General features: G+C 36.5%; 1 protein-coding gene across 2 annotated transcripts; it reads left to right on the top strand.

Moving 5' to 3' along the window:
* Window positions 1-121,557: 121,557 nt before the first annotated feature.
* SLC12A2 (solute carrier family 12 member 2) lies at window positions 121,558-247,267 on the top strand. Of its 2 annotated transcripts, XM_021009508.2 has the most exons (27): window positions 121,562-122,621; window positions 167,765-167,884; window positions 171,006-171,081; window positions 171,658-171,753; window positions 187,480-187,619; window positions 189,394-189,504; window positions 192,238-192,346; window positions 194,144-194,271; window positions 194,353-194,437; window positions 196,996-197,147; window positions 203,000-203,107; window positions 204,560-204,683; window positions 205,117-205,218; window positions 206,788-206,943; window positions 209,119-209,218; window positions 218,251-218,362; window positions 221,278-221,418; window positions 224,354-224,460; window positions 227,712-227,791; window positions 229,980-230,108; window positions 233,134-233,181; window positions 234,471-234,593; window positions 234,729-234,840; window positions 236,968-237,054; window positions 242,388-242,523; window positions 242,765-242,832; window positions 244,422-247,267. In XM_021009508.2, the coding sequence occupies exons 1-27, from the start codon at window positions 121,872-121,874 to the stop codon at window positions 244,555-244,557; spliced, it is 3,636 nt and encodes a 1,211-aa protein (XP_020865167.1). In that variant the 5' UTR covers window positions 121,562-121,871; the 3' UTR covers window positions 244,558-247,267. The 2 variants fall into 2 exon arrangements, with proteins under 2 accessions (XP_020865168.1, XP_020865167.1); XM_021009509.2 differs by lacking the exon at window positions 233,134-233,181 and having other exon boundaries at window positions 121,558-122,621.
* Window positions 247,268-248,895: the final 1,628 nt, after the last annotated feature.

Here is a 248,895-nt window from a genome sequence, read left to right as displayed (position 1 = left end):
CACATGATAAAATATCTCATATCGTGGTAATGATCTTAAATTACTAAAAGATTGAGACATATTTGGGGTGTGGGGGTGGGATGGCTGATGGAGAAATTTGTTTTGTTGACTATACATGTTTGTAACAAAAGTTTCTTTCTTTCACAATGAGGGCAGGGAGGAGGTAGAAGGGAGAGAATATGAATAGTATTGAAAGAAAAAGCTATTTTAAAAAATATTGTAATCATTTAAAAAATTACCCTTTTATGTTTAAAATACTAAAAACATAGGAATAAATGCATCTTTCCATAATATTGTAAACATTATCTGTAAAAACCAAACAAACAAACATGAGCTAGCATTTTCTGTAAAGGAGAAATATTAGTGGCCATTCTGTGACCTCTACTATGGGTAAAGGAAGGATATCTACTGTTATGCCTATTATTTGAAATAGTTCAAGAAATGCTAGCTATAGCAACAAGAAAAGGAAAATAAATTGAGGGAATAAGCATAGGCAAAGAGAAAACAAAATTATCACTCTTTGCAAATGATATGATAGTCTATTTTAAGATTTAGCCAAAAATTAATTGAACCAATAATTTCAGTAAAGTAGCAGAATATAAATCCATCCAAATCATCAGCCTTTCTATATATTACCAACAAACCATAACAGGAAAAATTCCATTCAAAATAATGACAAAATATACAAAATGTCCAGAAGTCTAGTTTTTGTACACAGGAATTACATGAAGACAACTACAAAACCCTCTTTTACAGAAACAAAGAAAGATTTTAACCGTTAGATTGTAAATGTTTGTGGTTGAACCATAAAAATATAATAAAAGTAATAACACAACTTGAACTAATTTATAGAGTTAGTGTCATACTAATCAAACTACTATTAAGTTACTTTATATAACTAGAAAAATAAAATAAAATTTGTTTAGGGTAACAAAAGTTCAAGAATCTCAAAGGAAATAATTAAAAAAAAAGTTAGAAGGAAATGGGCATTGTAGTACCAGATGTCAATATTTGGCATTGGCTAAAACCTAGAAAAGTTCATCAGTGAAACAGATTAGTTATACAATGCCAGACATAATTAATGTTCAGTGGATACCAGATACTAGGGGGAAAACTCAATATTCTACAACAACTGATGAGAAAAGTAGAAAGCAGCCTGGCAGAAATTAGGGTTAGTCTAACTCTTCACACTATATTCCATAATAAGTTCCAAATGGATACGTGGCCTAGACGTAAAATAATATAAACAAAGCAAGATATACAGAGGATCATAGTGGAAATAGACAGTTTGGGTTACATCAAATTGAAAAGGTTTTGCACAAACAAAATCAATGAATTTAGAATTGGAAGAGAAGTAGCTAACTGGAGAAAAAAAATCTTTACAGCAAATTTCTCTAGTAAAGATGTACTATCTAAGATATATAGGGAACTGATATATTGATTTCTACACACCCCTCCACACACAAACACACACATATATACACACACATATATACACACATTGATATGATCAAGAGAATGAACATTTTTATACATATTACACATTGATATGAACAATAATGTGAACATTCTCTAATTGATTAATGATCAAAGGACATGAATGAGCAGTTCTCAATATAAGACAAGCTATCAACAGCTAAATAGAAAAAAAAATGTTCCAAATCAGTAATAAAAAAAAGAAATATAAATTAAAACAACTCTAAGGTTCTACCTCATCAGATTGACAAAGCTGACAAAAAAGGAAAATGACTAGTCATGAACCCCTAAAAGATCAAGGACAGAAGAAAAGGACCCATAGGGACAAAAATAATTACAGTAGCATTTTTGTGGTAGCAAGGAACTGGAAGCAAAAGTGGGTGCTTATGACTGAATAAATTAGGTTATATGAATATAATGAAATATTATTGTGCTATAAGAAATTATAGAAGGGACAGATTTAGTGGGAGCCACTCATTCAAACAAGACCTAGAAAAGTGGAGCCAATGTAAAACTAAGATGAACTACAAAGCTCTATGATGAGTAGTATATAATTATGAAGTACAGGAAATCAATCAGAGAAGAGGAGGGTGATTAATTGGAAGGCATCAAGACATTAAGTCATGATGATTTTACAGTTATTTGATTAACACAAGAACAAATGGCAATAGGCTGTGTTCTTATTCGAACATCTTTGCAATAAATTGCTGTCTAATACCGCTCCATGAATGATTCATTTAGATTTGATGACAGCACAATGATAATTGCATAGTAACTATAAATTATATATGTTACATATTAATTTCAATTAATTATTTATTTTTGGAGACATTTATGGAGATAATTGTTGAATATACATTAAAATATACAAATATGTAATATTATATATAAAATATAACTATAAAATACTTCATGTCATTTCATGAATGCTACTTAGTAACTATGCCAAATGACCTACAGTAGAAATCTTTTTAATTAAAAGGCATTGTAATTCAGGATGCATTTGATTTGGTTAGCTATGAGCCTTCAGTTCCTACATAAAGGCACCCACTTCTGTTTCCCAAACAGACAAGGGTCAGCACTAGACCTCTTTTTGTGCCACCAACATAATAATATCACCATTATGTCTAAGATAAACCTGGATTGGGAGAGAGAAAGGGCTTTTGAAAAGGAACAGTGCCTGTTTTATGAAGTAAGAAAATTGCATTTAGTCTGAAGGGTAATCAGGTCAAATGACCTGCATATGTGTGGGAAGTGTGAATGATGCTTCTTGGGATAGTCCCAATTTTAAATAACAGCCTACCTTTTATTATTAGTAGAGTCTTCCAGCTAAAGGTGCCATCAGCCATAAAGTCCAAAGTACTAAAAATGGGGCAAAAGCTTTTATTTTATTTTATTTTATTTTTTGGAGAAGGGAGATTTATTTAGAAGAGAAATTGAACACATGTAGTAGCAAAGGAGATTGCATGCTTCAAGTTATCAAGCGGAAGCAGAATGCTAAGATAGGAAAAAGAATAAAAACTTTTTTCTTTATCCTTGGATTGAAGGGTAGGGTCCTGGAGTCTCTTGCCCTCCTATCCTTCAAAACGACAATATAATGAATATAACAACATGAGTTTACTGCAAAATTCATGTGCTCTTTTGTTTTCACTAGAAACTGCTTCCAGTATCATCTATCCATAAAATACTGAATAGCGTTTTATTAATGCTTCTTATTTTGCTTAAGAACTAGGTATTTGGGCATAAACCTAGGCTCTTCCATTAAATCACAAATCCCAACAAACACTGCCAGAAAGTGTTAACTGCATCTTTGTCAATGGATAGAACGTCTCTGTTTAACACAAAGGAAAGACATGAATGATCTAGATAGTCAAGAAAACAAGAAGCAGACAGTAATTTTAATTTTTTTCTTTGGTTCTTTATTGCTAATGAGAAAAGAGATAGAAGGAAAAATTAAGGCACTACTTTGGTAATAAGTATACATTTGAATGAATTCCCATTCAGGATCTCAGAGATCCAGATGGAAGAAAATTAAACTACAATGTATTTAGCAAGTGTCCTGCAGTGATTTTCACTGCCAGAGCATAAAATGCATTTTGGCAATACAACATAAGGTGTGTAATCACAAAGCCATGGATCAGGGACTCTAGAAATCATCTAGTTGAACTCCTCCTTTGTACTTGACCAGTGGTGAATTATTAAAAGGTTTCAAAATGATGTTGGTGAAATAAAGACACATACCATTCTGTAGTTCAGCAGATTTTCTTGTACCATTAACCTGTAATCTTTGAGGTTAAGAAATATTGATAGGATATACCTAATATAGAGCATTACCCTGAGCAATTCAAGGAGATACAGATAAAGCAGAGGCTACAGTCTCCACTCTGAAAAACTTGCAATTCATTTGGGGAAGACAAGGCATGAACATAAAGAAAGCGCTTAAGAAAAATTACAAAACATAGGTAACCCTTTATCCCTCACTTATTTATCATTTGGTGTTCTGTTTTGTAATATAGTTATCTGTACACCTTTCTGGTCTTCTCTACTAGAGTGTAAGCTCCCTGAGAACAGGGACCCTATCATAACCATCTTAATATTTCTTATTGCTTACAGTAATACTTGGCATATAATAAATGCCACTAGTTCAATTGAATTGAAGACTTGTGGAGCATACAAAACTGAATTTATAACGCCAAGGGTATATTATAATCAGGTTTTATTAAGAGTCCTCATGGTTGTAATGCATAGTTGTAAGCTCCATAAGGGAGGAGACCATGCTTTTTCCTTGTGTATCTCCAGTCTGACTACCTGAAAGCTGAGCATATACTGATACTCAAGAAATACTTGAAGATTTTTTGCTTGACAATTCATAAGTAGCAGTTGGGATTTGAACCCACCATACCATGCTGCCTCTAACAATTCTTCAGACAAATGTATGCTTCCATCTAATGACAGTGTTAAAATATTTCTTCCCGTCATCTATAGCGTTATCATGCTTACAGCGTTGGCACACCAACCCAAAACCACTTGGATCTGTTGTGAAGGCTCATCCTTCTCTCTGAGACAGCTGTTTGCCAGAAATAGGATATCCTTTTAACCTGTTTCTTCACTTCAAAGGTTAGGCTATTTAAGTCCAATTAGTACAGAGGGCTAGGATTTCTGTGATTGCAACTACAAGAAAAACACTATTAATGCACAAAGTATTATTATAAGCATGAATCCTTACTATCTGAAAATCTCAGATACTCAGTCACCTACTTCGTGCTAGACATTTATGAGGAAAGTAAGTGCTTTGCAGACCTTAAAGAATCATATAAGTGTCAAAGTCTCTCGCAACTATATCTTCTTAACGTAAAAGAGAAAAAAGTTCTGTTTTCATTTGTATGAACCAGAATAAAATTGAATCCCTTCTTTTTTTTCATTCCTCCTGGAATCCCTCTTGTTTTCAGTGAAGTTTTTTTTCTCCTTGTTTATAACATTTAAGTATCATCCAGTTTCTGTTACAAGGTGCTCTTACTTTCCTTTGAAGTTAAGATCTATGTCTGTTTCTCTGCAACAGTATATGCATTTTCTTCACTCTCCCTTTCCAAGATAGAAACTCTCTTTTATTTCATGATCATTTTCCTCCTCTCTGGAAACTGAGTCTGCTTCTCTTAACAGATTTGGGTTCTATAAGCTTTACTTTTCTATTAGGTTTTTATAAGCAGGTGTGGTTTTGTTTGCTTGTTTTGAATTCCACGACTCATGTGCTGGAGGTATTTGGACTCTTCCTTGTCCCATAACTAGCTGCACTGAGGAAACTTTTACTGAAATTGTAAGAGAATCTCTGAAAAGTCATCCAAGTGCTGCTTTAGTCCAATTCCTCCAGGAATGAGGACTTCAGAGTTTCCAATACATAAAGAGCTTGAGGAAGCTCTGCTTATTAGATATTATCTGCTAGGCAGCTATCTCCATAGCATTCTGTCAGTCATATATCCCTGATCTTTTCTTCCCCTAAGAAATGGGTGACAAAATGAGTGATATGATGATTACTAGGGTTTATAATTTTTTTGTAACACAATTTAAAATAATTTATGTCTGGAGTTTTATTTTGAATGGATGAATATTGTTTTCTAAAAATTCTCTGACAGGAGAGCAGAGGATAAATTTCTATAGGAAAAACAGAGGGCAGTGGTGGCAAAGAAATGGGGGAAAGTGGGTACACACATTTGGAGAATGCCTGGACAAATAAATGGTGGAAGATGAATAGGTAGCAGGGGCAAGTCTCAGCATGGCTGCTGGACTGGAGTGGACTGGAGTGTCTTGCCCTCTCCTCTACTAAGGGACTTCTCTCAGCTCTAGACTCCGGTATGTGTGGATCAGTTTCTGTTCTGGGCAGCCTGACCTCTGATGAAAACAAAACCAGAAAGAAGACCAGCCCTGAGAGGCAGATTGCTCCCCACAGAGCTCAGGTTCAGGGACCAGTTGGGAGGAGTTACCAGCAATAAGTCCTACAGAGCCAGATGCTTGCAGAGGATCTCTGCACATGCTCGAATTTCCACTCTATACTCTCGGGAAAAGCAGAAAATATTGGTGCAAACTCAAAAGTGAAGGAGAAAGGCCCATTACCCTATAGCATTAAAGGTAAAAAAAAAAAACCCTTAGAATCACAATTGAGGGGAAAACTTTAAAAAAAAATTTAATGCTTACTAAAACTAAAAATTTTAAACCTTATACCTTCTTAACTAGAAAAATGCTTTTGAAATGGCAATTTCAAATGGATACATTTGCTCCTGGGAAAAATAGAAGCAGATGCATTGGCTGAAGGCAGCTGGCTCTGTAGGGTAAGAAGTAGGATTTAATAATCCCATAGGAGAAAATTTTCTTCCCTTTTTCCAGTAAATGCTCAGGGCCTTTCTCACTTGACACAAGAGAGTCTCTTGTCTTAGCTAGAATTTTAAAGCCAGAGAGAGTGATTTTTGCCAGACATTCAAATGACATACTCTGCCACTCAGTCTCTAGATCTCTTTTTGCTTGAAGGGATTCTTCGTCTTGACTCCTTTCCCTTTAAGTGTTCCTCCTAATCTGGAATAGAATGGAACTGTCTTAAAAATCTGTTATTCATTTCATATCATGTATTTAGAATTTAAATTCTCCATGATTTAACTTGAAACTCACCCTTTCTAATCCATCTTGCATAATTATACCAGAATATTATTTCTTATACATAGATCTGGTCATGTCCTTGCTCTTCAATTAAACATCTTTAGTGGGCTCTCTGTTGTTTCCTTTGCTTGGCATTCCTGCTTGGCACCACTCTACTTTACCAGCCTCATTTTAAACCAGTCAATTTGCTTTAGCCAAAGTAGACAATTCTCTATTTCCCCAAGCACACACCAATCATGCTTTTACTCATGCTAGAGTCCTTCTCATTCACATGCTTATTTCCTACTCATTCTTTATTTTATTTATTTATTTATTTAATTTTGGTTAGGCAATGGGGTTAAGTGACTTGCCCAGGGTCACACAGCTGGTAAGTGCCATGTGTTTGAGGCCAGATTTGAACTCAGGTCCTCCTAACCCCAGGGCCAGTGCTCTATCCACTGCGCCACCTAGCTGCCCCTCCTATTCATTCTTTAAAACCCAATTCAAATATCACCTTCTCCTGGAATCCTGACTTTTATCACTTTAGTTTCTTATCTAGATCACTTGAACTACTCTAGGTTTAATATTTCTTTAAAAAGACAAACTGGATTTCTTTTATGTATCTTTTATTTTATTTTTTAATTAACAAAATCTATTTTTTCTCCTTCTTACTCCCTCTGAATTGAGGAGGGGAAAGGAAAGGAAAAGAAAAGAGAGGAAAAAGAAAATCGTTGTACCAAATATGCATGGTTAAGAAAAAAAAATCCCATAGTGGCCATATGTACATATATATATATATACATATATATACATATATATGTATATATATGTACATATATATATATATACATACATATATATGTATATATATGTATGTATATGTATATATATATACATATATATGTATATACATGTATATATATAATATAAATATATATCTCAATCTGAACTCTGCATCTATTACCTGTCTGTCAGGAGATAGGTAGCATCAAGGTCCTCTGGAATTGTGGTTTGTAATTGTGTTGATTAGAGTTCTTGACTCTTAAGAATTGTTTGTTTTTGCAATGTTGCTGTTATTGTATAAATTCTCCTGGTTCTGCTCACTTAATTCTGCATCATTTCATGCCAGTCTTCCAAGGTTTCTCTGAAATAGTCCCTTTCATCATTTCTTACAGGACAAAAATATTCCATTACACTCACATAATTTGTCCAACTATAGTTTCCACTTCTTTGCCACACAAAAAGAATTATTTATAAATATTTTTGCATGTATAGGTCCTTTTCCTGTCTTTGATCTCTTTGATGTATAGCCCTAGTATTGATATTTCTAGAACAAATGGTATGCTTAGTTTAGTAACTGTGGGTTTGGTTCTAAATTACTTTCCAAAATAGCTGGGCCATTTCAAAACCCCACCAATAGTATATTAATGTGCCTGTTTTCTTGCAGTTGCTTTAATATTTGTCATTATCTTTTTTTTTGTAATCTTGGCCAATCAGATGGGTATGAGGTAGACATTTGCATCTTTCTAATTACAAATGATTTAGAACATTTTTCACATGGCTATTGATAGCTTGAATTTTTTTTTTCCTTAGAAAACTGCCTGTTCCATATGCCTGTTCATATTGGTCTACAATTTTTAAATGGTCATTTTAGACCTTTATCAGAGAATCTCGCTGCAATTAATAATGAACAACTAATATTTCTTCAATTATTTAGGTCTGCCTTATTTGTGTAAAGAGTATTTTGTAGTTATATTCATATAGTTCCCATGCATCTTGGAAGTAGACTCCCAAGCATTTTATAAATTTTGTAGATATTTTAAATGGAATTTCCCTTCTATCTATTCCTGCTGAATTTTGTTGGCAATATGTAGAGACACTGATGTTTATGTGTGTTTACTTTATATCCTATAGCTTGGCTGAAATAGTTCATTGTAGCTTGGTAGGTAGACTCTCAAATATTTTTTATATCGTCAATTATTTTGAATGGAATTTTTCTTTTTGTCCCCTCCTGCTGGATTGTTGGCAATATAAAGAAATGCTGGTGCTTTATGTGGATTTTGTTTATGTCCTGCAACTTTGCTTGTTATTATTTAATTTTTTTTTTACTTAACTCTTTAGGATTTTCTAAGTAAACTACCATGACATCTGCAAAAAGCAATCATTTTGATTCCTCTTTGCCATGTTTACTCCCTCAATTTTTTCTTGTCTTATTGCTATAGCTAGCATTCTTTGCATTATGTTAAACAGTATAGGTGATAATGGATACCCGCTTCATTCCTGATGTTAATGGAAAGACTTCCAGTTTATCTACATTGCATATAATGCTGGTTTTGGGTTTTAGATAGATACTACTTATCTTAATGAAAAGTCCATTTATCCCTATATCTTCTAGTGTTTTTTAAGGAAAATAGGTATTGTATTTTGTTAAAATATTTTTCTTCATCTATTGATTTTTGTCATTCTTATTATTAGTATGGTCTATTTTGTTTATAGTTTTCCTAACATTTAACTAACTTCATTCCTGGTATAAATCCAATTTGGTCATAATGTATAATCTTTGAAATATGTAACTATAGTCTCCTTGCTCATATTTTATTTAACATTTTGGTGTCAATGTTCATTAGAGATATTGGTCTATCATTTTCTTTCTCTGTTTTGATTCCCTCTGGTTTAAGTATCAACACCATATTTGTATCATAGAAGGAATTTGGTAAAACTTTTTTTCCTATTTAATCAGCTTATATAACATTCAAATTAATTGTTCTTTGAATGTTTGATAGAATTTACTCATATATCCATCTGGGCCTTTCTTTTCTTTAAAACCTCTTTTATGGCTTGTTCAATTTCTTTTTCCAATGGGTTATTTAAACTCTCTATTTCTTGTTCTGTTTATTGGATATTTAATATTTTTATAATGTTATTCATTCATTTTAATTAGATTATCAGCTTTATTGGAATGTAATTGGGCAAGATAGTTTCTAATAATTTCTTTTATTTCTTCCTCATTTACTGTGAATTTACCTTTCCTACTTTTGACATTGGTAATTTCTATAAGTATTTTTCAAGTGTGTTTGTCCCATCTCTCTAATTTGACCATGTATGACTAAAGGATAGGAACTATTCAACAACATGTAGTTAGCACCTATATACCACCATGTGGTACTTGGTAAGTTGAGTTGTCAGTCATGCCATGAGCCTCCAGTTCATTTCCCTTCTCTTCACATAATGGAGTTTCCTTAGCAGCCCAAGTGTGGTTTTCCCTTTTCAAGCAACTTACTATCTCTCACTTCATAGGCACATGTCTCTTTTTTCAAACTTGGACAATGACAAATGGCTATTACCAGAAGGGGAAAATGAGGAAATGAAACTGCTTTTGCTCATTCATAGTTTGGACTTATTTACAACTCACAATTTTAAACTGAGGGTATCTGGATTTTTAGTTTCAGGTTTGTAACCTACTTCTCTACTCTTTCCTCTCACTCTACCCCATTTCCTCTAACCACTCTAAGCCTCCATCTGAACTGAATTAGGTAAAATGTCTATTAACTCCAAAAAGGATAATTCCAACCCCCTTTTTTTCCTGGATACTTGAGCAGTAAGTAGAATAACAAATTGATTTTGTTGGCCAACATTTTTAGCACTGGTTAGAAACATTAAAGACGAAAGCAAATATTTAGAAGAACAATAGGAAATAGACACAAAGAATTAACTAACACCACAAGGATTCACTTTTTCTGGGGTAGGAAAAAATGGGAGGGGGAGAAATAATGGAAGAGGATTTACTGACCCCCTTCTTGCTCACTCTAGGTCGACAATTCATAGGTCTGCCAAATTTCCTTGCTCTGGATTCCCAGCTAATACTCTCTAAATGTAGTCTACATTGTCTCTCCTCCTCACCTGCATAGCATCTCCTGAGCCACCTGTGTTCCTCTCCTTAAGTCCTCTCTGTTGCTTGACTTACTGCAATTCCTATCCACAAAATCCTTTACCAAAGGTTAGGGGGAGGGGAAATAAATTTGGGAATCTGAGGCTTGTCTTTCCAGTGGATCAAGTATTTTCCCCAAGTCTCTGTATCCTTTCTAGACATGAATAAGCTGAGGCTATATTTCTCTCTCCAGGGCCAGAAAATTTTGTATTTACTAGCAAAAAATCAGATGTAATATGCCTGATATATGCAAATATACATCACAAGAATCAAAATAAATATCATTGTACAAAAAAGAACAATGATGATTATCCCAGAATTATTCCAGTATAATCATCTCAGGGTGCTATTCAACAGTGAAAATATAGGTTGTAGAAAGTAAACTCAAGGAGGAGCCAAAATGGCAGAGTGAAAGTAGTGACTTGCTTGAGCTCTCCCCCAAGCCCCTCCAAATACCTGTAAAAAATGGCTCTAAACAAATTCTAAAGCAGCAGAACCCACAAAAAGAGTAAAAAAATTTCCAGCCCAAGACAACCTGAATGGTTGATCGGAAAGGTATATTGTGCCATGCAGGTAGAGAAGCGCAGTGCAGCATGGGTGCACAGGCCCCAGAGAACCTGGAGCTGGCCTCAGGAGACTGAATCTTGGGTTTCCAGACTTCTCAACCCATGAATGCCAAAGACAACTTAGAAGGTCAGTGGGAAAAGTCTGTTTCTGCGGTGGTGAGAGAAGAGTGTGGGGTCTCAGTTCCATTCCCTGAGGAAATTGGCCCTGGGGAGGCAGCTGCCTCCTGAGCTTCTGGCCCACAGAATGAGGGGAAATCGTGTGGCTGATCAGAAGTGGATTGTAGGGATCTCTTTGCCAGTGCTGAAGCTGGAATCTCTTGCTTTGCCCATGCTTGGATCTGGGTCACAGTTCTGGCTGGTGGTCCTGGGGTGAGGAGGAGTGCTGGCATGGTGAAGCCTATAGTGGTGGGGGAGAGCACACCCTCCTCACAGTTCCAAGACAGAAAGGACTGCTTGTGCCCAGTCGCCCAAAGACCAGAGCACAGGCCAGGAAAAGATTAAACATCTTGACCCTTATCATACCACCTTGGAAGAACTGAAAATTTACAGGTCCCTACAAGTATGTCTGAAAACAGCTGTACAAAACCCTGAAGCTTGTTGGAAGCAGACTCTTACCTTAACAAAGAGTTTAAAACTCAAGTAGTTGTCTGGGATTATAAGCAAACCTCACAAAAAGAGTCAGACTATAATTATCTTACTTTGGTGACAGAGAAGATCAAAACATACAACCAGAAGAAGACAACAAAGTCAAAGCTCCCACATCCAAAGCCTCCAAGAAAAAAAAGAATCAGTTCCAGGCCTTGGAAGAGCTCAAAAAGGATTTTGAAAAGCAAGTAAGAGAAGTAGAGGAAAAACTGGGAAGAGAAATGAAAGTGATGCAAAAAAATAATGAAAAACAAGTCAACAGCTTGTTAAAGGAGACTCAAAAAAATACTGAAGAAAATAACACCTTAAAAAACAGCCTAACCCAAATGGCAAAAGAGGTCCAAAAAGCCAATGAAGAGAAGAATGCCCTAAAAACCAAATTGGCCAAATGGAAAAGGAAGTACAAAAGCTTACTGAAGAAAATACTTCCTTGAAAATTAGAGCATTTAGAAGCTAGCGACTTTATGAGAAATCAAGACACTGTAAAACAAATTCAAAAGAATGAAAAATTAGAAAACAACGTGAAATATCTCATTGGAAAAACAACTGACATAGAAAATAGATCCAGGAGAGAGAATTTTAAAATTATTGGACTATCTGAAAGCCATGATCAAAAAAAGAGCCTAGACATTATCTTTCAAGAAATTATCAAGGAAAACTGCCCTGACATAGTAGAACCAGAGGGCAAAATAGAAATTGAAAGAATCCACAGATCTCCTCCTGAAAGAGATCCCCAAAGGAAAACTCCTAGGAATATTGTAGCTAAATTCCAGAGTTCCCAGGTCAAGGAGAAAATATTGCAAGCAGCCAAAAAGAAACAATTCAAGTACTGTGGGAACACAATCAGGATAACACAAGATTTAGCAGCTTCTACATTAAGGGACCAGAGGGCATGGAATATAATATTCCAGAGAGCAAAGGACATAGGATTACAACCAAGAATCACCTACCCAGCAAAACTGAGTATAATGCTTCAGGGGGAGAAATGGTCATTCAGTGAAATAGAGAACTTTCAAGCATTCTTGATGAAAAGACCAGAGCTGAATAGAAAATTTGACTTTCAAATACAAGAGTCAAGTGAAACATGAAGAGATCCTTCTCTCCAATTCCTGGTGTTCAGCTGTTGCAAGTGGTTATGAAGCCAGTGTGACTGGAGAGCTGTTCTCAGAGCAAAGAAAATCCTGAACTTCCCATCCCATCTCTGACACATAGATCAACGACCTTGGCACATCATTTAACCAATTAATGCTTTTGTTGTTGTTGTGTCATTTCAATTGTGTCTGACTCTCTGTGACCGCATTTGGGGTTTCCTTGGCAAAGAGACTGGTTTGTCATTTCTCTCCAGCTTACTTTATAGATGAGGAAACTGAGGCAAACAGGATTAAGTGACTTGCCCAGGGCACAGAGTCTGTGCCACCTAGCTGCCCCAATCTGTGCTTTAGGCAGCTCTCAAAGATTTTAAGTTGCAGAGAAGATGTCACCCTGCCTTGGCAGGAGGAATTTGCACCCACTCTTTGAGTTCTCTATAACAATAAAACTGAATGTCTGATTGTTCTTCCTATGACTGTGATCATGAGAAATGTAACAGAAATGCAAATGAAAGAATTATTTAATCTGTCTGTTTTGAAGGGCAGGGAATCTGGACTGGGCTGGTCCAGAAGGTGGTGAGCTTGCTCAGGCCATGGGAGTTCTTTTGAATCAAGGACTCAACTATCATTTGTTGGGCATGCTCTGGGAGGGACCCACCCTTTAGAAGGGGTTGGACTAGATGAATAGGGCAGGATCCTGGAAAACACCCTGCATTTCCATGCCACCTTAACTACCACATGACCTTGGATATGTCTCTGCCTTCTTGAAGCCTCAGTTTCTGTAAAATGAGGATTTGGGAATGGAGAAAATCTAATTTCTCTTCCAACTCTTAGCCTGTGTTCTGAGGGAGAGAGAATAAAGACACGAAAGAAGAGCAACCCCCCCCATACATATATATATGTGTGTGTGTGTGTGTGTGTGTGTGTGTGTGTGTGTGTGTGTGTGTGTGTTGTACATGTAGTAGAAATAGCACAGTGTAGTTTTGTGAAATAGGTTGCTTCAGTGACTATAGTCTAAATCACATTCCAGACACGTTTCAGGCACATGAATTATATGTAGTACATGAATATTCATAGAACATAAATAAGCATATCAAAACAATGGAAACTAGCAATATAATATCAATAAGTCTACAAAATAAGAGAACCTGTTTAATCATTAACATACAAGCAAATAAACCAATAGCAATATAATGTATTACTAACAAACAAATGTTCCTGAGTACAAATTGAGACTCACACACTTATTATCTGTGTGACCCTGAGTAAGTCATTATTTGCCTTGGTTCACTAAACTGTAAAATGGAGATAATAATACTACCAGTCAGGGTTATTATGAAGATCAAATGAGGTAATACTTGTAAAACTCCTGGTATATAATAGGTGCCATATAAATGATTATTAACTTCCCTCTTCCTTCCTCTCCCCTGTCCCCTCCAATGTAACTATGGTACAGGCATAACAGTGGTACAGAAAATAATCATAGTATAAAGACTGGACTTATGATGTCATTAGTATAGAAAACTTCCAGGTGAGACAACTCGCTCTACCAATGACAGCCAGCACCTTTTCTGTCACTTAAGAGTCTTAGAAAGTTGCCTAGAGCAATGAGAGAGGTTAAATCAGTATGTGTCAGAGGCAGGATTTGAAACCAGATCTTCCTAGCTTTGAAGGTGGCTTCCAAGCCACTATGACATAGTTCCTCTAGAAAGCAAAACAAGCCCAAAACAAAACCAGAAAAAATAACAAAATAGCATAATTTAAAGCATGCAATAAATGACATATTTCAGCAAATCTATGCAGTTACATGCTAGGCACACATTACATGGTAAACTTTCATCAGGCTACTTGTATAACCACTTCTTGATGTTCTAATGATGTTATACGTTAATCTGGACACAAGTTGGATAGATCTTCCTACTTTGTGAATTTGCTGATCTGTCTGTTCCTATATTAGCTAGTTGATGGAATGGGCCAATCATAGTCCACATCAGAACTATAGGTCTACATTCCTAAACTTGAACTTTTGCAGGCTGCTCATCAGCATTACTGGGCTCTGGGGGTATCTTGGCACTCTCAGAGTCTCCTTTACTAAAGTTCTAGGCAAGAAAGATGCTGCTTCAGAATGGAGCACTGGTCCCAGAGTCAGAAAGACCTGAGTTCAAATCAGATTTCAGACACTAGCTGTATGATCCTGGGCAAGTAACTTAAAATCTAAAATCTAAATCTAAAAATCTAAAATCCTGTTTGCTTCAATTTCCTCATCTGTAAAATGAGCTGGAGAAGGAAATGGCAAACCACCCCAGTATCTTTACCGAGAAAACCCCAAATAGGGTCACAAAGAGTTGTGTCCAACTGAAACAACTGAACAACTCTCCCTTTGCCAGAAACAGGCTGCTCAAGGCTACTGGGTTATAGTACAAATACAGCATATATTTCTTCATTGGAAAAGTTACTTTCTGAGCCAGTGTCTGGTTCAGATAGTATTTATATAACTGGTACCAACCAGATCTCTTCTGCTGAGGTAAGTGATGATCACCTATCCTCACTAGGGAAATCAGAGAATCCAGCTAACTCTCCTATGGGCAAGAAGTGGTTGTGGTGAATTGTCTCTACAGGGACACTGTTTCTGGGTTATTTTGTAAACAGACAAGCTGCCAAGCCTCCCCTGACTAGGTGTGGAGTACCTTTCCATATGTCGGCTAACTTACGCATCCCTTGAATACGTGGGCTTCTCTGGAGAGCTCTGTCTCCTTGTTGAAGGTCCTAAGGGTGCACTCAGGAATCGGATTGTTGTTTGCTTCTTTGGAACTCTCCTGATGGCTAACTGGTAAGCATCTTTCAGCCTCTTTCTCAGCCAAAAAAAACAGTATTCATTGTGAGTATTTGCATCTCTATCCTTGCAGGCAATGAGTAGCCATGACTCTCAAACATCAGCAGGTATGGTGTAAAATCTGTGGCATCCTTCTTTAGTGGAGATACACACATGAACACACACATATATATGTATGTATATACATGGATACAGGTATGTGTGTATATATGTTCATATATAAGTATTGATAAATATAGATATGTGTGTGTACTAGAAGGACATTAGGAACTAAAGCAAAGGTTTAAGGGAAAGATAGGAAGTGGGCAAGTAGGAATTAACTAGCACCAGAAAGACCCGCTTCCCCTGGGTGTAGAAAAATGGAAAGGGTGGAAAAGGAAAGGAAGTGGATTCACTTTCCTTTTCTCTTTGGATCAGCAATGCCCATGCTTGCCTTTTCTAGATTCTCAGCAGTTTCTGAGTGTGATGTACTCAAACTCTCCTTCCACCCAACACTGAATCTTCTATGAGCCATCCTTTCCTCGTGTCCTCTCCTTTACTTGGTCTGGTCCATTTACCCACAAGGCTCTTTCCCAAAGGTCAGGGGGAACCTAGCTTGGGAGTCCCAGCCTTGTCCACATAGTGGCTCTAGTCCCTCTCTCAAGTCTTTCTGGCCCCCTTTCTAAGAATGGTCAAGGACATACCTGCTATCTGCAAGGTATTACGCTCTGTGTCTTCCTCTACATTTGATATAGCACTTTGCAGTGGGTAGGTGGTTTGTGCAAAATATAATAGCATACCTGGAAGTGAAACTTCAAGTCATGTTATTCACCCCTACTCTACTCCTTCCCCCTACACACACACATATACACTCTTCAGTCTGGTGACACTGGCCTCCTTGCTGTTCAGAAGGCAGCTAGGTGGTGCAATGGGGAGAAGAATGGGCGTGGATTCAGGAAGACCTGAGTACAAATGTGCCCACAGATACTTACTAGCTATGTGACCCTGGACAAGTCATTTAACCTGTTTGCCCCAATTTTCTCATCTATAAATTAGGGGTAATAATAGCACCTACCTCCCAGGATTGTTGTGAGAATCAGAGGTAATAATTGTAAAGCACTTAGCACTGTGCCTGGCTACATAAATATTAGCTATTAGTATCATCATCATCATCATCATTATTATTATTATTATTATTATTATTATTATTATTATTATTCCTTGAACAGGATGCTATATCTCTGGACTCTGGGCATTTTCACTGGCTATTCCCCATGCCTGGAATCCTATTCTTTCTCATCTCTACCTCCTGACTTCCTTCAAGCCTCAGCTAAATCCTGTTTTCTTTGCCTTCCCTGACCCCTCCTCCCCTTAATACTAGTGCTTTCCCTCTGTAGGTTATGCCCAATTTATCCCATATATAGTTTGTTCATTCATAGTTGCGTGTATGTTGTAGCCTCTTGTTAGACTGTGAGCTACTTGAGAACAGAACCTGTCTTTAGCTTTAATTTTGTATCCCTAGGTCTTAGTACAGTGCCTAGTACATCATGGGTGCTTAATAAATGTTTGAGGCAGCTAGATGGTACAGTGGATAGAGTGCTGGGCTTGGAATCAGGAAAACTCTTGAATTGAAATTTGGCCTCAAACACTTACTTAGCTGTGTCATCCTGGTCATTTAACCTTGTTTGCCTCAGTTTCCTCACCTGTAAAATGAGCTGGAGAAGGAAATGGCAAACCACTCCAGTACCTCTGCCAAGAAAATCTCAAATGGGGTCACAGAGAGTTGTGCATGATTGAAAAATGACTTAACAAAAACAACAATAAATGCTTATTAACTGATTGACTCGAGAGGCTAGACACCTCTCTGTTTTATAGTCCTTGGCACCTCTTCTCTTCACAAAATAGAGTATTATACTGCATAGAGACATAAGGCCTTGATCTTCCATTCAGGGAGTTAGAATACATTTGGCAGAATCTTCTCACAGAGAAACAAACTCCAAAATACCAACTTTTAAAATCATATCTCAAAGTCTACAAATCCTCTAATAGTTTAATTCTGCCAAGTAAGAACAATAATACTTTCCTATGTACTAGCTCCCCAATCCCAGGTATTCAGAACAAAATGGAAGCTTCATGACCATACTATCTTCCTCCCAAACTTTCAGCCCCTATTGGGACCCTAATCCTCCATGGTCCCACTCCAGCCCAATTCACCACTTTTGGTGCTGTTGGGACTTCTCTATGATCAAATTTTTCAACCAATATTCCTTCCACCTTCTCATTTAACAAACTGAGAACTCCCCGAGGACACCATGTACCTTGCAGTGATAATCCTTGCTCTCCAATGACACTTCCAGACTAGTCCTCCACCATCTTTCTTCTTTTGAGGTTCATTTAATTCACTGGTACCACATTCTCCTCACTCTTGTTACTATTATTCAACTTTTTCCATGAGTTTAGAAACTTGTTCACAATTTTTCTCACCACCACCTACCGTGACATCATCTTTGAGGACTTCAGTATTCATGTTTATAACTCTTCTAGTATGCTAACCTCTCAATTACTCATCTCCAAGGACCTCCCCTTCTGGATTCCAATTCTAACATGCTAACACGGCCACACCTTAGATCTTGCTCTATCAGAATTGGGCTACATTACCAGAACTTGGAAATTTTACTCTCTAACTACAATCTCCTAACCTAGTTCTTCTACTCTCCTCCACTAAATCTACTTTTTGCACTTAATGTGACCTTTGGCCCAACCATAACTAGTCTCCCAGACCATTTCATCTACTCTGCTTTCACTTGCCTTTATATATAGCCTTTACTCTATCATTTTCTACATTTTTCCTTCCCCAGAATATCTTGTCCCCCTCATCTTCTACCGGTCCCAACCCATGAAACCTATAAAGCACTTCATAACCTTATCCCTTCCTACCTTTCCAGTCTATGGACCTATTATTTCCCTCCAGACACTGTGATACAACCATAGTGACTTATATGCTGTTTTATACATATGACGCTTCATCTCTCATCAGCCATCCTACTGGCTTTTCCCTTACTTAAAACACTTTCTCTCCTTGCCTCTGTCTCTTGAAGTTCCTGATTTCTGTCCCCTCAGCTTCTGATGCCTTTCCAATCAACTACCTTTTGGCTGCTTTGTATGTGTCTTTTATATACATATACATATTTGTATGTCAATGAAATGTTAAGTTCCTTAAGAGTAGGAACTGTTTCATTTTTGTCTTTGTATTCCCAGTACCTAGCACAGTACCAGGTACATAATAGGTGATTAATAAATGCTTATTCATTGATCCCTGGGCAAATCATGAGCATGGGGGGTAAGGGGAGAGATCACAAAATCAAGTTGATTTCACCCACTATCCACTGGATCTTGCTGCTTCTCAACAATTCTTCCATTCTACTTTTAAAGATTCCATATCTCATTCCTCACAGTGACTGATTGAAAAAAAAAATCTAAAGAAACAAATGGAGAAAAATAAATACTAGCTTAAAAATCAGAACTTGAAGTGTGACTATGTAATGCACTATCCTTTTAAGGTCCTAAGCAATTTATTCCTAAAAAGGGTAGAAAAAGTACAACTGTTTAAAGGATATATGATATTGCAGCTGTTATAGATGAACATGTGGATGCCTGAAAAGTGCAGGAAAAATAACTTTGTTTTAGTAAAAACTGTTAAAATATGTATATGAAAATATAGTTTTCAAAGATGATTTGAGGAGCTTTAGACAGAAAATGAAATGAACTTTAAATATAAGGAATCAAATCACCTTGTAAATGATCAAAGATAATGCCTCATATGTATGCGAACAATTTGATGGCTTAAAGAGGGCAGAAAAAATAACTTATTTATTTAAAGCCGAAAAAATATGTATACAAGGAAACATAGTTTCAAGGACATAATATGGGCTAGAAGACCCATTTTACTGGTAAATTAGAGCATTATGGTTCCTCAGGTCATTTATACATATCTGCTTTATGACTAAAGAGTGTTTAAAAAAACAAAAAATAAAATATGAGAGAGAAATTACAAATAGTTGCAGACTGAGGTATGATTTCAAAAGGATTATCAATTTATTAATCACCATTTATTAATAGCCAGGTATTATGCTAGGTGCTGGGAAAACAAAGACAAAAATGAAATAGTTTCTACTCTCAAGAGTGTTCAAAAGGAGGGGCGGACAATTGCCTCAAATGCTATAGAAAGCTCAAGGGTAAAAACTGAAAAAAGGCCATTTGGAGATTACTGGTGATCTTGAAGAAATCAGTTACAGTTGAGGGGGTGGGGATTGTTGTAGGGTACTTACCTATAAAGACTCCTCTGTCTCTGCCATACAGGTTAGGCTAGTTCCATCTGTAAAAGGCATGGAAGCTGGGATGAAGCTTCAAACACATATTTGTTAATCTAACTTCTTGGTAGCCTCTGGACACATTGACAGTGTCTTCCTGGTCATATAAAAGCGTAAAAGGCTCTCACCTTTGTGGAGCTGTGGCCTTTCAGCCTTTGTAGCCCTTCAGATATCCTAAGGCCACATGAGTCATCACACTTTAGCCTGATGACCAGATACATTTCTGCATAGAGGTGAGGGGGCCAAGTCTACCCAAAACAAAGCACTGCAGTATCTGGGTTGGGTATCCTTTCTATGCTATGCCAAGTATAACTCATTTTGTTAACTATTAAATGACCTATGGGTGTCCCAATTTGTTCTAATATCAAACCTAACAGGGAACTGGCCAGATCAAGGCTCACCCATTACAGGACTTAGAAGCCATATTTCAAGGAAGAAGGAAGTTAGAGGCCAGAAAACGGAAGCAACAAGTGTAGACAGTGTTTCCTAGGAGTTTAATTGTGAAAAGGAGTAGGGATGGAGGATATTGGCTTGAGGTCAGGGAGTGAAAGTGGGCTACACAATATAACTTCTACCACAAGTTGTTGTTTGTGCCTGACACTGACTCACAAGAGCAGTAGAAAAACTGGAGGATGGGGACAAGCTTATGAAGGTGATTAACATAGAAATTGGTTGGAAGGGGGAAGCTCAGACCTAGTATTTTGAAAGTTTAACCCCATGTTTTAGGCTGGGCATGACTTGGGCTTGTCTGCTAGTGGTCTAGGTTGGAATAAAATAAGACAGCCATAAATCGTTCAATAATTAACAAAAGGAGTTTTATTAACTTTGCTTACTTTGCAAAGAGCAGATGATACTATGATTTAATTTTGCTGAAGGAAGCTCCCTTGCTTCTGAGGGGCCCAGGTCAGCAACCAAGCATCAGAGAGCAACTGGACCTCTTCATAGGTGTTTGTGACCAGAAAGCAATCAGAAAGTGATATCAGTCTTTAGTCCTCTGAACCAATTAATTCCTTTTTTTTTTTTTTGGTGAGGCAACTGGGGTTAAGTGACTTGCCCAGAGTCACACAGTTAGTGAGTATAATGTGTCTGAGGCTGCATTTGAACTTGGGTCCTCCTGACTCCAGGGCTGGTGCTCTATCCTCTGTGCCACCTAGCTGCCCCCTGAACCAATTAATTCTTGAGGATGGTTTCAATACCTTTTAAGAAAAAATTAGCCTAACTTGTATTAACTTGTATGATGGGGGGGGTGGGCAGCGGGGATAGAATATTGTTCTTACCACTTCCCATTAAACATTAAAATAATAAAGAAGAAAAGAATAAAGATATAGCTCACAAATTAGAAAATGAAATTCAGAATAGACCAGTAAGTGAAGAAACCATAGAAAAGATCAATAAAATAAAAGAGTTGAATGGAGGAGAAGAGGAAAGATTTTGAAGTAATCACTTAACTGAGTGGGGAAAAAGAAGTGACAAAAGAGAAGAAATGGACAACTGTATAAATAAAAGAAATATAAACAGATAATTTAAGTGAAATCCAAGAATTTGGGACATGGTTGGCAAAGTGGGAGAGGGGAGAGGCTTGTGAGATATACTGGCAAAGCAGTTTAAGCAAAGCTAATCATTGACTTAAATGGGGAATGAGATTTTTTGTTGACAAAGAGTGCAGTTTTAAGTGAAAGTGCCACAAGAAACTGCCTGAGCTATTGGGTTCTTTTTGGCCTGTGGATATCTACTTTTACCTGATTTAGCAGAGATAGGAGTGAAAAGAAGGAGTTTTTAGTAAGTGTAGGCAAGTAGAGAATTTTTGTGTACTTAATGATCTTTTAAAACTTTAAAAAAAGTAACTCATAATTTATGGCATAGATTATCTGGTTTTGGTTTCACAGTGAAATGAAATAGTGTTTTCACTTTTTTTCTCCTAAGTAAAGAGTTAGTTATTTTTTAAAGAATGAATTTAGATTTAACTGCCCAAACAAGAAAAAAAAAGAGTATATGAATTGTTAGTAGTCATTTTTCTCAAGGAAATCATATTTATCAAATCTCCAGTGCTACTAAACTTTAAAGGAGACATACAGACTGAGGAATAAAAATGCTCTCTGAATAAAAGTAGCCATTTATACCTAAGAATGGCTTTATTTTGCACCACTTTACACGAAGCAATTTGAACTCTCTAGGGAGGATTAGAGTATCTATCTGGCATAACATGAGCTTTTCCCTTGTTGATGGATATAGGATATCTTTAATCACAAACACACTAAAACACATTGGATAGTGCCCAGAAAAGACAATTTAATGCTTATAGGCTAATTAATGTGAATATGCTTAATGAACAATGGATTAATGATTTTTTTAAAAAAAATCTATGGCCCTCCATCAGCATTTTTTAAAGTTCTCTTTGGAAAGGGAAAACATGGAATTTACTTTTTTTTTAATTTAAAAAATGAGAGGGGAATGAGAACAAAGCAAGACTTTGTCCTTATCACTTTTTATTTGAGTATCTTGAAAAGTGTTATGGAAATTAACTCAATAACCTTTGTGTGGTAGATCTCTCTGAAACAGTATCCCAGTTCCTTAGATAAAAAACAAAAAACAAAAAACCTGAGGCCACAGGTTAAGTAATTTGCCCTATGTCAAATATTAAATCAAGTATTAAAAACAAAAAGACAAAAAGAAAGAAATAGAACCTTAGAACTTTGAACATTCATTCCCAGTTTTATGGGGACAAATATTGCAGTTTTCTTCTCAGTAGTCTTCGGAAGCATTATCTCCAAGATATCAAATAATACAGAATTAAATTTGAATATCCTTTGTATGGACCTGAAATAGTAAGCTCCTATACTGCCAAATGCTTTAATCCCAAGCCTCACGTGAAATAAGTACCCTGTGACATCATTTGGGAATTTTCCAATCATGATAATAATAGCTAACATTGATATAGAACTTACTATATGTCAGGCATTGTGTAAGCCAGGGATGGAGAACCTGTGGCCTTGAGGCCACATGTGGCCTTCTAGGTCCTTGGGTACGGCCTTTTAACTGAGTCCAAGTTTTACAGAACAAATGGTTCCCTACCCCTGTAAACAATTTATAATTATTATCTCATTTGGTCTTCATAACAACCCTGGGTAGTAGGTGCTATTATTATCCCCATTTTACAGATGAGGAAACTGAAGCAAACAGAGGTTAGATGACTTGCCCAGGATCACACAGCTAATTAGTGCCTAAGGCCAAATTTGAACGCTGGTTTTCCTGACTCCAGGCCTAGCACTCTATCTACTATACCACTGAGCTGTCCATCCTTTCCCTATTGCCTTTTGACATTGTGTGGTTGTTTTCTCATGCTTTCTGCCTTCTGTGACACCACATGGGTATTTTCACTTATCTATTATAACATGGGATTTCTCCACCCTCTGCTGTCTTCATGTTTCCCTTGCTAAGATGTATAAAGGCTGTCTTGAAAGCCAAGCTTCTCCTACTTTGGGAGTGTTGTTTTTTTGTTTTTGGCCTGCTCTCCAGCAATGGGGAGAGGCCTCCTCAGTTCCAAATTCCAATCAACAGAAAGCTAAACTAAGGCTGCCAATGCCTACTGCCACTGGGGCCTGGGCCACTGCCCATTCAGGGACTTAGGCCTGTGCTGTCTCTTATGATGGAGCCTGAGCTCTGGGCCTGTCATGATACTATTCCTCCCCTGGTCTGGGACAGGCCCTGCCACTTCTGAGATCTGACTCTGTTCCCTATCCTGAGGCAGAGCATTATTACCTCCTCTCCCATCTGTGGTCCTGACTGAACCATCTCACGCTTGGGAAGAATGTTTCTGAGTGCTTCTGCACTGCTGCTGTGGTGGCCTTGTTCTGCTGCCCTTGGCCCCAGTGCTGGGGTTGAGCATTGGACCCCTAGGCTTTGGTCTTAACATTGCCCAGGACTTTAGCACTGCTCCCCTGTACCAGTCTGAGTGAAGGAGTACAGGCAATGCTGGGTCTTGAACTCTATTCCCTATGCCAGAGTCTAATCATTCCCTTCAGTGCTGGGCTAGTTTTTGCTCATACCAAGGCTGCACTATCCATGGCTAACAACATAGGCCAGGGCCTCACTGACTTGCCAATGGTCCGACATATTGCTAAGGTCAGGTATAGCCTCACAGAATGGCTCAGACATTCAAGGTGTCTTGGTTAGCCAGGCCAGAGCTTGGATTCCTCTTTCTGTCAGTGGTCATCCTCTCTAATGCAAGAAATTCTTCCTACTGCCTTTCATGCCTAACTCACTTAAATCCAATTCACTTGCAAGTCATGGTATCATCTTCTTGATGTCATAGTCCTCTTCAAGAATGAAGGACAAACAACAACAATAAAGAACCAGGGAGCTCCTGATATCTTGAATGTGACTGCTATGAATATTCAGCTCAAGATCCATTTCCCCAGCTCAGGGAATAAGATATAAATCAAAAGAGGTGTCTAGAGGTGTCCACTGAAGTTCTTGGTCAGTGCCTATGCTCTATCTGCCATGTGCAAGCCCATCCCATCTATTTCTGAAAGTGAGAGAGAGAGAAAAAGAGAGAGAGAGAGAGAGAGAGAGAGAGAGAGAGAGAGAGAGAGAGAGAGAGAGAATGAGACTTCACAGTTCCAAAACAAAAACAGAGCATGCCTTTCTTTTTAAACTCTTAAAGTGCATTTGTCCCAAAAAGTCTTGGGTCTCTAGGAGAAGGCAAAGCACTGGCCTCTCAAATGCCTCCCCCAGTGCCTTGTACCAAAGAGTTCTAGCATGTCTGACCCCAAAAAAGAGAAGACCAAGGGCATCTAGGTGGTACAGTAAATAGAGCTCCGGCTTTAGAGTCAGGAGGACCTGAGTTCAAATCCGATCTCAGACACTTGACACTTACTAGCTGTATGACCCTAGGCAAGTCACTTAACCCCCAATTGCTTCACCCCCCAAAAAAAAGAGAGAGAGAGAAGACCAGATAGTACATCATAGCTGCCTTCAAGGATCTGAAGGGCTATTATGTGAAGAAGGGACTGAAGTTGCTCCATTTGGCCCCAGAGAACCAAATCAGGGGCAACTGCTGAAAGTTGATGAGAAGCAAATTTAGACTAGATGTCAGGGAAAAGTTATTAGTAATGAGAGCTGTCTAATCACAGCAGAGGTTAAATGACCACTTGTCTAGTAATAGTAGAAAACCCTTTCATGTTTAGGTTGGATTCATTTAAGGTCCCTTCCAGCTCTCAAATTCTGTAATCCTGGGTACCTTGGATTTAGAATTGGAAAGACTGGTCAATCTAACAGTTAACAAAAGGAGATTTATTTAGCCATAGCAAGGGAAGGAACTTTAGAGCAGGGAAGGAATGTTCATTGAGGATATAGTTGATTTAGTTGAATGTAGCTTTCCTGTGCCACTATTGCTTGAGCAATTTAAAGTTCAAGAGCTCTGGCTCTTCATGCCTGTGGATTTTGTACTCAGGCAACCAGGAAGCTATATGCCTTGAACCAATTAAATCTTGAGGATAGTTTCAAAAACTTTTAATGAAAACTCTCCCAACCTGCTTGGGGCAGAGCCTTAGGATATTACTCCCACAATACCCCACACATGCCTCCAATAAGATACCTGGGTCCCCATTACAACTTTCCATGCAAGAGATACCTAGGCCCCATGGCAAGGACCTTGGGCAGTCTTTCTTGAAAGAATGAGGAGACAAGAGAGGCTGATAAGCTCTTGTAGGAATACTGACCATTATAATGAATTTATGTTTGTCAGTCTAAACCTGTAAATAAAGATTTATTTCAGTTTCTTTACAGACAATCCATATTCTATTTGTTTTCTTGTTGGGGATGTATGATGGAAGAATTCGTGTTGGGAAATTGCTTTATTGTAAGATTCTTGGTTAGTGGCCTAGTGGGGTAAATAAATGGGGGAACTGGAGAGTTGGCAGGATATGGGGAAGGTATACTTAGAGTGATGAGCTTGGAAGATCTAGATCAGAGGTAAAGAGCAAGGAGAGGGGAGAAATCTAAGTCATGGTCCTAGATATTTGGTTTTGAATTTGTTTCAGAAAGAAAAAACAAACAAAATATGTTACCATTTTGGATGACGACAATGTTTTATTATCACTATTAGTAAAATTTTTGGCAAGAGACATGATTCTACAGAGGATAAAAAACATCCATCCTGTGGAACATTATGATTTTATCACGTAGTGTTCCATTAATAAATTGAATAACTATCCTATTCTTTTGACAAACTGTCATTTTTGTCTTCAGAACAGATTTACAATCTGGTCAAAGGACAACTACTTAAAGTGATAATACATGTAAAATATGCAATGGTAACCACAGGTAATAGCCATATTGTCTTGGAGCTATTTATTCTGAAATAAAATATTGTTGGCATTTTTTATCAAAAATAAGGAATTCAAGTGATGAACTCAGGAAGATGGGAATCTTCCAGAAAGTGTTCATATGAGACATAAAGATGTCCACTTCATTTTTAGCCAGGTAAAGGATTATTTAGGCCTTGTTAGACTTGGTATGAGAACAGATATTGACCATAAACCCCAGGGATTTCTAGAATAACCTTCTTCTCATCAGGACATCAAAAAGGCAAGCATCCTAGAAAGCCTCCTTGTGTTTGGGGGTGCTTTGATAAAAAACAATTGCATATTCATATGCAAAGAGCATGTTACATTGCTATGTGATCTCTATGACATTATCAAACACAACAATCAGAATCATTGTTAATTCTATTGAAGAGACTTCTGGCAATATGTATTTCCAAATTCAAGTTCCTGATTTTTGATTATTGAATAGAGAGGTCTGAGTATTTCTGGTTAGAAATCAGACCAAAGACAAAAAGAGTCTACCCATGACAGTACTCTTCATAATCCATCAGAAGCACATTATACTTCACGTGGTGTTTACCTCCTCTTTACCAGGTTCTATTTGCTATTCATCTTCAGGGGTTTCTGCTCACCATCTACATACAAAATAAATGTCATAATGTTTGAAATTGAAGTGGTTTTTAGTCTAATCCCCACTAAAGGCATCATTATCCATAAACTGCAGGACAACTATCTCGGGCTGCTGACCTAAGTACGGGTTCCCTACTTACAGACAATGCTGCCTCTTAGGATCCTAAAACACACGTTTGAGGTAAACAAGGCCTTAGTATGGCTCAAATAAATGCCAGGTGCTACCTGAAACCTCAAGAAAAGACAGAAGCAAAAAGGATACACAGTTTTAATTCCTGGGCCAGTTGAACAGTCATCAGACAGAAGGTACCCTTGGTCCTCATCAGCTTGATTTTTATATGCGCATTGTTGAGAAACCATTTTTTAAAAACATATTATTACAGAGACAAGATGTCAGAGTAATAGGAAAAAGTACATTGAGGCTTCCTACCCAAACTACTCCAAGTAGATCTAGAAAAATGCTCCAGATTGGCAGAATCAATATGGTGGAATGAGAGAAAGCATTAGAGTTCAGTTTCCTTCCCCTTCCTCCATTCCTTTTCCCCCGCCTCCTCAAAAAAAGATCATAAGAATGCACCAGACCAAATTCTAATCAGGAAAGCCAAGAAGTCACAGGGAGTCATTTTGCTAGCCCAGGATGCCTTAGGGACACAAAAAGTTCTTTGAGAAGGGAAAGGAGCTGGAAGAAGATGGCAATATCAATGTCAGGGAACATTCCAGAGACTGAGAGAGGGCTGAGATAGGGCTCTTGAAAGAGATCCCAGGAGATCCCAGAGCAAGCAGTGGGTTTAGAAATGAGTGCCATCTGGCAGGTCTGTTGTCCCTACCCAGGGCCAGATCACAGATCCAAAGCAGAGAGGAGCAGTTGTGAGCATTTGTCATCACTGTGAATCTAGCAGCAGTCTACTGGAACTCCAAATGAGGCAAACTTTCAGGCCTGTTGCGCAGGCCCCAACCCAAGTTGGGAACTTGTAGCACTCAGACCAAGGGTGCAGAAATTAGGCTTTGCCCTGGATGAGCCCACTATGGGAGTACTGAAAATTTCCAGGTTCCCAGCCTGAGCTGTTCCTGAGCTCCTAGAATAACACAACAGTTAATACTCCAAGAAAGCAATAACAGGACCAGGCTAAAGCTTCCCTCCAGAAGTAGACAGAACTTGACCCTACCAACAACTCCAAAACCAGGAATTAAGGATGGAAAATGAGTAGACAAAAAAAAAAGGATCCTACCATAAAAACCCATTGTAACAGGGATGCTGAAAATGCAAACCCAAAAAGAATGGAATGATGCTTAAGACACAAACCAGAAGAAGGGAATGATTCCAAAACATTTATGAGAAAAGCCTCAAAGAAAAACATGCCTTGGGTGCAAGTTCAAACATGATTTCTAGAAGAGATGGAGCAAAAATTAAAATAAGAGCTTCAAAATGGCTTATCAATTAATTGAAAGCTGGAGGAGTGGAAAATAAATGAGAAATATAGAAGAATGAATAAATTAGCAGCTTGGCACAAGAGATACAAAGTCTTGCCCAAGCAACAAACTCCCTGAAAATAAGAATGAACCAAACAAAACTTAATGACTATATGAGACAGCAAGAAACATTAAAACAAAATCAAACAAGTGGGGGAAAAAAACCAAAAGAAATTTGTGAGGTATCTCATATTAAAAAAACAACTGACCTAGAAAATAGATCAAGGAGAAAAAAAAACTCAGGAACATTATAGAAAAAAAAAACAGGTTTAAAAAAATTCTATGAGCAGCCTAAAAGAAAAAAATTCAAAGAGGAACCACAGTTAGAATTAGACACAATTTGGTAGTCTAAACAGGAGTTGAAGCTTGGAATACTATATTCCAAAAGGCAAAGGATATATCCTTAGTCTTACAACCAAGAATAACTTACTAAGAAAAACTAGGTATAATTCTACCAGGGAAAAGATAGGGGAAATTATCTCACATTATCAGAATGTGCAAATAGAAACCTATACAAACAAGGAAAATGGGGAGGGGGAAGAGCTGGCACTTGAATCTCACCTTATTCTCAACTGGTTAAAGGAGGGAAGATACATACACACACAGAATTGGGCACAGAAAAACATTTCACTCAATGGGGAAATTGGAGGGAAAGAGGAGAAGGTAGAAGACGGAATAAGAGGGAAAGTAGGTTAAGGGGGAAATTAGTCCTAAATGATGGTTCTTTCCTTCTACAGCTTCCTTTAAAGGGGCTAAGATGCCCTGAAGCACCTGAACTACCTTGCATACAATTTTCTGATTCAAGGGATACTTTAACTCACCCTTATTTTGTCTGGAAAAGCAAAGATGGGGATGGAGAAGTATATGAAAACTATCCTTAAGTATCTGAACAGTCACATGGAAGAGGGATTATACTTTTCTGTTTAGACCAAAATGACCAAACTAGGAGAAATGAGTGAAAACTTCAGAGGGGTGGGTTTAGGCTTGGTGTAAAGGAAACTGCTAACAGTTAGGCCTACCTAAAACTTAAACAGGCTATTTCAAGACATGGCAAGTTTTTCTTCATTAAAGATCTTCCAACAAGGCTATCTCCAGTGTGTATAGATCCTTGGCACCTGAAAGGGTGATACCCTAATATTAAAATTGAATTCAAAATATAAAAATTTCAGAGTTGTGAAAGAGATGTGAACAAAGCTAACAAGCATCCCTTTCATTACGCCAGTTGAGCTCTGCCACACACTTTCTGATTGGGAAGATTTCTCACATCTAAATAATGTTGACAGAACAACTTGTTTTCAATAATATCTTTCTATGTATATATAGGTATATATTTTCAGGTATTTTGTAGAGGTGGTTCTGGATCAACAGATTGGCCTAGAGAGTAGCTGAGATTCCTTCCAACTCCAGGATATGGTGATTCTGCGAAAAAATTTAAAAAAATCCATCCAGTAGACAATTGTACGATAGCACTGAAAAAATACTCATTTCCAGGTTACAATACTAACACAATACTAGCTCAATTACTAATTACTAATGTTATTACTAATAAAATACTAATTCTTCTGAGACTATTCTAGTTACCCCGAAACAAAAATAAGACAAAGAGAGGAAAAAGTTCTTCCCTTGATAAGTGAGAATGTCATCTGGCATTAAGCAGATGGGAGGGGATAATGAAAGAACGCAGAAAACAAGGGAGCATTAGACACACTAGGCCTATCATGATATCACTATATGCTGGATGCAAAGGAAAAGGAAATGACACATTGTCATTCACTTTTCCACTCCCTGCTATTTCTATTCAAATGCAAATTTCCCCCATTAGATCTGACATATGTGCTCTGATACATGGAAAAGAAGTGACTTCACATACCACAGGGGAATATCTATCTAGCAATCCCAGAACCTTGGAAGCATATGATGTCTCTGAAAATCTACCATTGACTGGGGTAGGGCAGAAGGGCCCCTAGTAATGGAAAGTAGGAAAAAAGACAATTCATCAAAAAAGAAAGTCAGAAAACATTAAACAGTGGTTGTCATTTGTTAATTATAGCAGCAAACAAATCAGTCAAGTTGGAAAATATGCTTATTCATTAAAATGATTCATAAAAAGACCTTTTAGGGACATAGAAAGATAAGCATTTATAAAAACAAGTTGTTCTGTCAACATTATTTAGTTATGAGAAATCTTCCCAATCAGAAAGTGTATGGCAGAGCTCAACTTGTGTAATGGAAGGAATGCTGGTTAGCTTTGTTCATATCTCTTTCACAACTGTGAAATTTTTATATTTGGAATTCAGTTTTAATATCAGAGTATCAACCTTTCAGGTGCCAAGGATATAAATGCACTGGAGATGGACACCTGTTAGAATGGAAGGTCCCATAGTAGTTTTCTCTTTGACCCTCAAGGGGTACATGAACTGAGTTAAACAACTAACAAACTTTGTAGAAAATGTCTGATATTTTAATTAAAGCACTTTATTAGGACAAGGTCATTTGGTCTGTAAAGTCACAGATAGTGAGTGGAGCCATTAACACCCCCATTAACACACAGTGAGGTATAGGACCCAATAAGAACAGCACAACCTCAGCTGGAGTTCTAGCAGGTGCAGCAACAGTACAGCAATTTATTTTCAGCTCTAATAATATATTTTCAGAGGCCCACTCTCTCATTGTTAACTGTTTATTGTACATTTCCACTTAAACATTCCACCATTATCTCAAATTCAACTTATCTGTAACTGAACTCATCATCTTCTCTTCCTAACTGACTTTCTTTGTCTTATTTTTATTTCGGGGTGACTAAAATAGTCTCAAAGGAATTAGTGGGGGGTTTTCTGTTAACATTAATTATCCCTAATTCCTCAGAGAATCTTTGTTTCTTCCACCTTCCCATCCTCAAATAAGAAAATGAGCCTGCCTTCTCCTAATTCTCTTATTTCTTTGAGCATTCCTTCTTCCTCTCCTTTGCTTGTTCTTCATTCAGGTCACACCCATTAACTGTGGGTGTCCTTCAAGGCTCTGTCCTGGACCTCCTCTTTTCACTCCATACTATATCACTTACGATCTCATCAGCCTCTTGGTTTCAACTATCATCTCTACGCAGATGATGCCCAGATCTTTATATCCAGCCCTGGCTTCTCATTGCAGACATGCATCTCGAACTGTCCTTGAACATTTCAAATTGGATGTCTTGGGAGAATCTCAATCCAACATGTCCAAAACAGAATTCATTATCCTTCATCTCAAATCTTCCCCATGTAGACCTCTATATTACTTTAGAGTATATGGAGTACCTTTTTCCAAGTAACCCAGGCTCACAACCAGTGTCATCTTTTGCTCCTCACTGTCATTCACTCCACATAGTCTTATCTATTATCAAATCTTGTCATTTCCACCTTTATACCACCTCTCTTATATAACCCCTTCTCTCTATTTATACAGCCACAACTTGTTCATGTTCTCAATAATTTCTTGCCTAAACTATTGTAATAACCTTAATTTTTGCCTTAATTTTTTTGTTTCAACTTAAAAATTTTTTATTAATCTACCTTTCTCATTCCTACCCACCCCCCAAATAAATACTTTTTTAAAATTAATTTATTTTGAATTATCAACAATCACTTCCATAAGCTTTGGAGTTTTAAATTTTTCTCCCTTTCCCTCCCCACCTCCTTCCCCAAGACGTCATGCAATCTGATACAGGCTCTACATGTACGTTCCTATTAAACATATTTTCACATTAGTCATGTTGTAAGGAAGAATTAGAAGCAGTAGGAGAAACCACCAGAAAGAGGAAATAAAACACAACAAAAGCAAATAGTATGCTTCAATTTGCATTCAAACTCCATAGTTCTTTCTTCTTTGTGGATGGCATTTTCCATCATGAGGCCTTTAGAGATGTTTTAGATCCTTGTATTGCTGAGTAGGGTTAAATCTATCAATATTAGTCATCGAACAATGTGGCTGTTATTGTGTACAACGTTCTCCTGGTTCTTCTCACTTCACTCAGCATCAGACCATACAAGTCTTTCCAGGTTTTTCCAAAGTCATCATTTCTTATAGCACAATAGTATTCCATTACATTCATATACCACAACTTGTTCAGCCATTCCCCAACTGATGGGCATCCCCTCAATTTCTAATTCTTTGCCACCACAAAAAGAGCTGCTATAAATATTTTTGTACATGTGGGTCCTTTTCCCATTTGCATGATCTCTCTGGGATACAGCCCTAGAAGTGCTATTGCTAGGTCAAAGGGTATGCATATTTTTATAGCCCTTTGGGCATAGTTCCAAATTGCTCTCCAGAATGGTTGGATCATTTCACAGCTCCACCAACAATGCAATGGTGTTCCAGTTTTCCCACATTTTCTCCAATACTGATCATTTTCCTGTTTTGTCATGTTGGCAGACTAAATAATTTTTTTTTAAAAAGCCCTCAATGTATCTACATTGTCTAGCATGCAATAACCTTCTAACTGGTCTCCCTGCCTCAAGTCTCTCCCTACTCTAAATTCATTCAGCTGCAAATAAGATTTTTCTAAAGTATAGGTCTGATCTCACCTCTCCATCCTCAATGAACTCTAGTGGCTCCCTCTTATTTCTAAGAGCAAATGGATCAAAGAGCAAAGTGCCTCTGTTTGACATTTAAAGCCCCTTCTTACCTTTCCAGTCTTCTCCTCCATGCACTCTCCAGTACAGACCCACTTGAGTTCCTCAAGTGACTTTTCATCTGCCATCTCTGTCCCCTCCCATTGGCTCTCCTCTGTGCCTGGAATGCTCTGCCCTCTCATCTTCATCTCTTAATTTCTCTGGCTTCCTTCAAGACTCAGCTCAAATATTACTTTCCATAGACCTTTCCCTACCCCCTTCCCCACTCCCATCTTCTAACGCTTTCCATTTTCAGATTATTTTAAACTACTCTGTATATATCTTGTATACACCTACTTATTTACATGTTGTGGTTCTTTGAGAAGAGGGTTCATTTTGCCTTTCTTTGTATGCCTGGCACAGTACCTAGAAAGCATTTAATAAATGCATAATGAGCTTAATAAATGCATTTCAACTGAATGACTGATTCTTTATAAATGTTCATGATGATGATGATAGCAGCAGCAGCAGCATGTGTGACTTTGGGCAAGGAACTAAACTTTGTGGAGTACTGGACTTTGAATCAGAAAACCCTTCAGATTTTGCTTCTGACTCTTCCAAGCTCTGGGAACTCTGGGCACATTACAATCTCTTTAAGCCTTGGTTTTATCATTGGAAAAATGGAGAAAATAATAGCACCTATGTCATAGGGTTGTTGTAAGAATAAAACAAGATAATATATATAAAGTGATTTGCACACTTTACAATGCTATAGAGATTTGAGTTAGTCTATATTTAAATTTCATCTATAAATAGAAGCTAGTAATATCTGCTTTACCTGCCCTGCTTGGCATTTATAAAGATCCTAAAAGATATTATGTGTAGAAAGTAGGCATCCCTAACTCCAATCTCTCTTCTAATCCAACCTGGACCCCTCTTCCAAATTATCCTTTCAGGCCATAAGATATAATAGAAAGCCCTGGACTTGGAGTCAGGAGAAACGTGGATGTAAATCCTTTCTCTAACAAGCTGTGTGACCGTAAACAAGTCACTAAACCTCTCTGAACCTCAGTTTCCTCATCAGTAGGTAATGGAGACGATCGAGGACCCCCCTACCACACATATGCCAGATTGGGGCTAAGCATGCACCATAGACCTTCCTGGTGGGTGAGCCATTCTCTAAAAGGACTTGAACAGCCAGAGGCTTCTGGTATACCCTCACTGCCCCCTAACTAGATGTTCCAGGGAGAGCACAGTTTCTATTTCTCTCTCTCCCCTCCCCCTCCCTTTCTGTCTCTATCCATCTCTGACTCTGCCTTTCTCTGTCTCTCTCTCCTACCACACAAAGAGCCGTCAAGTGCATTGGAACTCTTTGGTTTCTCTTTCAGAATTCCAATGAGACAGGAAGAAAGCATCATTCTGCCTTCTCTCCAGCCACTGCAGCAAGAGCATGTGACTGTCTAGGTAAGCTAGAAACCAGAACCTAAGTCAGGCCAGAAGGTTTAGCTCTTTCCTCGTCCACAGCAATTTCCCCTTCTGTCAGCTGTAACCAAAGAACACAGAATCTTCAACTGCTCCAACTCACAAAGTTATAGCTAGGTTTCAATATCTCTGTCTCAGTAGCTGTTTGATCACCCTAATTCAGGGGAAAAAAACCCAACCACAGAAGAGACTGCCCAAAATCCACATTAAGTTTATCTAAGCAGGATATATTCATTAGCATTCACGTGCTTCAAACTCGATATTTCTGCTGGTGTCTGGAGAAGTATACTGCTGTCTTTCCACTTCTCATGGGAACATTGTTTGCCATACTAAAAAGCGAAGAAGGAAGAGAGACAAAGAGGAATTACTTCCATTTTAAAAAGCCACTGTCATCAGCTCTGCCTGCTCATCTCCAAAACCACCAGAGTCCTTCAGCACTGTGTCCACATGTGATCAACTAGAAATAGTGGCTTTTTCTTCCCTCAAAGTATCCAGGCTGTGGGCTAGCACACATGGTCAGCTCTGTGAATGCCATGTTGCAAACAGTTACCAGAGTCCATCTTGGAATCATTAAAACTCATTAGAATATATATACACACACATATTTATACATATATGTGTGTGTGTATGTATGTATATATGTGTGTATGTGTGTGTGTGTATATATATAATCTATCTTATAAAGAGATTTGAACCCAGAATATCATTTTTCTTGACACCATATTTTTAAGGAAACAATTCCATTAGGCACATTATAGATGTACATATCTTTTCAATTCCAAATTTTAAGATCCTTGAAAGGCAAGGCAGCACAACAAGCATTTATTAAACACTTACTATGGGCCAGGCACCAAGCTGAGCACTGGGAATACAAAGACAAGTAAAAAGAAAGACAGCCCTGCCCTTAAGGAGTTTACATTCTAACAGAGGAAGATGACACAAAAAAGGGGGGAAGAGGGGGTGAAATACTCATGAAGGAGCATAAAATGGAAGTCCAAAAAGTCAAACGCAGAGTCAGGAGGGGAATGAAGTTTGGCCAGCCTGGACCCCTCACCAAAATGGAAGCCCTTGGAGGAACTCACCAAGGGGAAAAGGACGCTGGCTTGGTGTTGGGATGAGAAGGCTGCAGGAGAGGAGGCATATTGAAGAGTGAGGAGACCGCTGGGTGCAGAGGAAAATTCCAGGGTAAAGTGGCAATTGAGGTATGATAAGAAAGAGGACCAGAGCTATTTCCAGGAGCAGAGTTGAGAGAGGAAAGTAGGATCCTCATCTTACTTTTATTTTTCTATCCTCAGCCATAAAAAACAATTTATTAAACATAGTAAGCACACAATAAATATATTTTAAATGAATGAGAAGCATTGTATCGTAGAAATGCAAGATATTATTAAAAGACAAGTGAAACATGAAAGTACCTATCAATAAATTGAAATATTAGGTCTTTGGCTACTGAGGATCTACCAACTTCTTTTACTGGCAAATGTTGGCCTTGCTAATAAAGAGAACATGCTCAGCATTTTATGGCCTCAGTTTACCTTAATTTCTATTGTGACACACAGAGATGACAACCTTTCTATTCCTTAGCAAATAGCCCAAAAAATTCAACATCCTGCACACAGCCTTTCTGTACTCAGTGAGGCTAGTTGTTGATGACAGATATATAGATCATTATTAAACCTATATTCAGAGCCCTTTACACTGGTAAGACCTGCAAAAGGACCTGTTAAAACAGAGTTAAAATGCAAGGATACCTTCATGCTCCAAAAAGTATGATTCTATTGGGCAATATATTTTTCATTTTAAAAAATGTTTTTCATTTTTATGCTTAAAGTATACTAAAATTGTTGTAATGAGGGGGAGAAGAGGGTATTAGTTGGGAAATGGCAGGTATGGAAAGAAACAAAATGCATGAGCAAAAACATTTTTAAAAAATATGTTGTAACATTTTTTTAGTTCCAAATTATCTCCCTTCCTCCTGCCCCTCCCCCACCCATTGAGAGGGCAAGCAATATGAACACCCATTTTACATGTGAAGTCATGCAAAACATATTTCCATATTAGCCATGATGAAAAAATAATAATAAATCAAGAAAGATAAAGAAAGCAAAAAAAAATATGCTTCAAAAAATAAATTGACATATTAGCACTCACCATCTCATGCTGTTCCTCATTCTTAAAATGGAATTGCCTCTGGTTGTTAAAATCCCTCCCTTCCTTCAAGACCAACTTTGGTACTAACTTCTCCATAAAATCTTTTCCTGACTCCATGCCAGGTGAAAGCAATCTCTCCTTTGTCAAGTTTGCCACAGTGCTTTTTTTTTTAAGCTGCAAGTTTTATTTATTATAGTTTTCTTAAAGCCTGGCAAAGTAGTACATGTTTATGTGCTGCTACCAGGGAAGATGATGACACTGGATCACTTGGAAGTTCTGAGTTGCTATGGACTAAGATGATTGGGTATCTGCATTGTTTGGCTCCCAGGAAGGTGGGGAGAGGGGTCACCAGACTGCCTTAAGGAGGGGCAAATTGGTCCAGGTCAGAAATGAAGCAGATTAAAACTCCAATGCCAATCATTAGTGGGAATGGGCTTTCAAGAAGTTGCTACACTTAACCCAATCTCAAAAAAAAAAATAGATGGGGGGGTAGAGAAAAGCAGGCTATCAATAATAGAGACCTTAAGTTTTATATATTTTTGTACTTATCTCATTCTGCCTTCTATGAAAGGCATTTGTGCACACCTTTCCCCATTAGCCTCTAAGCTTCTTAAAAGCAAGATGCTTGTTATATTTTTGTATAATCAATGCAAAACAAAAATTTCTGAACATAGTGCTTAATGTTCTTAATGAATAATTTTGTTTTGATAAATTTTATTTTGCATGCCAGCCTAAGCAAACACATAAACACAGTATTTTCCTCCCAAATAGTTAGGCAAAACAGCATAAAAGAGTCATCATAACTGGTAGCAGATCTGACCTCACATTCTTGTAATTTACTATTTTTTCAAAAGGAAGGGTATGTGTTTTACAATTTACAAATACAATGTTTTCCATTGTATTTGCCCAGAATTTTATTGTAATTTAATGCTGTCTCCATTTAAATGCTCAGTGGATATATTGCTCTTTTTGGTTTTGCTTTCTTTACTCTGAAAAGTCTTATAAATTTTTTTTCTATATTTCTTTGAGTTCTTTGTACTTAACCTCTCCCTATTGCACAACAACATTCCATAACATTACTAAGGTTCAATTTGTTCAGCATCCCCTAGTTGTTGGAAACATATAAATAGTGCTGCTATGAATATTTTTGAACATATAGAACTTTCCTTGCTTCCAAAAAAACTTCAGTTAAAAATCTTGTAGTGGGATGTCTAGGTCAGAGTGTGTGAATAAGCAGCTTTCAAAAGCACAAACACAAACTGACAAATATAAGAAAAGACCTAAATATTCAGTGGTGGGTAAGCTGTAGGCAAACAGGCATGCTAAAACACACTAGCAGGGCTATGAATTGCCCAAATCATTTTGGAAGGCAATTTGGAATTATACAAACAAGTTACTCAAAATCTTTGACCAAGCACCTGAACTGAATTAAATAAATGATCTTTTGCAACCAAGTGATGTAATTAGCATATAGTAATTCCTTTATTAACAAAATGGATATATTTCAACATACTGAGAAGTTCTCCTAGACTACACGTTATGATACATAAACATTCATGGTTTTATTTTACCTTTGAGCAGATCTAGAATGTTTGTCACCACTTGTGATATGAGTTCAGACAGATTTTCTGAGATCCTCATGGACTTCTGATCTATAGGATAAGGTTAGTTTGCTGACTTTGAAACCTTGAGTAACCAACACTACTAGATGCTTAATCCTTTCTTGGGAGCCCTACGCCTCCTTGAGATTTTGGTGTATATTTTATTTAAGTTGTTCTACTTATCCTAGTGAGTGGGAAGTAACAAATTCCATTTGAATTGCCCTTGTAATAACAGTGATCCATTGGGGTAAACTTCAGGTATCCTTTGGCATGAGGACCCAGAGGAAATTGGACTGGACTTCCAAGGGGAATGCTACAGGGTCCTCTGGATAAATTTGATTCCTCCTTTTGTAAGGAACTGACTTCTCCAATTCAGAAACTCCCCTTGCTCCCAGTCAGCTCTGAACAATTGATCTAGGGTTAGTCTAAGCCTGTCAATATCAAGATTGCTATTTACTCACCTATGATCAAGCTAAGAAACAAAAAACAGAGGAGTAAGCCAGGAGCCCAGGATCAAGCTTGCCTACTTTCCTATTTGACATCCTGAACTGCATGTCCCATAGACATTCTAAACTAACATATCCAAAACTGAACTCATGATTAGTCCTCTCAAAGCTTCTTTTCCTAACTTCTCTGTTACTGTCAAGAGCCTTGCTGTTGTTCCACTTATTGCTGCAATTTAAGCATGTTCCTTGATTCATTACTCTCTCTTATCCCCACATTCAATCTACTGACAAGTCCTGTAATTTCTACCTTCACATTGCTTGTATATCTCCCTTTGTCTTCAGTTATTTAGCTTCTCCTCTGATGTAGGCTGACATCACTATGTGGCTAGACTATTTACAGTCCCCTACTGGTTGGTCTCCCTGTCTCAAGACCAAGTCTATCAATCTTAAGATTACTATTTACTCACCTACGATCAAACTAAGAAATGAAAAACAGAAGAGTAAGCCAGGGGCCCAGGATGAAGCTTGTCTAGTGGAATCACCTTGACTAGCTGCCACATAGAAGCAGTTGCCATATGACCAGGCCCTTCCTCTACCCCTTCATCAAGAGGCTCAAGGGTATTCCAATACTCTGCAAGTAGTGAAGAAAAAAAAAACTACAGTTGGATCACTCTCTTTTATAGGTTCATTGAGTCATCAGCTCTTCCTACTCAGTGGCCAATAAAAGGATTGTCCTTTTCATCTCCAAAGCATCTTTCATTGCTAAGCTAGCATACATAGTCATCTGGAAGCTGGCCACAAATGCTCCATGCAATCCCTGGTCATACTCTATTTTGTGTAAAAGATAAACTCAGGTACATGATTTTTAAGTTAGTCAAAACCAAACAACATTGTGTGATAACAGTAAAGAATAGATCCCAGATCTCCTGATTCAGTGTCTCATTTTCAGGATTCAAGTGTTCTCTTTATATATCATCAGAACAGGTCAAATCAACAAGCATTTATTAAGCACCTACTATGTGCTAGCTACTATACTAAGAGCTAAGGATAAAAGGAGTAAAAACATCCCCTGCCATCTAAATTTAAAAAAGGAAAAATAAACTGAGGTACAAAAGACTTAGTAATGAGCAACTTAAAGAACTTATTCAGCTAATGGTTGGGCCAGTTCAATATAATAAAAATGACAATATCACCAGAGTTAATTTACAGTTTTAATGCTACAACAATCAAGCTAACAAAGGGATACTTTATGGAACCCAATAAAATAATAACATTTATTTGGTGAAACAAAAAATTTCAATTCTCAAAGGAAATAAAGAAGAATTTATGGAATAAAGGGGGAATAGCATTTCCAGACCTCAAATAATATTATAAAACAGCAGTCATAAAAAAGATTTGATATTGTTTTTAAAAATAATGAAGTAGGTCAATGGAACAGACTAGACAAGGGAGAACCATAAATATGTGTGACCCAACAGCAGCAGTACACTTTAACGTCTCTCTCAGATTTGGATAAATCTAACAGAAAGATCAAAAGGGAAATATACAGAACTGAACAAACCACTGCAGAAGACAGGTGAAATACTTACAATGTCCTAAATGGGACTACTAAAGAACGTACATATTTCTCAGAACCACATGAAACTTTTACCAAAAGTTGGCCATGTATTAGGTCAAAGAGATGTTGCAAATAGATTTTAAAAGACAGAAATAGTAAAAATATTTGTTATAAGCCATAACACAATAAAAATAGTTATCAGTTCAGGATGAACAAATGAAAGACAAATAAAGACAATGAAGTCCTTTTTAAAAAAAGAGTGGGTTAAAGAACAAATTATAGAAACAATAATTATGTGAAAGACGAAAGTGCCAAAATTTCTGGGATATATCTAAAGCAGCATTGGGAGTGGGACAAGAGGGTAGAATAATTGTATCCCTACAAACATAAATTAACAAAATAGAAAAGGAGAGGATTATTGAACTGAATATTCATTTTTAAAACTTGGAAAACCCAACAAATAAACAAACCCAAAATAAGTACAAAGGAGGAGACACTGAAAATTAGAGAAGTAGTTAAATTAGAAACCATAAAGAGTACAGAAATTATAAATCAAAACTAAAAGTTAATTTTTTTTAAAAAAGCTTAGGCAATCTTATTAAAAACAAGGCAGAAAATAAAATTTTAAAAATAGTAAATGAACAAGGTAGAATGACAACAAAACCAGAAGAAATTAAAAAGAATTACCTGAACTTTTTATGTACAGTTATATGCTGAGAACATGAAAGGAATAGAAGAATGCTTTTAAAAATATGAACTATCCAAACTAACAGGATTACAAATAGAAATCTTAAATTATCCAAAGTTTTAGAGAGACCTTTTTTTTTGAAAGAATAAGGATAACATTTATTCAATAGAAGTGGGAATGATATAAATGTAAATGAGTCTACTCATAAATCTGGGTCCTATCAATGCATGTCTTTGGGGGAGAGTAGTTATGAACTCATAGAAACCTATCTGGGAGGTACATACATGAGTAGGAAAAGCCATATGCCTGGGACTCCTCACAACTCCAGATGTCATCCCTTGATATCTTTAACCTTAGAGAGACCTTTTTTTAATACAATAAAAAATATGTATGTAAAACCAAAAGCATTATATGCAATGACCATATATTAGAAACTTTCCCAATAAATACAGGGGTAAAGCAAGAGTGTGTACTTTCCCCACTATTGTTTGCTATACTAGAAATGCAAGCTTAGCAAAAAGACAAAAGAATGAAATTAAAGATACAGGCAAAGAGGAAAACTATTTGCTGATGACACAATTGCTTACTTAGAAAATCCTAGGGAATCAGCAAAGATGTTAATTGAGACAATGAATAGCTTTGGCAAAGTTGTGAACTACATTGTAAATCCACATAAATTGAAAGTATTTCTACATAATAATTAAAAAAACAAGAATCAATAATAGAAAAGAAAATACCATTCAAAATAACTACAAAATGCATAAAATTTGGGGTACCAAATCTATCAAAACACACTCTTATAGATTCAATTAGAAAGTGCTGGTTAAAGAAATGAATAACAATTTAAAAAGCTTATTCAGCTAATGGCTAGGCTAGTTCAATGTAATAAAAATGACAATATCACCAGAGTTAATTTACAGTTTTAATGCTACAACAATCAAGCTAACAAAGGGATACTTTATGGAACCCAATAAAATAATAACATTTATTTGGTGAAACAAAAAATTTCAATTCTCAAAGGAAATAAAGAAGAATTTATGGAATAAAGGGGGAATAGCATTTCTAGACCTCAAATAACATTATAAAATAGCAATCATAAAAAAGATTTGGTATTGTTTTTAAAAATAATGAAGTAGGTCAATGGAACAGACTAGACAAGGGAGAACCATAAATATTAAAATTAAATAGCCTCATGTATAATAAATCCCAAAACATAAATTACTTAGGAAAGAACTCCTCATCTGATAAGAGTTGTTGGAAAGCCTGGAAAGCAGTCTGGCATATATGAGGCCTAGGCCAGCATCTTACACCATAGCTACCATACATTCACAGTGGATATATAACTTCAATATTAAAGATCATGCAATTAAAAAATTAGAAGAGAAGATCACATACCTTTCACAACTATGGGAAGAAATATATTCTTTTTTTTTTAACTTAAAGAGTTTCATTTGTAGCAATCACAGTTACTAATACAGATAAATCTATATAGCTAGACATTTTGCAAGTCATAACAAAAGCACATAATTTTTGTTTTTAGGAACATTTATTATGCTAGAAAAATCCATATTTAATAAATACTGATTTTTTTAACTTTTTAACTTTTATTTTTCTTGTTTTGTGGGGTTTTATGTGTTTTCTTTTTTAAAATAATAAATTTGTTTTAAAATAATGGTAATAACAATAATAAATTTATTTTGGAAACAGCTAGGTGGCACAGGGAATAGAGCACCAGTCCTGGAGTCAGGAAGACCTAAGTTCAAATCCAGCCTCAGACACTTGATACTTACTAGCTGTGTGACCCCGGGCAAGTCATTTAACCCCAATTGCCTAACTAAAAAAAAAAGGATTTCAAAAGATATATATTTTAAAAAGCTTATGGAAGTGACTGTTGAAAACTAAAGAAAAATTAATTAATAATAAATTTATTTCTTTGTTTTTAGTTTTCAACATTCACTTCCATAAGATTTTGAGTTCCAAATTTTCTCCCCATCTCTCCCCTCCTCCCACCCCAAGATGACATTTAAATTGATATAGGCTCAACTTATACATTCATTTTCACATTAGTCATGTTGGGAGATAAATTTTTAAGAAACAAGAGAGAGAAGCAATCAAAAAAGATAAAATAGATAATTTTGATTATATGAAAAAAATATTTTATCAAATTTCTCTAATAAGGGCTTGCTATTCAAGATATATAGATAACTAATAGATATATAAGACTTATTAAGGCCATTTCCTAGGAGATAAGTGGTCAAAAGATATAAACAGTTATTTTAAAAGAATTGTAAAATATTAACAAACTATATGAAGGAATGGTCCTAATCACTAATTTGAAGAAAAATGCAAATCCAAACAATCTTGAAGTTTGATTTTACATACAGAAAACTGGCAAAGATGATAAAAATGGGAATAGTTAATGTTGAAGGGGTTGTGGGAAAAAAGGCATTCTAGTGCATTATCAGTGGAATTATAAATTAGTATAAGTATTTTAGAAAACAATTTGAAAAAGTAAAATTCAAATAGTTACTAAAATGTCCATACTCTTTGACTCAGAGATTTCACTCTGAGGCACATATTCCAAGGAAGTCATTGATAAGCAGAAAGTCCCCACGTACACCAAAATATTTTTTGCAGCACTTTTGGCTTTGATTGCATGTAGACAGCTGATTTGGAAATGACTATCACATTGCTAACCAGTCATCTCTTATTAATTATAATTTTTAATTTAATTTACTTTAATTTAATAAACTACATTTTTGTGACATTATTTGGTACTTTGCATATCCAGGACCTTTCAGTTAACTTCTCAGATAGAATATTCATAATAAAGCTGTATAGATGTGAATAGTCTATAAGCCCTGGAGTCAAGGGTAGGGAGTAGAGGATAGTAAGGAGGGAGTTAATAGCATAGAGGGACTAAGTGAAGTGGGAAAAGTTGAATGAATGAAGGTTCTAAAGAAGGTAAAGAGTTGCTTTGGTATGTATAAAAGAAAGAGAGACATGAGATAAGACCATTGGTTAAAGGGCACTTCTCAGAAGTCTCAGAACTCATAACTTATGATGATAAGCTCCAGATAAGCATGTTGGAATGTGAAACTGACATGGGAATGAGCTTTGAAGGTTTGAAGGATCATGAATGGTATAGTGGAAAGACCACATAAGCCAGAGGGCATACTTTGTTGGAATACTGGCTTGGTGATCAATAGACTTGGAGTCAGGGCATTCACGGATGTGAATCCCTGCTCAGATACCTCCTAGATGTGTGATCCTGGACAAATCACCTAATGTTTCTCAGTTCTAGTTTTCTCTTCTGTAAAATGTAGATAATGATAGTACCTGCTTCACAGAATGGTTGTGAAGATCAGGCGAAAAGTACTTTGCAGATCTTAAAGCACCCTATTGCTTTTATTTAGCTACTATTATTGTTATTACCTCCTGTATGACCTTGGGCAATTTACCTCTCTACTAGTCCTCAAACTAAAAGAGGGGACATGCCTTTCTACAAAGGATCAGTATCTGGATAAATCTGTCCAACAACATTGTAAATTCTAAGAACAAAGACTGTCTCATTTCTTCTTTGGTCCATCCCATAGGGCCTATTGTGGGGTTAGGCATTACTTTGATAATATTCTAGAATTCTCAAGGAATTGCAATTAGCTCCATAGGTCCATAGATTGAAGAATCTACCTTTTCAAAACTGGAACATTTCTATTTCTCAAGCCCTAGCACACATCCCCAATCTTCCATGATTTTTCAAAGATCCATGATAGTGACCCAGCAATCCTATCCACAAATTCTTTCAATACTCTGGAATGCTGTTTGTATGGTCTATTACTTGAATTAGTTGAGGGCAGTTAAGTATTTTCTTCTCAATTATCTTGAATATTAATTCCTTCCTAATCCTTTTTGTTTCCTTTTTTACTTCCCATCCTGAAAATATATTTTTTTTCTTGGTAGAGAAAAAAAAAAGAAAACATGAGTCAAGCAGTTTTATGTTCTTTTCACTGTCAATTCTTTGTTTTATCTGAAAAAGTGGTACTTTGGGTTATTCTAAGTCCCAATTCCATTCACTGCCAGACTTAGCTGATCTAGAACTTTACCATTACTGACATAGTCTTGTAGGTCTGTGCTACTTTTTATAAATCTATTCTCATTTATCTGCCTTTGCTTCCTCCCTCTCTGTACATGTCTTTAAAAATAAAATACAAGTACTTTGTTCTTGGTTTGTTAGTGTCTCCTTGTGTTTTACCTCCCATCGACCTTTTGTAACTGGATGCCTACCAACTACTGAAGCAACTCAAGGTCGCCCAGAGCTCTAGTGGAAGTAGGCCTGAGATATCAGGCTCATTTTGCTACCAGCCTGTTCCCTCCTCCAGAAACAGCTAAGAAACTGTAGAATGGCTATTTTTAGCCTCAAAGCATTCATTCCCTTTGCCTCTGGGAAATGTCAGAGTGAGCATTCAGATACTCAGTTAAAACCATCAGAGGTTGGCACCATAATGAAGATCAGTAGTTCATATAGTTTCCTTCTGCATCTACAAATAAAAGGTTTTTTTATGGCTCAGTCTTAGGCAAGACAACCCTGGGATGTGTCTCATTTCTGGACTTAAATTTACTTAATTCCTTTAGCTAATTTATGTTAATTCTCCAAACCTGCAAACAAGGTATCAAATCATTTTAGATACTATAGTGCAGCTGTCATCAAGTAGAGTTTAAATGTATACAGAACAAAAAACATAAACAAACAAAAATCAAACTTAGGTTAAGGAACATTCTGTGTGTTTGCTAAGGGCAAGTCTCAAATTAGATCATCTAAATAGCTCCCTTCACTTTCGAGAAAAAAAAAAGGGGGATCAGAATGTAAGATCATATTCTCCTGTATCCAACTGGCTAATGTTTTCATTCAGGACAGGCCACGATCCAATGAACAAAATCAAGGTTAATCTGAGACACTTTTAGCTTATGAGTCCAATTTGACTTAAGATGCATTCTCTGTCCCAAACTATATTTTATCTCACTGTTCTGAAATGTGGACAGAAAGGAAGTTTAGGGCTGGAGAAGAAGAGAATGAACATTTCCACTGTAACAAAGCACTTCTCAGAGAGGACTTTTTGACTGCTACTCCACCTCACTCCATAAACTTTTGCAGCTGTTCCTGTCCCTGTTTATATAATATTCAGATGTACCTGAAAACCAGATTATATGTTCAAAGTTTTATCTGCAGTTAGGAACACTGTCATGAGCTAATGAACTGCTTGGAGAAAAGTTAAATTCTGCTCTCTCTCTCTCTCTCTCTCTCTCTCTCTCTCTCTCTCTCTCTCTGTCTCTGTCTCTCTTTCTGTCTCTCTCTGTCTCTCTGTTTCTCTCTCTCTCTCTCTCTCTCTCTCTCTCTCTCTCTCTCTCTCTCCCCTTACTCCCCACCTTTTCCTCCCCAAAAGCTATTCCAAGTCTATCTGTCAAGAAGAATATTCAAGATGTTGAAAAAGGATGCTAATCTGCTAATTTTTTAAAATGTTTTTAAATCACAGCTTCATTCTAGCTACACTTTCATTAACAGTTCTGAAATATCTGTTTTGTTAGATAGCAACGTGCCACTTAATTACTTTACTCTGTGAATGCAAATTATGTAATAAACTGACGCTAACTTCCTTAACCAGTTTTTTAAGAAGGAAAAGAATTTATTCTAACTGTTCAATATGCTGGGGTGGAGTTTTCTTCAGTGAAGCCTGCAAAATTTCACAGATTCTAGTCAAGTCATTTTCAACTTTGCAAATAACTTGATGTTAAAATGCATTTTTTTTCCCTCCTGAACCATTCACATTATAACATTCGTTTTACAGCTGAGGTTTTTATTCTGTTAGACTAACTCCTTTCTGACACATGAAGAATTTGACAAATGTAGTTACATAAAATTTTTAAAATTGAGATATTAAGAATTTTTGCATGACTATATTACATGGTTATATTAAATCTCTAATGGCTCATCTCACCATAATCTTTTTTGAAAGACTTCAAAACTCTGCATGTTTTAGGAAATATATTCTGACATATAGGAAGATAAAAAAATTATTGAAGAAAATGAGTGATGTATACATTTAATTTTCTTGTACTATATTCAAGTTCATGAAATATAAATTAATTATACTATGTATCTAGTACTGCAATAGGTACTGTGGGGTATACCAAAGATGAAATGATACATTCTCTGTTCTTAGAGTTTACAATCTCCTTGAACAGATTTATCCAGATACCAATTCCTTATAGAAAGGCATTTTCTCTCTTTTAGTTTAAGGACTAGTAGAGAGGTAAAGTAAATTGCCCACAGTCATACAGGTGGCAATAATAACAATAACAATAGGTAATATTTATAGAGTGCTTTAAAATCTGCAAAGGACTTTACACTTGATCTTCACAACAATGCTGTGAAGTAGGTGCTATTATTATCCCCATATTACAGGAGAGAAAATTAAAGCTGAGAAAAATTAAGTAATTTGTCCAGGATCACACAGCTAGGAGGAGTCCACATACAGGTCTGCCCTGACTCCAAGTCTACTGATCATGCCACCAAACCAGGATTCCAACAAAGTATGCCCTCTGGCTTATGTGATCTTTCCACTATACCATTCACAATCCTTCAAACCATCCTAGCCATTCCCATATCAACTTCACATTCCACCATGCTTATCTGGAGCTTATCATCATAAGTTATGAGTTCTGAGACATCTGAGAACTGCCCTTTAACCCATGGTCTTATCTCGTGTCTTTCTTTCTTTCATACATACCAAAGCAGCTCTTTACCTTCTTTAAAACATTCATTCATTTAACTTTTCCCACTTCACTTGTCCATCAATTCCCTCCTTGCTTTCTTAGACTCCTTTCCTATCCCACCCTTGACTGGAAGGCTTATAGATTATTCATATCTATGCCTATGTATCATGAATATTCTATGTGAAAACCAAATTGAGAGGTCCTGGAAACATGAACTACCGAATGATGTCACCAAAAATGTAATTGGTTATATTTTAATAGGGTTAGCAATGAGTCAATAATTTCAAAAATCACCATCTGCCCCAAGTAGAAATAAACTCTTTGAGAGAAGGAAATATTTTTGATTTGGTCTTTGAATCTTCAGGGTCTCATTAGCCCAGGGCCTTTCACAGAGCAGGTATTTAATACATACTTGTTGAATTGAATCTAATTGCTTCTCTTTTTCAGTCATTCGACCACTTCCAAGTCAATCTGCTGGTCCTCTACTATCCCTACATTTCTGGATGGCTTCTTGCTACCCTGTCCCCAAGTACATTATGAGACTTTGTTGATTGACTTAATTGAAATTGCAGCACTCTACTGATAGAGTAACCCTGCCAAAAAGGGAAATAATATTAGCTTGGCATGAATGGTTTCTGATAAATCCGTACAGTCTCATTGTGATGATCACTTTCTATTCTAAATGCTAAAAGCCTGGCCCTGGGGGAATACTTCAGAGTCTGTAGGCTATAATAATAATGAGAGGTAGCCAAGATATAGCACTTTAAGGTACTAAAGTGTTTACTTATCATCTCATTTGATCCTTACAACCATCCTATGATTTAGGTGCCATTATTATCCCAGTTTTGAAGATAAGTAAACTGAGGTGGAGAGGAGATAAGTGACTTACCCAGGTAGTGACACTTACTGGGACAAGATTTGAACACAGGTTTTCCTGATTCCAAGTCTAGCAGCTCTTGTCTACTACACCATCCAGGCACCATTTTACCATGTAATTACCTAATTATCAAATGACTCAGGTACATCAGGGTTCTTCAGTTTTTAATATAGGGGATTCCCCTACATCTTTCCCACGTGTCCATGTAAATAAATGGGCTGAGAAAAAGGATCAGAGTCAAGCACAGCCTAAGCCTAGGACGTTGTCATTTTTTTCAGCTACCAGTTAAACCACGTTCTTGGTTCCTGGATGCGCAGATACAATTGCTCCATGTCTGAAAGAAGCATTGTCCAGTCTGGAGGGAGGAAACCTGTGGCCTCAAGGATACATGTGGCCCTTTAGGTCCTCAAGTATGGCCCTTTGACTGAATCCAAACTTCACAAAACAAATCCCCTTAATAAAAGAATATGTTCTATAAAAGCTGCGCTCAGTCAAAAGACTGTACCCAAGGATCTAGATGGCCACATGTGGCCTGGAGGCTACAGGTTCTGCACCCCTAGTCCAGCCCTTTACATTGTCACTAGAGGGAAGGAGGAGAGAAAGGAGAACAATACTGACAAACTTAGAGTAATGGAGGAAGGATGCTGAGGAAATTCATATTAGGTGACCTGTCTTCACAGTAATGCAGAAGGCTTCATCATGATCTATAAATGTGAGTGGTGGGACCTCATCCTTAGCTGTAGGGTTAAGTAGTGGGGCTACAGTTGATGGAAGGATGAGAGCACAAAAGGTTGTGAACAGCATCTGTGGGAAATTAGATGCAGAATTCATAAAGGTAGAATAGCAGGTTGAGAAGAATAGGAGTAACCGTGAAAATCCATTCAAGGCTACAGTGTATGAGTCTGTAGTGGGTGAATCACCTCTCTGGGTACACACCAACCACAGAACCAGAACAGAACTATAGGATGGTGAGGATTAACCTAGGGATGAGGATTCACAAGTTGGGCATGGTGGAAAATTAGGAAGGCAAATAATTATAGCTGCTGAAATTTTTAAGGTGCTAGACCATGTCTTGACCCAAGACTGAGCTTGGAAATGAGGGATTCTGAGTAGAGAATTGGGAGAAAATGAATTGAAGTACATTATAATTTCCAGATGAGAAAAGTCAGTCTTAGAGAAATAAAGTGATTTTTCCCAAGTTCTCACAGTTGGTTTGTGGCAAAATTGGGCCTAGAAACTGAATCAATGGGTCAATGATCTTCCTGATATACCATGTTGTCTTCTGTGGTCTTCATATACTTCTTACACCATACTCCCCAACATGTACTCTTTGATCCAGTAATACTGACCTCTTGGCAGTACCATGAACAAAACACTCCGTCTCTATGCTCCAGGCATTTTCTCTGGCTGTTCCCCAAGCCTGGAACAATCTCCCTCTTCCACTCCAACTACTGACCTCCTTGGCTTCCTTTAAGTTCCAATTAAAATCCCAATTGTACAGGAAGCCTTTTTCAACCCCTCTTAATTCCAGTGTCTTCCCTCTGTTAATTATTTCTTGCTGTTCAGTCGTATCCAACTCTTTGTGATCCCATTTGGGGTTTTCTTGGCAAAGATACTGGAGTGGTTTAGCCATTTCCTTCTTCAGCTCATTTTACAGATGAGGAAACTGAGGAAAATAGTGACTGACCCAGCATCACACAGCTAGTAACTATTTGAGGTCACATTTGAACTCAGGTCTTCCTGACTCCAGATTCGGTTTTCTATCTGTCCAGCTAGCTGCTCACAATTACTTACTTATTCTCTATTAGCTTTCTTTGCATATGTTTGTTTGCATATTGTCTCCCCCCATTATATTTTAAGCTCCTTGAGGGCAGGGACTGTGCTATGCCTCTTATGTATCCCCAGCACTTAGCATCATTCCTGGCACATAGTAACTGTTTTTTGATTGCTTGGTAAGTATTTATTAAGTCTGAATGGGGACAGTTCAGGCAAGTGTTCAGGCATGATCTCATTAGTAATTCAGTGCTACTGCTTCCTATAATTAAACATTTTCAGGGATGAAAAACCATTCCAATAGTTCACTTCAGGTCACCCCTAGTGTCTATACCAGCTTTTAGAATATTCTCTGCCTGTTTCCAATCCAACCATATGGAAACTTGAGGGAGTCTATTTCCAGCCATGCATTCATGAGGGAGTGGGGTTGTATTATGTAATATCAGAAAGTCTTCTAATTGTGTGGTGAGCCAAAGAACTGATTGATGACTCAGGGACTGCTGAGCAGGAACTGAGTATGAATACCAAAGGTGGGACCCACCCATCTCTTTCCTTCTTCAGAGTGAGTGAAGCAGGGTTCCTTTGAGCTTCTGGGTGGGGGAGGGACAGCTGACCACGTTCTTTTACCTTGCTGTCATGTGTCTATTGGCACATGGTGTCAGTCTTACTTTGCTCTCTCCTGATTTTAGGTGGATGAATATTTCAAGTGGGGAGTGCCCAAGTTACCTTGTGAGGCTGAGAGATCCTGAGGTCCCATCAGATTCCACTGGTGACCAGAGTTGGTAGTACGGTCCACTAGGGCTGGTAGCAATAGCCACAGGAGTTGAGAGGTGACTAAGTAATAATTTTGAGACAAACATCTCCAGTGTGGCAGAGAATCGAGGGTGACAGCTGAGCAGTCTTGCCTAGAAGCAGTTGAGCCCAGAAAGGAGCTAGCATACAGCAACTGAGCAAATTGCTTGACCCAGCCCTGCAGTGCCCAGTCCATTCAAGACATCCCAGCCTATGAGGAGCAAGACCAGCTGATCTGTCTTTCCAGTGAAGAAGCCATGCCTTGTGTGGAGCCATCCCAGATGAATACTGGAGCAATTCACCCATCACCACTGCCAAGTCCCACAGCAAACTTCATGAAGACTCCACAAAGAGCCAAAGCTCGGAAAGTACCTCTTTGCTTCACGTGTTCTTTACACAGGTCCCTGATTACCATTAGACTTTTAAGTTTGCGACCGCTATTGCCAGGGACCTTGTGTTTGCAAAGGGAGTGTGAATTCTGTTTGGAGAAATGCTTTTAAATAAACACAGTGGCTGGATCCAGAAGAAATGACATTGATTATACCTTTTAGGCATACAATTTCTTGGAGAACCCTCAAAAACCTATTAATAACTTCCTGTACTTAGACTATAGATCTGCTTCACAGGGTTGTTGTGAGGATCAAAAGAGGTAATATTTATAAAGTGGCACAGTGCCTGGCACATAGCAAGCACTTAACAAATGCTTGCTTTCTCCCTTTCCCTGTGATGAAGTAATGCATTTTCTCAATACTAATTTCACTGGATCTTGATCAATGACTTTGAATGAACCTCAGAGTTCAAGATCATCCAATCGCCCTCATTTTAACAATAACAACCACTATTGGGCCCAGAGTAGCTGACTCACTGACCCTCTCCTTCTCCATTTAGGAGACCCTATCATTTTGGAACCCACCCACACTCAGACTGTGTTCAGTTAATGGGAAAAACTGACCATCTAAAGGGAAGGTTTAGGATCTTTCATGTACTCTGGCTCTTTACACGTATACCCCTTCCCTGGGAAAAATTATTTGAAGTCTACATTTGGCTCCTGTCCAAGGTCCCCCAGAAAGGGGAGAGTAGAAAGGTACTCAATGTACAATGTAAATCACATATAGGACAGCTATTTTTTTCCTTTACACATAAAGGAAATGCTAAGCACAAAAAATTCACAAGCATATATGGAAACAAAAACTTAAATAAGTAGCAGTAATTTTAAGTACTATTCCAGTCTCCCTAGAGGTAAATTCCTAAATGTCATAACATGAAGCAGGATTCCTGAATCAGCATTTCACATTTCACCTTGGCTCTTACTATCCAAAACACTCTCTCCAGATCTCTGTCTCCTGAGAAGCTAGGTCAGGTGTAGGACTCAATGTCCTGCTGCTGCTCATGTTGTCCAATGTAGAAATTCCTCTGGCTGTCAGTCAGTCAGCTTTGACTGAGGGCCCAAAGTCACAAAGTTCCCTACAAAGCTGAAAACATACCTCAGGATTACTGCTCATCACTTATACTCAGGAGATAAACAAAAATAGAAGAGGCTGTCCAAAACCCAGGCTCAGATGTGCCTAGTCAGGACATGCACTTTAGTCGCCATAGTGCCATGCTGCCTGGGGGGAGGAAGAGAACCAATCTCCTGTCCCACCTTTCCAGAGACAGGCTCAAAAAGGCTTGACAGCTTGGCTGATGAAGAGAAATACAAACAGTGGGTAGAGTTATTCTTTATTTAATGCCCACTGACTCAGTGGTTCTTGCTGTAAAGTGGTCTATAAAGCACCAGACCTTTTCAGTGTTGAGCCACGTGTGTCCCCAGAAGTTGGCAGGTCAGAGGCTCAGCAGCCCAAGGCAGTATAGACCAGGGAGGCCTAAAGTTTGCCTCCTTTTAAATACCGGTAAGCACAGGAAGGAAGTGACTTTACAAAAGCCAAACAGGTAGTAAGGGTCCTAGGAACTTGAAGCTATTGTATCATGCTGCCTCCCACTGGCATGAGCCAGTTCCTTCCCAAAATAGTTTTGTACTTCCCCCAAGCCAAGATGAATGGAAACTACTTCATTTAAAAAATATATATATTACACATTTACAATACAGCTTCTGAGTAATCATAATCTCTAAGAATGTAAGGTAACTTCAACTATGGCAAAGACTTTATATCAAAATATTGTGGAAATTTTGTTGTTTAGTCCTTTAGTCATGCCCAACTCTTTGCAACACCATGGTCCATAGAATGCCAGGACCTTCTATCCCCTACTGTCTCCCAAAGTCTGTCCAAGTTTGTGTTCATTGTTTCCATGATACTATCTGTCTCTTCCTCTACCATTCCCTTTTCCTTTTGCCTTCAATCTCTCCCAACATCAGCATCTTTTCCAGTGAGTCCCATCTTTTTACTATGTGGCCAAAGTATTTAAGCTTCAGCTTTAGTATTTGACCTTTCAGTGAATAGCTTGAATTAATTTCTTTAATTATTGACCGGCTTGATCTTGCTGTCCAATGGACTCTCACAAGTCTTCTCCAGCACCACAAATCAAAAGAGCCAATTCTGCAAGCTCAGCTTTCCTTATAGTCCAACTCTCACAGCCATACATTGCTACTGGAAAAACCATAGCTTTAACTATACATGGATCTTTAACAGCAAAGTGATATCTCTGTTTTTTCGGCATGTTGTCCAGATTTGCCATAACTTTCCTTCCAAGGAGCAAACAGTCACCATCTGCAATGATCTTTGAGCCCAAGAATATAAAATCTGACACTTTCCATTTCTTCTCAGTGTCAGACTTCATATTCTTTTATATTTTTATATATACTTTATTATATGTTTTTATATTTCTTTATATTATTTATATATTTATTATATATTTTATATTTCTATTCTATTTTATAATATATAATATCTATATATTATATTTTTATTGCCATTTCTTCTTCCTTCGTTTGCCAGGAAGTGATGGGACCAGTTGCCAAGATCTAATTTTTTTTTTGCTGTTAAACTTCAAGCCCCTTTACTAATTACTGATACATCTAAGTAGACTATGGAAGACAGCATGGTACCTGGAAAAGAGCTCTGTCTCTGGAGCCAGAAGACTGGCTTCAGATCAGGTATCTGGTGTTTATTGGGTATTTGGCCTTAGATAGGTCCTTTAACTTCCTTGTGCCTCAGATTCCTCATCTGTAAAATATGGAGGTTGGACTACATTGTCTCTGAGTCTGTTCCAGCTATAGATTTGTGGTCCTTTGAACATCCACATTGTACTTATGGCTTTGCTTGAATAAGGCTGCATATCAAGTGATGTGGCCTGCAGTGACACTTCTTTTACTTCCATATGATGGATTTTGCCATTTTTCTTGCAGAATCTAAACATTACTAAGTAGAGTGTTGATATAAAGGTCTGAAGCCTAAGCATGACTAGGTATATCTAAACTGATTTTCAGGGAAAAAAAAAAACAAACTCCTTATCCCTGCTCTGTTTCCAAGAGCCCTTTGTGATATGTACAGAATTGTTATCAGAAGCACTTCTTTTCGTTTCTTTGATATATAGTAGTGCAGTCTCACTGACCAGGGCCTTGTCTTGAGCTAAAAAAAACAAGAGGTCAGCTTTGCTTAAATAAATAACTCTTCAGAGGACTTCATTGTGCATTGTAAAAACAAGGCAATCCTTCAATATTTCATGTTGAGATAAATGGCATAGTCCTTCAGTTTAAGTAGCAATGTCTTCATTTTTAATGATTCCAGCTCCAGATTTAATGATTAAATCTCTGATCATGACTAAGGGTGCAAATGAGAAGAATGCTTTTGATCATCCCACAAAGTTATCCAACATCTCATTGTTAGCCAGCACAAGGGCAGTGAGGCATCTCATTCTGCTTTTTGTTTGGGCTGCTCAAAGGGTCAGGTGCACAGAATGCTTCTCTTCAGAACTATCTATTTTGTTTTCAGTATACAAGGGAAGTCTCCTTGAATATTAACTCAAGGAACTTGGCTAACTAACTTTAAACTCTTTCATATACTTCCAAATAGCCATCTTAAGTACAGGGTCTGCTCAGGTGCCAGGCTGACCAATTTTACTTGAGGCTGTATTCAAATTGTTTACTTTGGACAGCTTTAACAGGACCCCACTCTCTGTCAGAAAAGGTTTGTTCAGTTATTTTTCAGTTGTATCCAACTCTTTGTGACCCTTTTTGGGATTTTCTTGGCAAAGGTATTAGAGTGGTTTGCCATTCCCTCCCCAGCTCATTTTACAGATGAGGAAACTGAGGCAGCTATCTCTTCTTCAACTAATTCTCACCCCTCCTTTCCCCCATCCAAAAAAGAGAGATTGTATTTAAGACAGGCAGAGAAAAGAAACACCAAATTTCTGAATCAGGGTACCTAAAATTAATATGAAAGAATATAGTGCTCCATTTGGAAACTTATTTTAAAAAGTATTTGTAAAAATGGATCTTTTCTCATTCACAGGGAATTCTCTCATTTAAAGAAAAAAATGCAATGTCTAGTCTTTGTATTTACCTGGTGAGTCACCACATATTCTCAAAGAGCCACGAAGGATTTAATTAAAGGAACACAGCTCCAATACAAAACTCAGCACTGTTGGGGGGATTCAGAAAACTTAGCAACCCTATTAAAATGCCATAGCATCACCAGGTACTTTACAAAAGATATACAATTACTTAATAACTGTAATGCAATATGTAGTCCTAATATAATGACTAAAGGCAAAGAAAAACAAGTAATTACAACTGCAAAGCAATTGACATCTATTTTTTATAAGATTATAAAGGATTTACCTTCCTTGGGTATTAGTTGCTTCCTATAGGAATCTATGGGGAAGAATGTAGATGTGGAAATTAAAACAGAAGGAAAAGAATGTGTGTGTGTGTGTGTGTGTGTGTGTGTGTATTAACATTTTACACAAAATCTCAAATAAAGTTGCCTTATCACCTTCTTATATTAGTGAAACAAGAATAGGACTCTTCCTCTAAATTGTTAGAGCTATCAACTCTAGTATATTACTAATCTATATATAAAGCTGTGGGTTTAATATTCTAATGCTTTTCTTCTTCCCTACTAGAACCAGGCATGTGTGGGTAAATGTTTAACAATTGACTCTCTAGGGGAAAAAAAAAGTACATGGGACACATTTTAAATCTAATCTTCATTATTAACATTTTTTCCAGCATTTTCTTAAATCTAGATAATCAGGAAAACAAAACAAAACAATAAATCAAGCCCTAGTTTGTAGTGTTTAGAGATTTCCAAGGCATAAATACTCACACTAAAAATTTAACAATTGACTCTCCCTGTATGAGCCAGTTCCAGTACACCACTGAATAGCTATTGATAAAATTGATGACTCTTCAGTTATGGCTTCTAGGTCACCTGGCCAGAGACACAATTAAGGAAAGCTTTCATACAGATAAGATTTTCCTGAAAGTATTTTTTTCTGGTCTATTTTAGTCTAGGACAGAAATACAACATAAAAACAATAGGAACAAGAAGCATCTACTGCGTGGTAGGCACTGTGCTTGTGTTCAGTGCTTTTTCAGCCATGTCAGTCTCTTTGTGACCTGATTTGGGTTTTCTTGGCAAAGATAATGGAATGGTTTGTCATTTCCTTCTCCAGCTCATTTTACAGTTGAGGAAACTGAGGCAAACAAGGTTACGTGACTTGCCACGGGTCACACAGAGAGTAAGGGTCTGAGGCTGGATTTGAACCCCGTGAAGATGTGTCTTCTTGATTCCAAGCCCAGGGCTGCAGTCGCTATGCGTTGTAGGCATGGGAATACAAACACAAATTCGAGAGGCTTCCCTCCAGAAGCTTGGACTGTCTTTCTGGTGGCTCCCCTGAGAGGACATCACCTCCACCGCCCCAAACATTCTTTTTGGCTGTAAGGGCTTTTGGCAGGTTGCCCCTAAAATCTGAATACATTTCCTTGAAAAGCTAACGAGGGATCGTGGACTTAGAACTGGAAGAGACCTTGGGAATTATCTAGCTCAATCATTTCATTTTACAGATGAGTAAACTGAGACCCAGAAAGATTAAGTGATTTGCCCAAGGTCATACAGAGAGTAAAAAGGGAAAGCTGACATTCAAACATAATACCAGATCCAGTGTTCTTTTCCACTGTACCACAATGCCTTAGGAACTGATGGTCTCTGACTTTAGTTAACATCCTGCTGCTAAGCTTCTTATCTGAGGCAGCTGGTGGCACAGAGAATAGAGCACTGGGCCTGGAGTCAAGAAGATTTGAGTTCAAATTCTGCCTTAGATACTTAACTAGCTATGTGACCTCAGGCAAGTCATTTAACTCATGATTGCCTCAGTTTCCTCAACTATAAAATGGGGGATAATAACAGCTCCTATTTCCCAGGGTTGTTGAAAGGATTAAATGAAATAATATTTGTAAAGCATTTAGCACAATGTTTTCTTTCTTCCTTTAACTTCAAAGTAGGAACCAAGCACGGTGTGTAGAACCTGAGGCAATTTCAGAAAACTGGAAGGCCCCACATCTGACATCAGAATGGTGGTCAGTATTAATATGGATCTTTAATTTCTCAATAGTTTTCATTCTTACACTGAAATGTTCTCATATAGTTAAAGCTAGATCTGCAATAAGAATTTTAAAAGAGACTTGAGGAATATTTTAGAGTCATTTTTATTTATATAAGTATGAGGTTTCTTTATTTTTGTTTCAGAACTCCTTGTTCTCTGTTTGACCTTGGTTAATTCAAAATTAGGTTCGTTTTGAACTCAAAACTTGGCATTCACGAAAGCTTAAATGAGATATGTGATCTCTTTGCAATAGTGAAACCACTTCATTAATTAAAAATAAGATAAAATAAACATAGCCCTCTCTAGTTTGCCAGTTTAGTGAGTGTAACCATGGCAGCCAAGCCCATTTTTTTAGCATTCACAAGACCCATCACATTGGAACTCAGTGTTTAAAGAGAATCCCTGGGAAGAAAGAAACCTTGGAAAATCCATCTTGTAGAGCCATAGGAGGAAAGGCAAAGCAGACAGGTTGGGAGACAAAAGAAAGTACCTTTTCTCCTTCCAAAGTCCATCTCTCCCCAGTCCTCCCACCTCTACCACACCACCTGGCTTCTAACTTTATCACACAACTATTCTTTTCAAAGTGACCAGTTGTTCAGGCCAGACCCTAGCAGTTTATGTTTGATACTAGATACTAGAATAAAATGAGACATGCATAGGCTATTCAGTAGTTAGCAAAAGAGATTTTATTTAGCCATAGAAGAAGGATATCGACAAGGATGGGCATTAAGGACTACACAAGTTGATTCAGCTGAGCAAAGCTCCCTGGCCTGAGCTGCTCATCCTTTTCTACAAGGCAAGCACTCACATAACTGGGAAATGGTGTCAAGGCTTGAGTTTTTAAACCCCTCAGACAGCCAAGTCTTGAATACCCATTACTTTTTAAAAATGCTTAACCTACATGCGGGCAAGGGCACAAGGTTCCTGCTATAGTGATTTTGATCAAACTGGTAGCCTTTTTCTCAGTCCTCATCCTTCTTGACCTCTCTGCAACATTTGATACCATTTACCACCTTCTCCTTCTAGATACTCTCTTCTCTGTTTTTTTTTCTGAAATTTATCTTTGTTGATTATATCCTGACCACTCCAGTCTCTGCTGCTGAATTATTAGTCATATCATTCCCCCTAACTGTGAGTGTACTGAAAGGTTTTGTCCTTCTTCACTTCTCTCTCTACACACTCTCTCTCGGTGACCCTATAAGCTCTCATTGGTATAATTATTCTCAAAACTACATATAGCAGCCCCAGTACCTTTCACTGAAACATTGGTTTTCTAATTGGATTCCCCACTTCAATCCATTTTGCACAAAAGTGCAAAGAAAATTGACCTTCCTAAAGCATAGTCTAAGTTATCACCCTCTACTGAAAAATTCCAAGGACTCTCTATTTCTAGGATAAAATATAAACTCCATTTGGCATTTAAAGCTCTTCATAATCTTCCCTCATCCTTTTGAGCTTTATTACACATTAATCTCACATATTCTATGGTCCAGCCAAACTTTTCTGTTCCTCAAATACGACACTTCATCTCTCATTGTCATGCTTTTGCACGGGCTATCTTCCATGCCTGTAATACTCTTCATCCTCTGTTCTTCCTCTTAGAATTCTTGGTTCCCTTCAAGACTCAGTTCAGATATCACCTTTTGCACAAGGTCTTTCCTAGTTTCCCCAGCCTTGGTAGACACCCTGAAGATTGGTGACATCTTCTCCTGGAGAGAACTTTGGGTATTGTTCCTGAAACATTGAGTTGATAAGAAAGAAATTGATAGCCAGTTCATGCGGATGCTAGTAAAATTGTACAGAGAAATTCAGCATTGAGGCACTAGGGGCCTCTCAACTCAACTCAAGTCTGAGGCATCCCCTAAAACCCTGCTCCATGTATGGATTATTCCAGGAAGGTTACAGAGAGTAACCTCCATGGAGGGAAGGGGTATTATGAGCTCTTGGGAGTCAGAATCTGTGTATATCCTTTCAGCAATCTCTATGCAGATTATTGAGGGCCAGCACAAATGGAAAGCTTGAGAGTTACTCAAACCCTCCTATATAGTTAACAACAAGAGGAGTAAAAGATATTTCTTCTTTAGTGATGGAGATGAAGGAAACTAGAGTATTTTCCATGCAAGTTAACACACCTTCCTCTGCTGACCAGTCAGAAACATTTATTAACTATCTACTATTTGGTCAGCCACTGTGCCAAGCTCTTTGGGATACAAATAAAGTGAAGAAGGAGGAGGAGAAGGAGAAGGAGAAGGAGAAGGAGAAGGAGAAGGAGAAGGAGAAGGAGAAGGAGAAGGAGAAGGAGAAGGAGAAGGAGAAGGAGAAGGAGAAGGAGAAGAGGAGGTAAAGTTACTGAAGTCTGATGGATTGGATCTATGTGCACATTACTCCCTTCTTCAGTCCTTCCTTGTTCCTTTCCTGGTACAGTCACCTGGGTCTCCAAGTACCCTCAGAGGACTCCATACACCCCGAGAGATAGCTCAGATCTCGCCCAATTGGCTTTCTTTCCCCTTGGATGACCTGGTTTGGACAATTCCTTCCCAGAAAGGGCAGATGACCAAGAGGTGGTAATGTTAGGAACTGTCTGGCTTTCTAACAGCACGGCAAAGGTCAAATAATTGCTATATAACTATGCTGAATATGTATTTACTTAAGTAAAGGGGATCCCCTAGTTGGATTTTATGATATTTCTGAGTTCTTGGATGAAGGTGAATAAATGTCCTAATTTAGCCTCCTATAGAAGAAAGAAGCACAGCTAGGTGGTGTAGTGGAGTCAGGAAAAACCTGAGTGCAAATCTAGCCTCAGACACTTACTAGCTCCATGACCCTAGGCGAGTCCCTTAACCCTGTTTGCCTCAGTTTCCTCATCTGTAAAATGAGCTGGAGAAGGAAATGGCAAACCACTTCAGTATCTTTGCCAAGAAAACCCCAAATGGAGTCACAAAGAGTCGGAAGTGACTAAAAACAACAAACAACAAAGAAGAAGCAGACCCTCCACTAAAGCCTCTGAGAGAAGAAAAAAAATTATTATCTCCCCCCCCCCCATGTGGCTCAGGGATGAAGAGATTCTGTGAATGAGCCAGGGAGTATTGAGTGGGTGGTGCTATTTGGAGAACTCTGATCCTATGACAGGTTGCATGAAGAGGCTTATAACCTCTCAGCCACTTTCCTACAGATGACCCTGATGCCTGATGAAGAATTGCTGGCTGTGCCAGGGGTATCATCATCTTTGTTGATGTTCCTGATGTTGCCCTTGCTCATCATCAACACCTTCATCAGGAGATCCATTGTGAACTGCAAAGTTTTGGCATCACCCCCTATATGGACCAGGTCCAAACTCTGAGATTGTGGCACTTCTAGAAGGAGGAAAAAAACCTAAGAGTTCTAGCTTTTGTTCTCCTCCACATAATTTTTCTTCTTTTTTCATTATGGTTACTCCTTTACAGGAGCTGTTAAAAATTATTGTTAATGTTGTTCTGTGTCTATTTTGTTTTTGTTTTTTTTCCTTTTTTCCCCCATCAGTACTACTAATGCCAGGAGGATTGTCCAGTAAAAACCCTAAAAGCATTTAAATGATGAAAAGCCCTCCAGAAGATCTTTAGGACCTTGACACCATGGGGTGGCATGTGATAGGACCAGAATCTTCCAAGGTTCCTTCCTAATCCCTGAAACACAGATTAGGTTAGTTTTTCCCCAAAAGGTAACAAAGTTTCCCCAAGACTTGCATGGTCAAGGTTCAAGTCCTCCTTGCAGTTTCCTAGTAGCTTCTAACTATATCGACCTGATTACCTATAGCATAAAAAGGACCACCCATATAGAGTCAGGACCCTTCAGACTTAGCAGATGTCCCAAGACCCTGGGAATCACCATACCCTGCACTGTTAACCAGTTGTATTTCCAGGAAGGCAAAGAATGCCTACCCAAGCTGAGTACTGTAGTGTTCTTGTTCCATGATAACTTTCTCTTTAGTGTTAACATCCTTTTGTTAACTGTTGACGGATTGTCAAGTGACTCATTTCATCCCAACATTGAACCTAAATTAATCAGGTGCCAACTTGAATTGGACCCACCCTCTAACAATAATTATAATAGTAATTAAAGTGCCCTAGAATTACTCTCTCAGACAAGAGCAGACTTGGCCTAGCCTAAAGCAGGGTTTTATTGGTTTACTTCCCTTAGTAATCAGACCAGCTTAGAGCAGCTAGCTTCAGTATCTCTTCCATCCATAAATAGGCATTGGTTAATGAGTCTCCATTCTCCCATGAAAGAATATATGCAAAGTAGATTCCTGGACTCAAATCCAAATAATGTAGAAGACTCAGTAAACTGAATTCAGAGCCATGATTAGCTGAAACTAAGTCTGGTCCAAATTCATTTAAGACTGGGTTGAAAATGGCGGGTTTTAATACAGAGAAGCAACTGATAGGCCCACTGAGGATGTAGTTGTTCCAGGAAGGGGAAGCTAATTCCCTCAGAGTATCCAGCCCTCACCTCTTAGAGGGTGGAAGAAAATGGAGGAAGGGAGGGTCCAGGAATGGGCATCATGAAGACAGTACCTAAGGTTCTGCTACCATAAGGACAGTGGTAATTGCTCTAAGCTCAGAAGAAGTAGACCCTCTTTGCAAAAACTCTACTTCTACCCATAATCTCATCCCCTCCTATTTCCTCTGTGAACTTGTCCCTTTGACCATCACCTCTCCCTAATATTTAATTTCTCCTTATCCACAGGGGTGGGGAACCTGAGGCCTCACAGTCAAAATACAGTCAAAATCCATCCATTGGATACAAAGGGCCACACTTGAGGATCTAGAGGGCTACATGTGGCCTCAAGGCCATAGGTTCCACATCCCTGCACTAGGCACTTCCTTAATGCTGTATCTTTTTCTTCCATTTGATCCTACCATATCCTCTATCAACCTATATTGCTTCACCTTTCACAGCCAAACTCCTAGGAAATTATCTACCCTTGATGCCTCTTTTCTCACCCCCTAGTTATGGAAAGGAATGAAAAAAAAATTAAACACACACGATAAAGAACTCTGAATGCAAATAGAATACAAATAGTTCTACACACTGGGGATACAAATAAAAAAGCAAGATTGTTCCTACTCTCAAAGAGTTCACATTATAATTGGGGAAGACAGCTCATATAGAAGAGTTGGGTTCCAAAGGCCTGTTGGTCCCTAGGGTACTGTTGTAGGTAGATCTGGAGAGCAGAAGATAAGGCATAGTGGTCTTCCATCTCGCCAAAAACATTTTAGCTGGTAACTCCCCTATCACCAACTGCCATTTGGGCACAATCAACTGGATATCCTAAAGACATCTCAAACTCAACCTGTCTAAAACAGAACTTCTTATCTTTCCCCACTACTAATCTTCCACTTTTCCTAACTTATCTATTTTCGTTGAAGGTAGCACCAATCTACCAATCACCCAGATTCACAACCTTGGAGTTATTCTCCTCTTTAGGGTTTGTGTCTTGGTCATCGCTGGCAATATAAAAGTATTTGATCTTTTTTTATTTATTTGTTTGTTTACTTGTTTTTGGTGCTGATTTCTCAAGAGTTGAGTTCTAGCTCTCTTATTCTCTGGAGATCCAACCAAATTGAGAACTTTCCTTTGCATTGAGCATTTTCACCCTTTTTCCTAAGGGTTGAGACTAATAAGATTGCACAGGTGGGGAACCTGCAGCCTCAAGGCCATAGGTGGCCTTTTATGTCCTTGGGTGCAGCGTTTTGACTGAGTCTGAGTTTTACAGAAAAAATCCTTTTATTAAGGGAATTTGTTCTGTGAAGTTTGGATTCAGTCAAAGGGCTACATTGAGGACCTAGAGGGCCACACGTAGCCTGGAGGCCACAGGTTCCCCACCCCTGAATGAGAGCTATGGGGGAAAAGACTTATAAAAAGAATACACAGCTTAACAAAAGAGATACAAAACCTTGCCCTAGCCATACCAATCAAACTACAAAAAAAAAAATTATTTCATAGGGCTAGAAAAAATAATAACACAATTCTTCTGGAAGAACAAAAGGTTCAGAATATCAAAGGAGTTAATGAAAAGAAATGCAAGGAAAGGTGGCCCAGCCATACCAGATATTAAATTGTATTATAAAGTAGCCCAGCCATACCAGATATTAAATTGTATTATAAATCAAAACTACTTGGTACTGGCTAAGAAACAGAGTAGTGGATCAGTACAATAGGTTAGGTATGCAATATACAACAGTCAATGACTATAATAATCTACTATTTGATAAACCCAAAGACGCCAGCTTCTGGGATAAGAACTCACTACTTGAGAAAAACTGCTGGGAAAACCAGAAAACAGTGTGGCAGAAACTAAGCATAGACCAACATCTTACATTGTATACCAAGATAAAGTCAAAATGGGTACACCATTTAGATATAAAGGCTGATACTATAAGCAAACTAGGAGCCCAAGGAATAGCTTACCTTTCAGATCTATGGAGAATGGAAGAATTTATGACCAAACAAGAGAGAACATTATGAAATGCAAAATGGGTAATTTTGATTACATTAAATTGAAATGTTTTTGCACAAACAAAGTCAATGCAACCAAGATTAGGAGGGAAGCAGAAAACTGGGAAAGAATTTTTATAACCAGTGTCTCTGATAAAGGCCTCATTTCTAAAATATATAGAAAACTGAGTCAAATTTATAAGAATACAAGTCATTTCCCAACTAATAAATGGTCAAAACATATGAATAGGCAGTTTTCAGATGAAGCAATTAAAGCTATCAAAAGTCACATGAAAAAACGCTCTAAATCACTATTGATTAGAGAAATGCAAATCAAAATGACTCTGAAGTACACTTATCACACACATATTGGCTAACATGACAAAACAAAAAATGCTAAATGCTTGAGAAGATGTGGGAAAATTGGAACACTAATGCATTGTTGGTAAAGTTGTGAACTGGTCCAACCATTCTGTAGAACAATTTGGAACTATGCCCAAAGGGCTATAAAAATATGCATACCATTTGATCCAGCAATACCACTTCTAGGGCTGTATACCAAAGAGATCATACAAATGGGAAAAGGACCCACATGTACAAAAGTATTTATAGCAACTCTGTAGTAGCCAAGAATTGGAAATTGAGGGGAAGGGGAAGCCAATTCCCCCAGAGTATCCAACTAGTAGAGGTTGGAGGAAAATGGGGAAAGACTGAACAAGTTGTGGTATATGAATGTAATGGAATACTATTGTGCTATATGAAATGATGAGCAGGCTGACTTCAAAAAAACCTGCAAAGACTTGTATGGACTGATGTTGAGTAAACTGAACAGAATCAGGAGAATGTTTACATAGTAACAGCTACATTGTGTGATGACTAACTTTGATAGACTTATCTCTTCTTAGCAATGCAAGGATCTAAGACAACTCCAAAAGATTCATAGTGGAAAATGCTATCCACATCCAGAGAAAAAAACTATGGAGTCTGAATACAGATCGAAGCGTACTATTTGTTCTCTTTTTTTATTTCTTCTTTCTTGTGGTTTCTCCCATTGGCTCTAATTGTTCTTTACAATGTGATTAGTGTGAAAATAGATTTAATATGAATGTATATGTTGAGCCTATATCAAATTGCATACCATCTTTGTGTGGGGGAAGGGGAAGGATGAGGAGAAAATTTGAAACACAAAATCTTATGGAGGTGAATGCTGAAAACAAAAATAAGTAAGCAAACAAACAAACAAATGAATGAATCAATAAATAAATAAATAGAAGCCTTACCCTAGTAGCAAACTCCCTAAAAATTAAAGTGGACCAAAAAGAACTTAATGATTTTTGGTAGAATTATTAAAACAAAGTCAAAAGATTGAGAAAATAATGGGGAAGGTAAAGTATCATATTAAAAACAAATGACTGAGAGAATAGATCAAGGAGAGATATTTTAACAATAATTGGATTATCTAAAGTCTTTGGCAAAAAAAGAACATAGTTATCATAGTTAAACAAATTAATAAAGAAAATTGGTGGGATATTTTAGGGGAAAAAAGGGCATGTAAAAACAGAAAGAATCCATTGATTACCTCTTGAAAGAAAGTGAAACAAAACAAAACAAAAACTTCCAGAAATGTCACTACCAAACTTCAGAGGTTCCAGATAAAAGAGAAAATTGTACAAACAGGCAAAAAGAAAGAGTTTAAATATCAAAGATTCATAAGCAAGATTGCACAAGATTTAGCAATGACCATTATAAAGGAGTGGAAACATAGAATAAGATTTTTTAAAAAACAAAAGATAAAAGCCTACGATCAAGAAAAACATACTAAGCAAAACTAAGTATACCCTTACAAGGAAAAAAAAATCTTTCAAGGAAATAGAAGATTTTCAAGCATTTCTAATGACAAAATCAAAGCAGAAAAGGAGAATCAAGAAAAAAATAAAAGATAAATATAAGTAAACAAAAAGATTGATTACACTCTAATGGAGAGTAGGTGATAAAAAGAATACTTTCAGAACCCTAATGTTATAGAGGGTCACAGAGGTAGTCAAGACAAAGAGCTAAAAATATTATTGTTGATTGTTTTTATAAACAAAAGGTTTATGTTTGTTTATTAAAGTGTTTATTAAGGGGGTAGGTTGTGCACTGGATAGAGCACTGGCCCTTAAGTCAGGAGGAGCTGATTTCAAATCCGACCTCCAACCAAACACTTGACACTCACTAGCTATGCGACCCTGGGCAAGTCACTTAACCCCAATTGCCTAAAAATTAAAAAAAAAATGTTTATTAAAACAAAGATAGTTTTTTTGGTTTATATTTTATGATGCTGAAAGAATAAAGGGAAAAGTGAAAAGATACATTGAGGCGTATGGAGAATGGGAGAAAGTATGGGGGAACTTATGTGTCACATAATCAGGGGAAGCAAGTAGAGGTATGTACAAATGTGGAAGAGGTAGAGCGAGCATATGTCACTTGAACCTTCATTTCATCTAAGCTGGTCAAAAGAGAGCAGAATACACACACACACACACACACACACACACACACTAAACACACACATGAAAAGAGTTTGATATAGGAATACAATCAACTCAAAAAGAATACACAAAAGAACTGGAAATGGGAAAGGCAAAATATCAGGAGGAAGGTAGATTTAGGGAAGGAATAGTCATAAGCAAAATAAATCTTAAGCTTGGAGTGGAAATAGCAAAAAAAAGGTTAAAAGGAAATAAAGGATATAAAAAGGGAATAAGGAGAATAAAAAAGAAAAAATAGAACAGGATGGAGGAAAGCATACAGTTAACTATCATAATGGTGAATATAAATGGGATGAAATCAGTCACAAAATAAAAAAGCATGGTAGAACGGACTGGGAAGAAAAACCTAATATGTTATTTATAAGAAATACACTTGAAACATAAAGACACACACAGAGTTAAAATAAAGAGTTGGAAAAAAAATTTATGCCTCAGCTGAACACAGAAAGCCAGAGTAGCAATTATGATGTCAGACAAGGCAAGAGCAATAGAGATAATTAAAAGAGATAAAAAGAGAAACTGCATTTTGGTGAAAGGTAATAGATAATAAATTGATTTCAATATTTAACATATATGAACTAAAAAGCGTACCACCTAAATATTGTGGGCCATAAAAATCTAATCTTCAACAAAAGGAAACTGAGGCTGAATTCTGAGCACAATTAATTTATTAGAGAGACCAGTAGTCCCTAGGCAATTGGATTCAAGACCTTCCTCATAGTCAAGGATGCCTCTGCTCAGCCACTAGGCTCTTTTATAGACATTGAGAGGTCATTAATGATACATTATAATTCATGCTTTGTTATCTTCAGAAGTAGGGGAACTCCTGTGATTGACTAAGGGAGATGTCCATCAAGTTCTAGTATTTTGTCAGCAGTATTCTGGGTCTTTCCATAGGCTGTTCAGAACATTTATGCCTAGAGAACAAGGAAGCTAAAGAAGCTGTGGTTTTTCAAGCATAGTTCTTTTAGGAGGACGGGGTGAGGTGAGGAGGGGGTAGTGCTAACACAGAAAATTCCTAACACAAGATAAGATAAATCCTTATAACAGGCTTAACTAATATAATATAAATCTACCCTATAAATCAAAGTAATACATGGTGTGTTGATTGTGACTCATTTTTACAGCATTTCCTAACATAACTAAATCTATTCTACTTAACTTACCAATACAATCACTGACATCCATTAAATCACAATAAATTGAGTAAATACTGACTAAGTAGAGGTATCAAAATTATGTTCACAATATTAAAGTAAAAACTAAACAAATTACAAGGACAAATAGATAACAGAACAATTATAATGAAGAACCTGAATGTATGCCTTTTGGCCCTAGATAAATCTAACCAAAATAATATACAAAAAAAGAAATCAAAGGCCAGAACAGAATTTTAGAAAAGTTACATATGATAGACCTTTTGTGATTATTCAATGGAAATAGAAGAGCATGCATATTATCACTTTTAGAAAAATTGACAATGAATAAAAAGCATCCCCCAACATGGAGAGAAACAGAAATAGTAAACATATCTTTTACTGACTGTAATGCAATAAAATTTATATTCATTAAAGGTCACTGGGGGAGGGAGGCAAAGTTTTAAAAATTAACTGAAGACTAAATAACCTAATCTTAAAGAATTGGTAAAAGAACAAATCATCAAAATAACAGGTAAGTTTCATTAAAGATAATAACAACAATGAAAAAAATACTAAAATTTCTGGAATATAACCAAAGTAATCTTTAGGGGAAATTTATATCTCTAAAATCTTTAATTTATACACACACACACACACACACACACACACACACATACACATATGCATAAAGAACAGATCGATGAATTAAACATGTAATTGGAGGGGGGGGGGGAACTAAAATAAAAAGAGTTTAAAACCTCAAAGAAATACCAAAATAGAAATCTCAAAAAATCAAAGAAGAGATGAACAAAATAGAAAACCAACAAAAAAAACATTAAATTAATTAATAAAATGAGGAAGTGTTTTTCTTTTTGAGAGGGAACAATAAAACAGCTAAATCATCACCTAATTTGGTTCAAAATTTTAAAAAAAGGAAAACAAAATTATGAGTATCAAAATGAAAAAAATAATTCATAACACAAAGAAGAAACAAAAGATATTAATATAAACAATTTTGCCCAACTATATGGTGATCAAACCAACAAACCTACATGAAATAAATGAATATTTACAAAAATATGAAATATCCAAATTAAGAACAAGAAATAGAGACTTTAAACAATTGAACCTAAGAGGAAGAAATGGAGCAAACCACCAATAAAATTCCAAAGAAAAAACTCCAGGACCAGATGAATTTATGCATGATTCTATCAAGCATTCAAACAACAATTAGTTCCTATGTTATACAAACTATTTGCAAAAATAGCAAAAGAAGGGATCCTACTAAATCCCTTTGATCACACACAAACAGAAAGACTTAAAACAGAAAAAAAGAAAACTATAGACAATATCCCCAATGAACATTGATGAAAAAATTAAAGAATAAAATAACCTATCAAAAAGATTAAATACTTAAACAGATTGGATTTATACCAGGAATGATGGGTTGGTTTAGTACAAGGGAAACTATAAACTCTATTATCAATATTAAGAACAAAACACCAAAAATGATGATTATATCAATCGACACATAATGTATATATCATATGTAATACATGTTACATAATATAAAACACATATTATATAATATATAACTGATACCAAAAAAGATATTGATAGAATACAATACCCATTTATGTGAATTTTTTTCTAAGCACCAGAAAACAGGAATGTGTGGACCTTTCCTTAAAATGACAAATAGTATATATTTAAAATAAAAAGTTATCATTACATACAATGGAGATGAACAGATTATTTTCCAATAAAATAAGGTGAAACAAGGATGTCCATTGTCATAATTTCTATTTGACATAGTAATAGAAGTGCTGGCTATGGCAATAAGACAAGAAAAAAGAATTAAGGGAATAATCATAAGTAAAAAGGAAACAAAATTATCACTTTTGCAGATGATATGACGTTATACTTAAAGAACTCTAAGGAATCAACTAAAAATTAATTGAAACAATAATTTCAACAAACTTGCAAGATATCGAATAAATCTACACAAATTATTAGGGTTTTTATATAAATCAAACCCAACAGGAAGAGAAAGTAAAAATTCATTTCAAATAACTACAGTGCATAAAATATTTAGAAGTCCACCTGCCAAGATACAAACACACACACATGTGCACACACACACACCCCTGCAAGCCACTTTTTACAGAAATAAGCACAGATAAAAATAACTGGAAAAATATTAGTTGTTTATGGTTAGGACAAGTTGATATGATAAAAATGACATTATTACCCAAATTAATTTACTTATTCAATACTATAGCAATAAAACTGCCAAAAGATTACTTTATAGGACTCAAAAAGTAATAAAATGATAAAAATAAATAATAATGAAAATCACACGGAGTCAGGAATCTCAAGGAAAATCATTTTCAAAAGTGGGAACAAAGAGTTAGGAGTACCAGATCAAACAGCTAGCAGTACCAGATCTCAAATTATGCTATATACAAGTAATTCTCAAAACAATTTGCTACTGGCTGAAAAATAGAGAGAACAATCAATGGATCAGATTAGATGTACAACATACAGAAGCATATATATCTAGTACTTTAGCATTCAAAAATACAAAGACCCCAGCTACTAGAATAAAACCTCACTATTGGACAAAAACTGACAGGCAAGTTGGACAGCAGTAAGGAAGAAATTAGATTTAGACTAAACCTCACATCTTATACCATTAAGCTCCAAATGGATACATGACCTAAATGTAAAAGTTCACATGATAAACAAACTGGAGAAACATGGAAAAGAATTACTTCCAGATCTAAGGACAGAAGAAAAAGTTCATGACTAAACAAGGGATAGAGAGGATCACAGAAGATAAAATGGAGCTCCTCATCTTATAATACTCAGATGCATTCCACCACTATCTCCTCCTTCACTCCTATCTCACAGGAAGTGAGGGTTCTTGTCTTTGCCAAAGCAAAACCCTCTACATGAACAAGTGATTCCATCCTAATTAATCTTCTCCAGCAAATTGTCCTTTCTAACACCCTCACTCTTTCACTTGCCTTCAGTCTTTTCCTGTCTACTTGCTTCATCTCTAATATCAGCAAATGTGTCCATGTCTCCCCCATACTCAAAAAACCCTCATTGATCCTTTCATTTTCACTAGCTATCATCCTATATCTCTCCTTCCTTTTGTGGCTAAACTCTTTGAGAAGGGTGTCAACTGTAGGTGACTCATCTCTCCTCTCATTCTCTTCTTAACTCTATAGTCTGGAAACTACTCTCTCCAAAATTACTCTTAATACCAGATCTAATGGCCTTCTCAGTCCTCATACTTTTGACCTCTCTACAGCTTTTGACAGTGTCAATCCCCTCTTCTCCTTGATATGACACTTCTCTCCTAGCTCTCCTCCTATCTATCTGACTTCTTTCCAGCCTCTTCTGCTGGATCTTCCTCCAGGTCATGTCCACTAACTGTGGGTATCCTACAGGGTTCTCTCCTGGGCCCTCTTCTATTCCCCCTCTATACTACTCCATTTGGTAATCTCATCAGCTCCCATGGATTCAATTAGCATCTCTGTGCTGATGATTCTCAAATCTACCTATCCTGCCCTACTAACCTTTCTGTTGATTTCTAGTCTTGTATCTCCAAATGCCTATTAAACATATCAAACTGTATGTCTCATGGATATCTTAAACTCAATATGTCTGGAACTGAACTCATTATCTTTCCCCAAAAACTCTCCCCTCTTTCTAACTTCTCTATTACTGTCAAGAAAACTATCATCTTCCCATTAACCAAGGCTCACAATCTAGGTCATCCTTTGTACGCCTTATTGGCTCTTACCAATCCTATCCCCACCCTCCCTATCCAATCTGTTTCCAAGTCCTGAATATTCTACCTTCATAACATCCTTGCTCTCCACTCACAAAGCCACCAATCTAGTCCAAATAGGGAGAGTACATACGTGTACTATCAAAACAGCCTGCTAGTTGTTCTCCTTATATGAGTACCAAAGTCAGGCTAGGTACTCAAATGTCATCAGTACCCTCTACTCCTTGGAGTGGAAGAAGTAGTGAAGAGTTCCTCCCCAAATCTCCATTTAAGGAGGGTACCCAGACCAGCTATCTCTTTATTTCCCTCCCTGCTACTCCTTTGAACATCTTCTTCAAGCTGTTATGCTGGGTACCACTTCCCCTTTTTCAGTGTCCTTTTGTATGTTGTCTTTCCCCCATTTGATTGTAAGCTCTATGAGGGCAAAGATTTTTTCTTTTTCATATTTGTTTTCCCTACCATTTAGCACAGTTCTTGGTACACAGTAGTTTCATAATAAATATTTATTGATTAACTGACTGATGTGTTCACTTCAATCCACCTTCCATTCAGCTGTCAAATTAATTTTCCTTAAATTTGGGTCTGACCATGTCATCACTCCATTCCATCGCACCCCCATTCAACAAACTTTACTGGTTTCCCATCACCTCCATGATTAAATATAAAATCCTCTGTTTGGCTTGTAAAGTGCTTTATAACCTGACCCTCCTATGTTAGAGTACTCCCCCCATTCCCTACATATACTCTACAGATCCAGTGACACTGACCACCTTGCTGTTCCTCACATTTTCAATGGCTGTCTCTTATTGATGGAATGTTTTCCTTCCTCATCTCTGCTGCCTAGCCTCCCTGGTTCCTTCAAGTCCCAGCCTAAATTGCACCTTCTACAGGAAGTTTTCTGCATGCCTCTTAATTCCAATGCCTTCCTTCTGCTGATTTTCTCCAATTTGTCCTGTGTCTAGCTTGTTTCTACATAGTTATTTGCATATTGTCTCCTCCTTTAGACTATGAGCTCCTGGAGAGCAGGAAGTCTTTTATTTCTCCTACCCCCAGTGCTTAGCATAGTGTCTGGTACATAGTATGTGCTTAAATTGTTTAAGTAGATAAACACTTTTATAATTCAGTATCAAAATACTCTAGTAATAATGGCTAAACCGGAGGTCTCCTTATTTAGTCAGGACCCCGTAGACACAAAGTAAATACATCTTTTTGTATACATAAATTCCCAAGCTTTTGGCTTCTAACCTCATTATTCAACTATTTATTATGAAGATCACAGTGAAATTTAGTGTTCCCAGATCCTGGACTAGTAGTAGTACTTCTTTTCCAATATACATTCTATATGCCCCCCCAAAAAAAGAAAAAAAAGACTTTTAAGTAGTTTTCAGAAATCATTCAGCTTTGAAAAAATTCTTTTTTTACCCGAAAAATTTCTATTTCCCCCTCAGTCCAACCATCATTACCCCCTTCCCTACCTTATATTTCTTTCCTACCCTGCTTCTCTTAGTACATTAAGAAGAATGGGGAATACTCTTGCCATTCACAGTGGAGTTGGAAGGAGAGGTAGTTTGGTGTCATGGCCTCAGACCCAGAAAAATCTGCATTCAAGTTCTGCCTGTGACACATACTGGCTCTGTGTACTTCTCAGTGTTCTAGGCAATTTCTTAAAAATATAAATTGCAGGGAAGATGCAGACTTGCCTTGGTAGAATGGGTTTTCTCACTCGGGAATTTCCTGTATCATTGAAATCCCCGGTCCAGTAACTATCCCTAAATTTGAGATATACCGCTCCCTCCCCCACAATCAAACTGTGACAGTTAAAAAAACTCTTTCAATTAAGGATCAAATAAAGTGTGTGTGTGTGTGTGTGTGTGTGTGTGTGTGTGTGTGTGTTACAGAGAGAGAGAGAGAGAGAGAGAGAGAGAGAGAGAGAGAGAGAGAGAGATAAGCATCTATTAACTAGAGACATTTTCTTGACTGAAAGAATAGGATTTGTAGTTTGAAGGTGTTTAAAATTAGCACCTACCAAAGGCTTTAGTACAGCCAGAAGAACTTCAGGAGCAGCACTAATAGGATTTAGGGGTTATGTGTCTGCCTCTCTGGATACCTGTAGCATTTGCTGTCTGTGTACCTTTAAATACACCAACTGGTATGGATCTACCTAAAATCGACAAATTCAAAGTTTCCCAGTGAATTTAGATTCCACGAACAACAAAACTGAAAGTTAGAGAAAAAGGAGGATATTAAATTTTTCTTAGGGCTCACGCTTGACTTCTTTTTATATCTAACCTCATTTATTTGAGGAGACAGATAGTCAAGTCTCTTATCCTTATGATACTTGTAAATCAAAGTATAATTTCCATTGATCATTTATAAGATTATCTTCTCAGGTAATACATTTGGGTGTGAACTGAGTTGATTAACATATTCTGTTGCATTTCACAACTTGGGCTTGATTTATTTATATGCTCTTTAGAGTTAAAAAGATACAGTTGTAGTGCCAGTGAGCTTATATTAGGCAAATAACCTTTCTGACCACTGAAGTTACTAGTTTGGTCTTGTTTAGGATACAGTCATCACCAACACATAATCCAGACTTTTTCACTTGAGTAGATCAGAAGAAAAGTAAAGGCAGCTTATTAAAAATGGTACTGAATGCATAGTGGCTTGCTCATATATATATTGAGTGAACGAATGAACTAAGAAAATGCAGCATTTAACATAACTATTATATATATACATATATATGTATACATATATATGTATATATATCCCTAATTTTAACTAAACTCAAATCTGTAAAATGGAGAGCCTACAAAATTAATAGAGAACTCATTTCTTACTTCTTTACACAGAGGTTGATGCCTGAAACTTAAGGATTTTTCCAGATGGAATATATCACATTTGCTTTCGGAGGCAAAACATCAGGGTGGTCTGACAGACAGAGGTACTGTTTTCTTATCTAGGCTGGGCATACTCCTGTTTAAAAGCAGAGGGTTAGACTAGATGAATTTTAACATCTCTTCCAGCTCTACCATCCTGGGATTTTACAAATGCGTTAGAATACCACTCCTACGAGCAAACTTTGTCATTTCCAGATTGGAGAGCATTTTGAAAGTCAAGAAAAAAGGAAGCTTGGAATAAAGTTTCAAGGAGAAGCAAGTATGGAATCCCTAGAATTATGAGGGAAATTCTAATTCAAGAAATGATTAGGAAAAAAAGAGGAACTAGGGGAAAAAATGAGGAAATCTTACAGTTGAGGAAAAAATTGCAAAGCATCCTCAGAAAACTTAGAACTATTTGTGTGATGCGTATATGTACATGCTACATATGCTGTTGTTCATTTGTTTTCAATTCTGTCCAACTCTTTGTGACCTCACTTGGAGTTTTCTTGGCAGAGATACTGGAGTAATTTGCCATTTCCTTCTCCAGCTCATTTTACAGATGAGGTAACTGAGACAAATGGGGTTAAGTGACTTGCCCAATGTCAAACAGCTAGTAAGTGTCTGAGGCCAAATTTGAACTCAGGAAGATGAGTCTTCCTGGCTCCAGGCCTGGCATTCCATCCATTATGGCATCACCTACCTACCTCATGCTACATAATTATACACAAATATCTGGAGTAGGGGAGGATGTCATTCAAAATAAAATAGTCATTCAAAATTAATCAACATGTTGGCCATGTCTGAAAGTATATGTCTCATTCTGTAAGGCCTAGAGATAAATCATGCCACCTACCTCCTGGCAGAGGGATGATGGAATTAAAATTCAGAATAAGACATGTATTTGTGGATGTGGTTAATGTGAAAATTTCTTTTTCTAGACCATATCTATTGGTTATGAGAGTTTTGTGGGTTTTAAAAAATTATTCAACTGGGTCAAGAACACTGGAAGAAAAAAAAATGCCTATAAAAAATAAAAATAAAAATGAATGCTGTTAGTAGCCACAGTAGATTAAGGTTAATTGACCTACATGGAAATGGTTCTAAGATTTTGTTCTTACTATTATCCCATTTCATCCTACGGAGTTAATTTTAATCTGATATGTTTGGGGTTTTTTTTTCTGTCATAGACCACATCTCAAAAACTCTTGCCTTTGTACTGAAGTCAATTTTTTCACTTAATTTAACACTATTTTCTGGTTTATTTACTATCTTGATGCCCTAGGCCTGGAGTGTAAACATACATCTTTTGCATTCTCCTTTTTAATCTATTCCATTAGGGAGTGCTGGAAGGTATTTAGCATCTGAAGATGAAACCCAAGTTATGTGAATGAATTTGAACAATATTTGTATTGTATACTAGAGAAATCATCCAGAAAATAGAATCTTGGAAAAGACAAAGTCATACTTTTCTCTGCTGTGCAAGACAAAATCAACACATTTCATCAGATATTTACTCATATCATGTGTGGCTCAGGGGCCCCCACAAAGGAGACTCTGAGTTCATAAGGATCCAGGGTCATCCTAGGGGTCTGATCACCTAAGACAGCTGATTTTTCTTTGACTGTTAATATCTACACCTTGATTTTCCCAGAAAAATCTCTAAAATGAAACTTAGATATTGCTTATGTCTAGAGTCTTTCCCAAGGACAAGGGTCCCTTTCCATAGAGGCACTCAATGTACAATATGGAATATTGTATTATATAGGTATTGTATTATATAGGTATAGGTATAGGATAGATTTTTTTTTTGTTTCTCCACCGGAGAAATTGCACAAAAAAGGAAAGAACACATGGCACATAAACAAAAACAAGAATCAGAAAAGTCTCAAGTACCTAACCTTTGTAGGACTGCTAGATATTTTGCATTCAACTCAGATGTGCACTTACATGAATAATTCATAGTCATTTTCATGGAAAGTTGGCAAGTTCTAGATCTCTTGGCCAACCAAGGCATGGCTTTATTCCTTCAGGTAGAAGAATATTCTCCTTTTGATGGCCCTTTTCTCTGAGAAGCATATTATTAAGGGAATCTCCATCTTGGTGGCAATTCCCTGACTTAAAACTGAGGATTACCTAAGAGGCAGCCACCAAAGTTGGAAATGTACATTTTTCAGGATTGATAGTCACTGTCCTGGGCTCAGAAAAGGAATTAAAGGGCAGAAGCAATAGCTAGGAATTAGGAAACCTAAGAACTCCCAGTCTCAGACTTGCCAATATAAGAATATTTCCCCTGCCATGTAATAATGATAATAATAGCTAACATTTATATGTCACTTTACAATTATTATCTTATTTGATTCTCACAATAACCCTGGGGGTTAGATGCTATTATTATCCCCATTTTATAGATGAAGAAAGTGAAGAAAACAGAAATTAAGTGACTTTCCCAAGACCACATAGCTAGTAAGTGTCTGAGACCAAATCTGAACTCAGGTTTTCCTGATTCCAGGCCTACCACTCTATCCACTGAGTCACCTGGTTACTTCTGCCATAAGATACCATTGTTGCTAGGGTTTGGGGAAATGAAATTCCCACATCCCTTAATGGAAGACTAAGGGAGAGACAAGAATGCAAAAAAAAAGGAGGGAAAAGAATGCAAAAAAACAAAAAAAAGAGAATAGACATTTCCATAGTTTATAGACCAAAGAGAAGGTTCCTCCTGCAAAAATTATTTCTGCCTAAGTCTCAACAGCCACTCATCAGGAGGTAACACAGTCACTGGGGACCAAGCCGTAGCTCTCTGTCATTCAGCAAAATTTGCAACATCCCACCAAGTTGATTGGGAGACTCATTACACTGATTAGGTGTTCTCTGGTCCATACTCAGGGTCAGGAGTATGAGGACTTGAGTGATCCCTCTCAAAAGGGAAACAGGCAAGAATAGAGAATGGGGGAGAGGGATTAAAGAAAAAGGGTAGAGTCTAGGAATAAATAGTTACAAGCAAAAAAAAAATCCTTCAATTTCAGAGCATGATCATAAACGGGAAGCTAAAAGGAAAAAAGAAAAGTGCAGCTAGGCTCTAATTAGCACAATGTGGCCTAAAATGGTCACATGTATTTGAATTCATAATCAAAGTTATAATTTTGTAAAACATGGTCATTGGTTCTAGCCCAATGGAAACATTCAGTGCAAAATTGAATAATGTGACTATTTTAGGGAATTCACTAGTCCCAATCAGAACTTTGCTATTTAAGAACTAGTGAGCAGGACATGAGCAAAGGGGAAAGGGGAAGGCAGTAAAGTATAAAAGGATAACTTCAATTACAGATCAATAGTGTCAATCATATCCCTTGCCTCTCACCTCTTCTTCTTTGTGAAGAGTGGGATGGAGAAAAGAAAAGAGGAAAACATAAGAGCATATGATGGCGAGAAATAGATGATTAATAATAGTAGCTATGAATGAATGGATTGAAGTTACTCATTAAACAAAGAGGATGGTGCGATGGATTACGAAGAAGAATCCAACAACTTGAATTTTTATAAAAACCATGAAACAAAAATCCACACAGAGTTCAAATGAGAGGTTAAAGAAGAATTGATTATGCTTTAACTGAACTTTAAAAAAAGGGTAGCAATAATCACTAATACAAGGTAATTATAAAAAATAGATATGTGGTCTTCTGGTGCCAAGATGGTGGAGTGAGGCAGGAATTTCCTAGAGCCCTCACAAATTCCCCTCCAAAAAACATGAAAACCACCTCAGAATTGATTTAGGAGCAGGGAAGCAGCTTAGCACCTCAGGGCCTGCAGCAAGGCACTAAAGTTCCCCACCCCCCCCAATCCACAGCCAGGCTGTGCCCTTCTGCAAGCCAGGAACACCAGAGGCAAGCCAGCAGTCTATACAGCACAGCAAGGCCCCACCCCAGTGGTCCCACCCCCAACAGAGGACACCAGCTAGACCTACCCCCATTGCTGACCAGTAGTGAGGGCTTGACCCTGGGGCTGGTCAGCAGCAACACTACACCCTTGGAACCAGCCCGCAGTAACACCATGCCCCTGAGAACAGCCAGCAGTAGGCTCTGCCTCCATAGCAACCTAGCAGCAAAGACTCATCCTTGGGGCAGGCCAGTAGCAAAATCCCACACCCAGGGGAGACCAACAGGGAGTCTCCACCCCCTAGTGCAAGCCAGCAGGGAGCCTCCCCACCCCCATCCCACTGGAAGCCAGCAGCTAGGCCCTGAAGCTCGCTCATGAAGCTTGGGCCAGTACAAGAGCAGAATCCACTTCTCACATAAAAATACCAAGTCACAAAATAGGCAGAAAAATGAGCAAAAAAGCCAAAAAAGTAACTTGACTGTAGAAAGTTACTATGTTGACAGAAAGGATCAAGGAACAAACTTAGAAGAGGGCAACAGTGTCAAAATGGTTACACGTGAAGCCTCAAAGAAAAATGCAATTTAGTCTCAGGTACCAAAAAACAAACAAACAAACAAACAAACAAAAAAAACCTCCTGGAAGACATTAAAAAAGGGTTTTCAAAAGCAAATTAGGGAAGTAGAAAAAAATTGAGAAAAGAAATGAGAATAATAAAAGAGAATCACAAAAATAATCAACAGCTTGGTAAAAGAAACACAAAAAAACAAACAAAAAAAGATACAAAAATTCACCAAAGAAAGTAACTCCTTAAAAAACAAAATCGGTCAAATGGAAAAGTAAGTACAAAAAGTCACTAAAGAAAATAATTCCTTTAAAACTAAAATTGTACAAGTGGAAGCTAATGATTCCATGAGACATCAAGATAACATAAAACAAAATCAAAAGAATAAAAAAAAATGAAAGAAAATGTGAAATTTCTCATTGGAAAAACAATTGATCTGGAAAATAGATCTAGGAGAAATAATTTAAGATTTATTGAACTACCTGAAAGCCATGATTTAAAAAAAAAAAAGGCCTGTGCAACATCTTTGAAGAATTATCACGGAAAACTGCCATGATATCCTAGAACCAGAGGGCAAAATAGAAATTGAAAGAATTCACTGATTGATCACCTGAAAGAGATCTCAAAATGAAAATTCCCAGAAATATCACAACCAAATTCTATAGCTCCCAGGTCAAAAAGAAAATATGGCGAGCAGCCAAAAAGAAAAATTCAGATATCATGGAACAATAGTCAGGATTACACAGGATTGGGCAGCTTCCACATTAAAGAACTGGATGGCTTGGGATATGATATTCTGGAGTGAAAAGGAGTTAGGATTACAAGCAAGAATAACCTACCCAGCAAAACTGAGTGTAATCCATAAGTGGGGAAAATGGATATTTAATGAAATAGAGGACTTTCAAACATTGCTAATTAAGAGACCAGATCTGAATTAAGAAAAAAAACATTGATCTTCAAATACAAGACTTAAGGGAAACATAAAAAGGTAAAAAAGAAACAAGAAAGAGAAAACATAAGAGAGTCAATAAGGTTAAACTGTATATATTCCTATATGGCATGATATTTGTAACTCTCAAGAACATTATTACTACAAGGGCAATTAGGAGTATACATAGATACGGGGTATGGATATAAGGTGAGTTTGATGGGATACCCAAAAAACAAAACAAGGATGAGAAAGAAAATTGTACTGGGAGAAGGAGGGGGGAAATAGAATGAGATAACTTATCTCAAAGGTGCAAAAGAGCTGTTATAACAGAGGGGAAGATGCGGTAGGAGGTGGGCAAATATTGAACCTTACTCTCATCAGAATTGGCTCAAAAAGGGAATAACATATACACTTAGTTGGATACAGAAATCTATCTTATCCTATAAGGGAGTAAAAAGGGACAAGGAATAAGAGTAGGCAGGGAGGGGGGTGTTGCAGAAACTGATAGAAAAGAGGGCAGGTGGATTGAAGGAGGCGGTGATCAGAAGTAAAACACTTGGGAGAAGGGACAGAGTAAAAATAAGACAGAGAGAAGGATAAACAAGGAGAAAACAACATGGAGGGAAATATATGGTTATCATAACTATAAATGTGAATGAGATGAACTCATCTATAAAATGGAAGCAGATAGCAGAATGGATTAAAAAATCAGAATCCTACAATATGTTATTTATAGGAAACACATTTGAAGCACAGTAACACACACAGGGTAAAGGTAAGGGGCTGGAGCAGAATCTATTATGCTTCAGCTGAAGTAAAAAAAAAAACAGGAGTAAACATGATCTCAGACAAAGCAAAAGCAAAAATAGATCTAATTAAAAGAAATAAGGAAAGATATTATATCTTGCTGAAAGGTTCCACAGTCAATTACTTCATTACTAAACATATATGCACCAAATGGTATGGCATCTAAATTTTTGAAGGAGAATTTGATTTACAGGAGGAAATAGGCAATAAAACTAGACTAGTACAGCACTTCAGCTTTCTCCTCTCAGAACTAAATAAATTTAACCAAAAAATAAACGAGAAAAAAAGTTAAGGAGATGAAAGAATTATGGGAAAGGTAGACCTGACAGATCTCTGGAGAAAACTGAATGGGAATAGAAAGGAATATACCTTTTCTCAGCAGTATATGGTACATACACAAAAATTAACCATATATTAGGGCATAAAAACCTCCCAACCAAATGCAGAAAAGCAGAAATAATATCTACATAAATTTACTTATTCAATGCCATACCAATCAAACTACCATTGGGTAGTTATAGAGGGGGGAAATAAAATTCATCTAAAGGAAGAAAAGATCAAGAATCTGATGGGAAATAATGAAAAAAGTATAAAGGAAGGGGATACTAGATCTCACGTTACAATACAAAGAAATAATTATCAAAATTATTTGGTCTTGGGTTTAAAAAAAACTAGAAAACTTGATCAGTGAGACAGATTACTAATACAAGATCCAGAAGCAAATGAACATAGTAGCATAATGTTTGATAAACCCATGGTAGGGACTCATTGTTCAACAAAAACTCCTGGGAAAACTGGAAAACAGAAATTGGGTTTAGACCAAAATATCACACAATAGAGAGTAAGAAGCTCCAAATAGATACATGACCTAGATAAAAGATCACATTGTAGACAAAATAGAAGAACAGGGAAAGAAATATATTGTAAACAACATGGATAGAGGAAAATTTATTGACTAAACATGGAGATCACAGGAGAGAAAACAGTTAATTTTAATTATCTAAAATTGAAAAGCTTTTGCACAAACAAAATTAATGCAGCTAAAATTAGAACAATGAACTGAATAACCAAAACAGGAATCTCAGACCAAAGGGATGCTCACAATTCTGCCATTGGTTCAAAACCAATAGGGCTTTCTAGATGTCTAATAGAGGCTAATGGGGATGGAGTTCAGCAGCAGTCTTCTTTTACACAGACACAAACTCATGTCAGAAACATGCAGAGCTCAGACCAGGAGGACAACATAAGACTTCTCCCTGGATCTGATCCCTTTAAGAGCACTGAAAGCTTACTAGTCCTTAGCTTGTTCCTGAGATCCCGGATTAAGAAAACACTAAAATACTCCAAGAAAGCAGCAACAAGACCAGCCCTTATGTCACACAAAAGTGTGGCACAGCCCAGCCTTTATATCAAGTCTAAAGTCAGGAAGTTAGCTAGAAGAATGGGCAAACAAAAAAGAATCCCACTATAAAAAGCTATTGTGACGGCAGAGACACTCAAGATACAAACAAGAGAATGACTCCAAAACATCTTCAAGCAAAATCTCAGAGAAAAACGAGTTTGAGCACAAACTCAATTAGAATTCCTAAAAAAGATAGAGTTTTTTAAAAATTTTAAATGGAGGGGGATGTTTGAGGAAAAATTGGATGAGAAATGAGAACTATGGAAGAAAGAATTGGAAAGGAAATTAACAGCTCAGCAACAAAGTACAAAACATAGCCCAGGCAATAAACTCTCTGAAAATTAGAAGGGACCAAACAGAAGCCAATGACTTCATCAGACAACAAGAAATATTAAAACAAAGTGAAAGGGCTGAAATAAATGGAAGAAAATGGAAAGTATTTCATAGCAAAAACAACTGACCTGTAAAACAAAAGGGTGGGGAATTAAGAATTATTGGACTATTTGAACACCATCATGAACAAAAGAGCCTACACATTCTATTTCAAGAAATTCTAAAAGAAAACTGCCCAGATCTCTTAGAAACAGAGGACAAAGTAGAAATAGAAAAAAATCCACTAGTCACCTCCTGAACAAAACCCCCAAATGAAAACTTCCAGGAATGTCACAGCCAAAATTCAGAGCTTCCAGGCCAAAGGAAAAATAATGCAAGCAGCCAGAAAGAAAGAATTCAATTGCCAAGGAGCCACACTCAGGATCATACACGATTTAGCAGCCACCACTTAAAGCAGCAGAGAACTTGGAATACAATATTCCAGAAGGCAAAGGATATGAGCTTGCAGCCAAGAATAACTTGCCAGCAAAACTGAATATAATACCACAGGGGGGAAATGGATTTCTTTAATGAAACAGAGAATTTCCAAGCATTCCTGAGGAAAAGACCAGAATTGTGGAGAGACTTCAAAGGTCAAACATAAGAGTGAAGAGGGCAGTATCACTAGTTCACAAAGTATGTTGAATGAGTAAACTGTAAAGTTAGGAGGAAAGGTTCCAGGTTGTGAAGAGTCTTGGAGGTCAAATAGAGGATTTTCTGTTTATCCTGGAGATAATAGGGAGCCAGTAGGGGTGATAAATAAGAGAGTGGCTCGGTTAGATCCATGCTTTAAAAAGATCAATTTGACAGGTGAAATGAGTGTGAAAAGACTTCAGGCAAGTTTGGATTGCCTTTACTTGAGATTGGATTGGAGTGGCAAGAGACTTAATATAAGGAGACCAACCAGAAGGCTCTTGCAATAGTCTAGGCAGAAGGTAATGAAGGACTACACCAGAATGGGTGGCTGTGTCAGAGGAAAGGAGACATACTCAAGAGATGTTATAAAGGTAAGTTAAACCGAATTTGGCAACAGATTGAATGGGGGAGGCAGGTGGTGAAAAAGTGTAAGGAGTAGAAGATGCCATCTAAATTGTAAGCCTGGGTGAGTGGGAGGATGATGGTTTTCTCAACAGTAATAGGAAAGTTGGAAGGTGGGGAGGGCTTGGGGAAAAAGGTAATGAATTCAGCTTGAAAACCCATTTAGAGATGTCCAACAGACATAGACATTTGAGATATGAGACTGGTAATTGGGAAAGAGGTTAGGATTGGATAAATACATTTGAAAGCCATCTGCATAAGATCACAGTAGCTAATAAGATCACCAAGAGGAAAAATAGAGAGAGAAGCGAGCTATTAATGTGGGCATGACCTGGATGAAGGGCAACATAGGAAACTGAGATACTGGTCAGACAGGTAGGAGAACCAGTCATGGAAACCTAAAGAGAAAAGAATGTCAAGGAGAAAAGAATGATCGACAGTGTCAAAGGTTGCTGTGGAGAAATCAAGGGGGAGGATTTTTTAAAAGCCAGTAAAAGTGGCAATAGATCATTAGTAACTCTGGAGAGAGCAGTTTCCACTGAATGATAAGGTCAGAAACCAGACTGTAGAAAGTTAAGAAGAGGAAAGGAAGTAGAGGACAGAAAGGTACACAAAAATAGCATAGCAGCACTTTTTGTGGTAGCAAAGAATCAAAAACAAAATAGATGCCCATCAATTGGGAAAAGGCTAGACAAATTTTGTAATGCAATCTATGGCCCAGTAGCAAATGAGCCATAAGAAAAAACAAATATGAAGAATTCAGAGGAACATGGGGAGAATTGTATGAACAGATGCATGTAAGAGAGTAAGTGGAAAGAAGAATAATAACAATAAAGTTGTGAAAATGCACTGCTTCCCCTTCACTGCAGAGAGAGGAGATTACAGTTGTGAAATGTTTCATGTACAACGAACTATGTTGATGTGGTGGTTGGTGTTGCTGACCCTCTCTTTTTCACTTTTATTTCTATTCTTTCTTACAGGGCATGACTTGCTGGCTGTGGTGATGGTGGATATTCAGAAGTGAACATAATATGAAGACAAAAGACATTTAAAAAAATTTTTTTAAGAAAAAACAAGTAAGGGTATAGCTCATGAATTGAAAAGTAGAATTCAAAATAAAACTAAAAAGGGAGAGAAATAAGAACAAAGTGAAGGAAAACTTCTAAGAAAAGAGTACAGTAAAAAAAAGTTACTTAAACATGAGATTAGGAGAAATTAAGGGAAAATTTGAATTGCACAACTAGCTGAATGGAAAAAAAGGTCAAAAGAGGAGAACTAGATAAATTAAATAAACTAGTGGAGTACTGAATAGAGAAATTAACAATTCAAATAAATTTTAGAAATTTGGAATGTTAAGTAAATAAGAGCAGAGTGAAGTTTATGGGATGAGATTAGCATGAAAGTAAAAATTAATCTCAAAAATGAAGTGCTAACCTAAAATAAGCAGGTTTAAAAAATCAACACAAAAGAAATACAGGAAACACAAATATAACATTCACAAAATGAAATGTGAATGAGTTCAATAGTCCAATAAAATGAAGGAGAATGGTAAATGGATAAGGAAATAAAACCCAACTATTTATGACATGCAAGAAATGTAAACTAAAAAATTAAGATACATACAGAATAAAAAGTGAGAGACAAGAACAAAATTTACTATGAACCAGGTGATTCTTTTTAAAAAGGAGTTGTAATCATGCTATCAGACAAATAAAAAAATACAAATTCACAATTTCATGAGAGATAAACTGGGAAACTACATTCTATTTAAAGGTGCATAGTCCATCAAATAGTGTCAATTCTAAATGTATATATAGGTACCAAATAATAAAGCACCAAATTTATAAGGAAAAGTTAACTGCACTTCAAAAGGACATACATAGTAACTCAATAATTGTAGGATACTTCAATATTTCTCTTTTACAATTAGAAAACCCTAATAAAAAGAAAAAAAGAGGAAAAATGTGGTATTTTCTGAATAAGAACATTAAAGGTTACATGCATGTATATATATAGATGCATAATGTAAATATAGAGCTACATATGATCATATGCATATATGCATATGTATACATATGTGTGTGTATATATGTACATATATGTTATATGTATGTATTTCTTAAAACCAAATACGCCATGTGTTGCCATACTTAAGTGGATCTATACTTTCATCAATCTGGAAGTTGCATCTAATGATACAAGTCATAAACCATTCATGCTTACCCATCCTGTGTGACTCTTGTCCGTATCCCCTCATACATTCACTATGAGCAACCCACTCAATTTGAGATGGGCTTCCTCAATTTCTCCTACCCTTCTGTAAGAGTACCAATGTATCACTACGTCTATTCACTCGTCATCCTTCACCTTTGCCATATGATCATTCTACCTCTTCTTAAAATATAATTTCTCAATAATACCTTTATTCCTGTTCTTCTTCAAAAATCCTCATAGATTATATATTATGGCCTATAAACTCACATTTCTTTGCCTCCTGTATGATATCCATTTTTAATTCTTCAGAGTCTTTTGTATTCCATATTTCACTGCAAGGTAACTAATTAGGTAGCTCACTAGAAAGAGTGCTAGAACTCGAGTTAAAAGATCTGAGCTTAAATTTGAGCTCAGATAGTTTTAGCTATGTGGCTTAGGACATATTATTGAACTTCTGTCTTAGTTTCCTCATCTGTAACATGATGATTATAATAGCACCTCCTCCCTCAGGTTGCTATAAGGATAAAATAATATTTGTAAAGTACTTTGAAAAAATCACCATAAAAATGTTTATTATCATCATCATCATCATTATTATTATTACAGCAGCACCACTAAAGTATTACTATTTTTTAAATGGGTCCTTGCTTTCCAGGGAAATTTAGGATGATTAAAGAAGTTTTTCAATTTCTCCAAAGCAATGAAGTGTACTCACTTCCTATGGTTCAATTATGGGATCTACTCATTACCCATCTGTGCTGTCTCAGCTAGACATATTGATGGAGAAATTTCAGTGGTCATCCAAAAGAACATATATATTACAATTTACATGTTGTAATCTGAACAATAGGTATTCTTTGCCCACTTGGTCTTTCATATGTGGCTGGTCAAGCCAAACTGTTTTGAGTCAGCACAGATCTCATCCAGGAGGCACTGTCATATTACGGAGCTTGATGCGATCACTGTAATGTCATCCACAAACAAGAACATGTTGAGGCCCTCACCATGCACAGGAAATCCTTCTTCAACTTGAATCCCTCCTCAGCTCTGTGCTGGATCTCTTCCTTTATGGTGCCAAAAACCCTTGATGAGGACTTAAACCTTTCATCTTTACAACTCTTGCCATAGAGCTCTTCTATACTGATAAAAGAATCCTTCCTATGGACCCTATCAGGCCATGCTGGCAGCAGTCACGTTTCACTCTACTCCCCAGATATCTTCTCAACAACTATTCTTATTTGCTCATGATAGTGAAGATTTGCTGAGAAAATCCTAGTGAATCAGTAAAGATATTGAGACAGTGATTTCAGCAAAGTTGTAGCCTACAAATTAAACCATCAGGGAGACTAGGTGGCATAGTAGATACAGTACTGGCCTTAGAGTTAAGAGGACCTGAGTTCAAATCTAGCCTAAGACACTTACTAGCTGTGTGACCCTGGACAAGTCACTTAACCCCGAATGCCTCCAAAACTAGTTAAGCCACCAAAAATCAACAGCATTTCTGCATAATAGTAACAAAATCCAAGGGGGTAATAATACAAAGGGAAATCCCATTCCAAATGACTACCAAACACACAAAGTATCTGGGGCTCAATCTATTGAAGCACACAAAAGACTTGTAGAGATTCATTTACAAAATGTTCTTTAAATAAAGAATAACTTACATAGCTGGTAGAATAGTCAGTAATTGTGTGCCAATATAATAAAATGATAATGCTACCAAAGTTAATTTGCAGGTCTAATGCTTCACCAATTAAATAATTAAAGATCATGTTATTAAAAAATTATTAGAAAAATTATCAGAGGAGCATATCATATACCCCTCATAGCTATGTGTAAGAGATGTATTCTCAAGCAAATAAGGGATAGAGGCAATTACATAACATAAAACAGGTAATTTTGATTACATGACACTGAAAAACTTCTGCACAAACAAAATAAATGTGCATAAGCTTAAAAGAGAAGTGGTTGAATGGGAAAAAATCTTTGCATCAGATTTCTTTCATAAGTGTTTGTTATCCAAGATATATAATCTATTGACCTATTTATGTAAGTCCAAAAATCATTCTTCAAGATGTGGTCAAAGAATATGAATAAACAGTTCTCAAAAGAAGAATTGTAAACTATTAACAACCTATTGAGAGAATAGAAAATTCTTTAGAAAACTATAGAAAAGAATAGAAAACTATTTGAAAGACTGTTTCAAATCATTAACAAGAGAAATAAAAATCAACAATGCTGAGATTTTACATTACCCCTGAAATTTGGCAAAGATGACAAAAGATGGGAATAGTTAATTTTGGAGAGGTTGGTTGTGGGAACATAGGCATATGAGTACACTGCTGGTAGAGCTGTGAACAACCATTCTGAAGGCAATTTGAATTATGCAAATAAGATGACTAAAATGTCCATATGCTTTGATTTAGAGATTCTGTTACCAGGCTATGCCTCACAGAGGCCATAGATAAGAAGAAAGTCTCTATGTACATAAAAATATTTTTAGCAGCACTTTTTGAGACAGCAAAGAATTGGAAACAAAGAGAACGCCTATCAACTGCGGAAAAACTAAATAAATTGTGGCACACAAATGTAATGGAATATTGCTGTGCTGTAAAAAAAAATGATAAATGTGGAAAATACAGAGAATCATGGAAATAATGAAGAGTGAAATAAACAGAGCCCAGAAAACAATAAACACAATGACTACCACAATGTAAACAAAATGAACAACCATTCATTCCCCACCACTAGCACCACCCCTACCACCGAATCAAGAGTGCAGGAAAAAGAAAAATAAGAGGAAAAAGATTAACATAAGAAGAGACATTAGAAAACACCTCCACCTTACCCTTTTACAGAGGTAGGAGGTCCATGGATATGGTACATTGCACATATTTTTAGATTTTGGGGGGGGTGGAGCTAGGCAATGGGGTTAAGTGACTTGACCAGGGTCACACAGCTAGTAAGTGCTATGTATCTGAGGCCAGATTTGAACTCAGGTCCTTGTGAATCGAGTGCTAGTGCTCTATTCACTGCACCACCTAGCTGCCCCAGATTTTTTTTTTGATGAGCTAATCAGCTTCGCAATTTTTTCCTCTTCTTTTCTTAAAAAAAAAATTTGCTATGTGGAATGGCCCTCATGGAAAGGGGAGGAATGCTACAGGGGTCTAAGCTGTCATGTCAGCATTAAGTCTAAAATCACTGTTGTGAGTCCCTAAAGAAGACAGGGGTGAACTAGACTTGGTCAAGAATGGAGTACCTCAAGGCTCCCATGCCAGAGGACAAGAGAAGGAAGAGAAAGAGAATAAAGAGGAGAGGAAGGAGAAAGAGAAAGTGAAGAAAGAAGAGGAGGAGAAGGGAGAAAAGGGAGAAGAGGAAGAAGAAAAGGAGGAGGAGAAGGAAGAGGAAGGGGGAAAGGAGGAGGAAAATGAGGAGGAGGAAGAAGAGGTGGAGAAGAAGAGGAAAAGGGAAAGAGGGAGGGAGGAAAGAAAAAAAGGAAGGAAAGAAGGAAAAAAGTAGAGAGGGAGGGAGGGAAAGAAGGAAAGGAGGGAGGGAGGGAGGGAAAGGAAGGGAAATTGAAGCATCACCTTTAAAATAGTATTGTAACTTATCAAAATCAGGGAAAATATTAAATCATCTTAATCCAGACTATTATAGATTCCCATAGAGCCCAAAAAATACAATAAAATAAAAACTGAGCTAAGCAGAGCGAAGGGGACTTTGTAAGTGGAGAGCTGGAATTGCTTCCCTCAGAAGTAGTTGCCTTAGTGACCTCAGGAAAGTCTTCCAATCCCTACATGTCCAAAAAGCCCCATCCACCTGGTTCTGCTCATTACACTGTACATCACTTTATATATGTCTTCTCAAGTTTCACGTAAGTTTACCATTCATCAATACATACAACTAAAGATTTTTTTTACAAATTAACTGTTTCTGACACGTCTAATTCCAACTGCATTGATTTTGTTTGTGCAATTTTTAATTTTATATGATCAAAACTGTCTATTTTTATTTTTTATAATCATCCCTATCCCTTGTTTGGTCAAAAAATGTCCCCCTATCCATAGTTAAGAAGAACATATCCTTTCCTTCTCATCTAATTTGTTTATAATGTGAATGTTTATATCTAGGTCATGTAGCCATTTCAAGTTTATTTTGGTATGTGGTGTTAGAAGTTAGTTTAAACATAATTTCAGCCAGAGTGCTTTCCAGTACTCCTAGAAATTTTTGTCAAATAGTGAGTCCATTGGCCAGTACTTGAGGTCCTTGATGCTACTAAACATGATACTACTGTGTTTGATTGCTTCCGGGACTCGAGTGTCTAATCTACTCCTCCAATACATTTTTATTTGAAAACAAAACAAAATGGATTGGATGATTATAGCTTAGTAGTATAGTTTGAGAACTAGTACTGCTAGGACATTGTAATTGTTACATTTTAAATTCGTTTCCTGGCAATTTTTGCCATTTGTTCCCCTAGATGAATTTTGTTATTTTTTTAAAAACCTAATTCTATGAAATGACCTCTTAGGAGATTAAATGGTACACCAGCATAACTGTGAATTTAGTTAGTATCGTCATAACTGAAGCATGTTCGATTGTTATATCTCTAATCATTTATCTACCATTATTTCTGTAAATAAGGTATTATAGTAGCATTTATATAATTCCTGATAGGTAGACTCACAAATATTTCATGCATTTTAAAACTTATGATGAAAGGAATAATTTTTTTTTAGCTTTCCCTACTCAGTTTTATTGGTAATCTGCAAAGAAGCTGATGATTAATTGTGGATTAATTTTTATACACTGCTATTTTATTAAAGTTATTGTTTCAATTAATTTTATTTGGCTCTAGGGTTTCTCTAAGTAAACCACCATATAACTTCAAGTGATAATTTTGTTTCCTATTTACCTGTTTATTTTCTCAATTTGCTTTTCTTTTCCTACTGCTATAGCTAACATTTGTAGAACTTTATCAAATTAAATAGATATGCTTGCTTTATTCCAAATATTATAGAATAATCCTTTAGTATTTGTTCATTTCAGACAATCCTCATTGACATTTTGGACATCTTTTGCCATTTGGGTTAGCCTTTTTTTAAGGTTTTATTTTCTTCACTATTTCGGGGGTCTCCTTTTGCAAGCTATTGCCTCTGTTTTTATGGTTTTCTTGCATCACTCTCATTTCTCTTCCCAATTTTTCCTCTTACTTGATTTTTAAAATCCTTTTTGAGCTCTTCCATGGCTTGAGGACAATTCATATTTTTTTTGAGGGTTTGGATGTAGGAGTTTTGACTTTGCTGTCTTCTTCTCAGTTTGTGTTTTGATCTTCCCTGTCACCATAGTAACTTTCTATAGTCAGGATCTTTTCTGCTGTCTTCTCATTTTCCAGCCTATTTCTTGACTTTTAACGCCATGCTAAAGTGGCGCTCTGCTTCCAGAGTGAAGGGGGCACTGTCCAATACTTCAAGTTTTTTGTGTAGCTCTTTTCAGAGGTAATTCTGGGCACCTGTAAGTTTTCAGTTCTTCCAAAGTGATATGATCTAGGGAGAGGTGTGTTTACTACTCTCCTACACTGTGCACTTGTCTGTGAGTGACCACAAGCTCTCACCCCATCTTAGCAAATACCCTTTTATAAAAGCTATTTAACAATGCTGTGAGGGTGAATCCATGAAGTTTTATTGCACTTGGGTAAATTGGTGATGAGAAAGTCATGAGATGCACAAGTCTTGTATTAAGTGACCATTGCTGTTGCTGTTCCCAACTCCATTCCTCCCAAGGACTCTCTGCCATGCCTGGTAGTCTGTGCTGCTCTGGCATTAAAGTCACTTGGAATTATAAGCTTGTCCCATTTTGACACATTGTTGATGAGGGTCTTCAGGTGTTCATATCTCCAGGTGTTCATAAAATTTTTCTTTGACCTCATCAGGGCTCACCATGGTGAGAGCATATGCACTAATGATGGTGGCCTGGAGATTTCCTGCAAATGGCAATCACATTGTCATGAGTCTGTTGCTCACTCTTTTTGGTAGGTATACAAGTTTGTTGACTAGATTAGTTTTGACTGTAAAAGCTATGTCAGCTTCACGACAGTCTCCTTCAATGCAGTCACTCCAGATAAATGTGTATCCAGATCCAAATTCAGTAAGTTGACCTTCATTTGCCAGCCATGTTTCACTCAGGGCTGCTATCTAGATGCAATACCTACTGAGTTCTCTCACAATAAGAGCTATTTGTCTTTCAGGTCTACTGGATTTCATGATGTCCATAAGCATGTGTGCATTCCATGTACCAATGGTGAGTGGAGTCATCTTTGCAAAAGTTTTTGTACTTTTTTGTGTGTTTTGACCACAGAGTGGGATCCTCACCTTCCATGGTACACAGGCCAGGGTTGAGTGAAGCAGACAATTTTTAGAGCACATTTTCTAGCCTCTTCCTCACACCAGGAGGTGAACAATCCTTCAAAAAGACTGCTCAGACACCCAAAGTGTTGCCAACTCCCACTGCAGCTTCCAGTGATAAGATGACCCAATGACCTGAGCCACCTGTGTGCAAGGTTGTGACTACAGCTCCCAGTGTATCCATACCTGCTGCTTCATCTCTTGCCTGTCACCACAGGACTTTGAGATAGGTAAAAAAAGGTAAAATTGTACAGGTGATGTATTTTGATTTGCACATAAATTGGATTTAAGTGAGGGAGAAAAGTCATCAGCCTCACTTTCTCTTCCAGAGTCATCAAAGTCCAGTGGCAAGACAAAATTAGGATGACTGGTGATGGCTCAGGATGCAATGGATGACCTTGGTATCTCTGATTTCTAACCAAGCTCTAAGTGTTCCACAATACCTGCTTCAGCTGCTTTCAAGACTATTGGAACAAACTGTTCTCATCTACCCATTCTGCCAGGGGGAAGTCTTTACATGCTTGGAGTAGATACCCCCTAACCTCCCAAAGGGTTTGATGCTACTCAGTTAACTTTGACATGGTTTAGCCTCTTTGCCTAATGGCTGGGCATGTGACAGCTACTTGGAGTCACAGGTGAGAGTTGGGTGGGTATTAGTCTTCCCTGAACACACCCTATGCACCATGAATGAGGTAAACTGGTTCTCAATACCTTTTTGGAAATAACATTGTAGCTAAACAAGTAGGCCTCAGTCCTATAATTACATATAGACATAGAAAGTTGAGGGGTGGCATAGGAGGGACCCCAATAGTGAGATAATGGAAACCAAAGCAGATCCCTGGAGTTTAGGATGACCTAACAATTGTAATGAAGGAATTGTGATGTGTTTTTTGTTTGCTTTTTTTGGTTTGTTTTTTAAATATGGCATTTGAGAAGCCAACCAGAATTGTGCTACATGGACTTTATTTTCCTTCTTTAGTGAAAGACACTAAAGAAGAAAACTGAAAGGATAGTGCTTAATTGTTTCAAGGAGCCCAGAAACTTTTCTGGAATCAGGGATATGGACAAAGACACCAATTGCACCTCATTTGATTTTCTGAGGACTAGGGTCATTATATCAGTTTAAAAAGAGAGACAGCTTCTATACTGACATCTGAATTGTGAACTCTTTCTCCTTTCTCTCTCCCTTTTTCTCCACTCCCTCTCTCTCTTTTCTTCATGTCTCCTAGGTGAGGGGCCCCAACAGAGCTCAGACACTAGGAGCTTTCCCCAATCCTGGCACAAATAGCTATTACTTGCATGTGCTAATAAAGCACACATATTGGCCTAGATCTTTTTTATCTTTTTTTGTTTTGTTTTGTGTCTCTTTCTCTGAGCATAAGTGGGATGACCCTAAGCTATACATTCCTAGCCTTGGTGTCAGCCCTGGGAGATCAAGATGTTACAAGCTCCAGGACCCTTCAATGAGGGCTTGCTGGCAGCAGGAAGAACTCCAATATGGCCAACACAAACAATGGGAAGTTGTGCCCAACTAAATCAATGCTAAATCCTTGCTGATTATCCTGTCCATTCTATGACTAATTAAACTCATTTTCCTAATTGTTAGATGGTCTGTACTCATTTCATTCCAATCCAGAACCTGAACCAGTGAATGGCCTGAATTAGGACTGGCCTAAGTCATCCTCATCTTGCAACTGGTCCAGCTGCCAGTCATCCCTGATCAATAGTGTTATGGAGAATTAGTTCAGTGATATAGACTTTACTCTTACCTGTGCCAGAAAAAGCCCCAGACTCTTAATTATACTTCCCTGAAATAGAAGCCCTGCTCCTTCTGAGTCACAGACTGTCTTTACTATGTTTTATTACATTCATCATGGCCTTTGATTTATGGAGTCTTTGGGATAGAGCATTTGAATCTACATTGTATTTTCTGGACTGTACACTGAGCTCAGAGCTGGTGAGATCAGTTACCTAATGTCTCTGGCAGGTGGCATCTAATGTGGTACTTGTCAATATATATATAGATCAGGGGATTATTATCTGTCCATATCTGTAACTGAGCTTTGAATATATATATAATATATATACATATATATATTATATATATCAGAATTGTTCAGTAATGAACAAGTCATGGTATATGATTATGATGGAACACTATGGAGCTATAAGAAATGATGAAGGGGATGGTTTCAAAAAAACCTGGGAAAACTGATGCAAAGTGAAGTAAGAACCAAGAGAACATCATACATAGTAACAGCAATATTGTAATGATGATCAACTGTGAAGGATTTATCTACTCGGATTAATACAATAATCCAAGATAATTCCAAGAGACTCATGATTAAAAAATATTATCCATCTCCAGAGAGAGAACTGATGGACTCTGAGTATAAAGTGAAGAATGTTTCTTCACTTTATTTTTCTTGCTTTTTTTGCACCATGGGTAATATGGAATTTTTTTAAATTTAGGTAACAGCCCACATAAAGAATAAGAATTCCAACTTGTAGATGAGTGGAAAATGCAGTTGATCTTATGGCATGAGACATTCTAAGCATACTCACTTCAGTATAAAATCATTCAATAAACATTTATTAAGCAACTGCTGGCGATACAAAGACAAAAACAAAACCATGCCTTCCTAAAGGACCTTACATTTTACTAGAACATAAGCAGAAATCAAATATATAACAAATAAATATAAGGTAATTGAGGGAAGATAGTAGCATTAGGAAGGATTGAGAAAAGGAAATGGTACTTGAGCTGAGCTTTGATGGATGTTAGATACTCTAAGAGCTGAAGCTGAGGAGTGTATTCCTGGCATGAGAGTCCATCTGTTCAAAGGCATGAAGATAGAAGATGGAATATCATATTTGAGGAACAGCACAGAGGCCATCCTAGCTGGACCATGAGGTATGTAAAAGAGAGTGATGTTTGATAAGACTTGGTAGGAAGGCTGAAGTCAGATGGTGAAGTGATTTAAATGTTAAGTAGAGGAGTTTTCATTTGATTCTGCAAGTAGTAGGGAGCCACTAGAGCTTCTTGAGCAGAGGAGTCAGATCTGTGCTTTAGGAATATCACTTTTTCAACGATCCAATCAAGGATGGATTGGAAAGGGGAGAAATTGGAGGGAAGGCTATGAATTATAAGGCTATTTCAATAGTACAGGAAAGCGGTGATGACAGCTTGAACTAGGTTGCAGGAGAAATGTTGTGAGAGTAGAATCAACAAGATTTGGCAATTGATTGTTTATAGTGGGGTGAGGGAGAGTAAAATATTGAATTTCAAAATTATAAATCTGGGCAACTGAAACCAAAATGGGGGGGCAGTAGAAATTGAGGAAGGTAACCAAGAATATAATGGGCTTGGTTTGCATATTGGCTTGAGTTGTGTATAGGAAATACAATTGAAAATGTCTGATAAGGATTTGGTGATATAAGAATGAGGATCAAGAAGGAGAGAAGAGATAGATTAATAGATCTGAGAGTCATCTGAAAAACCATTGGATCTGATGATATCAAAAAGTCTTGCTTGGATCAGCAGAAGTCAAAACTTTGGACTTGGAGAGGAGACAGACTTGGGTAAGGAGGCTATTGTAATAATCTAGGTGAGATATGATGAAATCTTGAACTAAGATGATAACTGTGAATGGATAAAAGAAATAGGGTTCAGGAGATATTCTGAGATTCAAGAGATACTGTGAGATATAAGAGATGTCAAGATTTGGCTAATGGTTGGATATGTGGGACAAAGATAAGTCAGAAATCCACAATAATGTTTGTTGGACATTTCAAACTGAATGTCTAAAGGCATCTCATATTCATCATGTCTAAGACTGAATTCATTATTTTTCCCAAAAAAAAACCTCCCCTCTTCCAAACTTCCCTATTTTTGACAAAGATACCATGAACCATCTAGTCTTCCAGGTTGATGACTTCGGCATTATCTTGGACTTCTTACTCTCACCCTTTTTATCCAAACAGTCACCAAAATCTTGCCATATCTACCTCCCAACATCTTTTGAATCTTACCTGTTCTCTCCATTATCACCTTAGTTCAGGTTCTTGCCATCTCTTGTCTAGATTACTGCAATAATAATTTATTTAGTCTCCCTGCCTCATGTCTCTACCCACTCTAGTCCATCAGTCGCATTGCTAACAAAGTGATTTTCCTTAGGCTCAGATCTGACCAAGTCACTCCACTACTCAATCACCTTCAGTGGCTCCCTAGTGCCTCTAGGATAAAAAATAAATACCTTTGACTAGGTTTTAAGGCTCTTTACAATCTGGCCTTAACCCATCTAGCTTCATTATACATTACTCTCCTCCTGTATTCTATGATTAACTAAAGTTGTTTTCTCTCTTTTCTTCATGTATAATATTCCTTTTCCTATCTCCATGCCTTTGTCCCCATGCCTGGAATGCACTGCCTCCTCACCTCTGCCTACTTCTCCTTCTCCTTTAATATGCATAAATCCTTTCCTGTTCTTCCCAACTTCTACTACCCTCCTTCCCATACTACATTTACTACTATTACTATTATATTACTACTAAATACTGCCTTTTAACTACATTGTATTTATTGTCTGTATATTTACTCTGTAAATACTTGCACATGTGGTTCTCTCTCCCATTAGAATGTAAGCTCCATATGGGTAGGAATTGTTTCATTTTTTGCATTTGTATTCCCAGCGCTTAGCACAGTACCTAGTACATAGTAAGCACTTAATAAATGCTTGTTGATTGATCAGTGATGGCACCTAACAGAACCATGACCTTGGGTATAGCTTTCATAGGGGTGGAAGAATGGAGGAGGAAGGGAACAAGCATTTATTAAGTTCCTACTATGTGCCAGGCACTGTGCTAAATGCTTTACAAATATTATATCATATATATGAGATATAAAGCAATTTTGTTTTGTTTTATTTTGTTTTGACTACAAACCTTATCAGTATTTTAATTAAATGGTATTACGAAGCTTGAATCATCCTCAAGAAAATGTTTGGGATGATGATGAAAAGTTGAAACAAATGTTTTGAAAAAAATTAAATATAATTTACTTTCATTATAATAAAATTAGTTTATTTTTTTTAAAAACAAATATTATGTCATTTGATCTTCACAACAACTACCTCTGGGAGCTAGTGTCAGTATTATCCCCATTTTGTAGTTGAATAAACTGAAGCAGAAGGAGATTAAATGACTTGCCCAGAGTCTTATAGCTAGAAAGTATCTGAGGCAGAATCTGAATTCGGATCTTCGTGACACCAGGCGCAATACTCATATTTATCGAGCCACCTAGCTGCTATATAACTATAATATACCATATGGTATATTATAACAAAAGCAATATCCTAAGATCCTACCCCACATAGGCTAGGCTAATTTTTCTTTTAAAAGTACTGAAACTGTCCTCAGGACTTAATTGGCACAGGAGTCTAAGGCTCAAATCAGTAACATGGCTTCCTTGTGCCATAAAATACAATATATGGCATGAGTAGTCAAGAGCATCTCCCTCACGCTTCTGACTTGCTTTATCATCAACATGGTCAATACAGAGTCAGGGAAGTTGCACCCAAGTAGACCAATGTTGTATCTTTGCTGAATATCCTTTCCATGCTATGGGTAAGTAATCCTCCTTTTGTTAATTGATAGTTGGTCTAAGCTCTTTTCATTCGAAAGCTGAACCTGAACCACCAGACAGGCCTAAGTCAAGCCTGGCTTATAATAAGTATATTGTGTATAGTACACACACACACACACACACACACACACACACACACACACAGAGAAAGAGAGAATAGCAGATAGAAAGCCAGCTTCAGATTCAAGAAAACATACGTTCCAGTCCTGTCCCTCAAACATATTAGCAGTTCAGTGTGTGACCCCAAACAAATCACTCAACCTCACAGTACCCCAGGAAACTCTACAAAAAATATAAATTCCAGAGCAGCTGCCAATTTGCATTTGTAGAGGATATTTCCTCACCACTGAAATCACAAGCGTGGTTAAAAAAAATCATACAGATACTATATGGCTCATGTATTAGACAAAGGTTCAACAAAACCTATGAGTTAAATTGGTAGCTTTAAGCCAACAGTTTCTATCTGATCTAATACCTTAAGCAGTCACTCCTTAGAGAGATTCTTCCTAAATACATGAAGATAGAGCAACACTTCTAATTAATTCACGGTAGCTACTATTGTCTCCATGAACTGAAGAAAAATAGTAGGTGCCCCAGAATTCCTTTTTGACATACACTCAGATTATCAGAATACCATTGACCAGACAAAGAATACCTTCTCCTTCACCTCTGTCATTGGGATTTTAAAAAAAAAATTTTTTTTAATTTATTTTAAACTTAAATACAAAACAAGAAAAAGAAAAAAAGCATTGCCATGTACACAGCTGGACATGAAAGTATTCAATATAAAACAATAAATTTCCATTTCAAGAAAACCTACATAATAAATGCTACTCATTGTTTTCAAAGCTACCCAGCTTTGCTTCCTTGTAGGTTTTCTTTTGTTCTCTGCTGTGCACTTTTTGCTTTATTTTTTCCCATCTCCTCCCCACCCTAAAGAAGGCTACAATCAAATGCAGATATATATGTGTGTATAATATATACATATATATATATACATATAGAGAGATATCTATGAACATACACATATAAACACATATATACTCATACACATATGTGTAAGACCATACCATGCATATTTCCATCTGTTATTTCTCTCTGAAGTGGATAGCATCTTCCTTCATAAGTCCAAGTTCATGTTTTCCTAAAGCAACTAGCTCATCATTTCCTATACCACAGCAATATTCCAACACAATCACATCCTATCTGAGTCTATGAAAAATTCTCCCCCCCCCAATCTTCTGCATTCCCTCTATTCCTGGCTACACTGGTTTTATTTATACAAGAAAATCTTAATTTAAAATAACTGAAATTATCCAGCTTATACTTCAACAATACTCTCACCTTATAATATAGTTTCAGGTTGGATAGTGCTGAATCTGCTTCCTTTACATCTTTTTTCCCTGGTTTCCTGGAATTCCTGATCTTTCATCCTTCCAAATGAATTTTGTTATTATTTTTTCTAATTCAGCAAGATATTTTTTTAGTAATTTAATTGGGATGGCATTGATTAAATAGGTTACTTAGGTAAAATTGTCATTTTTTAAAAAATTATATTCGCTTTACCTACCCATGAACAATGTTACTCCAGTTATCTAGATCTGACCTTATTTGTATAAAAGTGTTTTATATTTTGTTCATATAGTTCCTGTGTCTATCTTGGCAGGTATGCTCTCAGACATTTTATACTGTCTAATGATTTTAAATAATCTAAAATAATATTAAACAAATACTGCTGACACATAGTATAGTTTCCCTATTTTACTCCTTTGAATTAAATCTATTCTGTCTTTAACTTTTTCTGAGATCATGATTACTACTCTTGCTTTTTTTTATATAATAAGCTCTACTCCTACCCTTCATTTTATCTGTGTGTAGATCTCTCGTTTGTATAGTGTTTCCTAAAAGCAACATATTGTTGTATTCAAATTTTTAATCTGCTATCCATTTCTGTTTTATAGGTAAATTAATCTCATTCACATTCTAAGCTGTAATTACTTGCTCTGTATTTTCCTCCTTCCTATTTTTCCTCACCCTATCCCTCCTCACTCCTCTACTTTAATTCTACCCAATTCCTTGCTATCCTATTCCTTAACCTGCCCAAAATCTGGCCTTGATGAGTAAAATAAGTAGCAAACAAGAATGTGTTATTTGAATAACCTGACCATCCAAGCCTTCTTTGTAGAAACTCACAGAAGGATGGAAGTCAGTGATGATAGCAAGGAAGGTAGATCTTTGTCACACAGGACTTCCAAGTTGCTCCCTGAAATCTTAGCTTCCTAGGTGGATCCTCAGGCCTGATTTTAGAGACTTATAAGTGCCCAGGAAATAAAAAGAAGAAACTTCAGTGCTAAAATTCTTCCACTAGATAAGTAAGGCATAGGATATGTCTAAAGGGTGACACACTATTCATTTGCATGCCTTCTATTCCTTCTAAAAGTCATTCTGGAAAATAGCTCTTGCTAAGATGGAGGACTTAAGTAGCTACTTCAAAGAGCTATAACTCTTTGGTATAACCCATGGTAGTTGTATGAAAGAAGTTTGAGAAAATTAGAATGTATACGTAGACCACTAAACCCTGAATAACAAACGATGGCATGCCATTTGTTGAGGATGTCCTGGAATATCTACTGGGCAATAAATAGATCTCCACATAAGTCCTAGGTTACAAAGATCTTGTTTGCTACTTACTTTACTCATCAAGGCCAGACTTAGTTTCAATCAACCAATCATCAAACATTTATTAAGTACCTACTATGTGCTGGGATATAGATGCAAAACTGAGGAAGTCTTTGCCAGAAAAGCTTACATTCTACCAAAGGCATGTTCAATGCAGAAACTGAAAAAATATTATTTGGATCTGGACCCATGAACTTCTTTGAATATTAAGATTTACTACTAGATGTCTTTAATTTTTCAGAGGCTTGTAGTGATTCCCATATCTTCTTTCTGGCACTGGTCTTATAGACCTGTTTCTGGACATCTAGACATTACTGGTTTCTGACACTAGTCCTCTAGAGTTTGGCTTCCGGAACATCAAAGATGTTCTCTCCCATGTATCCACATAATGAATACTATCTTACCACAGTTATAATGAAAGACCACTGACCCTTGTAATTATGTTCTTTTGGTACCATTCTGAAGCTGAGCTTCTCAAAGTCTCTTGGAAGGGTGAAACTGAACTGCAGCCCCATAGGTAGATATCAAGTTTCAGAAGTGTGCAGAGAGCTGCCTTGTCTCTGCCTTGGCATTCATTGCCTATATTTGCATGGCCAAACTCAAGGATCTGTGTCAATGACTTTTACAGTATTCAACTATTCTCTTTATCTATTCACTTCACCTCTGATCAATTTGATCAGTTTTGATAACTGGGGAGGAGAGTCGGTGGAGGTTGGTCAGTCATAGTTGCCACAATAACAATTTGATATCTAAGATGTCCCCACCAACTTCCATATGATTTGGGCCAACCTAATACAGAGTAGTAGCTATGTTGTTCTCACTCCAGAACACCTTATCCAGTACTTTATCTACCCAGAGAGTTCATAGCAGTCTTTACTTTTTTTCATTAGTCTCTCTGAAACCTATGGATATTCCACACTTACACATACACAAATCAACAGTTCTTTGTAGGGTTTATCTTCATCTCTTTGCTTTAAAAATAAGTAAGCAGCATTGTTATATCTCACTCTTTCCCCACTCCATGAACAAACATTAATTGTATAATTGTACAATACACACTAAGCACATAGTTTTTAAAAGAGGTGCTATGTTGACTTATGTATTGCAAGCCTTCATGAGAGAGGCTCCCTCCTGAAACAAAGGACCCAAGTACATTTCAGTAAATTCGATTTCCTTTGTCTCTTTACCCTACCCTGCCCCACCCTGCTCCCCACTTCTTAATCTAAGAACTTCTTTGACACCAGTCAATGGGTTGCCAGCTTCTGGGCTTTCTTGGAAATAATGCCACACTCCTGATGAACTTTTTGGCTTTTTCTTCTTCCTAATATCTTGTAACCTCTTATAAAATTCTAAGGTCAAATAGCTGTTAAGGAAAAAAAAACCCTACTCATTTCTGAATGCTTTCTCAGGTCCTTAAGGTAAGGGCTTGTGAAGGATGGCTGCAGAAACCCAAGCACTATATGCGGGGCAATTTTCTGGGAAAAGAATTTTCTGTCCTCTGAGCTACACTTATATATATTGAGACTTATCCCAGTCTTTATCTTCCTTTACTGTTCTGTAACATTCAATTCAATTCAATTCAAATCAATGAACACTTATTGAAGCAACTAGGTAGCATAATAAGTAGATTGATAGACTTGGAATCAGGAAGACCTGAGTTCAAACCCTCTCTCAGATATTTATTTGCTGCATAACCCTGGGCAACCTTTCTCAGCCACAGTTTCCTCATTTGTAAAATGAAGGAGTTGGACTAAATGACCTCCGAGACCCTTCCAGTCCTGAGTCTATGACTCCATGTGCCAGGTACCATTTGCTAGGCACTGGGGATACAAAGACAAAAATGAAACCGATATGGCTCTTGGGGATCTTTTATAGTACTGGAGCCATACACCATGTACACAGATAAGAAATGACGAAGCATAGAAACTAATATGAAATAATTTCAGAGGAAGAGTGAATTAACAACTGGCAAGTACTAGGAAAGGCCTTTAATAGGAAGGAGCACCTAAGCTATGAACTGAGGCTTCTGTATAGCTGAATACTATTAGTTCTCTGACAGTTGACTGTTCTTTATCCCACCCTCAAAAAGTGGGCATCATTATTTCTTCAATGGCACTTGGGCATTCTTCCTTTTGGAGTTATTTGGACATACTTTATTGCCCTTACTAGGTTGAAAGCTTCTAGGGTCAGAGATATTTTCTTATTCATCCTCCACAGTACTCAGTGCAATGGCTCACATAGAGTGCGTTACTCACTAAATATTTCTGAATAACTAAATGGTTTGGATAGGATAGCAAAATAGGTATGGAATAATACATTTTCAACATTTTCTTGACTTGGATTTTGTAATTCTTGTGATTCTTTTTCATAGGATAAGAATTAAGGTAATATGTACTTTGAGGAAGTAGATCTATTGCTTTAGAGTCATTGACCTTACAAAGAGAGAAACTGTTTCACAGCCATAAAGTGGAAAACTGATAAACTCACTTCAGTTTCTAGGTACCGACATTGAATTTTCATGTTGGGGGATATTCCTGATTTATATCTAACCACCAGGGGGAGATAGTGAATGAGAGCAGGGATCATCTACCTCCAAGTGCTTACTGCCTCTGTAGAGAGGCTCATCCCAGATACTCAGAGCCCTCCACCTCAGACCTATAGCAACACAAAGTCTTCACCCTATCAGCCTTGGTTACTCTAGGTCATCAATTCTCAACGTATATAACCTGCGGACATCTGAGAGCATTTTCATAATAATACCAAGATGTTTACATTTCTAATATGGTAAATATTGATAGATGTAACTCAAATAAACAAAAGCTCTTTAGGGATCCTCAATAATTTTTAGGTGTATAAAGAAATCCTGAGACCAAAAAGTTTGAGAATTCCTGGTCCAGGCTATTCTTTCAAGCAGCCTCACAGAAAGCCTTCTTCATTCCACAGCATGGCTTTTTGTCAGACAGTCATTTTTCGAAAGGAAAAGAAAATCAAGAGTTCAAATTGGGTCTTAGCTTTGCAAATGTAAGATTCTCTCTTTTTCTCTTCAGTTCATCTGTCTTCTCATCAGTTTGCAATAAAGGGAAAAGTATCTCACTCCCTGTAAAAGTATAGGGCCCTCTCTGTATCTCTATCCTTTTAGATAATTTAGGTAATCAGTGCAAAGAGCTGGGTTTTGCTGGACAACAAATTTTCTGATTTTGCTTTTTATAGTAACAAATTGTTAAATAGCATAAGCATTTAAACACCGTTGACAGATGAATCATCTTGAAAGGTTCAATGGAAAAAGAAAGAGTGAAAGGACTGACTGGCATAAGGGTGGAAATTTCCACATCTACCCCATGTATTACAATCATAAAAGGCCCAGACAAGTTGATTGGATTAATCAAAATTAAACTAGGTATGAATAAGTAATCAATTTGAAAGGATCATAGAGTTTGGGGTCATTGGATAAAAGCAAAGGATACCATGTAGGAAATATATTGTGACTGGCTGAAAAATTCACATAAGCCTCTGGGCCTATGTATAACATAGCATGCCAGCTCAGAATCATTCCAACAATAGTGAGTTGAGTGGTGGTCATATCCAGTGATGAAGGACACCTGGCAAGGAAATGCCCCTAGAGTGAGGGGAGATTGAGTCTCTCTCTTCTTTCCCACACACAATGAGCAAGTGATGACCTTGTGAACTTTAAAGAGTTAAAAGACCTGGAGTGTTCACTAGACTCAGGTAACAGTTTTCTCAAAGTAACAGTGGATAATGGATCTGAACCACACATCACGGACAAACTAGAAATACTTAAGAAAGCTTCAAGTCTCTATGGGGCAAGTGATATTCAGAAACCAGCAGAGAACTACACCTAAGGACAACATCATGAGAACTCCAAAAGAGAGAAAAGGGCTTCCAAGCCAAGAACTGTGAGCTTACCCTTTGGTCACATAAACTTTCTAAGTCTGAGACCAATCTCCCCAGGGACATATTTTGAGCACATCTCTGACTTGAAGGGGATATTTCTATAACAACTGCTCTTGCTTAGTAAATATCCCTTTTTCTCTTTTAAGCTGAATCTTTTTTTTTTTGGGGGGGGGTTAGGCAATGGGGTTAAGTGACTTGCCCAGGGTCACACAGCTAGTAAGTGTTATGTGTCTGAGGCCGGATTTGAACTCAGGTCCTCCTGAATCCATGGCCAGTGTTCCATCCACTGTGCCACCTAGCTGCCCCTAAGCTGAGTCTTGTTGATAATCAATAGGGAGTACATTGATGGGGGCTCATGAGCAACAGTACTAGAAACTCCATTCCCTCTCAGCAATACCCCTGAGGGGAGTGGTCAGCTATCTTCTGAGTATTCTGGGAATTGGGTAATTAACCTTCAAGGAGGTGCTATCTTGGCAAAAAGAAAAACTTGACTTCTCCCTAGGGAGAACGGAGGGATAAAGGACCACCATCTCTGTTCCCAGCATTCCTGGGCAATAATACAGGTCCAGTCTCCCTTTAGCTCATGGTCTAAATACCTTTTCAATCCCTTTACTCCTTCCCGTCATTCTTCACCATTCTTTAAAGACCCACCCTCCAAAAGTTCTTCATGGCCAATGCACTGCTAGCATTCACTAGTTCAATGCCATAAGCATTTGGGAACTCTTGAAAGTCTGATCCCTCATCAAGTGCAAGGCCACCAGAACCAGTGGAATTCTAGGTAGTTTGCCCAACCAATAGAAAATATCTCTAGCTGTAACATTTCTGTAGCAATGCTTCTAAGAATATGGCAAAAGGCAGGTTACATATACATTCTATAACAATGTAATTCAATACACAGCATATGAAAAGTATCCTCCCAAATGTTATGCCAATACTGGGTTATATTGGCTTAAGTGATATTAACTTGATGATATTAACTAGCAAGCCCTTTGTATTTCAAAGTAGTTGACATTGAGTTGACACTTGAGTTTAATTAAGTTTTAAGTTATTTAAGATACATAAATAAGGAAAATTGGGGGAGAGGTAAATAAGAAATGCCAATTATGTAAAACGGTTCAGCATTATAATGCCTTTAGATTCTATGTTTAGCATCTAGGGTGTCCATAAGTTACTTCAGAAAACACAGATTTAATAACATTTGTAGATTAGGTTTCATTTTGTGTGATTTCATGTACTAGAATAGGAAATATCTTAATCTTACACTTAATGAACATGAAGACAAAAAGCTAAATAGCCTTTTGATTATTCTCTCAAAGGAATCCAATTTTTTTCCTAGACTTTATAATGGCTACAAATTGCTGAAACTGAGGCAAAATACCTTTAAAAAATGCACATTCAGAAAATTTATAGTTGGAATAATATCCAATGCAGTTTTTAAGTTATGAGGAAAATAATTTTTTTTGCCTGCATGTCACCCTATAGTTTTCCTCTCACTTCAACAATGTCTGGTCTTTTACAAAAAGTACTTCACAACTTTGATGCCGTCTGTGATTATAGGTACTGTATCTAATAGTTTTTGGCTTGCAATTAAAGATTTAAGGAACTTGGAAAGCATGTGGAGGAAAGTAATAAAAATGATTAAATATTTAGGAATTTAGCTTTAGGAGAGAAGCTGAAGGAACTAGAATTATCTGGTCTTCAGAAGAAAAACTAATCATATGAAAATATATTTCAAGAATCATGGTGAACAAATGTTCACCTTTTCCACTGGACACCCTCTCTTTCTGTATTTTTTTTTGAGTGGGTGTGTCCCCGCTTTCTTGGTTCTCCTCCTACCTGTTTGATCAATCTTCTTCAGTCTCCTCTGCTGGCTCATCATCCATGCCCATCTCCTAACTGGAAGTGTAATCCAAGGTTCTATACTGGGCCTTCTTCTCTTTTTATACTCTCTCACTTGGTGATTATTATCAGCTCCCACAGATATAAATATCTCTGTGCAAGTGACTCCCAAATATACATATCTAGCCTTTCTCTCTCTCCTAAACTCCATTCCAACATCAACAAATGCCTATTGAACATTTCCAATTTTACATTCTCATCAAACTCATCTCATCAAATGCATCTCAAACTCAACATGTCCAAAGCAGAATTCATTATCTTTCCTTAAAAACAAAACAAAACAAAACAAAACAAACAAAACACCACAATTCTTCTTAACTCCCTTTTTTTCTGCAGAGGGTACTGTTATACTTTCAGTCACAAAGATTTGCAAACATGAAGTTATCTTCAACTCTTCACCTTGACCCTCAATATCTAATTAATTATCAGGTCTTGTTGATTCTACCTTCACAACATTTCATATAGCCCCTTCTCTTCACTCATACAATCACCAAACCTAATGTCCTCATTCCTTTTCATCTGCACTATTGCAATAGCCTAATTGGTGTCCTTTGCTCAACTCATCTTCCACACAGTGCAAATGTGATATTGATGTTGCTAAAGTATAGGCCTGACTCCCTTTCTCAAGAAGTTCCTACTGCTTTTAGGATCAGATTCAAACTCCTCTGTTAATCTACTTTTCCTGATTTAGTGCACATTACTCTCTTTCAACAAGGAGTAACCCACAGTCAAACTAGCCTACTGCTCTCCCTCAGATATACCATTCCAATGTTCATCTCTGTGCCCTTGAATAGGGTATTCTATAGGACTAGGATGTATTCAATCTTACCCTTCTAATACCATCAGTCATTTTTCAGTCATGAAAAAAAGTCACTCTTCATGACTCCATTTGGGGCTTTCTTGGCAAAGATACTGGAGGGCTTTGCCATTTCCTTCTCCAGCTCATTTTACAAATGACTAAATAAGGCAAACAGGGTTGAGTGACTTGCCCAGGGTCACACTGCTAGTGAATATCTGAGGCCAGATTTGAACTCGGGAAGATGAGTCTTCCTGACTTGGCACTCTATTTATTGAGCCACCTAGCAAGATGAATAGGGATCTTCATAATGGAGGCTCCATTCCTCCAGTTTTCTGGACACATCGGCAATTCTCTTCTTTCTTTCCACTTGGCCACCTAGCAGACCCTCCTAATCCCCATCCTCCTTTAAAGTTTAGCTTATAGATGCCTCCTACTACCAATACTTCCATCCCAGCATCCCAGATGCTAATGCCTCCTCATTTATGCCCCACTAAAATTACCTTTGTTTAAGGCAGCATAGTGCAGTAGAAAATTCAATTGCTCTGAGGTCAGAGGACTTGGGTTCAAATCCTACCTGGATGATCTTTAACATGTCAATGGAGGAAGACAGTCATTAATTAGTTTCATGTATAAATAACTGCCTTAGTACCTAGTTGGTTACCAAGATTAGTTATTTATTTATTCACACTTGGAAAGTGAAGTGGTAATTGTTATAGCAATTTTGTTGTTGAGTCATTCAGTTGTGTCTGACTCTTCATGAGCCCATGGACCACAGCATTCCAGGACCTTCTATCCTCCACTTTCTCTTGATGTCTAAATTCATGTTCATTGTTTCCATGATACTATCTACCCATCTCCCCCTCTGTCATCCCCTTTTCTTTTTGCCTTCAGTCTTTCCCAACATCAGGGTATTTTCCGAATGAGTCCCATCTTCTAATTATGTGGCCAAAGTATTTAAATTTCAGCTTCAGTATTTGACCTTCCAGTGAATAGCCTGAATTAATTTCTTCTAAGTATCAACTGATTTGATCTCCTTGCTATTCTAGGGACTCTCAAAAATCTTCTCCAGCACCACAGTTTGAAAGCATCAATTCTGTGGCACTCACTTTTCACAGTCATACATTAATACTGGAAAAACCATAGCTTGACTATATGAATTTTGTCAGCAAGGTGATGTCTCTATTTTCTAGCTTGCTGTCCAGATTTGCCATAGCTTTCCTTCCAAAGAGCAAGTGTCTTTTAATTTCCTGGCTGCAGTCACCGTCTGCAATGCTCTTTGAGCCCAAGAATATAAAATCTGACACTGCTTCCATTTCTTCTCCCTCTATTTGCCAGGAAGTGATGGCTCCAATTGCCAAGATCTTAGTTTTTTTGATGCTAAGCTTCAAAAAGAATTTAAAAGTCTGTTACAGCAAATAGACTTTTTTTTTTAGGGATGGAGAGGTGCTTTTTAAAAAGACTGTAATCTAAAACCTTTTAAACCTTCAAATAATGTTAGCTCTGGAAGGAACCTTAGAGATCCTGTGGTATAATGCCTCGCAGAACACAAACCTGTAGACTAGACTAGACTCGGGCAGGTATCCTGATAGTTTAGTTTCAATGTTAGAATAAAATGAGATGCTCATAAGTCATTCAACAGTTAACAAAAGAAGAAGCATAATCAACAAGGATTGACATCCAGCACACCGTGAGTTGATGTAGCTTAACAAGTAAAGCTGAGTTTTTCATAATGATCTGCCAGGCAAGCCTCAGAGAGATGAAATCAAATCTCAAGTACAGTTTTACCGTTTAAGATATATCTGGATTGTCATGAGGGTGTGGATTAGGTTATCGCTCCCACCACACCCTGATTATACAGGAGGATAAAATGAGACCTCCAAAGTGGGCAAACTGTTCATAGTTAGGGAGGAGAAATGTATCATTTATTGAAATTGAGGCTGAACTGAGGAGGAGTAAAATGGAGGCCCAATCTCTTAAACTCACAGACAGTCTAAGGGAATTTAGAAACTCCCTTATTCAACCCCTTCATAATTGTGTAACAGGGAGAAAAGAAAGACACAGTGCTGGTATCAGACCAGGGATCTAGAACCTTCTCCTAACTCTCATGTTCTTTCATCCAGGTTTCTCCTATTTGGCCTTCCTCAGGAGAATAGGCCTTCTAGAGTAGAAGTTCCTGGTTTATGACTCAGGATAAGCAACTAAGAGAGGAAAGGACCCCTCAGTCTTTCCAAAAACACCTTGGCCCTAGCTGTAACCCTCAGCTTACCATCCAACCTTTCCCTACAATGAGAAAGTTTAAACTGGCAAAGCTTAGAAGATGTAATAATGGCCTATCCATGGAGTAGACCCTGGTGGCATTATTCTGCTAATAAGTGTTCTGGCTAGGAGTCTTCATAAAATGCTAAGCATGTGCCCTAGCCACTTCGATGGACATGTGAACGTCCTTCAGTGAAGTCCTCAATACTGAAGGACTTGGGGTTCTGAGGCTATGGATTCCCTTACCCTACAACCTCTACTCCATTTCTGACTATGTCAAAGGGCTGGAGTGGTTGCACAATATTGTGTCAGAGAGAATTAGCCACTGAACTAGGAATATGCCTACTTAGTATACTTTAACAGGCATCTCTCCTCTTTCCTCTCTCATTCAAAGACTTCCTATACGGGGTATAGAGGGTATCCTCCTCTGTCCTGGCTCAAATGATCACTGATCATGTTTATTTGCTTCTGTACTAGTAACATGTATATAGTCTAATTATATTTGTCTAATAGCTATGGATATAGAAAGGGTTAGGGGTTCTATTCACCTCAATTAATATAAATATAGAAGGACTATATACCTTGTATGAAGCAATCAATCTCCCCTCCCTAATAATATAATAATAAAGTAAAATAGGTCTGGAGGAATCTTCCTACAATTTCACCTCAATACGTGGATAAGTCCTCAATCAACCTCATAGGATTATAGACTTTGTCCATTAGATGAAAGTAGACAATGCCAAGTCAAAAAGCACTTATTAAGTCCCCAGCTCTGGGGATATGAAGAAAAGCAAAAGGCAATCCCTCCTCTTAAGAAGTTCACAATCCAAAGGAGGATACAATGTGCAAACAACTATGTACAAATAAGATACATACAGGAGAAATTGGAAACAGTTAACAGAGGGAAAGCTATGGATTTTAGTCATGAACAGAGCTGTTACTAGGACTTTTTGCCCTTAGGGCAAACAACATGAAAGTTCCCGTTAATCCTAGAAGAATCAAGAATGAAGGTAGCCAGCTCAATGAAAAGGGAAAATAGTCTTTTAACATAGAATTGCATACAGAGAGAAAGTGAAGGGGTTTGTTGTTGTTGTTGTTGGCCAAAGTATATAACCAAATAATGGGGTTTTGCTGCTGCCAGATTTTTTTTTTTTAATGTTGGTTGCATGGGCAGAGAACACTGATGTCGCCTGCTTAGCTTACTTTTTGTTTGGGCTCAACTTTATTTACTTGCAAAGACAGTAAGGATCTTGGGAATTTTTAACTTCATAGAGATCTAAGAAAAGACAGTCTTAGCCTGAGGGCAATCTGCCAGGCTTTTGTTAGCTGGGTGTGGTGTCTAAGAAGCCATCAGCTTATCAGGGAGAGGTTGTAACCAATATGCAGTCAGTCTTAGGTGGGACCAGCTAAGCAATATTCTGCTGAGACTTATTGGCAGAGGCATAATGCCCAGGGTGGAGCAGGTCCCAATGAGAGCAGTGCAATGAGATCATCAGATGATGTCTGAGTCCCTGCAGCATTGGAGATGAGAATTGCCTTTGCATCAGCGTCCTAGCTACAGGTGATCACTACATGTGCATCCCTCATATAAAATATGCATTCTTACTCTCCCCATTAATGAGGTTTGTGTTTATGGAAGTTTGCTCTAGGTTTACAATTAGACACTCAGTAAGCATTTTTTTAACTTTATTAATTTACTTTATCAATAATCACTTCCATAAGCTTTTGAGTTTTAAATTTTTCTACCTCTCCCTCCCCCACCTCCTTCCCCAAAATGGCATGCAATCTGATATAGGCTATATATATACATTCCTATTAAACATATTTTCACATTAGTCACATTGTAAGGAAGAATTAGAACCAACAAGAGGAACCACCAGAAAGAAGAAATAAAACAACAGAACAGAAGAAAAAAAAACAGCAAATAGTATGCTTCGATCTGCATTCAAACTCCATAGTTCTTTCTTTGGATGTAGATAGCATTTTCCATCATGAGGCCTTTGGAGATGTCTTAGATCCTTGCATTGCTGAGAAGGGTTAAGTCTATCAATATTAGTCATTGCACAACGTGGCTGTTACTGTGTACAATGTTCTCCTGGTTCTGCTTGCTTCACTCCACACGAGACCATAAAAGTCTTTCCAGGTTTTTCTAAAGTCTGCCTGCTCATCATTTCCTATAACACAGTAGTATTCCATTAATTCATATACCACAACTTGTTCAGCCATTCCTCAATTGATGGACATCCCCTCAATTTTTGTAAGCATTTATTAAGTGCCAATTATATGCCAGGCCTCATACTGAGAATTAAGGGTACAAAGAAAGGCAAAAACAAAAAAAACCAAAAAACTCTCAAGGAACTCACAATCTAATGGGCAAGACTACATGAAACAACTATGTGCTAACAAGCTACAGACAGGATTAATTGGAGATAATCAGTAGAGGGAAGGCATTAGCATTAAGGAGAATAAAGAAAGGCTTCTCATAGAAGACAAAATTTTTTTTCTTACTATGATATTTCATTAGATGCCTTTGAACTAATTTTACTCTGATTCATAATATAAACTGTGGTTTTGAATGCGTGTGGATCTACAGAGTATCTTGAACCTGGAGACTCTATATAAGAGAAGTGGGTTCCTCAGATGCTAAATAGAGAATTTTGAAGTTGGAAGGATTATGAATTGAGTTGCCTTATGATGAAATACCCAGCTGGAGGAAATAGGTCAGAAATGAGAAAAAACCAAAATACCATGTATTTTTAAATAATTATCTTGTGTTTATTGCTTGGGTAAGGAAAATATAAAACTTTCATTAAAAAATATACCTGGCTTGTAGGAATACAAAATAATAAACACAACATTCTAAAATAGAAACCATATCTTTATTTATATTTATTTCTATTGTACATAGCAAAATCATCATATAAGGGCCTCATTTCTAAAATATATAGAGAACTAAGTCAAATTTATAAGAGTACAAATCATTCCCCAATTGAGAAATGGCCAAAGGATATGAATAGGCAGTTTTCAGATGAAGAAATTAAAGCCATCTATAGTTATATGAAAAAATGCTCTAAATCATTATTGATTAGAGAAATGCAAATCAAAACAACTTTGAAGTACCACATCACACCTGTGAGGTTGGCTAATAAGACAAAACAGGAAAATGATAAATGTTGGAGAAGATGTGGGAAAATTGGAACATTAATCCATTGTTGGTGGAGTTGTGAATTGATCCAACCATTTTGGAGAACAATTTGGAACTATGCCCAAAGGGCTGTAAAAACGTGTATACCCTTTGATCCAGCAATAGCACTAGTAGGGCTGTATCCCAAAGAGATCACACAAATGGGAAAAGGACCCACATGTACAAAAATATTTATAGCAGCTCTTTTTGTGATGGCAAAGAATTGGAAATTGAGAGGATGCCCATCAATTGGGGAATGGCTGAACAAGCTGTGGTATATGAATGTAATGGAATACTACTGTGTTATAAGAAATGATGAGCAGGCAGACTTCAGAAAAATCTCAAAAAACTTGTATGGACTGATGTTGAGTGAAGTGAGCAGAACCAGAAGAACGTACACAGTAACAGCCACATTGCACAATGACTAACTTTGATAAACTTAGCTCTTCTCAGCAATGCCCGGATTTAAGACATCTCCAAAAGTCTCATGATGGAAAATATTAACCACATTGAGAAAGAACTATGAAGTTTGAATGCAGATTGAAGCATACTATTTGCTTTTTTTTTCTCTTCTGTTCTGTTTTGTTTCTTCTTTCTTGTGGTTCCTCCTTTGGTTCTAATTCTTCTTTACAACATGACTAATGTGAAAATGTTTAATAGGAATGTATATGTGTAGCCTATATCAGATTGGGTAACATCTTGGGGAGGGAGGTGTGGAGGGAGGGGGAGAAAATTTAAAACTCAAAAGCTTATGGAAGTGAATGCTGAAAACTAAAAATATATTAATAAAAAAAAGAAAAATCATCATATTGGTTTTATCTAAAGAAGAATGTCCCTTGGATATAGATAAGAAATCAAAATTAGAGAAATTACAACAAAAACAAATTGCTCAAGGGATAACCAGTTTCCCCCACCAGGACAGGTATCACTTTGTTTTCCAAAGGGTTATACTATTGACCTGAACCGTGTACTGTACTCTAGTCTGAGAAAAACCCAAAGCATGATTAACATAACACTTTAAAGTTTGTGAAACCCTTTACATATGTTATATCATTTGATCCTCACAACAATTTTATGAACTAAGTACTATTCTTATTCTTCTACAGATGAGGAAACCAAGGCTAAGAAAAGTTAAGTGACTTGTCCAGAATCACACAGCTAGTACATGTTCAAGACTCTGCTATTCCTAACTTCCAAGTCCCAAGCTCTATCCACTGCACCCCTCGCTACCATAGTAGAATCATGAACATATGGTTTGTTGGTTTTTTTGCTAGACAATGAGGTTGAGTGACTTGTCCAGGTCACACAGCTGGTAAGTGTCAAGTGTTTGGTCTGAGGTCACATTTGAACTCAGGTCCTCCTGACTCCAGGACCGGTGCTCTGTCCACTGTGCTACCTAGCTGCCCCATGAACATATGTTTAAATGTAACACATAATAGTCACTGTGGAAGCTGGGACTTCTTTCAAAGAACCTCCAAGTATTTGTGTCACATGTGAAAAGTCTCTTCTTTTTTTCTTCCCAATTTTTAGGCCTTAAAATAATTATCTTGAATTTAGGCAGTCCTTCCCATTATAACTTGTAAAATTGGATAGTAAATTTAGATAATTTGTAGGGTCCCTTTTGGTTCTATAATTCTATGATTGTAAATAAGTTCACAATAGACAAAAATTAACAAGGAAGTAAGCAAAATATATACGCAGAGATTGACCTGACTTACTTAGGTACCTCAGATAAGGTTTTTTTCATTCCTAGTCCAAGCTCTGTTAGGTCTCTATCTAAGGGACTCACTATTGCCATTGCCATTTCCTTCTTCTTGGACTAAACTCTCAGTGCTTTCCAAGGTGAGTGTCAATCTGACAAAATAGTTTGTGTTAAAATAACACTAGGGGAGATAGATTCCCAGAAGCCCTACTTCTCACGTATAAATTTCAACAGTGCCCTGTTGTTGACTGTGCATTCTTTGTTGGTTAACAAAGGCAGGGCTAAATGCAGGGCAGAGAGTAATGGCCTAGTACATGGTATCAGCTGGGCATTGCTTCCTAGTACCATTTCATCTATTCAGGGCCACCCTCTGACTATTTTTCTCATATAAGAAAATACTAATTTGCCTATTTATTATGTCCCTTATCTTCACATTATTTAAGATAGAAGCAGGAATCATTACCATTTTAAATATAACTGTTGATTGAGCAATATGGGATATAAATCAGGGAGATTTAATGCTTTAATAACAATAATAGTAGTAATAACATGGCATTTAAAAGTTTCCAAAGTGCTTTCCTTCTTAACACCAATGGTTGTTGGTTTTGCTGTGGAGGATGCAGTTGCCCAGACAGATAACTCCTCCATCACTACCTTCTCCTTTCTACCCTTCTTTGTTTCTGGAAATTTAATTAATGTGTTGGGTTTTTTTTTAGCTTGGAGCAATAAAATGGTCTCTCAGATCCAGTGGTTCCATCTTCTGCTACTTTATGGAGTTTATAGTAAATAAAAAGTTAGGATTATAATAACAGTCTCAGAGCCTCCAGTTACAAAATTTGTTAACATTTAGGCAGAGGTCTGTCTTTCTGCCCTAATTTAAATTTATTTTTCTCTCTAGCTAACCCCTAGTCTTTTTATGGTTGAGGTAAAATTCAGGTTACCAAAAATATTTGGGTAAAGAAGCATACCATGTTTTTTGGAATTTTTTCTAGTCCTTGAAGATGTGTGTACAATCAGTACCTACAGGCTGAGTATCCTCCAAGATGCTGGTAGGAGCCAGTGGCCCTCCATATCTCTCCTTTCTCTGCCTCACATCAGTCCTGTTTCTTCTCTCTCCTTTTTCTTGTTGTCCTTGTGTCAACAGTTCTTTCTAGTTCAACTCATTAAGTGCTGGGCAGGGTGGGGAGGTTGGCTTTCAGCTATTGAGATTCCCCCCCCCACTTTGTCTTTCAAAGACTGTATATGTCTCTTTTTTTTCTTTTCTTCCTTTCTTTCTTTCTTCCTTCCTTCCTTTTTTTTTTTTGTTTTTTGGGTGAGGCAATGGGGTGAAGTGACTTGCCCAGGGTCACACTGCTAATAAATGTTTGATGCCAGATTTGAACTCAGGAAGATGAGTTTTCCTGACTCCAGGCCCAGCACTCTATTTACTAAGCCACCTAGCAGGATGAATAGGAATCTTCGTAATGGAGGCTCCATTCCTCCAGTGCTAAGGACTACATTGTCAATTCTCTTCTTTCTCTCTTTTTTAAAAGTTTTATCAACTTACAGATTACTCCTACTTCATGAGAGGTATCTTGTAACAAAAGAAAACAGTTAAATAAAACTAATAATATGGTGATCTCATCTAAAAGTAAAGTGCATGCAATATTTTACATCTGTAGCAATGCCCCCCCCATACACACACTATCTTTTAAAATGAACAGAAATTTATTTTCTCTCTCCTATCCCCCCATTGGGAATCAAAAAAGAAAAAGAAAAGAAAAGAAAATGTCTTATAAAATATGCATATTAGAGCAAAACAAATTTCCTCAATGGCTCTATGTTGTTATTAAAAAAATTAGTATTGGTTAAAAATAGAGAGATCAGTCAATGGAACGGTTTAGGTATATAACAAAGAGAGGCAAAAATACTCAATACTCTAATTTTTGATAAACACAAATGCCCCTGTTATTGGGATAAGGATCCACTATTTGATAAAAACTGCTAGAAAAATTGAACATCATTATGAAAGAAATTAGATTTAGATCACATCTTATTCAAAGATAAGCACCAAATAGGTATGTGACTTAGATATCAAAGATCATAAAAAAAAAAGTAGAGAAACATGAAAAAAAACTATCAGTTCTATGGATGGGAGAAAAGTTTATGACCAAAGATGGATTACAGAGCATTAAAGAAGACTAAAATGGATAATTTTGATCCCATAAAATTTAAAATTTCATGTCCATTTTAAGCTTTGCACAGACATGTCAAATAAAGCTAAGATTAAAAGGGAAATAATTAACTGGGGGGGAAATCTTTGTAGCATGGTTCTTTGATAAAGGTCTCCTCCTTCTCTAATAAACATGTTATTGAGGAAATCTTCTCCCTCTAAGAGGTTGGCTCATGAACTCTCAACATGAAAAATTCTGAACCTGGAAACACCTACAAAGTAACTCCTCAAGTTGGGAAAACCCATTCTCAGGCTATCTTCTTCTCAGGCTGCATGCAGGCATAAGTCTACCTTTGCCATGTGCTTTGGAAGGAACACTGTCTTTAGCTGGTGTCATATTTTGGGCAGGGAAAGTTCATTTTTAGGAACTCTAGTCAGACTTGTGTTTAGAATGGTATGAAACAACTAGGAACTTGAAGAACATGAACTTTTTCTCAGGCTACCTTGAAAACCACATGCACCACTTGCTTTTCTGGCAGGTCATCATTAACTGCTACGGGAGAGTGTGTGGGGGAAAAATACTCTGAACTGCTAGACTCCAGAAGGAAGAAGGGAAAAGGTGAAGGAGCTCTGAGAGCAGCTGGCTGTCTTTATAGACCATACATGAAGGTTCTGATGAGTTCTCTCCCTCCTGATTCTCAGCTGCCTTGGAGGAAGCCTCATTTACTGGGGACCAGCAAGGCACAGGGTGAATGCTTACCCTTTATGAGAGATGCCCCCAAACAAAGGACCATGACTTATAATCTCATCAGATTGTTTATGTAACTCAGATCCTGGTCATTTCCCCTAACACTTCTATCACATAAATTTATCAAAATATTTATTTTTAGAGTTGAAAGAAATCTCAGATATTTTGTCTAACTCCTACCTTTTATAGGTTAAAGAAAGTTAGGCTTATAAATGACTTACCCAAAGTTTCTATTACATCACATGGCTTCTTCATGAAGTAAATTTTTAAAGGCAATGTATCCATTAATCTTTCTCAGCTTTCAAAAATAACATTTACTGTTTTCTTTGTTTTTATAGTCATTTCTGGATATAACCTTCTGGGCAGAAATCATGATTTAACATAATTGGTTTGATTTTTTAATTGTTGTAATCATTGTATATTTTGTTTTCCACATTCCTATTACTTTATCTTGCACCAGTTTGTCTTCCCATGCTTCTCTGTATTCTTCAGTCATTTATTGAAGTAACACAATTCTACTATATTCACATACCACAATTTATTTCCTTTCTCCAACTCTCCATTTGAGTAGCCATTCTCCAACTGAATAACATCTAATTTGTTTTGTTAGTTCTTTAATACAGCAAAAAGTGAAGCTATAAATATTTTGCTACATATAGGACTTTTTAATTGTCTTTGCCCTCCAGAGGGCCTAGCAGTGAAGATCTCTGGGTCAAAGAGCATGGAGATTTCAGTCATTTTGCTTAGCATAATTCCAAGATAGTTCACCACTCCATAATTCCTCCAACATTGAATTTTCAGGGCATGGGATGAAATCACAAAATTGTTTTGACTTGCACTTCTCATTATAAATGATTTAGGTGGAAGAAGCTTTAATATTATGTTAACTATTAAGTATTAAACTAATTAGCTATTGTTAATAGTTTGTAATATCTTTTGAGAATTGTTTGTTCATATCTATTGACCACTTATCTATTAGGGAATAGCTCTTGGTGGTATTATATATTTATTTTAGTTGCTGATATATCTTAGATATCAAAACATTATTAGAACTATTAAATGCAAATATTTATTTCCCAATAGACTGCTTCCCTTGTCTTAGTTGCCTTGATTTTGTTTGTGCAATAACTTTTCAATTTTGTGTAATCAAAATTATCTGTATTATTTTTTCTAATCATCTCTATAACTTGTTAAATTACATCAGTCATAGCTGTGAAAGGTGCCTCATCTGGTTCCCTTCTAATTTCTCTATGATGTAATCTTTAAGTTTCATATCCATTTTAAGCTTATAGTACAAGACATTGGTTTAAATCTAATTACTGCCAAATTTTCCCAGAATTTCCAAATTTCTAAAAATATTCCCAGAAATTCCTGTCAGATGGGAATTTGTTCCCCAATTATGTTTTTCAGTTTTCAAACACTGGGTAATATTGAGTTCAATTGTTTCTGATTCTTCCTTATCTAGTCTGTTTCAATGATTTCCTTTTCTATTTTTAATAAATCAAAACCCAAGTAGTTTTAATGATTCATAAATTTATAGCATAATTTGAGGTCTGGAAGTGCTAACATTCCCTTTCATTCCTATTTTCTTTATTAGTCTCTAGATTCTAGATCTTTTGCCCTTCCAAATGAATTTTGTTCTCTCCAACTTTATAAAATATCCCTTTGAAAGTCTGACATGGCATTAAACTTGTACATCAGTTTAGATACTATCATTATTTTTATTACATTAGTATGGTCCAGCCATGAGCAACCTTCCAGTTATTTAAGTCATTGTTATTATTATTATTATTTTGCTTTTTGGTGAGGCAATCATAGTTAAGTGACTTGCCCAGGGTCACACAGCTAGTAAGTGTCAAGTGTCTGAGGTCAAATTTGGACTCAGGCCCTCCTCACTCCAAGGCCAAAGCTCTGTCCACTGCCCCACCTAGCTGCTCCTCACTTCTTTAAAGAGGATTTTGTAATTGTATCTATACAAATCTTGAGTGTATCTTGGTAGACTGACTTCAAAATAATATGCAGTTTCATGATATTTGAATGGGACTTTACTTGGATTTTGGACATTTTCTTGGATTTTGTTTCTGCTATGAAAAATTATGTTGGTTTTGGCGGGTGGGGAAAAAAATTAAAGAAAACTTCCCCTGTGTCTGTAACACCTCACAGTCTCCTGTATTGCCAATTAAACACAGGAATATTTCCTTACCTTCTGTCCTGGACCAAGACTGGTCATTATAATATCACATAGCATTTTGGGTCCCCCCCCCTTACATCCATTTAAAAAATCGTTTTTTGATTGAACCTGTGATTTAACTGGTGTAGGTAACTTCCAATGAGCAAATTCTACCAATGCAAGTTGGAATGTACCCTGAAACTTAAAAGAGCTGGCTGCTTGGGCTACAGAGAACTTAAGTGACTTGCTCAGCTGAGGCCAAGAGCCAATATGTGTCAGAGGTCTGGACTTGAATTTGTCTTCCTGATTTCAATGCTATCCACAAAACCAAGCTGCCTTTCTTTCCATTTACATTTTGGAGGTCATAATGAATACTGTTTTGATGGATCTGCTCTCTTACTTTGCATCACCTCATATGTCTACGTTTCTTAGAATTCCTCACATTTGTCTTTTTTAATAATAATAGAGTACAATTTGAACAGCCATTTCCCAATCAATGGGCACTTACATGTTCTTGCTAGGTTTTTGCAGCGATCAAAAATGTTTCTAATGCAGATCTTGGTGTACGTATAGGACCTTTTCTTTTTGTCTTTTACCTCCTTAGGGTGTATGCCCAACAGTGGATTTCTGGGTTATATGCAGTTTGGTCAATATTTTCCCACATAATTCCAACTGTTGTCCAGAATGTATCAACGCATTTACGGTTAGGGTTAGTTGAAGTCTTCCCACAATCCCTCCAAGTTATCTTTTTTTTGTCTTTTCACAATTTTGCCAATCTGGTGGTTATCAGTTGAAACACACACACCCCTACATTGTTAAAAAAAATATAAAGAGTAAATTGGAATAGTAGGAAAGTTAAATGACTTGCCCAAGGGCACACAGTTCACCTAAGAACCAAGATTCACTCAGACTCCAAATCTTCCACTAGAGAATGGACAAGATGGCCTCTGGGATCCATTCCAATTGTTAAGATTATGTGAAAGCAACTTAATTTTTACAGATAAGGAAACTAGCATTTGATATGCTATTACACGACTAAACTTCAATTAAATTTATCCACTTAAAACATCAGTTCAACCAACGGGAGTCAATAGGAATAGGTTATTCTTTGTTTTATTCTTAAAATAAGCGGGGGTGGGGGGAGGAGGAAGCATGCACTCAATCATATTCTATAAATGATCTCTCCACACCATGGGTGGAGAACCAAAGTAAGCGCGAGGCCGGCGGATGGAGCGAGCACCGTTGGTCAAAGCCTCGGCGCGCCAGGCTCCGGGAAGATGCAGCCCGAGTTCGCGCTCCCCCTCCTCTCGGCCTCCCTTCCTCCTTGGAGACAGTCTTTGGGGCGCCTCGGGGCTCTCGCGAGATTTCGCCAGCGCTGTCGGAGCGAGTCCAGAACTTTGAAAAAGAAAAGAGCGAGCAGAGCGAGCCCCAGGAGCCTCCGCGGTAGCGGGGCCGTCATCCCGAGAGCATCCGCCTCCGCGGCGGCGGCGCGAGGGCTCGCTCGGGGGCACGCTAGCCGCAGGGAGCCGGCGCAAGGGAAAGCCCGGTCCCTTCCCTCTCCCTCCACCCCCAGGCCTCAGCCAGTCAGTCACTTCCCTCCCTCCCTCCCTCCCGCGCTCTCTCCGGCGGCCCGTGGCAGGACCGGCTTTTCATCACCAAGTGGAAAGGAGGAGAAAAGAAGGGGTTGGAGGAGGGCGGAAGGGAGGTAGCTGGGGGGAGATCGCCTGCGGGCTCCTGCCGCAGTTGAGAGGAGGCAGCGGCCGTGCGGATCCTTTAGTGCTCAGGTCTCCCTCTTGGCCCGAGGGGCTTAAACGGAGCCCCGGGGGCGGGAGCGGGAGCGGTCGGGGCTGCGGCTGCAGCTGCTCGGGCTACCGGCGGCGGGTCGGGTCAGAGCCGGCGCGCATGCGGAGGGCCTGGCCGCGTGCGTGGAGAGCAGCGGAGGGGCGCGACGAGGAAAGGGCAGGCTGGGGGGGGGGGCGTCGCCTCAGTAGGGGTCGTCGGGCTTGAATAGTGGAGTGAGGCAAGCACTGGCTGAGCGAGGGAAGGAAGCTTCCTGTTTTGCTGGTTACTCCGGCGCTGCCGGGTCCCCGGGCCTGGGGCGGCGCTTAGAGACCGAGCAACAGAGAGAGTGGGAAAGAGGGGTGGGTGGGTGCGAGACGGAGCGTTCGGCCCGAGGAGGGAGGGGAAAGAGCTGGGAGGAGGGAGCTCGGGGCCCCGCCTCCCTCGTGTGGCCAGGGCCGCCGCTGCCCCGGCGGAGGCTTTAAACAGCCTCGGCGCTTCCAGCTGGGCCCCACGGCGATTCCTTCCCTCCGCTTCCCCCCCACCCCCTCAGGTTGCGATTTGGGGCCGGCGGGGACCGCCTAGGGAAGCCGGGCTCCGGGCTAACTGCACCCTGGCAGCCTCCCCGGAGAAGGAGGAGGGTGTGTGTGGTTAGTGGTTAGCGGGAGAGCCGCCTTTCCCTCACCTGGGGTTGCAGCCGCAGCATCACGCCGCTGCAGCTCCTGGTGACTTGGGGCGTAGAGGGCGCCGAGCCTGCGGGGTTTGCCTAGGCGGCCGCGCGCTGCTGCGGTTGAGGCGGCGATGGAGGTGGGGCAGAAGCCGCAGCACCCGGCGCCCTCCTCCAGCGCCCAGAGGCTGCCTGCCCCCGCCGGCGCTGAGGAGGCGCAGCGCGTTTCTGCCGCCGCAGCCCGGGTGGACCTTCCCGGGACGGCCTTGCAGGTCCAGGAGGATGCTGCGGCTCCCAGCCTTTCGGGAGGAGCGGACAGGGGCGGGGTGGCTGCGGCGGCGGGAGATGGGTTGGGTAGACCGCTGGGTCCCACCCCGAGCCAGAGCAGGTTTCAGGTAGATCTGGTCACCGAGAACGCCGGGCGGGCGGCGGCTGCGGCGGCTGCGGCTGCGGCTGCCGCGGGAAGCCCCGCCGAGCCCCCGAGGGATGGGAGAGCGAGTGGCGAGAACGGAGCGGCCAAGAGCAGCGAGGAAGCCAAGGGCCGGTTCCGGGTGAACTTCGTGGACCCGGCCGCCTCGTCGTCTGCGGATGAGAGCCCCTCGGATGCGGCTGGGCTCGGGGGAGAGGGGTCTAATGTCAGCTTCCAAAATGGGGGAGATACGGTGCTCAGCGAGGGCAGCAGCCTGCACTCGGGCAGTGGCGGCGGCGGCCACCACCACCACTACTACTACGACACCCACACCAACACCTACTACCTGCGCACCTTTGGCCACAACACCATGGATGCTGTGCCCAGAATCGATCACTATCGGCACACGGCCGCCAACCTGGGCGAGAAGCTGCTCCGGCCCAGCCTGGCTGAGCTCCACGATGAACTGGAAAAGGTGAGACAGCTCCCAACGCGCCACCTCTTGCCTCCTTCTGCTTCTGACTCTCTGTCTCTCTTTCCTGACAATTCATCGTTACCTCTTCCTTCCTCCTTGGTAAGGTGGCATGAATGCATACTTTCCTTGCCTTCTAGAAAGCCAGATGTCAAGGTTGAGATTGCATAGGAATGGAATTTAGTCTACAAAGTTTGCAATCCTTTACGCAGTCTACATGACATTCTCTTTAACTGCCTCATATGGCTTATTTTTGTTAACTCATTAGTTTTAGTCTAGTTTTAGACTAGTTTAGACTAGTTTTAGTCCTTAGAATGACTGTAAATCTAATTTAATCTTTTGTTCCGGAAAAGTAGGATCAGGTGGTCAAGGCTAAAATGCAAAAGGAAAAGGAACAATTTACAATTGTGTCCTATTTATAGTTTTCTTTGGCTCAACTAAATCATTTAGGATCTATCCTCCTTGAGAACGTGGAGGTTAGGAGGTTACCAAGTCCTAAAAGAGGATCTGACAGGGTGTGTTAGTGGCATATGAATTATTTTTAAAATCACATCTTTGAAGCTTGAATATGCTGAAGATCGCAGAAATCTTAAGTCTTAGAACATGCTGTTCTTGATAAATTAAACACATTTGATGGTAAACCTGTTTTATTTGGGGCGAGTTTGGATGCAGAACATTTGTTTTCTGTTTGGTTCAAAAACATCTTTTAATGGCTAAAGAAGGATGAACAACATTTCTGTATGAAAAATATGCACGAAGCTTTTGGCGGGGTTGGGGGGTGGGGATGGTGCACGGGTGGGTAGTTTAGGGTACATAATATCCTTTGTATGAGTTATAGTGCTCTAAACATTAGTTTCATGTTCATCAATTCACTTGCATTATTGATTTATATTCCTAGTACAGTGTAATTTATATGGCAACTCCATACTGATAAAAAACAAACTTTATCCCTTAAGGGCATAAATCTTTATCTTAAAATCATCTTTCTGTTTATGAGATTATTATTCATATCTTCTGAATTAAGGTTATGTAAAATCCCTTTTTACGTTTAGCCTTGGGAAGAAACTATGGTAGGTTGAAACTGAATTTTTATCGACTTGTGTAAATTCTTCAAATCCAGACAGTATGAAAGCACCTTGACCCAAAATATTGCATGTATTAAGCATTCTAGGGCAGTGTGTGGCTCCAGGTTTAACAGTGGGCTAAATAATATGGTTCATTACAAACATTCCTACAGCGTGGAAGTTAAGGTCCCTTTTCTTAAAACTAGTTGTCGAAAACCTAACATAATTTTGCTTTAAATTACTGTTTCTTTTTTGTTGTGACTTTTCTGGGGATGTTTACATCCTTAGTTATCAAGAATTTAATATAAACCTTTTTGTTTTTCCACAACTGCTGCCATATTTCCTCTCATTTTCTAATTTTTTTTTAAATTTTAAAAAGTATGCAAACTTAAGATGGACTTGTAACTAAGTCATTTATTAGTCTGATGTTTGCCTCTGCATTATGTCTTTACTACGGTAGAAGTATCATAAAAGTGAATTTATGATTCATTGTTGGTGTATGATAATTCAGAAGTCCTAAACCTCCTTAAAAAGTCTTTCCCTTGAGAGCAGTTGTGTATCTTAAACTCTTTCAAATTAAAATGTTTGTTGTTTTAACTGAGCCATCAGAATCTTGTGTCTTTCAGAAGAGATAAAAATGACCCTTCTGCATTGCTTTTGACATATTTAAGAATTATTTTCAAAAATGTTTGAGCTTTTTATTGTGTATTTTAAAACGTTTTTTCCTTTCCTCCCTCTGTAAATCAACCTTTAAAAAAACCTATGATTTTTTAGGTTCAAGTTCAAGCAGGTTATTGAAATTAACTTGGTGTTTAAAGTTAGTCAACTTTCTGTTTCTCCAATTACATTATCTACTTCATTAATTATTTGTGATTTCCTACTTCCACCTATGTGTCTAGTTCCAGACTGTTAAGAGAAAGGTACAACCAGAAAGAAGATGAGGAGTTGCTTTGGTCATAAAACCACAAATTGAAAAAGTCTTTGTGTAGTTAGTCTTAGTAAATGGATTAAATGATAGCTAACTGTGGCTTGGTTCTTCATAGCTTTATGTAAATCTTGTTTTCAAATTAGACAGTGTCTGTTTTTAAGCCTTCAAGGGTGTGTAAAAAGATGACTTGTCTATATATTATGATTGCCTTTGTCCTCTGGGCATTTATAGTGAAAAGCACCTAATCTGCTTAATATAGTTTTGTCCCTCTCTTAACATCCTGTTTACTCTGGAGAGAAACCCTTTAAAACCCAAGGGTTTAACAATTTTCCCCGCTTTAGGAATTGTAAAAAGGGGGAAGATTTTAATTTGTTTCAGTGCAGTTGGTTGTAGAGATTTGTTTTGTAGGTGGTGTAAACTACCTTCTTAGTGCCTCCTAAATCAGAACTTCATAGAATAGTTTCATTATTTTGGTAGTTAAATTCAACAAGCACTTATTAAATTACTTCAAGGTACTGAGGAAACAAAGATAAAATGAACAGTTTTAAAATGTTTATAATTCCCTTCCCTTGTCCTTCCCTTTCCCCTTTCTTTCCCCTTCCCTTTTATGCCTCCTCTCCTTTTCCTCTTCTCCCTCCCCCTTCTCCTTTCTCTTTTCCTTCCCCTTCCCCTTTTCCTTCCCCTTCCCCTTCCCCTTCCTTTCTTTCTGAATCTCTATCTCACCAAGCCTGTAAGTGCAGTAAGTACAGTGCCTTTCACAGACCTGACTCTAAAAATGATCACTGTAGAAGCTTTGTCCTATTCTGTTTTTGTGACTTGGGTCAATCAGTTCATCTTTCCTTAGCTTTGTGCCCCTCTGTTCCCAGAGTCTAACATATTGATGGAGACATCCACTCCATATTAGCCCTATGCAATGAAGGAGTTAGAACACTAAATAGTGGTGGGAATTGAATGAACCACACTGACTCCATCTTGTGACTCAATTCTGGAGCTAGCTCAGTTCCCTTTCTATTCAATTATGGGTCTAGCCCAATTTCCACCTTAGGAGAAAACTTTATTCAATTGTGGCAATTATGAGAAAACCTTATTGCATTATTTGAACCTAGGAAGCTGGACCATCTCTATATGCTGCTTAGAGACCTTTAACTAAAGACCTAAGTTGTACTGCATAAGCCTAGTCAGATCCAAAGATGCAAGGAGTTTTCACACAATTTGACATCTCAAGCAACCCATATGCCTTACCGGAAAAGTAATAAATCAGTTATCGTTTCCGTGTTCCTTTTGACTGTTCATTGACACTTGGTGGGGAATGAGACACTTCTTTTTCTGGTTTAAGGGAATTGTATCTGTTCACTTTCCCCTCCCAACTCGGAAAGTCCCTATTCTTTCCTCCAATTAGAAATCAGATTGCCTAATTTTGTATCCTGGTTAATTGTTTTCTTTTAATTAATAGGTCTTATTTGATTAATTATTTTAATGTACCTGTCTCCCCTTGTATTTGGGGTCCAGTGCCAAAGATGAGGTCTGGTCCTAATTTGTTAGAAAATTGGCATGCATTGCTTAATAAATTGATATGCTGGAAAGCTTGAACCTTTGTTTCCTTGATCATTTTATCGTTCACCCACCACAGTAACTCAGAACCGCAGAGCTTAAGTGATCTACCAGCCTCAGACTCTCCAGCAGCTGGGATGAGGGGCATGTGCCACCACTGTTCCTCCTTGCCACATGTCCCACTCACCTTTTTCTATCCACCTTTCCTTTATGACATCTTTGACCCTTATTTTTCTTTGAAGTTACTCATTTATTATGTGTAGCAGCCTGTTTAAACCTAGCAAGTGCCTCTCCATTACCCTTTGAATCCATTATAGAAGCATTCCCTTTGGATGAAGTACTGTAGATGCTCCTGTTGGTACATGATATTGTGGTTGCAGTAAGCCCTAGAATGTTGCATAGTCTCCTTGAAGCTATCCATAATTATTTCAGAGTTTGTCTTCATCCATTTGATCTTTCTAGTGTGAATGGTCAGGCCAAATTATACCTCTTGTCCAGATTTTGACATGCAGTTAGAGTATGTAAATGGATAGTAATTGGGCTCAGAATTAAAGAGAAAGAAGAGAGCAGACTCTTTGGGTTGTGCTCAGGAAATTGCCAAATTCTAATTACTTCACACTTCTCCATGAAAACAGGCCCATCATTTTAGTATCAGTAGTCTACCTGAGTTTTATGTCTGCAAGACATGGAGCAAAGTTTCCAAAGAAGTAAAAATGTGTAAGGTATAGTATGAGTTAGAATATGATTAATTCTGAGAAGGGAAGGATCATGAAGTAGGTCAGGGGCACCTGAACTGTGCCTTAAAAGAAGAGAAAGATTTCAAGAGGCAGAGCTAAGGAGACTATTGGGACAGTATATGAACAGAGGAGTGAGAGCAGAGGAAAAAAGGTGAGGGAAAAACAGGTATCCCAATTTGCCTGGGACAGGTGTGTATGGAGAGGTGAAAAGAAATAATACCATGCCATAGTGTGAAATAAGGCCAGATAGAAAGAAGTTGGAGTTGGATAGAGGAAGGTTTAGAATGTCAGGCTAAGGAATCTATATCTTTCAGTATACAGTAGGAAGCCACTGAAAGTTTTTGTGCATTAGGGAGATGACTTTTGCACATATGTCTGGCTGGTGCTTAATTAGTGCTTGTTTGTCAGTTGATTGGTATCAGTATAAAGGATAGATTAGAAAGGGGAAGAGGATGGAAGCAAGGTGACCAGTTACGTTGCTGGAATAGTTCAGTTAAGAAATTATGAGGACCTGCACTAGTGGTCGAGACAGTGGTCAATGGAAAAGAGGGGACAAATGGGATAGTGCTGTCAGAGGTGGGTTTTCAGAGGTAGAATTGACAAAACTTGGCAAGTGATGAGTCAGAGATGACTGTGTTTTTGAGCTTGGTTGATGCCATCAACAGATAGCAAAATTAGGAGGAAGGGAAGATTTTGAGGAGGCATTTCAGTTCTGTACCCATTGTAGAAGAAAATCAAACAGATCAGTTTTTATTTAAATACGTGAAAGAACTTGTAGAATATGTCCCTTTTTTCTCCAATGCCTACACGAGAATGTTGGAATAATTGATAGAAGGAAGAGTGTGAGGCATTGGTAAGACCCTCAGTAACCAAACAAAGAATAATTTTTTTCAGTACATTGTATTGTTTAAGGCACTTAAAAATCATGTACCATATCTCTGTCAGAAGTTGCCAGTTCCTGCCTTACATTAAAAGTGAAATTAATTTGCATCCTGAGATCAGTTGACAGTGAAGAGGAAGTCAAGAAATATTTAGGTGACAAGACAAAATGTCAGTTTGGAATTTTAAAAGATAGATAATCTCACACAGGTAAACAAAATTGAATCAATACCTGCTCATTTCTTTCTCACGTGCACCTGTGTGTATTCTGAATACCATTGTGTCTCATTAAAGTATATATTCTCGTTAAGTGCCTTTATAATATTTTGGCTTTTGTCCCTATTTTTTATATGTAATGTGTACTTGAAAATGTATAGCAGCTATTTGAATTGGCTCCATACTTAACTGAAGTATATCTGAACTTGTAATTAAACTGTAATATTGAAATAACTGTTCTGTTTTTTAATGGGAGAAATATTATACAATGGGGAAAGCTCCTGTTAACAAAGTAGTTTTTTGCCGTTGGCCATGATGCCAAACCCTGGGTGAGTGCTTGTTTGAACAAATTTGAACAAATGTCTTATACAGCTTGACTTGATCCTACACCAGCTGCTTATTGGGCATTTCTAACTGGATGTTTAGTGGGCATTTCAAACTCACTGTATTCAGAATAGAGCTCATTATCAACCCATTCTCCCTAGCCTCTTTATTCCAGTTGAGGATCTGACATCCTTTTAGTCACATAGATTTACAACCTCCTAGGACAGGAAATTTAGAGTTGGAAGAGACCTCAGAGGACTTCAAATCCAACTCCTCCTCATTTTACAGATAAGGCAACTGAAGCCTAGAGAGGTTCAGTAACTTGCCCAGGTCACATAGCTAATAAGTGTTTGAAGTGGAATTGAGCCCAGGTTTTCCTGATTCCAAGTGAAGCTCTCTGTTCTCTATGCCAAGTTGCCTTTCATTCTCCATTCTTCTGTCTTCTACACTCCTCTTAAAATTCACTGGCCAGGTTTTGTTGATTCTGCCCTCTGTTACATCTCTGATCCATCTCTTCTCTACTCCCGCCACAGCCCTCCTGATTCAGACCCTTATCACCTCTAATTACTCCTGATTTTTCTCCCTGCGTCCAAACTTTTCCTTTGCTAATTTACTCTCCACACAGCTACCAAATTAACGTTCCTAGAGTTTGAGTCTGACTATGCCAGTTACCTACTCTAGAGGCTGCAGTGGCTCCCTTTTGTTTTTAGGATCAAATGCAACCTTCTCTGTTCAGCATTTTAAAGCCTTTCGTAATCTGGTTCCGGCCTCTCTTTCTAGGCTTGTTGCACATTATTCTCCTTTGTGCAATTTAGGTTGACTGTCCCTATACAGATTTTCCAGCTTTTTTGCCTCTGTGCCTTTGCATTCTTGATATATGTTCCTTGCTTTCCTCTGTCTCTTAGGATACCTAGCTTACTTCAAATTGGCTCAAGTTAAAATGCACAGGTGCTGCTTCCTACAGAAAAAATACAGTGGTCTCCCCAGTTGCTAGTGGCCTCCTCTTGCAAGAAATTACTTTAGATGTCTGTAAGAATCCTTTCCCAGCCCTCATTTAATCTTCTTGTCTTTTTCTGAGGCAACCTCAAATTTATCGTGTTTGTATCTTATTTGTACATAGTTGTTTGCATGTTTTCTTCCCCGTTAGACTGAGAACCTAAAGAGCAGACTGTTTTGCCTTTCTTTGAATCCTCAGCTATTAAAACGATGCCTGGCATATAGTAGATAATAAATGCTAGTTAACTGATTTCTGAATTTACGTTTCTGTGAACATATTGTTTTCACCTTAAACTCCTTGAAAGAAAATCAGGTACTATCCCTCTCCTTCCCCCTGTTTTGATTTTTGTATCCCTTTATTCTAGCACAGTGCCTAGCACTTGTCTGGAGGCTTAAAAATGCTTTTGCCTAGTGAAGAGTGAAACCAGAGATTAACTAGCCTACAAATCCATTAAAATTCAGAGAGAAAGGCTAGGGGAAGAGGCATAAAGGAATTATCTGAAATCCCAAATTTACAAGTGAATCATACATATGAGCATACATAGACTCAATTTCTCCCACCCATTTCTTTTCTCTTCACAAGGTAATATAATACAATACAGTTTATTAAGTGCCTATTATGTGTCAGGCTTTTCTGTTAAGCTCTGGGGAATATAAATTTTTTTTTAAAAAAAGCCCCTGCCCTCAAGAAACATATAGTCTAAAGGGGCTATATCAACAATATCAAGCTATTATTTGGTATCTTTTTCTCCCTTTTTTCTTTTGCTACACAAAGAAAGTGTGGGAAGAAAAGATTTCACTGCATCTATTTTTCTCTTCTCTCCCTTTTGTTGCATTTGCCTTCAGACTCCACAGAAACTGTTCTCCCACGTCACCAACAGCCATTTAATTACTAAATCCAGTGGCTTTTTTTTTTTTGGTTAGGCCACATCCTCTTTGACTTTTCATAGCATCTCTCCTTCCTTTGTGTTCTCCTTTCTCTCTTGGCTTTTATAAAGCTTCTTTTCTGGTTCTCCTAATCTTCTTACCAATCCTAAAGTCTTCTTGGCTGATTCATTCTTTTTTGGCCTGCTTAAGTGTATGTTTTCCCTAAGGCTCATTCTGGACCCTTCTTTTCTTCATTTCTTACAGTCTTTCACATGGTGAACTCATTTGTTCCTGTGAGTTTAGCGGTTATTACCCATGTGGAGATGACTTCTGAAGCTATAAATCCATATCCATTTTTTCCTTTAAGCTCTGGTCCATCATCTCAAACTGCCTGCTGGACATTTCTATCTCAATATGTTGTTGCCACCTCAAACTCAACATGTCTAAAACTGGATTTCTCAACTTTCCTAAACCTTCTTATTTTCCTATACTGCTTTTGTTGATGGTACCACAATCCTTCCAGTCACTGAGCCTCTGATTAGTCTTCAGTTTTTCTCTCACCCCTAACAGCCAAATGTTGTTAATTAGTTCCACAGCTCTCTCACATCCATTCCTTCCTCCCTGCTCAACATTACCACTCTAGCCCAGGCCTTCCTTATCTCTTGCTTAGACTTTTAGTGTCTCTCCAGTGTCTTTCAATGCAAGGAATCATCCTGGATTGCTCATTATATCTCCAACTCCCCCCTGCCCCCATCTTCACATCTAAGCTATTGACAAGACCTGTCAATTTCATCTTTGCAACATCTCTCATTTGTGCCCCTTTCCTATGACACTGCCACAGCTCTAGTGTAGGTCCTTATCACCTCATACCTTAATTATTGCAATACCCTAATGGTGGGTGGGATCTGCCCACCTCAGGTCTTTTCCCACTCCAATCCATTCTGGATTCACCCACTAACTTGATTTACCTAAAATGCGTGTCTGATCCCCCCTTCCTACTCTGTAAACGCCAAGGGCTTCAAGTTGCCTCTGGGAGCAAATACAAAATACTCAGGCATTCGAAGTCCTTCTAACCTAGCCCCCCTTCTACTTTTCCAGTCTTCCTGTACCTTATTCCCTATCATATACTCTTTGATCCAGCAACACTGGCCTCCATGCTGTTCCACAAATAAGATACTCCATCTCTTGGCATTTTCTCTAGCTGTTACCCATGCTTGAAATGCTCTCCCTTCTCCACTCCCAAGTATTCACCTCCCTGGCTTCTTTTAAGTCCCAGTCAAAATCCCACTTTCTGCAGGAAGCCTTCCCTAATCCCTCTTAATTCCAGTGTGTTTTGTCTTTTAATTATTTCCTATTTATCTTGCATGTAGCTTGCTTTGTATATATTTGTTTGCATGTTGTGTCCCCCCATTAGGTTGTAAGCTTTTTGAGCAGGGACTGTCTCTTGCCTCTTTTTTTTTTAAATTTCATTAATTTATTTTGATTTATCAGCAATCGCTTCCATATGTTTTTTAGTTTAAAATTTTTCTCCCCCTTCCTCCCCACCACCCTCCCCAAGACAGCGCATAATCTCATATAGGCTATACATTTACATTCCTATTAAACATTTTCACCTTAGTGAAGTTGTAAGTAAAAATTAAAACCAATAGGAGGAACCATCAGAAAGAGGAAACAAAACTCAGCAGAAGAGAAAAAAAATGATAGCGATTCATCTTCCATAGTTCTTTCTTTGGATGTGGATAGCATTTTCCATCACGAGACCTCTGGAGATGTCTTAGATCTTTGTAATGCTGAGAAGGGTTCAGTTTATCAGTATTAGTCATCGCACAACATGGCGGTTATTGTGTACAACGTTCTCTTGCTTCTGCTCTTTTCACACAGCATCAAACCATATAGGTCTTTCCAGGTTTTTTTGAAGTCAGCCTGTTCATCATTTCTTATAGCACAATAGTATTCCATTACATTCATATACCACAACTTGCTCAGCCATTCCCCAGTTGATGGGCATCCTCTCAATTTCCAATTCTTTGCCACCACAAAAACAGCTGCTATGAATATTTTTGTACATGTGGGTCCTTTTCCCATTTGTATGATCTCTTGGGGATATAGCCCTAGAAGTGCTATTGCTGGATCAAAGGGTATGCACATTTTTATAGCCCTTTGGGCATAGTTCTAAGTTGTTCTCCACAATGGTTAGATCATTTCACAACTCCACCAACAATGCATTAGTGTTCCAATTTTCCCACATCTTCTCCAACATTTATCATTTTCCTGTTTTGTCTTGTTGGCCAATGTGATAGGTGTGATGTGGTACCTCAGAGTTGTTTTGATTTGCATTTCTGTGATCAATAACGATTTAGAGATTTTTTTCATATGACTATAGATGGCTTTAATTTCTTCATCTGAGAACTGTCTGTTCATGTCCTTTGACCATTTATCAATTGGGGAATGTCTTGCCTCTTTTTGTATTCCCAGTGCTTAGCATAGTACCTGGAAGTAGTAGGTGCTTAATAAATGCTTATTGCTTGATTGATTCTAACTCCTAAGTATGTTTTGGAGTGGATATTTTACAGTGTAAAGAAGATGCTCAGAAGTTACAGGCTCACATGTACTTTTTCTGCCAACTGTTTTGGTATAGTCTTAAAAAGTGAGTTTTATCAATAAAAATTACCTTGTTTCTAATTTTTTTTTCTTTTCTTTTGGTGAGACAGTTGGGGTTAAGTGACTTGCCCAGGGTCACACAGCTAGTAAGTGTCAAGTGTCTGAGACTGGATTTGAACTCAGGTCCTCCTGACTCCAAGGCCAGAGCTCTATCCACTGTGCCACCTAGCTGCCCCTCTAATTTTCAGTATACTCTTTGTATTCTCTTGTCTATGGTAATCTTTTTTTTTTTTTTAATTTTAAGCACTGGTTAGCAGTTGCTATTTCTTCTAATTTTTCTTCTACCTGTGCTTAGCACATAGTTGGTGCTTTGATAAATGCTTGCTTACTAAATGACTGACTTTAAGAAGCCTGTGTGCTGTTTTATAGAGGAATTAATAAACCCCTTCAACTTCCACGTTCCTTTGAAAATCTTTACTTGTTTTCTGAGAATGAACTGGGCTATTTTGCATCAATTCAGTTCCTGGTATTATTTTTTGTTTTCAGCCATACGTACCTTAGAGCTTTAGTGCAGTTGATCCTATTTCTTTTTGGGCGTGAATGAGCCTTGAAATACTTGACTTTCCCACACATATAAGTGCAGCATTATCTCTTAACAGTCATTGAGGTGTAGTCTTTAAGATGTTAAAAGCTCTTGTGCTTTTCCTTGGAGTAATTAACATTAACTCTTAAATACTACAGAATTAAAATACAACAGAAGAAAACAATGAAACATATATCTATGACACAGAAGTCCAGCACTCAGATGATAGAAAACTAACTAAATATGGGGAAACCAACTCAGTTCGGTTTTATTTGGTGAGACATTGAGTCAGCATACTGTCATTAGAAGCATGAACATGTGCCCATTGCTATCAGAAAATTAAACCATTTCAAAATTATTATTTGTCTCAAGCAATTTGTATATCATTGTAGGGAGAGAGATAGAAAATAATCATTAATTAAATGCCTACTATGTGCCGGGCACTGTGCTAAGCACTTTACAAATTTTATCTCATTTTGGTCCTCACAACTACTCTGAGGTAAGTACTGTTATTATATCTGTTTTATGATTGAGGAAAGTGAGGCAGATGGAGGTTTTAGTGACTTGCCCGGGGTCATACAGCTAGTAAGTGTTGAGTTTGAGCTTAAATCTTCGTGACTCCAGGCCCAGTACTCTATTCACTGTGCCATCCAGTTGCTTCTGTACTGTACATAGCAATGTATTTATTTAAACAGTCACTAGAAAGATAAAAATATTCAGTATGCCAATGGATCTGTGATTTAATTCATGAGTATTCTCTCCACTTAGTGTAGTTTGTGATTCAGCCATCTCTTCTCATTCTGCCTGATTCTTTTCTGAGTTCTCCCATTGATCTAATAGAAGTAAGATCTATCCAGTATGCTGTGGGCCTTCTCCCTAAGCCAGGTATTCCATACATGGGGTCCATGAATTTCTTTTTGTACATTTTGGTAACAATGTAATTGATTTCCTTTGTATTTTATTGTGGGCATGCATTTAATAACATTCTGAAATGTCAAAAATTAAAATTAAGAGGCCCTTGCTTAAGCACTTACAAAATTGTGTGGGCCCTAGTTTAGCTGTCATTCCATGACTACCTCACTTCCTACATTTCTTTCAGTAATATTCTTTATGCCACTTATTTTATGTATGTCACCAGTGAAAGTATGTTACATTGTACATACTATCTCTACTATGTTTCTCTCCATTGGCCTTTGGATGATTGCAACGGTGATTCTTTGGAAAGTGTGGTATTCTAAGAAGCATTCCAAGATCAGCAGTCTTCTGCACCAACATTTGTAGGAAAAAAACTATTCTTATGTCATGGAGAAACTCGAGATCATTTCAAGCACTGTGAACTTTATTAAATGAAATTCGCTCTAAACTGTTCCTTATGTTTAACTCTGGACCCAACTCAATTATTAATCAACAGATATTAATTTACTAAATATTTACTTATGTGCTAGTAGGATATGTGTGTGTATGTGTATATTTATGGGGCAGCTAGGTGGCAGAGTGGATAGAGTGCCGTGCCTAGAATTGGGAAGACATTTTCCTGAGTTCAAATATGGCCTCCAACACGTAATAGCTGTGACCGTGGATTAGTCATTTCACCCTGTGTGCCTCAGTTTCATCTGTAAAATGAGTTGGAGAAAGAAATGGCAAACAGTTTCAGTATCTTTGCCAAGAAAACCTGAAATGGGGTCACTGAGAATCGGACATGACCGAAAACAACTGAATAACATTTGAATAACATAATATGAATAACATATATGTATGTGTTAACTGAATAACACATACATATATACATACATACCCCCACATATACAAAATATATGGAGAGTAGAAGAAAGGTAACCTGAGAGGGGGAAAAAGCTAGCAGTTGGAAGGACTGGGAAAGACCTGCAGAAGGTAGTGTTTGCACTCAGTCTTGAAGGAAGCCAGGAATTCTAAAACACAGGTGAAAAGTAAGAACATTTTCAGTACAAAAATATAGAATAGAAGATGGAGTGTTGTGTGTGAATAACAGCGAGTAGGCGAATTTGGTTGGAGAAAGAATGTGCTAGAAGACTTTTTAAACTCCTTAGTAGGAAGACTCTAAGATGTAAATAGCTTAAAGTGCCAAATAGTAATTCATATTGGATTCTAGAAGTAATAGGAAGTCATTGAATTTTATTCAGCAGAGGGGTGACATGGTTCAGTCTGTGTTATAGAAAAAATTGCTAAGGGAACTTTGGGGAGAGACTTTGAGGCAAGGAGAACAATTGGGAGGCTGTCATAGTAGGTGATAAAGGGCCTCAGTTGCAGTGGGGGCAATATGAGTGGAGAGAAAGGAAAGGTTGTGTGAGATATGAAGACACTAACATATCTGGAAACTCAGTGGATATGTGGGGATGCCCAGAGTGGTGTAAGCTTGGGTGACTGGAAGACTGGTGATGCCCTTAACAGTAATAGCAAAGTTCAGTTTGTCTGAAGAAATGCCCATTCAATGACTGAGGGAACCTGGGACAATTTACTTTTTGTCCTGTGCTGCTTCTGTATAGTTTCTCTGGACTAGCCCATTATGTTTCAAATGGAACTACTTAACTACACCTTTAAACCTAGATGGTCCTGACTTTTGTGGAATGGCCCCTAGCCCAAGTCTCTATGGCTCATTGTTTAGGTTTTGTGATTTAGAAAGAGAGAAGAGCAAGCTCTAAGTGTCTTTGGAGTTTGTGAGGAAAAACACTTTGGAACAGCTGCTGTAGTTGGAGGTATAGGAAACTGATTAGAAGAAAATAGAGTAAGATTGCCTTGATGCAGAAGGACCAAGTTAAAATTAATGTGTTTTTTTTCTGAAATTCTATCTTATTTAATTTTCATATGTCCTAATCTGTACCAAGTCTGTTACCTTTTAGGAGGTGCATGATATGTTTCATCATGAGTCTCCTGGAATTATGTTTATCTGAGTTCTTAAATCTTTAAAAATTATCCTTACAGTTTCTTTTTGCATAAATTATTCACTTTCTTTTGCTTACTAAACTCCGCATCAGTTCATCAAGTCTTTCCAAGTTTCTTGGAAACCATCCCCTTCATCATTTCTTATAGCTGAATGGGATGTCTCAGTGAAGACTTCTCAGTGTAATTAAGGTAATGAGTTCAGAAGGTAGTGTGAGAAATGAACTCTCAGAAGTGAAGGCTCCTCAAAGGGTCAAATAATTCTTGATTGTTACTTTTAAAATCGTCCCCCGCTTAGACCCTGTTTTTAAGCACTTAACAGAAAGAATAAGCCCTGCCCCACCCCCAACCTGAGCTTTGGGCCCCTTTCCTTGTCTTTCAATTTCGGGCCTGGAATGTAAGCCTCACCTCCCAGTTCAGAGGATAGGAAGAAACTTTCCAGCTTAAAATGTAAGCCCACCCCCTGTTAAGGGGGTAAGGGATAGTTGTGGGTGGAGGCTTGTTTGCATGGTGGGCAGAAATTTGCTTTCATAAAGCGGGCCCCTGTTACTCCATCTCTCTCTCTCTCTTCACATGTATTGAAGGAGCAGACAGCTGTCTCCCGAGATTGTAATAAAGGTAACCTTTGCTTTCTACCTTGAGAAGTCTCTGAGTTTAATTTGGGTTGGGGTCGCTGTCCCACACATAGCACAACAGTATTCCATCACATACATTTAACATAATTTGTTCATATATTCCCCAGTTTGTCACTCCAGTTTCCCATTCTTTGCTACCAGACACAAAAAAAACCCAAAAAACAACAACAAAAACCACCAGCTAAATGTTTTGGTACATGTGAGGCCTTTTCTCTTTTTTTTAATCTCTTAGGGATACAGTAGTAGTATCAGTATTTGTGAAGACCTTGCTGAGGGGTTTATTGTGTGGCCCATCCTGAAACTTGAGATCTTGTAACTTGAGGATGTCCTAAAGTCCTTTTCCCCTCATCCTGTGTCATAAATTCCTTCTTATCTTGTGAGCAACCATCTCCCTCATCTGGTGTCATAAATTCTCCCTTATCTTTAATCTTCGACCACCATAAAACCTTAAAACTACATCATCCTGAACATCCACAGGCTTTCTGTCCATATAAGCCTGATCCTTCCAAATATCAGGGCCTTTCATTAGCTTCTTGCTAATCTCAGGCTGGTGATGCTTTCACATAATAAAGCTCCTATTGGTTAAGAGAAAATTGTCTAAGTGAATTCTTTCACACCGAACTGCTCTCCCAAATCTGACCTCAACAATAGTATTGTTATTTGTATTATATTGGCTGGACCTACCCATGAATAATTAGATAACATGAATTTCTAAAGGCTCCAGGCTGTGTCTTTGCAGGACTTCTCTAGCTCTGTTCAGCATCATGGTGAAGTAAGAGTGAAAGACTTGATGGTGGGAAAATAGTGTATTTGGCTTTGCTAAGAAATGGTCAGAAATAAAAGGAAAAAAAGGTACCAGGGTAGTGTAATAGTTGAACTTACTGTTGGAGAGGGGAGTGTAGGTTTGAGGTGGATGGGAAAGAAGGTGCAGACAGGTAGAGTTAAGGGAGGAGAGGGGGTTGGTGTTTGGCAGTTAGAGTGGGTATTACTGGAATGTGGAGGTTATTGGAAGAGGGTGGTGTATGCTAATCATTGGGGAATCAGTCAAAGGACAACCATTTATTAAGTATTTTGTTAACAAATGCTGTGCTAAGTACTGGGGATACAAAGAAAGAGGCAAAACAAGCTCCTGAATGAGCTTGTCTGCTCTAGTGGAGCAGACAGCATATATAAATCATATCAAATACTATCAAAACAGAGTAGATAGATAGTAACCTTAGTGGGAGTGATACTAGCCTGTAGGAGGCTTAGAATAGGCCTCTGGGACATTTGAGCTGAGTTTTAAAGGAAGCCAAGGATTCTGAGAGTGAGAAGGTAGGAGGGAGAGCATTCTGGGCGTAAGCAGCAGCCAGAGTGAGGGCACAGAGACGAGAGATAGGAGTGTCAAGGAACAGCAAGTAGGCCAGTAGGGGTAGAATGTAGAGTTTATGGAAATTTAGGAAGTAGAATGTAGTAAGATTGAAAAACTGGGGTGGGGGGCATGTTGTGAAGAATTAAATGCCCCCAAAACCCAAACTCTATACTTTATATTGAAAGCAATAGACATGTCAGACCTGCACTTTAAGAAAAGTGACTATTTTAGCAGATGTGTAGAGGATGATTTCTTTGGGGTTTTTTATTTGTTTGTTTTTGTTTTGTTGGGTTTTTTTGTTTTGTTTTGTTTTGTCTAGGTGGTGTGGTTAAGTGACTTGCCCAGGGTCACACAGCTTGTAAGTGTTATGTGTCTGAGGCCTATTTGAACCCAGGTCCTCCTGAATTCTATCCACTGCGCCACCTTGCTGCCTCCCAGGATGATTTCAATTTAGGAGAGATTTGAGCCAGGGAGACTCTGTACAGATTAGGATATATGAAAATTAAATAAGATAGAATTTCAGAAAAAAAAATCACATTAATTTTAACTTGGTCCTTCTGCATCAAGGCAATCTTACTCTATTTTCTTCTAATCAGTTCCCTATACCTCACACTACAGCAGCTGTTCCAAAGCTTTTTCCTCTCAAACTCCAAAGACACTTAGAGCTTGCTCTTCTCTCTTTCTAAATCACAAAACCTAAACAATGAGCCATAGAGACTTGGGCTAGGGGCCATTCCACAAAAGTCAGGACCATCTGGGTTTAAAGGTGTAGTTCAGAAGTTCCATTTGAAACATAATGGGCTAGTCCAGAGAAAATATACTGAAGTGCCATGGAGAAGGGCGCTTTCTTTAAGAGGTGTTATAGAGAAAGAAATTAGAGAGTTAGCAGCTAATTAGATTAGTGAAGTAAGCAAGAGAGAAGCATTGTAGTTAATGCTGATATTACAAACCTGGGTGACTGGGATAATGGGAGTACCCTTGACAGTGGGAGGAAAGTTTGGAGGAGAGGTAGGTTTTGGGGAAAACGTAGCCAATCCTGTTTTGGACACACTGAGTTTCAAATACCTATGGGATATCCAGTTCTAAATGGTAGCTGGTGATATAAAGACTAAAATTCTGGAGAGGGACTAAGTAAGGCTAGATATATAGATCAGCATAGAGGTGGTAATTGAATATATGTGATGATATGTGTAAAAGAATATAGAAAGAAGAAAGAGAATGTGTGTGGTGAGAGTATAGTCCCCAGAAGAAGGAAGGGGATTAGAAGTTAAAGGTTAGCTGTCAAAGTTTTGTTATAAGTCTACATGGCCTGCTGGCAAAAAAAATTGTGGTGGTGTAGGAGGCATCCACAAATCTACCTCAAGGCAGGAATGAGTAGGAGCTGTGACCAAAGTGTCCCTGAGCCCCATCAAGAGTCAGTAGATACTGTGTCTTGGAACATCTGGAAGTTAGACCAAGGGGCAAGAAGTAATGTGTCCCCTTCTGCCTCAAAGTCCACCAGGACTTGCCTATGTTTTAGCCTATGGAACTCAATGTCTATTTGTTGTGATGGACCAACCCAATGGGCCTCTCATCTAGTATGTCACAGGGCAGTGTGCATTTTTCATGCATTTAGTTATTCAAGTATTATTGTTAAGCTTTTCTTTTTTGAGTAATCATGAGTGTTATTGAGGAGGCTTTTATATGACGGAATTTAACTCTAATAGGTAAGTAGCCTCCAGTTTAACAAAATGCCAAAAAGGCAGAATTTGTCTTCCATAGCAGTAGTCAGCTAGGTGGTGTAATAGATAAAGCATGATGTTTGGCATCAGGGAGACCTGAGTTCAAATCCTGCTTCAGACACTACTAGCTCTGTGATCAAGGCTTCTCCCAGCCTCAATTTCATTATCTGTAACATGGGAATAATAATGGTACCTATCTCACAGAGTTATTGAGAGGATCAATTGAGATAACATATGTAAAGCACTTCGCAAACTCTAAAGTTTGCAATCTGTAAGTGTCTTGTGGTGGTGGTGTTATTATTTATTATCACTTCAAATATAACTTTGAAAAAAATGAAATCAGATACTCCTTACTGGTTTTAGTCAGAACCCCACTATATGTACAAATGGGGGGAGGATTACAATAGATTTTTATATTTCAGGTTATCCCAACACAATAGAAAAACTTTTGATTTTTAGTGTGATTTGAATGGTATTACTTAATATGAATCTTTACTTTTCTTAGGTCTCTGGCCCCATGAAACAATTGCTGTGCTAAAGTAACCATTCTCCTTTGTCTTATTCCTCTTAAGCAACTGTTTTATTGGCAGTGCTCTATGTAGGTGCTATGATAATTTAAAAATAAATTGAATCAAAAAATAAAGAAAAATTGATCTTAAATCATTTGACAGACCTGATCTTATAGTAGAGGAAACTGAGAACTAGTAAGGTGAAGTGATTTTTCTTCAAATCCTGCTGGTAAAGTCAAGATTCTTATCCAATGTTTCCAATTCATATTCCAGTGCTCTTTCTACAGTACTATAAGAAGGCATTAGCTTTTGAAAGGAAATAGAAACATTCTAGTTATGTAGAAAATCCAGTATTTTAGTGGTATTGACTAATTAGAGTTAGTGATCATTAGGACAATATTTATACCCATTGAAATGCTGTTTTGGAGAAGTTAATAAATGACCTATATTCTCTTCTCTACTGTCACCAAGAACCTGTGTTATACTAGGGCCTAGACCATTCTTCATTATCTTGGCCTCAGTTTTCTTATCCAGTAAATTAATTGGACCAGATGACTGCTAAGGTTCTTTATAGCTCCAAAGTTCTAAACTAAAATATAAACAGTGTAGAGTTGGAAAGATAAATTGTGTTTGTTGTATTTGCTTTCTTTGCTTGGATTTGAGTAAAGATGATTTTTATGCTAACACCCATGTGGAGGGAGAAGGTTACCAATAATGCCATTTAGTTCATTATAAATAGAGGTGAGAAAAGTTTTGACCAATCTCTCTCTATATAGTTATATCTTTACAGATCAATATGTTTCTTATGTACTATAGCTTTTTGTTAAGAATAATTTTTCCATTGATTTCAAAAAATGCCATGGTAAACTTTTATATGGCACTTAATTGTGTCAAAGGCTTTCATATGTTATCCCATCTGTATAGGTATTATGTGTACTTTGGTAGATTGACTCCTATATATTTTATGTAATTCGTAGTTATTTTCAACAGGTCTTCCCCCCTTTTTTTTTAATTGGCACTAGGATTTTGTTATTGTACAGAAGAAATGCTATTGAGTTTTGTGGAATTTACTTTATAAGTCTACAAATTTGTAAAACTTTCTCAGTTTTGTGATTTCCTAGACTTTTCTCAGCTATCATGATATTAGGAGATAGAAATAATTTTTTCTCTTCTTTGCCTATCTTTATACTTTTAATTTCTTTCTCTTTTGTTTTACTGTTATGGCTAACATTCTTAGAACTTTGTCAAATAATAGAGGGGAAAGGGGCATCCTTGCTTTACTGTTGTAATATTAGAAAGACTTCTACAGTTTTCCCATTGTATATAATGCTAGTTTTTGGTAGAAACATTTTATCATATTAAAAATAGATTCTTCTGTGTTTGTATTGTAGAATTTATTTGCTTTACTCTATTTGAGCATAAATGTGTATTATGTGATATATAGGTGATTATTTCTAACCTTCAAGTGAGGAAATTGAGGCTTAGGGAGGTGATGCCTTACTCCTGGTAGGAGCTTAATAAATGTTGAATTAAGCTGACCTGAGTTCAGCTGTGTTGTAGTGGAGAGAAAACTAACAGTTTAGAGTTGAAAGGATATCCGTTTGTGGCCTGGTAATCTCAGGGAAGTCATTTCATTTTTCATAGACTTAGTTTCTTCATTTGTAAAATAGTGATAATATTTTAATTACCTAAAGACAAGCTATTGTGAAGAAAATATTTTATAAGCTTTAAAGCAGTTCTAGATATAAATGATTATTTTTTGAGGAATTATCAGGTAGAAGAAAGATTAGACTTGCTCTGCTTGTCCCCAGAGAATAGAACTAAGAGTTGCAGAGAAACAGAATTCTACTTATAATAGTAAAAACTTTCTAACACAGCTGGGCAAAAGTGGTATGGATAGGCTTCTGTTCCATCAGTAGGTTCCCCCTCATTGGTAGTTTGCCAGCAGAGGATAGAGTTCAGAGTATTGTACAGACCCTTGTTCATGCACAAGGTCTGTTCTAACTTTTGACCAAAGTTACACTTTGACAGAGTGACAGAGACCAAACTAGAATCCCGTCTGGTGCTACAATAGAAAATGTGCTTGATTTAGATTTAGATATTCTCGGTTTGAGTCCTAGGTATGTTACTTACTCTTATGTGATCTTGGGCAAATCCCTTAACTTCTCTGGTTCCTTATTCACAGAACAGTTGGATTAGACAATCTTAGGTTCTTTCTGGATTTAAAACTGTGATCCTATGATTCTTCATCCCACTTAGGTAAAATAAAAAAAATATATTTGGGCTGCATGATGGAGAGAGTATGGGGGTGGCAAGGTGTCAGTTAACAGGATAATTATCTTTTTGGATCTTTCCAGTGTGACATCTGATTCTGTAACCTTTCCAAGGATATATAATTGGATATTGGAAAAGAGAGTAGGATGGAACTTCTCACTCTCAATCTAATATTCTTATGTCTAAACCATAGCTTCAGATATTAGACAATTTATTTTGTTTGTTTGGGTTTTTTTTTTAGGTGATTGGGGTTAAGTGACTTGCCCAGGGTCACACAGCTAGTTTGGTCTGAGGCTGGATTTGAACTCAGGTCCTCCTGACTTCAGGGCCAGTGCTCTATCTACTGCACCACCTAGCTGCCCCGACAATTGATTTTGTAATCAAGATATTACTTTTGAAATTAAAATTTTATCATTACTGATTGTGTTCTTTTTTATGAGTTTAAAAAGTATCAAAAATTAAGTTTTGATTATTGATGGCAATTTTAATTTTTTTAATGATTTAAAATTTTAATTTATGAATTTTAATTCTTTATTAAATTTAATTAATTGGATGAATTATTTAAATTTTAAAAATGAGGCATCCCCATTACAGTGAAGTAATGAATGTTTATAATAATGATTTGTCATCAAAAAAGTTTACATCTTACATTACACTTGCAGTATACTGTGGTTAAGAAGTCAGAGAACATTTTTGTTTTAAATTATGTCTATCTTTTGATTTTCAGAATTTTTATTTTTGTGTTTATTTGTGCCCTTTTTTGCTTTGCTGCTTTTCTAGTTTTCTTTGGTTACATGCCCGTCATTATCTCTTTTGTTGATGAAAGTGTTTAGAGATAAAAAATTTTTGTCTAAGGATTATTTTGACTGTAGCCTCAGACATTTTGTCTTGTTATCTTGTTACTATAATTTGCTTTGATAAAATTATTTATTTCTGTGATTTGTTCTTTCCCCCAAATTTATTTCTTTAGAAATTATTCAGTCTACATTTATGAGTCCTTTCTTAATATGCCGCTTATTGATTATAATTTTTATTGTGTGGTCAGCAAAATATGCATTTACTATTTAATGTGTTTTTTGCATTTTGAGGGTTTTTTTAGTTTTCTAGCAGATGGTCTGGTTATTTAAAAGGTGCCTTGTAAAGCTGAGAAATATGTATATCCATCGTAGTTCGCCTTCAGTAATCTCCAAAGGTCTGTTTTGTCTCATTTTTCCTAAAATTCTATTTAGTACCTTAACTTGTTTATCTTTTTTAAGGTTTGTCTAAGTCTGAAAGGGGCTTGTTGAAGTCCCAGTTATATTTGTGCTATATTTTTTCCTTATTTGATTATCCTTTCTGCTAAGTACTTTGATGCCATGTCATTTGGTACATATATATTTAGCATTTACATCATTTGATTCTTTATGGTACCTTTAAGTATAGTTTCACTGCTTCTCTCTTAAGCATGTCTGTTGCCTTCTATGAAATCATGCTTGTCACCCCTTTTTGGGTTCACCATAGGCATAATAGATATGCTGTAGCCTCATATTTTAACTCTGAGAATCTTTATGGTTCAAATGTGTGGCATGTAAATGACATCTTGTTGTATTCTGCTTCATTATCCACTCTGCTGCTCTCCTCAGTTTTATGAATAAGTTCATTCCTTTCACAATTGTGGCTATAAGGTAGGTTTTTCCTTCTACTATATAGAAAGAACCAGCCTGCACTCTTTGATGGACTTTTGGGTGTAGGGACTACTGTTCTTGCTCCAGTTTGTATGCCTTTGCCCTGCTGTGTTTTAGGATGGGGTAGTTAGATTCTGGTCCCTATTTCTGCCTTCTTCTGCAACTCTGGCCTAGGACAAGGAATGTAGGACCATAACTTCCTCATCCATAGATTTTACTCTCCTAGTGACCTGAAGTGGTCTGGTTTCTCCTTCTTGGTTCAGTCACCTTCTTGGAGTTAACTTTGTTTCTAGATATAGTACTGAGTAGAGATCCTGGCCAGCTTCAGGCCTCCTAGGGAGCCCTGGGTGATGCTGGGTGCCTCTACCTCTTTGTCTCTGAGCAGTCATTTGTAAAGAGGTGTCTTTGTTCTTTGAGACATGCTGAGTCCTGAAATATAGATCCCTATACTGGAGATCATGCTGACTTCAGGCCTCTTAGATGACTTGAGGAGTAAGCAGAGTTCTTAAAATCACCTACTGGGAGTTAGCTCTGCTGTCACCTCTATAGGTCAGGACAGGAAATCCCTTATCAGAGAACACATTGGTTTTAGTTATTTTTCTTCTTTCCCTTCTCCAAATGCCTATAGGTCTCTAATCACTTTATGCAGTTCTGGACTGGACAAAGGAGCTTCCTGGTATTTCTCTTTAGTTTAATTGAATCTTTGATGCATCTGGTACTTTTTTTTTCCCCCCCTCTTTTTGCTGGGGTGTTTCTCGCTGGAGCTAGGCTTGATTGGAACCTTGCACATTGCCATCTTTCCTGGAAATCATTCCTAGTGTGTATATTCTTGAAAGATTGTTAAATTGAAAGAAAGTGTTGTGCTTCAGTTATCCAGAACATTTTATTCTGAGAAATGTAAGCCTTCTTAATAAATCCAATTCTTGCTAGACTTTATTATTCAGAATACTTAAAATAGATGTTTTTAAAATGTAAAATAGATACCTGTTTTCTGCAAGTAATACTTAATGATTAGCAGTAGTGTTGTAAACCTATAACCAGGTAATGTTGTTTGGGGATTAAAAGTAGCAAGTTAGGGAGAAGCGCAGTGGATTTATGTTCCCAGCACATTCTGGTGTAGGTCATTTGGGTATTTGGAGACTTCATTTCTAGAAGTAAAGAACATGATAAGCCAGGTGTAGATTACTGAGCAATTCTCTCAACTGAAGTCATCAGTTCTGATTTGGTACATTATAATGTAACATGAACAAATCATTCAATTTTATTTGTAGTGTTCGAGGATTGAGCTTTGCATTAATGCCTTTGGATATTAATAGAGCATTGTTTCCAAGAAGAGATCAGATTCCATTAAAACAATACTGTTTTGAATGGGTAGTCTGGTACTGAGAGCACTGCACATAATATGACAAATCGCCGACAGCGCGGATAGGGAGTGTTGGTTGGCTTTTGGATGATATAATTGGCTAATACTTCAATTTAAAAAAAATTTTGTTGTCACAAATGGAATATTAAACCTCGTGAATTTAATGTAAGAAATGAGTGTGTATACAGACGTGCTAGAGTAATATTAAATATAGATGTTGCAATGTAAAATTTTGGATTTGAGTATTTTAAATGGATAAATTTATGGATTAAAAGCACATGTGAATTTTAAAATAATACAGTATTTTGCTTCATTACTATAAACAGTTTGTACAATTTCTGGTTTTTTTCAGTTTAAGTAACGAATAATTTATGATCAGTAGCTATATTGGCAATATGTAAGTGTATACATACATTTGCCTATCACTTTGCAGTACTATTTTATAACCAAATTCCAACTTAATGTTTTCTACCTAAGATGCAATTTATAATACTGTTTCTATGCAACTAACTGTTCCTAGTAATATTTTGCCTGGTGCTCTCTTCTTGCAGATTAACTGGTTAGGTAGCATATGCTTAACAGTAAGTATTAGGGTCTGTCCTGGCCACAAAATGAGGCATTTGTAGGTCATTCAGTAGTTAACAATAGATTTACTTAGCCATAACCTAAAATGGATATTCAACCAGGATATTCCTGCACTTGGACTTAGCCTCCTTCATCTCCATATGGAAACATGTCTGGCCCCCTAGTCCAAGGTATGGTGACTCACCTAGACTGGGAAGGGACAGCCCCTAAGTCTGAACAACCTAGACTCTGTGTGGGGTGAGCATCTTACTGCCCTTAAGTGATCAGGAAGTTAGTATGGTCAGAGACTGCCAGAAAGCTGTGTTGAGGTGCAGCTTCAGCCTTAAACGGTGGGCTGCTCAAGTCCTAGGGACAGTTTTGTAAGCTATCAGGGAAAAACCATCCCAACCTGCAAGAGGAAAAGAGTTAAGATATTGCTGTCATTGCAATGAGACGTTTCTAATTTGAATGAAGTGGGGAAAGGCTAGCGTCACATAAGTAGTAAGTTGTAGAGTCAGGATTTTAAACTCCAGATTTTCTGACTCCAAATTCAGTGTTCTTTTTCCTGCATGATGAACTAATTTCTAACACTATTTCATGAATCACAGAATCAGTCTTAAAATTTAAGGGAATTTAAAGGTTCAAGTACAACCTCTCCTCTCCACTCCATAGAGAAGAATTTAGTAGCCTCTACTTAAATTCGTATAAACAGCTTTCTATAGCATTTAAAAAATTAAGCAATCTTGTTGCAGTGATTAGTTTGCTTAAAATCCTCACTAGTAGGACCAAGGTTATTGGTGAGATTTGTCCCTTTAAATCTCCACATACTATTCTCTTAATCCCACTCAGTTTGTAAAGTAAGATTATAGAGCAATGAATATAAATTCAGCAATATCACTTCTATAAAACTCAACATTTACACCCTTGTGATAGTCAAAATAAGCATCATCATCATCATTATTATTATTATTATTATTATTATTATTATTATTATTAATTTGCTTATTAGATTCTTTCCAAAAGATAACCCAGAGGTAATTTAAGCCCTGTCAAGGTCAAATGATGTGGAGCCTGAATTACTGATTTTTTTTATATGTTTACATGTACTAAGACCAACTAATTAAATTCATAAAGGAGGCAAAATAATGGTATATTGATTATTGGTCTTTCATATAATATGTTGTATCTAAAAAAAGTCTTTAGCTTTATATATAAAATGCTTTATGGTACTTTCTACTAGCAACCTTGTAAATTTAGTATTTTGCCCAAGATAACATAGCAAATAAGTGACAGAACCAGAACTGGAACCCAGGTCTAATGATTCCAAGTCTGGACTCTTTCCACTCTACTGTGGTCTAAAAAATAATTGAAATACACTGTGTGCCACATTGGTAATCCAAGATGATGGATTTGAAAAGTATTTTTCATTAGTCATTTCAGTAGATCTTAGTATAATGCTTCTTAACATGTCTGCTAAGCTGCCTCCTGCTAATGTACCATATCCTACCCCCTTGCCTCAGCAGCAGATTAAACATTCCTTGGAGGGACTTCCATGTAGGTCTCCTGTTCTTCCTCTATTGTAATATATTGCCTCAGATTTTTTATCCCTCAGATTGGCATATGTAAGTTTGTGTTTTGACAAGTATGTGGTGAAAAGAAAACTATCCCTATTCCTATTTCCTGATATTGATCTATAGGAGGAATGTAGAAGGTAAATGCTACTAATTTCTGCTACTTAACTTTGTAGCAAGCCACCTGCTGATAATGGTGCTAGTAGTAACAGTGACATAACTTTCTTGGCTTTGTTAAGAAATGAATGTTCCACATAAGCAGAGTTTCCAGGTAACTGAAGCTTACAACTTTCAGCCCCAGTGGAACTTTTTCTAAAATGTGTTGCATGCTTTCTTGCCTTAACTATAGAAGCATGCTTGATATAATTTTTTTCTGATAACTCAGAACCTTTATGCCTATCACTTGATTTATAAATTGCAAACTGCTACCTATATAGTCCTGTTCCCAAAGTTCATGGGATCAGAACATCCATAGAATTTGGAGAAGGAAGGAAGTTTAGAGATTATCTAGGCCAGCCAACCCACTCATTTCACAGATGAGGAAACTGAAGGCCAGAGAGAGGAAATGAATTGCCCAAGGCAGGGTTTCTTAATGTGAGGTCTGTCAACTTGTTTTAAAAAAAAAAATTGGCAACTATTTCATTTTTTTAATATGTTTTAATTGAATACAATTAAGTGGAAATAACCTATAGAAATATATAAATACCCTTTAAGTAATGTTGCTTTGGAAGAAAGTAGCCTCTTTTATACAGCATCCTTTACCTTAGTTTATTTGTTTGCAAATATAATGTTTATTCAGCATTAGTTTTTATGTAATTTGCTAGTACAGTATACCTAGTATATTCTGTATGTATAGTTTCACTTGGTTGAGACACAATTTTGTCCCATAAAACTAATTGAAACTGGGTTCTAGATATATTATAAATACATTTTTGTAGTAACCTTAACCTTTGCATAAACATCATGCATTTGGTAAGAAATTGTACGGTATAGCTGAAAATTATTCAGAAGTGCTGATAAGCAAGAACTGTTTTGACAAAGCAATAATAATTTCAGTGAAGAAGAAAATCTTGGTAATGATTCTGCCAGTAGTGATACATATTCATTCTTAGACTTTTTTGGTAACTTTTTATATCAGTTTTAAGAAGTACCATTTATAATTTGTGAAGTTATTTTACCAGAAAACAAGCTCTTTAATATTAGTATTGTACTTCATTTGCTACCCTGCAAATAATATTTTGGTATTGATAATAAGGCTCAGTGAATCAATAGAGACTAACTTGTGCTTTGAGGAAAAGCAGCTCCGTTTCAATATAAATTTTTTTTTTTTGCAATTCTTTGTATTTTATTTTATTCATTTTGTAACATTCTGGGAAGAGGCCCAGGGGGTTCTCACCAAGCTGCTAAAGGGGTTCGTGATACAAACGCTTAAGGGTCCTGGTCCAAAGTTAGCAGATCTAGCACTAAATGTTCTAACTAAATGTTCTTTCCACCACAATGTACCACTACTTACTTTTTTAAATTAAATATTTGGAACTTCACATTTTCCCCATAGAAACAATATGATATAAATAGGGTTTAGGTTTCCAGGCTAATCCAGGAGAAAAAAACCCCACAAACTTTTTTTAACCTGTAGTGTAAATGAACTATAATAATAGCCAGAGTTCTGGATTAAGGAGGAAGAGAAAGCCACTGCCTTCTTTTCTTGTTGCAGTTAGATCTAAAGAAAACTTCTACCTTTCTTGTTCTTGTACTGCCTTTGTTACACCTGTCCCTTTCCAATGCCATTCTCCTTGGGTTTTTTGTTTCCTCATATTACCTCGAGTCTTCCACTGTAGTACTGGAAGGTATGGGGAAGAGGAAGAGATTTATAAGGTGAGGTAAGGCCTCTGGCTCCAAAATTACTCACTCTTTGTTTTCCCCCTCCCAAATAAAAATGGCGTGAAGGACCATGCAGTTAACATTCCTTTATGCCCCAAGAGATAGCCCTAGTCTCTCTTCTGAACTCCACTCCCATGTCACTGACCTCCTAGTCTACGTTTTGAATTGAATGTTTTAGGATTGCCGTCTCATGACAAAAATAATGCATTATCTTTTCCCCAAAATCTCTTCCTCTTCCATATTTTCCTGTCACTGTTGAGGGTACCACTATCCTACCAAGCACTCAGACTTACAGCCTCGATTATCATCTTGAACACACTCTCGCTTACCCTACATATCCAAAAAATTGCCAGATCTTGTTTCTGTTTCCATGACCTCTCACATAGGTCCTCTTCTCCCCATTTAGACTGCTACCACCCTAGTTTAGCTTAGCTTTAGCTTAGCTAATAACACAACAGCCTCCAGTCATCTCTGCCTCAAAATTCTCCTCCTACTCTTATGCATCTTTCTGCACACGGCTGCCAAAGTGATTTTCCTAAAGACTCAGGCCTTGACCATGTTACCTCCATACTCAATCAACTTCAACAGCTTCCTATTAGCTCTAGGATTAAATATAAAATTCTCTAGCATTACTCCAGTCTTCCTTAGCATTACCTCCACAATCTCCGGTCCAGCCAGCCGGGCAGGCCCACTTGCTTTTCCTCACAAAAGAATCTGTATCTCCTCTCTCTGTGCCTTCTCACCACATCTGCTTGCTCACTTCTATCTCTCTGAATCCCTGCTTTCCTTCAAGACTTGGCTCACATGCCTCCTTCTCTGGGATCTGCCCCATCCTCTCTCACCTGCTGCTGCCTTTCTTCCTAAAACGACTTTGTATTCATTTCTACACCTTCTGCATGTGCTTAGACTGTATGTGTGGTCTCCCTCTTTAGAATGTAAGCTCCTTGAGGGTGGGGACTCTTACTTTTGTCTTTATAACCCCAATGCTTAGCTACAGTGCCTGGCACCTAACAGATATTTAATAGATACTAGTTGTTTGGTTGGTTTTTGTGTGTCCAGTAACCTTTACCAATGTAATCAGTAACTGTTCCATAACTTAGTCTTAAGTGAGGTGCTTGGGATTTGTGAGGTTAATGATTTGTTCAAGGTTGCAAATTAGTATGTTAAAAATGAGGTTTGAACCCAGACCCTCCTAACTTCAAGGCCAAGATTCTATCCACTATACCACACTGCTTGTTAAACCAAATAAATCTCTCTAATTATTAGAATTTAAAGCAGTACAACAAAAGTAAAAAAATTTTGGCTCTTGGGAATGAGATTATATTTGAACATGAATCAGTATTCCCTGTACTAAGAGCCCTAGCAGAGTATTCTCTGTAGTCATTTCAGTTCCTTCCAACTCCTAAATTCTTTCTACTTTTAAAAATTCCTGTCTAATTCTGAACCTCCAGATTGCTTAAAAGCAGCATTTCTTAGCTAGTAACGGTATCTGGTAAGGATAAGAAGTACAGTGATTGATGTTAGGATCTGTTATTGTAATGTTACAGTGCAATGATGCTTTAGGGGCTACTGAGCATTAGAGAGCTACTTATCCCCTATGCTAAATGATAATAGTCTTTTTTTAAAAACAATGAATTCATATTGTTATATTTTTTTCTTATGACACCCATAATTTTTCCCCTCCCTGTCCCAGAACACTTTTCCTTATAATAAAGGATTTTTTTTAAGGAAACAAAAAGATGGAGAAAAAAAAAGTCAGGCTGATTGCTTTTTAAGTATCATGTACTTTTTATAATTCTTAGGTTTACCTTCTAACTCCCCTACCTATGATCTTCTGTTGGCTAGATAACAAGATAGCTTAAATGGGTGATAATTGTGTCTAAATTTAGAGCAAATAGGCTGAGTAAGGGCCAGAAGGGCTCTTATGATTAGTTTAGAGGCCTTTTTAGCTTTCTGTGGCTGGGATGTGTCTTTTGAACAAGTGAGATTGTTTGGTAGGTCACTTTTGATGTGAGTTATTACTATTGTAAACATTTAGGAGTTTTGTCTTGAACTCTGAGGACCTAAATGGTATATGTTGTTTCAAACAAATGTTGTTTAAAAAATTCATATTGAACTTAAGTAAAATTTGTTTCTTTGAGTGATGCATACCTTCATTTGTAGCCTTACAAAATTTAAATGTTCATATAAAATAGTTTTTTGGACTTTTAAAATATAAACTTAGATCAGTACAGATATAGCAACCTGATAATTTTATTTTACTTAATGGAAGTATGAGGGAACACAACTGTTGTGTATTTTGAGGTTTCTTGCTTCATTCCATTTATCATATTGATGGATAAAATGACCCTTTGGGTTTGGTGGTCCTGTGATTTCCTGGCTGAGTGTGGAAGAGTTGAGTAAGAACTCTCAAACTCAGCCTGTGTCCACCTAGTATCTTCATACTCTTATCTATGAGTACATTTGGAAGAGACTCCTACTGCCCTCAACAGCAAAATGCCATTATATAATTTTGCATGATCTAGAATTTTAGTTTCTGTCCATCTATATTAGAAAACATTTTGAGAAATATATGTAGTTTTTATACTCTTTTAATTTTGATAGACTTCCTTCCTAAGAGAGGCTTTATTCTTTTAGGAGAAAGGGGTTCTTGTAACCTTTTTTATGTCATGTGTAGTTTGAAGGAAATCTGATGAAGCCTGTGGACACCTTCCCAGAATCATATTTATAAATGCATAAAATACATAGGGTTATAAAGGAAAATGTTTTATATTGAAATACAATTATCAAAATATTTTTAAAATAAGTTTATGGACACAGGGTCCAATTCTAGAGAAACTTAAAAATCTAGCAGAATGAATAGTTCCAGTTTTATTTTTCTTAGGTTCGGGGGGAGATAATTTTAAACAGTTCTTTAGATTTCAGTTATAGCTAACAGAAGTGCTTTGTAAGTTGAAATCTTATTACCTCACAATAACTCTATGAGATAGTGCACATATTATCCATATTTTACAGGTGAAGAAATTGAAGCTCAGAAATTAGTTAACTTGGGGCAGCTAGGTGATGCAGTGGATAGAGCACTGGCCCTGGATCTTAGGGGTATCTTGAGTTCAAATATGGCCTCAGACACATAACACTAGCCGTGTGACCTTTGGGCAAGTCACTTAATTCCATTGCCTAGCCAACAACAAAAAAAACAAGAAATTAGTTAACTGCCCTGTAGTCATATAGTTAATACTCTTCAGAGCCTCCACTTTATTCTGAGTCTTTTCACATTTAGGAAGAGATTGTTCCAGTGCATATCCATCTTGGTCCCAAGGGAATTTTCCTTTTATTTCCTTGACTGTCACTCTGAAAATAATAAATTGGTTAGGAAAGAGTACTTAGTGATTATCTAGTCTTGAGTGAGGTGACTTGCTCAAGATCACACAAGTAAAATAGCAGTCAGGACTTGAATCTGGAGCTTCTGATTTCAAGTCTACTCTCCTTTCTGCTGTACTTACTCTCTTCTCTTCAGTTATTATGCTGTGTAGCCTAAAGAGCTCTAGGATGGTTCTAATCATTTCATTGCTTGATTGGTACCATCACTTTTTTTGTTGTTTTATTGTTGCATTCTAGTGTTTTGTTTTGCATTGAAGTCATTAGCCTAGAAACCTCCTCATTTTTATTATAGCAAAAAAAAAATTAGTTATAAACAAAACTAGTTCCTGTAGAGATCAAATTTACATTATAGGCAGCTTTCTTTAATAATGAAGACCTAGTCAAAGTTAGACTGCCTTTTGTGTTGTTTTCATTTACATTATTGTTTATATTCTGGTTCATCTTGCCTTCATTGTGCCAATTCATACATGTCTTCCTCTATTTTTCTGAATTTCTGATTCACGTTTTTCCCCTATACAGTATGGTGACATACTCAATTTATTCAGACATTCCCTAGTCAGTGGATGCCCACTCTGTTTCAATGGGGCAAGGTAGAAAGGCAGATCATTCCTCATCATCTAATGTATTTCCATTCTTGTTGGGAATATTTTGACTCAGTCATATTGCTTATTCTCACCTCTCTTCCTTTTTATGGGGTTGGAGAACAGATATCTTATGACAACTATTTTAACCATTAAAAAATGATATTGCATGACTTTGGGGGTGGGGCAGGGTAGAAAGGTACAGAATTGCTTGTCACTAGATGTATTTCTACATTTGTTAGGATATTATGATTAGGATTCTGATGTTTCAGGTAGTTATATTAAATGACTTTTAAGGTGTCCTTCCAATTCACCCTGGTTCTATAATAAATACTCTGATATATATTGTCAATATTTTGCACTATGGAACATAATTAAATTCAGTTGGGTTTTTTTTTGTATGTTTTCAGTGGTTTCTTGATATGCAATAAGTGCCAAATGGGTAGTACAGATAATTTGGGTGGTAGGAGCTAGCTAGGAAATGAAATCTCTATAGGATGCAAGATGGCTTTGTAGAAAAACAGTGATTTGAGCTAGGCCTTGAAGGATGGACAGTATTTAAATAAGCAAAGAAAGGAGGGAAAAGGTATTGCAGACTTGAACAACAGAAAGAACATGAGACATATTATGGCACATTTGAGTAGACTGGTCTGAATATAGCAGGTGGTGTAATGAGAAATTAGAATGTTAAGTAGGGTAGTTTGGGATCAGATTATGATGCACCTTGAATACCAGTCTTAGAATCTTGGCTTTTTTCCCTATAGGCAACAGTGAGTCACTGAATAATTCTGTGGAAAAATGGCATTAAAATGGTGATTTAAACTACAGAGAGTTAGCTAGAGTAGTTTGTAGAGAGCTGGGTTACAATTCGCAGTGACATGTAACTCTGGGAATGTCATGTAACTATTTTGTGTCCTGGACTACTTCCTCAGACTATAAATTTCAGAGCATGTACTAATCTTCATGGGTTGAGGGAGTTAAGTATGTCAAATCTGGTGGGATTGGGAGCAAGAGGAGAGTGTGAAATTAGTGGCAAGGATACAAGTTAACATACTAGTAAACAGTTCTAATTTGAACTAAAGTGGTACAATGGCAATAACTGTAAGAGAGAAACTATTTGAGAGCTATTTTGAAAGGACTTTGATATTTGATTGACTGGTGTGGTAAAATAATCAAAAGTGACTGATACACACACACACACACACACTCATTCTCTCTCTCTCTCTCTCTCTCTCTCTCTCTCTCTCTCTCTCTCTCTCATTAGCAAAAATAGAGGAAAACCAAGAGGGAAGTGGCCATTTTTGTAGAGGAACATTATCAGCATCTAAAAATAAATTAGCTGCAGGTGAGATACATTATAGGATTTCAAGCTGGAAAAGACTTTTATGGTCTTTATAAACTTAGACATCTCTAGGTTCAACTCCTTCCTCATACAGAAGAAGAAACAAAGTCCATAGAGATTCAGTGGTTTGCCCAGCTCCAGGATTTAGCTTAGGTCTTCCAGGCTATTTAGAGATAGTAGTCTGGACTGGAGATAAAATTTAGGTAGTTATCTGCTAAAATGGAGACGCTACAGTAGATGTAAAAAGGGGGGGGAGGGAAGAAGCGGTATTTAGAGAAGAAATAGCATTGACTAAAATGCTCCTATTGGCAGATGACATTTTATTACTTGCATCTCTCCTCTGAACCATAACAGAGTCCCTCAGAAGTTCAATAGGCTGCCCAGGGAGTTAGTAAGTAAACTTGCAGATATACACCTTAGATGGATCATGAACAGGATCCAAAATTACCCCTTTATTGACTTTGGGCAGTTTACTTAAACTTTCTGGACTTCAGCTTCCATAGCAGTAAAATGAGCAAGTTCAAATGATTTCTTAGATTCCTTCTAGCTCTATTATCTTGTGAATTTACACATTTCGGAGTCTGGAGGAATAGTTGAAAGAGGCTAAAAGACCTCCTATAATTCCACTCAATTAGCATAAGTAGGTAATCTGCTTTTTAATAATACTCTCTGGTACTTATCATTCCTTTACCCTAGCTTCTCTCTCATCCTCGTGTTGCCTACCACATGACTTGTGTGGCAAATAGTAGAGACAAACCAGCATGATACTGAGGGCTAGGTATGGTGAAAGGATAACTGTGACTTTTCTAATGCCAAATATAAGTGATTTTTGTGTTTCTGCATCTTCATATGGATAATTGAGTTGATTGTTGTCACTTTCATTTAATCATGGAAAGAAAACCATTTCTAAAAATGTCATTGTTTTTCCAGTTGTTTTCCATGGTTATAAGTGTTATTAAAGCAATGTTTTGTCACAGAATAGAAAATAAAGTGTTTTGGACTGAAAGGAACCTTGTTATTAAATTACTACATATGCTGTTCCTCTTGCCTTTCACTTATAGTATTCATTAAGTTGGGATTATATTTCGGGCATCATGAATATTCATTCCTCTCTAAAGCTTTGGTTAAGTTACAATGACATCTTCTCCCAGCATGCTGGGTGGTTTTTGTTTGTTTGTTTGTGTGTGTGTGTGTGTGGCTTGTTTACCTGCGTTTTAGAGTTGATGTCTCTATCCTAGTGGAACTCTGGGCTGCTTGAGAATCCCATTGTACCATACAGAATCATGGATAAAAGATAGCTTGGGGGAGCTTTAGTCTTTGGGACAAACCCATTCATTTACAGATGAGGAAACTGAGACCCAGAGAGAGGATTTGATTTACCTAAGTTCATTCAGTAGTAGATAGTAAGTAGCAGAGGTAAGATTTTAATCCGGTTTTCTGGACTTTAAATCCATCACTCTTCTTACTATATTACTATGTCTTTTTGTATTATCCATAGCTCCTAGTATTGTGTCTTGTATTTAGCAGGTACTAGGTGTTTGGGGGTTTTCTTTTTATTCAACAAATATTTACCTGAAGAAGCATCCTGTTTGCCTACCCTAATCTGATTTATCCAAGTTTTAAATTACTTGATTTACTAGTTTTTATGTACTGTCTCTTATAATAAGCTGTTAGTGAGTTGTTGTTGTTATTGTTGTTGTTTAATGAAGCTGATGGCTTGAGAGATTGTAAGCAATAGGAACAAGTACCAGGAGTAGAGGGAACATAGAAAGAATGTAGAAAAGTGAAAAACACTCTAACCATTAGTCCTCCAACTCCCATATAATGGTAATTCACCATTAAGGTGATTCAGTCAAAAGGAAAGTGGAGCATGTTATACTTTTAAAATAAAAATTTTACTGATATGTTTTGGTTTTGTATCACCTAAATTTCCCCCTGTATCCCATCCCCAGAGAACCATCCCATATAACAAAGAATATTTTAAAAAAGGGAGGGGGATTAAAAAAATCTGAAAATGTATGCTAGGTTTCATACCCATAGGCCTCATGTCTCTGTAAAGGATTAGTTCTTCTCATATCTCTTTTGGGACCATACTTGTATTTTATAATTTTGTAACATTCACAAAATTTGTGAATTATTTTGTGGTGATTGTTCTTTCCATTTATGTTATAGTCACTGTGAATATTGTTTTCTTGGCTCTGCTTTCTTCAGTCTTCATTAGTTCATGTAAGTTTTGTTCATGTTTCTCTATATTGATCATATTTGTCATCTTTAAAAGCATATTACATTACATTCATGTACCACAATTTGTTTAGCCAATTTGTTTGACCATTCCCAAATCTGTGGCCATCTACGTCCATTTCTTGTTACCAAAAAAATCGCTTCTACAAATATTTTGGTGTTTTAGGGGTCCTTTTTTTTTTTTTTAAATCAGTGATATATGCCTAGTAATAGAGTTTCTGAGTCAAATGGTATGGACATTTTAGTTTCTTTATTTGCAAAATTCCAAATGAACATTTAGATTTTAAAACTTCACCTAGATAACTTTTAGGTTTTACAGCTAACACTTACTAGCACCAAAAGCAGCTTGTTACAAGGGGATTATGGGAAAATGGTGACATTCTAGGACCTAGAGGAACCTAGATCCATAACACTCAAGTAAAGCTTAAAAAATACACCTTCTAAAGGAGAAATAAGGAGACAGGCCTATAGACTCCTTTATCTAGACCAGAAATGCATAGTAGTTATTAAATTAAGTTAGTACATAGGTAACAAATTCAGTTAATTTTCAGTATACCAAATTCACAAATATCATCAGCACTCCTGTATATTGCCTACAAAATCCAATAGGAAGCACTAGAAACAGAAATTCTCTTCAAAATAACTACAGAAGATTTAAAATCATGGGGAGTGTATGTACCAATATACTCTTGGGGAATACATAAATTCATCTATAATTGCTGAAATAAAGACAAATCCAAATAATTGGAGAAATATTAATTGTTCATGGGTGGTTAAGCTAATATAATAAAAATGGCAATATTACCCAGATAAATTTACTTTTTAAGGGCTGTCCCAATTAAAGAATTATTTTATAGAACTAGAAAAAAATAACCCAAAAAAATCACATGGGGGGGAGAAGGCCAACAATCTCAGGGGTAATAATGTTTGTTTGTTTTTAATGGAAAGAAAGGGGAGTCAGTACTAGATCCCAATCTATATTACAATGATTTGGTACTGACTAACAAATAGAGAGTAACATACAGAAACAAACGAACATAGTGTGGTGTGTGATAAACCCAGATACTGTTTTCACTCAGAATGATTCAATATTTGACAAAAACTGCTAGGAAAGCAGTTTGGCAGAAATTAGGCAGAGACCAACATCTCTTACTATATAACAAGATAAGACTCCAAATGGATACATGATGCAGACATAAAAGGTGGAATCATAAGCAAATTACAGAAGCAAGGAGGAAATTGCTTTTTAGATCCATGGATAGGGAGAGTTCATGTCCAGAAAATCAATAAAGAGGATCACAGAAGATAAAATGGACAATTTTCATTATGTAAAATTTTTAAAGTTTTTGCACAAACAAATCTAATAAGTTGTTGGGGGGTAAATCTTTGTAGCAGTTTTCTCTTGATAAAGATCTCATATGCAAGATATAAGGAAATGATTCAAATGTCTAAGACTAAAAACTACTCCTCAATGTATAAGTGGTCGAAGAAGTAAGTAGGCAGTTTTCAAAAGAAGAAATCTAATATATCACAACTGTATGAAAACATAATCACTATTATAAAAATTGAAGCAACTGAGGTTCCACCTTACACCCATTAGATTAGCAATGATGCCAAAAGAGGAAAATAACAAATTTTGGAGGTACTGTGGGAAGACAGAAGTGAATTGATCCAGACATTCTGGAAATCACTTTGAAACTGTGCCCCAAAAGTTACTATATTGTGCATACTTCTTGACCCAGCTTTATTATTTCTAGGCCTATACCCGTATCATTTTAAGTAGCTAACGGCTGGAAATGAAGAGAGCAAACTAATACAGGGGAATGAGTAAACAAATTGTGGTATATGTATTTAATAGAATATTACTGTGCCATAAGAAACGACAAAACAGACATTTTTAGAGGAAATTTGGAAAACCTCTGAACTAATGCAGAGTGAAGTGAACAGAGCTAGAACAATTTATACAGTGACACCATTATAAAGACAACTTTAGAAATTTGATCAATTCAGTGATAAACCATGAGTCCAAAAAACTAAACCTCCTCTTACCCAGGAAAGCGATGAGCTTAAAATGCAGAATGAGACATATTTTTAGACATGGCCCTTGTGGGGACTATGCATATTTAATATATATATGAAGGTTTTATTTTGGGGATTTTTTGTTTTTTAAAAAAATACGTTTTTCATTTGAAGAATGAGGCAGTAGAAGGGAATATGATAAATGCTTGTAAAACTAAATAAACTAGTACTAAAATCTAATAGTATTTATCAAGGGAAATTGGATTAGAATCAAACCCAAACTGTTTATTGTTTTTTCTGATGTTTTTATTTGACACTTCCTCAGTAATAAGATACTTAGTATGTACCTGTCATTTTTTATTAGTTGTCAAATTCTTTTAAACTTAAACATTTTAATTTAGTGTTTGGTAAAATAATTTTACTTTATAGAAAGATAAATATACTGTATCATCAGAATTCAGATATTCATGTAAACAGACCACATAATGGAATGTCATCATGTAGCAGGGTAAATGGCTGTTTGTGGCTCAAACATTTTATGATAGGCTAGAATATAACTAGAATCAGACAGGTTAGAACTTTTTTTAAAATTAAAATTTAAGCTTTATATTTTATATGCAGACTTCATTTTTTCATTTAATATTTTTTCTCAATGAAGAACTAGCCTTTTTGTTGTTGGACTTTTTAATCACTTAATAATATAGAAGTGATTGAAGCATTTTAGCAAGCACAAAAGAAAATCACCTTCACCCTGCAAATATAATCTCTTGATTTTTTTAAGTAGTCTAAAGATGACAGATTTTATTTCTGCAAGCACAAGTGTTTATAAGTTTAATCTTTCACTTATTTAGCAGATAAAAGTCATAAGTTTCTTCAAGCTACTACTAGGACTTCCCTCCAAATTTTCATTATATTTGTTTTGTGTATTATACTTATTTTGTTTATATTTTATATATACATGTTATCTCCCTCTATAAACAAGCTCCTTGAGGAAAGGGGCTTTCATTTTTATCTTTTAGTCCCTCATGCTCTGCACAATAAGTGGCACATAGTAGATACTTAATAAATACTTTATTTAGATTGATCTCTGAAAGGTGGGAAGGTGTCCCATAGAACTAAAGGTCCTCCAGTTCTAAAATAACTTCATGAAAGCTGGACTAGAAACTTGTGGTAGGTAGATCCACCAGCTAACTATTACAGTAGTCCAGATGAGGAGATGAAGGCCCGCACTAGAGTGGTGGCAATATCGGAGGAGAGAAAGGGTCATAATAAAAAAATGTTGCAAAGGTGAAATCAATAGGCCTTAGCAACAGATTGGATGGAGGGGGTGAGAATAAGGAGTCAAGGATAACACTAACATTGGAAGCCTGGGGGACCAAAAGGGATGGTGGTGCCTTCAACAATAATAGGGAAGTTTGGAAAGGAGATGGGGGAGGGCTTGGGGGTTAAAATTATGAGTTCAGTTTTGGACATGTTGAGTTTAAGATGTCTGTGGAACATCCAGTTTAGAGTGTCTTCTACGCATTTGGAGGTTAGGAGAGAGGTTAGGGCTGGAGAAGTAGATTTGAAAATCATTAACATAGAAATATAATTGAATAGAGGGAGAAAAGAAGAGGGCCCAGGACAGATCCTTGAGGAACTCCCACAGTTGGTGAGTGTAATTTGTATGAATCCAATAGGGGAGATTGAAAAGGTATGGTCAGGGTGATAGGAAGGAGAACGAGGAGAGAGAGAACAATGTGGTAAAAAAAAACCTAGAGAGAAGAGAATATCTAGAAGAAGGTGATCATCTGAGCCTGAAGCTGAAGTTACTTTGTGCCCATCATGCTAAATGCTGGGAATACTAATAAAAGCAAAAGAAAGACAGTCCTTGTCCTCAAGGAATTTCTGTTGTAATGGGGGAGAACAAAACAAAAGAGAGCAGATAAGGAAGACTACAGAAATGGTTACCCTGCTGGGAGATGAGTCTGGTGAAGTCTGAGCATAGCCAGGAAGGGAATAAAGCACCAGTAGAAGGCATTCACCAGTGGGAAGGAGAGGGGGCTGCCATGGTGGAGGAATGAAGACAGCTGAGTCGTGGTGTCAGTCTAATGAAATGTAGCTGAGAAGGGAAAGATGATAGCAACTGAGTTCTAATTTTACTTTATGTCCCAACCAGTGGTTTTCAGGATATTGAGCATTTATTTGGCCAGCACACTGTTAGGGTGGATTGAACCTCACTTGCTGAGACAAACACATTTTCCTAAGAGACAATAGTACTTAATGAGGCTATGTGAACTTTTAAAGAAATGTTTAAATTGTTAACCATGTAAAAATGATTTCCAGTTTGAGAATATGATTACCAAAAATAATATTAGAAATATAGACATAGATATATTTGCAGAGAAGATGGCATATGATCACATTATGATTATAATTGTTTTTTTTTTAAATCAGGTCATGTTGCTTTTCAGTTTTAATCTTCAAATATAGGGACAGAAGGTAAAAAGAGAGCTTAAAGTGACTATCTACTTAAAAAATATTTTATTTAACCTAGTGGATAGAGTACTGGTCTCAGAGTCAGAAAAAACTTGGTTGCTACACACCCCTGATGTACTTCAGTATCCGTATTTGTAAAATGAAAGTAGTAATACCTATACGTCTTACTTCAGGGTTGTTGTGATTTTCAAATGAGATATAAAGTGCTATATGAATGTCAAGTATTAATAATGGTAGAGGTTTTGATGATACTAATTATATAAGACGTGAAGGAGTTAAAATTTTAGAAAACTTTTTTTGTTTTTTTTTTCCTCCTCATCATTTTACTTTTTTTCTTCATTGTTCTACCTGATATGTATTTGAACATCTGAAGTTCAATTACAGAAATCCCTAGGAGGTTGGTAATTATTTGCCTCCTCAAATTTAAAGGAAAAGGCCACAGTTGTAGCTCACTGACAGTTTCCTTTTCTCCTTTGGATATAATCTGAATAATTCAAAGGAATTTAAATCATTTGGGAACAAAAGAGTTTTTGTGAGATTTGGTGGAGTCATTATTTCATCCTTGTGGTTAGTTTCTCTACTGATATAGATTGCAACTCCTGAGACTTTTCCTGTGGGGTTCATGTCTGTATTCTTCTGTAAATACTTTGTAGAAGATCTTCTTAAAGGGCTCGAAGACTTTCTTTTTTTAATATTTGAGGGAATACTACTTTTCTACCATTCAGACAAATCTGTCTGTGGTCTTTCATGTTATAAAACAGACCCCTCCTTTTTGGGTCATATATTTGATAACATGCTAGGTATACTTATGTATCTTATATATGAGGTTGATGAGACATTTCTAAATAACCATTTGTAAATTATTTCATAGTATGAAATCTGACAACTTTAAAATCCTTATAAAATTCTGGTGGAGTCCATTCTTAATTAGCCATGCATAGAAACAGAGCTGGCTTTCAAGTTTGACAGTGCATACCATGCCTAACTGCGTGTAACCTGTGGCCTAATTGAAAAGCCCTTAAAAACTTTAGGACTTCACATATTCAGGGAAGATTCGGATTTGCCAAATTCAGTGGCCTTTTCTCAATCCTCATTTTCCTCAACCTCTCTGCAGCCTTTGACATTATGGATCACCCTCTCCTCCTTGATAACTCGCTTCTCTCTAGGTTTTCAGATACCACTTTCATTGTTCTCTTCTTACCTGTCTGCTCCTTCTTGGTTTCCTTTGCTGGATCCTCTCCAGATCATGCCCTCTAAATGTAAGTGTTCCTTAGGGATCTTGTCTCCTCCCTCTGTATTACTTCATTTGATGATCTCATCAGCTCCAGTGGATTTAATTACCATCTTTATGCCAGAAGTTCTCAAATCTACCTAACCTTTCTTTCTGTTGGATAGGTAGACCTCTAGTCTTGCATCTCCAAACTGTCTTTCAGACATCTTGAACTGGATGTCCAGTAGACATCTTAAGGTCATCATATCTAAAATAGAACTCATTATCTTTACTCATATTCCTGGGAAACACTATTCTCCCATTCCCTTGGGCTTACAACCCAAGTGTCTTCTCTACTCCTCACTATGTTTGAAACAACCCCCCACACACACACACAGTATGTTGCCAAGGCCTGTCAGTTTCACCTTTGTAGTATCTTTTCTTTCCTCTTGACACTGCCACCACTCTGGTGAAGGCCTTCATCACCTCATACCTAGACTTTTATGCGCACTTGGAAGTTGAGTTTGTGATTTTTATACATTTTGCCTATTCCACTTATAAAAGTTGAGAATGAGGTTGTCAACTGATGGGAACCCTGGAGTCAAAAAGAGTAGGGCAGGGAGTTGGAGCTTTGTTTCCTATACCTCCCTCATCTTTAGGGGCAATTGCTTTAGGAGTTGGAGAGTTAGTAAAGCCTGCTAGTAGGTCTACCTGCCTCAGACTTATCCTCACTCCAGTTCATCTTCCATTCCACCACCAAAATGATTTTCTTAAAGTTGAGGTTTAACTGAGCCTCCCTACTCAATAAACTTTAGTAGCTCCTATTGATTCCAGGATCAAATACAAAATGTTCTTTCTTACCTTCAAAGTCCTTCATAATCTGGCCCCTTTTTACTTTTCTGGTCTTCTTGTACCTTACTCCCTGACAGGTACTCTTTAATTCAGTTTTACCAGCCTCCTGGCTATTACATGAACAAGACACTCCCATCTCTCAGCTCTGGGCATTTTCCCTGGAGGTTCCTCATGCCTGGAACACTGTTTACTGACCTCGCTGGCTTCTTTTAAGTCTAAACTAAAATCTCATCTTCTACAGGAAGTAGTTCCCAACCCCTTTTAATTCTAGTGTCTTCCCTCTGTTAACTATTTCTTTTTTATCTTGTACATAGCATATTTGTACATAGTTGTTTGCTTGTGGTCTCCTCCATTATATTGTGAGCTCCTTGATGGCAGAGACTTGTCTTTTGTCTCTTTTTGTATCCCCAGCGTTTAGCACAGTGCCTGGCACACACTTAATGTTTTATGGACTGACTTACTGACTGAGAAAGCATCTCAAAAAGCCCCCTCATCTGGGTTCCACAATCTTTCCATCTGCTGTCAGTACAATCTGTTCTTGCTGCACATGAGATAAAGTTCTGAAATTTCTTTTGTATGGTTTTTAAAGCAGTCTACAATCTAGCATCACCCTTTCCAGCATCCTCAAATATACTATTCTCCATGCACCTATGGCTCCAGGCAAACTAATCTCTGTTCTCTGAATGTGTCATGCATCCTTGGGCTTCTGTGCCTTTCCTCAGGATGGTCTTGGTGCCTGGAATGCCTCTTTTCCCTCTTAGACCTTTTTAAATTCCTACCCACCTTTCAAAATCTAATTAAAATGTCATCTTCACTAGGAAGCCTTCCTATGTCAATAACAGTTTTCCTCCTTAACACTTAGTTTTTTGTTTTGTTTTCTTTTGTGAACTCTGACAAGGGATACAGCACTCTTGTTCCTGAACTTCTGGCATGAAAAGAAAGAATCAAATTTTGAACACAGGGAAGCCTTCATGGGAAGCTGGAAAAGAGAAGTGAAGATTTTTAGGGTTATTTTAGTTTGGATAAACTTTTGCCTTGCTTTCTTGATCCATATTCTGCTTATAGAAAATAGTGGGAAAATTTGATCTTTTATTTTTGTAGTAGGAATGCTGATTTTTAAAATCTCCATCTTATAAATGATAAAGGAAAAAGTAATTTTATTATTTAAATAATTTTCCATAGACAAGGTGACAGTCAAATTTAAAATTACTTGCAGATATTGAACTCAGAAGTAGAATTCCAACACACACCCACAGTAGAAATTTTAGAATGCCTCCTTGTTGTTTCTACATTGCTAAAAAGGCACCCACTTATGTGGTGAGCACTGACAACAGTAGCCTATTAGTAAATCTGTATGTATGCCTTGATTGTCTTTTCATAGAGGTGTGAGATAAGTATCCACAAATCTGTTTATTGTGCAGTTGGAGCACATATAAACTATTTTGGATGATCTTAAGTTTTAATACATAACAAAATAAAGAGTGCTGATCATAGTATAGCAGTATTTAGTAATAGAACAGTCATCAACTTCAGTTATGAATTAATAAATTAAAATTATTTTGATCCCACCTTTTTTCCAGAACAGTTGTATTTTGTGGTTCAAATCATTAGGACAGACCTACTGGTTTATAAACCAAAATTTATATTCTAAATGTCCTTTCAGATATTTAAGACTTTGGCTTTAGTGGGATCTTTCCATTTACCTTGCCTACCTGTGAGTCTCCTGTCTGACCCAGAGCTGAGAACCAGGAAAGTGGAGCGAGGATGAATGTGAAAGTCCATACTCTGAAGAAGCTCATGTACTTTGCTGGAAAGACAAATTCTTTAACTCTCACTTAGCCAATTTATGTTTCCATTACATATAATTATGAAATGCATGATTTACAACTCCCTTAGAAGCACATTAAAATAGGAAAGATGACCTGCTAACCCCTGTCCTGATAGGGAGAAGTGATAGCTGTAACGATGGAAGGAATACATGACTATAAAAACATAACTCAAAGCACAGTGGTTTGGGATTATTGATTTTAGTTGAGTACAGTTTGACATACCTGAACTGAGCTTGATACTGTTTTAGTACAATATAAGGATTCTTTTAAAAATTATTACAGTTGATATACATAACCATGATCTTGAGTCATCAAGAAAAAGCCAAATTTTATTCTATACTAAAAGAAGACAGAAAAGTATGCAATGTATTTCTGAAAGATTCATAGCCAAAATGGTTAACAAAGTTTTTCTGGAATTAAAGCTGTTCAGAACAACTCATTCTCTGAGGGTATACTAATATTTGCTTTTGAGAATTAAAAAGTGGAGCTCCTTTTCATTATATCACTTTTTATAGAAAGCTATGAAAATAAGACTTTCTTAAAAAGCAAAGCAATTTTCTTAAAAACTGCCTTGGCTTCAGTATTATTAAAGTCTAGTCAAATCAAAGTACTTTGACTTAGAATCTGGAATTTTTGAGATTTAAAAATTAACTTTTATAATAAAAATATGGATTCTAGATTGTACTCTTGTACTTAGCACATTGACAGTTGTTCACAAGGGAGGTATTGAGTTTTTGCTTTCAGATTTGTCCCCCTTTTAAAGAACAGTTAGCCAAGACAAAACAAAACAATCTCAGGGCCTAGAGAGGTGGTTAAGATAAGATAATTTGATCCTTTTGGGGGTTTGAATGCCTTGGAAGTTAGGATTTCCGAAATATAACTTTCACTTTCTTCTTTCTTCTACAATATCCATGGTAGTAGATGTCAGATATAGGTAAGGAGGGGAGTTGGTTGAAATGGTTAGTACGATTGTTTAGATAAAGAAGACCACGTTCAGTTGAGCATCAGTTGCCTATTAAATGTTCGACTTGCATTTCCATGACTTTGAATTGAAATCAGATATCACAGACTTCAGATTGGTCCTGTTTGTGTATGTTTGTACATATCCCAAGGCCTGCCAAATAGTTCTTGACCCAAGAAGACTTACTGCCAACTCATTTTAGGATTGATTCAATTCTCTACTTTTGTTATCTAGGGCAACTACAAATGGGAATAGATTCTCAGGAGGAAGTCTGCACTCTGGTCTCATCTAGAACCCAGAAACTTGGAGAAATTGGCAGAATTTCATCACTTTCTAGAGGCAGTAAAGTAGAAGGACAAATTTATGAACTTTTGAAAATCTTAAGGAAAATTAGCATGCCTAATGTGTAATGAGGAACAGCACATAGTATGCTAATATGTGCCAGTTTGAGGAGGAGGTTAGAGAACTTAACATTTTAGCATGAGAAAATTTCCAGGATTGGTACCACATCTAAGTACTATAGATGTATGAGACTGGAGGGCAGGTCACATATTAAGTGTTACATTTGGAAGACATCTGCTTAAACATGGTTGGTAAGATTAGATGAGCTCCCCAAAGGAGTGACTAGAAAAAGGAAAATAATCATGTCTTGAACTTGCTGAATTAACTAGCCTAGACATAGGCAAATACTACTCTGACACTATCAAACTCTTATTGGTTTAAAAAGAAAATGAAAGAAAAAATAGTTGTTGTTGTTTTTCTCATTTTCAAAATAATTGGCTCTGTGAGGCCTTTGTTTTAATGTGGCTTTTCTTCGTTAATCTTTTCAAAATGTCTTTTTCAAAAAGATTGGGTCCATCTATTCATTAACAAGTATTTGTTGAGCATCTTTGTTTAGGGCATTGTCCCAAAGTTTCTCTATGCTTACAGATCTTTTTTACTTGAGTAACTTAAAAATATGTAATCTCAATTCAAAATTAAAATCTCTTTTTGAAATCATCTTTTGAAAAAAATTCTTGAATAATCACAAATTTAAAATTCTTCTTGTTCTAACTAGGAACCTTTTGAGGATGGATTTGCAAATGGAGAAGAAGGTACTCCAACCAGAGAAGCTGTAGTCACTTACACTGCAGAAAGTAAAGGTGTGGTGAAATTTGGTTGGATAAAGGGTGTTTTAGTAAGTATATAAACATTTTTATACTTACCAGGTAGCTTCCCTCAAAGCATAGTTTAGGTGTAATTTCCTGTGTGAGAATTTACTTGATTCCTCCCAGTTATTATCTTTCTCTCCCTTTTGAAGTTGTTTTATATTACTTTATAATTATATGTATAGCATTTTTATTTACTTTTTTCCATACCTATTGTATTCCATCATAGGATATAAGCTTCTTCCTCAAGAGCTATTTTATTTAGTGTTTTTGTATTCCTAGAACCTAACACAATTTCATGAATATAGTAGGTGCTTTGTTAATTTTTGTCTAATTGTTTAATTGAATTTTAGTTATTGTAGAATATTATTTATTATATCAATGATTTCTCAAGAAAGTTCATTGTTTTTCCCAGTTTAATTCTCTTATACATCCTTTAGGAAAAGACCTATTAACTTGTACTGAGGCAGTCTTTTCTATTTGTTATTAAAATGTAATAAGACCAAACAAAGTTTTCAACACTAATGTAATCAGCTCATTCAGTGTTTCTTAAGTACCTACTTTGTGAAGGTTGAGAAGGTGGTATGGTATAGTCAATAAATGGTTGGGACAACTTGAGTTCAGGTCTGCCTCAGACACATTAGCTGGGGCAAGCCTTTGAGCTCCCTGTCAGTCCCAGGCAACTCTCTAAGAACAGAAGTTCTGAACAGTTGCTAATATGCATCCAGTGGAGGGAACTGATGCACTAAGAACTTCCCTACACCAATGAAATCACAGGTTCAGATCAAAAAGAAAAGTGTAAAACAACGTGCAAGTTTACTGCTTATCATTAATTAAATTAATTAAAAGCCCTCCCTTCTATTGCCCACCTGCTTTTCTAATCTTATTTCACATGACTTTATTTTGGCCTAAGTGGTTCTAAATAACATGCTATCTCCTGCGTCTTTGTCTCTTCTCAGTTTGTCCTCTCTGTCTAAAACCTTGCTTCCTTCCACAGCCTTTCCTGATTCCTACCTTACCCAGTTAATTGTTTAGTAATTTCTGTCCCTTGATATTGTTTTATATGACTTTGTATGTACCTTGTGTTTACTTATCTGTCTGTGTATGTGATATGCTCCCCACAATAAGTCAGGGACAGTTTTATTTTTTTTTTCTTTGTACTTCCAGGGCTTGGCACAATGCAGTGCCTTGCATGTGGTAGGTGCTTAATAAACATCTATTGAATTGGTGGTAAAATGTATATAACAGGCAACTAGATCAGTTAAAATCTTATGTGCACTTGGAAGTTGAATTTGTGATTTTTACACATTTTGCCTATTCTGCCTATAAAAGTTGGGAATGAAGGAGTCAGCTAATAGGAGCTGTGGAGTCAAAAAGAATAGGGTGAAGAACAGAGCTGGAGCCTTTTTTTAGGGGCAATTGGTAGAGAAGTTGCAGAGTTAATAATTAATAGTTTATCAGAGGTGGAATGAATGGAAAAAACAGTGCCTTTTTTACTTTCCCCTAAGTAGCAAACAATGGAGGATTAATTTGTCCCTTTTTACTAGGAACAAGATCTAAAGATAGAATTGGTATAGAATATATGTCCTTCTGAGAAGGACATCTGCATTATCTGACTGGGGATCCAGTTGTGAGATTTAGAAGAATGATGCTAATGAGATGGCTCAGTGTCTTTGTGGAAGGAGGGCTTAGTGGAATAACCTGGGATCTGTGTTTAACCCTGTTCTACTTAACATTTTTATTAGTGACTTGGATAAAGCCATAGATGACACGCTTATCAGATTTGCAGATCCAGACACAAGGCTGAAGGGATGACTACCACAGTAGATGAAGGAGCCAGAATCCAAAATGATCTTTACAGTCTCTAGAGCATTGGGCTGAATCTAATAAAATGAAATTAGGGATACATGTGAATTCTCACATTTGGGTACAAAAGATGAACTTCACAAGCGCAAGACGGGGGAAGCATGGTTAGATAGCCATTGTTGTAAGAGATCTGGAGATTTTAGACGGCTGCAAACTCAATATGAGTTGACAGTGTGATGTGGCATCCTAAAAAGCTGGCTATGACCTTGGGACATAGCTTCTAGGAATAGAGAGGTGATAGTCCCACTTTACTTTTTCCCTCAGTAGCCCTCATCTGGAGTATTGTGTTTAGTTCTAGTTACTAAAGTTTGAAAAAGACATTAATAAGCTGGAGTGTATCCACAGTGGAGGTTGGGGCTATAGGCCCCCTTAAGAGCCTTAAGTCCCTATCATATGAGAATCAGTTGAAATAACTGGCCATGTTTAGTCTGGAGAAGAAAAGATTCCAGGAAAAGGTGTTTTCAGATATTTGAAGAGGTCTCAAGTAGGAGATATATTAGATTTTTTGGTTTATTTGATCCAAGAAGTCAGAAACAGGACCTGTGGGAAGTTTAAAAGAGGCAAATTTAGGCTTCATGTCAGGAGCAACTTTCTAACAGTGATTGCTGTTTCAAAGTGGAACAGGCTGTCTTAAAAATTGATGGTTTCCTCCTCATTGGGGCTTTTGAAGCTAAACCTGAGTGACCACTTAGGAGGTTATATTTATAGTGGAAAGACCTCTATGGATGAGGCAGACAGCTGTGGTCCCTTCTGCTCTCGGGTTCTGTGATTCTGGGAGATGAGCCAATGTAGATATAAAGTTGTACTGGGTAGTATTACTTTGCCTACCCTCATATCTTAGGTACTTGGCTTCAAAAATCAGTTTTTGAAAAGGCTTATGTCAAAGGTTTATAATCTTATGTTTGGAAAATACAGGTTAAATGTAGTCTATAGAAGTTAAAATCTGTGCAAGGTAAAGAAATGAGAAAAATAGAATTTGGTTTAATAGTTTTTAGAAAAGGAAAAACTATCTCTTTTATGATAAAGAGCTTCAAAATATTCATAGTATCTTTTTCTTGACTTATGGCCTCTGTTAGTGTCAGATGGTGATAGGCATTTGTCTTTTGTTTTTATTTCTTGAATTCCTAGATTTTTCCTTCTTATCTGTACTAAGCATTTATTGTATCATGTTTAATCTCTTGATTAAAACAAAAATAGCTTTATAGTAATTGTTTATGAAACTGCCATTGGCTACTAGTTTTTCACTATATTTTAGATCCCTTCTGTGTGTTACTCCTTTCCCAGGTACGATGTATGTTAAACATTTGGGGTGTGATGCTCTTCATCAGGCTGTCATGGATTGTGGGTCAGGCTGGGATAGGTAGGTACATCTTTATGCTGTTTTATTTAGCTGAGAATTATTTAGGTACTGTGGAAGAATGGTGGCATATGTTCAAAAGTACTTTGTTTTGACTTATGATATAAGATTAAAAAGAAACACAGACATTATGAATAATATTCTTTTGTATCAGTGTTGCGTTAGTGATCCTATGATGCATCATCCTCATAAGGGCATTTTTTAAAATCCCATTTTTAGTTATGAAATAAATTGGAGGCTTTACTCATTTGTATATATTTATAGAGCTTTAGGGTTTACAGAGCACTTTCCCTACAAACAACCCTGTGAAGTAGGTAGAAGCAAGTATAGTTTTCTCCATTTTCTAGGTGACCAAACTAGTACACAGTGCTCAAAATGACATAGATGGGAAAAGGCAGAGATTGACCTGGGCAGACTACAGGAATAGCCCTCTTTCAGCTGTACCGTATTGCCTTTAATTGACTCAATAGATAAGAAATTCTAGATGTGATAACCTGGAAGTGTGGTTTATATGTATTTTCTCTGTTTTGAAACAGTTTTTTATTAACAATCAAAACATCCATTTCTTTTCCTTTAAAGGTCTGTCAGTTCTTGTAATAGCAATGGCCACTGTTGTCACAACCATCACAGGATTGTCCACTTCAGCAATAGCTACCAATGGATTTGTAAGAGGAGGTAAAATTAATCTTTTTAAAGATCATATTTCTTTCTAGTCTTTTAAATCAGTATAAAAATGCTTGTATTAAAAACCACCTTTTAAAAAATAAGGTTAAATTTATATTTCTAACCCTTTTGTAATCTTAAATTTTTGAATTGCTGATCTATATAAAATAAGGAAAATAGCTACTGGATATTTTCTAACATTTTTGCTTCTCTAAAATGTTGGAGGCAGGTTAGGTCAGAGGAGTTCTGTTACAGCTAAACTAAAATTTTGTTAGTGCTTCTTTAAGCCTTTAAACTTGATTAATTTTTCTGTTTTAATGTTTATATCATAGAATATATTTTGTCATTTTTGAAGGGAAGCTCAGCTCCTTCCATAAGACGAAAGTGTTGTAAACTCATCACAAATCATTATTGTGCTTATAATTTATTACACTTTTGCCTTATAGAATGCTACATACATTGATTTAGATAATTATCAAAATAGAGCTGTAAGATCAAATTTTAATATTTAGAAATGTTAGCTAGGTGGCACAGTAGGTAGATAGGGTGCTAGGCTGGGAGCAGGAACACTCGTCATCCTGAGTTCAAATGTGGCCTGAGACACTTACTAGCTATGTGACCCTGGGCAAGTCATTTAACCCTGTTTAATTCAGTTTCCTCATCTGTAAAATGAGCAGGAGAAGGAAATGGCAAACCACTCCAGTATCACTGCCAGGAAAACCCCAAATAGGGTTACGAGGAGTTGGGCACTACTGAAACGACTGAACGATAACAAATTAAAGGTACAAATAAAATAATTAAACAATTCCAAACTCACTAGAACTTGATTAGCTTAATTATTTTACTACTAGATTATTAAGTATTTTTTTTTTAGTATTTATGAGAATATAAAGAAATACAAGGGAGAGTTCCTACCTTCAAGGTGAACACAACCTAGTTGACGACAGAAAGATATTGACTTATGGAAATGTACTAGTCTGTATGTTAAGAGCCAGGTGAGTGGTGCTGATAAAAAGTACTAGGTAAGTTTTCTAAGCTGCCAGTTGGTACAGTGGATAGAATGCCAGGCCTAAAGTCAGGAAGACTCATCTCCCTAAGTTCAATTCTGGACTCAGACACTTACTGTTGGACCCTGGGCAAGTCATTTAGCCCTGTTTGCCTCTGTTCCTCATCAGTAAAATGAACTAGAGATGGAAGTGGCAAACTGTTCCATTATCTTTACCAAGAAAATGCCAAATGGGGTCATGAAGAGTTAGACACAACTGAAATGACTGAACAGTACCGCCAGTTTTCCGAGTACTCAGTCAAAGGCTGTATAACCAGTGGTCTGGGTTGTGCAAGAGGAGATCTTGCTTAGCCTTCTCAAATAAAGCAGGATGTGAACCAGACTTTTCCTGAAAGCTGGTGAGCAGTCAAATCTGGAATTATAGGATATAGAGGTAGAATCTCACACTGAGTTGATGCAGTTATGGAATTTATTGGTAATCTCTAAATCAGTTTGGCAAACAAAGGTAATTGAGCATGCAGATCCTCCAACCAACCTTTTGGATCTTGATTTCTGTTCTGATTCTAAAAGACAAGGGCAAGGGCAAACACTTATCAGGCCCAGTAACTAGGCCTACTCAGACCCTTGCAGATAGATGCTGAGAGGCCCTGGTGATAAGAACATGGAGGTAGGGTTAGGGGGGATGGGTAGAGTCCATGAGGTTTTAAATTGCAGTAGACTGAGGAAAATGAACCTTTTACAGATATACCAATCTATAGTGAGCATACTTCAACCACTTTTGAATGTGTCAATCATTAATAGGTTCTTTAAGAATAAACATAGGATAGATAGAATCCTTTGATGTCAGACACCTAATGAATTGTCAGTTATTTTAATTTTAACTATTTATGTCACATCAGTGTGTCTTCTACCCCCCCCCCCATAGAATATAAACTCCTTGAGGGTCAAGGCTTCTTTGTTTTTCACCTCTGTGCCAAACTCATAGTTGGCACTTAATAAGTGCTTGAACTTAATAAGTGTTGAACAAATTGTCAATACTACTTCTCACTCTGGTGGGCCAGTCTTAACTAGCTGGGTAGGCTTTGAGTAGGTGGAATAAGGAGAAAGACATTTTAAGTGCCTAATCATGTTCATTTGGAGTTTAAACCAATTTTGATATTAGGAAATTGAGGGGAAAAGAGATTACGGAGCAAATCTAGGAAATCTTCACTGAAGAGGACAAGAACAAAAATTTGAAGGAAGAACAATGAAGATGCTTGGATTACAGTTTGGTTAAGTTTATTATTAAATGCTCCATTGGTAATAGTGGTAGAAAGGAGGTAGTTACCAACACCAGTTTTCTTTGATTCTCAGTGGGACATCACTATACAGAATAAATGGAATGACAGTGTAGAGGGACTTCTGTTTATTTGGTTATCTCTTATCCCTTTGGTCTGATGTGAATATAAGACCTTCTTATTAGGTGCTACAATGAAAGAAATGCTACGTTTTAGTCATCCATTCTTCATGGTACTTTGGGATGAAAATGACATGATCCATGTATATATCAGTGCCTTATACCTTGGATTACGTTTCTTGGATTTTTTTTTTTATATTCTCTGATCACTTTGTATTACTCTTGTATTTTTTATGATTGTCTTGTGTTTCTCGACACTTTATGACGGTGGCAGAAATACTATGATGAACAATCTGAAATGGGCATATAGGTGGAAAAACTAAGTGTTTTCCCACATGAGTTTTGCTTTTGGACTGTTTCACTGACCTTTTTTTTTTTTAAGGACTCAGTACATTTTTCAAAAGTGTCTGGCTACATAAAAATTCACAAGTAGTAGTCAACAGAGAGTCTGTTAAGTGTCTATTTGTGTAACAAAAATGGAAGTGTTAACAATGGTATGTTATAAATGGTGTAAATTGGGCAGCTAAGTGGCAAAGAAATTCTGGCTTTAGACACTTACTAACTGTGTGACCTTGGTCAAGTCACTTAACTTTACCCCAGCTTCCTCATCTGTAAAATGAACTGGAGAAGGAAATGGCAAAGACCACTCTAGCATCTTTGCCAAGAAAGCCCCAGATGACATCATGAAGAGTCCCACATGACTGAAAAACAACTGAAATTTTATTTAGGACTTTTGCTGTGACTTCTTTTTTAAAGTTTATATGGTGAGGAGGCAAGTTTAACTTTATTAATTTAGGCTTTCAGTTGTCAAGTTGAGCTCAAATTATTTTTCATGTGATTCAAACAAGAAAATATACATAAAAGTTGGAGTCAGCTACGAAAGCAGCGTGTTATTCTGCATTTTGCCGTTTGTGATGGGAAGTTTATAGTGTCATTCAATCTGATTTCTTCATGTTTATCTATTATGCAGTTTTCCTAAATTCTGTGTTTAGGCAAAGCATTTTAAATCAAAATTCAACTTGAATTTTTAATATGTATTTGATTCCTTGAAATGTTTCCATTGTCTTAGATGCTGGCTCTCAGGAAACTTTACATATATATCTCTTTTATATTAATTTTATATGTTCCCCCTCCCCCAAAAGAATATAAGCTCCTTGAGGACAGCAACTATTTCATTTTTATTTTTTATCCCCAGCATCTAGCTTAGTGCCTAGCAAACTTAATATGTCCAAAACCTAAATCATTCTCTTTTCCCCCAAACTCTGCCCTCTTCTGAACTTCCCTGTTATCGTCCACTCCCTTTGCTCACCCCACTTATCTGATCGGTCTTCAGATGTTGACATTTCTTCCTTTACAACATTTCTAACATAAGTCCCCTTTTCTCCACTTACTTAGCCGCTACCCAGGTCAGCCCTCATCACTTTCACCTCCTAGATAATTGCAATTCAGTTAATGTCTCTGCCTCAAATCTTTTCCCACTCCAGTCCGTGTTCCGTTCAATTGCCAAAATGATTTTCCTAAAGCATAGATCTGACTATGTCAGCCCCCTCAGTAAATTCTCTGCTTCTCTGTTACTTCCAGGATGAAATATAGTCCTTTGTTTGGCATTTTAAAACTCTGCACAGTTTGGCCTCTTTCTGCCTTTCCAATCTTCCTACCTTTTGCTCCCCCTCTGTGTTCTCTCTCTCTTTTGTCCTTCTTGTTGTTCCTCAGCATTCCATCTCCCATCTCAATGCCTTTGACACTGGTTGTCCCACATTCCTGGAATGCCCTTCCTCTTAACTTCCAACCCTTAGAATTCCTGGCTTCCTTTAAGATTCAGTTTAAGTGCCGGCTCTTGGAGACCTATCCTAGTCCCTGGCTGCTAGTTGCTGTCCCCTCTGGTTCCCTTCCATCTACTGTGTATTAACTTGTGTGTTGTGATTAACATATGTTGTTTTTCCCCATTAGAATTTATATCTCTTTAGGACAGGGACAATTTTTGGTTTTCCTTTGTATCCCCACTACTTAGTACAGTGCCATAATAGTAAGCACTTAATAAAGGCTTATTGCTTGATTGGCATGTAGGTGTTTGTTGATCAAATATTTATTGAAAATAAATTGGAAATCTATGGTTTTTCATCCTGTGCTTTACATGGACAAATAGTGAATTTAAACAAAATACTGATTGTAAAAGTCAACAGAATGATACTTGAATGCTGTTAGCTGGCCATATACAATTCGAGCAAGCTGCTTCATAGCAAAGCTTCTAATTGTACTCTTTCTGATACAAATTATGAATCATTGGCATTCCTTCCAAATAAAGACAGTTTTGACTAAAATACCAATGTTGCTTATTTCAGTGTTAGGAATATATTGCTTTGCTTTTGTAAATTAAGGCTTAATTTATTCAGATGATGAATAATGTTCATGAGTTAGTTGCCAGTCTGTAGGCTCATTGTGTGAAGCACTTTTCTTACCAAAATTTGCTTAATCACAGTAACACAAATATCAGTATGAGATGAAACGTTGTTGCACTATAACTAACAAACATGTCTGTGTATTAGTAGATCAGGATATTTAGGATTTACTTCATTGGATTATAGAGTTAAGATTTGAAAGTACTTAGAAGTTGGGTCATTGGGGCAGCTAGGTGGCGCAGTGGATAGAGCTCTGGCCTTGGAGTCAGGAGGACCTGAGTTCAAATTCGACCTCAGACACACAGCACAAGACACTAGCTGTGTGACCCTGGGCAACTCTGATTACCTAGCAAAAAGCAAAAAAAAAAAAAGTTGAATTATCCAACCCCTCATTTTGTAGCTTAGGGAACTGAGGGTAGAAAGTTTAAACAGAGACTGAAATTGATAGTTGAATTTAGATTTATTTGTAGGACTATTCAAAGAAATGTTCATGGTTCCACCAATAGAAGTGTCTATTTTTGGACAAGAATTTAAATAATATTGTTCTAAAAACAAAACAAAACAGTGCTTTCCCATGCATGATACAATGAAAATTTAGAAGCAGGTCGTTTATCTTTCCTGACAAACATAAGAAATCTGTTGTACCATTTGTACCATCTAAATGTGAAGATACCGATATCTTTTATTCATTTTTGACATCTGTCATATTAACAGTCAGCTCAGAAGCACTAAGTCCTTTCTGTGTTCCAGGCACTGTGCTAAATACTAAGGATACAAAACAAACAAAAAAGACATCATGCAACTCACGATCTAATGGGTGAGACAACTTGCAAACAGCCATGTACAAATTAAATCTATGTGGGATAAGTAGGAGATAATTCCAGAGGGAAGGCACTAAGATTAAGAAGGACTAGAATTAAGATTTCTTGTAACTAAGACCTGAAGGCCACCAGAGAATTCAGAACGGAAAGATGATGAAAGTTCCAAGTATGAGGGGAGAATGGCCTGTGAAAATGTCTGGAGTCAGGAGACTCGAGTAATTGCATGGTTTTAAAATGTTATTATATTTATTTAAAAGTTGTTAGTGTTTTGGAAATGGTGGAAGAGCCCCAAACCAGATTCCTGGTTAAAGAACATCAAAGTTGTCATGACTTTTAAGGTCTTGTTTAGTTATCCAGGACGCTTCAACATATCTCCACAATTTAACTTCCACTTGTCGGGGCTAGCTTCTTCTCTCCATTTGCCAGGTCACAACCTTTTTTAAGTTTTTGCAGTTGATTTCATCATTGGTGTCAATAGGCAATCACTACTTCAGGAAACTTAGATGAAAACTAGGTTTATTACAAGAGAACTGAACATGTGTGTGGAACCCTAAGAGTTCACAATTCATGCAGAAGTTTGCGTATTTATGAAAGCAGGACAAAGGAAGGAGGAGGAAACAAAACTCCACCTAAAAGTCATGGGAGGTGGGAAAAGTGCAATAAAGGTGGAAAAAGGACAAGACCCCTCCCAAGGAGGAGGAACAAGGCAATGGCAAAAGCATTCTTTTCCCTTGGGAACTGTTAGACTATGAAGATAGGATGATCTGCATATCTTCAGGGCCTTAGCTGTACAAACAAATTTCCCAGACTGGCAAGCACATGTCTTGACTCCCAAAGACGCAGAGGGAGTCCAGTTTGGGATGCAAACAACAAATGATATCAGCAGGTTGGGGGGAGGGCTCATCCTTGACACGTTAGGGCCTCCTGCATACCCTGGCTCCAGTGGTTTTGGAATATATGGCAATTCAAAAAGACAAGTTCAGGGAACCCCTTAACAGTCTTTAACGTTTCCCAACCCCAGTCATTGATTAAAGGCAACACCTGGGCAAGCTGATGACCACAGAGAGCACACTGGGTAAAAGAGTACTGTGGGTACTACCTGGGACAGCCCCAATTACAAAGTGGGATAAGAACCATTAACAAAGCACAGTGCAAGCAATAGTAAGAATGACTAAGGGACTAATTTAAAAATCAAACAACATCAAGATGATCAAGAGAACTTAGCATACAGATACAAAAAATAAAAGCCAGAGGAGTACAGTAATGGACATCAGTAACAACAGACATTAAGTTTCCCTGCAGCTTAGTAATCCTTTCCAATATCCATTCAATCAACACAGTTCATCCTGGATCTCAGACATCCTGTACAGTTGTATGGTTCCCGGCACATCTTTCCTTTAAACAATCTGGAAAATATTGTGTCCTCAAGGGCACCCCTTTCTGGTTCCAAAGGGAGAGAGGTTCCTCTTTTGTTCTTGCTAGAACCCCTAGCAAAATAGATCTCAATACAAGTTGGCACAGGTTCTCAAAATTTACTCCTCCAATAAGAAGTTCACGTTGTGAATACCAGCTCAAACCTTGTACTTCTGATTTAATCAATAACAGAGCTAAAAGGGAGAACACCAAAAGTAGGAAGCCAGAGTTTACCTGAAACTTTAGAGAATTTAGGTTGCAAGTACCTCATGCCATTTCTGTCTTAAAACACTGTTCACAACAAGTTAAAGGGTTGCTGATAAATTGATATATGTAAGACATCCAAATACACTCTAAACATTTTAAATACCTCAGGAGGCAAAATACTCAAAACCTTCCAAATTACATATATATTCATTTGATCTTGTCCTTCACAATACTTACTCAAGTCTTTTTTTTTCCAACTTCATAATGTTTGTCAGTTAACTGATAATTATTTTAGCACTCCAAATTTAAATGCCATTTAATTTAATTTTGATCCAATTTAATTATCTAATATCTCTCTCTCTTCCCCCACTCCTTTAGAAGGAACAGAGACATATAAGAATTTTAACCCTCACATAAAAACATAGGTTATAGAACACTTTTTATAAGATAACCTATGATACACAGATCACATGAAAGTCATCAAGTTAACATCAATTATAGCAAAAGATGGGATGACACTCAAGTAATCAAGTTCAAAATAGTGCATATTAAATTAGTTATTTATAACAAAACGTGTTTGTACCCCAGGACATGCTTCACAAATAGGTGTTATTTCCACATTAGTAATAAACTGGAATAAAATTGACTTTTCATTGATGTACACAAAAAATTCCATAAGTTACTCCCCTCTAAGAAGCCTGATTGCGCTAAAATTCTTTTCTTCAAGCCAAACTGAAGATATTTCAGAAATTAAAAGCATAAACAGCTAGGTTCCACAAACAGTTGTATTAATACCGAGTTATTTTTACATCATTTTGGAACATTTAAGGACCTTATTTTATGCGCACACACACACATATAATAACAGGCAGATGACGAGAGCAAATCCTCATTTACTAAGTTGTTTAGAATATAGAAAGGACTATACCTCTAGGTTGAATAACTCAGATCTTATACACATGAATTTTATTATAGTTGCTCAGATGCATTCCAGCCTTAGTCCAGAGGATGATATAACATTGTGTTTGTATCTTTGTTTCACACATTTCTTTTACCTTTGTCCGATTATTCCCCATATTATTCAGAAAGAATGAACTATCTCAAGGATTAATCTTATACGTGACTGTGTAAACAGCAGGTAGATGATAAGCCTGAGTATTAATTTACCAAGTTTTGGGGATATGGCATGACTACACATTCAAACTGAAAAGAGCAAGATCTTGCATACTTGCATTGTGCTTATAACTTGTATCGACCACTTGCCCAGATTATAGAAATTTGCTATAAAAGGAAAACACAGGGACATGATTACACTAGCATCAGTCTTACTCTGACTTTGGGTAAGAGTCACAGTTCACATTCAGTCATACGATAAGAATTCTAGGTCATAGCCAGGTGGGAAACATTCCTGTTCAAAAGGAAGTAATATTATGGGGAGACTGAGCCAGAAAGGTCCTATCTTAGGCTTTGCCAAGGTTGTCCTCCTGGCTTTTTCCCAACTATGGACCTCTACCTGTTAACAATTCAGGATCACATCCCCTCTGAGTAACTTGTGGCATTTTTCAGGAATGGTGGATTACTGACTTAATGATCCATCAGACAACTGTATCTGAATTTAAAACCCAAAACAATATTAGTTACAGTCCCAAGAACTTTCACCTCAAATGGCAGGTTTCACTAATCACAACCTCAAGGTTGGACATAGTTATTTTTCCTCTTATTACTTCTTTGTATCTCCAGTGCCTAATATAAATAACATTTTTAACATAGTATGCACCTAATAAAATATTTGTTGAATTGGTTTGCTTTGAATCAGAGCTGGGCTTATCAGGGAGTGCTTGTAACAAGGCTTTGAAAAGGTAATATCCTTTATTAGACATTTTGGCCTGATTGGGAGGAGTTGGAGAATGCAGCTGTAATTATTGTTCTGTTTATATTTCCTTTAACTCTTATTCCACAGTTGCATCCCTCTCCCCAATATATGAACTGTTACCTCATTATTACTATGTATCTCAGATGGAAAGGGCTTAAAAATTGTCCTCTTTAATAATGCCACAAAACGTGGGTATTTTGGAGAGACTCTGTGAACAGAAAACTACTCCCATAAGCTAAAATGCTCAAATTAAACCATCTTCTAAAAGTGTTTTCACACAGTTTAGAAAGACCTTTTCATAGAGACCTTTTCACACAGTTTAGAAAGCAATTTTTGCTGAATAAATAGGGGAAATTTTAATTTTCTTTTTCATATTATGCTTATTTGGGGAATGGCAAGCTAATTAGAGAAAAATATAGAAACTGCTATCGTATTTTAAAAATTAGCTTAAAATACCTAGGCCCCAATAAAATTAGTATTATATTTGTACTATGCTTGGAAATATCTATACTCCACTACTTTTAGGCCTGACAGTATAGTTTCATTTTCACTCATTTCCTTAATTGGACATGCTTGGTCATTTCACATTCAGTGGTTCAGTACAGACATGAACGTATATATAATCTGGAGCCATTTGCATTCAAATAATTTTTTTTACATTTATTTGCTGTGTGACCATCGGCAAGTCTTTTAACCTGCTTTCCCATCTGTAAAATGGGTGTAACTGAGTTTTTGTGTTAAGGATTGTGGTGAAGATAAAATGAAATGGTGTCAGCAAAAATCCTTTCTAAACCGTAAGTGCTATCTAAACATTCTTTTTACAAAAATCTGTGGGATTAATGACTTATACCCTTTGTGTTTTAGTAGTCCTGAACAGAGAGTTCATTTTGTTTTTAGGAAAGCTTTGTGACCATGTCCATATCTCTGATCTGCTGGTTGGTTTTCTCTACTCCTTAAATAAGGGTATTCTTCAAAGCCTCTATTCTTTGACCTCTTTTTTTCCTCTGAAGTCTCACTTGAGATATTATCCATTCCTTTGACTTCAAGTGACTATTACATCTCTAGCTCTGACCCCCTCTCCCAAGATGTAAAACTCTCATTTCCAGCTGCTCTTCAAATTTCTGTCTGCTCTTCAAACAATAAAAGAATTTGTCTTAGTTCTTCCTCACCCCCAAAGTAGTTCTGGATCCTTCTGACTTTGCTGTCTTAGGACTGCTGAGGGATGATGGAAAGGGACCTGCGATTTCCTATTTTCACTATTGAAAATGAGAATGATAATATTTGGATTGCCTATCTTACAAAGCTTTTGTGATATTTAAATAGAATCAGCTATTTTAAATGCATCATAAACTATCAGCTATTTCTGTCAATGTTACATTATTCTTCTAGTTATTCAAGTTTTAAATCTAAGTCCCATATTGTCCTTTCTGATACTAAAATTCAGACCCTTCTACCTTTGATTTGCGTATTGAATCATTGAGATACTTGACAAATCTGTAATATCATTCCCACATGAATCTCACTTTACCATTCTCACTGACACCATCCTTGATGAGATTTTCACTACAGTCAGAAGTATACTGGTCATACAAGTGTACAGGGCAGCTAGGTGTTACAGTAGATAGAGTGCTCGGCCTGTAGTCAGGAAGACCTAAGTTCAAATCCTACCTCACATGCTGACTACCTGGGTACCCTTGGGCAGGTTACTTAACAAAAGCTGTTTGTCTTAGTTTCCTCACCCCTGATAGTTATCTACCTCCCAGGGTTGTTGTAAGGCTCAAAAGAGATATTTGTAAAGCACTTTGCAAAACTCAAAGCATTATATACATGCTAACTGTTATTATTAAGATTATTTTAATAGTTTCAACTAGTTGCCCCCTGCCTCCACCTCACCTACACAATAACAGATTGATCTTCAAGAAGTGAGTAACAGTATTTTTCTTACCATTGCCTGCAGAGTAAAATTCAGAATCTCTATCCTGGCTTCAAATAGCCTTTGTATCTGTTCATCTTCTCTCTTTTTCCTGTCCTCCTTCTGCGAATATTTATGTATTGAAATCCTACAAAAACTGAAAAGGCCTAGCTTAAGATGCTGTTTCTTCATGGCTTTTTCTAAGAAATATCTGCCCTAGTTATGTATTTTGATGAACAGACCTTATTTACTAAGTATTATTAAACACCTTCTGCATACCAGGAACTGTACTAATCACCAGGGATGCAAAGAAAGGCAAAACACAGTTCCTTTTATCAAGAAGCTCATGGTCTAATGGTGGAGACAATATGAAAACAATTATGTACAAAAAACTATGTACATGATGAAATGGAAATAATCAGTGGAGGGAAGGCATTGACATCAAGGGGGATCAAGAAAGGTTTCTTGTAGAAGATGGGATTTTACCTGGAACTTGAAGGAAGCCAGGAAAGCCAGGAGACAAAAATGAAGAAGGAGAGGGAGAGTTTTCCAAGAAGGGGGACCAGGAAGTGAAAATGCCCAGAGTCTGGAAACAGGAACATTTAAGAGGCCAGAATCACTGCATAGATTTAGGGGTTTAGGGAAGAGGAGTTAGGTGTAAGAAGATTCAAAAAAATAGGAAAGGGCCAGGTTGTAAAGAGCTTTAAATACAATGCCAGACAGATGATTTTATGAGTTGTCCATTCATCTGCATATTATAGTCTTCACAATAGACATTTTTTCATTTTTCATCAACTCCTTTCCCTTGAGTTTATCATTAGGTATAGTTATGACAAGCTTAGTTATAGATCTTAAAATTTAGGGAACTCTGCAGTATTGTGAGGCTTGTTGAAATCAGCACAATGTCATCTTCACATAGGAGCACCTCTTCTCTTTGGTGTCTAGATTGAACATGATCCAAGACGCTGACGCTTTGGAAAATGCATCTCCTTGTTTTATGTGTTTTACTTCCTATTAATAATCAGAGGGTTATTGAACCAAGTTACATTACATCTTGCAAGGATTATTATGTGATTTTTTTACACACATGAGGGACATTCTTCATTTAACTTAATTACGTGTTAAATCTCAATATGTAATAAATATACAAATATACAGAAGAATATAGTGAGGAAGGATGGGCAGTCCAGATAGAAAAAGGAGTCACATGGGATAAGAAAAAAGCTGATTATTTTTAAGCATTATACGAACAAGCAAGAGAGTTTAATGAAATTAATTTTGTTAATGAAGCCTAACAAGTTTTCAACCAGGCCACCCATTTCAACTTTCAAAAATAATTATAGTTCTTAGAATTATGGAGAAGGAAAGAGAGTGGTAGAAAAGACAATTACAGGATAAATCTGCCATTCGCAGTTTGAAATAATTTCAGTGTGTCATGCCAACCCACTCTTGATGCTGCTTTGTTTTACATGGAGTTGCATGCTGCTTACCAAGGAAAGAGAAGGGTAAAGAAGTGATGTGTTGGACAGCGTTGCTACTTGCTGTTTTACTCCATGGTGAACTAGTTAAATTATCAGAGTTATTTCAGAAAGCCACAAACCTATTGCTGTGCTCCACCCACCCCCTATCATCCGCCTGCAAATAATTTTCCATTTTTATTTTTGCTGTGATTTTCTTGGGTACAACTTTAAATTTTAGTTTAGAAAGTAGAACAATAATGATTTTCAAGCTTATGCTGTTTGTACCAAATATCATAGAATAAATTTTGGAATAACAAAAGATAGTGTCAAGGGCTGCTTTGGTCTGCAGAGCTTCACTAATTTTTATGTATTGCATATACATATATGCATATATGTTTATATATATGAATAGTTTACTTAAGTATGAAATCTTTTCCTCACATTTCATTTTCAGTGATTCACAGTTTCCTCCTACTCCCCCTACTTGAGTTTTTCAGAATTTAATCCATGTTGAGAGACAGCATGAAACAGTCAAAAGAGTACTGGGTCTGGAGTCCTAGGATCTGGGCTCAGATCATGTTTCCTGTACTGAGTACCTGTGTGACCTTGGGCCAGTCAGATGGCCTCTGTGGTCTATGCTACCTTTGATTTGTAGGATCCTCACAGCTTGTGCTTGTTATAAATGCTTTCAGACATGTGTTCATAGGATCATAGATTTAGAGCTAAAAGGGACTTAGTGTAGCGCAGCCCTGTCCCTTTTTTTTTTTACAGATAAGGAAACTGAGGCCCTAGAGAGATAAATTGATGTGCCCAAAGTCCCAAATGTGGGAAGAGGCAGATCCAGAGCCAGAATGTGACCGAAGCTGTCTGACTACAAACCAGCTCACAAAGGATGGCTAGAAAGGCCAAGATTTAGAAGGGCTAAATAACTCTGAGGGTCACCCAGCTGCATAGCAGTGCTATGCGCAGTCTTCTGGTGCCAGGTTCAGGGCTTTTTATTAGAAAGAGACAATGGGACATCGTGGAAAAAAGGACTGGCTTTGGAATCACAAGACACTGGGTTTGGATTCCACTGTCTTCTGGGCAAGTCACCTCTGAGCCACAGTTTCTTCATCCGTAAAATGGAGCTTATGGGGGCAGCTAGGTGGCACAGTGAATAGAGCACCGGCCCTGGAGTCAGGAGGACCTGAGTTCAAATGTGGCCTCAGACACATAACTTTTACTAGCTGTGTGACTCTGGGCAGGTCACTTAACCCCAGTTGGCTCACACGTGCAAAAAAACAGGAGCTATGCCTACAGCACGTACCTCACAGAGTTATTAAGAGGACCAAATGAGACAATGTAAATAAAATGCTTTATAATTTTGAAGTGCTATGTAAATGTTAGTTATTACTATGTATTACATTTGATATTTTAGTATCATTAATTTTTAAAACCCTAAGAAAAAATATTAAATCAATTCTTTTCCTATTTAATTCATTTCCATATTACTATGTTTTTCTCCCCCTCTCCCTTTTTTAGATTGTAATCACTGTGTTAGAGGTAATTACAAATATTCTACCAAGTGCATTACAAGCTCAAGTAAAAGTTGTGATAAACACAGAAAAACAGGAATGATATATACATTGAATTGGGACACAATGATAATCCCCTTGCACATACCACTATTTTTCATGTTGTGAATAAATATCTAAAAGTTAACAAAGGAAAAAACCCTGTTGTTACAAGCCCAAATTTACAACTAGCCTGATGTTTTATCTTATGTATCACCTAATGTCAAGCCAGTTGATTTATTTCTGCAATACCTCTGCATTCATCAGAGCTTTGCTTTTCTCTGATCAGTACTTCTACTTTTGTAAACAGGGTACCTCATTACACCTACTCCTCTCTATACCTCTTGGTTAGCCTGGGTATAGAGGTTTTCATTGGAATTGAAACTTTTTAAATAAAGTTCTCATGCATCTTATGTCTGGTAGGGAGAACAGTGTGCGGACATGGGCCGTGGCAAATGGCTGTAGGCCAGTGTACCCGGTGTTTTTTTTTTCCCCTTTAGTATTGCTTTGCTTCACAACTCTTGATATTTTTATTTGCTGAATGCCTTAAATCTTGGTGATGGAACCCGTGATAATTACATTGGAGTATTGAGAAAATATAACAGGTAAAACATTTGAATAATATTTATAATGAAGATATTTATTCAGTAATTTCCTTGACCTATATTGCATGTAGCTGTAAATAATATGCTTAATTTTCTGTCTTTAGACTAGCACTGCACTAATTTGCACAGGAAAGCTTTATTTCATGACTAAGCTTTAAGGAATTGTAGACTTCAAAATACCTACTGATTTTTGCCAAGTGTTACACAGGAGAAGCTTAGTTACTCAGGTGATGATTTTCCTTAAGAAATAAAAATAGAAACTAATAATGAATGGGCAGGGAAAAAAAAAACAACAGAAGCCATTTTGTCATTTTGAAGGTGCTTATGAAAATAAAATGGACAAATAGCATTTCTCCTATAAGGTGCTACCATGTTAAAAAAAAGATGCAGTGGGGTTTGTTTTTACATTTCTTTGGTTAATATTTTGTTGTCAAATTAACTAAAAATACTGTATAAATTATAATTGAACAGGAAACAATGTTCAAGAAGCTGAATAACACGCGTGTTGGTTGTCAAAGACTCAAAATGAGATTTAAAAATTATTTATTGATGAGTAAGTTAAAGATTACTTTGTGTGTCTATAGGCTTAGTGAAGGGATGTAATTTAAAGAATCTTAATTGGCTCCTTTTTCTTTTTACCAAGGATAATATAAAAGGAACTAAGAAATTAATTTTAGCAGGACACTTTTATATTGAGTGTGGGGAGAAATTCTTGGCTATGAAAATTGTTGGTTACTTAAATTTATTATAAAGGAAATTATATGTTCTCTTTCTCTGAATAAATGTTTCCCCAAAGGATAAAGACCTCAAATCTGTGCCACTTGTTTGTGTGATCATCATTTCTGAGTCCTGTATTTAAGATGGGAATTATGATAATACTTATGATCCCTACTACATAGTGTGGTGAAGATCAAGAGATATATTTCAGCAAGCATTTAATTCAACAACCACTTATTAAAATTGCTACTAATATGTACAATGTGCATTCTGTTGTAATGTAAAACTTTTGGAAACAGTGAAGTGCTATGTAAATGTAAGCTTGCTTTCATTTATTCTAACTTGATTATTTTTTTTTCTCTCTTTCTCTCTTTAGGAGGAGCATACTATTTAATATCTCGAAGTCTAGGACCAGAATTTGGTGGTGCAATAGGACTAATCTTTGCTTTTGCTAATGCCGTCGCAGTGGCTATGTATGTGGTTGGATTTGCAGAAACAGTTGTAGAGTTACTTAAGGTAATTTGGTTCCAATTGGTTTCTTTGGTTGTAACTTTGTTCTTATTTATATCAAATGCATATGTTAAATAGAAAAGTAGACCTAATATCCAGTCTAAAATTTTCAAAATGTAAACTTTTAACTTCCAAGCAAAAGGCAACTAGATCGCATAATAGATGAAGACCTTTGGAGTCAATAAGACCTGAGGTGGAATCCTGCCTCAGACATTTAGTAACTGTGTCATCCTGGGCAAGTCACTTTTAACCTCTTTCTGCCTCAGTTTTCTTACCTGTAGAAAGGGGATAATAATAGCACCTATCTCACTGGGTTGTGGGGATCAAAGGAGAAAACATATGTAAAGAGCCTCATAAATCTTAAAGCACTATATAAATGTTAGTTATAATGATAAACCTGTATAACTTTTCCAGTTGCCTATTGTAACTATAATCCTAAATTAGTTTATTGCTTGTTATATTTAAAGTTTAAAGTTTTTGTTATTTTGTAATAGCAGATATTAACACTGGTTTTTATGATATCCCAAAGAATGTCTAATTATTTTAAGTGATAGCGTAACATTGCTTTTAGATTTTAGTACTCCATTTTCTTAATTTAACAAATCATCTCACTTCTTGTGTCAAAAAAAAGTAGAATATTACAACTTCAGAAAGACTGAAAATATTATTAATCCCTATCCTATTACAGATAAAACACTAACATATTAATATCTCCTTAAGCTGGCCATTCTTCTATTTATGAATATACTCCTTTTTCAGTTATTTATAATAAATTCCTGTTTATCTGCAATCTAATTAAAAAGTAATAATAACCATGTTTTCAACATTCAGCTTTTTAAATTAAATTTTTTTTTCAATGAACAAGAATTTATTTTATCTCCTTCCCATCCCACTCTACCCTCCACCCTCAGGGAAACAAAACAAAACTTTTGCAATGTATTTGTAGTTGTACAAAACATATTACCTTTTTGGCCATGCCCAAAACCATGTCTCCTTCTGCATGTTTATTTTTATTACTTCTCTGTTAAGAGTTGAGTAGCATTCTTTATCACTGATCCTCTCGAATCATAGCTATTCATTGCATTGATCAGAGTTCTTAAATCTTTCAAAATTATTCATTTTTACAACTCACCATTTAGCTTATATGAAGGTGAATAGTGACAAGTGAACGAATACTAGGAATTTATTTTTCAAATTCAAAAAATTAACTAGTGTTTGAGATAAATTTATGTTCAACCCATAAAACCATCGAACAAAGATTAAATCATGTTCACCATAGTTTTAGTGTTGAGAATGTTTTATTTCATTATTTGAGAAGTGGTAATTCAAGTAGTGTTATTGTGGGTGGCTTAGTGGTGTGTGTGTGTACATATAATTATACACACACACACATACATATATACACCACTTGAAGGGTGTGTGGGTGTGGTTGTATGGGGGTGTGTGTGTATGACTACATTATCCAGTTCCCCAGGCATTCTGATTTAAATGGGAATACTGCAGTTTGACTTCTGGATATGAAAAATACAGTGCTTGGAGTCATTAAAATAATAGAAAAACTTAAAGGTGAGTTAAAAGTAGAGTTTGATTTTTCTTATGCTAGATTAATACAGCATTAGACATTTCATTAATCATATTTTGCTTTATGATTATCTTTTGTGTTAAATTCTTGATGTTTTTTCATTGAGCTTTAAATAACTTAACCTCTGTTCTAGCCAGTCTTTCAGGTTAATATTAAACAGATACTACCATTACATATGAATATATGTTCTTTTCATAGGAGCATTCTATACTGATGGTGGATGAAATCAATGATATCAGAATTATTGGAGCCATTACAGTGGTATTACTTTTGGGTATCTCAGTAGCTGGAATGGAATGGGAAGCAAAAGTAAGCAATTATATGTGAAAATGCAAAAAATAAATACTCAAAATATTGATACAAGTTGTTGACGGGAATGAATCTGTTATTTTTTGTAACTTTTTTTCTAATGGGTTCTAATCATGTGTTTTGAAGGCAAATTATTGTATGCAGTTGATTTTTCATTTGGCAGGAATACAAAGAGTGAGAAGTATCTCAGGACCCTTGAGTGGTGCCACAGTGTTACTGTCATGCTAGGTTATTGCTCCCTGCTTGTGTCTTCACAATCCTCTAACCATTGCTAACCTCTGACACAGTCCTTTCTCTAATTCTGGGTTTCCCTTAGCCATTTCTCCCATGGGATAGAATTTGGTTTTCTATATTCTCTTTTATCCTGCAGCTGCTTCTTTAGTGAGCACAGAACCCTAACAAGAGGCAGGGATTTCCCTTAGATGCAGGAGGACCTGGATTTCGGTCCTGTCTTACATAACTCTGGCAGTGTGGTCAGTCCTCAGTTCTTCCAGGCAATTTTCTAAATTGTAAATTGCACAAGAGTTTTTGGTCTTTGTTGTTAAAGGGGCTTTACTCTCCTTTTGTTCCCTAAACCAGTGAAATCTCAGGTCTAGACCAGAAGATATTTCTAGTACCATAATCAAGCACAAAACAAATCATATATAGACTTAATTTTGTAAAATGAAATTAAAACTCCAGTTTTACATACAAATGTAAAGGCAGTAAGATCTTTAGTTCTCACTACTGGATAACCTGTTCTTTTCTTGTAGTTCTCACCTGGAGTCAGTCAGCCCTTATTCTTTCTGAGCTTATTGAAGCTCTTAGCTTGAGATAGTTTACATGTGGCAAGGCTTATAGTTTTCTTGGCCTTTCTACAATCCAGTTCTGGATCTTACGTCCTGTCCTGTGTAAAGCATTTCTCATCTGGACCCCTAAATATCCCTCCCATTATCATTTGTTAAGAACCTTATAGCTACTTCTTTGAAACTTTAATGGCTATAGTTGGCCACCTGAATAAGGAAGTGTCTTCTTCCCTATTTGGCTTGCAAAAATTCCTTCTGTGAATCTCAGGTTATCTAGCATTAGCCTTAAAGATAGCCAGTCTTTTTTTCCATTTGGGTTTATTTCATTAGGCACATTTATTATCTGGCTTTAAATGTTCTTATTTTTTTGGTGAGGCTTACCTGCTTTACCCCTTATTCTAGTATCTAAGCCTAGCTCTTTCCAGAATCTGTAGTCCAATTTTTGATGGCACTGTCAAAGTGTTTTGTTTTTTTTTTCCAGGGGTTGGGGGAATTCCTAATTGATTGCTGCAAAAACTCATCCTTCTTATTAAGCTTCCCGCTAAATTCTTGTTTCTTATCACAGTTAACCAATCTAATCTACTTTCCCAGATATTCTTTTCTTCATATCTCTTCCTTATTCCCCTGTCCCAACCTGAATTGTACTTTCTAGAATCTGTGCTTTCAATGAAAAAATGAAATTGCACAGATAATAATATTTTTTTACCAACAGTAAAGAAATGTGTCACTGTTCCATAAGCTATTAGTATATGTTCCAATTAAATATAACAATTGCACTGTTTTTCCATCTAAATTGCTTTGGGTAGAAATATTGAAGTCAGTGATAGTGGATAAATAACATTTCTTATGAATGTGTACATTGTTATTTTAAATAATAGAGGAGAAAAGCTGATTATTCACTCCCAGTATCTAGGCTAGAAAGGCAAGCCATAATTATTTTCTACCACTTCTAGAATTTTTGAAACCAAAGACCCTGCTACTCTTATCTTTGTTTTATAGTTGGGGAGGAAATGGGGATTAGAGGTACTAGGAGGGAAATTGTGGTGAGGCCAGAAGTCAACTTAAAGAAACTAAGTGAAGGATAAGACTAGTTTTATTTTTACGTACTTGGAATTGTCAAATGAAATTGAAAGATGGTTTCTTAGTACCTGCAAAGCACTCATTTCCTAGTTCAACAATAAACATTGATTCTTTTCGTACTTTACTAGAAGCAATGATTCCTGTCCCCACAGATTGCCTTTTGTTTTGATGAACATCCCCTCACATTAATGTGTAAATGAACAAGAAAGATGAAAGATAGTCTTAAATAAATTTCTCTTTCCCTGAAAGTCTTCATATTGATTTATACTAATGCCTTATCCTGAGGCTTACCTGTTTAACACCCTTTCCTTCCCTCCTTTCTTTCTACTTCATTCTTTTTTTCCTTGTGGCACCAATACCTTGTATACTACTCATATGTTTTTTTCCTATTCCATTTGTAAATAGTGTACTATTTGTGCCTATGGTCACACCTTGCCAGAAAGATTATTTATAGAAGATGGAAGGAATGTATGGCAAAGGGTCAAAAATGAATAGTGGCGAAGTCTGTATCAGAATTGTTTGCCGTTTGCAGTAGTTTTTTTACTTGTGGGAAGCATATACAACCTGAAAGTAGGAAACCATGCAGGAAAGTTCTTTAGCAAGTAAGCTTTGATCAGGATTAGCTAATTTATTTTCTACTAGTAATGTTAAACATGTAGAATAGAAGCAAATTTTCTTACTAGAAATTTACTTAATGCTTTTGTGTGATCCTTTGAACCTACTTGCACTTAACCTATCTGTTATATTGCATGAATGTTGTTTAGGCAGAAATTAATTTTAGAAAATTCTGAGTACTTTGTAATTGTCAATTATGTATTCAAAAATGATCATTGATTCTGTTTTTTAATGACAATATTTTAAATTGCAGGCGCAGATCATTCTTTTGGTGATATTACTCCTAGCTATCCTTGATTTTGTCATAGGAACATTTATCCCATTGGAAAGCAAGAAGCCTAAAGGTTTTTTTAGTTATAAAAGTAAGTTTAAAAAAAAAACCTGAAAGCAAAAGTATCAAAATTTTAATGTAAGATAAAAAAATTACTAGTATATTTTAAAGAATTTGGATAATGTGTTAATGAGGTAGGTAATTTTGTATTATATTAATTAGTTTAATTCATTTTGGATCTCTCTAATATAGGACTTGGTTATCTTTATTTTTAGCATTCCTCGTTTCTATCATCAAAACGTGATAGAATTTAGGAAATGTGTAGCAACTCTTCAGAATTCAATTTCCCACCTTTCTTGCTTTTGAAAAAGAAGAAAGGTTCATAGATTTTTCACTTATGTATTGAATTAGTTCTAACATTTAAAAAAATTTTTTTTGGCTTATATTTCTACATATTTTGGATCATTGTGAAAGCAAGTAAAAACATTTTTCAGCCTTTAAATAAAATAGAAGCTTTTCTCTAACTTTAGTTTTCATCCAATTTATTCTCTTATGGTATTCCCGGATTTCTTATTTTGTTCTGTTCCCCTCCCAAATGTCAAAATTTTAATTGCATCTTTGCCTACAATAATCTGATTACAGAGGTATGGCTAAACTCTTACTGTTTCTTATGTTAACAACAATTTGCAAAAAATGTGAAATAAAAAATAAGACCATTTCCATTAGCCCCAGACATCTGACAAGGGACAGTGAGTGTAGTTATCCTTCAGTTAAAATAAAAAACCGTAAGTGAAGTCAGTGAGGTGAGAGCAGTATGAAGGTAATGTGGACTTAGAGTCAGGAAAGCCTGGTTCAAATACTACTTCAGATTGTGTGGCTGTGCAGCCCTGAGCTAGTCACTTAATTCTTCTGTGCCTCAGTTTCCTTATCTATAAAATGAGGGTTTTGAACTCGGTGGACTCTGAGGGACTTTTCGGCTATTAATATGAGCCCATGAAGGTTGCAAAAGAATGTTTCATTAATTCAGTCCATTTCTTGACTTGTCCATAGTAATCTTACCTACAGGCACACCCATGCCAGATAAGGGCAAAATTAGGGCAGCAATCTTTTCAAAACAGCTTCCTTCTTTACTTGTTTTTTGGAAAGAAGGAGCTGATTTCCAAGGACCTGTACAGTTTGTAACACTGCACTGTTATGTGTAGTTTCACTTTTTATTTGGAAAATGTTTAGTTGGGCCGAAATAGCTCCAAACCCTTTCCCTCTGAAATAACACTCTCAGATTCTGGTTCTTAGATTTGAGGTCATAATCTTTAAAAAAAAATCAAATATAAAGGTGTGTTTAGAAGGGAGCAAGGAAAGACAGAAGGAGGAAGAGCTCCATAGAGAATTAAACCTGTGTCATCCAGAGGGACCCAGAGCAAGTCTGATTTTAGGTCATTGTTTTTCATTGTCTTGAGAGCTATCTTTTTGTAAAATATGTTTCTTTTTTTTTCTTCCTGACCCCACAGTGAAGGTTTTCTTCATGTGTATAAAGGAACATAATATATTTTTGCTTATTATATATTTGGCCCATTGACAAATACTAGGTAAATTATGCATGCAGCTCTTAGAAATGAGGCACAATGTAAAATGGGGCAGTCTCCAAACCTGTCTTATCATTCTGGTTCTAAACTCTGCTCTTCCCCTCCCGCCCCTTTTCCCCTACGGGAAATGTCCTATTTGTATTTATTTTATTGGAATGATCCAGTTTTGTCATTAAGGTACCACTTTGTATACTGGCATGAACCATATCTCTCCTGAATTTATAGCCCATCTGTATCATGAACTTAATGTAACTTTTACAAGATTCTTCCTCAATACAACCTGAAAAATTTTTGTTCCTTGACAGGTGAAATATTTACAGAAAATTTTGGACCAGATTTTCGAGATGATGAGACTTTCTTTTCTGTATTTGCTATCTTTTTCCCTGCTGCAACTGGTATTCTAGCAGGGGCAAATATTTCAGGTGATCTTGCGGTAAGTCACAAATTCGAATATTCTTTACATTAAAAGCACTTTTTCCCTTTCTTGTTAATAATTTTATCTGTTTTCTTTTAGGATCCTCAGTCTGCTATACCCAAAGGAACGCTGTTAGCCATTTTAATTACTACTCTGGTTTACATAGGAATTGCAGTATCTGTAGGTAAAAAGCCTTTATTTTTAAATTTATTACTTATTATAGAAACTTATTATATTTTACAATGTAGATTATATTCATGATATGCATATCAGTTAATCAACAAGCAATTTGAGCTCCAAGTAGTGTGCAAAATACTGTGCTAATCACTGGGATATGAAGACAAAAATGAAACAGTCTTTTTTTTTTTTAATTTATCCAGTCTGGGAAAGAAAACATACACATTTTTAAGTGTAAGGATATTGGGGGTTGGGGGTGCAGATAAGTGGACACTAGCAATAGCAACACAATCAGGAAAAGCCTCATGTAGGAGGTGGCACAATCTGAACTTTGAAGGAAACTAGTTTTCAGAATTTGATTAATTTAGAAGTTTAAATCATCCAGTAAAAGTACAGTTTGAAATTGAACATTATTATCTATAAATAACCTTTTAAATTAAAAGAATATGAAAAATCCTAGTAAAGTAGTTGCAGTTATTAGAAAACCTATTGAAATGAAATCATCATGTTCTGTCTTAATAAATCTTAGCAAAGAATCTCTCCACAAATTAGTAAAGGCTAAGAGTTTCCTAAAATCTGAATTTTAGTATCTTCAGTCAGTTTTCCTTAAAATACAGATTTTTGGCCAGAATCCAAATTACATTATACTGATTCTGTGTATTGTTGTATATAAAGTTTTACATGGAACACTAGACTTGTCAGAGGACTTAGGTCTAAAGCTTAGCTCTCCCTCTTGATTTGGGGCACATTACTTAACTAGGTTTCAGTTTGCTCATCTACAAAGTGACTGGACCGGGTGATTTCTGTGTCTCTTCAACCTCTAAGTCTAAGATTCTATGAACTAGATCTACTAGAAGTAACAAGCACATCTCTCCTAAGTATTATTAGGTAATAGCAATAACATAATAAATGTGGCAATACAAAATTTTTTAGAGAAAGAATTGTATGTTTGATTTGTCATGTTTCCATTAGAGGGACTGTGGCAAGGGGAATATTATTTTCAGATGAAACAAATGTATAGTCTAGGGATGGAGAACCTCTGACTTATGGCCTGGATCTGGCTTTCATCATAATTCCCTTCTGCCTAGCACAGGTATGAAGAGGTTACCATTAAAGCTCAGGGCATGATCATTTTCTCCCTAGCAAATGGCTGGGCTGACCTATTCAGAGCAGTGTCTCAAAAATAATATCTGACATTTATCTAGTGCCTTAAGGTTTACGGTGTGTTTTACATCTGTTATCTCCTCTGATTCACACAAAGGAGGACCTGTGACACATACTGTAGGCACTCTAGTTATTATGTCTCCAGGTCACATTTGAGGACTGTGAAACTCCTAAAGAGGTTAAATGATGTGATTCCACAACTCAACTAAGTAAGGGAGGCAGGATACAAACCCAGGCATCCCCTGACTCTTGAGCCCAACACTTTTCCATGATACCATGCTACCTCGTTTTTAAAAGGATTGATAAGAAAATTTCAGAGCTATGAACAATTCCTAAAGGGATTTTGAAAAAGTTATTATTGGTGTCTTTTGTTTTTACTTCACAGCAATTTCCTCATTCTCACCTCAACTAACTGAACCCTTCTTGTAACAAAGAAAATATTAACTGAGTTTTCCATTGCTAATTTCCCATGTAAGCTCATTTTCCACTTTGATACTTACCTTCCAGGTTGACTGTCAGAATCCAATGGAGCAATAGATAGAAATATGCTTTCTTGGGGGAGGAAAGGAATATATTCTCTCTTTTTTTAGCCCATTTAAAATCCCATCTCATCAGTGACCTTGTTTTATCAGTCTTTTCATCTCTCTCAGGCACCTTCAATTTCTGCCTCTTTACTTTCCCTTGGACTACAAAGATAGTCAGTTCTAACAAAATAAGACCTTCCCTAGATCATGCCACTCCTTCAGGATATCATTCTGTCTTCCACCTCCCCTTCACTTCCAAAAAGGGTATTCTGTATTTATTGGCTGTGCTTGCTTATCAACCACTTAGACTCATCAGCCCTTTGAAACTTACATCCCTGTCATTACTGAACAAACTTTTCTCTATGCTGATGATTTTCTGTTCTACTTGGCCAGCCCTAACCTCTCTCCTAACTTTTAGATTCCTGTCTCCTGTTGACTCCCTCAAGCTGGTTGTCCTATGTACGTCTTAGACTCAAGAAGTCCAAAATTAAATTCATTATTTATCCCCCCAATCCCTCTCCTTTTCCTAATTTGTTATTACTATTGAAGGTACTACCATCCTCCTAGTCACCCAGGCTTGTAAAACCTGAAATCTTCCTTTAATTAGGTTCAAGTGCCACTTGTTTCATGAAATCTTCTCTGGTCCCTCCCATTGTTAATGTTCTTTCCCTCCTAAGATCACTTTGTATTTATTTATCTGTGTACATGTTGTATGATTTCACTTGAATCTAAGCTTCTTGAGGGGCAAGTATTCTTTTTTATCTTTGTATTGCATTTGGGACAGTACCTTGCACTTAGTACATACCTAAGAAATATGTATATTAAGAACATTAACTAAATTACCTATTTCTTATACAAAGTGTTATTTATGCTTCAGGTTCTTGTGTTGTACGGGATGCTACTGGGAATATCAATGACACTATCACCATAGAGCTAACAAACTGCTCTTCTGCAGCGTGCAAATTAAATTTTGATTTTTCATCATGTGAAACCACAGATTGTGACTATGGCTTGATGAATAACTTCCAGGTGAGTGTGGCCTTCATATTTCTGTAACAGTTGAACAATTAGGAATGTTTAACAAAAACAGGGACTACAACTTTTCATGTAAGTCCCCTTCAGTCCACTCATACTACCACCATCCTAGTTCAGGCCCTCACTGCCTCCTTCTTGGACTTTTGCAGTCTCTTCTAATTTACCTCCCTACCTGAAGTTTCTCCTCATTCCAGTTTGTCCTCCACCCAGTTACCAAAGTGATTTTTCTTAAGCACAGATCTGATGATATTCCTCCCCTACTCAGTAAAATCCAGTGACTGTTGCCTCTGGAATCAGATAGAAACTTCTGTTTGACCTTTAAATCCCTTCACAGCTTGGCCCCAATATAATATCCTTCCACCCAAACTAGCCTTGTTCCTGCTCCCCACACATTATACTTCATCTCCCTCTAAGTTGGCTGTCCCCAGTACCTGTAATGCAGTCCCTCTCCTGTTCTACCTCTATACCTTTTGTTTCCTTCAAGACACAGCTCATGTTCCATTTTCTACATGAAGCCTTTTCCAGAACCCTCTGAACTGCTAATCCTCTTTCTCCTGAAATACCTTTTGTTGTTACTGTTCAATCATTTTAGCCGTGTCCAACTCCACATGACCCCATTTGGGTTTTTTTTGGCAAAGATACTAGAGTGGTTTGCCATTTCCTTCTCCAGCTCATTTTACAGATGAAGAATTGAAGCAAACAGGATTAAGTGACCTGTCCAGGGTCCCACAGCTAATAAATGTCTGAGTCCGGATTTGAACTCAGATCTTCCTGACTACAAGTCTAGCACTCTATCCACTGAGCCATCTAACTGCCTCTACCTTGTATTTTATAGATAGATAAAATGTGTGTGTGTGTGTGTGTATGTGTGTGTGTGTGTGTATATGTGTGTGTGTATATTTTTATATGTACTTATTACTTCCTTTGGTTTTTATCTTTTTATCTTTAGCATAGCACCTGGCATGTAATAAGCTCTTTACCAGTACTTATTGATTGAACTTGGATAAAGTGGAGAGAAGGTTCTCTGAATGGCAAAGTGCCTACCCTAATACCCATGACCAACCTAAGGAAGTAGTTGACTACAAAATAAAATAGGTTAGAAGCAGTGTAGAGCATAGAAAAGGTGTGTTCATAGCAGATGTTTAATTATAAAATCTCAGCAGTCTGGATTTAGCATTTATATGCTAACAGCCCTAAGCACTTTTAGGCCCTTGAGAGGGGATTCTGTTATCACAGCCCAGAGGAATAAGTGATCATTGATAACTCTGAGTCTTCAAGAAAAGTTTAGATTCTGTTTAGCATACTCTAAGAAGGTAGGGGAAACATGCTATAGGTTCTAGTGAGATTTCTATAGAACACAGTTAAAATAATTTTTATTTTGATGGTAAAGGGAATGTTTCAGTTGGCTGGAAAACTCACTTATCTAGACTACCTTTCCTTGAGTTGTTCTTTTTTTTAAATAATAACTACTCAAACTGCTTTTTCTCCTATAGGTAATATGAGGTACCAGCCTAGTTCTGATTGTCTCATTTACCAATATTAGTGCTACTTCTGAATTTACTTTGGGTAATCAGTAATGTTCTTTAATCAGATGTGCCCACATAAAGTTTATTATTTTAGAAGGTCCAGACCTAAAATCTGAAATTCCCTCTTCAGTGCAGCTGTAGAACTGGTCGATCGTTTAGAGTATTACAGAGTTGCTGGGGGAACTTAGATTTGGTCAAGCAGCCATTGTAGGTCAAAAGCTAGATTTGAGCCCAGGTCTTCTTGACTCAAAGGCTAGTCTTCTTTACTCTGTGCTTTTAAAAAACTTTCAAAAACTTGCTCTGACCTGTCTTTCCAGACTTATTGTATATTGTTCCTCCTCCTATACTCTATAGTCCAGCTCTGTTCTTCAGTGTTTGTTGTTTCCTCCAAAAGATAATGAGTTTTGGAGCACCTAGGTGGCACAGTGGATAGAGCTCCAGCCTTGGAGTCAGGAGGACCTGCGTTCAAATCCAGCCTCAGACATTTGATACTTACTAGCTCTGTGAGCCTGGGCAAGTCACTCAACCCCAACTGCCTCACCAAAAAGCAAAAAAAAAAAAATAGCGAGTCTTAATTATTATTACCTGTTAGAAATTTTGGTAAAAAGTTTTGTTGGGGAGGAAATTAAATCATATTCCTCTGGGCTATGCCTATCTTAAATATAAATCCCAAGTAATTTAAGAGTTAAATATATTTTACAGAACTGTGTTTATAAAGAGCATTTATTTAATAGAGATCAAATAGTACAGCTGTAATTTTGCTTTCATCTCATTCTTCCATTGTATATCTCTAGCAAAGAACTAGATTTTTTTGTTTGTTAATAAGATTTCAAGCAATTTAAGAATAATTGTTGCTTCATTGAGTGGTATAAATATTAAAACATTGCATAATCGTTTGTTTTTCTTGTCACAAGACCAGGTAAAATTTCTAGAATGAAAGAAAGTATTCATGCACAGTTAGTGGTTCAGAGCTATTCTGACACTGATATTGTGTTTGAAAGGCACAAATGTTGGTTTCTGCCCAGTGTCTGAAACTGCCAGATTCTTGTGATGTTGCTTTAAAATACAAAAGTTTGTTGTCTTCCTCAAGTCTAGTACGTATTCCTGCATGAACTTAGAAGCATCGTGTTGAGACAATTGGCATAGTGGAGGGAGAATAGTATTAAGACTCCGAAGACCTGGGTTGAAGTCCTGTTTCTTGCCTACTTACTCACCCAGTTCATTGTCCATCTAGCTGTGACCCTGGGCAGATTTCCTTAACTGTAAAATTAGAATGTTGGTCTTAATCCATGGTTCTCAAACTTTTTGGTTTTAGGACCCTATTATGCTCTTAAAAATTGACATTCTCCCAAGAGCTCTTGTTTATATGGATTACATCTATCAATATTTAACATATTAGGATGTAAAATATCTTAGTATTATTATGAAAATAGTTTTGACCTTAGTCTAGTTCAAAGGCTCTCAACCTAGTCTGTGAAATCGTGAGAGGGAGAGAGGGAGGTGTGTGTACGTGTGCAAATATGTATACGCATACAAACATCCATATATTTTGCTTTGTAATCTTAACGTATTTAATTCTATGTATTGAAAACCTTATTCTAATAAAAGGTCCATGACACAACAAAAGCTAAGTACTACCCCAGTTCCAGATAATCTCTAAAATCCCTTCAGCTCTAACGCTGTATTATTCTTTATATTTTATTACTTAAATTTTTTTCCAAATTTGTTACAGAGGGGTCAGAGAATCATTTACTCTTTGAGGGATGAAAAATCAATGAAAAAAAAACATAGGTGGCATTTAGACAATGTTGTCATACAAAAATTTTATCTATATTCACAGCAGAAGTGTTTTGTACATAACTGACTTTTGAAATAAGGGTAGCTAATCCATTGAATGACAGAATCCAGAAAGATTCTCTCTACAGCCCAAATTATTAAGCTCAGTCTTAGAAGGATGTCATATACTTGGGTTCAAAACATCAGTTTTATAAGTGCTAGTTGGAATAGGCCTGTAGTTTGAGAGAGATCTAAAGATTTTAGTAGACGACACACAATCTCAAAATGAGTCAGGAGGATAATATGGTATCTAAGAAAGCGAATGCAATCTAAGTTGCATGTCTAAGACTATGGAAGAGGTGGTTCTGTTATATTCTGCCCTGTTCCAACTATATTTGGATTATCTTATTCAGTTCTGGAAACCAGTTTAGAAAGGACATTGATAGGCAAGTGGGTTTCCAAAGAAATTCAAACAGGATAGTGAAGGGCCATATGAGGATCAGTTGAAAGACAGGAATTTTTAGTCTGGAGAAGAGAAGCTTTAGGAGACCATGATAGTTCTCCTCAAATATCTGAAGGGCTGTTGTATGAAAGATTGATTGCACTTGTTCTTCTTGGCCCCAGAGATCAGAACTCTGCAGGTAGAAAGTGTGGTATGGTTAACATAGGGAAAGTCCTCCCAATAATTAGAACGATCCAGAAGTGGAGTAAGCTACTTCATTCAGGTAATGTGAGGGGTTCTCACTCAGTAGAGAGCTTGTAGCCAAGACTAGATAACCACTTGTCACATGTGATGGGATCCTTTTTCAGCTGTAGATTAGACTAGTGGTGTCAAATCGAAACGGAAGGATCCTTCAGGCCATATGTTGTCTTAGAAAACCACATATTAACATTATTTGTATTATGTTTTATTTTTGTTTATTCTATTAAATATTTTCCAATTACATTTTATTATGTTTCAAGCTAGCTCAGGAGTGTTGTGGGTGCAACCTGTGCGCTGTGTGTTTGACCATCTCTTAAGATTCTGTGACTGTCTCATGCTCTTTGTTCCAAAACTGTAGCCTCTCCTCATCTCTACACCACCAATATCTGCTTGCTAAATTCCACCAGAAAAAGGGACCCCATTACTTCCTGAAGCAGCTCATTCCACTTTTGGATAGTTCCAATTATTAGGAAGTCTTTCTTTATATCGAGACCAAATCATTCTCCCCTAGTAGTAGTTCACAAACATACCCCATCCTTCTAGTCCAGATGAAAGAAAGGCATGACCTTTCTCCTTCAGATCTTAAATAATACATTGCATTGCCCATCTTATATATTATATTTTACAGTAATTACTTGTATATGGGACATTTTTCTACTGATTTCTAGAGACTATTTGAATTTTGTTTCCCCCAGTGCGTTCCACTGTGCTCTTCACATACACTTGGTATGAATATGGCAAGTTAAACTGAATTGGATTTTTGTTATTAAGTACCTGTCTCCCATTTATCTCATCCTACTTGCCTTTCTATCTCTACTTACCAGTGTTATCTAAAAGCTCAATATAGATAGTGTGGATTTCTGAGTGGTTTTAGCAGTTGCATAAGACAGAACCTGTAAGCCTATTTTCGTCTTTGAGCAAATCCCCTTGCTTTATTTCCTTTATTGTCAAAATGGTATTAGCAGTGCCAGACTTCATTATGAAGCTGTAAAAAAGAAATGACATATAATTTGGCTATTTATGAATACCTCAAGAAAGTTGACGCCATCATCTCCCCTGCTATTCCATTGGATGTTTAATAGGTTTTTCAGAAACATATTCCTTGTATTTCATTCGTACTCTGCATATTATGATGTAAGCTAACTTTGCAGTCGAGTTTAAAAAAAATTGCCTGTTTCTTTTATCTTCTTAAAACATGTATAAAAAATGAAATCTGATTCTTATATACCCAAATAGTAGTCTTGTATATACCTTGAGCAATACATGATTCATAGGATCATCTAGCTTTTAAGTTAGCAATTTCTTGACCATCCGTAGGATTAGTTGTCATCTTAATATCCGTGTTTAGTAAATGCAAAATAATTTTAATATTGCCCAAAGTGTCATATATTTGGGAAGGTAAATCTTCAAAGAATGCAATAACAACTAGCATTTACACAGTATTTTAAGGTTTTACAAAGGATTTTACAAATACCATTTTATTTTAACCTCATAACAACCCTGGGAGGTAGGTGCTATTATTAGCCATATTTTACAAATGAAGAAACTGGGACAGGTTAAGTGATTTGCCCAGGGACCCCCAGCTAATAGATGTCTGAGATAGGATTTGAACTCAGGTCTTCCTTACTCTAGATCCACTGCTCTGTCCACTGTGCCACCTAGCTGCCATTTCATAATGCCATGATGCATTATGAAACCAAAAAAAGTGCCATTGACTTTGCCCCTTTAATCAAAATAATCTAGAGAGAACTACTATTTTGCTTCTCATAATACTTTTGCATTGGTTTTTAGTTCATCTACTTGTTGGTAAGATTGCTTTTGTTTTATTTTATTGCTTTTAGGTAATGAGTATGGTGTCAGGATTTGCACCCCTGATTTCTGCAGGTATCTTTTCTGCCACTTTGTCTTCTGCATTGGCATCTCTTGTGAGTGCTCCCAAAATCTTTCAGGTAAATACACAATCAGGTTATTCATTATTGCTATAAGAGGTTAGTTTGAACTAATTTATAGAAAGAATGCTAATACAGGGAATAATAACAGTAATAATAATTCATATTATGCTTCCTACAATGCTGCCCACTATCAAGGCATATGTTCTCAATTACTTTTCCATATTAGTAGAAAATAGAGTAATGGGAAAGTGATATATTGGCAATGATCTGTGCATGCTTGCTCATTGCTTCCTTGTGGTCAGTGGTGAGTATATATGAAATGGTTGACAAGACTTAGGAGTAGTCTGGTTGTACAACAGAGGGAAAGCAAATTGGTCTTTTCTTTATTTACGTGTTATTTCAGTTGACTTAACTAACCAGTTATAAACATGATTTAGAGTACTACCTTGTTTAAAGCATATTGATAAGCAAGCAGCTATTAATTGTTGAATAAGGATTGTTTTGAACCAGAACTATTTCCTAATAACATAAAGAACAATAAGTATAGTATAAAAAGGAAATTATTTTTGCTTAAAATTGTGCCAGTTAATTTTTTTTAAAAGTAGTTCAGTTACCTAAGATTTTTAATTTTAAGATTTTTATTTGCATTTGTTTGATGGATTTGTTTTTAATATATAGTTGTATATATATATATGTGTGTGTGTATGTATATTTGTATATACATATACACCTGAGTGTATATATATTTATGTGCTTATGTGAATACACATATATTCTCTCTTTCACTCTCCATATATATATATGTGTGTGTGTGTGTGTATGTATGTGTATATGTATACATATATATGTATATATATATATCTCTTTTAGAGGAAAACATACTTTTGTTATGTGCTTAAGGTATTTTTAAAGGACAGAACTATTGACCTTATTTGATAGCCTTATAGCCTATCTTTTAAGAAAATGTTACAACCTGAATTCTTAAAATAAATGATAGATCTGTGACAATCAATTTTTATTACCTCTTTAATTAGAAATAGTATGCAGAGCAAAAATTGGCTCTTACTAATTACTAAGGACTGATTTTTAACTATTATATTTAGCTAATTTGACCTTTAACACATTGATGTTATAAACTATTTCCACCTGCAATTAGCCAGTTCTGGTGGTAGTATGTATACATTGGTGACGATAGTAAACATAATGACTGTTTCTGGTAGAAAGGACATAGGAGCTACATGCAACTCTTGCAGCCAGGGGTACAGTTTTCTTTCTGAAACAATATTTTAACATTTGACTAGATCAGTTAGTGACCCTGAACATATTTTAAGCACTCCTCTTTTTTACTTTTGAGTATAAAGAATTGTTTATACCTAGATATATAGTCTGAGCAAGGTGATAGGGGGAAAATATATTAATAAAATAGATTAATCAGAGCCTTTTTTTTATTTGGGGAAATGCCCTTGGCACAACCTATCTTTTATTTTAATGTTTACCTTTCTTTACCAGGCATTGTGTAAGGACAATATCTACCCAGCTTTCCAGATGTTTGCTAAAGGTTATGGGAAGAACAATGAACCACTTCGTGGCTATATCCTGACATTCTTAATTGCTCTTGGGTTCATCTTAATTGGTTAGTTATTTAAATAGATATAAATATGAGTTTGGGGTTTTACGTTTTAATTCATAATTATTCTGTTTCTGACCTTGGATTTAAACAAGGGTTTCTGTTTACTATAACTAGTTTCAACTTAACCAAGTCCCCTTTGCTTCCAGAAGGGACTGTTAGGAAGAAGTAACTGAAAACATATTTAGTTGTAGGATTCGCCAAAATAATTAATATCCTAATTGTAGAAATTTAAAGTCCTTAATTCAGCTCCACAACCCTGAGTTAATAGGAAATGCTAATTCTTACCCTGTTATCTACCATGGAACCTCTGACCTCATTTATTATATGGGAATAGAACAAAATTAATACAAAGGGGTAATGGAGTCTCTATCATACAGTAACCTTGCATTTGAATCTGTAAGTAACTTACCTCTTTATGTGTTGTTTTTTTTGGCAGCTGAATTGAATGTTATTGCTCCAATAATCTCCAACTTCTTCCTTGCCTCATATGCACTGATTAATTTTTCAGTGTTCCATGCCTCACTTGCTAAATCTCCAGGTAGTAATTTTCTATTTTAACTTTTAAAATGTGTCAATGTAGAACTTGCTCATCAAAGTATTGTTTGGCAATTTTAGAACAGACACTTTATCTGCCAGCCATATTTATGTATTCATGTGTATCTCTACATAATTTTTATGTAGCTCTGGAACACATACTAATAGAAAAAATAACATTCAGAACTTTGGACTGTAACAATTGAGAATAACACAAACCAGTTCTAGGCAATTAGCAAAAGGACTATTATGGACTAGAAAGAGGATTAATGTATGTAATAGAAGCTTTTGTAATTTTAAAGTAAGAGAACCATAGTAATTAGAGCTGGAAGCCACCTTAGAGATCTTCTAAATCAATCCCCCTCAATCTGCAGATGAGGAAACAGGTGTAGAGAACTTAAGACTTGCTCAGAATTACACAGGTAGCATATTGAGGATTTGACTCCATGGTGTCTATCTCCCAATCCAGTGTCCTTTCCACTATATCAAAATTTAGTAGTTGGTATAGTTTTAAAATTAACCTATTTTAATTTTTACTTTTAAAATGGTGCTTAAGATACTGTGTTCAATTCCATATCTTGGTCATCTTTTAAGCCTAAATAGCTACAAATAACATGTATATATAATGCATATGTGTATGTAGCTATGTTATAAAACAGATACTAGTTTTATAGAGTTGAATTATAAATTGGTGCTATTTTCCAAATTAAATTAAATTTCCAAATTAAAGATTTTGTATATAAATAGCCTACCATTTCATTAACATGGATGTTGAAGTTATTTGGTTATCTATTTTTATATTTTACTTTGGAATATATATTTTGTATGTTGATTAGGTTACTTATGTGTAATACATGGATATTTCCATCATTTAAAATAAAGTAATAAAATCAATAATGTGCACAACAGGTTTGAAATATAGAGGGTAGACCTCTATGATGTGCTTTTCATGTTGTAATAAATGCTTTTTGAATTGTCAAATCTTTGTTTCAACATTTGTCCAAGTGAAGGAGGTAAATGTACTTGTTGCTCCATACTTTCCAGTGAGTTTACTTGCTTATGAATACATTTATAAATCTTGACTCCAGAGGTGCCACAATAGATAGTGCACTGGTCCTGGAGTGAAGAAAACCTGAGTTCAAATCTAGCCTCGGAAGCTTATTGCTGTTTGAACAAATCACTTAACTTCTGTTTGCCTCAATTTTCTTAACAGTAAAAGGTGATAATAATAACACTTCTCATAGTTATGAGGATCGTATGAGGTATTTGTTAAAAGTGCTTAGCATAATATCTGACATGTAGTAGGTGCTATGTAAATGCTTATTCCCTCACCATCCAACCCAAAGTGATGAAACATATGACCCTCCTTTAAATAGAAAAGAGGTGAATTATAAGTATTAAATGTGATATAGGTTGTTAGGTGTGCTTTGGCTTTTTTTGTTGGGAGGGCAGGGTGAGTCATTGGAAAGTGAAAGCAGTGTAACAGCACAAATAATTTTTTTTAAAGTAAGCATTACAAAATGGGAGCTCATGTAAATATGCAGTAACATAACCTTAATTTTTTTTTTGTTAGGTTGGCGTCCTGCTTTCAAGTATTATAACATGTGGATTTCACTTATTGGGGCAATTCTCTGTTGCATAGTGATGTTTGTCATTAATTGGTGGGCTGCATTGTTAACATATGTCATAGTTCTTGGATTGTACATTTATGTTACCTACAAAAAACCAGGTCAGTAAGTTATGCGATACATACTTTTAGACTAAAATATTGTTATAAGTATTGTTATTTTATGCCTAGGATCGTCATTTGCATGTATTTGCTTTGCATTCAAAGGCAAGTTATTCATTTATAACTGTCTTGGTAAGAAAACTTTTAAATTCAATTATTGATGCTATAATTTTATTTATTTACTCAAAATGACATTTAAGCTAATCTTATTTCTAGAAGATAAGTTAAAATATTATCAGATTATATTAAATTATCTTACCAAAATCAGTTGTTAAAATTTCTTTTTAAGGTTTAAAACTGCAAGCCATATAATAGCTACAGCCTTAAGTAAACTGGCTGTGATTCAGTTGAATAGGCATTTGTTGAGTGCCTACTTTGTGCCTGTTACTGTACTAGATATTGTTGCATTCCTAAAGGAAGCCACAGCCTCTTTGAACTGAGTAATTGAGGACATAAAACCATACACTAAGGAACAACTATAAGATCATATTAAAAACATTATCAAGTAGTTTAAATTTTATCATTAAGTTCTAAAGGCGCACGACTTAGAAATCCTTAGAAAGGGATGTAATTACTGATTGGGAAAAGTTAATTTCAAGCCTGATCTCAAAAACAGCGATAAATATCTATTGGTGATGAAACAGCAGGTTGACATTTCAAATAAGAACATCAGTGGGGAACAAAGATATAGAACCAAATCTATGGAGAGAGCGGGGCTAAGCTGGTTAGAGTGGAGGGACTGAAATGGGTAAGGAAGAATAGGTTTGAAGGGATTCAGTGTTAGAGACTTTTTGATACTCTGTTTGCTCATAGCTAGTGCAGGTGTTTCAAAAGAAGAATGAGTGTTAATGAATATTCACATTTTAAAATTTATTTATAGCAGCAAAGGCAGGGGTCCTATAGCGAGAGAATTAGCCTAGATTCCAGTCCTGATTCACACTGGTTTTGTGGCCCTGGGCAAGTCATTACCCTCTCAGTAGCATATGCAGCTATCTAAAACTATAAGCTAGAAGATGTTGGCCTGCCTTGGAAGAGGGGATTTTCTTGCCCTTTTTTTTTTTTTTGGTTTAAGGCAATTGGGGTTAAGTGACTTGCCCAGGGTCACACAGCTAGTAAGTGTCAAGTGTTTGGTCTGAGGCCAGATTTGAACTCGGGTCCTCCTGACTTCAGCAGGTTCGGTGCTCTATCCACTGCGCCACCTAACTGCCCCTTCACCCATTTGGTTTTGGATTCACAGATCTGTTAGATTGTTTTGACAGTTATGTAAAGAAAGGAATAGATGGGGAGGAGAAACTAGAGGTAGAAGTAGAACTAAGAGTCTGTTCTAGTAACCCACATGTAAAATAGAGATCTGGATTAATATATGGATTCTAGAATATGAGACTATGCATTTATAAGCAGTTTTCTAAGGTTTGCTTTCTTTGCATGTTAATCTTTAAAATATTCATCAATTTTACAGTTTAGATTACCAAACTATAATTATTTTCACAGAAATCTCTTTAAAATCACATTGTCAAAACATTAGAAAGGAGTGAACATCTAGAACATTCGTTAATGTACTATGAAGTCCAAATTGCCAATGTAACCATTATATCTTTAAAACAATGTTTGATAGTCTTCATTTATGTAAGTGAAAATGCTTTTTTTTGAGTTGCCTTCACCATACACTTACAACTGTATGTATGTACATATATACACAAACACATATAAATACATACATGCATATGCATAGCACATATATGTACCTATACACATATGCACATGAACATGTGTGTCTGTGGTTTCGTAGGTATGACTCTTCTTCCCTTGCTGCTGATACCCCATGCCTTGGTAGGCAGTCTTCATGCATTTGCTGAGACACACCCTTCTTTTTCCCTCAAAAAATATAGTCTGTGGTGGCCAGATATCTGGTTGTGAACCTCAGAAAGCTTACCTTGGATGGTAGGGCACCAACAGACGCAGTCTTTCACTAGATCCATTCTTGAATGCTTTCTAGTGTGCTAAGACTTGAGAGCTTAAACTTCAGTACAGTAGGGTTACCTCCATTCCACAGTGAGGCATCCAAGTAGGATTTTTAGTGAAAGATTTAAACAAATAGCAATTAAAATTTGAAAAAGCTTCCCCCCCCCCCCAAGTTAGATTAGTAACAATTAGCAATGTTATGTCTTTCTACAGATGTGAATTGGGGGTCTTCCACACAAGCCCTGACGTATCTGAGTGCGTTGCAGCACTCAATTCGTCTTTCTGGTGTAGAAGACCATGTGAAGAACTTCAGGTAAACTACAAGATGTTATATAGAGACTTGTTCTAACCCCCAGCAGCTCTTTGCTATTACTATAATGAAAGTGATTGATTTCTTTTTAAATAAATATCCTTTGGCCATCATCTTTTCTTGTGCACAGCAATATAGTTTTCTCATCACTTTGGTCAAAAATCTTAGGGCTACAGTCAACTAATCTAGCCATAATTACAAATTAAATCAGAAGTTAGCCTAATTTTCTTGTTACTTTTCTCTTTCTGAAATGTTGGTAATTATTAGCCACTTCATAAGCATATATTATAAGGGTCACCATCTCTCTTGTTTGAAGACTTCCAGAAAATAGGAACTTGAAAATAATTTGTAAACTCCTTTCATTATAACTTTGAATAATTACTACCCAGTACTAAGTTTATAATGCCTGTATTACTGCATTTATTTGTGATTGTTTCTTATTTTAAGTGTGAGCAAAACTTTTCTTTGGACAGCTAGGAAGCACAGTGGATAGAGTGCCAGGCCTGGAGTCAGGAGCCTCGTCTTCCTGAGTTCAGATTTGGCCTTAGACATATCCTAGCTGTGTGACCCTGGGCAAGTCACTTAACCTCAGTTTCCTTATCTGTAAAATGAACTGGAGAAGGAAATGGCAAACCACTCCAGTATCTTTGCCAAGAAAACCAAAAATGGGGTTAAAAAGAATTGGGTACAACTGAATAAAATTTTTCTTGTGTAATTGCTTTTATTACAGCAATGTAACTGTAATTTGAGGGATATGTACGTAGGCAGGGATAAGTATTAGTTGCCTTAACATTCAAATTTAGAACCACAGAATTAGAAGGGAACACTTACTTTATTTGCCTTTTGTTGATTAATAATCCTTATTAAGTACATTTCATTTTGGTAGGAGTTTATTTATCCTGTTTACTGCTGTCACTGATTTTAAATCTGTTCATGTCTTTATTTAGCACTGTTTGCTGCTTCTAATAATTTAGATTTAATTAGCGAAGCATTATGAAGAAATAATGCTATACTGATGTCTACATTAGTCTCATATATATTAGGCTTGTGACTATTTCTTTTTTGAAAGTCAGATCACAGAATAGTTATTTTTTAATTATGCAACCCCAGATTTCTACTTAAGTCATAGTTGAGATCTTAAAATCTTGTTAGATTATAGTTAATTGATTTTAAAATGTCAGGTGAATTAAATCTCTTTTAAAAAAAACCTTATGATTGTATTTATATATTTTTCATTCTTTTCTTCAGATGTCTTCTAGAAACTTCTACATTTTTGTGTTTCATTCCTTTATTTCTTTCCTTCACCACCAGACTTTCTTTCATTTACTATTAAATGCTGCTTATTTTCAGTATTAAAATCTGTTATTTTACACTTAAATAATAGAATTACACATCCCTTTCTTAAAAGGTTCCTATTGATTTTGGAATAGATGTCATGATATGAGAAACATCTGTTTAAAAAATTATTTTAAATAATTTTTAATCCTTTTAAAAATATTTTTTGGCCTATACTTTAAGAACCAGTTACAAAAACAGCCTATTGATATCAAGGATTTAAAAAATAATAATTTTAAGGGTATGTTGCAAGGTCTATATAGACTTGACCATTTCTTTTATACTTTCTTTAGTGCCACTGTGGTTCAGTACCACAAATACCAATGATCAGTTATAATGATCCTGAAATACTGATAATTGATCCAAATGATACAGAATTTTGAAGTATGTTCTTAATGTTAAACTAGGTTCAGATGGAGTGCAGTCAGATGAGGAAATGAATAGATGCCCATAGACATCAAGTGACTTGGCCAAGGTCGCATAGGTAGTAAGTGGCAAATCAGAATTCAGATCCAGGTTTTCTTCAAATTTCTTCAAAATTCTTTGAAATAACTTCTTTTTCCACTAAATTTGAAAATTGGCAGTCAGATATTTTGGTGCAACTGTGAATTAGAAGACCTGTTTTCTAGTTGCTCTTTAGCAGTAGGAATTGGTTTTTTGTTTCTTTTTTGTTTTGTAATAGTAATAGGGTTTAATTTTTGTTTGTGATTTGAATTGAATATACCAAGCACTATGCTACATGTCAGCAAAGATATGGAAATTAAATAAAACAAAATAAGGCAGAGTTTGTGTTGGAGTAAAAGGATATGACACATACATAATTTTAATATGAAATAAATACATTTAAGAAGTATAAACAAAGTCTTTTGAGGATGGCAGTTAACCAGGAATGTCGAAGAAGGTATATTCAGCTGGATGTTGAAGAATGTAAGTTCCTTTGAAAGCAGGGACTCTGGGAACTGAAAGTTGTTTCTTCCAGTATAGGCCACAGTGTAAAGAAGAGGCACTTAATAAGAGGAAGTTATTGTTGCCTGAGGATGTGAGAAAGGAAAATTCTTTGTCCTTTATAACTAATGATAGTGTCTCATGCTAAAAAAGAAAGTAAAAGTACTCCTGATGAAGAATTTTTAAATGAATACTAATATATTTCTGTGTTTCTGTTGTAACTTTACCTCTACAGACTTGAATTAGATTTTGAAACATGTGAGAAGAATGACGTTGCTCTGTAGTGTTTACATCTATTTCTGAGAGAACATAAGCAATGGTGTTAGATTGAGGGATTCATTTACCAAAAAAAGATGATGGGTTTTTTAGAGCCAAGTAGGACTGAGGCAGCAATATTACCAAAGCTGCCAGAAAATGCTGTTGTATTAAGGGTTGGCAGCTGATATAGGCTGCTATCAGGGAATTAAGAAAACTGAAATTTTTTGAAATAAAGAAATAGACTAAAACATACAGAAAATAGTTAAAATACAGATGATGACATGAAGTCCACTCTTTTTTTGTGCTATCAGATTGCTCTGAGCTGTCAGAAGGAGGCTATTGAAGAGAGGAAAAGAGTTTAGAAAATCAATTAGGAAAGAATAAAAAGATTGCCTTTTTGCAGTGAGGGTCCAGTGTAAGTTAAATAACTTGAATATATAGTATTCATTCACCACAGTTATATGACTTCCTCCTTATAAATTCAGTAGAACATGAGGAAGCAAATGATGGTAGTGATTCTGGAGTGTGATTTTCCAAGAGATGAGTCGTAATAGGACAAAGAAATGAGGGATTCAGTGATTGAAAAGAACAAAATGGAAATGAATTGGTTAACTATTGGGTCCAGATTAGGAAGAGAGGAAAGTCAACGAGTCAAATAAATAAGCACTTATTACTCACTATGTTTCAGTGCTGGAAATAAGTAAAACTAAAAACAGTCCTGCCCTGAAGGAACTTATATTCTAATGGGGGAAAGAAAATGCATAAAAGGAAGTGGAAAGGGGGATGGGTGGGGCCAAGATAGTGGAGAAAGAAATCCAGAGAGTCAGGAGTGGAGCCTCTCATGGTTTGAATATGGCTGACCTGAGCACTTTCCTTAAAATGGACGTTTCAGGGGGAACTGACCAATGGAGCCAAAAAAGCATAGCAGTCTTTAGGGTGAAGGTTGAGCAGAGGTAACGTTGAGGTAATTGCCTCACAAAGTGAAGTCAGAGTAGGAGATAGGATGACAGTGGACTGGTACACATATAGTAATATATTTACACAGTGAACCACCATTCTCTAGGATAGGGACTGGACCTGGGATTTCATTGCTTTAGGGAATCTTAAACTCCTACCAATGCCAGTTGACACCTCTGCAACTTTGAGTCTTTTAGAGCCCTGGTGTCAAACTCAATAGAAACAGATCCCTCCTGGCCATATATTGACTTAGAAAACCACAAGTTAACATTATGTTGCATTTTTATTTATTTTGTTAAACATTTCCCAATTACAGTTTAATCTGATTGTTGCCACCATGAGTTTTGATACCTCTGGATTAGAGCACTGAGGTTAGGTATCTTGCCCAACATCATACAGCCAGGATATGGCCAAGGCAAGACTTGAAGCCTGATCTTTTTGGCTACAAGTCAGTTTTCTGTCCACTGTGCCATGGCTGCCTCTCACAGTCTCTACTGGATATAACACTTTAATAGAGTAAATTTCAGAGGAGAGAGGTTAGTAAGTGATAGAGGCAGAAACAGACCAAAGTGCATGGGGGGAGGGGCAACTAAGATATTAACTGAGTTAAGTTAATAAAATGAGTTAAGATATAGTGAGGTATGAAGAGAATGGCTAGGGATACAGCATCATCTGGAGGAAACTAGGTCTGTTAGATCAAGTAGATGGAAGGCGTATGAGAGGAAGAGATCCAGAGTAAAGGGAAGTTTTATTCATTATAGAAAGGGAATTTCAAAGGGTATGGTGGAAGAAGTAAGCAAAGTTGGAGTTGGATATAGATAAGGTAGAGTTGAGGAGTAGAGTATGAGAGAACAGGATATAAGGGTTCAGAATAATAATTGAGAATAACCCCAGATAGATGATAATTAAGTGATACAAGGAGTATTTAAAATAGGGAGATTAACAGGTGGTGGTTGTTTGCTAGCCACATAGTAGTAGTGGGGAAGTAAATGAATTATAATGTTCTCAGTCTGAATGGGATGTTGTTGTGAAATAAAATCCAGGGCCACTGGGTCTTGGTGCTGCAGCCAGGTCCTACTGTAAAGGAATCCCTACTATACCACACTGGACAAATGGTTATCTAGTATCTGCTTGAAAATCTGTGTTGATGGGGAGGCTGCTACCCCTCAGATGGCCCATTCCATTTAAGAAAAACTTTAATTATTAGGAAGTTTTTTCTCGCATAACCTTTGCCTCTGTACAACTTCCCATTGATCCTTATTCTACACTCAGGGACTAGATCTAACAAATCTTAATTCCTCTTCCACATTACATTTGTTCAAGTCCTTGAAGAAAGCAGTGGTGTTCCCCCTGAGTCATAAGTAGCAGCCAGACTTAACTGAGTTTATTTTAAAAACAAAAGAACAAAAACCTACACAATCTGAAATGTTTGGTGTTTGCTACTTTAAGTCTAACTGAAAGGTGGTGGAAAATACAGTTGACACTTTAAAATGTTTCTTGTCACCTTAAAATACCAGAAGATGTTCTTTCTAATTTGCTTTAAATAGGTTTGTACTTGTCTACAGCTTCTATGGAAAAACTGATACTTTAGATCTACACAGTGCTTCAAAGAATTCATTATATGGTGTTCTTTTTTAGCCGATGATCTAAATGAAAATTACTGCTTATTTTGTTTGGATTAGATCCTCTGATGCATTTGTTAGTATGGACAGATGCATCTTTTGTCATATAGACTGATGAAATTGGATGTATACAAGGCATTGATAAATGAATTGTGAGGATTATTTTTGTGTTTGAACCAGTTATTTCAAATGAACAAAATATTAAATGAAGAATGAAATAATTGATTGTTTTTAGGATCAGGGCGCTTCTTTTGTTCTATCCAGGCAGGAGACTGGACTAGAGAGCTTTTATTAGGTGATATAGGAGACCCAAGCTGAACTGAGACAGAAGAGAAAGAATCCTAGCTCTTCCACTCACTAACTAGATATGTGATCTTCAGCTAACAGTCAGGAAGCCTTTATTAAGCATGATAATGTGTTGGGCCCCTGTGCTAGGACTGGGGCTATAAAGAAAGGCAAAAAAAAAATCTCTGCAATCAAGGAGTTTATAGTCAAATAGGGGAGACAACATGTGAACAGTTGTGTACAATCAAGATAATATAGGATAAGTTGGAGATAATCATCACAAGGAAGAGAAAGACTTCCTTTAGAGGGTGGAATTTTAACAGGGACTTAAAGGAAGCCGGTATATGGATATGAATTAGGGAGAGAGTTCCAGGGATGGGGGACAGCCACTGGAAGTATGTGGATCCCGAGAGACAGAGAATGTCTTGTTCAGGGAACAGCAAGGAAGCCCATGTTACTGGATCTGTAAAGTACCTGGGAAATGGCAGAATTTAAGGGGTAAGAAGACTGGAAAAGTAGTGAGCATTGGAGCTGGGCAAAGTTATTAAGGGTTTTGAATACCAATGGAGGATTTTGTATTTGATCCTGGAAGTGATGGAGAGCCACTGGAATATATCGATTAGGTGGGAAGTTGGGAGGGGTAGTCAAACCTGTGTGAAGACCAGTATCAGTTTGACATCAGAATGGAAGATAGATTGGAGTGAGGAGAGACTTGAGGCAGGAAGACCAACCAACAGAGTATTATAGTCGTGTAGGTGTGAGGTGATGAGGGCCTGTGCCAAGATGGGGGCACTGGGTATTTGGTTTCCTCATCTATCAAAGGGGTTTGAGCTTGTAGTTCTCTAAGGTCCTTCTAGCTTTGTAGTTAAGAGGGCTTTCAAAGGTACAACATACAATACTCTATACAAATACATGGTAGTTGTATTCAAAAGACCTGTTTAGTTCCTGCTGTTTCTCTTAGGGAACCTCTCTTAACTTACTGCAATGATAAGTTATATCACAAGAACCAAAGGGGTCTCTAGCCATGAGAGCAAAGAGTAAGGAGAGTTCTGGTCAAAGAAAAGAAGGCAGGGAAAGCATAATATGTTTTAAGGACACTATAAAAAGTCCATTTCCAAGAAGAGCGAGGAAGAGAACTCTTAAGACAAATTTGTAGAATGTGACATCCGAAAATAATTGGGGCTTGAGCAATAGAAGGGAGTACAAGCCAACATATGTAATTTTAAAAACTATCTGTACTCTGTGCCTTCACTTCTTTCCTCTAACTCTCTTCAGACCCTTGATTGGCTTCCAACCTCATCTTTAACTGAAACTGCCCTCTTCAAAAGTGCCAGCGATGTCTTAATTGCCACATACAAATGCCTCTTTTCGATGATGACCCTCTGCTTTTTGCCATACCGCTCTCTCTTGATTCTCCTGTCTGACCACTCTTTCTTACTCTACTAGATCATTGTCCATATCACCCAATTGACTTTGGGTATTGTCCCAGGCCTCTGTCCAGAATCCCCCCCTCACCTACCTCACCAGCTTTCATTTATATAGAAATTACAACTTCTCCATTTCAGTTATGTAGAAAACTCACAGGTATATTCAGTCCCACTCTCTCTCCTGGAACCCTGTTCCTCATCAGAAGTTGCCTATTGTCCGTTTTAAAATGGACATCTTAAACTCAGTATTACCAAAATAGAACTTTTCACACCCACACACCCTAGCCCACCTCTCTTCCAGACTTCTCTTATTGCACCATATCCTCCTAGTCATCCAGGTTTACAGCCTCAGTGTTGCCTTTGGCTCCTCACTCTTACTCACCACACATATCCAATCAGTTGCCTGCTCTTGTCTTGTCTCCATACCATTTTCCCACTTTCTCCATTCACACAGCTACCATCACCTAATTCAGACCCTCATCACTTATCATCGTGGATTGCTGCAATGGTCTCATTTGATCTTTCTCAAGGAAATAAGTCACTCCAAAGGGAATTTCTTAAAGTTCTGTGTTATTCCCTTATTTAGTAAATGCCAATGGCTCACTATTATTTTTGGAATCAAATATGATCTAATTTGTCTGGCATTTAAAGCTCTTCACAACCTGACCCCTTCCTGCTTTTCCAATCTTTTTATGTGTTGCTTTCCTCCCCACACTCCATAGTTCAGCCATATTGGCTTACTTGCTGTTCTCATATATGACATTCCATTTCCTCTCTGTGCCTTTGTTCTTCGTGCCTGGTAGGTTCTTCCTGCTCACCTCTGCCTTTTGGAATCATTGATTTCTTTTCAGTCTCATCTCAAGAGCTACCTCATGAAACCTTTTCTTTCCTACCCGCCCCCCCTAGTCCCCATTGTCTCACCTTGATAAAATGTAACCTTGAGACTAAATTTGCTTTTGTCTTTATATATTCCTAGCAGTCAGTACACTGCTTTGCATATAGTAGGTGCTTAATAAATGCTTGTTGATCAGTTTATTGGCCATCAAAAAGCAATATGTTGCCAAAGCATGTTATAGTGGGAAGATTACTAGAATTCAGTCAGTTGAGATCTGGATTCAGCTTACTAGCTATGTGACCTTGGGCAAATCACTAAGTTTCCCAGGCCTCAGTTTTTTCATCTATAAAGTAAGAGCATTACCACCTGTAGCACTTCAGGTTTTGTTGTTTGTTTGTTTTTTAAGATTAAATGTTTTAAAGATTAAAAGACAATATATGTAGAGTAAAACAATTTTACCATATTAATGTCATTTATTATTATTGTACTTTCCTGAACATTGTGTATATATGTGTGTATTTATGTATTCATGTGTATATGTATCCATAAAGGATTGAAAGCCACACCAACACTACACTTAGTGATGTTCCATGTACAAAAATTGGCCTGTAGTAAATTTACCAATACAACAAATTTGCTAGGAAACCAGCAAAACACTTGCATATATACTAATTTTGTTTGTACTTAGCGTGTACTAAGTGATAAGGTAATTCTTCCTTTTCATATATTAATCAGTTTAGTTCTTAAGTCAGACTTCTTTTTCCTTTCCTTTTCTTTTCTTTTGTTTTGTTTTTGCTAGTTTACTTGCATTTAATTCCAGATCTTAAAGTTAAAGTCACCTGGGCATTTTCACTGAAAATGCAAAAAAAAAAAATTTTTTTTTTGATGAGTTAGAAGAAATCCATACTTAGGAACATGTATACCAATCAGGTTTCTGAACCTTTTCTTCAGTTTGTTTTTGTAGACAGAAAATAATATTTAATTTTAGTATTTAACATGTTATCAGAATTGGAAATTAAAGTTGAAATGGAAAATAATCTTTCTCTGAGCCTTAGGCAGCATTGCTCATGTGGTAGAGTCACTGTGCCTCCTTTTGATTTGATCAAAATTATTCCAGTCTGAGAAGAAGAAAAACCTAGTTTGACCATAAAGTGGCAACAGTTATACTCCATCAAAAGGGATTTCCATAAGAAAGACCTTGTTATAAAGTGATCACACAAGAGCTAGTCCCATTCTGTGGACCTCAAGATGACAATGCAGAGATGTTGTTACATCTTACAGAAGAAAACTGAAAATAAGATCATGCCATTAATCAATACAGAAAATCAAAGATTTTCTAATTTTTGCTTTTCTTTTTTAATCTTACATTAGGCCTCAGTGTCTTGTTATGACAGGTTCTCCAAACTCACGTCCAGCTTTGCTTCATCTTGTTCATGCTTTTACAAAAAATGTTGGTTTGATGGTCTGTGGTCATGTACATATGGTAAGTGTTCTTTTTTTCCCCTGTGTTAACAAATTTTTCCCCATTGTTTACTGTGATATTATATAATATGACTTATTAGAAGTGAAATGTCCTTATAAGGTAAATGTGCTTTCTAGATATTATTTCTTTAAAGTAAAATTTGTTGCTTTAAATTATCTATGTTCCTTTATTTCAGAATGTTTAGTGCTCTTCTCTTTGGGAAGAGCTTCAAGTCTTATTTAGCTCCAAAGTGTTCAATCCTTCTTACTGCTTTTCTTTTCTGATTACTGTCTTCTGTGCTCCATAGATAAGGATTCCCTTCTTTAGATATTTTAGATATTTTTTCTTAGTTCTTATATTGAAGTCGTTACTATTTTCCAACAGAATACTTCATTTTCCCTCATAACCCACAAAGTGGAGAGACTTTTCTTAGGCACCTTCATCTCCTCTTCTAGGAGGGTGACTAGCTTATATAGTCAGTCAGTAAACATTTATTAAGCACCCACTGTGTGCCAGGCAGTGTGCTAAGCACCTGGGACACAAAAATAAAATTAAAAGGAAAGTCAGCCTCTGCCTTCAAGGAACTTATAACACACGAAAGGAAGCTGGAAAGGAGCAGTGGGAGGATCTAAAAGCAGTGCAGTTGTGGGGGAGGTGCGGAGAGTGCTAGGCCCCCTCCTTAAATGGAAATTTTAGAGCTTATGGCTCTGCTCTCCAGTCAGATGTGAGTACTAAAACTGATTGATCAATTTCCTAGTGCATGAAGGCATGATGGAGAAATCCAGAAACAAAAATCATTCACTCCATGTAGATCACTGCAAAATTCTCCTTATTTCCATTATTTGTTTAAAAAAAAAAGAGCCTCAGTGCTTTGTTATTCTTGCTAGTTGCTCTTATTGCCCACTTCCTTATGAAACTGCTGTGGCAAACTTGGGTGTCCTGATGCCTGATCCTTCCACAGCAAGCTTCTATGGCCAAGAAGCTTGTGCCTTGGTTTTTTTTTTAACTATGTGATAATAGCAGCCAGTAGCCTCAACTGCTACCTTATTCACTGAAACAATTCTCCTTGAACTCCAGTTTAAGTATCTGATAAATTGCCTCCCATTGCAAATCTGAATCCATAGTAATTAAACAGACCCCAGTTGTGGCTGAAATAATTATTGGAAGTGGTGTTATTTCCAGAAGCTGATAGATTATCAGAATGCCATGGTCCTGTCAAAGGCCAAAAGAAAAGAGTCAAGAGACATTAATTGTTAAATATCGAGGAGACTAGACAGGAACAGGGAAGTGCTGGATGCTAATTGCTTGAGGTGTTCTCAGTCAGTTAGTCTGAGCTACTATATTGTTCCTAAGCCAGTTGTAAAGGGAATCAAATTAAGAAACGTCAACAACTCACTTAACACAGCAATAAACTAATAAACCTGCTCTTAGCATTTTGCAGGATGATGTTTTCTGAATATCTTGTTGTAATAGCTTAGATGTAACTTTGAATGAGTGGTCCCATTTTCTGCTACTATAATTTATGTTTAATGTAACATTTAAATTACAGTTTTCATTTCAGTTTGAGACAGAAAGTAAGGAAATATTCTGCAAATAAAGTTCTGTAGACTGTCCATGCATATGGAATCTTTTCAGGATTTTTTCTTATTGTTCTTGGCCATAGATGCTTGCTGTGGAAGGACTATCAGGTTTGGGGTGTTTTGTTTGGGTTTGGTTTTTGTTGTTGTTGTTGTTTTATTTTGGTTTTGTTTTTTCAGTTAGTGGAGGACTAATTTTCCATTTATTTCTAAAGTTGTTTGGGGAGCAAAGTTACCTAACTTCAGGAATAAAAAGAATTATTGAGAACTGCTACTGTGTGTGAGGGTAAGAAGAGCTTAGATCAAAACCTTAATTTTTTGGTAAAAATTTAATTTTGCTCATAAACCATTCAAGCCATTCATTATCTTTTTATCCCAAGATTTATGCTATATCTGTTTTTCTGCCTGGGTCAAGTAAATTCTCTCTCTCTCTCTCTCTCTCTCTCTCTCTCTCTCTCTCTCTCTCTCTCTTGCTCTCACTCTCAAGGGTTTGCGTTTGTGATTTGCAAGAAAAAATAATTTTCATTTCTTGGTTTTATAAATCCTTGATGTTTGCAGGGTGTTCTGGTTTTATTTGGATTTAATCTGCTGTAATGTGCATATGTAGGCCATACTCATAAACTGAGATCTCTTTAAAAAGGAAATATGTATGCACACACACAGGGTGAAAAATAACATGATTATAGGTTATGGCTAGGTATTATACAAGCCAAATGTCAGTGTAAAGTATGATCTATATTCAGAACAATGCTATTTGCTGTAAATTATCTCCACAATAGTTGAAAATAGTTATTTATTTGAAAACAGTTATTTAGAAAAGCTAATCTCCTTCCTCCTCCGATCCTTTTGTGCTTTGAAGGAAATTCTGAAGAAGAAAAATAGAGGTATTTATGGTAGATGGTTCATGAAAATTTAGACCTTGTATTTATTATTAACCAGAAATTCACACGTTCTTCTTTGCTACATTCCCATCTATTTCAGTCTCATTATTAGGTGATTCAACTTCCTTCTGTCCACTCTTTAACATTTAAACTTCTTAATCATTAGTTCAGGTTTTTCCTCATACTTCTTATGACATTATCTCTTTGTGATTTTCTTCCCTGAGTCTATTTTACTTATACTAGGAGCATGGAAGACAACATGGAAGCTTCATTCTTTCCCTTCAGTTCATTTTAGCCTCAACTGTCGTATTTTCTTTGGATGTTTTGCTGCTGGCTTTTCATAGTAGATTTGTGATGGGCTTTAATTTTTATAAAAATATAACCGTGAAGCTCTTTAAAAGTCGTATTTCTTTATAAAAATGCAAATTTTAAAAAAATACTTGACTAAAGGTATTCATAATGGTTTTTTATTTTAAAGGGTCCTCGCCGACAAGCCATGAAGGAGATATCTATTGATCAAGCAAAATACCAACGATGGCTTATTAAAAACAAAATGAAGGCTTTTTATGCCCCAGTACATGCTGATGATTTGAGAGATGGTACACAGTACTTAATGCAGGTAAATTGTGTTATGACTTTTCAAAAGGAGTTAAACGCAACTACTGTACTTTGCTAGAGTGTGACTTTCTGGTAATTACAGTCATCTTATTCAGGATGATCAAGGTGGTCTTGTAGAATTTGAGATCAAAAATGGACCTTAATGATTGTCTAGTCCAACCTCATCCTTTTTTAAATGGAGAAATTGCAACCCAGGAGAGTAAGCACTTTCCCTGAGAATAACTGCTTAGTAGCAGAGCTGGGACAAAAATCCAAATCTTGAACCTTTTCGTTACAATATGTATTACCAGGTGACTCAGAAGGTGAAGTCAGGATCACTCACTGAGGATGATAAAAGTCAAGAGTGAAATGCATAATGGTATGGTTCACCTTATGTAACAAAGGTTAATCTCTCTCTTAAATGTCCCAGAATACCAACCAGTTTCATGTTGATCATTATTACTTCAAATTATATTCGATAAAATATTCCTCTTTCTACTGACAAGATTAGACTGGTCCCAGCCAGCACTGTCCCTATCTGATCTCACTACGCTTTCTTTCCTTTAGTTCAGCTGTGCCTGTCAAGTCAGCCTTTAAGGTTAGACCTTTAAGGTCTAACATTAAATAAAGTCAGTCCCCACCCTTAGTCAACTTTAGATTTCTTTGCTTGTTCATTCCATGTTGCTCAATTTAAAAGTACCATTTCAATTTTCAAACAAATCCTTGTTTTGGGGGGCATGATACCGAGTACTCAGTACCAAAGACACTCATCCTTGGATTTAAGAAAGATTGGCTACAAACTGATGTTAGGGATGTGGACACGTATATTAATATATTTCAGTGAGCAGAAGATTTTTATTTTAGTACCTTATCCATTATAAAAGGTTTATGTTTGGAAACTGTCATTGCTGTGTAAATGGTAAAGGGGTTGGAATCGCTTCTGCTTTTTTTGAAGAGTCAGTAGAATCATTTCAAAAGCCTCTGCTTGCTGCAGAAAAACATATAAAGAGAAAAGAAAGACATATATGTTTGTGCTTATCTAGATAGCCTCTGAAAAATATGTGGGATAGCTAAATCATTCCAAAAATCCCATTCCGAGGCAGCAAGCAAAATTAATTTAATTTAATGTTTAATTATTGTTTTGGCTAACATGATAATTTTAGGTCATATTTGTTATCTAGAAGAATTGGATATTCATGAAGTGAGCACCAGGAGGGAAAGGCAGGATTTATAATATATTGTAAAATCTGAGATAGGAATTATAGAGGCATACTAAACTTTGTATAGTAAAGGTTAAATAAAAATTATGCAGCTGTGCTAATCAGGTCCATTACAAACTTATCTCAACTAGATCCTTACCGAAATATCCTTCTGTTTCTTCCTTTGTCCCACTCAATAAAGCAGACCACTGCTTGCACTTATTAGCAGAAAATGGTATAAAATACAAGATACTGTTTCATTAAAATATAACTTATAAAGGCCTTCCTCCAACAAGGTGTTGTTTGAGCATATGTTGAAATCATACAGAATTCCTTGACTAATACAACATGGAGATATCTTTCTTCATTGATTATCATAAGTATTAATATTAAGGTAGATTTATACCTATGTCATGGAGTATATCCATTGCAGCATCCACAGGGAGAAGGTAAGGTTTTCTAGATGTTTCCATTTTCAGATGATATTTTTCTGATTTAAATCAAGCCCTGAAGCTACCAGGCTTCCTCAGTGAGAGCCCTGGCTAATCATGAAATCAGCCTAGCAGCCTGCACAGGAAAGATTAAGTGGGTAAAGCGAGGATTTGCCCAGATTATGGGCAGAAGCAGTGCAATGGACAGCCCATAAATCAGTGCAGCTATTTTGAACAGGCAGGTATTTCAAAGTGCCAATTAGACCTTGTTGTTTTGCAACAGCACTTTTAAAGAGATCTGACAGGTATTTTGGCCACTTTCCAGAATATAAATATTTAAAATCTATAACATTTCTTGAACATATGGCTATGTGCAAGGCTATCTTTTATCATAACGATCTCCACTAGAATAGACTCTAGTTTGGAGTATAGAACGTATAACTTAAATAATGCAAAGTACCCTACTTTCCATTTTGAAAATTGGAAACACTATACGGTTTAATATTTCATTTATTCCATATACCACCACTATGAAGCAGGGTAGAGATGACATCCCCATTTTACAGATGAGGAAACTGAAGATAAGATTTGCTAAGACTAAATAGATATCTTTTGAAAGACCCAGGAATAGACCCAAGATCATGTGTCTTTTTAGCCCTTTGCTCTTTTCATCATGATAAAGGAAGAGCCAAATTGAGAAAGAGTTCATTAGGGCCCTTACTAAAATAAGTGAGTTTTTTGTTACATTTTGAAGGAAGTGAGAAATATGAAAGAGCAGTGAGTAAAGAAGGTATGCAAGTGGAAGTGCTAAGGAATGGAGGTGAGAATGAGAAAATCACGTTAATAGAATAAGTAAGAAGCAGGTTTGGTTAACTGTAACAGTCATTCTGGGGAATAATGAGAAATGGAATTAGTTTTGTTTTTGTTTTTTTTTTTAAGTGGGGGTAGCAGGAGGTAGTTATAGGACATTTAGAAATAGACAAGAGTTTGAAAGTATGAAATGCTTCATACTAGGGAATGCCCATCTTTTTTGAACAAGGCAGAATATGATGTCTTTTAAAGTATGTTTTGTGAAAAATATTTTTAGCCCTTCTGTGAATTAATTGGAATAGGGAGAGATTGGAGGTTGCCGAAGTAGAATGTAGGTGATTTTAACCTGAGCTTTTGTAGGAACTATAGGACTATAAAGGAAGAATGAAAAATTGAGAGTGCAAAAACAAACTGATCATTTTGCGGGTGAGGTGAGAGACAAAACAATGTAATAGATTTTTCATTTACATAAGTAACTGTTAAGATCTATTTCCTTCAATTTTATCTTGTGTTTTAGGCTGCTGGTCTTGGTCGAATGAAACCAAACACACTTGTCCTTGGATTTAAGAAAGATTGGCTACAAACTGATATGAGGGATGTGGATACGTATATTAATATATTTCAGTGAGTAGAAGATTTTTATTTTAGTACCTTATCTGTTATAAGAGGTTTATGTTTGGAAACTGTCATTGCTGTGTAAAGCACAGTACTACTCTCTGAAAGTCAGCATGGTATAGTAAACAGAGACCCAGCCATAGAGTCAGAAAGACCTAGGTTCAAATTCCTCTTCTGACCAATATTGGCATGTGGCCCCTGTGTTAACCTCTCTGTACCTTAGGCAGCTTTCTAAGATGATAAGTTACAGAGTGCATTCCAGTCTGCATTGGCAGAAGGGGAACTAGGAGATCCCTACACCACTGAAATCACAGGTCTGGTCTTAAAAATACTATTTTCAAATCATCCATTCACAAAACCACGTGGAATGGACCATTTGTATATATTTGGTCCATTTTTTTGCTCCCTGTCAGGCTATTTGTACATCTGTTTTTTAGCCATTCACACCTTTTGGATATGGGGTCTGGTAGTTTAATAATAAAATACAACTTGATTTTTGTGTCATCCTTAGCTTTGTGGAGTGTCCTTCATAATCTGGCTCCAGGCAGTAATGGTCATTGATCCCTTGAACACATTCTACACTCCTTTGTCACATTAGCCTGAGAATTGTTCCTTATACATGGCATCCTTCCCATATCTTGTCTTTCCACAGTCTGTTCTCCTTCCCTACCTCTATCTCCTGGAAGCTGTAGCTTTCTTTAAAATTCAGTTCAAGTACAATCCTCCTTCAAGAGGCCTTTCCTGGTTCCTACAGTTGTTACTATTTTCCCCTCATTATGTATTATTTTTCCTGTGTAGTGTACATATATTTTGTGAGCATGTAGAATATAAGTGTCTTGAGGGCAAGAACTGTCTTGTTTTCCTATTATATCCCAGACTCTTGGCATAGTATTTGGCACATAGTAGAAATTTGTTGATTGATGTTTAATATTTTTAACAAATGTTCATCTATTTATACTGTAAATTACAGAATTCATTCAGTTCAGCCTTTGGGTGTTTAACCTGACGGGTAGAATCTCTTCTCTTTTGCACTGGACGTATAGAAGAAAGATGTTTTACCATCACCTGTACAATACTCTGTAGACTTCCAATCATTCATTGTTTTCTTTTTATCCAACTCATTAATTAGTCTCCCAAGCTCTATTTCACATCCAAGAGATCTGCTTGGGGAACTTAAAGGTGAAATGACTTGTTGGGAGACACATAGCTAGTGTATGTCAGAGGCAAGATCTGAACCCACGTCTTCCTGACTCTGAGACTGGCTCTTGGGAGGAACTGATAGTGTAGTTTTGTGAGCACTATGTCTGGAGTCAGGAATAACTGAATTCAAGTCTGCTCCCAGACTACTAACTAACTGGGTGACCTTGGGCAAGTTAAGTGACTGGCCCAGACTTTCTCTGTTTGCCTCAGTCTCTTCAACTATAAAATGGGAATAATAATAGCACCTAACCTACTGAGTTGTTGTGATGATCAAATGAGGTAATATTTGTTTTAAAAAAAAGTGCTCAGTGCAGTGCCTGGCACATAGTTGGCACTATGTAAATGCTTATTGCCTTCCCTTCTCCCTTTCCCTCGTTGTCCACTGTGCCGCAACTACCACCATTGGTTATGTGGTCTTAAATCTGAAATTGAATTCTTATTGTAATAAAACCCTTGGACCTTAGTGACACAAATGGTACTTTTATCATGGGAAAGGATGTCATAATAGAAATCTAGACTTGGAAACAGCTGGTTAAGAAGATGAATCAATGAAGTGGGGACTCAAAATATATAAATATACTCCTTGCCAGGCCTAGAGTATATCTCCAGTTAGGATTGATAAAGAGTATATTTCCTGAGTCTCACAAATCAAATAAAAAAATTTTCAGATATAAAATGGAGGGGGAGAGCGTAGAAAAAGCTTTTATTAAGCTCTTACAGTGCCAGATGCTATGCTAAGTGTTTTGCAAATATTATCTCAAGGGGCAACTAAGTGGTGGCAGTGGATAGAGCACCAGCCCTGAAGCCAGGAGGAGCTGAGTTCAAATCCGGCGGGCCTCAGAGCAAACACTTGACACTTAACAGCTGTGTGACCCTGGACAAGTCACTTAACCCCAATTGCCTAAAAAAAAGGAAAAAAATACAAAAATTATCTCACTTAATCCCAGTAACAACCTTGTGAGGTATTATTATCTTAATTTTACAATTGAGGAAACTGAGGCAGGCAGAGGTTAAGTGATTTGCCCAGGGTCACAAAGCTAATAAGTGCCTGGGGCTGGATTTGAGCTCAGGTCTTCCTGACTCCAGGCCCAGCCCTCTATCCATTGTGCCACCTAGTGGCTTAAAAAGGATGAGGAGGAATAAAATTGTTAATTTATATCCAGTAGCCAAGATAGCAGAGATGGCAGCTATGGCATAGAAATTACAGCAGTAGAGATACCTAGAAACCCAAGAAAGAAGCTTAATTGTAAAACCTTTAACCTCACATATCAAATTTTACCTCACTTTCACTGAAATTTAAAAAGGCAATTTGGAGAAGTAGAAAGCAGATTTCAAAGCCAGAAAGACCTGGGTTTGGGTACCACCTCCAACAGCTTGTGTGACCCTGGGCCAATAATTTAATTTTTCCATGCTGTAGCCAGCTCTTTATCAGCCACGCAACAAATGATACAAATGCTCAGAATAAAACAGTCCCTACTTGTGAGAGAGCTTACATTCTAAAAACTCTTCAGTTGAAGAGAAAGTACTGACCTGTGCTAGTGCCAAAGAGAGGAGCACCTGATTATAGGTTGTAAGGAGTCACTGAGTTATTGAGTACAAGCATTCCATGGTCAGATCTAGCAGTGTTTTAGGAAGATCACTTTGGCAGCTGAGTGAAAGATGGATTGGAGTAGGAAAAGAGTTGAGGCAGAAAGACCAAACAAGAGGCTGTTATCATAGTAGTGGGGTACTAGTCCTAGGGGAGGAGGCCAGATCTCAGGTGGTGATCGTGTAAGTGATAAGAAGGGGATGGGTGTCAGCCATCTTACCGAGACAGAAAAAAACAATGTTCAGTAACTAATTTGGATATGTGGAATAAGGAGTCAAGGATGACTCCAAAATTGTAACCCTGGGTGATTAAAAGGATAGTGGTGTTCTCAAGAGCGGAGGGGTAGATCATACATGCACTCACATGAATCTGAATGTTTTGAACTAAAGAGAATATCCAGCCCACATTTGTGATTTAAGAGATCAGGAAACCATACTAGTATTTTATTTGCGTAACTTTGCCCTATTTGCAGTGATGCCTTTGACATCCAGTACGGAGTAGTGGTTATTCGCTTAAAGGAAGGCCTGGATATTTCTCATCTTCAAGGACAAGGTAAATCTTATGTAAAAGAGTTTTTCATTTTAAAAAAATACGTAAGTTAAAAAGCTAATTTTTATAGCAGTTATGTAAACATTATGCAATAACCCTTATGGTGAGAATTTTCTAAAAGAAAAGCAGACGTATTAGCAGGTGGCTTAAATGTCACAATAACTCACATGTCTTCAACTACAGATTTTTTAAAAAGTTTTCGGGGCAACAGGTGGTGTAGTGGATAGAGCACTGGCCTTGGAGTCAGGAGGACCTGAGTTCAAATGTGGCCTCAGACACATAACACTCACTAGCATTGTGACTCTGGTCAAGTCACTTAACCCCAACTGCTTCACAAAAAAAAAAAAATTTAAATAAAGGTTTTCCCCATTTTCATATTTACACAAGAACTTTATATGCAAATGATAATGCCAATCATGTTAAGTAAATATACCTTGCCACTTTTAGTGGGCATCTTAGAATTTACATGTCTTCAGAACTAACATTGTAAAATTATTTTCCTAAAAATTAATTATGAATCCAAGATTATATTTTACATTTGTATAGCAGAAGTTCTAAAGGACTATCATGTCATCTTTAAAAACTACTATACATTTTTGCAGTTCTTAAATAGCTTTAAATGTTTAATATACCCTTCAAAACACAGAAAAAGCACATAAACACAATAAATTAAAATTAAAACAATGGAATTACAGATATTTAGCAATACCAGCTATTTCTTATTCCAGAAATTATGCTGGATTTGGAGTCGAGTTAGAAGAGAACTGGGTTCAAATCTCTACTCTGCTACTTACTTCCTGTGTGACCTTCAGCAAGTCATTTAACCTCCTGGTCTTCAGTTTACTCTTTTATAAAATGAATAGGATTAGATTCTTTAGGTCCCTTCTAGCTCTAAATCTGTGCTTCTCTAGTTCCAATTTAAGATATTTTCTGCCATCTTTCTTCCTCTCTTCTCCCATTCCAGTACCTTAAATCTGGAAAAGTATGTACTTTATTATCATTTTTTAAATGCACACAGTAAACGCTTTTAAAATACACAATGAAAAGTGAATTTTTCCTTTACTTATAAGTTGGCTTGGCAAAATACTGTGTATGTTCTTCATAATTATCTCTTAGTGTCCTCAAGGATATCATGTTGATTGAGGTTTAATCAGTTTATGACTTAACGTTAACTTTGAAATGTGTTTTTATTTATATATATATGTATATATATATATATATATACATATATGTGTGTATATATATATATATATATATATATATATATATATACATATATATATACGTATATATATTATTGACAGTATTACAATTAAATATTAAAAGAAAATATTGATTGTTCTCTTCATTTAAACAAAATTAGTTGCATTATGTTCATGTATTATAAAGTTTTATTAATTTGTCTATGGGTTCTGAGTAGTATAAATATTTGAAAGAATTGAAATGCTTGGAGCAGTGAGGTGGCACGGTGGATAGAGCACTGGCCCTGAAGTCAGGAGGACCTAAGTTCAAATCCAGCCTCAGACCAAATACTTGATACGTACTAGCTGTGTGACCCTGGGCAAGTCACTTAACCCCAATTGCCTACAAATAAAAAAAAATTTAAAAATAAAGAATTGAAATGCTTGGTCACTTGTGATTAATATCAAAAGATTGCTAGATTATAATAAAATTAGAATTTAATCATTTAATAGTCTTTTCACTCAAGAAATAAAGGACAATGAATTTGGAGCTTTGTTGTTGGGCCTTGACCTTACAGTTGAACTGATATTAACACAATATACTATAATCAAATTAAATAAATATTAATTGCCTACTGTATGCAGTACTGTGTGAGACCTGAGTGATAATGCAGTTTAAATAAGACAGTTTCCATCTTTGTACAGTCTAGCAAACATTTTGTCACAGAGAAAATCTACAGAGACATACATTTTAAGTTTTTCACATGTATGAACTTGTTCATAAATTTATGGCATGGGTTTATATTTTCAAGGAATCCCATTAATTACTACAAAGTAGATATCAAACCCATTTTTTAGAATGTAAAGAAATTTATCAAAATTACATAAAGTTCACTAAAATATGTATCGTTTAAGTGAACCTGAAAAATGAAACTTGTTTGACTCCTGAAGTGAGATTCCTAATCAATCTACCTTGTTGTTTTTTTGTTTTGTTTTTTGTATATTTCCAGAAGAGCTATTATCATCTCAGGAAAAATCTCCAGGTTCTAAAGATGTTGTACTAAGTGTGGAATATAGCAGAAAAACTGATGCTGACACTTCTAAACCATCTGATGAGAAAAGTCCTGTTATGCATAAAGGTAATTTCTCAAATACTATTCACTATTAATAGTAATTGTAGATGACTTTCATTTCTGCTTAATTTTAAATTTCTCCAGAGAAATGTGTTCATAATAATTTGTCATTTATGACCAATATACTATGTAATATAGTAACCTTTGCCCAATATTGTGCTATTTATTGAAATTAGACCGTATTTCATGTCTGGTACAATCTTCCGTTTTGTACTTTCAATTCCAGATGTTAAGTTGCCCTTAAGAATTATTCTAGGTATAAAGGAACCACTCTACAAAACTGCAGGTATTCAAAGCTTAAGTAATATACACCATTTTAATTTAGATTAAATTGGAAGAAAGTTGAAGAAAGTTCAAAAGTCGAACAACGAACTTACGAACCATATGACTTTAGATTCTAATTACAGCTCTACTATGTTGTCCCATTGGGAAAGTCACTGAACTTCTTAAATGTTTATGCAAACTGAAAATGTGGTGGTTAGGGTGTTACTGTGCCTTTTAAGCACTAGCATTATCTGATTATTCCTGTATGTATGGCATTGATTTGTCTTAAGTGACATGCTATTTAAGTTGTATCAAATTAAAAAGTTCTTGCTATGCTGTTATTTGTGGAATGAGAATTTTTTTTAAATGGTCTTTCTTTATAAAATCTTCAAAAATGAATATTACAGTATATCCAGAGAAAAACATTAGAGTAGTGAATAGAATGTCAGCTATAGAGTTAAGATTCTTATGATATATACCAGCTGTGTAACCCTAAACAAGTCACTTAACTTCTCAGTGCCCTAGGCATGTCCCTAAAAAACTACAGGTTACAGATAAAATATGAATCTGCCATCAGTGAATAAAAGTTCTACATCAGCTATTCCCTGTACTTGTAATGCACCCCTCCCTACCCCATCCCCAGCACTGCTTTCTAAAAAAGCAGCTCTGACTTTGACTCTTAGCACTGACATATTTAACTACCAAGTATTACCCTGTATTATGTATATGTGTCTACACATATGCCTGTTTTCTTTTCCTATCCAGTAGGAAGAACTTGACTGGTAAGCATTTTTATAGTTTTTTTTCTGCATTACAGGAAAGTTTTAGATAACTGATCCCACAAATTTATGCTTTCTGTTTTCATTTTCAAGGATGAAAAAGCTATGAATGACTTCCAAATCTGACTCTCCACCCTGACTCTTCCACCTCTACTCAATCTAGTATCTCCATCTGTCATGATGCCAGCTTAACTAAGCTAAACATGAGAGTACTTTGTATATCATCCATCTATATTATATATATATTCTCCTCTACTTTTCATTCTTATTAATAATCACTTTCCTCCCAAATTCCAAACGTTAATGTCATTTCACCACCTACTGTCCACATTACTACATGGCTGATATTTCTACATTTGTGAATTCATCTCTTCTTCTCCAGTCTCTATTAATCTTACATTGAAATTTTAATGTTAGCTTTTTTTCCCGTCTCTTTGTGCTAATCAATTTTTTTCTCATTTAAAAAAAAGTATTAAATTTCCATCTTAATTTAGACTCATCCTTTCTTTGAGTTCTTTGCTCACAACCTATTCACTTCTTAGTTAATTTATTTCTTCTCATTTTGCTTACTTTTTACTTTTCCCCTCTGCTGGACTTCTTATCTTGCCAAATATATACCTACATACATACATACATACATACATACACATATAATATATGTATGTGTGTGTGTGTGTGTGTATACGTATATACACACACACACACACACATATATATATATATGTATGTATATATATATATATATATATATATATATATATATATACACATATATACATATATTTGTCTTTGATGCAAAATAAGTTCCTCTCATTTCCATTCACTGTTGACTTTTTTCTGGTGTATAAAATATCTTTTCCAGTCATTCTGCAAAATCCTTTAACAATAGGCATTCATTTTTCAATTTTTAGAATTTAGCAACTTCATATTTATTAGGTGTACCTCAATTCTAATCACAAAACATCAAGCTTCCTTTGATTATAAATCTTTAAAGGCTGGGTTTATGTGTTTTCCTCTGCTAATAGGAAAGTATATACCCGAGCCACTAACTATTCTAGGAGAGTCCTATATTTTTAATATATGTGGTCAGTGGTTTAAAAAAGTAGAATTTTCAAAAAGTAGTGTACCTACTTCAGTAAGTATTAAGTTAATGAAATGACCTTTATTTCAATTTATAAAAGTTAAGAACATGATTCAGTCAGATACATTTAAAATGTGGTTGTGCTTATATATAGTTGAAGGTTTTGCTTCTGCTTGCTTATGTAAGTTTTCCCAAAACAGCAACCTATGACAAGCTTAACTTAAAGCCATTTCTATTTAAAGCAGTAAACTAAAGACATGCAAGTTTAAAAATAAGTGATTGGAATTTAAATTTTTTGTTGATTAATTTAAATTTAAATATTTTATTTGTAAAAAATTATTTGTACTTGAAAGAATTTTACACTTAATTTATAAAGGAAAAAAAGCTATTTAAAAAGTCATATCCCATCTCTTCAACTTCCCAATTATTTCTTTGTTATATTTGGGAGTTTCTAAGGCATTAAAAATTATTCCCCCATCCCCGAGATTACCCTTTAATCATCAGCATAGTAGTATGTACAATAGCACATTTGTAGTTATGTGATTTGCTTACACATGTATTTAGTTTCAACAGTTTTGCTGTAGCTTAAATTCTACAGTATAAAGTTATCTTCTGCTGATTTCAGTTAGGAGATTTTTTAACCCCAATGGAAACTTTTGGCATTTTTGCAGGGACAAATTTAAGGAGTTTCTTATTTTCAGTAGTCTTAAAAGTTGCTGTCCATGATATACCTGATTTTTAAATCTTAACTGCTCAGTACAAAAAATGGTTCTTCAATCTTGACTTATTTTCTCATGGACTAGTTTCATACTATGTTTTGTTTAGATATATGTTGTCAGTTTTCATTATTTCATTAACAATACAAAAGAAATTAACCACTATTTTGTATTTTTTAAACAAAATCTAGATGAGGAAGAGGATGGCAAGACTCCAACACAACCACTGTTGAAAAAAGGCAGGCATTTTCCATCTTTTTGTTTCAATCCATTTTTTTCCATGCTGTTAACTCCAAATTTTTTTAAGTCTTTATCTCCATGGTGAGGTTGTAATACAGTTATTTGTGAATTACAGATTAGAGAAACGATCACTGATTATTCCAACTACATAAAGCAGTTTCACACAGCAAAAATGAAATCATATCAACAAAATTGTAAAATAGCATGTTATTGAAAGTGTTCAGATCCTGAAAGTTAAGGTTTTAGTGATTGAATGTTTTTGTTTTGGCCCATGTGTTAGATAATTAGAAGTGAAAAATGAAGAGTTTCATTCATGACCATAAATTGCATCCATCTAAATCTTTTTCATAACAATTTTATTTAACTTTTATGATATTTTTCATATTTTCCATAGTTCCTCTGAGCCTTGGGAGATACATAATCATTATTGAATTAGAGGGGTAGAGGTGAGAGTTTGGAGGAGTATGGTTTGGTAGCCATATTATTTCATCATGAATAATTTTGTACTCTGCATATATGCCATAACATTTTGTGGTAGATGTTATGATTTAAATGACAGTAATTCTACATGGTGACCAGATTTCCTCCTGTGGATTTCTGCTTTATAAAACTGGGTAGTATTTTCATAAGTAAAGTTATTCATCTACTCTCAGAGCTCATTTTTTGTTTGTTTTGGTTCAAAGATCCTGGAGAACATAGTTATTCACCTTTGGTACATAGTTCATTTCAACCATGCTGTAAGTGGGTTCTTTTCCAACAAGTTGCGTGTGTACTCTAATAGCAGGTTGTGGGATCCCTATCCCAAACCTCTTCCCCACCCCAAATTTCAAGATATCAAATGCCAAGGCAAACAATGAGTAGAATGTTTGACTCAGTGGGTGTTTTTCATAGATGCTTCCTTTTAGTTCTTCAGTGTACAAGCATACTTTTTAAAAATGTTCTTGTGAGTATCGGGTCATTGACAGGCCAGATTATGAGTTATAGACCTCAGATTATCCAACTAGCCTAAAAGATTAAACAGTTTTTGAAGAATTGTGTTTAGAATTTCTGGGCCAGTTATTAAAAAGTTCTACATTTTGTTAGTACTTTCAGAACACTAAAAATGTTTGGTTTTATACTCATTTTAAAATGTTTAAAGTTCCGTAAGGAACTACGTTTATTATGGTTGACACATTGGAAGAGGAAGCAATATAATTTTTTGCACAAAAGTGAGGAAATGGTAAGGAAGGTGATTAAACAAAAGGAAGCTTAAATTTTTTTCTTACATATGCTTGTTTCCATCCTTTAGAACCTAAAGGCCCTGTTGCCCCATTAAATGTTGCTGACCAAAGACTTCTTGAAGCTAGTACACAATTTCAGAAAAAACAAGGCAAAAATACTATTGATGTCTGGTGGCTTTTTGATGATGGAGGTGAGGTTGCTTCTAATTTATTGATGCTTTTTATTAAAAATGTCTTCAGTAATTGGCATAGAATGAAGTATTAAAAGTAAATCATATATAGCTGAATGTACTTAAATGACTTATTGTATTTTATTATTTAATCAGGTTTGACCTTATTGATACCTTATCTTCTGACTACTAAGAAAAAGTGGAAAGACTGTAAGATCAGAGTATTTATTGGTGGAAAAATAAACAGAATAGATCACGATCGGAGAGCGTAAGTTACTCTAAATGAAAATGAATTTTGCCTATTCAGTGGTTATGTCAATGTTAGAATTTATGTTGAAGATATATGTAGGATGAAAACTACATAGAGAAAATTCAGAAAACTCTAATTTCAAATTAATATTATACTTTAAACATTTTATATTCTATTAAGCACTGTAACTTAAATATTTTAAATCCAAAGGAAAAAATTCCTTAAATGAATGTATCTTGAACAAAATTTGGGCATATATATATATGTGTGTGTATATCTCTGTAATTTAGTCCCCTAAATATATGTAGTACATATAGAGAGGTAGAGATACATACATAAATATATAATTTGTATTTGTATTTTGATTAAAATTTAGGACCTATCAAAACTAGTTAAGCACTGGCAGAAGTAAGATAGGACTTCTAGGTAATACAACTACTTTATCAATATCTGTCAGTAGCCATGTTGTCCTATGCAGTCCCACTGATTCCGTCCTACCTCCAGACTCAATTCCAGGACTAGAGACTTTATGCCATAGCCAGCTTCTGTGCTTCTCCATGTAAGAGTAGAATTTTAGAATATTTAGAAACAGTAGATCTTAAGCACTTGATGAGATTAGAAAGAAATATAGATGATTCTGTTATATATAGCACCTTTACACAAATGATCATGTGATTCTGTCAATAGATTAGAAAAAAACTTTTGAAATAATATAATATCCATTATGTTGAAAAAATTGAAAGGCTTGGGAATAAAGAGATTGGCTTTAATGTGGTAAATAGTTTCCATAACTGAAAGCTGGCATCATTTTTAATGGTTAGAACATTAGAATTCTTTCCAGTAAGATCAGTGATAAAGATTGGGGACTCTTGTTTGGTATTGATATAATCCAATCTCAGTAAGACAAGAAAACCAAATTGAAGAAATTACTTAGGCAAAGAGGAAGGAAAATTATCACATTTGCAGATGATGTGTTGGTTACTTAGTCTTGAGTATTGTAGATTCCACTAAAATTTTAATTGAAGTAATTACTATCTTCATCAAAGTAACACAGTATAAAAGTAATCCACAAAATTATCACTTCTGTATATATTACCAACAAAAACCCAGTAAGAAATAATTTTTAAAAATTGTTCCATTCATTATAATTACACAATGTGTAAAATATCTGGGAATCCACTTACTGAGATATAGTAATCATATGAATACTGTTATAAAAATCTTTACAGAAATAGAGGAAATCAATTTATTGAAGAGTGACTAATTATGAATGGGCTGTATAAAATGATAAAAATAACAAGACTGCAAGGATTAATTTACTGATTCAGTATCATACCTATCATATCACCAGTAGATTGCTTTATGGAACTAGACAAAATGATAAAAATTCACCTGGAGGATCAAAGGACCAGAAAACTAAAAGAGAAATAATTTTTAAAGTTGAGAACAAAGTCTAATATGTAAGAGACAGACAATATATACAAACATAAGCAAGAACCATTCTCCAGTAGATAAAAGGTTACTAGAAAAAATGTAAACAAAGATAAAAATGCTTCAATTCATCAGAGAAATGAAAATTAAAATAATTACGAAACAGTTTAAAATCTCAAGAGACGTTTGCTTGACTGTACTTGTTTGTTATGAGAGAGACCATTTTATGGAGGGGATCTATGGGGCAGTTTGAGGGTGATGCAAAAAACAAAAAAAGAAAATATTGTCAATGAAATCTTTTTAAAATATATAGAAGAGAGCAGGTGTTCAGAAGGGGATACAGACAAGAAAGGTAATGTTGGTGTTACCATGATAACTTGAATATATACCTTTAAATAAAAACAAGCTGTATATGTAAGAGAGGCACAGTTTCATATGCAGCCTCTTTTCTCTTTGTATGTAGAAATGTTCATGTTTGTCGAGGTCAAGTCCCTAATTTTTAAAAGTGATTTAAAAAACAAAACAACCTTAGCCCAAGGACACTAATTTTCAGGAGAATGGGAGCGCAGTCCATGCTAAAATATCCTCAGAGAACTGAGGGATGTACTGTCAGGTTCTATTAAATAAATTTTTTTTTTCCAGATCAACTAGTTTCAGCCTTAATGTGAGAATTGAAACATTTCCTAAATTTACAACTTTGTGTCTCTGTTTTAGGATGGCAACTTTACTTAGCAAATTCCGGATAGACTTCTCAGACATCATGGTCCTGGGAGACATTAACACAAAGCCTAAGAAAGAAAAGTAAGTTACATAAATGTTCTCTTCAGTTGAGTAGGTCACGGGTGTGTTACTCAAATGTATTCATGGGGAGAATATTCCATTTAGAACTTAAATCTTTTTTTCTAAAAATGGGAGAAGTGCTGGGTTTAGAGTCAGAGAAACTGGGTTTAACAGTCCTGTCACTTAACTACCTTCCCTGGGGCTTCAGTTTCCTTATCTTGTACATACCATGAAAGGGATAAAGATTTGGTTGAAATGATCTCTAAGGTCTAGACTTCTACTCCAAATCTTTGATCTTACGACTTCTCCGTGGACATTATATACAAGAAGTCATTTGACTCCTTGTCAAAGATGATGCTGATATCTTCCCTCTCCTTTCTCTTATATCATAGGAAGATTGCTTTAAAATTGTTAAGGTTCATAAAAATTTAATTCAGTTCAAGAGCATACACATATTAGCTTAAAGGCACTCAGAATTCCTCCATAAAATCAAACTTTATTCAGAATTATCTTCTTACTTTTTCTACCCCTCCTTGAAAATGTGGGCTCTTCTTTATTTTCATAGAGTCGTTATAAAATTGAAATATTTGTTCGGGTTTTCTTTTGGAACTGTACAAGACTATTATTTCTGTAATAAGTTATCTGATTTCATGAAGTAATAATGTATATCTTCTTGATTGTCAAATATTTAAAATCATTTAGGGAAGTGTGCTTTGTATAATCTGTGTGTATATGTGTGAGAGAGATTATCAGTATGGATGCTCACTTTTCTCATCTTGTGCTACTTTTTTTGGGGGGAGGGAGGTGGCAGTGGGGTTAAATGATTTGCCCAGAGTCACACAACTATTAAGTGTCTGAGACTGGATTTGAACTTAGGCCCTCCTGACTCCAAGGCCAGTGCTTCATCCACTGTGCCACCTAGCTGCCCCTTCCTGTGCTACTCTTGACTAGGCATCCCCCTAAATCTTTTTGTCTGGGGATACAAATACAAGCAAGCTTTCTTGACATTGTGTGTATGCCAGTGGAGTAAATGAGTTGTCCTTTTACTCCTTGCTCTTGATAGATAACTATCCTACTTCCTTAGCTAGTCATATAGTACTTTTATGCCACATAGTCTATTTACATCCACCATGTGCCTCTCCTTTGTTTTTTGGATAACTTTTGTTGTGTCAATTTTATTGCAGTTTAGAATACAAGTCAGTAAAAGGCTTTATTTCATATATTGTCACAAATCATTGCAAGGAGGAGTAACAGTTGACACACAGAGAAGTTTAAATAGTTTCCCACAGATACTTGTAGTATACAGAAAACACATAATTATGTTGGTGGCCTTGGGAGCAACTTGTTGTATTTCAGGGGAAGGTAAGGGATACAGAGAATATCTAATCTGCTAGTCTGATGTTGGCCTGAGAATGCAAGATAGTGTGGACTCCTTTTGGTCAACCTTATATAAGAACCAGAAGAGGGGCAGGAGTTAGCTTGTTTAACATTGAAATGGAGGTTTATTCTAAAATTGCATTACTCTTGTCAAGGAAGGGAAAATACAGTGACTCTTTCTCTGATGCCATATCTGTACCTTTAAATCTTCATAGATTGGTATTGCATGATTGCTTTATCTCTCCACTTAGGAAGATCAAGTGGTTTGTTTTGTTTCTTTCTGGCTGCTATGGTTTCTAGGCTTTTTTGGCTTCCTCATTGTGGCTGTTGATTTACATTGATTACTTCCTTAGAAAAAAGTTGATAGTTGGTGTTGATAGCCCCTCAAATAACCACCATGTCTTCTCATGTTTATTTTTCTAATTTTGTTCCTTTTTTAAAAAATTATTTTATATAACAGATCAGCAGCCTAATTGTACAGACAGCTTATTCAGAAATTGTTCCCACCTGAGTAACCACTCACTCCGTTTTCTGAGATGTTATTTGATTCTTATTGTATCTACTGCCTACAGACTCTCTTCTTAAAGAAGATATTTTATTTCTATGTGCATGAGTCTCCTGTGCATCTTTGACAACTTGTGTTTCTTAGACCTGAGCCATATTTTTTGTCATTCTTTTCCATACCCACCTTTGCATTGAAGTTACCAAGTTTAAAATATGTCTTTACTTGATTTGGACAGTCTCATCAGATTCGCTGTAGAATTCCTTGATTTCCACATCCTTTGCAACAGATGTTGGTATATAAACTGTAATTATTTCATCACACTCTTTCTGCAAAAGTTTGAGTCCTATAATACAAGATTCAGCAAATTAAATGTTTAATTCAACATCTGCTTGTGCAAGGCATGGCAATATAAATAGCATTTAGTACAATGCCTAGCACATAGTAGGTGCTTAAGAAATGTTTGTTGACTATTGAAATTCAGAAACCAAACCTTTCCTGCCCTCGAGGAGCTTCTATTAATTTATCTATCAGCAAGCATTTATTAAGGTCCCGCTATGTGACAGGCATTGGGGATACAAATAAATACAAGAAAGAAGGAAGCAAGGAAACACTGTTCTCAAAGAACTGATACGCTGTCACAGTCTCATAAGATCATAGATTTAGACTTAGAGCTGAAAGTGACCTCAGAGACCATCTCATCCATCTCTATCATTTTATAGCTGAGGACAAGTAATAAGAGTCATAGTTGAAATTTGGCCCTGGGTCTTCTGGTTCTAGAGCTCCTGCTCTTTCCAGTGTACCAGATTTTGAAGTCACTTTTGTCCTGAGGAAGCGTAGTGGTTAGAGTGCTAGCTTCAAAGCCAGGAAATATCTAGGTTCAAGTCTTGACTAACACATATTGGCTTCATAACCCTGGGAAAGTTACTTGTCCTTCATTGGTTAACCAATTCTCCTATTCTCTGAGCTGCAGGGGAAAGGTACCTGCTTTGGCACCAAATAAAATCACAGAAAATGAGTGCCTTGGTCAAGGGACTGTCTGGGTGGCCTTGGGGAAGTCATTGAACCTCTCTTTTCTTCAGTTTGTAAAAAAAGAGGGTTGGACTGGATGGCCTGCCTGCCATCTGGTAAGAGCCCTTCTAGCTCTGAGTCTGTAATCTGAGACTGCTTAACTAAGCATATAGTTTATAAAAATATAAAAGTGCTGCTCCTGTCCACACACACAGAAGACACTTGATAGGGAACCAGTGTGGTTATACTACCACATGTTGGCCTAATATGTTCATTCCACCAGCACTACTAAAAAAAAAAATACTGAACAAAGAATCATTGTCAAAAATTCTTTCATTTTCCTGTCAAATAATCATATACACTATATATAAATTTCATTCATACTCTTTCTAGTATAATTTAAATATTTATAATATACTAATTGTACTATTTAGAAGGATAACCTCTGTGAAGAGAGATTAGGTAACACTCACAAAATAATCTAACAGCCTAGTAAATACTAATGAAGTTTAAGCACTTTAAGCATTTCAAAGACCTTCCAATAAAGGGAAAAAATTATCAGGAAAAAAAAGAGTTGATTGCTTTTCCCCACATAAAAATAGTAGGAAATGGCAGGAAATGTGATTACGTTTTTCTGATATGATCATTTTGCTACAAAGAGTTCAACAGATATTTAGCATTTATTAAATTAGTGTGAGTAAAGCATTGTGCCAGTGCTTCAGAGGCAATGAATTGAAAGAAAGAAAAAGCTAAAAATGTGAAAGAAAAGAACATTGGTTGGTTGATTGATGAATTTACCTCTTTTCCATTACCTCCAAATAAATGCTTTCCTTTTTACCTAGTCAATTCAAATACATAATCATGTTGTTTGACATGGTTACAAAGATGCATTCTTCCCAATCCAGCTATTATTTGTAAACAACCTACCATAAACCTATATTTCTCTTAATATTCATTTCTGTTTTCCAACTTTATTTCCAGTCTCATTCTACCAAATTTATTTTAACCATATATTCCCACTCAGTTCTTTTCTAGTAAATAAATATATTATTCTTCCTTCAGTTATTTAAAAACGTTTTTTGGAAGAAGTCCATAGGCTTCACCAAAACACTAAAATTAATGCAAAAAAAAAATTACAAACCCTCACTCTAGACACAATAGAGTGTGAACCAAAGTAAAAGCAGCACCATGTCCATGGATATGTATATTGAGAATAAGTACTAAGTACAAGGACATTAGGGAGAAATGGTACTACATTCTAGTACAGATGACCAATGTCCCATGAAATAACTATTCACTGTGTTTGAATGCAGAATAAAATAAGCTCTGCGAACTCCTTATTTGTCTCTGAGCCATCTTTCCATCTAATAGAAACCTTCTTTTGCCTTCTTGCTTCACTTCCAGCAGGAATTTAAAGTCTGATATGATTTGATTCTTCAGTAATATAGTCACTCTTTGGTCACTGGACAAGTACCACATGTAGAGTTTGAACACTCTATTAATATTCATAAGTGGTTAAACCACCATGTGATTCCTAGCATCCTCTGCCCTTTTCTACTGCTATACCAGCATCATTTGGGAAGCTGAAAAGGACAGTGCAAGACTGAGCCATTTTGTAATTTTTTTGTAGTTTCATGAGATGTGGCTAAAAACTTAACCCCCAGAGGCAGCTAGGTGGCACAATGGATAGAGCACTGGCCCTGGAATCAGGAAGACCTGAGTTCAGATCTGGCCTTAGACATATAACACTCACTAGCTGTGTGACTCCAGGCAAGTCACTTAACCCCCAACTGCCTCACCAAAAAATTTAAAAAAAAAACTTATAAATTGGCCAGTCTTCTAGTAATGAGCCACTATACATTTAGTTACGCCGGTCCTTAGGAAGCAGACAGTCTTAGCACAACTATACTCAAGGCCCTTCCAGAATGATAGAATCTGCTAGAGTTTGAGCTCCACTAATATAGCTCAAGCCCCTCTAGGCCATAAAAAGTCACAGAATTCTTTTACCTGAAAGCAAAGTTAATAGAGGGTGAGTAGCAGTAATGCAAAGGACAATCAATTGTGAGGGAGTGGGAGAAGTGACACAAAAGATGGTGCATCACAGGCATAGTTATAACATAAAAAGAGGCAGTCTGTATCCCAGAAAGTCCAGTCTGTGCCCCTGTTGGGGGTTATAGGTAGATAGGCCCCAGGACAGTGGAGTGTATGGGCAGGAGAGAGAGGAAAAGGGTTGTCACACATTGCCAGGCCAATGGAAAACTTCAGGCCAATAGAAGAATGGCAGGAAGCATCCACTGCCACCTCACCCCAGTGGGGGCCTATCTACCAGGACAAAGCTTGCCCAAGATAGAACATCAGAGTAGGATTTTGTGAAGAGTTATGAAGAAATATTTAGAAATTTTTTTTACCTTGTAGAAATATTGAAAACAATAACTGATTTTAATTGTTGTCTGTTTCTTTGAAGTATTATGGCTTTTGAAGAAATGATTGAGCCATTCAGGCTTCATGAAGATGATAAAGAACAAGATATTGCAGATAAAATGAAAGAAGATGAACCTTGGAGAATCACAGATAATGAGCTTGAACTTTATAAAACAAAGGTATTCTTTATCTTCCTTTACATAATCCTACCATGTGTTTTAAAGTATATATATTTTTTTAAAAATAAGTCTCCACAAATTGCTAAAGAATTTTTTTTCTGTCTTGTGGAATTTTAATTTATCATTGATCACTTGTTTATCTACTCTCTTATATAGTTTTCTTTTGCCATTTCTAAAATTATTAACCATACTAGGTGCTAATTTTCTAAATTGGGACTAACTTTTCTCCTTTGCCTTTTAGACGTACCGCCAGATAAGATTAAACGAGTTATTAAAGGAGCACTCAAGTACTGCTAATATAATTGTCATGTAAGTAAAATATGCAGAATACCATTGTTTAATATACTTTTTCTGGTAAAGTGTTATATACTTTAGATGGATGGGTGGAAATGTAGGTAGGTAGACAGATAATGTTTTCATGTGTTCCAGTTTAGATTTTTGGTATTGTGTTCTAACATACATTTTTAATTAAGTGAATTTTTAAAGACTGCCTATTAAACACACATACTGACTTTTATAGTGGTGAAAAATAGATATCTGCTGCTTAACTTTAACTACAAAAACTTTTTTACATCAAATATGATGTTGAATCAGTTTCCTTCTAAGTGTAAGCACCTGTAAATCCAGTGCCATTTTGCCAAATTCCTTACTATATTTTTTTCTACTTTGGGGAACTTTTTGGACAGTTCATTGTTTATTAGAAACAACCTTCAGTATGTGAACAAGAAAAATAAAATAGCCCTTATCTCTGATGTCTTCAAGTTTTGGTGGTTTCTAGCCCTATGAATGGGAGCAGTTAGGTCACAGTGAATAAAATGCCAGGTCTAGAGTCAGGAAAACTCGTTGTAAGTGCTGCAGGCACTTACTAGCCGTGTGACCCTGGACAAGTCACTTCACTCTGTTTGCCTTAGTTTCCTCATCTGTAAAAGGAACTGGAGAAAGAAATGGCAAACCACTCCACTATCTTTGCCAAGAAAACCACAAATGGGATCATGAAGAGTTGGACACAACTGAACAAGACAACCTGTGAATGTATCCAACAGACCCTTTGCTCAGTTGTTCTTTTTCCTTTCACCTGATAGAAACTGAGAATAACTCAAATCTGATTTGTCACTTGTTTTCATTTGCTAAGAGCAGGAGTTGCCCCACTTTCACCTCACTTGCATTTCCACTTCTTTCCATCTGATTTGGAGCTTTTCTTGTTCAGACAGACAAAGGAAAAGTTAAATGTAAAAGAAAAAAAAAGCAAAAGCACTAGTGAATTGAAGCAGATATTTTCTTTTACTGAATACCACAAGATCATTATTTTAATTAAAAAGTTATGTCTTTAAATTTAACTTGTTTAAATAACTATTGTTAGTAGCCAGTAAAAGACTTGTTGAATAGTAGATAATCATAGAGCTCTAGAGCTGGAAAAGACCTGAGAATCCATCAATCCACCTCCTACATTTTATAGATAAGGATTCCAAGGCCCAAAGAAACTATGAAGATGAAAATGAAGTAAGATTAGTTATCTCTGAACTGTCGTGCATGCTGTCCATTTCTTGCCTTAGTTTAAGTAGATGAGTAAGTTATATGTTTCTTTACCTGTTTGAAATAGAAGTATCCTTTTTTTAAAAAAAATAATTCCTTTCTGAGAGAGGAAACATACTGTGAGGTGTTTACACACCAGTGTAAGATGTGTTCAGCTCTGTGCATCATTATGGGAAAAAATTGTTACTATCTTGCTTTGGCCCAACTTGAAAACAATTAGGATGTTAAGGTTACTGTTGATGCAGTAGAATGAAGTAGTTGGTAAGTATTTCTTGAATTTGTATACTTTTGGTTAAATATTTTCTTGTTTTACTAACATTAAAAAAATTTTAATTATGTACTGTTGTTATTTTTCTTACTCTTAGGAGCCTCCCAGTTGCACGAAAAGGTGGTGTGTCTAGTGCCCTGTACATGGCCTGGTTAGAAGTTTTATCTAGAGACTTGCCACCAGTCCTCCTAGTCCGGGGGAATCATCAGAGTGTCCTTACCTTCTATTCCTAAACACCAAATCATGGACAGCCCTAGGGAAATGGCACTGCAGTCCCTAGGAAAGTGACTTGAAATCTTCTATGAGACTGCAATGCGGTGGCAAAACAGTGACTTTTCTTCCACAATTTCACTGATTTGAAAGCACACGGGGAAGTCACTCCATTTGCATGGTTGTGGAGACTTCAGTTTTATTCCTTATTGTTGGACATAAGATTTTTCTTTGCTACTTGAATAGCAATAAAGGTGTGTTTTTATTTTCAGTTGGTGAAAGAAATATAGATTTATAAAAGCCTTTTAGCCTTGAGGTGCCTTCTGAGATTAACCAAATTTCATCCATATATACCCTGTTTTATAAATTTATATAGAATATCAAACTTTGCCTTCAACTAAGACTGTAGTTCAAATGTAAGTTGGTTTCTAGTCTCTTCCACCTTAAAATGAATGCTGCTTTTCTGTCTTCCATTGAGCAATTAATTAGTTTTTAGTACTGTATGTTTTCTATTACTGTACTTTTTTTTAATGGTCTCTGTTAGATGTTAACGGGGTAAGAATTAGGGCAGGTCTTATCATTTGAGATGAAACATAAGAATCAGAATGTCCAAAAGTTTAATCCATTTAAGTATGCATGTATAAATGTAAACCTTAAGAAGAGAATTGTTCTACCTTTTATGAAGCTTTATATTATTAATGTCATAATTTCCAGCTAACTTAAGAAATGTCAAAAGATTATTCTTAGTCGTTTCATGACATACTGAAAACCATATTCTGTTCTACAGCCTAAAATACACATAATTTTAAATTACTAGAGGGGACCTGTCCATGTTTGTCCTTCAAATCTGAGTGATTTTTCCAGTGAGAACTTAGGTTTCCTGTAGGAAATTTGGGTTAAGTGATGCCATCTTACAGAGTATTTCAGTAAACACTATGTGGCATTCTACCATCCTTTTAAAATCATACAGTTTCTTTACTTTATCATCAAAATGGTTAAATGGACCACTGGTTACTTAGTGAAATGTTTTTAGGCTAATTCATTCATCAAATACACTTAGTCTTAATATACTCAGGTTTGAACATTTAAATTTAATTCATTCTTAATATGTAAAGTCCATATTAAAAACTGCCAGGTTGTGCTTTTTGAATATTTTTTTGACGTCATAGTCTATAGTATATAGCAGTGATAATGCATAAGTATTATCACTGAAAGCTTTCTATATGAATTATTAATGTGAATTTTTTCATTCTTTTATATTCAAGAAAAGATTGCCTAAAAACATTTCAAGAGTTTTAAACACATACACACACACACACACACGTATATCATATATATGGTATATATATTTTATATGTATGCATTATATATTTTATATACACATATACAACAAACTACATGTTACTAGGCCATATTGCTGGTTGTTCAGCAGTGTTCAGTGATCAAAATTCATTAGCTAACAATTTTGTTAAACATAAGATCAAAGTAAATTATCATATGGTTTTAATGAACAAAATTTTAGTCATTTGTAAGATACATTGTAACTACAAATGACTATAATTTGTGATAGTGAAATGTTCTATAATTCATCCACATTGCTATTCTGTCCATTATTTATGAGTTTAAAAATAGTTTGTTGCTAGTTCTCCAGATCTTTGAATTTTTCTTTCAAAACTGCAGTTTTATTTGATTTTTGCTGCATGAATATGAAGTAAATTAGTTTCAGAATGGACCTGATCATTTTTAAATGTAAAATATTAGTAAAATTGCATTTTTTTTTTCAAAATTTGTTTTCCTAGCTCATAACTCGCAACTTTATTGCATTTATTACAGGATTTGCAGTAATTGTGGGGGAGAAGAGCAGGAATGTAAAATTACTCAATAAGCATGGAATTATTACCATGTTTGAATTTTTCTTCTTTAAACAGATGGACAGTAGGGCATGGACTTAGTGCTGCTATCTTGAAATGTGCACAGGTACACTTATTTTTAAAAGTTTTGCCCATTCAGGAAACCATCACTTACAATCTGTACCACAGGAACCAAATGAAGTGTGTGTATTCATACATGTGTAAAAAGTATTTAAATATGCATATGTGGGTTGGGGAAGGGAATTGTAGTCAGTGAAATAATGTAAGATGCTTTTCACTTATGGATTCTTTAACACTAGATACCAGGTCAAAAAGGTTCAAAGTTATTGTAGCTCTCCAATAAATTTCAGCAGTTTATTGTTAGAAACAGATAATAGCTAGTGATGAAGTTATTCTATTTTGTTTATACTGAATTTTGATTGTTTTGATGCCAAATTTTTTTTAGTTCTAATCATTGATGATGACTTGAAATAAGCAGTTGTGCATTGGCATTTGGCAGTTCTGTATTTCTGTAGACAAAAATTTCTGGGGGTTTAGCTGAAATAGCTCTTTAAGTTGACAAATAACAGTAGCTGATAAAATCAATTATTTATTTGTTACATTTCATATTTGTATTTTAAGTTTCCTTTTACATAAATTCTTTTATGCTTTTTTGACATTACATATTTAAAGAAAATGAGGAAATAACTTAAATAATTGTGCTTTGGTGGATAATATCAGCTAAGTTTGAAATTGTAATATTTTGATAAACCCATAACTGTCACATGAATGCTTTTCTAATGTTTTAACACTGAATATTGCAGTTTCAACTTTGTGTAAAGATTACTGCAATAAAGGAAGGAAGTGAATCTGATAAAAATAATTTGTCTACTATTTGTTTCATAAATACTGTTCTCTACCTTTATGCTTTGTAAATATCTAAAATGATAGCATCACCACCCTCATTTTGGTAAGATTACTTCATTGATGATGATCTTTTTACATGGAATAATTTTTTAAATGACCACAAATTAGCCAAAGCCTTATAAAGCAGCACACAGTTAATGTTAATAAAGTTATGAATGGCTATTATTGGTAAACATATCACCTGAGCCATATGAGGAATGACATTAATGTTTTATGAGTAAACTGTGCTAAATCTTGGACTATTAGAATTGAGATCTTACATATTAGTCTCTTCATTTTACAGGTGAGGAAACCAGACCTAGAGAGGTCATGTTCCTTGCTTTAAGGACATTGACTAAATTTAGTTTATATGCCCTAACCTGAAGCTGATGCTTCCCTGCTCCCCAACCACCGTTTAGGTAGCAGGTGGTGGAGCATAACATTTCACTTCCCTTTATCCAACAATTTGAAGTACTACTTATTCAGGAAACCTTGGTGCTGCAAGTTAAATCCCATTATAACATTTCAAAATAATGTTCAGTTCACTGTGGCAAAAACATTATAAAATTACAGTGTTATAAAAAGTTTTTAAAGTCCTGGGATTCAGTGAGTTAACATGTCAAGTTCTTTTCAAACCCTCAAGTGCAATATAAATGCTAGCTAATATTTTTTACTATTTAGTGGAAACTTAAGCTCAACTGTTCTTAGTTCCTCCTAGTCACTAACTCATTCTTTAGTCAACAAACATTTATTCAGTACTTAGTACGTGCCAGACACTGTGCTAAATGCTATCTAGTTTTTTTCCCCAGAACCAGTCTGGCCCAATTCTACCTTTGGTTGGCAAGGTTGATGTTTTTGGCCTCATCTCTAGAAGTTAAATATCTGGCCACCCCAGAAAGGAAAGAGAAGGTAATAAGCATCTATTATAGTGCCTACTATGTTCTAATCACTGTGCTAAGTGCTGTTTTTTAAAATACTATCTCACTTCATATGAGAATTTCCTGGCCTGACCTTTGTATGGTCTGCATTCTTCTGAAGGTCTCACCCCTGACTTGGTTCTGTCCTTTTTGGTGGGACTAAAGCAAATATGGAGTTAAGTTGCCGTGGTGAGTCTCACCTATATGATAAAGCTTGATTTTTCTTTTTCCCTTTGGCTTAGGCTAACATCTGGATCTAATTCTATTAAATGCAATGTGCCTTAATGACTAGGTTTCACTCCTTGAAACCTTTCTCCACATCTTAGACACTCCTTACCACCTTTAACCCATAACACTTCCTGGCCCATCAGCTAATGGTCTTCCTGTTTCAAATATTTCCTCTCTGAGAGGTCTGAGAGGAGAACTGTATTGAGGGGCATATATATATCCTGATAAGGAAAAAAAAATTCCTTTCCCAGCTCAGGTTACCAGTTAGACCTACTTCTCTGATTTATCTCATTTCTTATAGTGCTCCCTGATCTCATTGTCCATGGATTGATCTTCCAGTACTTTTAAATTCAGTTCGTCTGAAACTTCTTCAAAATTTTTTTTCCCTCAAATTTGTGATTTTTTTTTTTGGCAGTGGGAATTCTGAATGAGGAACCTACAACAACATGTGTCAACCAGT

This window comes from Phascolarctos cinereus, unplaced genomic scaffold (assembly GCF_003287225.1).
Source record: "Phascolarctos cinereus isolate Bilbo 61053 unplaced genomic scaffold, phaCin_HiC Scaffold_4;HRSCAF=312, whole genome shotgun sequence".
NCBI lineage: Eukaryota > Metazoa > Chordata > Mammalia > Diprotodontia > Phascolarctidae > Phascolarctos > Phascolarctos cinereus.
The sequence above is the reverse complement of the archived record's forward strand: the minus strand, read 5'-3'. Positions and strand labels throughout refer to the sequence as shown.

Excerpts from the sequence above, each read along its gene's own strand:
- SLC12A2 (XM_021009508.2), top strand. The coding sequence starts at position 121,872 with ATGGAGGTGGGGCAGAAGCCGCAGCACCCGGCGCCCTCCTCCAGCGCC. Across the intron at positions 189,505-192,237 it reads GAATGGAATGGGAAGCAAAA|GCGCAGATCATTCTTTTGGT; the intron begins GTAAGCAATTAT and ends TTTAAATTGCAG. Across the intron at positions 242,833-244,421 it reads ACTGCTAATATAATTGTCAT|GAGCCTCCCAGTTGCACGAA; the intron begins GTAAGTAAAATA and ends TCTTACTCTTAG.